Source organism: Schistocerca nitens, chromosome 3 (genome assembly GCF_023898315.1).
Source record: "Schistocerca nitens isolate TAMUIC-IGC-003100 chromosome 3, iqSchNite1.1, whole genome shotgun sequence".
Lineage (NCBI taxonomy): Eukaryota > Metazoa > Arthropoda > Insecta > Orthoptera > Acrididae > Schistocerca > Schistocerca nitens.
In genome coordinates, this window is record NC_064616.1 from 910,525,565 (window position 1) to 910,813,922 (window position 288,358).

Below are 288,358 nucleotides of genomic sequence, written 5' to 3' on the forward strand. Positions count from 1 at the left end.
AGAGGTATGCGAGAAGCCAAGACCATGTGAACAAACACAACGAAATACTGTTGTACCTCTCAGTCACTGCTACCGAAAAAGATGCAGAGACGTGACGAATATTCCTGGATGGTGGAAAGAACATGAAACGACAGCGCCTCCTCTGGCACGTGTAGCTAACAAGGGAACCTCCCCATCGCACCCCCCTCAGAATTAGTTATAAGTTGGTACAGTGGATAGGCCTTGAAAAACTAAACACAGATCAATCGAGAAAACAGGAAGAAGTTGTGTGGAACTATGAAAAAATAAGCAAAATATACAAATGAGTAGTCCATGTGTAACATAGGCAACATCCACCTGGGTGTGTACCGATGAGCGCTGTGGTCCCGTGGTTAGCGTGTGCAACTGCGGAACAAGAGGTCCTTGGTTCAAGTATTCCCTCGGGAGAAAACTTTAATTTTTCGTTTTCAGACAATTATCAACTTCGCTCTCCAAAATTCCAGGACATGTTCAGATTTGCTTGGACATATGCAGGATTTGACGGTCTACACACGGAAAAATTTGGAAACGTTAAAAACATATGTTTTGACAGAGCACAGGGAAAACTGTGCGACTGTGAAACTGTTGCATTCATTTGTTGCAGTGAATGTGACAAACTCTTATGTTTTCACACTTTTTTGGGAGTGATTATCACATCCACAAGGAAACCTAAATTGGGCAAGGTAGAAGAATCTTTTTACCCATTCACCAAGTGTACAAGTTAGGTGTCTCGACAACATATTCCTGTCATGTGACGCACATGCCGTCACCAGTGTCGTATAGAATATATCAGACGTGTTTTCCTGTGGAGGAATCGGTTGACCTATGACCTTGCGATCAAATGTTTTCGGTTCCCATTGGAGAGGCACGTCCTTTCGTCTACTAATCGCACGGTTTTGCGGTGCGGTCGCGAAACACAGACACTAAACTTATTACAGTGAACAAAGACGTCAATGGACGAACGGACAGATCATAACTTTGCGAAAATAAAGAATGTAAAATTTTCGGTCGAGGGACGACTTGAACCAAGGACCTCTTGTTCCGCAGTTACTCACGCCAACCACGGGACCACGGCGTTCCTGAGTTCACTTTCTCCTTGTTGTGGCATATCTTTCACATAGACTACTCAGTTTGTATATTTTGCTTAGTTTTTTCATAGTTCCACACAACTTCTTCATGTTTTCTCGATTGATCTGTGTTCAGTTTTTCAAGGCCTATCCACTGTGCCAACTTATAACTAAATCTGAGGGGGGTGCGATGGGGAAGTTCCCTTGTAAGAACATACGTCGTCTGGGCTCCAATGCTGTGGATGACATTTTATTGGTTCACGGTCAGAAATTAAACTAACGATACAGAATTATTCAGAAATTAAAGTAGTATTATGATATAATTTTTACATAAATTTGATGATCTTCCCGAGCAATCTCCTAGAAACGCCTAGATGTGGACCATGGTCTCTCATAAACTTCTTAAAGTTCCGATAACAAAAGACAAAGAATTGTCGCACTACTCTTATGTATCGGTAAATGACGCCAAGTTGGTTTTTAACAAATGGAGCTATAAACAGTCATTTTAAAGCCATATCTATAACTGTGGAAGATATAATTCTATGTATAACGTTAGCGGAATGATAACACGTACACACACACACACACACACACACACACACACACACACACACACATAAATGTGTGTGTGTGTGTGTGTGTGTTTGTACAATGCTCACCGCTAAATTGAAATGATCGTGTGGCATTGTTGGTGGCAGGCCCCGTCGGGGAAATTGGGCCGCCAGGTTGCACGACTTATACGTGTTGTGTCAGGTAACGCCACATTGGGCGACTTGCGCGTCGGTGATAACGATGAAAGAATGATGAAAGCAGCACAACAGCCCGCCAACGAGCAGAGAAAACCTCCAACCCGGCCGGGAATCGAACCCGGACTCCGCTGAATGGTAGGTAAATACGGTATTACACAGCTAAGCAGGCGGATAGATAGTAGTAAGTATTGTACATACACACAATCACACACACACACACACACACACACACATACACATACCTGCCCAGTGACGTTAAACAAATAGCAGGCCGACCCGATCCACATCATACTCCCCAAGCCACCTAACGGTGTGCGGCAGAGGATACTTCTGGAAGCATCATCTGCTCTCCACCTCCCCCTCCTCCCTCCCCCCGTCAGTCTCCATCCCCTGTTCCACTAGCGAATGTCGCTTGGGAAAGAAGAGTGTCGGTAAGCCTCTGCATTAGCTCTAATTTACCGAATTTTCTCATCACGGTGATTTCGCTAGATGTATGTGGGAGGAAGTAATATGTCGTGCGACTCTTCCCGGAAAGTGCTCTAATGAAATATCAATAGTAAATCTCTATGTGATGCACAACGTCTCTCTTGTAACGTCTGCCACCGACGTTTGTTGATCGCCTGTGTAAAGCTCTCGCGACAGCTAAACGATCCTGCGACAAAACTTGCCGCTTCTTCGGGTATTCTCTATCGCTTGTACAAGTGCTACCTGGTAACAATCCCATGGTGATGAACAGTACTCAATAATCGGTCGAACAAGCGCCTTATAAGACACTTCCTTCGTGGATGAGTTACATTTGCTTAAGATTTTTGCTATGAATCTCAATCTGGCATCTGCTTTCCCTAGTATTGGTCTTGTATGGTCATTCTATTTAAGGTCGCTCTGGATAGTTACTCCTACATATTTTACGACAGAAACTGTTTCCAGCAGTTTGTCATCAACAGTGTAGTTGTAGGGTAGTGGATTTTTCCCCTATGTATGCGCAATAAGTTTCATTTATTCACGTTCAGGGTCAACTGTCAAAGTCTGCACCATTTCATCAATTCTTTGCAGGTTATTTTGCAAATCGATACTCTTTCTGGCATTGCTACTTTCCTACAGAAAACCGCAGCGACTGATAACAGTCTTACAGAGTTTCCGACGCTTTCTGCTAAATTATTTATTTAAAATGCGAACAATAACGGTTCTGTCACACTTCCTTGAGGTACTCCGGCATTTATCTTTCCATGTGCAGATTTTACTCCGTTAAGGTCGACGTGTTGGGTTCTACCTGAACCGAAGTCTTGAATTCAGTCTCAAATCTAGTCCGATACTCAATAAGCAAATTTTTTTTTCACTAATCGGCTGTGCGGGACGGTGTCAAATACCTTCCCGTAGTCAAGGAACACGGCATCTAACTGAGCGCCGTTGTCTACAGAGCTATAGATCTCATGGAGGAACAGAGGGAGCTGAGTTTCGCAAGATCTCTGGTTGGGGAATCCATGTTGATCTTTATAGAGGAGATTTTCGTTCTCCAAAAACATACTACTTCTTGAGCATTGAACATGTTCCACATTTCTTCAACAGATTGACAGGTCCGATGTAGATCTATAATTATGTGCGTGTGTCATACGTCCCTTCTTGAAAACAGGAACGACCTGTGCTTTTTTCCAGTCACTGTTTACCCATCGTTGCTCCAGTAATCTACGATAAAATGCTCCTATAAGGAGAAAAAGTTCTTTCGCGTAATATTTGTAGAATCGTATAGTTGTCTCATCTCGCCTTGACGCCTTTCCACTACCAAGCAACTTTAGTTGCTTTCCTGGTTCGCGATCGGTGATCTCAATATCTGACATTTCGAAGTTTGTTCGATGGTTGAAAGGATGGCCTGCGTTACGACACTCCGCGGTGAATCAATTTCGGAAGACGGAATTCAGTATATCGGACTTTTCTCTGTTCTCTTTCTTTTCACAGCCGACATGGTCACTGAATGAATGAAAGAGGCTTTCGGACCGCTTAATTATTTTAAATAAGACCAAAACCCCTTAGTGGTTTTACTCAGATAGGATGACGAAGTTTTACTTTCAAAGTCATTGAACGCTTCTCTCAGTGCTCTCTTTTCGCTCATTTTCTCTGCATTTAACTTATATTTGTCAGATAGGTTTTGGCTTCTCTTGAGTCTGTGATGAGGCTTGTTCACGTAACAGTTATCAAAGAGAGCTATTAACCCACGGTGGGTCTCTCTCACTCCTCAAGACATTGCTCGGAACATACTTACGTAAGGCATATTGAACGATGCTGCTGAATTTTTTTCCATTGGTGCTCCGCATCTTCTTCCTTATCGGTGATTGTCTGATGATGTCTACTCAGATATACTGCAATTTGTATCCTGTTTTTGCTAAGCTGAAATATTCTCCTACGTCTCTTAACACTCCTTGTAAAACCCGTAGTCCCAGTTGATACCACAGTCTTATGATCACTGATGCTTTCCTATACATTAACCATTTCGATAAGTTCAGGTCTGTCTTTTGCTAGGAGGCGAGGAGTTAATTCACTAACTACTCGAAGTAATTTTCGGACAAGATATTCAAAGGAATGTCACATTAATCCCGGTCTCTGGAACCAGTTTTGATAGCATGACACTCCCAATCTATACCTCGCAAGTTGATATCCCCCTCCTCACCCCCCCCCCTTTTCATGGACGCTCCTGCAGTTAACTTCAAATGGTTCAAATGGCTCTCAGCACATGGGACTTAATATCTGAGGTCATCAGCCCCCTAGGACTTAGAACTATTTAAACCTAATTAACCTAAGGACATCACACGCATCCATTCCCGAGGCAGGATTCGCACCTGAAACCGGAGCAGTCGCACGGTTCCGGACTGAAGCGCCTAGAACCGCTCTGCCACAGCGGCCGGCAAAGTGCAGTTAACTAATATCATATTGTCATATTAACCGTTCGTACATCCGACTAGAGAGGATGAGCCTCTTCTGAGAACATTGTGTAAGTTGCAGCTTCAATTCTGAGATGCATTTCGTCTCTGAGCCAAAGAGCGCTTCTGCAACCAAAAAAATCCTATGTGCACACCACAGGTATTCTGCTGCTCTAGTAGCAGCTTGCTGTGTGTAGTGCACGCCGGAAATATTAAGGGGAATCCTACAATTCTCCACCAGATAGCATAGGTCGAGAAGTTCGTAACCGACACCGTCGCAGAGTCGTCTGAGCCCTTGGTTTAGACCGTTCACTGTGCCCCAAACCAGAGGACCGCGGCCGTCCCTGGAAACAATGCCACAAATAGTCAGATTAGCCTGAATCCTGCATATGATGCTAGTTGCCTTCATCAAATCAGCCATCTGCCGAAAGGAACCCAGGACGTCCTCAAAACCCAAGTGGCAGGCATCATTCGTGCCGCCATGTGCCACAATTTGCAGCCAGTTGCACCCAATGTGCTCGATAGATAGCCGCCGGCAGAACCATCTCCACATCGAGGACGAACTCGTTCCCCCTCCTCCCCCCCCCCCCGCCCACCGGCTAATATACCGAGCAAAAACTGGCATTCTTTCGTACCCTGCATGCCACTTCCCTGGGTGGCCCCATTACCCTCCTAGCTCATAATGACTAGCATAGCCGCCCTCTGCATTTGTCCAGACTGGGCAGGAAAATCGACTGCTGGACCAACGGGAGATGCATTCTGTGCTGGCACAGAAATATTATCTACACTAGGTAGCACAGTGTGCTGGTTGCTAAGGCTTAAGGAGCCAACCGTGCTGCCCGTTCCCTCTTTCACCTTCCGCCCAATGACACGTGAACCCACCACCACTGTCCTTCACTCACACTCGAGTGAGGGTGTACTTGTTTGATGTGTATCGGAAGGCGCAGCCACCAACAGGTCACAACAGGATTTCAACAGCACCAATGGTGTCGCAGGTCTCGTCACCGGTTTCTTGATGTCGCCACAGCTTCGAGCAGCAGCCAGAAGCCTGTCGACTGTAGCCAACGCAGTTTGCAGCTATTTATGGAGAGCAGCCAATTCTTCTTGAGCTCGCTGAAAGCAAGAACAGTCCCTAGCCATATCGCACTGTGTAAAGAAATTGAATATGATCTCAATATATATACAAGCAAAGAAGTCACTAGTAACTGAGAAAGTACAAACATACCCCCACGAAAGAGAAATTTACCCGACTATGGCACTACTGAGGTTGGAATGTACGCAAATTTTAACGAGAAGAATAAACAAACACTAAAAGCTGCTCTGCAGAGTTATCACTATAGCTTGACACCACATGATACCGACGCTCTTTAGAAAGAAAGAAATTTCTCTACTGAAAATTGATTTTAATTTTTACTAGAACCACTGCTTACACAAAAGCTGCCGCAGGAATTGAATATCCATACCCAAATGTACTGACCTAAACTACACACTTTGTACTAACACGAGATTTAAACGTAGTCACGTGACGTGGCGCTTCTGGCTGCGGAAAAATTACACGAGGAAGCCGTTTCACACGGAAAAGCACAGAGATTTAAGCTAAAACAAAAACTTGAAGAAAGCTGATAAACGCTAGTCTACATAAATCTTCGTCTTGCTAAGCGGTATGTTATCAGTGTGAATTCTATTAATAAAATCCCCACCGCAGCTCCTGAGATCGTCCCTCTCATACAGACAGAAAAAAGCAGTGCGTACTTTAATTCAGAGTAGTTGGCCAGTTTACTCTAAATATTTATAAATTATACAAGCAAAACTTCCTCGCGAATCAGTCTGTCTGTTAGTGAAAACAGTATCAAAATACACACTGTAGTTCCTGAGATTAGCCTTCACATACAGACACAAAAAGAAGTGATGGACTTTAGTTTATGATGAATATAGACAATCGTTACTCCCACTCCTTATGCGTGTAGCGGCAATACCATGAAGTACGCAGTGATACTAGCGCACTCGTGTACTCTCTCTCCTACCTACGTTGATAGAGTCCACTTGTACCCGACAAGACTCAAGCGACATGTTTACAGTTATAAACGAGCAGTCCGGAGACAGGTGAGGCAAGGCGCCGAGCATACGGAGACAGAGATGTCGCTATAGGACCAGCTGGCGAGTTTAAAGCGAGTTTACGGAGGTCATTCCTGAGCTTTATTAGATCCCTCGAGTTACCGAAAATGCCGTAGCGTCGCAACAGATGCCAAACAATGAATCTGATCACATCCTTATCGAGCTAGTGAAATTGTATTTCAATCAGCGTCCAATTAACGCTTCAGTCTGGGATGATATAGGGACATCGTCTCTTTTAATTAAGAATTGATGTAATATCACCCTCCGTTTATAAGTAATAGGATAACAGGGCGAGTTCTGGGTTTTACAGGACACGTATCTCAGTTTAACGGGATTTAAAGGGACAGATACTGTGACTTAAAGAAACTCGCTTCCGGAGATAAGTAGTAGGTTGTGCCAATTCTAGGCAAGATGACTACCGTGTCTCAAGGTCGCTGATAAGGATTTCCAGTGACAGCTAACCAACTTGGCCAAGTTATATTCAATGCCACCCCCCACTCCTCCCCACAAGGAATCACTGGGAACTCATCGAGGTCAACCAAAGGTACCCCAAAGCAGCTTAATTATATTCAGAGTCATCCAGGGCAACCCCCATTCATCTTAGGCAACTGTGCAAGGCCATGACATAACCCAGTACTCGTCACATGATATAAAAATTGGTGGGAAACCTCTGGATCAGTAGATCAGTGGAAACATATTAAAACAGCAAGAAAGCGAGTGGATCAATAAGATTCGAGCTCCCCTCCTTCCCCTAATCATCTTTTATAACTAGCTCTATTTGATAGGGCCCTTCATCCCCATGAAACCTCTTCATTAGATGTTTGTGCATCATGGCGAGAGTTTTAAGTTTGTTATAAACAATTATTTTATAGTGACAGGGTAAGCAAATAATAACAATAATATAACAAATTACTAATAGTTTACTACTACCAATTAGTTTTCTGTGATAAACTTTTTCCAATATTTTGTTGCTGGTTATCAACAATATACATAATTTTCTTTAATGGCTTAAGTTAAAAAGCTATTTTTTTCTTTTGTGCAATCACTTATAATTTTTTGTTGAAGTATTCACACAGTAATTGTTTTTAGATGTATGTATTGGTTTTATTTCTTATTTTTATCAAGACATATATATATATATATATATATATATATATATATATATATATATATATATATATTAATCATTCTATGTACAGTATTAATGTTTAAATCAATACTACATGGGCAAAGGGGACTACCTGCAGTAGGTGAAGGAAAACGACACTCTCTCTCTCTCTCTCTCTCTCTCTCTTTCTCTCTTTCTCTCTCTCTCTCTTTCACACACACACACACGCACACAGACGCGTATCAACTATTTAAAAATAGATAAATATATGTACAGTTACATGCTCCCTCACTTTACGGATAGTGTGAGTATGGGAGGGTGTTAACCCCATCCCCACAGATGAACCTTTGTCACCTTAATGTGACTGCACTAATTTCAACTGCAGTGCAGTATGTATTTCATGGGCTCTCAATACAAAGAATGCCTGGTGCACCATATGAGGAACAGCACGTACGCACTCGAGCAGGCATCTGCTTCAATCATCTATAGAGACAGACTTTGAGGCTGCACTGAGCACACCCTTCGCCCGCTTCTGGGTGGCACATGAACCTATGCATATATGTGCATTTTCGGTCTGAATTCTAAAAACTCCGCAATCTAAAGATTAATTGCTTCATCTTTCATCTGGTTGATATCCATCTTGTTTTGCAGTGTAACTCCAAATGGATTATGAACCACGTATTTAGGCATGTCAAATTCTTCGTGATGGCAACTGAATACCTCATATGGATTGCAGTCTTTCATCCAGTAAATGATATTGTCAGTATCCATATAAAGTAACTGGAGATAATGAAGTTTGGCTTCACAAACTCGTAATGCAATCGGTATGTGTGGAGCTTGGAGGGATCCATAACACACATACTGATGTAGATAGATTTCTTGAAATGCAATGAAACCTTAGCCATCTCCACAGTGACTAGTCCTTCATTGAAGATGGTGACCCATTTGAAATTTGGTCTGGCGACGTAACCTCTTACTCCATAATGCCCACCTCACTAGTACAATAAATAAATTTAGCGATATTCTCTAACATTTTCCATGTTTTTTTTCGAAAACTGAATTGTTCATTAACTAGTAAAACCTTTTTTCAACGTCAGATATCGCGAGAGTCTTCTTTTCGGTGCTTATGTCAGTGCACTCTTTCAACCAGCAATGCTGCTCCAATGGAATGCCGCAGGTGATACGGACAAGTTCCATCCAGAACCTGAGAAATTCCTGGAGGGTGTTTGTAATGCTGAATATATCGCTGCCTAATCCCGAGAATCGCCAACAGCTTTGCGATGGAACTACTTCAAGAGACTACGTGCTCTAGACACAGAGACAAGTCATTGTGCGTGTCATGCAAATGGGTGGGATATGTCAGTCCTATCCCCAGAACTCATCCCTGAGCAGCATTAGCCACAGCATCATGGATCTTTTCCTTCTTTCTGGGCCGGCCGGAGTGGCCGAGTGGTTCTAGGTGCTACAGTCTGGAAGCGCGCGACCGCTACGGTCGCAGGTTCGAATCCTGCCTCGGGCATGAGTGTGTGTGATGTCGTTAGGTTAGTTAGGTTTAAGTAGTTCTAAGTTCTAGGCGACTGTTCTAGGCGACTGATGACCTCAGCAGTTAAGTCCCATTGTGCTCAGAGCCATTTGAACCATTTGAACCTTCTTTCTGGTTAGTTCCTGTTTGGACATCCATCAGAACCCACCATATGGTAAATTTTGTTGCATTGTTTGTCTGTGAAGGTTGCTTACATCCAAGTAGGGGATGTAACTTAAATTATCAGATGGTCTATTCTCCTCATCATCATTTGTGGATTATTTGCCTTGGCGTGCCTGTGGACACACTGGCAAGGCCCCCGTGAATCCCACTTTCAAAGAAAAGGGACATATCGTTATCGGTCAACAGCTCGATGCTGACATGTGTTCTTCTTAACATTGCGTCCCACGAAAGCCCTGGAGCAGTGAAATAGATGGCAGGATCCAGACACCCTATGCCCAGGCATCCACTCTTGAATATTTAGAAAAGGTCCGTGTTAACGTATAATATACCGTATTCTCCTTAATCAGACCCATGGCATGTCGGACCCCAGTCAAACATTCATCGTATGCTCATACTCCGCATCCGTTAGATCAGAGCCTGTTAGTTTACTGCAGAATGCGGCTGTGTCAGGGAATGTGGTTTCATGGAGTCTCTCCATCGAATATGGACAGATCTCTTCCGCATAACAAGCTGAAACTTTGCATCATCGGCATTTGTGTCTCGGATGAAATGCATGTCCTCCTGAAGCACTGTCTTAGAGTGTTTCTGAAGAAACACGTGCATGAAGCGAAGTGAATCCAGGAAGCAGAGTAATATTCATAGAGTGATTCTCTTGGATGATGAAATGTAGTTTTAATCGGTATTTACTGATTACACTGAACTTATCACCATTCAGACAGACGTAACCCAAATGCTGAACGAGCAAGTGGAAATAATAGACACTCAAATTGTGTAAGAATATGCATACGTGCCATGGCAGTTGGTACTTCACATTGCATGCATTGTGAGCTGCGGTGCAAAACTTCCCTGTTGGATGATTGGATGAGAATGGTCTCTACATGGAGTTTACAGTTCTCTATCCAACGTCAATCCACAGATATGACACTCACCTGCCTGCTCGTACAGTGGATTATTGGCTGCGAATCGGTTAAGGTTCAAATGGCTCTGAGCACTATGGGACTAAACATCTATGGTCATCAGTCCCCTAGAACTTAGAACTACTTAAACCTAACCAACCTAAGGACATCACACAACACCCAGTCATCACGAGGCAGAGAAAATCCCTCACCCCGCCGGGAATCGAACCCGGGAACCGAATCGGTTAAGGGAATAGTGTTGCAATACATCTCCTCACATCCCCACACAGGCTTTTCTAGCTTAGCAAGTAACCATCTATACGAGTATGACACTCTTCACAAAAGTTCAGAAGCCTTATTCAATTGAATCCATCTGTGATATCAGGCCAGTTCTCCCCCAAATTTGGACGATGCTCTTATCCTCCCTAGCATCCCTGCCATCATTGGTGGGGTTTGCGAGGTCACAGTATAGAGCCATGTTACACTTAACGGCAGGAATACTGCAGGTCGTTGAGAATTTCAGTGAGGACCCTTTCCGAAAAGCTCTAACGACATCGAGGAAAGTCTCAGGATTCAGTAGCTTCCATTCAAGTTGCCAACATGGGCTTGTGAGACCCTCTCCCGAAAAGCTTTGTAAGGTAGCAGATTTTGCACCTTACATGATGCTAAATCAGTACTAATACACCGAATACACAGAGATAGCCGTTTAACAAAACAAGATAACTGGACCACCGGTAGGAGAGAATGGACAGAGGAAAGGGAGTTGGCCGGCCGCGGTGGTCTCGCAGTTCTAGGCGCGCAGTCCGGAACCGTGCGACTGCTACGGTCGCAGGTTCGAATCCTGCCTCGGGCATGGATGTGTGTGATGTCCTTAGGTTAGTTAGGTTTAAGTAGTTCTAAGTTCTAGGGGACTGATGACCACAGCAGTTGAGTCCCATAGTGCTCAGAGCCATTTTGAAAGGGAGTTGTGAGTGTCATGTCAAACTAACGAGATGCCCGCAGAGGCTGGAACACGGCCGGAACCCCAAAGGAAGTTGTTTATGTCACGTCAAACTAACGAAATGGCCGCTGTGGCTGGAACACAGCCTTTGTCGGCTGGCACTTCAGACCACCAAAGACGTCGGGAGAGGCTGGGCCATCACAATAAGAAGTGAGAAGGAGCTATATGCGAAAGAGAGAAAGACGACTTCTCGCCACAGTGGAAAATTTGCGGAAGACTGTGACGGGATTAGCACAGAGCGCGTAGAGATACATATTAAAAGTTGGGCGGCAACTGTAACCGCCGGAGAATTATGTGTTGTTGTTGGGTACAGACGCGCACGGATACATGGAAGCCTCTGGCGTGATTGGCTACCTACGCGCACGGATCCATGCGGTGAAGTTTGCAAAAATCTGAATGGGGACTCTGGGGTGGGGACTGGCCCGGAGCAGTCGCGGTGTCTGGCTGCCCTCCTTGGAGAGCGCGGAGAGAAGTAGGTTGGAGAAATTACCGGCATTGAGTCCAGTGGTTACTCTCCAAGTCTGAATAGTGTAGAGCATACGACTCAACACACGTAGCATTGTCTGTTCCTCTGAGAAGAGAAACATATTTATAGAAACGTGTGGTGTTCATATGCAATCCGAAGTGTACCTTTGCTGCCGTGCACTTGAGTCGACCAACTACTCTTGGCATATGTGCAAGTAGCTTCTGTATTGACTCGTGACGGACTCCGCAATTGAACACTTACGTACAGGAGTTTACGGACGCAAATCACGTCCACGTTTGAGATTAAAGTCGAGCTCGCTCGCGGGAAAGACGGCATCACGACGTTGGCTGGGCCGATCGTCGTAATCATCACGGAGAATTACGGTGATATTAGCAATCATCAGCCAAAGTAGGGCACTGTAATTCTAAATGATTTCGTATTCCATTAGCTCTTTGACTGGCGCTCTCTGTGTCTGTTCAGGCAGAACTTCACTAGAGTCACTCGCGGGTTCAGTGTTGACTTACGGAGTTAGGAAAAGAGGCTACATTGTGGCAATGATAGGCTAGTTAGGTTAGCGAGTGTATTGGATTGTCATGTTGGGCTAGAAATATTGCTCATCCTGTTTTCTGAATAAATCTTAATTTGGTATCATATGCTAATAACCGCATTATTGATTTCGTAGTTAGCAATCACCATATTTTTGTTTAATAATTAGAGTGTAATGATAATTTCGATGCAAACAATACTGGGGGCATAACCGGGCGTTTAAACAGAGCCAACTTAAGTCAGATAGCAACTCGAGGTCGACTAAGACTACCAGTAGATATTTCTCAATATATCGATAATTTTACAATAGAAAACACCCCTACGTTGCAGTTGGCGACCCTGGTCCAGGATTGAGCAAAAATAGGAATCTTCCGATATTTTGTGTGAGGACAAACCGATCTGAGTGTGTAATTAAATATTTAATGGTGTGGAACAGAACTAGTTGCTTTAAATACTCCAGCGGCACCTGTATTAATGAATGATATCTCTTTTCTTTCAGGATTTGTATTGTAAAAGTAAGTTCCGCCCTCACTGGTATTGTGCATAACGGCGTTGTAATAACTCTTGATTTTCTTGTGGTTTGTGTTGCTGTTGTTGTGTTTAATTTATTTCATGTAGTATATTAGGATCAAAGTAGATTGTATATGTTATGGGTAGGATAATTGATTTTTGGAGTAGATGAATACGCGAAGCAAGGTTAGAGAAAAGAGCACGGAGTAGGTTCCGTATACCCATTTACTGTTACCATGACGGAACAAAGGGGAGAGTGAGAAGGAATGGGAGATGAAATTGACAGTGAACTGCTTAAGATAGGAGAGAATAGCGAATACAGTGAGGTCGTGGGGTGTCCATCGGTGACCGACGAATCAACACAGCAGCATCTTGAGCCGGAAACATTAGTGCAGGAGTTTGGGACCGTGAGTCCACCGTTGCAGAGACGTTGTATTAGTAGACCAGAAATGTACCGAGCGCAATGTACCAGTCCTAAGGACATGTACAGAAGGATGGTATCATTGAATGATAGATGGGAACAAAGAGAAGGGCCTTTCTCACCTGTTAATTTAGAGGGAACGAGAAACAACAAGTCCCTAGAGCAAAATAGTGGGATGGCGTGCATTTTAAGTTACCTAAACAGACTGGTGAACAAAGCAGATAAAAGTAAGTGAATTAGCCAAAACACGAAGTGAATTGGACAAAACACGTCTCGAATTGCAAACTAAGATGGAAGGTATCGAAAATCTAACGAAAAGTTACCATACGGAAATGAAAACGGGAGTTGCGAAAGCGCAAAATCGGGCGCAAGAAGCTAAAATAGTAGCGCGTAATGCAAAACAAATTGCACAAGAGACTATGTCGGAGACTCTCACGGCTGCCAAAGTAGGCAAAAGAGTACTGACCAAATTGAACACACGTATTCGGAAATTAGAAGACGAGAAGAGTCATACTTCGGAATGGTCTGCCGAAAGTCAGGAAGCGAAATACAAATAAATAGAGAAAAGTTTAGAGGAGAGGCTGCACCTTCTGTTAGAAAGAAAAGACGCGCCCACCGGATCACGGGCAGAAGCACAGAAACTAAGTGAGGACAGGCGCGACACTAATGCTGACGTTGAATCGCCGAACAGAGAGAGCGGTCATCCGTCAACACGGGTAAATACAGAGATAGGCGAAGAAACAGGGTTAAGACAAACACCAATACCGGTGTGGACGGATGCACGTACGCAAGAGCCCGTACATATGCACACAGACGGTAGGCAGTGCGAAGGTAGTACACGACCGATGTCGGTACCGAGTTTTAGTGAAACGACATCACAAGGCACCGTACCTTGTACGGGCAGCCGGCAAACAGTCGAAATGAATAGAGAGCCAGTGATGATACCGAGCGAGGTGGCGCAGTGGTTAGACACTGGACTCGCATCGGGAGGACGACGGTTCAATCCTGCGCCCGGCCATCCTGATTTAGGTTTCCCGTGATTTCCTTAAATCATTCCAGGTAAATGCCGGGATGGTTCCTCTGAAAGGGCACGGCCGACTTCCTTCCCCATCCTTCCCTAATCCGATGAGGCCGATGACCACGCTGTCTGGTCTCCTTCCCCAAACCAACGCACCAACCTAGAGCCAGTGATGCAGCCAGTTTCCAACTGCATACCACTGCGACGTTGTGACTCCGAGGTTACACGTGCGAGCTCGCCACGCCCGATTAGCCGCGAAAGGAAAGAAGTAGAAAATATATTCAATCACGAAGAGTATCTCACTATCCGTAAATTCCAACACTTCAAGGAGGAAGGCAATGTGCTCCATCCTCGAAGCTTCTTGGAACAATTCACGGAAGCAATACCACCGTATTGGCCGGAGCAAAAGAAGAGGGACTTCGTATGCGCACACTTAGAAGGGATGGTCGCAGAAACCATGAGAAAGACAGCACAATCGTGCAAAACATATGAGGAGTTTCGAAGTGCTTTCTTGAATCGGTTCTGGTCTAGAGTAACACAGGACAGAATCAAGCAAGAGCTGATGATGCTAAGAGACATGGAAGGGTCAGGTTTTAAGAGCGCGATAGAATTCTTTCACCAAATGGTAGAGAAAAATCATTATTTAGACATGCCTTGCAGTGAGAGTGAGATAATCCGCTTATGTTTTATGAAGCTGCAGCCAGCGTACCAACAGGTTCTTGTAGGTAAATGTGGAGATGACACCGAGGTTTTTCGAGCGATATTACGAGAGGTAGAATTTGTAATAACGCAAGAACAGACAAAGATGAGGCTAAAACAGGAGGAGAATAGCGACGAGCAGTCGCAAAGTGATCATCTACAGAATACTCCAATAAATAACAGGCACCGTGGGCCAGATAATTGGCGCGATAACTACAATAGACAGCAGTTTAACGGCAGATGTTTAACAGACAAAATGGCAAACACGGGAATTGGAACGGTAACCGGAGAGACCATATCCAGCACCGAAACAATACGTATAATAGTCAAAACGAACAAAACGGAAATTGGAACGGTAACTGTGAACACAGGAACCACTTCCAAAATAATTACCCACCGTACCGAACACAAGAGAGCGTACAGGTTGTTGAGATCCGCCCGCCAAATCCAGGACGAGCGCGACAGTAAAATAGCACACACACATGACAAAGACCGATATCAGATGTGACCCTCCCGAATACCAAGTTTGTAGTAGCCACATTGGAATGCTTGATTACGATGATGTAGGAGACCTACTCATGGAAGAAGCGGGAAACAGACAAAAGCATGATTTATACCCATTAGCAGAGATAATAGTCGGGAACGTGAAAGTCAATGCGATCCTGGATAGTGGCAGTCAGCTGTCTGCTATCTCACAGCAGCTGTTTAAATCATGTGACGCATGTACAAATGCACCAACGTTGAAAATTCAGAAAACAAGAATTGGTGTGTTGGGGGGGGGGGGGGGCAATATCGGACAGAAGCAGGGAAATAACGCGGCAAATAAGATTAGAGTTTATGTGCCAGGGTAATCCTCTCGTGGCAAATCTATTTGTCGGCCGGAGTGTCCGTGCGGTTCTAGGCGCTACAGTCTGGAGCCGAGCGACCGCTACGATCGCAGGTTCGAACCCTGCCTCGGGCATGGATGTGTGTGATGTCCTTAGGTTAGTTAGGTTTAATTAGTTCTAAGTTCTAGGCGACTGATGACCTCTGAAGTTAAGTCGCATAGTGCTCAGAGCCATTTGAACCAAATCTATTTGTCGTGTCCAACTTAACCACTGGCGTCCTCCTTGGAATGGACTTTCTGACAAAGCAAAAGGCAGTTATGGACATGGGTCGCGGAACCGTTCTATTAGGAAAAGGTGGGGATATTCGTATCCGGCTCGACGAGGAAGTCGCCAAAGGGCAAATCCCGTGCAACTGCTTGAGATTAGAAAATGAGAATCAATCAAATGACGAACATTCACTCTACAACCGAGGGTTGAGCAGCAATGACCAGGTTGATATCTCAATGTATGAAGTACATGAGGCCATTAATACAAAACTGAATAACTTAACGGAAGTACGGGAGAACGATAGGGCAGAATTAGAGAAAATACTCGGGAGAAACGCCGAAGTATTTCTAACGAAACCTGGGTCCCTGAAAGGATTTCATTACTGCTTTCAGGTGAAAGAACACCAACCATTTCGAGTACCGCCCTACGCTATTCCTCTGGCCCGTCGAAAAAAGGTACAGCTAGAACTGCAGAAGATGATAGACGACGGAATAATTGAATACACGACATCAACGTATAATAACCCGGTGCGGGTCGTGGATAAGCGAGATGGGAGTATCCGCCTTATCCTCGACTCACGCCAGATTAATACCATTATTGTAGAGGAGACTGACCGCCCAGAGAAATTGGACGAGCTACTGCAGCGTTTCCATGGCGTGTCAGTATTTACGTCCATCGACCTTCGGAGCAGTTTCTGGCAAATCGAGCTGGCACCGGAATGTCGTAAGTACACAGCCTTCATTGCGTTCGGTCGTTGTTACCAATTCAGACGCCTACCATTCGGCCTAAATGTATCCTCGGCAGCGTTCATTCGCGGTCTGGGAACGATTTTGGACCATAATCTTCGGGAGCAGATAACCTGCTATGTGGACGATATTCTGATAGGGGAATTAAATTGGAGTAGGCACAACGACGTACTTGGTGCACTGCTAGACAAGATGAAAGCACATGGGATGACAGTTAATGTCACGAAGTCAGGTATAGGGGGCCATCAGGTACTTTCCTTGGGACATATAATTTCAGGTGATGGAATATCACTAGACCCAGAAAAGTTAGCAGCGATAGCCGAATTCGGGATACCCCAGACAAGAAAAGAGCTCCGTGGATTTTTGGGTGTGTTTAATTTTTATAAAAAGTCCATATATGTAGAACAATTAGCCACCCTAAAACTGTGTGCCATGACCGGCAAGAAAACGCCATTTATGTGGGACGAGATTGCGGACCGAGAGTTTAAGAGTTTAAAGGCAGTTTTGGTTGCGACCCCGACCTTGTCACACCCGAACTTGTCAGAAGATTTCTGCAAGGCTACAGACAGCTCACAAACAGGTCTCGGTGTTGTCGGCTTCCAAGAATACATGGAGAGTGGGAGGATGACACACAGAACCATCGTCTTCGGAAGCAGAGTGCTCTTGAAGTGCGAACGAAATTATTCCGTGACTGAGCTAGAAGCTCTGGTCGTGTTCTGGGCATTCCAGAAATATAGTTACTTCCTATTTGGAAGAAGAACGCGAGTGTACACGGATCACAAGGCACTGGAATTTTTAATGACGGCGAAGTTAACGACAGGGAGACTGGGCCGGTGGATTTCCATACTCCAGGAGTATGACTTTACTCCGATCTACGTCCCAGGTCCCATTAACATCATTGCGGACGCACTGTCTCGTTCTTTCATGGGAGGTACAACTCGAAAGGGTAGATGTGCTGAGAACGAACCCTTCTCGATTTATTACATAAAAAAGGTGGCAGTCGAGAATTTTACTATGGCGTCAATGAGTAACATACTGGCAGAACAGGATAAATATCCACACGTCCTCAAGGTTATTGAAAGATATAGAGATAGGACACAACCGCAGATCAGGCATCGTTACCCGCTGAGGAAAGGAGTGCTTTTCTACAGGCTTAGCGTGCATACCACAGTCTGGGTAGTGTGTGTGCCAGAGGACATTATTAACAAAGTAATCTGGTACACGCACCTCAGTAGCGCTCACTTTGGTCCAAGAAAGTGCTACCTAAAGTTAAAGAACCTGTGCTATTTCCGAAACATGGAGAGGAGAATTCGTAAAGTACTGGGCGTTGTGCAAACATTGTCAGAGGCCAAAAACACTCATAGTACGCACGCAGGCGCCAATGTATTCGATTATTCCCTTCAAATTGCGGGAAACAGCGTCGACAGATCTCATGGGACCCCTGCCTAGAACAACACGAGGGTACACCTACATAATGGTGGTTATAGAGTTAACGTCCAAGTTTGTAACACTGTCACCTCTAAAAAGAGCAACAGGTACGGCCATCAGCAACGCATTGCGTCGTGACTTCCTGCAGCAAGCGGGCCGCGTTGAACGGATGCTGTCGGATAAGCACCCACCAGAGTTAATACGGGACAAGGTAGACTTCCCACCAAGACCCAGACTTAGACACAAGGAAATTGTACGACAGGCGCTCCAGAACATAAAGGTAGCAGGGCAAAGACCCAGGGAAAGAGCTGATACAAAGGCAACAGTCAGGGAATTTTGAGTAGGACAGAAAGTCCTAGTGAAATCCCACCGTCTGTCTAACCGACAGAAACGACTTTGTCACTAATTCTTTGCGTCACACTACGGACCCGTACGTGTACGGAGGATCGCCCATGCGAATTCGGTTGAATTGGAAAGCCTGAAGTCTGGCAAATCTCTTGGTGTGCATCATGTGACCAACGTAAAGATATATGTAGAATAGATTAATAATATGTGTACTAGTAAATAAGTCAGCAAGTTCCTCTGTTTGAAATGAATGTAAAGTAATTTTTGTCTCAGCAGGAGTGTATTTTCTCTTTGAAAATGTTATTTACTCTTTTTGTAGTAAAACGTAAGAGATGGACTCATTTTTTTCTTTCAGCAAGAAGAGATGAAGTTATGTTTTCTTTCAGCAGGAATGTAACGTTAAAGTAATTATTTTCTCTTTCTGTAGTCAGATAAATGTAGCAGTAAATAAAGTGTAATTTCTCTTTCAGTAAATCTAAAAATGTAAATACTGAAGTTATTGTTTCTTTCAGCAGTAAGTTATTCTCTCTTTGAAAATGTCATTTTCGTTTTGTAGTAATGTAAATATGAAATGAAGTATTTTGCGTAGAAAGTCTATAGGTTTTCAAAGATACGTTTGTTTTGGGCACGAGTTGCCACTATCTTGTAAAATAGGGCACAGCTTGCCATTATTAATTAGATGATTCTAAGGGCATAACTTTTTTTATATACAGTGTGGGCACGTGTTGCCATTGTAAAAATGTTGCCTATTATTCTATGTCCATCTACTTTTGTTTATGCAGACTATTTTATGTATGTCCATCTACTTTTGTTTACCTTTGTTTACACGCTACACTTCCAAAAAATGTTTTACGTGTCACCACTTCCATATGATGATATGAAAAAAACAATGGTATCTGTCATTCTATGTCCATCTACTTTTGTCTATGCAAACTATTTTATGTATACAAATATCTCTGTAATTTTTTGTCTTTTATGCCATTTAGTGCATGTTAACCACTTTACTTTTATGCTGCTATGTTAGAATTAAATGTTGGCCAGTTGAAGACCATATCCTAAATAACAATACTTGTAGCGCGAATGTGCTATGATAGGAATTTTGCTGGTGATACTGCTGAAACTCACATAACATTTTCAATAATCCATTAAATTTAAATGCACATGAAGTAATAAAATCACATGTAAAGTTGTTACCTGTTTGTGATGTGCATGTATGTCGATTAAATACCGCTAAAAATACGCAGATCACCATAGAATCATTGTTTGTGAGTTAGCAGAAGTGATACTGCCAGTATGACTTTAAAGTTTCATGTCTTGGACATTAAGAGTAAATGTGCAGGTCACAAGAATTTGATAAGTCATACCACTGCCGCTTCTCTCGTGTTCTCATTAGTTCCATATCATGTTAATCAGGGAAATCAACAGTAACGAAACTGTAAGATTAGAGAACGGTCCTGCTTCAACGCTGCATTTCATATTCTTTTATAGAATGGACGGCCAAAGTTAATTAGTAAGTGAATGAGTGTGTTAGGTATGTAGAAGGTACGTCTGAGGCCTCAAATAAGTAGGGGGGAGGGGGAGCTACATTGAGGTACAGACAGACAGCTACACTGTTAACATTTATCTGTTCTGTATTGTATTAATTTTGCTATTTTATTGATCACTGGGTCATCTGTTTAGTTACGTATTCATGTTGAGTCACAGAACAAATAGTTCTATCAAGAGGTGACCAGTAGTCAAGTAATTGATGACCACAGTTTTATTTGAAATGTAAAATCTTGAGCGGTAGTCCCCATACAAATCTGAATGAATGTGGCACATTAGCACAATCCAAGGCAGGATAGAGTAATTTCGAACTGGTTCAGTCAACACTACCAGTATTTGATAGACACAAGTCGAAATTTGTTCGCTAAGCGGTATGTTATGTAAGGTAGCAGATTTTGCACCTTACATGATGCTAAATCAGTACTAATACAGCGAATACACAGAGACAGCCATTTAACAAAACGAGATAAATGGCCCTCCGGTAGGAGATAATTGACACAGAAAAGGGAGTTGTGTGTGTCATGTCAAACTAACGAGATGGCCACTGAGGCTGAAACACGGCCGGACCCCTTTGTCGGCTGGCACTTCAGACCACCAAAGACGTTGGGAGACGCTGGTCCATCACAACAAGAAGTGAGAAGGAGCTATATGCGAAAGAGAGAAAGACGATTTCGCGCCACAGTGGAAAATTTGCGGAAGACTGTGACGAGATTGGCGCAGAGCGCGTACAGATACATATTAAAAGTTGGGTGGCAACAGTAACCGCCGTAGAATTCTGTGTCGTGGTTGGGTACAGACGCGCACGGATACATGGAAGTCTCTGGCGTGATTGGCTACCTACGCGCACGGATCCATGCGGTGAAGAAGGGCCAAGAATGCAAAAATCTGAATGGGGACTCTGGGGTGGGGATTACTGAACCGGAGCCGTCACAGTGTGTGGCTGCCCTGCTGGGAGAGCGTGGAGAGAAGTAGGTTGGAGAAATTACCGGCATTGAGTCCAGTGGTTACTCTCCAAGTCTGAATAGTGTAGAGCATACGACTCCACACACGTAGCATTATCTGTTCCTCTGAGAAGAGAAACAGATTTGTACAAACTTGTGGTGTTCATACGCAATCTGAAGTGTACCTTTGCGGCCGCGCACTTGAGTCGACCAACTACTCTTGGCATACGTGCAAGTAGCTTCAGTATTGACTCGTGACGGACTCCGCAATTGAACACTTACGTACGGGAGTTTACGGACGCAAATACGTTCACGTTTGAGACTAAAGCCCAGCTCGCTCATGGGAAAGACGGCATCACGACGTTGGCTGGGCGGACCGTCGCAATCATCACGGAGAATTACGGTGATATTAGCAATCATCAGCCAAAGTAGGGCACTGTAATTCTAAATGAGTTCGTATTCCATTAGCTCTTTGACTGGCTCTCTCTGAGTCTGTGTCCGTTCAAGCAATACTTCACTAGAGTCACTTGCGGGTTCAGTGTTGACTTAAGGAGTTAGGAAAAGAGGCTACATTGTGCCAATGATAGGCTAGTTAGGTTAGAGAGTGTATTGGATTGTCATGTTAGGCTAGAAATATTGCTCATCCTGTTTTCTGAATAAATCTTAATTTGGTATCATATGCTGATAACCGCATTATTGATTTCGTAGTTAGCAATCACCATATTTTTGTTTAATAATTAGAGTGTAATGATAATTTCGAAGCAAACAATACTGGGGGCTTAACCGGGCGTTTAAACAGAGCCAACTTAAGTCAGATAGCAACTCGAGGTCGACTAAGACTACCAGTAGAAGTTTCTCAATATATCGATAATTTTCCAATAAAAAAAAAACCGTAAGTTGCACGTGGCGACCCTGACCCAGGAGTGAGCAAAATTAGAAATCTTCTGATATTCTGTGTAAGGACAAACCGATCTTAATGCGTAATTAAATATGTAAATGTGTGGAACAGAACTAGTTGCTTTAAGTACTCCAGCTGCGCCTGTATTAATGAATGATATCTCTTTTCTTTCAGGATTTGTGTTGTAAAAGTAAGTTCCGCCCTCACTGGTATTGTGCATAACTGCGTTGTAATAACTCTTTGCCGGCCGGTGTGGCCGAGCGGTTCTAGGCACTGCAGTCTGGAGCCGCGCGACTGCTACGGTCACAGGTTCGAATCCTGCCTCGGGCATGGATGTGTGTGATGTCCTTAGGTTAGTTAGGTCTAAGTAGTTCTAAGGTCTAGGGGACTGATGACCTCAGATGTTATGTCCCATAGTGCTCAGAGCCATTGGAACCATTTAATAGCTCGTTGATTTTCTTGTGGTTTGTGTTGTTGTTGTTGTTGTGTTTATTTTATTTCATGTTGTGTATTAGGATTAAAGTAGATTGTATATGTTTGGGCAGTGTAATTGATTTGTGGCGTAGATGAATACGCAAAGCAAGGTTAGAGAGAAGAGCACGGGAGTAGGAACCGTATACCCAGTTACTGTTACCATGACGGAACAAAGGGGAGAGCGAGAAGGAATGGGAGATGAAACTGACAGTGAACTGCTGTTAGTGATCCGCAACAGAGCAGGCAGAGTTACTGCTGCTGCTACGCCAAGAGTGATGTCGAAACGATGTCTGATGCCTTTTAGGTCCACGAAGATTGCGAGACGGTCCAGGACGTGGCTGCATCGGCAAAGGAGCTGATTTCATCAGCTCGTATCGCGACAAAAATGATGGACTCAACTACGGTGGTATTTGGGGGTGTAACAAATACAGCCATGACGAATCGAGCTGTAGCAGGTGCAGGCCTACATTGGCGTACATCCTCCATCTTAACTGCAAACAAAAAAAAAAAAAAAAAATCATAACTCTCATGCATAATTTAAAAAAAAAAAATGTGGAGGCATCTACAGTAGCGCAAATCAGTTCTAAATTAGTAGAGTCCGAATAAGTTCACAGGCCCTCGTCACATAGTTGTTTGCAGTGTTGACTTGTAATATCATAACCTGCACATCCACTGGAAAATTATCATTGAGTGCACAAGAAACAAAGGTCCATGATCGTTTCGAGATGGCCCAGGGCACAGCTATGTTGGTAAACAAGTTCGTGTCATCACCAGGGTGATGACGATGGACAGAGCTGTGGTGGTGTTTGCAGGCACAGAAAATACAGTATTGGTAAACTGGGCTGGGTCGACGAACGCATCAACATTATGTCAGTCCCAACCCTTAGCTTGCACGTCTCCGCAACAGAAGAAGAAGAAATTATCAGAATCTATCTATAACGAGCGCATACACAAACGTGGAAAAAATATCGTCTGAAATACATACCTGTTAGATCATTGGAGTCAAATTGGGGTCGCATATTAGCCTCTGATGAACCACGATTTCCATTACAGCGTTTGATCTCTGCCGATTCTATCGACACTGTTGATGTAGCTAGCAAGTCTCAGATATGAATGACTTCTCACACCAAAATGACTCTTATTTATAGCCAAAGCCACATTCATTTGTTTATTTCAACCAATAGGAAACGAGTATTCTTGTCCCTAGTCTCGTGGTTTTAGGCTGGATGGTGCCTCATAATCTTACCCCTCTTCTGCCAGAGTTCATACATAAAGGATTATATTGCAGCGCAGGTGCAGGTGCTGGTCCATTTTGTGGAAGGAGCGGACACTGTTCAAAGAGAAGGGTTTATCAACGCTTTGAGGCTTTCTGCATGCTGCGACCAGTATCTGTGGAGTAACATCCGTGCATCAAACGCCACTGCTGGCTCTGTTCAAAGAATACGCTATTTTTGCGGTTCCATGCTAGCATGGAATTCATCGCTGTAAGCATGAAACGTCGCTCAGAGTGGAGAAGGTAGTGAATAAATTTTTTCTCCCAGCGAGGACTAATGACAGCCTTGCAGGGCGTACAGTACTATTGCGCAGCCGCTATAGTGTCGAGCCGCCTACAGCCCTGCGGGAGATATCTGGAGATGGAAGCGCGTTGCTGTGTGACGTTATAGCCTTTGATGTGCTTTGTAAGGAAAATGATAAAAACCATAACGTGTTTACCAATAACATTCAACAAGGAGTGTTTATAGATAATTATGTAGTGTTTCATATGAGCACGATTTTCTGTAATCGATTTCCACCTTCAATAATTGAAATTATATACAGACAGGTAATATTTAGCATTTGACCCACACATGTCAAACACAGTTTAGTCGATTATCCGTGTCGGTAGCAGAAACCTATGAATAAAAGCCCCAGATGGCTGAAGTTCCGGTCATGCCCTTTAAGTCTGCATGTAATTACACCATTTTCCTGTGGCATTGTGATTTTGATAATTCTCTTCCTTGGTACAACCCAGCTTTCTAGGAAAGTATCCAAGAGATCTCCAGACACTTTGTGATCTAGTGCTTATGACATAAAAAATTTCTACTACTTCTTATCTATAAGTGCAGATATCCTGTATGACCACGTCGATTGCGGGTTTTTGCCGTATTTTTTGATATTTTTTCCCATTTTTTCCACATTTTTTCCGTTTTTCCCGTATTTTCCCACATTCTATATATAAATGAACAACTGTGTATATCTTCTAATTGCTTACATTACCAGGTGTGAGTTGATACATTTTACCATCCGACTGTGATACAGAGTCCTATCTGCAAACTATAAGACTTAGAAATGCCGGCCGCGGTGGTCTAGCGGTTCTGGCGCTGCAGTCCGGAACCGCGGGACTGCTACGGTCGCAGGTTCGAATCCTGCCTCGGGCATGGGTGTGTGTGATGTCCTTAGGTTGGTTAGGTTTAAGTAGTTCTAAGTTCTAGGGGACTTATGACCTAAGATGTTGAGTCCCATAGTGCTCAGAGCCATTTGAACCATTTTTGAACTTAGAAATATCACCACTCGTAACATCACACGTAACACCAATTGTCAAAGTCAATGCCAAAAAAAAAAAAAAAAAAAAAAGACACGTACATGGATTGGTGTGGGGGCTGAGTGTTGACGTTGATGCTGCAAATTTATAATGCGAGTAGAGCTACTACAGACGCCTGCAATATATCAATTTTTAATTATGCATGGTACTCTCAATTATTTTCTATCTTTGCAGATGAGATTGAGGTCATATATGGAAGAGGGCATTCAACTGCAGTTACTACTTCATCACCTGACCCGACTATGATACGTAAGTCGTTATAGCTCATTTCGTCAACGACGTATGCACCACGCCCACCAACAAAATTGTAGTTGGATCCGTCATCACCAATGTGGCACAGGTTGATGCCACCACTTCGTTTACCAAAGCAGCTGCGCCCCGGACCGTTTTCCAATCGTCATGAACCTACACAGCATCAGACATCACTTCGACATTACTCTGGGGCTAGCAGCAGCAATACACCTGCCCACTCCGTTATGGAAGTCCTATAGCCACTTTAGAAAACTCTGTTTCTGCTGGCGCTTTTGGAGGAGTTATTTCAAAAGCCCATATTGGCAATTCGACTGCAGGCTATCGAAATCTTGCAGCTTTTCTCGATGTCGGTGAAGGTGATTTGGGAAGGTCGCTGGCCTAAATTTATCTGCAGTGTACTGTCATTAGGTGTAACACAGCTCTATACTGTGAGCTCATGAACACCTTGAAAGAGGGCACGCATGCTGGGGAGTAGAAGAGCATAGTCCAAATTTGGGGGAGAACTGATGTGATATTATCGGGCGATTCACTCGCAGATTGGTTTGGAACTTTCGTCAAGCGTGTCATATTTAGCCATTATTCTAACATGCAGCAAGGAGGGTCGCTTATGGCTCTCAGCCATGTACTCCATCATGGTATACACTCGCACGTCTACGATCCTACTTTATGTAATGTTCACCGTCATCCTTCCTCAGGAAGATGTAGCTGCTAAATAACATGCATCAATGACCAGAGTAGGTGAGAGGGAAGGATATTGCTTTGCATGGTCGCTTCTGCGAAACAATAACAGTTACCAAACAAATGCAGATCTGAAATAAACTTGAAATAAATCTAATGTCTGGGGGGCATTATACACTCCTGGAAATTGAAATAAGAACACCGTGAATTCATTGTCCCAGGAAGGGGAAACTTTTTTGACACATTCCTGGGGTCAGATACATCACATGATCACACTGACAGAATCACAGGCACATAGACACAGGCAACAGAGCATGCACAATTTCGGCACTAGTACAGTGTATATCCACCTTTCGCAGCAATGCAGGCTACTATTCTCCCATGGAGACGATCGTAGAGATGCTGGATGTAGTCCTGTGGAACGGCTTGCCATGCCATTTCCACCTGGCGCCTCAGTTGGACCAGCGTTCGTGCTGGACGTGCAGACCGCGTGAGACGACGCTTCATCCAGTCCCAAACATGCTCAATGGGGGACAGATCCGGAGATCTTGCTGGCCAGGGTAGTTGACTTACACCTTCTAGAGCACGTTGGGTGGCACGGGATACATGCGGACGTGCATTGTCCTGTTGGAACAGCAAGTTCCCTTGCCGGTCTAGGAATGGTAGAACGATGGGTTCGATGACGGTTTGGATGTACCGTGCACTATTCAGTGTCCCCTCGACGATCACCAGTGGTGTACGGCCAGTGTAGAAGATCGCTCCCCACACCATGATGCCGGGTGTTGGCCCTGTGTGCCTCGGTCGTATGCAGTCCTGGTTGTGGAGCTCACCTGCACGGCGCCAAACACGCATACGACCATCATTGGCACCAAGGCAGAAGCGACTCTCATCGCTGAAGACGACACGTCTCCATTCGTCCCTCCATTCACGCCTGTCGCAACACCACTGGAGGCGGGCTGCACGATGTTGGGGCGTGAGCAGAAGACGGCCTAACGGTGTGCGGGACCGTAGCCCAGCTTCATGGAGACGGTTGCGAATGGTCCTCGCCGATACCCCAGGAGCAACAGTGTCCCTAATTTGCTGGGAAGTGGCGGTGCGGTCCCCTACGGCACTGCGTAGGATCCTGCGGTCTTGGCGTGCATCCGTGCGTCGCTGCGGTCCGGTCCCAGGTCGACGGGCACGTGCACCTTCCGCCGACCACTGGCGACAACTTCGATGTACTGTGGAGACCTCACGCCCCACGTGTTGAGCAATTCGGCGGTACGTCCACCCGGCCTCCCGCATGCCCACTATACGCCCTCGCTCAAAGTCCGTCAACTGCACATACGGTTCACGTCCACGCTGTCGCGGCATGCTACCAGTGTTAAAGACTGCGATGGAGCTCCGTATGCCACGGCAAACTGGCGGACACTGACGGCGGCGGTGCACAAATGCTGCGCAGCTAGCGCCATTCGACGGCCAACACCGCGGGTCCTGGTGTGTCCGCTGTGCCGTGCGTGTGATCATTGCTTGTACAGCCCTCTCGCAGTGTCCGGAGCAAGTATGGTGGGTCTGACACACCGGTGTCAATGTGTTCTTTTTTCCATTTCCAGGAGTGTAATTTCAAAGGCATCTTATTGCACATAAAAATTCAGAAGCTACCAAAATTCTAGGGACAGAAGCCTCATTATTCAGTTCACATATGTTCAGGTGACAAAAGTCCTGGAATACCTCTTAGTATCGTGTCGGATCTCCTTTTACCCGGTATAACGCAGCAATTCGATGTGGCAAGGACTGAAGTTGTTGGAAGTCCCCTGCAGAAATAATGAGCTACAGCGCCTCTATAGCCACCCATAATCGCGAAAGTGTTGCCGGCGTAGAAATCTGTTGATGAACTGATCTCTCGGTTATGTGCCATAAATGTTCGCTGGTATACAAGTCGGGCAATCTGGGTTGCCAAATCATTTGGTCGAATTGCGGCGAATATCCTTCAAACCATCAGCGAACACTTTTGGCCCAGTGACATGAAATACTTGTTTAGGAACATGAAGTCCATGAATAGCTTCAAATGGTCTCCATGTAGCCGAACATAATTATTCTCAGTCACTGATCGGTTAAGATGGACCAGAGGATCCAGTACATTCCATGAGGACACAGCACACACCATTATGGAGCCACCACCAGCTTGCACAGTGACTTGTTGAAAACGTGGGTCTATGGCTTCGTGGGGTCTGCTCAATACTCGAACGCCACCATTAGCTCTTACCAACCGAAATCGGAACTCTTGTGTCCAGATCACGGTTTTCCAGTCGTTAGGGTCCATCTGACATTTTCACGACTCCAGGAGAGACGCTGCAGGCGATGTCGTACTGTTAGATAAGGCTTTCGTGTCGGTCGTCTGCTGCCATGGCCCATTAACGCCAAATGTCGCTGAGCTACGGATACGTTCGATGTGCGCCCCGAATTGCTTCTCTGCTAGCATTGACAACTCTACGCAAACGTCACTGCTATCGATCGTTAAGTGAAAGTTGCCAGCCACTGCGTTGTCCGTAGTCAGAGGTAATTCCTGAAATGTGGTACTGTCGGCACACTTTTGGACTGTGAATCTCGGAATATTGAATTCCCCAACGATTTCAGAAATGGAATGTCCCATGCGCATAGCTCCAACTACCATTGAGCGTTCAGAGTTTGTTAATTCACGTCGTGCAGTCATAACCACGTCGCAAGCCTTTTCGCATTAATCACCTGGTTGCAAATGACAAGTCTTCCAATGCACTGCCCTCTTACACGTTGTGTATGCGATGCTACCGGCATCTGTATATGTTCGTATCGCTATTCCACGACTTTTGTCACCTCAGTGTATACACCATGGATGTTGATGATAGCGAGGCAGAAGATGGAGAAGGTGACCATGAGCACACTGTACAGAACAAAGAAGTCAGAAATAAAGTAATCGGACCCCTCTACATTCCAAAATTAGCCGGCCAGTACCCTAAACACGTAGATTTGTTGCTAGTCTCCAAGGATGATAGGCAACACTACATGCATATCTTCAGAAACTTGCTGAGGCAATTTTTCAGGGCAGGCATTACACCAGAGAAACATATGTTGATGATGCCAGATTTCAGAACGGGCCCTTCCATATGAATACCTGGATTCGATGGAGAGATTCATGAGACTCCAGATCAATGGTTCATATCTTGTGCAGTTCGTGGGGCTTAGGTCGAAAATGTATGCATACTACATAAATGCAGCTGCCATATATTGGCAGGCTAAGCGTGTGCATAGTGCAGCCTCAAGGGCTATCTTGATAGATGACTACAAGAGATGACAGCTCAAGAGCACTGGTAATGCTCCACATATGATGAGCCAAGTAGCCTTTGTATTGAAACGCCACGAGGCATATACTGCACTGCAGCTGAAAGTAGGGTTGTCGCATCATGACGACAAATGCTTCATCTGTGGGAATCAGATCAGCACACTCGTGTGCTCACACTATTCGTTGAGTGATTGAGTGTGTGCTGTGTGTATATTTATTTGTATATAGCTGATGTGTATGTTTGTGAGTATATGCAAAATATTTGAATGAACCGCTTGTCATGTTTGTGTGTGTATGCATGCCTGATTTCAGACTGTGTGTGAGTTAATATATTGTACACACTGTGTGCATGTAAATATTTTATGTGTTTCTACGTATGTGTATGTTCTCTCCCTCCCTCTCTCACTCTCTCTCCTCTCTCTCTCTCTCTCTCTCTCTCTCTCTCTCTCTCTCTCTCTGTGTGTGTGTGTGTGTGTGTGTGTGTGTGTGTGTGTGTGAGTGTGTATTTTCAAAAATGTTCAAATGTGTGTGAAATCTTATGGGACTTAACTGCTAAGGTAACCAGTCCCTAAGCTTACACACTACTTAACCTAAATTAACCTAAGGACAAACACACACACCCATGCCCGAGCGAGGACTTGAACCTCCGCCAGGATGTGGTTTTTCTTCACCTGCTGCTGCTAGTCCCTATTTCCCATATACTGTATGTACAAAAAATGATCGGAATGCACTGAATAGAATATAAATTCTGTATACAGGATGATAAACATGTAAATACGACATACAGAATCATAAAAATGTATCTACTGTATGTATAGAATCATTAAGGAAACTAAGTATTTAATTTATTCTAACTTTAACGTAATAAACATGCTAGACATAAGTCTCGAGAAAAAAATTAAAACCAATATATAAACTGGCTGTGTAAATACACCAACAAAAAATATTGTAAATTACTGCATATAAGACAAATAGTTTTGCGAATAAAGCCATAAAAGAAAACAATTGTTAATAAATAAGAACAAAAATACTATAAAAATTTATTGCCAAAGAAAATAAATTGTAAGTAATAAAGTATTAGATAATTTGTTATATTATTGCCATTATAGAATTATTGATCATAACAAGCCTGAAACTCTCCTCATGACGCACAGACCCCTGCAATTGTGCTTGTTGTAAAGGATGAGAAGTGGGGGATGGGAGATAACATATTTTGGTCCATGGATTTTCCCAATATTCTAATGTTTTCCCATTGGTACAAGGGTTTTCCACTAATTTTTATATTATATGACTGGTATCAGGGAACGTCATGGCCTCATACAGTTGCCTAAGGTGTGTGGGAATTCCCCTGGATGATATCGAATACAAATCGTACAGTTGGCGCTAGGTGTTGAGGATTCCCTTGGCTGACCTTGATCAATTCCCGGTGATTCCTTAGTTTGAGGCGAGTGAGGAGTGACCATGAATATAACAAGCCCAAGTCTGTAACTTGAGACCAGAAGTCTTTATCAGCGACCTTGAGACAATATCGTTATCTCGCCTAGAATCGGCACTGATAACCTCCTGCTTATCAACGGAAGCTGGTTCCCTTAAACCACAGCATCCGTCCATTTAAATCCAGTTACGTGTCCCTCTGAGTCTGGAACAAGCCCTGCTATCCTACTACTGTCGTTTCCGCGTTTACTTTCTTGAGTCGATAGCTGGCGGGACACATTTTTGATTCAGATGTAGAGTTGCTCCTCTCCGCAATGCACCGACTGATAACACCAGTGCGAAGGTGATAGGCCTCCTTCCTGCGAGCTCTGTGTCGTTGATCACTTCCCTCGACTTACCGCAGAGAAATGCAATGTCGTCACAACACACACATAACAGTGAGCCTTTCCTGAAAGATCAAGTCGTTATCGAGCTAGCGAAACTATTATTCAGCCAGTGTCCAATGAACTCAACACTTAGCTCTAAAACGATGAAATTTTTTTTAACCATTTTCAAGTATAATTTATTGGCCTTTGGCATTAACCATTTAGCCAGAGAAGTGAGTGACTACGGATCTGGTATACAATATCACACATTAAGCACAGACTTTGGAAACTACATTAATTCCAGGTAAACGTCATGGTACACTCTGTATATTCATACACTCAGCACAGTCCATATATCACAACTTCTTACGCTGGAACCTTTGCGTAGAACTTGTAACAGGATATCCACGTATGCTGAAACTCAGCAGCACTGACGTAGTCCGTTGTTGTGGTCAGCTGCCGAAATAGGTCCGTCACTTTAAACATATACTCGACAGAAAAAACACTGTGCGTTTATAACTTCGTCTGAACTAAGAATCAAAGCCTGAAATTGATAGATGTTTGAATTGTTATATACAGCCAATGTGAAGATCTTAGAGCTATAATCGCTTTAGTATCTGTAGTGATAATATTTCGTTTCTGTTTTGTTAATCTCTCACGTTTGTATCTACTAGAATCCTACATCTACAACTACGTAGTCATACATACTGAGCAACCCTCCGTATGGTGCATGACGAAGGGTACCCTGTATCACTACTAGTGACTTCTTTTCCTGTTTCACTTACAAATAGCGCAAGGAAAACAACTGGCTGCATGCCTCCATAGGAGCCCTAATTTGTCCTTTCTTGTCGTCGTAGTCCTTATTCTAAATGTACGTTAGCGACAGTATAATCGTTCTGCAGTCAACTTCAAATGCGAGTTCTCTAAATTTTCTCATCACTGCTCCTAGGAAAGAACGTCACCTTTCCTCTGGTGATTTCCATTTGAGCTCCTGAAGCATTCCCAAACTCATGTGTTGTTTGAACTACCGATAACAAATGTAGCAGCCAACCTCTGAAGTGCTTCTATGTATTCCTTTAATTCGACCTGATACGGACCCCAAACACTGGAACGTTACTCAACAGTTAGTCGCACTTGTATCCTACATGCGGTCTCCTTTATAAATGAATCACACTTTCCTAAAATTCTCCATTAACCGAAGTCAAATATTCGCCTTCCCTCCTACAATCCTTACATGCTCATTCCATTTCCTACTGCTTCGCAACGTCACGCCTAAGTGTTTAATCGACTTGAGTGTGTCAAGTGGCACACTGCTAATGCTGTACCGGAGCAATATGGGTTTGTTTTTCTTACTCATCTACATTAACTTACATCTTCCTGCATTTAGAGGTAGCTGACATTCATCACACTAGCTAGAAATTTATCTAAGTCATCTTGTATGCTCCTACAGTCATTCGACTACGACACCTTACCGTCCACCACAGCATCCTCAGCAAACAGCCGCAAACTACTGCTACTCTGTCGGCCAGACAATTATGTATGTTGAAAGTAACAGCGGTCCTATCACACTTCTCTGGGGCACTCCTGACGATACTCTTGTCTGTGATGAACACTCGCCGTCGAGAACAAGAAATTGCGTTCTGTTACTCAAGTAATCTTCGAGCCACTCACATATCTGGGAACATATTCCGTACACCTGTGCCTTCGTTAATAAATTGCAGTGTGACACCTTGATGGAAATCTAGGAAAACTTGGTCCACAGTTCGCTGGATTCGATGTGAGAAAAGGGAAAGCTGAGTTTCGCATGAGCGATGACTTTTAAAACAGTGCATATTTGTTGAGAGAAACTTTTCATTTACAAGGAAATTTATTATGTTCGAATTGGGAATATGTTCAAGGATTCTGCAGCAAACCGGCGTTAATGATATTGGTCCGTAATTTTGCAGGTCCATTCCTTTGCCCTTCTTATATGGAGGACTCACATACGCTTTTCTCCAGTCCCTTGGGACTTTGTGGTTGGGAAGAGATTCATGATAAAAGCAAGCTAAGTAAGGGGCCAATGCTATAAAGTACTTTTTGTAAAACCAAACTGGGATTCCATTAGGACCTGGTGACTCATTTGTGCTTTCAACACTTTCAGCTGTTTCTCTACAAATTTCAAATGGTTCAAATGGCTCTGAGCACTATGGGACTTGACATATGTGGTCACCAGTCCCCTAGACTTAGAACTACTAAACTTAATTACCTAAGGACATCACATACATCCATGCCCGAGGCAGAATTCGAACCTGCGACCGTAGCGGCAGCGCGGTTCCGGACTGAAGCGCCTAGAACCGCTCGGCCACAACGGCCGGCTGTTTCTCTACACCAGGGATGCTTATTACTATGTCCTCCATACGAGAGTCTGAGCAACGGTCGAACGACGACATACTTGTTCGCTTCTCCTGCGTGAACAATTTCTTAAATGCGAAATTACAATTTTGGCTTCACTTTTTCCGTCATCTACTGTCACACCAGACTAGTCAACGAGTAACTGGATGAAAGCACTAGACCACTTAGCGAATTTATGTAGGACGAGAATTTTCTCGGGTTCTCGGCAATATCTTTTGCCAAGGCATGACGGTGGTGGTTGTTGTAAGCTTCATGGATCGATCTTTTTACAGACGCATGAATTTCTATTAACTTCTGCACTTTCTCTTTTGAACGGAGAGTGCCATAGCCTTTGCTTCCTCAGCATTTTCCGAATTTTGCTGTTAAATGGCCGGCCATTGTGACCGAGCGGTTGTAGGCGCTTCAGTCCGGAGCCGCGCTGCTGCTACGGTCGCAGGTTCGAATCCTGCCGCGGGCATGGATGTGTGTGATGTCCTTAGGTTAGTTAGGTTTAAGTAGTTCTAAGTTCTAGGGGACTGATGACCTAAGATATTAAGTCCCACAGTGCTCAGAGCCATTTGAACCATTTTTGCTGTTAAATCACCGTGGGTCTTTTCCGCCTTTAATCCATTTACTCAGCACATACTTCTCCAGACTATGATGTACAATCTGTTTAAATTTTGCCTGTAATTCCTCTACGTCCATCTGGAACTAAATTACGTCAACCCCACTGTCTAACTGGGACGTTAACAACTGTCTGTCTACTCTCTCCAGCAAAAATACTCTCCTAGCCTTCTTGACTGACGTATTAACTTCAGTAACCAAAGTCGCTGTGATAACATCATAGCACTAATGTCTGTCTCTAATCTAACGCCATTGATTAGGTCAGGCCTGTTTGTAGCCACAATGTCTAAAATATCTCCACTGCGTGTGGACTGTCGAGCTAGCTGCTCCAGACGGTTTCCGAAAAACATATTCATAAGTACTTCGTAAGACTGACTGACTGTACCCCTGCAATGAATCCATATACGTTCCAGTCTAGAGCTGCGCAGCGTAGCCACGGGGTATGGCGCACCTCAGTGCGTCTCCGTACGTCGGAGGTTCGAGTCCTCCCTCGGGCATGGGTGTGTGTGTTGTCCAAACTGCAACTGGAAAGCATCGATGTAAAGAAAAGAAAACTAGAGTATACAGAGAAGACAACTGCTATAAAGGACGAATACAAGCTGCAGATGGAAAAGGAAGAGGCTATTGCGGATGTGCAGGCCAGATTTACATACGGCTTTAAACACAGTATATGGAGAAATCTGGCTACGACTGGGGAATACAAAGTAATAGCATTTACTGTTAAGAGCAGTGGTAAGCGGCCATATGTTGAAGTACTGACCGGAAACGACGGACTGGAACATGTTTACTATGTTAAAGGAGACACGAAAAATCTGGTTGTCAAACTCCTTTCCTCCTTGGATCTACTTAACAAAGAGGGGTACATCATATCGAAATGTGGTAGGCTTGATATCATACACTTAGCAACAGAAGAACCGTTTGCAGAGCTTAAAACAAACGGAATAACAACCTTTAATGGCAGTTCGTTTGCAAAAGTTGTAAACTTTAAGTTCTACACCGAAGTTCTGCATGAATGTGCAGCGGAAAAACTGGCAGCCTGCACCCAGAAGGATGTGGAGTGTTATAACAACAGTGTCATGCAGGAAATAAGAGGAAAAATTAAAATCCCCAAATGTCTCATCTAGAAGAACAGCCAGACGGAACAGAACTAATTGTTAAAGCCATGAAAGATGTAGTTTACTGGAAAAAAATGGATATATACTGGAGTTCGAAAACATGCCATCTCAGTATTTGTCAGATTACTGGCTGGAGAAAGAAATAGATGATTCAGATGTGGATTTAAGTTATAAGTTAAAAATTAAATTGGACGCTACTATAACTACACCTAACAACAATAAGTAAAGAGTTGTTTTCTGTATGTAAATGTAGATGCAAAAGTTAATAAAGATTTGGTACTAGGATATTTGCTTGCCTCACTCACTAATCTACCAAAAATCCTGAGACATTTCTCATATACAATGATCCATGGTCATGTATTTCAGATGTGGAAAGTGGGTAGTCCGATGACCTTGACAAGTAGTTGAAACTAGATACTTGAAAGTACAGTGACCCCCTTTTCGTACCTGTATGAGGGGAGGTAAGAGGGCTTCGATTTTCGGCAGTTTGTGGACGCCTATCGATGAGAACGCACGTTCATCTACCGCCGCCCCCTCTGCAGTCTTTTGGTATGACGATTTTCCCCAGTACATGTGTTGCATTGTGACCCATTCATTAGGAGTGCTGGTTTTCTTACTACAATTCTGAAGTGTAATTGGAACTGTGATGCATTTTTTCCATCAGTTTTGGTAGCGTGTATTGGCTTGAGTTACTTGAGCTGCAGGGTGGTTTTTGAGCAGGTGCCTGTAGCGAACTCTGACGTCAAATATCGATAGATATTCTCCTCAGCTGTGTGCTTACAGGTAATACATTTTTTAAACTCCTCTCTGTCCAACACCAGCATCATGTCAGTTGAACATATTTCCCACCAAAAGGAATAAAGAGAGTAACTTACATCCCTGTCTTTTTTCCTGCCAGCTTGTAGATGAAGGGAAGGTAGAGTTTGAGTGTGTCACTAGTTTCGAGTGGTATTGCGAAATTTTTTCCCAGCATAATAGCGCCAGTTACATGGTATCGTCAGTTTTTGAGCTGTTGTGCGATTTTTGGCAGTCCTTGTGTAGCGCTATGCGTATAGTTGTGTAATTAAGCCTGACCGGCCGGAGTGGCCGAGCGGTTCTAGGCGCTACAGTCTCGAACCGCGTGACTGCTACGGTCGCAGGTTCGAATCCTGCCTCGGGCATGGATGTGTGTGATGTCCTTAGGTTAGTTAGGTTTAAGTAGTTCTAAGTTCTAGGGGACTGATGACCTCAGAAGTTAAGTCCCATAGTGCTCAGAGCCATTTGAACCATTTGAATTAGGCCTGCTCTTTTTGATTAATTACGTAAGTACGACCTATCTTCACTTCATTTTCCTGACCAAAATAAATAAAGTACATTAACCTAACCCTCTGCTCCGGCATCTGAACAGTGTCCGTGTGATGGGGGTGTACATAGGCTTTCCATCCCGTAGAACCAGGGTTCGAGTCCCAGATAGGGCATCGCTATTTTTAATTTCCTGTCGACTCCTGGATGGGGGTTGGGGTGGGATGTCAGCACAGTCCTGGGATAAAGAAATTCCTACCAAAATTCGAAATTCCCGCCAAAATTCGAAAATCCCGCCAAAGGTCGAAATCTCGCCAATATGGTAGGTGTGGGAAGGGGGAGGGGAGGGGGAGGGTGGAGAGGGGGAAGGGGCTGTGGCCTTCGTGCATTCTGAGGAAAAACATGACATCATCTGGGGGTGGGGCTGGTTGTGTTCAGGGGTGGGTGTGGGCTTGGTCTGGGGTATTAATTGATCAATTTAATTAATTTGCATATAAATTTGATATCAAAATTGCAGCAATACCGCCATCTCCCTTCTACTAGCACTCCTCCTTATATGTCGTCTAATCTGTCTTTCTGATACATGTTCCATTTCTTGCTAAATATCTCAGAGCTTTCTACTTAGGGTTTCAACCTGCTCTCACTTCCAAGAGGAGAGAACTTTTCTGGAGGGCAGCGAGTTCGAGAAGTCTGTTACTAATACTTCGACAATTTACTGATAAAATTTTGACAGTCGACGTGTCTTTACTGTGAACGCTGTCTGATTTCGCTATCTGTGTATCGACTGACGAGTCCAAACAAACCATCTGCACCCCATAAGTACTCTACTATCCGAGTAGTTGTTTCCTTTGTGTAGCGCAACCCTGAAGGGAATCCTACAATTCCCCGCCCAATAAAGGAAGTTCAGAAATCTGCAGCCAAGACCGCCAGAGGGTCGACAAAGTCCTTGGCTGAGACGCTCCACTCGGATCCAAACCGAAGGACCCCACCGAGTTTGGGAACAACGCTGCAAATTTCGAGCTCTGTTTCCATCCTACACGTGGGGTCAACGGCCTTCACAATCTCCGCCTGCCGTCTGTGTGGACAGAGAATGGCTTCAGAGCCCAAGTGACAGGCGTCGTTTGTGCCGACATGAGCCGTAACATACAGACTTCTGCACCACGCACGCTCGATAATCGTTGGCAATGCCTTCTCCACATCTCGAATGATCCCCCCCATCAGACATACCGAGTGCACATTGGCTTTCTTTCCGGCCTCGGTCGCTGTCTGCCTAAGAGGCTCCATAACGTTGGAGCTCCCGATAACTAGCAAACCCCTCCCTACGTGTGCCTGCTCGTACAGAGCTGTAGGAGTGGTCGCTGTCCACTAGCAGGGTCAATGGGCGAGACCAGACGGCCAGTATCCACATTGGCCCTCCGCCTCGAGCGACCGAGCGACGAGAACGCGCTACCACTAGCCACTCGTCCTCCTGCGAGGGTGGATCAACCGTGTCAAGCACACTCTGAGGTGCCTCAGTAGCGGAGGGCGTGGGCGAGGAAAGAACACCAGAGGGGTCATTATGCAACGCACCAAATCCTAGGCCACCGCTACACCTCGAGGCAGCAGCCTGAAGACGACTGCCTGAAGGTGAAAGCACATTCAGCTGTTCGCGAACTGCAACCAGCTCCTCCAGAGTCCGCATATAGCATTCACAAATCTTAACCATCTCAGTATTAATAACTTGATAATTGAGTATTAAAACACGGACAGGGACCTAGATACGCAACTTGCTAACCTCCTGACGTGTCACCAATGGAGACGCCTTATGAGCTGTATAACTGGCTGTTCAACAGAAATGAAAACTGAGCTACAAATTACCTGACAACACTTTACAGTTACAAAACCCCGAGACTGCACAATTTACATAGAAAAAATACGCAAGGAACTTAAGAAATATCATCATCAGTTATCTGCTATATTACCAGGTCCTTTTCCTCTCCATTTTCTGCGATCCATTGCTTCCTTCTTAAGGCTGCTGTATGTTGTACCGTCCATCATGTTATCCAGTATCTGGAATCTCTTCCTTCCTCGCTTCCTTTTCCTTTCCACATAACCTTCTAAAACTGTTTTGATCAGTCCGTCATTCTTTCTTAATATATGCCCAATCCAATTTCTTATTGTACTATTAAGAAATATACCATTCCATAAATGTAGAAGGAGCTAAATACGTAACTTGCCGCTTTCGAGGTGTTTACCAGACGGCAGTAGGGGCCTGACTGACGATTACTGGGCTCCAACGAACCGTCTCTGGCTCTTAAAAACAAACAAATTAGTAACAAGCACGCTACTGAATGCCTGAACTTACATTTAGTTACAAAACGCGAGAATAAACCTCTTAAACAGAAAAAAAACCACGCACGAAATTTAAGAAATATACTACCACGATACACAGAAATAGCTAAATATGTAACTTTTCGCTTTCCAGGTGTGTGCTGTGCTGCAATAGGAGCCTGACATGTTTTTCTGTACGGATTACTTAGCTGAATTATGCAGCGAGAAACGAATGCGACGATATTGCACTACAAGGAAAAGCGAAAGACGTAGTGATAACGGTAGAAGGTCTTCGGAAAATTACTGTATGTAATGGCCCTTAATTTTACTATGCGGATGATACTGCCATCACAGGTATTAAAGGAAGACTGCTTTTTAATAGAACGTCATGTATTTTAACGTTATTCTAAAAGCTCTTGAAGAGACGAGTTCAGGCTTTGAAATGTTTCGCAGCAGTTTCTGAGAAATGTGCTAAAAGTGAGAGGCAAGGCAGCCGGCTGCTGCAGTGCAAACACCAAGGCGGGGCGCTCGTGCTAGGTTGGATCGTTGTATTAAACATGAGGAGATATAAACAGTTTTCTTCATTCCAGGCTGAAACGCTAAATGTTAAAGCAAATTTCCATTTTAAAATATTGTAGTTGACTCTGTGCCTCTACCGTATAAAGTAGGGCCGAGTGGAAATACGGGTTATCTCAGTTTCCCCGCCCTATCTTCTTGCTGAGCATTTTTCGGCTCCCCTGACGCTCCATTTCAGCACACTTCTCAGAAACCTCTGCGAAAAGTTCCTGCCTCAATACTAATGCGAGTTATATCACTGTACATGTCTTTTAAGTAGCATTCGAATGTCTTTAAAAAGTTTACCATTCGAATTAAATAAAACCGTGGTTTCTCCAAACCAGAGATAATACAAAAATAAATAGCATTAACCTTACAATGAAACTGGATGCCCGTCTGCGTACTATTATTTGCCAAAATCTTAATTTCGATATCACGAGCGTTTAGGAAAAAAACGTACAGCGATAACCTAGAAAACAGAAATATGTTATACTCACGTAAGAAACACAGAAATACTTTATACTCACTTAAGAAACCGGCAGCGTTTCTCTCTTTGCAAGGAGACTGTTTATACATTGTGTGGAACTGCTCTGAGGCGAACTAAGTTCAAATTCTGCCTACATGAAGCTAAAGAGTGATCGTGGGTCAGAAGGTCTGCTACTGTTCATCAATTCATTTCACTGCCAGAAGAACACAAGCTGACGGCTAAATCGACGCATTAACTCGACAAATATCTCTAATGGTGTGTAAACTTGCTGAGCGTCGCCAAGTTTAAAGTCAATATTTGCCAAAGCCCAATTAAGCTCGGACGGAGAGGCCGTTTGTGAAGCAAAAGCACCTAGAACAAAGCTGTTCCTTCGCACTGCCGGAACACACATTGATCACGCGTGACCTCCAAGTGTTTATTGAGAAAACATAAAAACGAAAGGGATTAAGATTTTTGCACTTTTGAGTAGTTATGTAAGTTAGATCCAACACTTTTAGTAATTCGTCCCGTAGGAGGCTCTTTTACCCGTTTGGAGAAGCCAGGGTGGTAGCCACCATCGTTACAATCGTTTCTCGATTGTTTTATTACGACAAAAATATTAACCACACATGGCCTAGAAAACTGGAAACCACTTCACGCAATATCGTGCATTTGTATAACTATCATCTTATCTGTAATATACAGCCGTAGAACATCCCTACAGAGATTGTGACAAATTCATCTATAGCCAGCACATACCTTGTTCTTCCCCACCGCCTGACCAAAAATGTGGGTATTTTCTCCAATCTCCTGCCTTACGAAAAGAGTTTCATAACATGTTGTAATAGAACATTAGTTCATCTCCTGCATTATATATTACAGCAATACGTAATATATGGTTCAAATGGTTCAAATGGCACTGAGCACTATGGGACTTAACTGCTGAGGTCATCAGTCCCCTAGAACTTAGAACTACTGAAACCTAACTAACCTAAGGACATCACACTCATCCATGCCCGAGGCCGGATTCGAACCTGCGACCGCAGCGGTTGCGCGGTTCCAGACTGAAGCTCCTAGAACCGCTCGGCCACACCGGCCGGTAATACGTAATATATCCAATGAAGAAATAATTGGAAACAGTGACGTAAAACCTTTCATGCTAGAAAAGGTGTAATGTTATAATTTTTTCGAGCTTCGATTTGTGTCAAGTGGTTGAAAATCCCCGATCTCTCATATTAGTGCTCGTTGGTCTTGTTAAGCGGTGACTGTCGTGTAGTCGCTGCTGCCGTCATTATACAGTTGTGCTTCCGATCCTGAAGACACTGGTGCCGAATCCAGTACCATATAACGTAATGTTTTGGTTTCGCGTCCACGGCTCCCGCAAGCTTCCGATGGTCAGGTCGCAAACTACTTAGCTGCTAGCTTGAAATCCCATCGTCGCAGGGGTAGGGTGCGAGCGGCGGGCGAACAACGAAAACAGTACGTTGTATGGCGCTGGACTCGACCCCAGCGAAGTCGCATGAAGTAATGACAGCAGCAGCAGCCTCACCACTTGGCTATGGCCGACGAACATTCGTCAGAATACCCGTAGTCTATTGGACTATATTACCTTTAAGACCACGTATTCGTACAATGATGTTATGTGTCTTACACGTCAATAGTTTGATAGAGCATGGCATATAACATGCTCGGGCGTAAACAGGGTACCGCCGTAACTATAGGAATAATTTGGCGCGCGACCACACGCCTTGTCACGGTCCGCGCGGCTCTCTCCGTCGGAGGTTCGAGTCCTCCCTCGGGCATGGGTATGCGCGTTGTCCTTAGCGTAAGTTAGTTTAATTTAAATTAAGTAGTGTGGAAGTCTAGAGACCGATGATCTCAGCAGTTTGATCCCATAAGACCTTACAACAAAGTTCCAGAAATAGAAATAATTTGACGTAAAGATGGTTCACTCTACACTAAAACTGATAATCACCACGAAATCTCATTTTGACCATAACATTGAATAAATACTGTGTTGAAAACCACCATTGAACCTTAAACTTGGGAGAACACAGGAACAGCATACCACAAGAAACTCTTTTTTACATGAAATGTTCAAAAAGTCATCTTGGATACAACTGGTTAAGTAGTAGTCTTTAGTGTCAGAGATTCCGTGATAGGTGGACCCGCCAGGGTAGCCGAGAGCACTAATGCGCTGCTTCCTGGACTCGGGTAGGCGCGCCGGCCCCGGATCAAATGCACCCGGCGCATTAACGACGATGGCTGGTATGCCGGCCAGCCTGCATGTGGTTTTAGGCGGTTTTCCACATCCCGCTAGGTGAATACCGGGCTGGTCCCCAAGTTCCGCCTCAGTTACACGACTCACAGACATCTGAAAACGTTCGCACTATTTCATGACTAACACTAGATGCAGACAGCTGGGGTACACTACTTCCGTCCTGGGGGGTTCGGGGTGGCGGCAGGAAGGACATTCGGCCACGCTCTGCCATTAACGCAGCCAAATCCGTCCAACCCCGCGTTGGAGCAGGACAAAGGCCCGAGAAAGAAAGAAAGATTCCATGATAGGTGGGAAGGAAATCTCTGGCCTACGCGTTTTCTGAAATTAAATCAATTGATTTTTATTTGGCCTTCGATAATGCTCTTTGGAACCACACGTAATGCTCCACAGACACATAGGGGCACCTCGGATTTGATGTGACTGTGGGTTTGTTTATGCCCATATCAGTGTCAGAAGAGGACATTTTGAGATATTCACAAAATAAAGAGTTTAGTGGTGGTATGCTGGTACATCCTATTCCTGCTTGGTTCTCTAGATCGTTGTTCTACGAAGAGCTGTAGGAAGTGAGCCACAACACAATAATAAAGAGTTTCCAGATCCTACTGCGTATCACATTGTCTTCTCCTCTGTCTTCTAATAAGAACATTAGTGATAGTACACTGTTAAATTAAATGCTGTAATTCATCAGAAATTAATTCACAAATGCCAAATGTCTAAGATTAGTATATGAGAAAATTAGTATTTGACAAACAAGATGTATTATGCAACCGCTGCCGTAACGTGGAGCTGAATGCAGTGTGTAAGCGTTGATTGTCACTTTTATAACTATATACATGAATAGTTACTCTTTCAGCTGAACCTCCACTACTGCACTGTAATGCAAAAAGGTACAAGTTGTTAAAACTCCTCCCGGGTTCGATTCCCGGCGGGGTCAGGGATTTTCTCTGCCTCGTGATGACTGGGTGTTGTGTGATGTCCTTAGGTTAGTTAGGTTTAACTAGTTCTAAGTTCTAGGGGACTGATGACCATAGATGTTAAGTCCCATCGTGCTCAGAGCCATTTGAACCATTTGTTAAAATTCCAGACTTGATCGTGCTAGTGCATTAGACAAGTTAGGATGGTTGCAATCGTACATGTTACGTGACTACTTCAGTGGTGGCCTTGACAGGTTATTTTCGTGTCGATACTCATTTCCGAACACAATAATACGCAGTCTCTTACGTTGAAGAATACCATAGCTTGCTGTAGAACAGATCATAAGATATGCGGATGGAATTTTGACAAATTGCCTGTTGGCTTCTGTCTCGGATTCTTCGGCCGACGTTTGTTTGATGATTCTTCTGACGCTTCGCCAGCACGAGTGGCTGTCATTGTCAAAGCTTTACCCTCCATTGATGGTGATGGACTGCAGTCAAGCTCGCGGCCGCATATTATATGTATCTTGCTCACCAACGTCCAAGGTCATTTCTGTGGTCATTTTCGGTGCGGTTCTCCTCAAAACTGCCAACATCCTTGCCGTTGTGGTAACAGCGGTTCCCGTCAGATCACCGAAGTTAAGGGCTGTCGGGCTGGGTTAGCACTTGGATGGGTGACCATCCGGTCTGCCGAGCGCTGTTGGCAAGCGGGGTGCACTCAGCCCTTGTGAGGCAAACTGAGGACCTACTTGATTGAGAAGTAGCGGCTCCGGTTTCGTAAACTGACCTACGGCCGGGAGAGTGGTATGTTGACAACAAGCCCTTCCATATCCGCATCCAGTGACGCCTGGGGGATGAGGATGACATGGTGGCCGGTCGATACCGTTGGGCCATCCACGGCCTCTTCGGACGGAGTTTACTTTTTCTTCTCATACTACCTGAAACGGTAGTTCGCTGCAGCGCAGGAATCCGGGATCCGTTCATCTTGAGGTTTTCTTCGTTCTTGTTGAAGCTGTTCTTATGTTTGCGTATTTGTATAGATTCTCTGAACAAGCTCTTCCCTACAGCCAGAACTTCCGTGTCGGCGACTTTTACTATGTGGTCGACCTCACACAGCGCGTGATCTGCCACAGCCGATTTCTCCACCTGCCCTGGAATTTTGCTACTTACTGAAGTAACCTGCATGCAAATCCGATGTTCAGTTCGAATATTACGTGAGTTTTTAATTAAGTGGACATTATAATTCGTGGAGGCGAGTGACAGGGGTATCCAACCATTCTCACACTAGGTGATGAGGTGCAGCTGCAGGAAACGTGTGATCACTCCGTGTGGGTGGATACCGGATCCCAGAGGGAGGGAAAGACTCATCTCGAATGTCCTAGGAGTCTGGGTAGGAATACTTCCGTCGAATCTAAAACTTAAGACACAGTTTGAGAGGAAAGACAAGCATTGTCAACATCGGTTGTCCCTAGAGGGCGGTAGAAAAGAAATAGTCCTTACAATGAAATACGTTATGTGTGAAACAAATCAATCCTAAAATTATCACAAGAGGAACCTGAGTAAGTATAATCGTGGATTATTGTAGTGATTCATAAAAGTAGCTCAATTATGATTATTATGGAAAGTGATGTGTCTGAAGCCATAGGTTGCAGGTTCGAATCCTGCCTCGGGCATGGATATGTGTGATGTCCTTGAACCATTTGACGCAATAGGGTGAGAAAAAGCTACAAATTGGAGTAGTGGCCCCGTGCTCTAAAAGCAGATCGTAATTGGGGATTGGCTGCGGTCAGATCATGTTGCCGGTGGCAGCTCAACGTCAGGGGTACAATGAGCTTTAATCTTAGTTCATACGATGCTTGTGAAGTATTGAAACACGGCAATCTAAACAGTTTCATTAATCTCTCATATCGTCACATTTTTCAAACTTTTAACGCTGATTTTCTTGTTGCACATTGATCTACACAACCAACCAGTAGCATCTGTAGGAGGAATGGGCTGAGTTTTTGGTTTATTTACATATATACCTTCCTTCCATGCCCCATGTTTCCTATAAGTAGTCATGAGTGAGTGAATACGTATGTGTCCGGAAACTCAGTGTTTACGCCGACAGCCAGAATAGCAACATGACATAGATCTCTTGGCAGCCTAACCTGGAGGTAAGTCTTAGAAAAATACGCAAGCTGTGAGTAGTACCAAGGAAATATGTACAATTTCTTATGCTGTAGTTGGTGAGGCCTAGCAGGACCTCTTCTTCCCACCATCAGTTTGAAAGGAGAGCCGTTTTTCGGCGAGCACCATTATTCTCATCCTGACTGCGCCTGGGTAAATGACCAGAGAAGCTCTGAGGATCTGTCTAGTTCGATAGAAGACGTAGATATTTCAAAGTGTTAGCTTGGCTGCATAAATGTTGAACACGTTTTATACCAGGTGCGTTTGTCTTATGGAAACGATTCGACGACCCTCTTGATTATTTTATTAGATTTTGTGAGAGTGTAATTTGATGACCACTGCTTTGATCAAACTTCAGCCATCGTCTTGTAGTCATATAATATGATATATTAAGAACTGTGGGGTTAACGTTTGTTAAATTAGTCTATCATTAACTCGTGTATCGAATGGAGAATTTCAATGATAGAATCTTTGTGCATAGTACGAGTAGAATGGTCTTTGTCTATTGGAACTACATGTGTTCACGAACTGACGCCAACTAAGCTACATCTGCACCAAACGAGTAACTATATGTGTCGATAATTATTGTACAGCAATCATTTATCTCGTTTTTTTATATAATCTTGGCAATCACCTGCCTTTGACGTGATGATACACACTTCCCACTGTCTTTGTGTGTGAATTCCTAAGGGACCAAACTACTGAGGTCATCGAAAATGGCTCTGAGCACTATGGGACTCAACTGCTGTGGTCATAAGTCCCCTAGAACTTAGAACTACTTAAACCTAACTAACCTAAGGACAGCACACAACACCCAGCCATCACGAGGCAGAGAAAATCCCTGACCCCGCCGGGAATCGAACCCGGGAACCCGGGCGTGAGGTCATCGGTCCCTAGACTTACACACTACTTAATGTAACTGGAACTAACTTACACTAAGTACAACACCCATGCCCGAGGGAGGATTCGAACCGCCGGGGGGAGGGATCGCGCAATCCGTGACATGGCACCTCAAACCGCGCGGCCACTCGGCTTGTCTCGCTAACAGTAAAGAGTCCAATAAACCATGGTCACCTATTTTCACTGTATGAGTGCGAGAGTGGATTATGTGAATGTACTCACGAGCAGATAAAACTGATGTCTCTCGTCCGAGGCTGAATCCAATCCGAATGAAGCATGTACCGAAATAATTCCACTACTACAATATGTTAAGGCACTCTGTAGTCAATAATTAATTATGATAATGTGCTTCTGTTTGTGACGCGAATTTTGTTTTAATCAACGAATTTGAAAGAGTTGCCGGTGGTGACCGTATCTCTTTATATGAATAAAATTGTCGCCATAGTTGATAAAAGGAATTCTGCTGGTTAAATAAGTGATTTTGCTACCACCCATACACTCACCTATTCCACTCATCAGTATTTATACCTGACAAAGCAATGCATTCCGATAAACCTAGTGTGACTTCCGATACGTTACCTCTCGTGGTTGAGTTATCTGTTGTGCCAAATCATATGATAGTTTTATTTATTAGGTAATATCCGTTTTGCCGTTAGTCACTCACAAGGGAACCTCCCCATCGCACCCCCCTCAGATTTAGTTATAATTTGGCACAGTGGATAGGCCTTGAAAAGCTGAAAACAGATCAATCAAGAAAACAGGAAGAAGTTGTTTGGAACTATGAAAAAATAAGCAAAATATACAAACTGAGTAGTCCATGGGCAACATAAGCAATATCAAGGATGATGTATGCACGGGAGTGCTGTGGCCCCGTGGTTAGCGTGAGCAGCTGCAGAACAAGAGGTCCTTGGTTCAAGTCTTCCCTTCAGTACAAAATTTTAACTTTTTATTTTCAGACAATTATCAGAGTTCAGGCAATCACCCATAATCAACTTCGCTCTCCAAAATTCCAGGACATGTTCAGATTTGCTTGGACATATGTAGGATTTGTCGGTCTACACACGGAAAAATTTGAAAACGTGAAAAACATATGTTTTGACAGAGCACAGAGAAAACTGTGCGACTGTGAAACTGTTGCATTCATTTGTTGCAGTTTATGTGACACACTCTTATGTTTTCATCACTTTTTTGTGAGTGATTATCACATCCACAACAAAACCTAAATCCGGCAAGGTAGAAGAATCTTTTTACCCATTCGCCAATTGTGCAAGTTGGGTGGGTCGACAACATATTCCTGTCATGTGACGCACATGCCGTCACCAGTGTCGTTTAGAAAATATCAGACGTGTTTTCCTGGATCAAATGTTTTCGGTTCCCATTGGAGTGGCACGTCCTTTCGTCTAATCGCACGGTTTTGCGGTGCGGTCGCAAAACACAGACACTAAACTTATTACAGTGAACAGAGACGTCGATGAACGAACGGACAGATCATAACTTTGCAAAAATGAAGTAACTAAATTTTTCGCTCGAGGGTAGACTTGAATCCAGGTCCTCTCGCTCCACAGCTGCTCACGCTAACCACGGGACCACGGCGCTCTTAAGCCCGAATTATCCATAATGTTGCCTATGTAGCCCGTGGACTACTCAGTTTGTATATTTTGCTTATTTTTTCATAGTTCCACACAACTTCTTCCTGTTTTCTCGACTGATCTGTGTTCAGTTTTTCAAGGCCTATCCACTGTGCCAAATTATAACTAAATCTGAGGGGGGTGCGATGGGGAGGTTCCCTTGTCAGCAGAACACTAACAGTTAACAACACATCTAAATACCTCTATCAGCTATGTACATTCGCGTAAGGAATATAAATTCATTGGCGCTAAAATGTTATCCTTTGAACTGTGACAAAAACTGCAGATTTAGGTTTGGTTACATCAAATGACCAAAGCTTATGTCATACTGTTGAGTCATGTTTCACACGGATACTGGTAAGTAGGGCTACACTTATTATCTTACTGCGTAAGTGCTCAGTGTTGTGGTAGATAATCATTGCTGATGTTATTCCGGTTGCGACTGAGTGTGGGAATTTAATTGTAGTGGATAATCTTGTGGGGAGCGGTGCTAAGCAGCATCAGAACTATACTGGTGTTTCACGTATGAAGTTCCGAGTGGCAGTTAATTTTATGTGATATCCCACTATGGTCGCCCAGTTCGTCGAAGTTACATTGGGTTCAAATGGTTAAAATAACTCTAAGTACTATGGGACTTAACATCTGAGATCATCAGTCTCCTGGACTTAGAACTACTTAAACCTAACTAAGGACATCACACACATCCATGCCCGAGGCAGGATTCGAACCTGCGAGCGTAGCAGCAGCGCGGTTCCGGACTGAAGCGCCTAGAACCGCTCGACCATAGCAGCCGGCGTTACACTGGAGAGACGATAGGTTTGAATGAGATACTTCTGTGAAAGCTTCTTGAACTCTGATTTCATAAGCATTTATCTTAGGTTTGAAACTGATTCTGATGTACATAAACTTAACTGAACGAAACAGGGCCTCAACAACATAGAATGATTTTACCAGATGCTTGGATACTTAGTTTTCGGCCAACCAACCTCTTCCCACGTACATCATTTCATTTAAAGGCTGCGCGTGTACTATCAGCTGGGGCGCAATGTCGGAACTAGTGCAGGGCAGGTGGGTGGTGGAAGCTGCAGTGTCGCTGGACCGGGCTGAGTGGCGGAAAGCAACAGGTGAGTTCTCGGTAGCGCTGTATTTGGAGCACCTGTAACTCAACCAGCCAGCACTGCGGCGAGTTCTTTTTCACAGAGATGTGTCACGTTTCGTGCTTTTCATCTAACTGGTAGAAATCGATGCATGAACATTAACTGACTGGTGAATAAGTTACATACGGTATCCTGTGTTTACTTTACTACTACTTCACCTAAATTTCTATCAGTTGGGAAGACAAATTGAATGTTGGCCACTCCCTTGCGACTAAAACTAATGTTAAAAACTTTGGTCGAAATTTTAGAGGGTCAGTAAAGTGTAACCTAACAGAACTTTTGTCCGATAACATGTCTAAAAGGTGGTGGCACATGGCTCCATTTATGGAAACTATTCGACGACCCTCTTCTGATTATTTTATTAGATTTTGTGAGAGTGTAATTTGATGACCACTGCTTTTTTCAAACTTCAGCCATCGTCTTGTAGTCATATAATCTGATATATTAAGAACTGTGAGGTTAACGTTTGTTAAATTAGTCTATCATTAACTCGTGTATCGAATGGAGAATTTTGTGTGAAGTTTAATGCTATTTCAATGATAGAATCTTTGTGCCTAGTAGAATGGTCTTTGTCTATTGGAACTCCATGTGTTCACGAACTGACGCCAACTAAGCTACATCTGCACCAAACGAGTAACTATATGTGTCGAGAATTATTGTACAGCAATCATTTCTATCAGTTGGGAAGACAGAAACTGAATGTTGGCCTCTCCCTTGCGACTAATAAAACTAATGTTAAAAACTTTGGTCAAAATTTTAGAGGGTCAGTAATGTGTAACCTAACAGAATTTTTGTCCGATAACATGTCTAAAGGGTGGTGGCACATGGCTCCATTTATCAATCGTTGGCCAAATTGGCTGTAGGATAGATATAATTCAATTTTCTACCAGATGACAAGAGCTGCGAAATATGCCAACATTTGCAGATAAATTAACCAAATAGATAATTTTAGTAACTGAGACGACAGGTATTTATTATTTAAGCTGAATAAAGTTTATTTTATTTAATAAAACTGATTTCATAGGTAAATGGTGGCCTAACAATAATAGAGACAAAATAAAACAGTTCTGACAAGAATACTGCGTCTGCAAGGTTCATATGCGAATTTGTGCAGTAAGGCCAGCGGTACATCTGATCCAAATAAAGCGACCTGTCATAAAAAGTGAACAGCACAGGTGACCTCTCAGTTTCAAAGTCCAGTAGCGCTTAACTTAAGGAAAGACTGGAATTCTAGGCCGTTATTTAATTCTGTAATCACTGAAAAATGGAAATGAAAATATCGAATGATACCTATTTATTTTCTGTTTAGCGATACTATGTCATCAGAAATTAATTTAAACAGGCTTTAGAGTTCACTGCGAAACATAGCGTATCAGCTCGCTTTCTAACACCCATCGAAAGATACAGATCTCACAGTGTACAACTATCACCCGTGAATGGTGACTTAAGGGTTCAACATGTGACCGACAGCAAAAAAGCTTTCACATGCACCGCGGCCGATATTCTGCAGGAAATCCATGTCCAGTAGCGCATTTTTCGAACTCATAACGCCACACTGCAACCACAAATCATGCACCAAAGACCTCGCGCCACAGACGTGTCTCTTATACAGCACTACTAGCGCCACACATGGTTTCCGTGCTAGATACCATTTATTCAATCATATTTTGTTACAGAGACAGCGGTCTAATACGCGCTGTACCATGCAGCCACAGTTACAGTATGCAAGGTTTCCTCCTAGAGTGTGGTAGTGTTCCCCATACGCTGTGCCCTAACGCACTCTCCTGCCAAAGTAATAGGTAGTGTTGTGTCCGATTCAGTTCTCTTGCTGTCTCACCTTGTAGTGGATGTGATATAGCGTTGTACATGATGGTTCCGTATTCGAATCGGGAGCTTGCCAACGTGGTATTTACTTACGGAAAGGCAAATGACAACGGGCGGCGGGCAGCAAGGTTGTATCAGGAGACCTATCCCCGTCGACACCCACCACAGCATGCAATGTTTGCAACTGTGATTCGCCGTTTGTCTGAGACAGGAAGCAGGAAGTCAAGAAGGACGTACCCGAAATGTTCGGATATCAGACTTGGAGGAAAATGTAATCAGCACTGTGGAAGGCGACCGCTGTGTCGGTACCAGGCAATTGGCCCGCCAGTACAGGATAAGACAGACCGTGTGGACCGTTCTACATGACAATTATTACTACCCTTATTACTAATGGCGTGTGCAAGGCTTACTAGCAACAGACTTTCCAAATAAGGAGCAGTTTGTCATTGGTTTCTTCACCAGGCAATCACGATTCAGGGATTTGTGTCATCCACCCTACTGTCTGAGACAGGGTCGTTTCAGGAAGCAGGAAATCAAGAAGGACGTACCCCAAATTTTCGGATACCTGACTTGGAGTAAAATGTCTAGTGACAACATTATTCTATGTCTAACAGAAATCATTAGTGAAATTTGGACAACAAACAGTTTACCATCAGAATGGACATCGGCATTAATACATTCACCACATAAAAAAGGGAAAGGAAACTGATACCAACAATGATAGAGGGATCTCCCTCTTATCAGTACTCGACACACATTTAGGGCAGTATCAAGCAAGATTAAGAAGGGAAGGTCTTGTACAGAGAAAATACTAAATCTGAAGAACATACTAGAAATGAAGATAATAAGAAAAATGAAATACGTGAGAACTTTTGTAAAGTTTCAAAAAGCATATGACTCAATTTATAGATATGGACTGATCAATATTTTAAAATAATCTGGACGCAACAATAAGACGACAGAAACAATGAAAGGAACTTTAACAAACACAACTTCAAAAGTAAATTATTTGGGGGAACTGTCAAAATCGAAGATGGTTTACCACCCCTACTGTTTAACTGGACATTAGAGAAGATAGTGAGAGAATGAGGACGACCCATCAACACTGAGGGCGTTCAGATAGGAAGAAGCCCAAATAAATTCACCATAGATCGTCTAGCTTTTGCAGATGATATGGCATTAATTACTGACTCACTTGGTAGTGCCAAAGAACAAATAACAGAATTACAGAAACAAGCAGACAAAATAGGACTATAATTATCATTTGAAAAAAAGAACACTTTTGTGACATACACCAGTGATGAGCCACCAAATTTTAAAATACATTACAACATAATATCTAAAACAAACTGTTTTAAATACCTATGAGAATGAGTAACAAGCAACAAAAAAGAAAAAATAACCATAGAAGATAGAGTACATAAAATGGAGAGGCCATTCCAAATGACAAAACCACATATAACAAAAAACTTTGTGCTGAAACACAAAAGTTAGACACTATCAAACAGTGGTAAGGCCAAGAAAAGGAACGAGACTCTCAAAGGATGAAGGAAGTCTGTAAGCAACGAAAGTTAAATACAAAGAAACAAAACAATTTATCGTAGCATCCGAAATAGTTATTCGAATAAATAAGTAAATAATGTATCCATCCTTCTAGTGGTCATTTGGTACCTACAAACTATATTATACCTCTACTGGTTTCCCTGTTATAAAAAAATACATACTGAAATATTTTTGCGACATTGGTTTGCACAAGAAAACATGTAGATGAAAATCTATAGGATTTCCAGCCGGATGGCTGTGTTAAAATACCCCGACGTTTCGAAGATTGTCATAGTAACGATCTTCTGACGAAGTTTAAAGATATTGCGGAGGCCTTACTATTTATGCTAGGGTATGGTCCCTCCATCTGGCTAAGGGCGATTGGGTACTGTCTGGCCGTTGGGCAGGGTGGGGGTTGAGGCTGGAGTGGAGGGGGTGGGTTAGTAGGTGCGCTTTTCGCATTTCTGTCTTGCGATTTGGACGATGCTGGGCGCGCTCTCGTCGTATTGCCACCAACGCGAGATTCCATGCAGACCTCAACTCGTATACTTCGTCCGACTAGATTCTCGTGAATCTGTATATCAGTAGATTCCTTTATAACACAACCGCAATAGACGGGTGCTCGGCAAAGCAGCTTGATGTTCTGAAAGTCAAAGATGCAACTCTCCTTGACGCTACGCTCTGCTATCGCTGATTTCTCTGTATGTCCCAGTCACACATGACCGATGTACTCCTCGCAGCGTTTCGAAAATACAGTGCTGCGTTTGCCCAATGTATTGTAGGATACATTCGCAGACGATGGTGTATATTCCAAGTACGTTCGCCGGCCGAAGTGGCCGTGCGGTTAAAGGCGCTGCAGTCTGGAACCGCAAGACCGCTACGGTCGCAGGTTCGAATCCTGCCTCGGGCATGGATGTTTGTGATGTCCTTAGGTTAGTTAGGTTTAACTAGTTCTAAGTTCTAGGGGACTAATGACCTCAGCAGTTGAGTCCCATAGTGCTCAGAGCCAATTGCACCAAGTACGTTCAGTTTTCGTCAGGACTTCCGAAGAGCCAAATCACTCTTTAGTCTTCGGCGGCGATCGGAAGACGACCTTTATGTTGGATTTTTCGAATAGCCTCGCAATTTTGACTGAGAGCGGTCCCAGGTAAGAAAGAAAAGCGAGTCTCTTGTCTTCTTCCTCTCCAGGTTTCCAGCATCTTGTCTCTTCCTGAACGCCCTACTGATCTGTGTTTCATTGTACCAATTTCTGCCGAATACTTCCTTCAGGTATTGTGGTTCGTCTGGGAGGCTTCCTTTATCACAGATGACACGTGCCTTGTGCACCAGGGTGGTCAGCAGTGATTGCCGTTGAGCTGGGTGGTGGCAGCTCGTTGCGTGCAGGTACTGTTCTGTGTGGCTCTTCCTCGTAAATATTGAATGACTTAGTGTACCATCTGCCTTCTTCCTTATTAGTAAGTCCAAGAAGGAAGATAACCATTCTCCTCTATTTCCGCAGTGATACTGTAAGCGGGCTGCTTCTGTGTTGGCAGCGCTGTGTAGCGCTTTGCATTGGATCTCTGACTGCGCTTTCTTTGTGAGAGACTCTGTGGCTGGTCGGACTCGTTGTTGGAAGTTAATCGCGAGTAGTGTTGGGCAGTTGGGAGTTAGTCGTCAGCAGTGATGGAAGTACTATTGGGCAGTTGGAAGTGAACAACGAGCAGTGATGGATGTTAGATGTGAGAAGTTAGCATTGATGGAGGGTAGAAGTCTGAAGTGTTAGCGTAGGCTAACGATCTATACATGTCCACTTGGAGATTGAATATTATTCGTGATTATATACCTTTGTACTAGATGTCAATGACGATTTATATTCGTGTTTGAACTGGATGTCACATTACTAAGATAAAAAATACATTATTTGGTTTGCAACAAAATCTTTCCTTTGCTAACCACATGCCTCTTAGTAGTTAATGGCTTCAGTAGTTTAAAACCTTTATTTAGCTGGCAGTATTGACGCTCGATATATTACAGTAGTTCGATTAATGAAGATTTTTGTGAGGTAAGTGTTTAATGAAATGTATAGGTTATTGTTAAGATTTCTTTTCAGTAATTATTGGAAGCCAGGTTGTAATTTTTTTGAGCAGTCAGATTGCGTTGAGCTAGAATATTGTGGGTCAGTGTCGACATGATAAGAAAAAGTAAAGAGAAAGCAGGCTCAGTACGTTCAGTTTTAATCAGCTGTTTCAGAATCAAATAACGTAGAAGTTTCATCTTCTCATACATTCTGCAATTTCCAGAATGAGATTTTCACTCTGCAGCGGAGGGTGCGCTGATATGAAACTTCCTGGCAGATTAAAAGTGTGTGCCTGACCGAGACTCGAACTCGGGACCTTTGCCTTTCGCGGGCAAGTGCAATTTAATTACAAACACACTCATTTAAATATAGAAGTTTCAATATAAATGTATTGATGGGTGCCATTAAGGTGGTCCAGAAACCAAACCAGCGCTCAAAATGTTGAGACAACAGCACCACGGAGTCTTGCAGAGTTTCTTTCGTGATAGCGATGTAACGTCGAAAGTCATTAGCATGTCATCCTGTTGCTGTCGTACGTCCTTAGGGAAGGAGCAGAGGAGATCGCGCGGGAAACCTACAAGGTCATCGACAGGTCCCGACTTCGAAAGCGAAGATGACTGCGGAGGAACAGGACGTTGTCCAATCACTGGGAGATGATGCTGACACTATGGTTCTCCCAGCTGACAAAGGGAATATAACGGTGCTGATGCGTACCGTCGACTACCATCATAAAATTGGGTTGCTACTACATGAAGCTCAAGAAAGCTCCAACATCGAGGACTACCAGGAAAACGGTGGCTCTGCTGAAGAGCTCGTATCTACCAGCGGCAATGAAGAATCGCCTGTATCCCAGGACGCCAGGGACACTACTTCAATATGAATTATCCAAAACCCACAAGGATGGGGTACCTCCCCATCGACACCATTAATTCACACAATTACAGACTGGAAAAATATCTGGCGACAGTTTTAGCCCCTTGCGGGACACTGTAGTCACCATGTTAAGATCTCAGCAGATTTCGCGTATGATCTTAAAGATATGCGACTTCAAAGAAACGACCTGCTTGTGAGTTTCGACATAACATCGCTACTCACGAAGAACCTCTGACTCCTTGGTATTGCTGTCTCAACATTTCGAGACGCAAGTAGTCAAATTCTTTCTGACGACCTCCAATTTCAAGTGCAAAGGAGGGCTTTACGAACAAATGGACGGATTGCCATGGGATCTCCATTGGCTCCAGAGATCGTACATCTCCACTTGGAACATTTTGAGGAGCTGGCCCTACAAACCGCTTGTCAGCAACCAAAGCACCTATTCCGCTGTGTCGACGATACTTTTGTGGTTTGTGAGGATGGTAGACATGTGATGAATGAGATTCAAGACCATCGTAATGGTATCCATCGAAAGACTGCTTTCATTATCGAAGTAGAGGAGAATGGTTATCTCCGTTTCGTGGACATACTAGACGGAAGAGGGCAGATGGCGCAATAGGTATTTAGGAAGAAGAAACACACCGACCACTACATACTAGTAACGGACTGACACCATTCAGAGCAATGGTAGACAGTGCCCACTATCCCGGTAAAATGGGTGCTTGTCATCTGCGGGAAAGAAAGCCTTACAGATGAACTACAACACCTGAAGAAAGTATTCGGCAGAAATGGGTACAGTAGGCCATTCAGGAAGAGACAAAAATGGTTCAAATGGCTCTGAGCACTATGGGACTCAACTGCTGAGGTTATTAGTCCCCTAGAACTTAGAACTAGTTAAACCTACCTAACCTAAGGACATCACAAACATCCATGCCCGAGGCAGGATTCGAACCTGCGACCGTAGCGGTCTTGCGGTTCCAGACTGCAGCGCCTTTAACCGCACGGCCACTTCGGCCGGCCAGGAAGAGACAAAATGCGGGAATCCAGGGGAGTAAGACGAAGATAAGAGACTCGCTTGCCTTTCTTATGTGGGACCGCCCTCAGCCAAAATTACGTACCTACTCAAAAAATCCATTACATAAACCATCTTCCGATCACAGCCGAAGATGAGAGAGAATGCATTCGTGTAGACGCCACTAAAACTGAAAGTACCGGGAATATATAGTATCGCCTGCGAATATGGCCAAAAATAACTTCTGGCAAACGCAACACTGTGTTTCAAAATGCTGTGAGGAGTAAATCAGACATGTGCGACTGGGACATACAGAGTAATCAACGATAGCAGAGCATAGCATCAAGTAAGACTTTCACAAACCAACGTGCTGTGTCGAGCAACTGGCTATTTGGGAAGCGTTATAAAGGAATCCATTGAAATACGAATTCAAGTGAATGACACCAACTAAGTGCGGCACTGAATCCCAAGTTACTTTCAATACCACGCGCGGTCCCAGCAACGTCCGTCCAGTTTGCGAGACGCCAAGGCAGAGATGTGAAATGAGCAACCGCTACACCCACCACCCAGCCGCCCGTAGCCAGGAGGAGGGAGTGACATAGCTAGGATAAATATTACAGCATCCCCAATATCTCGATATGAGATGCGGAACGAGTAGCCGACATAGCAGACGCATTTGCGCAGTGTCAACTTCATATTGCTGCCTTACGGCTCTCCTCCGGAACGTGCCACCGAATTGACGCAATTGTTATGCTTCTGTGTTGCTCTGGAGCAAGACTGTCATGTTTGCACCTAACATATTCGTAGCTTGCGTATGTAGCGCTGCCACTGGCGACTGCGGAGGCTGCGGATGAGCACTGTGGAGCTGGAGTGGTCTTTCTGGAATTGCTTTTTCCGTGTCCTTTCTTGCTGCCGCGGTGTACCCTCCCTGCTCCTTCCGCGCTGTAGGGTATTTGAAAGCCGGGGCCCGTTGTACTACATCGATACCCGCGTTTTCTGAGGCTTAGTTCTGACTCTCAGGTGGATACTTGTCATTTAGTTAAAAAGGTGAGAACCAAGCATCCACACATGCCCCATTTTGGCTCCATTAAGCATCCGACTGTATGCATGGCTTCGACGAAATCTTCGAAAGAATCCTCAGTCACAGGCAGTAGCAGTGCTTGTTGGAATGCACACAACCAGAGAAGGGCGACAGCGTTATCATCATCATCACCACCAGAGACAATAGTTGACACCGACAGGGCGAGGTAAGCGCCGTTGCGAGCGGAAGAGGGCAGTCCTTGTGATGGCGGAAGGCTAATAATCGACGAGAGCAGTGAAGACCCAGATCCGTCTGAAGGGGCACAGGAAGTGGTAGCCAATGTGTCGACCGCTATCTCGTTTTCAGCTCTGGAAAGCGATGAAGCGGAAGGTGTAGTGGATGGATGAAAAGTGGGGGGGGGGGGGGGGGTGAAGATGGAGGTGGTCAGGAAAAAGGAGGAGCGGGTACTGAATAACTCGGAGAACTTCAACTCTGGTCAGGAACATGCAGATGGGTTTCAAGGGAAACTCACTGCTGTGTAACGCTCTACAACAATCAAGTTGTGGGCAGTATCAGTGGTAGACTAACACACCTACCATACAATCAAGGAGGAATCGAATAAGCGAGAGTTTCAGTTCCTCTCGTACGCGGTGGAAATTAAACAAGCCTTACGTGTGGGAGTAAAAGACCTTTCGATCGATGCCGATGTCAGTGAAATAAAGGACGAACCGCTCACATTGTGGTTTACAATGACCAGTGTACATCAGTTCACGAACCCTGCTCCGTAAGACGGCCGTTAGGAAGCCGAACTTTCTGGCGGTAATCGTCAACAACGACGATGCTGATAGAGCGTTTAACACGACGTTTATTCTCAGTTTCCGGGTCAGGATTCGGAAGTACAATGACTTAAGATCCTGGGCAGTGACACCGATGTCAAACGTACAGTCATTCCTATCAAAACTGTAGTTTGAAGCCACGATATGTCAAATGTGTCAGTCGACATCTGACTAAATTGTGTAAGCAGGGGAAGTAAGTCGACTCCTCTCGAGCCAACTGCAAGGGCAAACAGGCAGTCAAAGTCAACTACAGACGTTACGAGGCATATCAGAAACAGGTGCGCAATCAGAGGCAGCAGAAAACAGCCCCCACAGCTACTGCTGCATCTGGTCGGCAAACTCGCTGACAACCAGAATATAAAATGGAACAAGAGAAATTTCCAGCACACCGGCCTACAGAAAATGCGTGGACGTCCCCCTCCACTCTACTGCCGCAGTACCCTCTCCAGCAAGTCCACGGCTTTCACCAGGTGGCTGTTACTAGCAGCAGCACGTTCACTGTCGCCCCACAGCCCACACTGTCAACATACCATGAGATGCAGGGGACAGGGGGCGAGCTCGCTAGCTTTATGAGCGAAGAAAGATATGAGGACAACGTTTGCTGGGTCTAACCCGGGCAACATTGTCAAGAAAATCAGGGAGACCATGACAGCGGTCAGAACAGAGTCGGATAAATTTACCAAGGTGGTGATGATTGCAGAAGCCGTAATATCACTCCTCGATGGCTCTTAGAAGTAGAAAACTCTGTATCTTAAACTGGAATGCCAGTGGCATTCCTGACAAAAAATTACAGTTGCATTCATTTCTAGATCGGCATGCTATAGATGTTGCCTGCATCACGGAGACACATCTATCATCGACCATTCGATTCAAGGTGCTCAATTATTGTGTCTGCAGGGTGTATAGGCTCGGTCGTCACCGCCGTGGTCCTTATCAGTAGGAGAATTTGCCATCGATCAATCGATACTGCAAACTTGGTCACGGTCGAGGTGTCGGTACTGAATTAAAAATAGGTAACCATATACTCACCTTAGTTTCAATATACAACTCCCCCCATAGCTACATCACAGAAGAAGACTCTCAGGCACCGACAGCCAATTTCATGTGTTGTCATCATTTTATTATCATCGACGCCCAAGGCGGCGTCGAATAAAAAGAGTAGCACCAGGCTGCCAAATATCTCATTAACGCTGTATACCCATTTTATATCGATTTTATTGGTAGTATTGATAGGGAAAGGCTGCCGAATACCTCATTAACGCTGTATACCCATTTTACACCGATATTATTGGTAGTATTGACAGGGAACGAAACATAAACGAACGTCTGAGAGAGAAACTGGGATCCAACGGCTTCTCTTTGTTTATTTGGCACATAAGTTGAACCGCACATCACTCAGTGTCAGTCCAGTGTGTGTTTTGTATCATTATAAAATATAAATTACACTTGGTAAATAATAAAAATTAATTGATAGCGTAGCTTCTGCGCTTTTATGTAATCAAAGCAATTACTTTTGATGCAGGTATAGTTTACATGTCTGTAAAGGGCGATTTACTGCTTCGAAGCCGGCCGCTGGTGGCCGAGCGGTTCTGGCGCTACAGTCTGGAACCGCGCGACCGCTACGGTCGCAGGTTCGAATCCTGCCTCGGGCATGGATGTGTGTGTTGTTCTTAGGTTAGTTAGGTTTAAGTAGTTCTAAGTTCTGGGGGACTTATGACCTCAGCAGTTGAGTCCCATAGTGCTCAGAACCATTTGAACCATTTGAACTGCTTCGAAAATCGGGTGTGTATCAGATTCCTTGCGGAAATTGTGAGAAGGTCAAACAACACGCACCGTTCATGAGAGATGTGTAGAGCATGGAAGATACACACGCTTACCACAGCCAGACATGTCAGCTGTGGCCGAGCATTGGGAATCTGTCTTTAAGGAAGCTATAGAGATTAGATTAGCTAGTAATTTAATAAATAGAGATAATGGTTTTAATTTGGACAAAGCATGGAATCCAGTTCTTGGGGTAATTAAACTGCAGACAAGTCGTCATGGTATCACCGCCCGCGGACATACATCGATAAGTGAATCGAATGTTTGTACGCCCTCGCCACAGGCGGCGCATGTGTAGGCGTAATTCCTTGCCGCCGACCAGCATCTGTGATCCACATTCGTAGTACAACCACGGTGGAGCATATAAAGCCGCACTTAGCATCTTGTCCTCAGTCTTTTGACTCACTTTGAGGGTGGCCGGTCGATACACGGCCGAAATATCAGTGGAGGAAATTTTATTTGCGCGGCTGCATGCCCGAAATTTAATGGACTATTCATTACGCCGCGAGAAGTTGAAAATGTATGTGGTTTATGTAAGCTCACCGAAGTACTGAAACGGCGATTTCTCAAATGCTTGTGTTTTGTGTTTTTATTTAAATTTTATCCTTCTTTAGGAAATAGCGTTTTCCATTGCTATATGACAAATCTATATTTTTTTATTTTTTTTTTACAACGTCCCTCTGTTTCACGTTACTAATCAACAATTTCCGAGTAAAACTTGAATTAAACATTGAAAGTTTCAATTTTGCTACATATACTGTTTATTTTTAAGTAACAGACTGGAGGATAGCTGTTTGAAACAAAAATGGAACGAAATAGAGGTGGACTCGGCATTCGAGCGTTTTGCAACCGTCATCCAGAACTGCGTTGTAGCGACAAGCACCAGGCTGACCATTGAACGTTGTGGAAGAGACCTGTCCCCCGACATCTGGGGCCTCACTGTCACGTAAGGGGCGCGTGAGGAGGGAGTGGCAGCGTTATCGCGATCACGTCGATCGTCGTTTGCTTAGGCGGCTCGAAGACCAGGTGAAGAAAACACTACAAGAACAAAAATGGTTCAAATGGCTCTGAGCACTATGGGACTTAACATCTTAGGTCATCAGTCCTCTAGAACTTAGAGCTACTTAAAACTAACTAACCTAAGGACATCACACACATCCATGCCCGAGGCAGGATTCGAACCTGCGACCGTAGCAGTCCCGCGGTTCCGGACTGCAGCGCCTAGAACCGCGCGTTCACCGCGGCCGGCACTAAACGAACACAGGGGCCTCTTCTGGAAAGAAAGACTCAGGGATGTAGAAGAAACCACGAATAGCGTATGGAAGAGCATGAAAGTGGAGAAGGCTACACCAATGGTAGACAGGCCATTGTGAAGACAAAACGGATGAATTTATGAAGAAGAGGAGAAACCCGAAGTACTGGTGACATCATTAGAGTCACAATTCTGAAATCAGCTCACCGAATATGACAAGAGTGAAAGGCGGGAGAGAAAAATAGTCGGATGAGTGGTTCAACGGGGAGAGATTAGACCAGAAACAGAGTTCACACCGGTTTCTGATCAGCTTGTGTGTGCCTAGATTAGACGTATAGGGAGTAAAAAATTCCCGTTCGTGACAAGGTCCGAGTCTTCCACCTAAAATACTTACCTCCTTGCGCAGTCACCTACGTTAACACAGTCTACAACCAATACCTCTTCCTAATCCACTTCCAAACTGCCTGAAAAATTGCTCGGGTTACAGTCCTACTTAAACCTCTTACCCTAAAGATAGAGACCCATTTCATTTCGGCGCTTTCTCGGGAAAGTTATGAGGTGTTTTATCCACAGAGCCCTCACCCAGTTTCTCAATGGTGGAGCACATATGCATTGCGAGGGATAAGGAAACACAGTACAGAAGCACTCTTCCCCGATCTAGAGAAAGCGTTCAACAAATTTAAAAACTGCCTCAGTTAGATATTCCAGGACACACGATCACCATGACTAATTCGTTGCTGACAGCGTCGTAGTACTCTGCTAGGTGCAGGAGACATGTTACTACTGTCAGGAATGCGTGGCCGATGTCCCGCAGTGGTCGGTTCTGGATCCTGTACTTCACACGTTCTGTACCAGTAATGTGCCAGAACTGACGGACGGTGAAATTGTCTTCTACACAGACGACGCAGTGATATACACATCAAAAAATGTTTTGCATCACCTCAATTCCGAGAGTTCTGGAACCTGTACAGAAAACTGGAATAGAGATCAACATAAGCATCATTTCTGCCCTCTTCAATTGCTCATGGTTCAAATGGCTCTGAGCACTATGGGACTCAACTTCTGAGGTCATCAGTTCCCTAGGACTTAGAACTACTTAAACCTAACTAAGGACACCACACACATCCACGCCCGAGGCAAGATTCGAACTTGTGACCGTAGCAGTCGCACGGTTCCGGAATGAAGCCCCTAGAAACGCTCGGCCACCGCGGCCGGCTATTGGTCATGAAAACCACACAATGCATTTTGTACCACCATACAGCGAGACTTTCAGAGATGGTGGTCCAGACTGATGTACACACAGATACGTCTAATACCCAGTAGCACGTCCCCTTGCATTGATGCATGCCTGTATTCGTCGTGGCATACTATCCACAAGTTCATCAAGGCGCTGTTGCTCCAGATTGTCCCACTGCTCAACGGCGATTCGGAGTAGATCCCTCAGAGTGGTTGGTGGAACACGTCGTCCACAGACAGCCCTTTTCAGTCTATCCCAGGAATGTTCAATAGGGTTCATGTGTGAAGAAGATGATGGCCACCCTAGTCGAGCAATGTCGATATCCCGAAGGAAGTTCAAAAAAATGGCTCTGAGCACTATGGGACTCAACTGCTGAGGTCATTAGTCCCCTAGAACTTAGAACTACACTCCTGGAAATTGAAATAAGAACACCGTGAATTCATTGTCCCAGGAAGGGGAAACTTTATTGACACATTCCTGGGGTCAGATACATCACATGATCACACTGACAGAACCACAGGCACATAGACACAGGCAACAGAGCATGCACAATGTCGGCACTAGTACAGTGTATATCCACCTTTCGCAGCAATGCAGGCTGCTATTCTCCCATGGAGACGATCGTAGAGATGCTGGATGTAGTCCTGTGGAACGGCTTGCCATGCCATTTCCACCTGGCGCCTCAGTTGGACCAGCGTTCGTGCTGGACGTGCAGACCGCGTGAGACGACGCTTCATCCAGTCCCAAACATGCTCAATGGGGGACAGATCCGGAGATCTTGCTGGCCAGGGTAGTTGACTTACACCTTCTAGAGCACGTTGGGTGGCACGGGATACATGCGGACGTGCATTGTCCTGTTGGAACAGCAAGTTCCCTTGCCGGTCTAGGAATGGTAGAACGATGGGTTCGATGACGGTTTGGATGTACCGTGCACTATTCAGTGTCCCCTCGACGATCACCAGTGGTGTACGGCCAGTGTAGGAGATCGCTCCCCACACCATGATGCCGGGTGTTGGCCCTGTGTGCCTCGGTCGTATGCAGTCCTGATTGTGGCGCTCACCTGCACGGCGCCAAACACGCATACGACCATCATTGGCACCAAGGCAGAAGCGACTCTCATCGCTGAAGACGACACGTCTCCATTCGTCCCTCCATTAACGCCTGTCGCGACACCACTGGAGGCGGGCTGCACGATGTTGGGGCGTGAGCGGAAGACGGCCTAACGGTGTGCGGGACCGTAGCCCAGCTTCATGGAGACGGTTGCGAATGGTCCTCGCCGATACCCCAGGAGCAACAGTGTCCCTAATTTGCTGGGAAGTGGCGGTGCGGTCCCCTACGGCACTGCGTAGGATCCTACGGTCTTGGCGTGCATCCGTGCGTCGCTACGGTCCGGTCCCAGGTCGACGGGCACGTGCACCTTCCGCCGACCACTGGCGACAACATCGATGTACTGTGGAGACCTCACGCCCCACGTGTTGAGCAATTCGGCGGTACGTCCACCCGGCCTCCCGCATGCCCACTATACGCCCTCGCTCAAAGTCCGTCAACTGCACATACGGTTCACGTCCACGCTGTCGCGGCATGCTACCAGTGTTAAAGACTGCGATGGAGCTCCGTATGCCACGGCAAACTGGCTGATACTGACGGCGGCGGTGCACAAATGCTGCGCAGCTAGCGCCATTCGACGGCCAACACCGCGGTTCCTGGTGTGTCCGCTGTGCCGTGCGTGTGATCATTGCTTGTACAGCCCTCTCGCAGTGTCCGGAGCAAGTATGGTGGGTCTGACACACCGGTGTCAATGTGTTCTTTTTTCCATTTCCAGGAGTGTAGTTAAACCTAACTAACCTAAGGACATCACAAACAGCCATGCCCGAGGCAGGATTCGAACCTGCGACCGTAGCGGTCTTGCGGTTCCAGACTGCAGCGCCTTTAACCGCACGGCCACTTCGGCCGGCCCTGAAGGAAGTCATTCATAAGATGTGCACTATGGGGGCGCGAACTGTCGTCCATTAAGACGAATGCCTCGACAATATGCTGCCGATATGGCTGCACTATCGGTCGGAGGATGGCATTCACGTATCGTACAGCCGTTACGGCGCCTTCCATGACCACCAGCACCGTACGTCGACCCCACTTAATGCCACCCCAAAACAGCAGGGAACCTCCACTCGCTGGACAGTGAGTCTAAGGCGTTCAGCCTGCCCGGGTTGCCTCAAAACACGTCTCGTTCCCGGGTTCGATTCCCGGCGGGGTCAGGGATTTTCTCTGCCTCGTGATGGCTGGGTATTGTGTGATGTCCTTAGGTTAGTTAGGTTTAAGTAGTTCTAAGTTCTAGGGGACTGATGACCATAGATGTTAAGTCCCATAGTGCTCAGAGCCATTTGAACCAGCCAAACACGTCTCCGACGATTGTCTGGTTGAAGGCATACGCGACACTCATTGGTGAAGAGAACGTGATGCCAACCCTGAGTGGTCCATTCGGCATGTTATTGGGCCCATCTGTACCGCTGTGCATGGTGTCGTGGTTGCAAAACTGGACCTCGCCATGTACGTCGGGAGTGAAGTTGCGCATCATGCAGCCTATTGCACACAGTTTGTGTCGTAACACGACGTGTTGTGGCTGCACGAAAAGCATTATTCAACATGGTGGCGTTGCCGTCAGGGTTCCTCCCAGCCATAATCCGTAGGTAGCGGTCATCTGCTTCAGTAGTAGTCCTTGGGCGGCGTGAGCGAGGCACGTCATTAACAGTTCCGGACAACATCGCTTTGGTTCTCTCCGAGACGCCTGGACACTTCCCTTGTTGAGAGCCCTCCTGGCAGAAAATAACAGTGCGGACGCATTCGAACCGCGGTATTGACCGTCTAGGCATGGTTGAACTGCAGAGAACACGATCAGTGTACCTCCTTCCTGGTGGAATGACTGGAATTGATCGGCTGTAGGACCACCTCCGTCTAATAGGTGCTGCTCGTGCATGGTAGTTTACACCTTTGGGGGGTTTAGTGAAACCTCTGTAGAGTCAGAGGGACTGTGTCTGTAATACAGTATCCACAGTCAACGTCTATCTTCAGGAGTTCTGGGAACCGGGGTGATGCAAAACTTTTCTTGATGTGTATATAAAAGTAACAGTAACCTAAATTCATTGCTCGGATGCTGCACTAACACTTCGACTCTATCAGAGAGCATCGCAGTCGTGCTGACGTAGGAGATATCTCCCCCCTGACGGACAGGTCCCTGTTGCTGCCAGACGGAATAGAGCGAGATGACTGGGCTTACAGCTCGATAGGCACCTGATGTTCTCTAAACGGATCAACAGGGCGAGAAGCAATCATTGCCCTGCCTTTTACAAACTGTATCCGCTCCTAAAGGAAGAGGGATTATCGATAGACACCAAACTAAGATTTTGAAATTGTACACGAGTATCACCCTGCCAACGGGCTTGTACGGATCGTAGATAAGGACCATGGCAGTGAATATGCAAATTAACAAACTGCAGTCTTTCCAGAGCAATGTCCTTCGCATCATCGCTGACGCCAACCGATACACTCCCACCACACATATTAGGGACCTGTTAGACGAACCATCCATCTTCATATACGTGAGGAATAAGTGTGAAAACCTCTATAAGAATGCTTTCTCTTCGCCCCACCATCTCATTCATCAGATGGGTACACATTACCCCCAGGCTTCATATAAGAGACCTACACTACTGGCCATTAAAAATTGCTACACCAAGAAGAAATGCAGATGATAAACGGGTATTCATTGGACAAATATATTACACTAGAACTGACATGTGATTACATTTTTGGGTGCATAGATCCTGAGAAATCAGTACCCAGAACAACCACCTCTCGCCGTAATAACGGCCTTACACGCCTGGGCATTGAGTCAAAAAGAGCTTGGATTACGTGTACAGGTACAGCTGCCCATGCAGCTTGAAAACGATACCACAGTTCATCAAGAGTAGTGACTGGCGTATTGTGACGAGCCAGTTGCTCGGCCACCATTGATTAGACGTTTTAAATTGGTGAGAGATGTAGAGAATGTGCTGGCCAGGGTAGCAGTCTAACATTTTCTGTATCCAGAAAGGCCCGTACAGGACCTGCAACATGCGGTCGTGCATTATCCTGCTGAAATGTAGGGTTTCGCAGGGATCGAATGAAGGGTAAAGCCAAGGGTCGTAACACATCTGAAATGTACCGTCCGCTGTTCAAAGTGCCGTCAATGCGAACAAGAGGTGACCGAGACGTGTAACCAATAGCACCCCATACCATCACGCCGGGTGATACGCCAGTATGGCGATGACGAATACACGCTTCCAATGTGCGTTAACCGCGATGTCGCCAAACACGACTGCGAGCATCATTATGCTATAAACAGAACCTGGATTCATCAGAAAAAATGGCGTTTTGCCATTGGTGCACCCAGGTTCGTCATTGAGTACACCATCGCAGGCGTTCCTGTCTGTGATGGAACATGCTGCTGCAAACGTCGTTGAACTGTTCGTGCAAATGGTTGTTGTCTTGCAAACGTCTCCACCTGTTGACTCAGGGATCGAGACGTGGCTGCACGATCCGTTACAGCCATGCGGAAAAGTTGCCTGTCATCTCGACTGCTTGTGATATGAGGCCGTTGGGACCCAGCACGGCGTTCCGTATTACCCTCCTGAACCCACCGATTCCATATTCTGCTAACAGTCATTGGATCTCGACCAACGCGAGCAGCAATGTCGCGATACGATAAACCACAATCGCGATAGGCGACAATCCGACCTTTATCAAAGTCGGAAACGTGATGCTACGCATTTCTCCTACTTACACGAGGCATCACAACAACGTTTCACCCGGCAACGCCGGGCATCTGCTGTTTGTGTATGAGAAATCGGTTGGAGACTTTCCTCATGTCAGCACGTTGTAGGTGTCGCCACCGGCGCCAACCTTGTGTGAATGCTCTGAAAAGCTAATCATTTGCATATCACAGCATCTTCTTCCTGTAGGTTAAATTTCGCGTCTGTAGCACGTCATCTTCGTGGTGTAGCAATTTTAATGGCCAGTAGTGTATATCCACACTGAACAGACAATTTAGGCTGTAACAAATTACAGACAAAGAATCACACATGCATACAATCATTCAGATATATAATCACCGCCATTTTTCTTTAATCATTTAGGCCATAATGGAAGTCAGATGGGCACAGCCCTGCGATGGTTCCAAGGGACGAAACACAGACAGCGAAACGCATCTCGACACTTCGCCGGAAATAATTCGCCCCTGATTAGGAACTTGTAATATGTCACAAAATCGATTTACTATCCGACGTAAACGAAAACGCGAGAATTGTGGCTATTAGATATTAAATAAACACGCAGAAACACATAAAACTAAACTATTAAAGCACACAGATGATATTATAAAATTCACTCTTTATTAAGAACTCGTAAAAGTCACAAAATCCGCTACTTCCCTGTTGACAGGGGTATGACAGTCTTCGAAACGTCGCTGCATTTTAACAGTGCATCCGACTGAAAACCTGAGAGCTTTCCATCAACAGTATACGGCGGAAGAGTCAACATTCACACAGAAGAAAATATCCAGTTGTTTCGAATCAGCTTCTGACAGTCGTTCACCTAATGCATTCAGAATTTACAACATGTGCACCTTAGAGCATCGCAAAAGCTGTTATTAATGGTGGCTTCAAATAAATTTAATATAACTATAAAAAACACAGAATATTGTAAAATAACTATGACAGAAAGTAGATAATGGAAGTGCCTACGCGATGCTGACTTCGTAATACGTATTACTGTGAAGAGTTGCGTATTATGGCTTAATTTGTTTAGCTGTAAGACTATTTGTTACTTGTGACGCTAAAACTATTTAGTACTTCAAATCATGGCGCTCACAGATTATAATATAAACAAGTACGAGGCGGATTCGGAGTGTAATGTCAGATTAGGCACGAAATGGAAACCACTGCGAAAATCCGACGGAAATTTGCACAGATGTGTTGGGCAATGTCTTTAGTGTGCTTGGCGATCGCTTCACATCGCTCTTATCAGTTCAGAGCGCAAAGTGCTCACGTAGAAATCCCTAAAACAAAAATGTCTCCCTCCAGGTATGTAGATCTGGTGAGAAATTTCGCCTGAAGGTATGCTGCCCAGATAACATAAATGTCATGTGTTTCTTTCTTCACAAAAATTTTCAGCCGCATTCTGCAGGGACAACGGAAACGCTCTTTCAGCTTTTTCGATTGGAAGTGTTTGATCACTCACAATACAGCGCTTAATTGGCTCCCTCCATTGTTCATCTCTGCTCACATGAGCCGCTGACTACAAAGACAACATTCTGGCACAAGCAACGAAAGGCAGACCAGCGTAGAGAACTGGCGGAAAGCACAGGCGGCTGCTTTCTGTGACGAGAATTCTAGAAAGTTCGTACAATACCACGACAAATGTCTAAGTCGGAGCGGTGACTATTTAAATAGGTAGCTAGAAGGTGTAGCTAACTGTTGAGAATAAAAAAAATTTATTTTCACTGGGGTTTTCATTTCGTGTCCGATACGACTTACTTTCCGAACAGCCCTCGTATATTTCATTTACCACCTCGTTTGAGTACGCACCACCTATCTTTGTCATACAATTATTTTTTAAGGAATTGGTGTAAACGACAATTATTAGTATTGGTGTATCCGAAGTAGTTTTTGGCGTATAAAAATTATTAACGGCGATGGACTCGTATCATCAGCACCCTCAGTGTGCTAAATTTTGAGTTAATGTAGCGTTACTCGACCGTGCGATATTAATGAGAACTCGGCAGGTGCCGTAATCTGATTTCCCAGAAACTTCGTACAGTAGTAGAGGTGTCAAAACAAAAAAAAGCGAACACGTGTTCCGGATTAATCGTAGACACACGACCGTGTCTGAGAAAACGACGCTCGAAGTTTTCGGAGCAACTTAGATTCCTCGTAGCGCACAACAAGTTCACCGGAATTAATGACGAGGTGTCTAGTGTCGCCTCTTCAGAGTTATGCGCCACGTGTTCGAAATCGTACTACTGCTTTTATTTTATTATACTTTATTTTCTATTTTAATTTTTCATTTATCTTCCCATGTCCGTATAAGATTACTACACGAATGTTCCATATCGAGTTATGGCTTTATAGTGATTGCGAAATTACAGCTAGATTTCACAGTAAGGGTCTTACATTTATTGTATAATATACGTGTAAATGAACATTATGAACATTGCGTGAAAGGAAGTTTGCCATCATCACATTTCTTCGTATGTATTTCACTCGGAAAAGAAACCTGGTTAACACTGCTGAGGTCTGCACTCATTGACAATAATTTCGGGGTAATCGACGCATAGCGAATCATTTTCGCTTGAACTGGCCCTTGCAAATTATTGTGAATGAATGCAGGGATTATTACTGCGTCGCGTCTAGTTGTGATATTCCTTTATTGTTCAATGAGCGCAGAGCACTTCTGCAGTGTTTGGATGAAATGATTTATTTTCCAGTAAAAGAATGCATCAGAGGGTTGACAGCGGCGTACACTTCGCAGGAACTACTTTCTCCCTCCACGAATTTCTCGCCGTTTAACTAAGGATCGTTCTGGCCACCGCATGATTCAATAATAAAAAAGAATGGCTTCATTTTAACATACGGTTGCAGAACTTTATCCAAGAACTGATTATACGTTTCTTCTGTCAACTTCCCTTAATTTTTGGCGGTTGCGCACACGTTCGGATGTTGTTCAGTTAGTTTTCCCCACCTCTTGTCTACTAACTTCTTGAAGACGATAGAGGCTGTTGGAAGCAGTTTCTCGGACAGTATTATACGGTACTGGGTGATATATGAGTGGGTCAAGTGATGCAATTGGTAAAGAGCAAGTTCCTTGAGTTTTTCACCTTGGTGTTTACTGGTAATCTGATATTCGCCTCCGGTTTGATCTGTATTGATCACAAAATCAGGGCTGAAGTGCTGTATTATAGCAGATGTCTGACGTTGAAAATTCTCTGCGGTTTGCAATAATTCTTCGAAAGCACGTTGTTTCTTTGTGTTGATGTGTCTCTGCCGCGTCCTCTGCTTTGCCTTGAAGGTATCACACCACGTTTTCGAAACTTTACAGTCAAAATTTTCGGACTGCAATGAAGCCGCTGTCGTAATTATCCATACCCATAACATTCTTGTTGTAACCGGATTTCTGTCCTTTCTTGCTACTTCAAAACGATCGTAGATCCACGAATCGATCATTTTATATATATATATATATATATATATATATATATATATATATATATATATTTTTTTTTTTTTTTTTTTTTTTTTGCTCCTATCCACCCTTATTCACTTGGTTGTTCCATTGGCATAGCTGTTCCTTATTTTTCGGTTTGCGTACGCTATTTAAAGGGAGCGTTTTCAGAGTCCATTTTACATTGTGTTCGGCAAGCCTTACTGCCTATACTTGGTGAAAGATTGTCCTTTCACCTCATGAACTTCCTGCCCAAAATTTTACCATTGCAGGGAAGTCTCATGAATACATTTATAAAATGTGCTTCAGTAGTTACGTTTTTGAAACTCTGCGTGTTAATCTAATTTACTAGACACAGTTCCTGAGGTTTTATCAGGGTCTATAGTAGAGTTGCGCAGCACGTGTCGATAGTCCGTTTATCTGCATAGTTTAGTCTTCCACGGACTTTAGGATGGACCGGGACTGCGATTGTTTTGTGCAGATGGGAGCCATGTTGATGACACTTCGCTCTCAGCTTCAGGCTGTGATGCCTTCTGTTACACAGTTTGAGGCTGCAGTGGATGGGGACCACTGCTGTGGGCCGGCCGTGGGGATCCAACGGACGTCCAGCACGGCCGAGTCCTCCGATCGGTCCTCACCGGTGCCCAGCCCAGTTACTGCTCGCACTGAGGTTGACACATCACCTGTGGTCGGGTGGGAGGTCGCCCCGGGGCGTAGCACGCGGCGAAAGACATCCCAGGCGGCCGCACGTAAGGCCTCCCCGGTTTGTCTGAGAAAGAGGTTCCCAGGCGCTGTCTGTGGCTGACGCTGTCGCTGAGCTAGATGCTTTCGCCTGTCCTATTTCAGAGGAAACCTCTCAGCCTGCAAGATGCGGACAATCATAGAGGGCGGGGTTATGATAGTTGGGAGTTCCAATGTTAAGCGCGTTATGGGGCCCCTTAGGGACATGGCTGCCAAGAAGGGAAAGAAAACACATGTGCACTCCGTGTGCATACGGGTGGAGTCGTTCCAGATGTGGAACGGATCCTCCCAGATGCCATGAAGAGCACAGGGTGCAGCCAACTGCATTCAGGTGGTTACTCACGTCGGTACCAATGATGTGTGTCACTTTGGTTCAAAAGATATTGTCTCTGGTTACGAGCGGCTAACAGAAGTGGTAAATGTTGCCAGTCTTGCTTGCAAGATGAAAGCTGAGCTGACCATCTGCAGCAGGACTGATTGCGGACCTCTGGTACACAGCCGAGCGGAGAGTCTGAATCAGAAGCTGCGACGGTTCTGCGACCGTGTAGGCTGCGGAATCCTCGACTTGTGCCAAAGAGTGGTTGGGTTTCGGGTTCCGCTGAATATATCAGGTGTCCACTACACACAGGTGGTGGCTGCACGGGTAGCAGGGGCTGTGTGGCGTGGGCTGGCCGGCTTTTTAAGTTACAGGGTCTCGGGAAAGCACAAGAATGTCTTCAGCCAATAATGGTGCAGGCCGAACACAGGAAAAACGTGGATACAGGAACCATCGGTAAACCAGTCGTAAATTGTCGTAGCTGTGTTGGGAAACTACCAGAGCTCCAAACGCAAATAGAAAGCACTGATGACCAAATCGTTACAGTCACTAAAAGCTGGCTAAAGCCGGAGATAAGCTCAGCCGAAATTGTTGCGAAGAACCTAACGGTGTTCCGAAGGGATAGGCTAAACACGCTTGGCGGTGGCGTGTTTGTTGCTGTTAAGAGTAGTTTATCTTGTCGCAAAATTGAAGTGGATAGTTCCTGTGATTTAGTACGGGCAGGGGTCGTTGTTGGCAAACCGGAATAAAATAATAATAGGACCCTTTTACCGACCTCTCAGTTCAGATGATAGAGTTGCTGAAAGGTTCAAAGAAAACTTGAGTTTGATTTCATACACGTACACGACTCATACGATTATAGTTCATGGTGACTTTAATTTACCCTCGATATGTTAGCGAAAATACATGTTTAATTCCGGAGGTACGCATAAAACATCATCCGAAATTTTGCTTAACGCATTCTCTGAAAATTATTTGGAGTAGTTAGTTCATGAGCCCACGCGAATACTAAACGGTTGTGAAAACACACTTGACCTCTTAGCAACAAATAATCTTGAGTTAATAACGAGCATCAAAACGGATACAGGAATTAGTGAACACAGGGTTGTCGTAGCGACAATTAATATTGTAACCCCCAAATCCTCAAAAAATAAACGAAAAATATACCTATTCAAAAAAGCAGATAAAAATTCACTTGGCGTCTTCCTGAATGATAATCTCCACTCCTTTCAAGTTAATGATATAAGTGTAGACCAGATGTGGCTTGAATTCATAGAAATAGTATCGGCAGCAATTGAGAGATTTACACCAAATAAATTAACAAACGATGGAACTGATCCTTCTTGGTACACAAAACGTGTCAGAACACTGTTGCAAAAACAACGAAAGAAACATGCCAGATTTAAACAGACGCAAAATTCCCAAGATTGGCGATCTTTTGCAAAAGCTCGAAATTTAGCGCGGACTTCAATGCGAGATGCTTATAACATTTTCCACAACGAAACTTTGTCTCGAACCTGGCAGAAAATCCAAAGAGATTCTGGTCATATGTGAAGTATGTTAGCGGCAAGAAACAATATCGATGCCTTCTCTGCGCGATGGCAATGGAGATACTATCGAAGACAGTGCTGCCAAAGCAGAGTTACTAAAGACAGCCTTCCGAAATGCCTTCACAAAAGAAGACGAAGTAAATATTGAAGAATTCAAATAAAGAACAGCAGCCAACACGAGTAATGTGGAAGTAAATATCCTCGGAGTAGTGAAGCAACTTAAATCACTTAACAAAAGCAAGTCTTCTCGTCCAGACTGTATAACAATTAGGTTCCTTTTAGAGTATGCTGATGCATTAGCTCCATACTTGACAACCATATACAAACGTTCGCTCGGCGAAAGATCCGTACCCAAAGACTGGAAAGTTGTACACGTCACACCAATACTCAAGAAAGGTGGTAGGAGTAATCCACTTAACTAAAGGTCCATGTCATTTACGTCGATATGCAGCAGGATTCTGGAACATATATTGTGTTCGAACATCATGAATTACCTAGAAGGAAACGGTCTATTGACACTCAGTCAACATGGGTTTAGAAAACATCGTTCTTGTGAAACACAACTAGTTCTTTATCCGCATGAAGTGTTGAGTGCCACTGACAAGGGATTTCAGATCGACTCCGTATTTTTGGATTTCCAAAAGGCTTTTGACACTGTACCACACAAGCGGCTTGTAGTGAAATTGCTTGCTTATGGTATATCGTATCAGTTATGTGACTCGATTTGTGACTTCCTGTCACAGAGGTCACAGTTCGTAGTAATTGACGGAAAGCCATCGAGTAAAAAAGAAGTGATTTCTGGCGTTCCCTAAGGTAGTGTTATAGGCCCTTTCCTGTTTCTTATCTATATAAACGATTTGGGAGACAATCTGAGCAACCGTCTTGGGTTGTTTGCAGTTGACGCTGTCGTTTATTGGCTAATAAAGCCATCAGAGGATCAAAACAAATTGCAAACCGATTTAGAAAAGATATCTGAATGATGCGAAAATTGTCAGTTGACCATAAATAACGAAAAGTATGAGATCATCCACATGAGTGCTAAAAGGAATCCGTTAAATTTCGGTTACACGATAAATCAGTCAAATATAAAGGCCGTAACTTCAACTAAATACCTAAGAATTACAGTTAGGAACAACTTAAATTGGAAGGAACACATAGAAAATGTTGCGGGGAAGGCTAACAGCACACTTAGAAATTGTAATAGATCTACTAAGGAAAGTGCCTACATTACGCTTGTCCGTCCTCTTTTAGAATACTGCTGCACGGTGTGGGATCCTTACCAGGTAGGTCTTTCTGAGTACATCGAAAAAGTTGAAAGAAGGGCAACACATTTTGCATTATCGCGAAATATGGGAGAGAGTGTCACTGAAATGGTACAGGATTTTGGCTGTACATAATTTTAAAAAAGGCGGGTTTCGTTGCGACGGAATCTTCTCACGAAATTTCAATCTCCAATTTTCTCCTCCGATTGCGAAAATATTTTGTTGACACCGACCTACATAGGGAGAAACGATCACCGCGATAAAATAAGGGAAATCAGAGCTCGTACGGAAAGATCCAGGTGTTCGTTCTTTCCGAAATCTATAAGAGATTGGAATAATAGAGAATTGTGAAGGTGGTTTGATGAACCCTCTGCCAGGCACTTAAATGTGATTTGCAGAGCATCCAAGTAGATGTAGATGTAAATTTGCCTGAAATTCTAGTGGAACTGGTCGATTTCTGGCTCGCATTCACTTTCTTCTGGTGAACTGGAAGGCTTCTCTTCGACGATTGCATGTGCAGTATGTCCTTCACCTATTTCCTCTGCAGTTTTCTCAGCAGTCAAGAGTTGTGTTTTATCAACAAACACCCCGCAGTCGATGATTTACCTCGGTATTTCTTTACCCAATATTTTCGATCGGTTGGATTTTCTTGTCTGTTTTTCATTGATTATACCCACTTTCTCTAACTGTTCAATGCAATAGTACACCGTACGAGTTATTTCTTCTCTTGTTTCGGGGCTCATAGAGTTACATTCACTTAGAATATCCACAGATACGTCCGTAAAACACTTTTCCCAAGGATCTGTTTCCGAGGCCTCTGCTACGTGCTTTGCTTCGTTATTTTTTCGTTTTGATTTTGCTGAAGCGTCCCCTACTGTCTGTTTGCATCGAGACCTAACTCGGAAATGATGTGTTTCCCGTACTGATTCCCTGAATGGGACATAACCAACTGGGTAGATCAGAATTGGTTGAATACGAGACATCTTTGCAGGCCCCAGGAATATACTAGTATACTTCCTAGACGACGGAAACCCACTCCTTAGGAACAAGTCCGCAACACCACCAGTATTCTTGAGAAAACACACTACAGAAATTTCGTCGAAAACAATTTCGAGCAATTTTATCATTCATGGACATGGGCAGATAAACGAAAAAAGGAAACGTAAAAACAATAATTGGTTTCGAACACGGGGCGCAAAAGCGTGGAACCACAACGATAGCCACTATGCCACGGCTTCGGTTACACCTGTTATGCCCCAAAGGACGTACAAAGAGCTTCAAAATGCTGACCGTCGTTTTATCAGAAACTGTCGAGTATCTACCGATAATCTGAAACACGTGTTATTTTATTTTCGCTCTTCTTCCGCAGAGCGAACTTTCTGGGACATCAGGTTATGGCGCTCGCCGTGTTCTCCTCGTAAACATCGAAATTTTTGCGTAGGCATATATTATTTCATTGAGTATTCTCGCTATGAGACCCCTTTCGTTTCAGGCGTGCTGATCTGACGTATAATAAACATCTTACCTGCCACCAAGCAATGTCTCAGACGTCACAGTACGCTATTTTTAATTGTAGAGTGTAGAGGAGAATATTTTGTGTGAATACTCGTGGCGACATGATGCAGCAAATATACTTCTTCCACGATTTAAGGAAGTACTTACAACATAAAAAGGAAATATTACACTATACATAACATAAACAATTTAAGTAATAAAAGGCCAATGAATTACGAAAGAAGAATTTAATGAATATTAAAATTGGAGTTTTCTGAAAGAGTATTGTATTAATGACAGCTCAGGGCCACAAGACCCCGAACACTTCAGAAATTTATGGATTTCACATTATTTTATTCTTAAGCAATTATAAATCAACACATTTAGTATTTGTCCAGCCATAGTGACCATATATCAGTCGGCACTTTATCGTTCACCGATGTATGCGCTAGGACGCCTGCAGAAGACGTCAGCTAGCGACCAGCATCCTAGTATCTCACTTTAAAGCGTATGTGTCTCCAGCTACTACCCAGGAAGAATACTTGTGCGGAGTCAACTATAAAAATACGACGGCATTTTACTAGCTGAAGTGCCAAAGAATACACATCTCTACAGGTAATAATCAGATCAATTCCCCAGTGGAAACGTAACATGAGTAGGACGCAAATGACAATCAAAAAAAATGGTTCAAATGGCTCTGAGCACTATGGGACTTAAATTCTGAGGTCATCAGTCGCCTAGAACTTAGAACTGCTTAAACCTAACTAACCTAAGGACATTACACGAGGCAGGATTCGAACCTGCGACCGTAGCGGCCGCTCGGTTTAAGACTGTAGCACCTAGAACCGCTCGGCCACCCCGGCCGGCAAATGACAACCAAAAGAAAAATGAGTGTAGACTTACCACACTCTTAAATAACTCACTATTAAACTATATACACACGCTAAACATCTTCTGGAAATTATTCTGATTAAATTTTCCAACTACAAGAATTTAACGCACTTTTATACAAGCATGCCAGTGAAATTGAATTTAGAAAACTATAGAAATGACTTAACAGAAATGGGCTGCAAATATTACTGTAACTCCAGGTTACAAACCGCCAAAACTCTTATATTTAGGGCCTATATAGCGTATAGCTATGCAAAGTATTAGACTGATTAGTATAGTATTATAACAACAATAGGCTCTGAAGCCATATACACATATCTCGCTGAAAAGAATTTGATTAGTTCAATTAGTGCTACCCCCTTATTCTAGTTGAAAATGTCTTTTTAATATCATTTGCACACCATACCATAAAGATAACGTAGGAACTGAGTAAATCGCAAGAAAACAACATGAACTATCCCAAAACCAAACTAACAAAATAATTCCACAAAATACAATAGAAAATGCTACTGACAGTTACCACTCCCATGCACCAAACAGGTCTATTCCTCAAAATAATTCAGTCTACAGGATTAGAGTGCCCACGACTCTGCAGCTATGTACGCTTCAATAAACAAAGAAATAAATAATCTTTACATACAAACTACAACGAAAACAGATTAATACAGGAGGGTAAAACTAAACAGGAGGAAATTCTACACACAAAGAAAGTTCCTTACTAAATGCCTATGCAAGCATTCATTCTTACAAAGTACAGATAACATTACCATTCGAAATCCATCACTCTATTGCGGTTTTCTGAGAAAACATCCTCATAACTGTTAAGTAACCCACACAGTTCTTCTTCTTGAGTCCCCATTAAATTATGTACTGAGCCGAGATTGATCATGATATGTTCCCTCACATTCTCTTCCTCAGACTTGTCCTCACCCTTCTCCACGTGTGCGGTATACTTTCTAACTCAAAGGATGTCCTTAAATTTTGTGCAGCCTGTATCCAATTTCCTTCTCGAACTCGAGGTACCTCTCCCCGCATTTCAGGAAAATTTTGTATTTATCTGTACGTATAATTACTTCTTGAGCTAGGTAACTCACTAGAAATCAGGTCATGCTAAATTGTACTGCATCGCTGGTAAATACCGACAATGTTTCCAGTTTAAGAGGCTTACTTAACATACTTGTCGCCATTCTTTATTTTACACTTGCAAATAGAAGAATGACTTGGTTGATATTCCCTAATTTGTCCAAAAAAGACTGCGACATTGCTGACAAGTTGCTCCCCCTATCCAAAACCGCTTATGCTCTTACTCCAATGGCCTAAATGTCAACGACAACCTGGATGCTTACAGTAGTTTTTCTCTCCAGACATCGCTTCTCCAGTACATCATTTTCTATACCGTGATCTTGTTTATATGCATGCATTTCACATGTCTCATCAAGATCTCTACGCACTACCTCATCACTCTCCTAAACAACTCATTGAACACCACTGGAAGACGTGCATTTCATTCACCATTCAGTGCTCCCATTTCATATTTCTAATCCCAGCATTCTGGTATTCGGTAAAATAATAATTCAGGTAATATTAATAATTTCTATGAGTTGCCTGATTTATTTGACGATTTTTACAGCTTGTCTCACAATGATCTGTGAGAGGAGCTTGGCGCCAGGAATTTTCTTTATTTATGGGCGAGGGCAGCATTCTTCCTAGCAGCCATGATGGCGTTTGAAAGTTCAGTAGTGGCCAACGTTTCTCCTGTTCTCAGTTCTCCAACCTGCCTTACCAACCTTGTAACTGATATTTCTTCTCAATTGTAACGTCGCGAGGTCGCCTCCCTGTGAAATTCCGGCCCTATGATTGGCCAGTTCAGGTGCGCGCCCGTTTTACGCGGGCGGGAGGCCAACCGCCCTCCGCGGATGGATAGTGGACAAAGGGGCAGTAGTGCAGATCTAGTGTGACTGTGCCGGAGACCGGAGGTGCCGCTTCCAGGGGATGAAGTTCGGTAAGCATGAGCGCCGACGTGCACTGTAGATTCGCGCCCTGCGGCCCAGAGGGAACCTTATAGGTCATTGTGAATAGTTTCGTGTGTTGTGGGTTTTATTCCTTCAGTACGGGAGGCTACCTAGCGATTCACGCACAGTAACATCTGTCTTAGTCTTTGGCTGTTTCATGGTGGTGGTCGTTGCACGCCTGCAACCCCTTCCTTTACTAAATGGGATTCTATTTGATAATACGGCGATCGTTACTAAAATTCCTTTCCTCCTGCTATCATGGCGTGTTAAGAACGTACGTTAGAGCAGGCTGCTGAACTCGAATCTTTCAACCTCCACCCCCATTTGGTTGTACTATTGTTCGATTCTCAACTGTTTAATAGTTGAGTCCGTAAATCTTACATTCTCTCTCTTTCCTTACGTGAACTCACCCCTAGTGTAACAGAATAATGCGGAACTATAACGGTTGCTATAAGGTCGTGCAGGTCTCGCTTCACTAACGATAGTATAAAGATTCCATATCGCGCGCCCGGCACGACCATTGCACGCATGGCACCGATAACAGTAGTAATCATGTTCAACTATTCCCCATTGATAAACTGGGAAGTGTTCACGGCTCAGTGTGAATACGTGAGCACTGAATCCACTTGATATGGTGGAAGTAGTGGCCTCTGTTTTGCCTTGCTGGTTTAGACAAAAAATATCAAAAATCACAGCCCCTACAACAAGGAATAATAACCTGTAAAAAACGAGCCACCGCTTTTACCACTTGCACATAACTATCACCCCTGTTCTTCTCATACTTTCTAGCGGTTCTATACTTATTGTCTTCCCACCGATCAGGAACTAATGCCCTGTTCTTTAATACACAAGACCCCCAGTATGAAACACTGAGGTCTTGTACATCTTTCAACTTCCGTGATGTATTCACATGCCTGACCTGAATCCTATAGAGCACTTTTGGGATCTTTTGGAACGCCGACATCGTGCCAGGCTTCACCGACAAACTTCAATACCTCTCCTCAGTGCAGCACTCCATGAACAATGGGTTGCTGTTCCCCGAGATACCTTCCAGCACCTGATTGAACGTATGCCTGTGAGAGTGGAAGCTCACATCAACGCTAAGGGTGGGCCAACACCATACTGAATTCCAGAATTACCTATGGAGAGCGCCACGAACTTGTAAGTCATTTTCAGCCAGATGTCCGGATACTTTTTATCACATAGTGTAGCACTCCCATCACACATCCCTGGGTTACTCCTGACGATTCCCTTGTGTGTGATGAATACTTGCCGTCGGGGATAACGTACTGGGTTTATTACTTAAGAAGTTTTGGAGCCATTTACATATGTGAAAACCTATTCCATGTGCTCGTGTCTTCTTTAACAATCTGCAGTTGGCACAGAGTCAAACGCTTTTCAGAAATCTAGGCATATGGAACTTTCCTGTTCTCCATTCATGGTTCACAAAATATGTGAGAAAAGGGAAGACTGAGCTTCTCACGAATGATGGTTTCTAAACCCATACTGATTTGCGGACAGAAGCATTTTTGTCTCAAGTATATTTATTATATTTGAAGTGAGGCTGGTTGTTTCAAATGGCTCTGAGCACTATGGGACTTAACATTTGAGGTCATCAGTCCACTAGAACTTAGAACTACTTAAACCTAACTAACCTAAGGACATCACACACATCCATGCCTGATGCATGATTCGAACCTGCGACCGTAGCGGTCGCGCCGTTCCAGATTAAAGCACCTAGAACTGCACGGCCACACCGGCTGGCTGAACTGAGATTATATTCAAGAATTATGCAGCAAACCTTGTAATTTCGCAGATCCGTTCTTATTCGCTTCCGATAGACAGGACTCACTTGCGGTTTTCTTTTCTTTCTTTTTTTTCAGTCGTTTGGCTATTCGCCCTGGGTGAGGGATTCACGGAATTCATGACAAATGCAAGTTAAGTAAGAGGCCATTGCTGTATAGTACTCTTCGTGAAACAGAATTGTGATTTCATCCGTACATGGCGACTTGCGTGTTTTCAAATGTTTCACTTGCGCCTCTGCGCCAGGGCTGCCAGTAGGACAATTTTGTATATTTTGGCACGATAAAACAATGTTAAAATAAATTCTGTATTTTATACTTAAAATAACCGATTTAAAAAAATGTAAAACTGCTTCAGAAAAATTTAGTATATTTCATTCATCTGCTTTGATAATGTTAACTAAATACCCAATTTTTACAGTGACATAACTAATTATAATAACTAACTGATGCCTAACTACATTATTTAATTTAGTACATGACTGTAGCATACTAACATGTTTTAGTTAGAAAAATGAAGTTATTTTTAAAAAATCACATTGTGAATGTAAGTAAATAATTAAAATTTATTAGTTGATAAAAATACATTATTTTAAAAATCACATTGTGAAGGTAAGTAAATATTAGTTAACAAAAGTAAATTATTTTAAAAATTTGACATTGTGAATGTAAGAAATTTAAAAAAGGTGAATATATAAAATTATTTGATATCTGCTTTAGAAGCCATATGATTATTATGATTTTTTGTTTGTAAATGTTTTTTCAGATTATTCCTTTTATAGTCCTACCACATTCACAAGTAACTTTAATTTTCTGACGTTCTTTGCAGCATTCTTTACATACATACCTATGTCCACCTGTTCGATATTTATCTTTATGAAATTCCTCAATAGTTTTTTCAATCATACATTCGCTACAATGTCTTAACTGTGGCTTAGTTTTGTCGATTTAAAGAAAATAAAATTAATGAGAAAAACAAAAATCATGTTGTAAAGGTAAGTAAATAAATAAAATGTATTAGTTAACAAAAGTGAATGATATTAAAATTTTCAGTTTTTATTTTTTCTATCTTTCTGAAAATGTTTCAGAAATGTTTATAAGTGTTAAGTTCACATTTTTATTAATTTTGTAATTTTTTCATTCATTTATATAAAAGTAAATGTTAATAATTTAAAATTTTCAGTACATAAATTATGTTGTTCATCATATGTAAGATACTTTCTTCCATATATAATTATATAAGCTAGTCTATCATTTGGCAATTTTATCATTAAATCTAGCACTAAGTTTCAAATTTGTTTCTTGTGTATTAACAACATTTTTTTCTCTGTCACACTGATTACATAAATTGGATAATAAGTTAAAAAATAAAATGGATTAATAGTAATATATGATTTTAGTAAAGTAATTCTTTTAAAATATAGAAATGCATCATATGCTTTTAAAAAATTATTTGGTGGATTAATATTCCAGATTTCTTGAGGAAAAACTTAATTTCTACAATTTTTAAGTATATATTCTGTAGTTTAACATGAACAAATAATGATGAATGAACTAATTGATTATTTTTACGATTTGCTGGAAATACAATAAAAACAAAAAATGGCATATCCAATTCTATGGTGTTATAGCAATTTGTAATATCTAGTTCAAAACTATTTTACTAGATAATCCAGTAATTTCTTCTGTTTGAAGTTAATAAAAAGATACAGGAATTTTTCGATTTTTTAAGATATTTTTACATTGTTCAAGTTCACAATTTGGTTCATATTTGACAACTGGTACACGAATTTCCATAGATAGTAATACTATTTTTCCTTCTTTAGGAAGAGTATCTTTTATTACAACACTAGCATCATTTTTTTCAAAACAATGTAAAATAGCATCCCTAGAAGATGAAATACATGTAAAAACTACAATTAAGTTTTCTTCAATCATTATTTTCTTTAAAAACTTTAAAAAATCCACCAAGTAATGGTAATGTTTAAAATACTTGATTTCTTCTACTACTTATTTTTCCTGTATTAAGAATATGTCCTTCTAATCTTATTTTGCCAGTAACAGAAGAAAATGTAGTAAAACTGTTGATGAAATAAAAGGATGTTCAATTATAGATGAGATATTATTTCCTTTTTATTGTTATAGAGTCAAAAAATTTAGTTAAATAATTATAAATTAATTTTTTGTTTGATTTTCCATCTTAAGTTGGATAATCTGTACAATTTCCAATAATACTACATTTAATGTATAATTGTGCATGATATGGATGTACCCAACCATCACCAATATTTATTTCAATTTCTGTATCTTTGTTAGGAAAATTTAAATTTTTTATAATTTTTTTCATTAACATCAAAAGAACAAAATTGATAACTTTAAATTTTATTAATTAATGATTTCAGAATAATTTATTTATTAAGGAAAAATTATTAAGATATTTTAAGGTAACTGTTTAGTACCACCATTTAAGTCAATTAAAATATCATTTTTATGACTTACAATAACTTCTAAATCTTGAATTGTATTAAAAATAGAAATATTTACAGCATAATTTGGTTCATAAATTATTTGTCAAAGAAATTTTGCATTATGTTTAAATGAAGCAATACTATTAGTTTCTTTATGAAAAAAAATCATTATGTTATACATACATTCAATGAACATGAAAAAATTTGCATTTATTAATTTAATACGAATTATTTTACGAATATCTTAAGCTATAGCTTTTGCATTTGCTTGAAAAACTTGGTTATTAAAACCAAGTAAATTTCCAGTACTATCAGCTATAGCCATATACAATTTTGCATCACTTTCAATAACAATTCTGTTTAAGCTTTCATTGGCTTTAATGTGAATATTAGGTTTTCTCAAACGTTTAAAGTGTTTTAAATTTTTAAAACTATATTGACCCACAGGGATTTCTATTGTTTCTTGATCACAATAAAGTTTATTATTTTTTGTTGTAATATGTGGTGTCAAAGAAGTTGAATACAAACCAACTAATGAAACATTAGTATACTTATCACGTATTGGAACAGTTAATCTTTTTCTAAGAATATAAGATTTATCACTAAGTTGAAATAATCCACTCCTTCACTACTGACAAATAATTGAAAATTGAAAAAAGTATTAATAAAAGAAAATATATAAATACATGAAACAATTATTAATAAATGAACAACACAGTTTCGGAACCTAAAGTAGGAATTTCAGAAATTAATTTAAAAAACAAACATCGTAATCTTTTACCAAATTCAATAAGATGGGCAATGATTTGACCAAATGGGTTGTGGAAGCATAATGTTAATGATTGATGATTATGTTTTAGCTCCAGGATGGTTAGATTGGGATAAAATTAAACATTTTTATGTTTATGCAAAAAGTTTAGAACAACCAAACTATGAAGAATTTATAAAACAATGTAAAACAATTGAAGATAAAATTAATGAAACCATTGTGAGTTAGTGTCATCGTAACTGCCATCCGCTTCATGTCTGCTGTGTAGCGAGCTACCTTAATTTAAGTATTAACTGTATTTCTCTTACTTGTCACTTCTTCTTCCGTGTGTTTTTGCTTTTAGGAAGCTTTAATTGTCGAGTGCTTGTAATAGTGTTCCATAGATTCCCTGTTAGTTTTGAATACAGTCAGAGAGTCCCCTTAGTCAGCCATAGTGCCAGTAGTGCTAGTGTTTGTTTTCAATACAGTCCAGAGACAGGTAGTGCTATTGTCATTGTTTTCTACAAGAAGTGGCTAGCAATCACAGTTTAGTCAGTTTAGTCAGCCGCCTTTAGTGAATTAGCAGTCTAGTTAAAAGTTGATTAACTCTCTACAGTAAATTGATTTCTTACAATGGATAGGATGTGTAACTGCTGTGTACGGACGCAGGAGGAGCTGGCCACTGTTCACAAACAGCTGAACGTGTTGATGGCCACGGTCAGCCGTCCTCAGGCTGCTGCCTCGGAGTGTAGCGGCAGTGGGGAGTCTGGTGCGTCACATGGTACACCCCAGGTGTTACATGCCTCACCCACTGTCCCTGCTGTCGAGACATCTTCGCAGGTACCGGGTGTGGTTGGGCCACCCTCTCCCCAAGGGGACTGGCGGGTTCAGCGCCGTTCATGGCGCACGAGGCAGAGGGTCAATGTGGAGGCAGGCCGTGTGGCATCGCCCGCTCTGCCTGTGAGTGGACATGTGGCCGCTCCTTCAGCAAGGTCCGAGCAGGCACACGGGGGGAGGGGTTTATTAGTTATTGGGAGCTCCAACGTTAGGCGGGTGATGGAGCCCTTTAGGGAAATAGTGGAAAGGTCGGGGAAGAAGGCCAGTGTTCACTCTGTCTGCTTGTCAGGGGTTCTCATCCGAGATGTGGAGGAGGCCCTGCCGGCGGCGATAGAGAGCACTGGGTGCACCCGACTGCAAATTGTTGCTCATGTCGGCACCAATGACTCCTGCTGTCTGGGTTCAGAGGTCATCCTCAGTTCGTACAGGCGGTTGGCGGAATTGGTGAAGGCGGAAAGCCTCGCTCGTGGGGTGGAATCAGAACTAACTATTTGTCGTATTGTTCCCAGAACCGATCGCGGTCCTCTGGTTTGGAGCCGAGTGGAAGGCTTAAACCAGAGGCTCAGACGATTCTGCGGAGATCTGGGGTGCAAATTTCTCGACCTCCGCTATCGGGTGGGGAAATGTAGGGTCCCCCTGAATAGGGCAGGCGTGCACTACACGCAGGAAGCGGCTACATGGGTAGCGGAGTACATGTGGAGTGCACATGTGGGTTTTTTAGGTTAGAGAATTACCTCCCTAGGGTCGACAAGACGCCTCCTGAGACGCAGCAAGGCAGGAGTACGCAAAATGCAACAGGGAATAACAATATTAATGTGCTAATAGTAAACTGAAGGAGCGTCTATAGAAAGGTACCAGAACTGCTCTCATTAATAAACGGTCACAATACCCACATAGTACTAGGGACAGAAAGTTGGCTGAAACCAGCCGTAAACAATAATGAAATCCTAAACTCAGATTGGAATGTATACCGCAGAGATAGGCTGGATGGTGTAGAGGGAGGCGTGTTTATAGCGATAAGAAGTGCAATGTATCAAAGGAAATTGACGGAGATCCGAAATGTGAAATAATTTGGGTGAAGGCCACGGTTAAAGCAGGCCCAGACATTGTAATTGGATGTCTCTATAGGCCCCCTGGCTCAGCAGCGGTTGTGGCTGAGCACCTGAAGGATAATTTGGAAAATATTTTAAGTAGATTTCCCCACCATGTTATAGTTCTGGGTGGAGATTTTAACTTGCTGGATATAGACTGGGAGACACAAACGGTCATAACGGATGGCAGGGACAAAGAATCCAGTGAAATTTTTTTAAGTGCTTTATCTGAAAACTACCTTGAGCAGTTAAACAGGGAACCGACTCGTGGCGATGACATATTAGACCTTCTGGTGACAAACAGACCCGAACTATTTGAAACAGTTAACGCAGAACAGGGAATCAGCGATCATCAAGTGTTTACTCCATCGATGATTTCAGCCGTAAATAGAAATATTAAAAAGGGTAGGAAGATTTTTCTGTTTAGCAAAAGTGACAAAAGGCAGATTACAGAGTACCTGACGGCTCAACACATAAGTTTTGTCTCAAGTACAGATAGTGTTGAGGATCAGTGGACAAAGTTCAAAACCATCGTACAATATGCGTTAGATGAGTATGTGTCAAGCAAGATCGTCAGAGATGGAAAAGAGCAACCGTGGTACAACAACTGAGTTAGGAAACTGCTGCGGAAGCAAAGGGAACTTCACAGCAAACATGAACATATCCAAAGCCTTGCAGACAATCAAAAATTACGCGAAGCGAAATGTAGTGTGAGGAGGGCTATGCGAGAGGCGTTCAATGAATTCGAAAGTAAAGTTCTATGTACTGACTTGGCAGAAAATCCTAAGAAATTTTGGTCTTATGTCAAAGCGGTAGGTGGTTCAAAACAAAATGTCCAGACACTCTGTGACCAAAATGGTACTGAAACAGCGTATGACAGACTAAAGGCCGAAATACTAAATGTCTTTTTCCGAAGCTGTTTCACAGAGGAAGACTGCACTGTAGTTCCTTCTCTAGATTGTCGCACACATGACAAAATGGTAGATATCGAAATAGACGACAGAGGGATAGAGAAACAATTAAAATCACTCAAAAGAGGAAAGGCCGCTGGACCTGATGGGATACCAGTTCGATTTTACACAGAGTACTCGAAGGAACTTGCCCCCCTTCTTGCAGCGGTGTACCGTAGGTCTCTAGAAGAGCGTAGCATTCCGAAGGATTGGAAAAGGGCACAGGTCATCCCCGTTTTCAAGAAGGGACGTCGAACAGATGTGCAGACCTAACGTCGATCAGTTGTAGATTTTTGGAACACGTATTATTTTCGAGTATAATGACTTTTCTAGAGACTAGAAATCTACTCTGTAGGAATAAGCATGGGTTACGAAAAAGACGGTCGTGTGATACCCAGCTCGCGCTATTCGTCCACGAGACTCAGACAGCCATAGACACGGGTTCACAGGTAGATACCGTGTTTCTTGACTTCCGCAAGGCGTTCGATACAATTCCCCACAGTCGTTTAATGAACAAAGTAAGAGCATATGGACTATCAGACCAAGTGTGTGATTGGATTGAAGAGTTCCTAGATAACAGAACGCAGCATGTCATTATCAATGGAGAGAAGTCTTCCGAAGTAAGAGTGACTTCAGGTGTGCCGCAGGGGGGTTGCTATTCACAATATACAAAAATTACCGTGTGGATGACATCGGAAGTTCATTGACGCTTTTTGCAGATTATGCTGTGGTGTATCGAGAGGTTGTAACAATGGAAAATTGTACTGAAATGCAGGAGGATCTGCAGCGAATAGATGCATGGTTAAGGGAATGGCAACTGAATCTCAATGTAGACAAGTGTAATGTGCTGCGAATACATAGAAAGATAGTTCCCTTATCATTTAACTACAAAATAGCAGGTCAGCAACTGGAAGCAGTTAATTCCATAAATTAGCTGGGAGTACGCATTAGGAGTGATTTAAAATGGAATGATCATATTAAGTTGATCGTCGGTAAAGCAGATGCCAGACTGAGATTCATTGGAGGAATCCTAAGGAAATTCAATCCGAAAACAAAGGAAGTAGGTTACAGTACGCTTGTTCGCCCACTGCCTGAATACTGCTCAACAGTGTGGGATCCATACCAGATACGATTGATAGAAGAGATAGAGAAGATCCAACAGAGAGCAGCGCGCTTCGTTACAGGATCATTTAATAATCGCGAAAGCGTTACGGAGATGATAGATAAACTCCAGTGGAAGACTCTGCAGGAGAGACGCTCAGTAGCTCGGTACGGGCTTTTGTTAAAGTTGCGAGAACATTTCCTTCACCGAAGAGTCAAGCAGTATATTGCTCCCTCCTACGTATATCTCGCGAAGAAACCATGAGGACAAAATCAGAGAAATTACAGCCCACACAGAAGTATACCGACAATCCTTCTTTCCACGAACAATACGAGACTGGAATAGAAGGGAGAACCGATAGAGGTACTCAGGGTACCCTCCGCCACCCTCCATGAGGTGGCTTGTGGAGTATGGATGCAGATGTAGATGTAGATGTTATTGCAAATAATGAAGAAATTATTCAAATACACTCCTGGAAATGGAAAAAAGAACACATTGACACCGGTGTGTCAGGCCCACCATACTTGCTCCGGACACTGCGAGAGGGCTGTACAAGCAATGATCACACGCACGGCACAGCGGACACACCAGGAACCGCGGTGTTGGCCGTCGAATGGCGCTAGCTGCGTAGCATTTGTGCACCGCCGCCGTCAGTGTCAGCCAGTTTGCCGTGGCATACGGAGCTCCATCGCAGTCTTTAACACTGGTAGCATGCCGCGACAGCGTGGGCGTGAACCGTATGTGCAGTTGACGGACTTTGAGCGAGGGCGTATAGTGGGCATGCGGGAGGCCGGGTGGACGTACCGCCGAATTGCTCAACACGTGGGGCGTGAGGTCTCCACAGTACATCGATGTTGTCGCCAGTGGTCGGCGGAAGGTGCACGTGCCCGTCGACCTGGGACCGGACCGAAGCGACGCACGGATGCACGCCAAGACCGTAGGATCCTACGCAGTGCCGTAGGGGACCGCACCGCCACTTCCCAGCAAATTAGGGACACTGTTGCTCCTGGGGTATCGGCGAGGACCATTCGCAACCGTCTCCATGAAGCTGGGCTACGGTCCCGCACACCGTTAGGCCGTCTTCCGCTCACGCCCCAACATCGTGCAGCCCGCCTCCAGTGGTGTCGCGACAGGCGTGAATGGAGGGACGAATGGAGACGTGTCGTCTTCAGCGATGAGAGTCGCTTCTGCCTTGGTGCCAATGATGGTCGTATGCGTGTTTGGCGCCGTGCAGGTGAGCGCCACAATCAGGACTGCATACGACCGAGGCACACAGGGCCAACACCCGGCATCATGGTGTGGGGAGCGATCTCCTACACTGGCCATACACCACTGGTGATCGTCGAGGGGACACTGAATAGTGCACGGTACATCCAAACCGTCATCGAACCCATCGTTCTACCATTCCTAGACCGGCAAGGGAACTTGCTGTTCCAACAGGACAATGCACGTCCGCATGTATCCCGTGCCACCCAACGTGCTCTAGAAGGCGTAAGTCAACTACCCTGGCCAGCAAGATCTCCGGATCTGTCCCCCATTGAGCATGTTTGGGACTGGATGAAGCGTCGTCTCACGCGGTCTGCACGTCCAGCACGAACGCTGGTCCAACTGAGGCGCCAGGTGGAAATGGCATGGCAAGCCGTTCCACAGGACTACATCCAGCATCTCTACGATCGTCTCCATGGGAGAATAGCAGCCTGCATTGCTGCGAAAGGTGGATATACACTGTACTAGTGCCGACATTGTGCATGCTCTGTTGCCTGTGTCTATGTGCCTGTGGTTCTGTCAGTGTGATCATGTGATGTATCTGACCCCAGGAATGTGTCAATAAAGTTTCCCCTTCCTGGGACAATGAATGCACGGTGTTCTTATTTCAATTTCCAGGAGTGTAGATGAATGGGGATATAATACTGTAGTTGTATTTGACGATTTCATTCTAGAAAGTCAAGATATCGAAAGAAAATATTTTATTGGAGATATAGATTGCCTTGATTTAGCACAATCATATTCCAAAATACCAAAACACTTAGTTACAGATAATGAAAATGTTTTAAATATCGTCAGACAAATCATATTTTTCATGGATTTGTAGGTGGTGATTTAAAGCTTAGAAATTTTAAAGAATTGTGTAGTAAATGTTGGAATGATGAATTTGGCTTTTTAACAATAGATATGTCTAGAAAACTAAATGAAGGTAAGTGTAGAAATAAAATACAACATTTTTAAAAACATAAACATTAATTGAAAAATTGAACATTAACTTTAACATGAGCTTTAACATTAACATTAAATTCAACATTAAACATTAACATAAAACATTAATGTAAACATTAACATAAACAGAAATATAACTATACATATAAATATTAACTAAAAATAAACATAATTGTTTTTTCTTCATGAATGAATTTATTCAAAGTATGATAAAAAGTTGTTAAACAACTTAAACAAAATAGAAAGAAACCTGAAGAACTAAAAGATAAATTTAATCTTTGGAAAAAGCAACTGAGAAGAGAATATGAAAAATATAAAAATGGAGATAAACATGCTATTGATGCTATTGAAAAAGTTAGGCAAGGTACTGAAGGTTTATTTGAAAATGTTTTAAAAGCAATTGAAGAAAATACGGAAGTTGAGACACGAATAACTTCATATCATCATAATATAAACGATTTTGAAGATTTATCAGCAATTAAGTAATTAACATATTGGTATGATGATATTAGTGGAAAATATAATTATACATTAAGTTAAACAGAAATAATGATATTTTTAATAAATATGAAGGTGAAAATAAAAGTAAAAATACAATCGAAAATAAAAGTTAAATTATAAAGGAAACTAAAAAAGTAAATGTTACTGAAAGGATGTTAAAATAAAATAATCATAGTGAAGATAAAGTATATGAGTTAACACCTTTTGGTATGTTAAAATTTGGTTGTAATTTACTTGTAGAATTTAATGGTAATATATTAAAAATTGGTGAAAAAACATATGAAGGTACAGATGAAATATACAGAAATGCAGAGAATCTGTAAAACAGATTACTATAAATGATTTAAATGAAAAGTTTGATTCTGCAGATTTAACAGATTGTGAAGATATATTAATAAATTCAGGAGCATTATATTCTGATAATATTCCAAATTAAATAAGATTTAGTAAAGGTAAGAAAAAATTTATATAAAATTTTTTTTTCTCAAATTTAAGCAGACAAACTATTAATTTTTCACATTTTATGTCCCCTGAAATACAAAAAAAGGTGAAGGTTTAGCAAAAAAATACAGATAAATCAATTGAATATGATGTTATTCAATTAATTGATAGATTTGCAGTAACACATGGTGAAGAATTAGTTGGAAATTTAAACTATCATAATGAAAACATAATTATTGCACTAATGTTAACAAGTAAATTAAGTGATTTTATAAATGATAATCCGCAAGGAATTCCAAATTTGATTAGATTTTTAAATTGTCCTCCACATACATTTTGGAAAAGTGATAAATTGGGAAAAGTATAAATAAATACTTTAATTAACGAATTACCTCTTGAAATGCATCTTCAAGGTTATAATTATTGTGGTCCAAGTACAAAATTAGAGGAAGGATTAGCTATATGTGATAAAGTTATAAATCCATTAGATGAAGCCTGCAAAAACATAATATTGTTTATAGAGATAATAAAGATTTGGCAAAAAGACATATAGCTGATAAAGAACTTCAATTAGCCGCAAAGGAAAGAATGAATGCAAATGATGAATCACTTGGTGAAAAAGTTGCAGGAACATGAGTAAGAGGAATGATGTATGGAAAAAGAAAATTAGTTATGGAAATTAATGCTAATATTGATGAAAATTGTTGTTGATTATAAAACTCTTTTTAACTATAAAAAATAATAATAATTATTTTAAAGTTCAAACTATATAAAAAACCTTTATAAATTTTAATCTATATTAAAAACTTTTGTATATTTTCAACTATATAAGAAAGTCATTTAAATTCTCAACTATATTAATTTTCAAGTATATAAATTGTAAAATATATAAAAAATGTTTATAAATATTTTAAATTTAAATGAATAAGTTTACAATTGATTATACTTTGCTACCTACTGGTAACACTAACCAAAATCAATTACATTAAAATTATGTAACGAAAAATTAAAAGGAATTGAACCACTGTTAACAAATGTTCTAAACAGAAAAAAGAAAAGACAGTTGGTGGAAATTTACTTCCTACATTAGATATTCCTGGTGTTAATAAATTATTGAATATTAAACAAAAAAGAAAGAAGATAAAGGAATAACACAACATGAAGGTTGATTTTTACCATTATTATTAGCTACATTGCCATATTTAGCAGCAGTTGGTTCATTAGCTGGAGGATCTGCAACAATTGCAAATGCGGTATTAAACAAAAAAGGCATAACTTCGAGAAAGGAAAAAAGGAAAAAACGTACCTAACATTTAAAATTTGAAAACTTGATTGATAAATTGGTAAATAAACCATTAAAAATTGAATGTGGTATAGTAATTTTAGATATATCTGATAATCCTGGTACTCATTGGGCTTGTTATTATAAAAATAATAATAAAAGATTTGTTTTTGATACATTTGGTGTTAATATACCAAAACAATTAGTTATTATTTAGGAAAAAATGAACTAAACTACAATACAGAAAGGATACAGAATTTTGATTAGTAATGTGTGGTCATTTACCTTTATTTGTTTTAAAATTGCTATGTGAGAGTAAATATTTTATTGTTATTTCACATTTAATAAATGGACAGTTTTGTAAATAAGATACGTTTAACTAAACAAACCGAACGAGTACTTAATATATCTACATTCAACTAAGAAAAAAATGGAAAAATTGAAAATAGTATTAAAAACTACAATCATCAATAGATAAGACGACAACTAATCGAATTAAACAAATTCAAAAAGAATTTAACACTAGTTTTTAAGTAACTAAAGGCTTGGTTTTAACAATAGTAGACTAGTTAATGTAAATAATCCTAGGATGAGAAAGATTTAGTTAACAAACATTATTTTGTTAACGAACTATCAAATTTTGTTACAAAACCAAAATACACCAGCATTTTAACACAATTTAGTATCTATGATAATAAAGACGTTTATGAGCAATTTCTTTAAGATTTACAGTAAAGAAATGGTATTATGGATGGTACTGTGGCACATTGTAATAAAGAAATAAACAATAACAAAAGAAATCTTATTAATGCATTAAATAAAATAGTTTCAGTAAGAGGTTATGTTAAATCATTTGAATCATAAATTAATAAAAGCTTATATAAGAAAGTAGGCAATTTTAGCTTTATTAAAAAACTATACTTAATAACCAATCAGATCTCTTAAATTTTATAACTTTTAGTATTTTTGTAAGTTGCATTCCTAAAGGTAAATATTGTTCAAGATAATGTAGTACAGCATTATGTTTTTTATGGAAAGTAGTTATCATTCTACTTTCATTTGTACCTGGAACAAGATCTGATTCAGGGGCTAATGGTAAATCTTTATGTAAATCATGCAATTTTTTTATATTCTACATTAATTTCAAATATGTAACAATTTTCACAATTGTTTAAAATTGCATTTTAATGTACAATTCAAGTTATTTGGTTCATCCCATTGAAATCCACCATATGGTAAATATTGGTTCATAGCATAACCATATAAATTATTTGCATCTAGATATATTATATAATTTGATAGTTCTTATTATTAAAATATTTATTATTTGCTTTTACATATATTTTACAACATTGTGAAATTCCTCCTCTTATTCCATTGTCAACCATTAAAAGCATTTCATAAACATATAATAATTTTTTATCAGTAATATTTAACATTGTATCCCAAGATAAACCTGGAGCTGTAAAATATCTAGAAGGATCTTGGTTATATGTTTGTATACATGTTTTTGTAAAATTTTCAATTACATCACTTATTAATAGTACATCAGGTTCAGATACAAATCGTGATATTCACCAAGATTTTTTATACTGAATTTTTTCCAAACTAATGTTACATTTTTATAATCTTCATCAGTTATGTTACAATCATTTAACTTGGTGTAAGCTTTATCTTTTGTTGCTCATTATGTTTCTTCAAAATTTTCCCAAGAATCCATATAATCATATGGATAAAAACCTTTTCTAATTAATAAATTATATAATTCTTTAGAAAAATACTTTTTAAAATTTCTTAATTGATTTTTCTGTTAAATTTGTTGAAGGTTTATCATGTGAAGAAGACATTAATTTAAAAGTATCAACAAATCTCATTTTTTAAATTTTTTGTATTATTACTAAAATTAATGTATTTTTTTTTCAAGTTTGGTATTAATACTATTTCTTTATCATCATAACCAAGTTCTTTTAAAAAAAGATAAGAATCTTAAACAGATAAATTATGTAAATAAAAAGGTACAAATTCAGTTTTAAATTTCAATTATTTCGTAACGGAACAAAACATTTTCCAGCTAGATAATCATGATGACTTACTTTTTTATTACTATTTGTATTATTACATTTTCATAATGTATGAACTTGAGAATGAATATGTATTTTATTTTCATCAGTTGTAAGTGGTTTCATTTCTTCATTTTCAGAATAAATTTTTCCAATTTCTTCAACTTCTTGTTTTTATACGATCTATGAACATTTTATGCCAATTTGGTCCTGTATAAACAACAGGATCTTCCATTTATATATTTAATATGATAAAAAACCACTTGGTTCATGTTTTTGATATTATATGTATGTGGGTTTTCAGGCTATGGTTCACAGTTATCCACATTTAAAAGTAAACTTTCAAAATCAGCATAAGTAACAAATTGAAATTTTTGTTTATACTGATAATTTTTAAAATATACACATTCACCTCTATTTGGCACTTTAACTTTTAATGGTTTTTTAGTTAGTTAGTTAGTTAGTTTAGTTTAGTTTGTCAGTTACTATTAAAATGTAGTAAACATAAATTACAAAATAATTTCACTTCAGTATGTTTAGTCATTTGACTTGATACAATTTTAGACGAATGTTTTATGCAACAATAGTGTGAATTATTATCTTTCTTGAAATAAAGTAAATTCACATGTTTCTCTTTTTTAAATTTTGTAATTTCTAATGAATACACTAGATTTTTTTCATCATCATCAATTGAACAACTAATACAGGAAATTCAATAGTTTCATGTTTTTTATCAAGATCAATACCAACATTTTTATATTTTGTTAATCTTTAAATATCTTTTTCTATGGCAAACTTATCTGTTTTTATATACCATTTTTTCATTATTGTTTTTTACATTAATAGAAGCTTTTTTGCTTTTTTATTACCTCAGGTAAATCAATATAAGGTGATCGTTTTAGTGGAATATATTTATTAATTGCTAGTTGTAAACCAATAACTCTGTTTAATGACCATGCTGATCCTTGTGCATGAAAATTAGATTTTTTCTAAAATACCACTGTTACCTTGCTTAAACTTTTTACTAAAATATTTTTCTGTAAAAATTGTATAGTTTCATGTTTGTTGTCCAAATTCTTGAACTTTTCCATTTATTTAATTTGTTTGTGGTTTATATTCACAATTTAAATTAAAATTTATCTTTACTTTGTATTGTACTTTCAAATAGTCTTTATACAATTTTAATTATTTTTGTTTTTACTACAGTTAAAAAATATTAGGATCAAGTACATCTATATTATTTTCAAAATTTATAGTTCATAATATATTTTCAAATTTTGTTTGAACTAAGTAATCTTTAATCGTTTTTCTATCTCTTGGTTTCAGTTTTACAAATATGTTTGTAGAAAAAGGAATTTTCCTCTTAATGGTTTATCTTATTTAGTTAGAAAAACTTCATAAATATCATAATATGGTAACTTTTTCCTAAAATTTTCACTTAATTCTGATTTATTATAATTTTTAACAATATTTGTTTGATTTACACTTACTTCTTCACGTATATAAATTTCAACAATATTTGTATAATTTTGTGTGACTATAGATATATAATTTCTATAATTCTCACTTACTTCAGATTTATCATGATTTTCACTTACTCAGGATTTATTGTTATTTTTAACAATATTTGTATTGTTTTCACTTAATTCAGATGTATTATTTTTAACAATATTTGTATTGTTTTCACTTACTGCACGTGATTTATTTCTTACAATTTTTCTATTACTTCTAATAACAGATTTAATTAAGTCAGCTTTATGTTAATTTAAATATGAATTGTTCTAGTTGAGCAGCAATATATCTTTCTATTCTGCTCTTTTATTCATTAATTCATTAGATTTCTAATAACTATTTTTTAATAAAATGATAATCATTAAATAGATTGATAAGGGATTGTTATTTAATAGGTAATTAATCAAAAGAGAATTACTTTATTATTTAGTATGACAATTAGTTTTTAAGCATTGGTTAATCATAGTTAAAAATAAGGGGAATTAGTGTTTAAAGAAATTAGTTGACTATTTAATTTAACAATCATTAGTTTACTATTTAGTTTCACTATCAGTTAGGTTTTAAAGAATTAGTTTAATGATATTTTTAATTAATCAAAGAGAATTATTATTATTTAATAGATAATTAATCATAAAGTTCAAGATGCTTTTACTTCTTTACCTTTCTTATTCTTACTATATTCTAAAGTACATTTCTTACATTTGTTATTATGTTTATCTTTATGTGAAGGATTTATACAAAAACTATTTAAACCTTTAATCTCTTGACAAATTTTACATTTCTTTGTAGCTGTAGTTGTTTCTTCAGTTACAACTTCTTCATTATTCATTGTAGATGTAGATTTTTCTGACTATGAGCCCGTTACCATGCAGTCCTCTCAGCTTGCATGGTCACTGCCACTCCCACCATTTAAAAAATTTTTATTATAAAAGATTTTAAATTTTGACTACCACTTTCACCAGGTGATGGTATATTGGACGTGAACGGTGGGGACTGGCTACACGGCAATGTTCACTGTTACCATGTTATAAATAACGTATATTGCCTTACGATGCACCTATAAGTGGTGCAAAACTGGTTGCAGATTTAATAAAACTCATTGATACAACCAATGCCGACTGTCCTTTGGAAAAATTGGTATTTAGTTAACGTTCTTGATATCGGTTGATTTAATTAAATACACTGAATTTTTCTGGTGCAGTTTTAAATTTTTAAAAATTGGTTGTTTTGTATATAAAATACAGAATTTATTTTAACATTGCATGATTACACCAGAACATACAAAATTATCCTACTGCTGCCTATTACTATGTCTTCCATATAGGATTCCGTAAGAGTGTCAAAGTATGCTATATCTGTATGATTTTTCTTGCAGGAATGATTTGTTACACGTGAAATATAAACTTCAGCATTTCTTTTGCTATCTTCTACTACCATCTCTCTTCCCAGAACACGATCAATGGCGACAGTGGCCTGCTTACTGTGTTCCACATTTATCTGCAAAACTTGCAGCAGCCAACTTAAAACCATGATTGTTTTCGATTTCTAAATTATCCTGACGGTAACTTGCTAGAACCATAAATACAACTTCAGATCCTATAATCAAACTGCCCTCATAGATTCGTCACTGACTTCCACCACAAGGCTCTGTCTATCAGATAAAATCTTCCAACTGATTACCCTCCAGTCCACCGTGGAGACCTTCTGGTTCTGTATGTGTATTTTCTCGAGGTGAGTCTTTGGAGGAATATCTTTAAGAAGTTTCGGTACAGAAACTGATGTCATTGCGGACCTGAAAAGTTTAGCTACTATCCTGACCAGCAGCTTTGCCTCCTTCAACATAGATATTTTGGATCCCGTCAACCAAGACTACAATAGTATTGATCTGCTTCTCTGTTTCCTGCTTCGACTTTCTCAGAATCCAATTATGCTGAGAAGTGTGAGTATTAGACTCTTTCCTTGTACTCTGTATTCGAGGTAGAAGGGGTCTGTTGACTCCTTTCTCTCTGAGACAGTCTTTTATTGAATGTCTTAGGTTTAGGACTTTTCTAATTACCTCCATTTTTCGTTAGGAAGTCATTTGCGTTTTTGTTCTCTTCGTTCTCTCAGAAGTTCCCTCCTCTGAGCCCTGGATAAGAACTTTATCTTGAGGTGGTGCAACTCCTCTGCGACGATTCCCAGAGCCCCGAGTGGTCTATCACGCAATACAGTTGTGGAATCAACTTTCACGGGTTCCAGCGCTGTTGCTTGTGTTTCTGAAGTCTCATCAAGTACCTTGTTTCCTTTTTTTCCCTATTTTGGTCTCAGAGGAACTGGGCATATATCAGGTCCTGACCACGGGGCCCAGTTCCAGCACAAGGCTAGTTTCTCAGGGAGGCAGTGAAGTATCGCTATGGCTCTGTTCATGGCACATCTTTGCATGTGGCACACACCCTTTGCATGGATTTCATCACACCTTATGTTGAGTACATGGGGAACTGGGGAGGGAATGTGGGAGAGAATGTGGGAGGGATGGGATGTCGTCGGACATGCTTTGCATGGTACATCCGCTGGGACTGCTTCGACATGGGAGACCCGGCAGTTAGCTGCTCTGCACCCAGTATAGCTCTCATCATCACATGAGCACGCAAGCCACTACACTCGGAGGGCCAGTGCAAGCACAAGGCAGTGTCTCCTGGAGAGAACTTCATCCATACATGCATCATTTCCTTCAAAAGTGAGTCCTGCCCCATAGAGTGACTCTTCACCATTAGTGACACTCGTGGTATCAGTCACATTGAGTTTTGGCAATACTCTCTTTGAATGTAAAGGTTGGCTACAGCATGCACACACAAGCTCTGGAATCTAAGATATTGTTGTCGCCCCTCGCAGTGCGCGGATTAACTAGTGGCAGTTTTGAAGCCAGTGTAGGAGCCTGCCTGCTGTAGTGTGCATGTGTGTTGGGTGAGGGGTCGTCGCCGAGCTACCATACTGCTGTGTACACCAGCAGCGACACTGGATTTGGTATTTAGTTGATATTTTTTATAATTTGCAGCGCGCTTATTAATTTAAAGAAAAGGGTTTGTGTATGTGGATAGCAGCAGACGGTAATTTTGATAATTATAGGAGTTGTTAGATTAAGTACTGATTTTTGTCATTGATTTCTTTTGTAATTGTCAGGGAATTGTTTCACTATGTATTCAACTGAGAAGTATTTCAGTCGGTCTCAAGAGTTTGATTAATTTGTAATATTGCTTTAATGCCACTGGAGGCAGATTTACAAACGAAGCGATTGTTCAAAGAGCTTCTAGCGTTTTATTAATTGAATGAGAAAGAATTGCTTTCAGAATATAGTTTTTTGTTTAGGTTATCATTTATCGAGTTTAGATTTGACCAAACCCTTTCTCTTGAATTACATGTAGTTGTAGTAAGCAGCAGCAGCCGCAGCAACAGCAGGAGCCGCCTTACAGAAGATGCATTGCACTCAGCATGAATAATAGGTTTTTTATGTTTTTATTAAATAATGGAATGCAGCAGATCAAGCAGTGGCAGCAGAAAGACCAAGTAAGTTATTTGTTGCGCACAGGACCAATAAAAAAAATAAAGTTTTGGCGATCTCTGTAACAGTAAAGTTGACAAGAGTACAAGCACGAGATTTTCAGTAGAAAATACGAGATAAGAAGAAAGAGCTCGCAACGTTCAACATAGAATTAAGTGTGATTTTGGTTGCCACTTACGTCTCACACCTACAGCTGCACCTACATTGCATCCGGAAGTCGTCCAATCCTATCCCGTCTGGTGAAGGGCAATAAACGCTCCCCAGCGTCGTCTGACGTGAATGCCTACACTGGGTCCGAGCCGATCCGGCAATAGCAACGGCGCTGTCGCACGTGGGATGGGAACTGATTACACTGAGCGTCAACCCGGTGTAATGTCAACATTCATTAGTTTCCGCGCTGTACTCAGTAACACACTATAGGTCATCGGTTGCAGTTGTTGAGCAGCTATCATGAGTGATTCGGATGATGATTTTTTATGTTGGCTGCTGCTAGACAAGAACATTCGCCTTAAAAGACGTAGGGAAACAACTTGGGTGCATCGTTTTAATTAAGAGAGATCTGCAGGAGTGTTTTTCACAACTTGCCACTCACTGCGAAATTTTTCAGGTAAGTTCAAAGACTACCACCGCATGCCTATACAAACGTTTGACTATATACTTGAAGACATAAGATACGATATAACAGGCCATTCCAGCTTCAGGGAATGTACCACTCCAGAAGAAAAACTTACTATCACAAGCAGGTAAGGCAACGTTAAAATCAGCGGATAGCGTTTTTGTTATTGTGAGGGGCATAACTGGTCAAATAATATTAGAATATTATAAATAAATTCTGGCATCAGTTACAAAAAAATATATTTATTTATGTAGACATTTGTTTGTTTACGTTCCTTCACGGTAATATTAGATATTATTAGCAAATAAGCAACTGTAACGGGTATCTATGCATGATCTGAAAATCACAATGAAACAATTGTTTGGTTCAAGACTTACAAATATCAGCGTTGAATGTGACAGGAAAATTGTAGAAAATAAACATCTAGTTTATACATAAAATCATATTAACAATACATTAGGGGTAGCCCATTCAAATGAATTGCCATCAGGTTTTTGGGTAGGAGGACGCATTTGAAGTACACTCACAAAGGAAGACGAATCTTGGGCATGATTGGATGTACCTGGTGACGGGTAAGGTGGCGGTAGTAACGATGGTAAAGGACATCAAGTGTGTGCCTATATAAAACTAGAGGATCTCTCATCATTTTTGAAACAGTGAGCTTCTAAGGCTTCTGTGACGTCCCCCACGATTTTTATACGTAGTCTCATTTTCTCCAGTTGATCCAGTTGTTTGACTGATGGCAGTAAACTCATGAGAAGGAGTAGTCGTCATCATCCTGATACTTCTGTTTTCGAGAAACATGTTGCTCAAATACGTCGAACTTTCTTTTCTCAGTGTCCAGTACCAGTGATTCATAGTCACATTTTTTTACATGACGTTTTGATCTGTTTCTGTCTGCTCTCACAGAAGGCGACATACAAGCAGACATTTCTCGTTCTTCCGAAGAGAGACAGATTTCACCGTCATTTGTACTTTTCTCATTTGCTGTGGTGGGGCTTCAATCACGTAGACAAGGCTCATTTTCTTTCTCTGTGGCAGGCAAGTTTTCTGAGCTGGGCCCAGGTATTATAATGTCTTTCAAAAACAGCATGCTTTTTAAATAGGGCCATTTATCAGATACAGTAGCTTCCCGACCGCTCTTGGAGTCATTTGTATTTTATATTTTTTCCTAAAAGGGTCTCGCAAGTTCTGCCACGTTATCCGAGCCTGTTCACCTGAAAAAGAAAACGTAAATCTCACAAAATCAGCACAAAAGGTGTACTCCGTTCTCGGAACAAATGTTCTGTCATTCTTTATGTAAGTTTAAGATTCCTAAAACATCTCTAACAAAGGCTACGCACATCATTTGAGTAATATTCCATTATCATTTCACTCTTTCAGGTACTTAGAAACAGGTATGTCTTTTCGGTCCTTGGGTCTAACATTTCGACTGAGTGATTATGCAGTAGGTAACTCTGTCCCGGCAGTTGTGTATGCGATATGGAGGAATTTCTGTGAGCGATATCTACCACTTTCGCATCCGAAAAATTTTGAAGAAATAGGGAGAGGATTCCACGAGCGATGGGATTTTGTTCATGCAGTTGGATGCATTGTTGACAAACATATCAGAATTAAATGTTCAAAAAAAAGTGCAACTACCTTTTTTAACTACAAAAAGTTATTTTCAATAGTTTTACAAGCTGTGGCGGACTACCGTTGTCGATTTATTTTTATAGATGTGGGATTTTATGGAAAACAGAGTGATGGAGGAACGTTTCCAGCTTCTACATTGTCTGCATTCTTGGAGAACTGTCATGCTATGCTACCGCAACCTTCGCCTGTCGAAGGAATTACTACCGATATGCCGTTTGTCTTGAAGATGATGCATATCCTTTGAAAACTTACCTCATGAAATCTTATTCCAAACGACATCTCTCAAACGAAGAAAAAGTTTTCAATTACAGGCTATCGATGGCTAGAAGATGGGTAGACTGTGCCTTCGGTATCATGACTGCCAAGTGGCGTTTACTGGGGAAATGTATTGAGACAGAACATGGCAAAGCGGAGAGGATAGTGCAATGTATTTGCTTACTGCACAACACGATTATTGACCGACAATGTGGTGACTTCTTTAACTCCGCAAGTTTAGAAGAAGACGCAAGTGCGTCACCACGTCCAGAAAGTGGTTCATCAAGAACGTTCAACAGACCGTCAAAACAGGCTCAAGTTATCACAGAGAAATTCAAGTCATACTTCAATGGAATAGGCGTCGTTCCGTGGCAAAACAAACGCATCGAGTAGTATTTTAGCAGTTAAAAACTTATTTCTTTTTGACAGTTTGATAAAAAAATTAGTTTTTAAAAGTAATATGATTGAAATTAGTACTGATATGTAGTAACATTTAGTGATTTGAAAGCAAGCAGTAAAACTATTGCAACATAATTTCGATATTTACCTTTGACTGATAGTTTCTCCTCAATAGATTGCCACAGTTCTCGCTTAATATTACGGTTATGGTAGCCTTTAATCCGCTAGTTCCACAAGCGAGGCTCATTCCTCACGAGATGAATTAGAAATTCCTTGTCGATCATCCCGTTCGTGGTGCACTGCCTGACTGCATTGCCGGACTGGAAACAAACATGTTTGGTTGGCCAACCCGGCAGTCCGATGCCAGATGACGTCGTACGGGGCTTCTCCCTCCAATGTAGGCACGTGCATTAGCCACCTGGTGTTTGTTTTCTACTCCTGCGTTAGACGATGCTGGATCGGATCGGAACGCACGACTTCCGGATGCAATGTAGGTGCAGCCTACCCCATTTGACAACTAGGCGTATCTCATCTCAAGCTGACGCTCCTGCGGCTACACCAGCAACAGCTAAAATTCCTTGTATTTCGTCTCGTGCATCATCGCCGTTACTACTGCAGATCAACTCAGAGAAGTCAGCTCACCCGCTTTATGAATAGACCCGTTTCGTCTTACTCATCGACGTAAATTGGTAGGGAGTCCCAGTCTAAAAATTTCGACGATTCGCCTCACTAAATACCTAAATCATTGAAGTTACTTATTTCCTTATTTAGCACTATATTCTGCACTTTCTCCTCAGATACTTCAGCCCTATTGCAATGTTCGACCCATCCTATTCACATGTTGTCACGTAGGATTTCGTCCATGGCATTTGGTTCTATATTAATCTTAGTCCATCTTTCCTTCTGTCTGGACGCGACGTCTTCTAGTTTTCGGAATTTCTGTTGCTGCCATCTTTTGTTAATAGAACCCACAAATCTGTTTCTGGGCTCGCTATAATTCCTATTTTTTGAATAAAACCTGTTCTGTTTGTTCTGTTTGCTTTATTCTGATTATTATAAACGTGAGCGTTCTCCGACCTATTGTTTCCATTATCGTTGTGGCTGTTATTGTGATCATGTTGGAAATTATTCACTGGGCCGGTTCTGAGAATTAAGTGACTTGTTCTGGTGACAATTAACTACGTTTCAATGGGGAAATATCGGTTAACGCCCCCAACGTCCTGTTGATGTGTTGTAATCGTTTCCACTCTTTTACACAATGACTGAGGCCTACTTCTACAGACTAATCCATTCATAAACTCGTTTTAAAGCCTCATTTGCTTGGCTTTCCCCCAGAATGTGTTAATAAATCACTTCTCCAAACAATTAATATCGGTAAATGACTCACGCATTTGTTACCCCAATGAAGTGCGATCCCTTCCAAATGACTATTAGCGAATTTATGTTTTACGCCATCACTCGTATCGAACATGATACAACCCTTAGACGTAACAACGAAATCCGCCTGGTGGTACTGTTCATGCCAAGAAAAACATTTTAAACTACCGAGCGCATACATAGACGCACCTAATACACTTACTCTTTGTCCAGAAGCAGTTTCACTGATTGATGATTGGGAATATTTACGGATTTAGTTTAAAAAACTATTTTCAAACTCGCTTCCAGTATATCTTTAACCATTTCCTACATTAAAGCCAGCTTGCCTTTCAGGAGAGAGCTGACTGAATCCAATATAAGTTGCCGTATCCGATTTCACGGCCGGCCGGGGTGACCGAGCAGTTCTAGGCGCTTCAGTCTGGAACCGCGCGACCGCTGCGGTCGTAGGTTCGAATCCTGCCTTGGGCATTGATGTGAGTAATGTCCTTAGTTAGTTAGGTTTAAGTAGTTCTAAGTTCTATGGGACTGATGACCTCATAAGTTAAGTCCCATAGTGCTCAGAGGCATTTGTACCGATTTCACGCCACTTTTCCGGTGTCTCTGTTGAATAAACTGGCGATTCCAAACCACTCTTTAGGCAGTATGGAGCGTGGTACGTGGGTCACATGTGTGGTCGCTGGAGGGTCCTGGGATGTCGACAGCAGTTGCTTCACTCTGTTGTAAGCCAGACGCCGGACGGAGAAGACGATCTGGTTATCCAGACCCCAGCCAGACCAGGGCGGAAGGTCCAGTGCCGTTGCTCGCCTCTGTCTGTTCATCCAGACCGGCCACCACCCGCGTGGACGTGAACCGCTATCACTTATGATCACTAATCCTTTTATTTTATTCCCGCCACTCTAGACAGACAGTCAACCTTCAACTTCGCCCCTAAGACACGCCTGGTTCCTTTAAAAGGGCACAACCGATTTCCTTCCACATCGCTGACGCAATCTGAGGTTGTGCTATGTCTCTAATGACCTCGATGTCGACGGGACGTTGAACCCAATCTTCCTTCTTTTCCTTCTTCCTTCCAAGACGAGCCCTTCTGTATACGGCAAGTTCAGAATATACTCTGATTTACTCTAATTAACTCTTTCATTCCGCCTCCTCCCTTCTGACGCTCACACATCCCACTTCACATTCTATATAAACTGGGTCAGATGCGGAACGCAACCCACCTTTCTATTCTGTACAAATTGACCTGAGAAGCGGTCCTAACTGACCTTTCGGTGCGATGGAAGGTCATTAAAACTTCCGATTCACATCCTGAGACAGTCCGTAGTATACAAGAGATTCTTGGTATCTGCCTGCAATGTATCGCTCGCAGGGATGTGACGAGCGTGCAACACCGAAGCTTAAAGGAGGAAAGCACGGACTGTTGGAGACAGTTATGGACGGGCAAGTGGATGTGGTGGTTTACCACCGAATGGAGTGCAGTACTTGGCCGAAGCTGAGTTTATGGCAGTCACGGAGTGGTGTGGTGTAGAAGCATACTTTAAAAGTTGTAGTACTCAGCTGTGAAAACTGAGCAGCCTTGCGACGTGTTATTAAGCCCTTGTATGCAGGCTTGCGTGGAGATAGGCGCCGGGCGTGAAAGAAGTTCTTCGTTGTAGCGGGTCGAGTTGGCCGATACAACCGTACTGGAAGGCGGTATTGGTGGCTCGCTGAAATTAGAATACCATCAATACTAAGCGCCTTTAGTCGGTGTCACGCTGGGAAGGCGTTGTTCGCTAATGAAAAGTTATTGTATGTGGCTGAACGGAATTCAGCTTTGCTTCGCCGTGATACGAGTGAGCATCTGCAAGTACGTAAAACTTCGTTCATTGCCCGTACTTTTGATATTTAGTGTGTTTTTCCCTTTTCTGTAACCGTGAGCTTTATTAGCCTTACGTTACTTTAGTATGTCAATGTGCTGGTTGCTTTCCCAAGAAGGTGTTTCATATCCATATGTGTGTCAAGTTCCTTTCAAAGCTTTTGTGTGATTTCCATTTTAATGAATTATCTGAGGTGGTCGCAATTTGTCGAAAATACACTCTTGTTTAATAGCATTAAATTTGCAATCATCGGCTCATTAGCTTATCACAGCGGCTGTTCACTAATTGTTTGCTGTTGGACAGTTATTGGTACAATGTGTATTGCCTTTTCAAGTAAAGTAAATTTGCGGCACCATTAATGGACGCCGTGCATATTTTATGGAAGTAGGGTTTTAAAGTTTTCTTGTTTATGAAAATATTTTATTAATTTTAGTTATTGCCGTTGTGTTAAATTTCCGAGCTCAGGGCGGCTTGTGACCTTGTGAGATCGTTATGTTTGTTGTTATGTATATGTTCGTTTCTCGTTTTAGTAGTTTCCTGTATCAACCTGTAGTCACAGTGTTCACGATACGGCATGCGGCCGCTGTTTGCATAATGCGGAGCCTCTGGGTGTGTTGTGGCCGTTTGGAACAGCCTTTATAATTAACAGATTTTTAGTCTCAGTTACTTATTTGATGCAAAATAATGTAATAATGTTTTGTGTATTTAAAACTGTTGCCTTTGGTTTATGTCCCTACGAATGTAATTTTGTCCTTTTTCCTGTGTTCATAATTCTTCTCGGATTGTATTTAATTTGTTTGAAATGAAGTTTCACATTTTCATGTTCTTTTTAGTTTATGAAAGAGAAGGACAGTTCAATCCAACGCCAGCGCCGTCTTTGCTGCCAGGCTAGAGCTACACCTGCGCTTACCGGAAACGCCAGGCTCGAGACCGCCCCTGCCACGCCGCCCACTGCCCGTCTGCCAGTCAGCGCAGCCACCCACGCGCGCGAGGCATGCCAACTTGCGCAGCACCGGCCGCATTTGACAGCTGCAACGCCGAGCGCCGTCCCGTCGTTTAATCATCCGCACGCACGGGGCATGCAAAAACACACACTGCGTATTTGTTCCTAGCGGGGCGTCGCCTGCCGCATGAGCCAATGCCACCTAGGAACAAGGCCTCACATTGTGAGTCTAATGAGCCTGTGACGTCACGGGTAGGGGTCTGAGAAGCTAGGTACCGACAATCCGACACACGTGATTCGTAGCGTTTCCATATTGTACTTTGTGCTGTTCGTGAGTGGTTATTTGATCTATACTCAGTTACGATGCCCCGAAGGTGTTGTATGCCGAACTTCAGGGGCAATTACGATAATGGACCTAAAGTCAGTGTATTTTATTTTCCATCCGACGAGAATTTAAGACGAAAATGGTTATCGGCTGTTCACAGACAAGACTGGACACCTAGTAAGCACTCTGTTGTAAGTATCAGTGTATTTGTTTGGTTAGTGTGTCGTAGTTACTTGAAATGTAGTCCAGCTGAACAAAATACAGTAAACAGAAGAATGTATTTATAATCTCATACCTGATTGATTTTCATTATATGTTTTAAACAGAACTGTATGCTTGTTTTTAGATATGTGAACTGCATTTCAACAAGGACGATATTTTAAGCAGTACCAGCATGTATGACCCGAAAACTGGTACACTCTTGTCAGCACTCTTGGATCGTCGACGCTTGAGAAAAGGTGAGTTACGAAACACGCTCTTAGTAAAGTACAGCGGCATAACAACTATCTTTATTTCACTTGTATGCTGTGAGATCAAAAAAAAAAATGGTTCAAATGGCTCTGAGCACTATGGGACTCAACTGCTGTGGTCATAAGTCCCCTAGAACTTAGAACTACTTAAACCTAACTAACCTAAGGACAGCACACAACACCCAGCCATCACGAGGCAGAGAAAATCCCTGACCCCGCCGGGAATCGAACCCGGGAACCCGGGCGTGGGAAGCGAGAACGCTACCGCACGACCACGAGATGCGCGCTATGCTGTGAGATCGGTTTCATACTTCGTTATTAATTTTTCAGATGCTATCCCATCGAAGTTGCCTGGATGCCCATCTTACTTGTCGAGTCATCAAACTGCAGTACGAGAGGACCCAGAAATTCGCAGGGGGCGTTTAGAAAATCGTGCTCTTCAAATTGCTATCCAAGAAAGTGTGGACACACATGCGAAAATGATGGATGCGATATCGTTCGATAGTTTAGAACAAATGAAAACAAAGTTGAGTGAATGTGAAAAGCACAGTGACTGGGTAGTGATAAACAAATCTGACAGTGTGTGCCTAGTGTTACTAAAGCATAATCCTTACCCAAGAATTTTTTGCCACGTAGTTATAAGCAGTGGTTTATTACTCAGTGTCTTCAGTAATGATATTGAAGTGAAATGTATTGGAAACATGAAATTTCCCATGAAAGTAAACAACATACAGGTGGTAAGTGATGTTCTTAAGAACATTTATCTTCTGTATAATAGTTCTGAGGCTCCTGTAGATAACATTTTGTCTTTAATTGACCAGTTATTGCAAAATTTATTAGAAAAGTTGCCAGGAAACGAAACTAAAATTACATTTTTGAAGGAACAGATTCCATTTTTGAAGTGCAGAAGTTCAACTCAATTTAGGTATGATACTAACTCTATGATAATGTGGTCATTAGTACATTCTATAAGCCCACATGCTTACAAATTTTTGACGAACACTGACAGTTTTTCTGTGCCTAGTCCTAACACCCTTTCAAGGCTTTGTAGTAAACTCTCAACAAATCGTGTCATTGAGCAACAGGGTCATCAGTTTATGAGCTACATCACAAATAAAGCAGGTACTTTATCCTCAGATGATAAAACTGTGCTCCTGTTGATGGATGAAATTCATCTGAAGTCTCAGCTTGATTACAAAGCTGGAAATGTTGTAGGATGTGCCTTTAACACTGAAAATTTTTTGTGTGCAACCAGCGCCTATGTTTTTATGGTTCAGAGCATGGAATCACCTTACAAGGATGTGGTATCTATTCCGCCAGTTCATACTATTCAGGTTGATGTTCCGTTCTCTTACATTAAAGCAGTCATTCTTAAATTAGACGCAGTTGGATTTGAGGTGGCTGGTATAGTAGCAGACAATAATGCAATTAATAAGAAAGCAGTGTCTAAGTTTTCTGCTCCTCCAGATGTGAAAATAAATTATGATCACCCTGTACAGTCTTCTTGTATTATTTTGTGGACACTGTCCATATTTTGAAGTGTATCTGCCATAACTGGTTTAACCAAAAGGAGCAGATCTTGTGTTTTCCTGACTTCAGTGACAGTTTGAAGGGACGTTTGTCTTCTGTTGGAGCACTAAAAGAATTGCACTTGATAGAAAAAGATGAACTACTGCAATATGGCAGTTCCTTAACTTTGAAGTCTCTATTTCCTAACTCAATTGAGCGCCAAAATGTCAAGTTAGTGTTGCGTATTTTCAATGATACGACAGTTGTTGCTTTGGACACATTTGGTTCAAAGAAAGCAATTAGCAACTGGGAAAGTACTGCAACATTGATAAAAATAATAAATCGTTGGTGGGATATTGTAAATGTAAAAACATTACTCATGGGACAGAGGTTAAGAAATATTTTCCAAGAACCTGTGACTAGTAAATCCCATCACATACAAGAATTCTTACAGTGCTTCATCTCATGGTTATGTTCTTGGGAAGAGTGTAGTGATGAAAGAAAACTCACTCGAGAGACATATAGCGCTTTGAAACACACAACTGCTGCTTTGATCGACTTCAATGACTACTGGCTTTCTGAGAAAAACAGATCATATTTGCTGTTAGGAAAAGTACAGACAGACAGTTTAGAAGAAAGGTTCGGCAAACACCGCCAGCTATGTCGGGGAAATTATCATGTTTCTCTAAGACAAGTTTTTGAAACTGAACAAAAACTAAGGGCACAGTCTATGTTTTCCCTTGTGCTTCGGTCGAAAGTAGTTGGGTATGTTGTTATTAAGACCACTGATATTTTTTCTACTCATATTGAAATTCAGGGATTAAAAGAAACATCAATACCAGAATTTTTAAATGTAGCAATAGATGAAAATGATGTTGATGGAATAGATGAGAATACTTGGCCACTGTTGCATTACATAGCAGGTTACTGCTCACACCAAGCTATTAAAAAAAACCATTGTGAATATTGTAAGGTGATGAAATTAAGCAGGGTGGTGGTGATTTGATTATGGTAAAAGACAGAGGAGGGTTGACATATCCTGCAGATGATGTAGTAGTGTGTATGACATATGTCTATTTAACTCTACAGAAAATTTTGAATTTTATTTTTAGAACAGGCAAATCAGAGAAATGTACTTGTGAAGGTAGCATCCCACAACATTCCCAGCAATCTTTTTTATGGGTGTCACTGTAAAAATATACACTCAATTGATTCAGTCATGAATTGCATACTGTTTTGCTGAGCAAATATTTTGCTAAACAATTACACCAAGAGGAGAAATGATGAAACTACTGTTAAAAAAGTAACTGTGTACAAAAGATTGAAAAAATGTTAAGTTATACTGTGGTTGTATATTTTCGCTGTTTGAGGCTTGGGAAGATGATGTGAAATAAATGTTTATTTCTATTTTCTGTATTTATTTCATGCACAGTATCCCATACATCTTGTCGGTAAATGTTATATATTAGACCCCTTCTGCTCTGTTCGATATGGTGCAGCCGTAAACATGAGGCTTTGCTACAGATTAATTTGTTACCACAAATTCTCTGTGAAACCCCAAACTCATAAAATCAGGGGAATAGTCTTTTCTGTTCATCAGTAAATATATAATTAATGCTGCTCCTGCTCTGTGGTTGACAAGTTTTTGTATATATTTTTGTCCAGTCAGTAAATTAATTATTCTCACAAGGAGAACAATTCATTGCTAGTATTAGCATGTTAGTCTACCATCATCATAAGTAAAAATTAATCTGCAGAACAGGTCCAGTCTGTCAATACAACCAATATTTCGGGGAGGGGGGGGGGGGAGGACAATACATAACTTTAGCCATTCTTCATTTGAGAGAAATTCTATGCAATTTTATTTGATAATGTTTTTGGAGTTTGGAATAGCAGTGCTTTTTTTCCTCTGGGACAACATTAGTGAACAATAAAAGAATTTTATTGTCATTTAGCTATTGCAGCAATAGACAGTCAAATTACAAATGTTTAAAAAGTATACAGCATGTATACAAAAATTACTATACGCAAATTAAAAAACAACGTTACAACAGATTTTCCATGAAGTAAAATATTCAAGCTAAAACTATTTGTGTAGTACATCTTAAATAGAAATCATTAAGGAAATTATGGTACACTCACCAAGCAGTTATCACTGTGATATTTAGACTCATACATTAAAGTGAGTAGGGAGGATTTACCGATGACCAACTGTACTTCTTGTGCTTGAATAAATCAAATAAAGCTTCTAGCCCTTCTATAGGCAGTTTGTTAAACAGCTTCATACTCACTACATTACTGTTCTATGATGTAGATAATCTGCAGTAAGGTATGTGAAGATGCCTTCTATTTCTAGTTCTGGCATTACTGAAGATTGGGATACCACTCATCTGCTTTCACAAATGGCCCTATAGATGACATTTTAAATTTTTACAACGCTGTAATACCCATTGCCAATGATCAGTGTATCAAATGACAAGTATTTTAATTAAAAGATGGGGATCAGTATGTGGATGGGTGAATATAAATGGATCAGTTTGTACAATAAAAAGTAATAACAGGTTCTTAAAATATGTCATTACCTGAAGTTGATGGGTGGTGTCCCATTCTTCAGTTAAACCCCAGTTCCATGAGAGTGTAAATCCTGCTTAAGCTGGTATTCTGTTCTTTGTATACAGTAGAACAGTGTAAATGTGCAAGTTTATAACAGTTAATATTTTCAAGCTGATAAACAATGGCTTACAGTGGGCAAGTTTGTAATAATTCTAATGTGTGGTTCCCATGTCAATTTATAATACCTAATAACTTAACACTACCTAGTCTTCTACTGGCAAATCTCTTAAATTAAGTAGTATGTAGAAGGTTCAGCGAAGTTTGCACAAGTTTCTGTATGGTAATGTTTTCTTAAGTATAAAACTGTAGATGACTGCCAAATGAGGTATCTGTCATACGAAACTAGAATTTGACATAGATACAAGTATGAGTACCTGCTTCGATTCATTGTCAGTCTTTCCAATTACGGTACCTCATTTCCAATTAAATTATTTAAGGCGACTTACACGGTGAAAATTGTGCTTTTCGAGTTATGGAATTAGAAATTCGCATTTTCAAAACGCGAGTGACGGAAATTACGAAAAAGTATTTTCACCTTTGGAGCTATAGTTTACGAAATTTGAACAATTTAATTCTCCAGTGAGAAGGATTAGCGTTTGTTTACAGATTTATGCATAAAACACTATGAGTAGTCTGCCAGGAAAGTGTTTAATGTTTTCATATACGTGGCGCAGAGCCTAACAAGCCGCTCGGTTTTTCAGACCCCTAGTCATGACGTCACGAGTCGCGCTGTGAGGCCTTGTTCCTAGGCGGCGTTGCATGAGCACGCTATAGTTCGCCGGCCCCTCTGACGCTCACGCCGCACAAAGGGAGCGCCCACCAGCTGCATGTTGACCACCTAGGTCGCCCACCGGACCCGCCTGTCCATTGAGTGCCGCGTTCCTGCCCACACGTTTCCGTCGAAATCCATTGGATGCCTCCCGACATGAAAATACAAAAACATAACGGCAACGATGGCAGCAAAACAAGTGACACTAGGTGCGCATAACCTCGCGTCCTTAGCTGCTTGCATGTAAATTGACAGACAAAATACTCGCTACACGCGCTGCTGTTGTACGCAGAATGTACGAAAATATACCCTCTTCAAGCGCCGACATAACACACAAGTATAAATTAATCACCAGCTCTCTTTTGCTAACCATTACAGCCACAGGAATAGTCACAACTGCTTGCTATTGTCTGTTAATGAACACTTGTTTTCTGAAGGCTATACCACACTAATATCCCTGGAGATTTCCGCGGTTTCTCATTTAATATGATTTGCAGCATCTTTACCGTGTTATTGGTACGCATTCGCGAGAGTACGCTGCCTAACATATTTCAAAATGCCGCGTATGAAAATGTAATTTTCCCGGCACTCAACTCTTGGCTGGGAGTGCGAGGGGTTCGGTATGACCGACTTAACAGAGATGGACAAGGGGTGTGAGGGAGTTCTAGTTACGGGCATGTTGCATGTTAACGCGATCGTGAATATGTTCGCACGCCAATATTTCTGGGAAAATTTTTAAATATGCTGTAAAAAAAATTTTCAAATGTGTGTGAAATCTTATGGGACTTAACTGCTAAGGTCATCAGTCCCTAAGCTTACACGCTACTTAACCTAAATTATCATAAAGACAAACACATACACCCATGCCCGAGCCGGCCGGGGTGACCGAGCGGTTCTAGGCACTACAGTCTGGAAGCGCACGACCACTACGGTCGCAGGTTCGAATCCTGCCTCGGGCATGGATGTGTGTGATGTCCTTAGGTTAGTTAGATTTAATTAGTACTAAGTTCTAGCGGACTGATGACCTTAGAAGTTAAGTCCCACAGTGCTCAGAGCCATTTGAACCATTTTGAACCATGCCGAGGGAGGACTCGAACCTCCGCCGGGACCAGCCGCACAGTCCATGACTGCAGCGCCACAGACCGCTCGGCTAATCCCGCGCGGCAATACGCTGTCGAAAGTAGAATAGGGCACTTTAAGATCAGAATCTTTTAATTATCAGGAAAATGTTTCCCATTCTTTATGCTCCGACTGAAACATTTTTCCGCTGGTTACACGTAATTCTGGTTCCACACTTCGCTGCAAATATTCTTGTCACTCATATTGTCACAGAAGAAGCTGAGTAACACCGTGATGTAGTTGTTGGGATACTAAACTGTTTCATGGAGGGTCGTGAGCTCAAAACTCACCTGGACTGTACAATTTTAATTTCTGTATTCGGTTCTGTATTCGGTTCGAAATATCCACAAATGTCAAGAATCATTGTACTGGAATGTTCTATATATACACTCCTGGAAATGGAAAAAAGAACACATTGACACCGGTGTGTCAGACCCACCATACTTGCTCCGGACACTGCGAGAGGGCTGTACAAGCAATGATCACACGCACGGCACAGCGGACACACCAGGAACCGCGGAGTTGGCCGTCGAATGGCGCTACCTGCGCAGCATTTCTGCACCGCCGCCGTCAGTGTCAGCCTGTTTGCCGTGGCATACGGAGCTCCGTCGCAGTCTTTAACACTGGTAGCATGCCGCGACAGCGTGGACGTGAACCGTATGTGCAGTTGACGGACTTTGAGCGAGGGCGTATAGTGGGCATGCGGGAGGCCGGGTGGACGTACCGCCGAATTGCTCAACACGTGGGGCGTGAGGTCTCCACAGTACATCGATGTTGTCGCCAGTGTTCGGCGGAAGGTGCACGTGCCCGTCGACCTGGGACCGGACCGCAGCGACGCACGGATGCACGCCAAGACCGTAGGATCCTACGCAGTGCCGTAGGGGACCGCACCGCCACTTCCCAGCAAATTAGGGACACTGTTGCTCCTGGGGTATCGGCGAGGACCATTCGCAACCGTGTCCATGAAGGTGGGCTACGGTCCCGCACACCGTTAGGCCGTCTTCCGCTCACGCCCCAACATCGTGCAGCCCGCCTCCAGTGGTGTCGCGACAGGCGTGAATGGAGGGACGAATGGAGACGTGTCGTCTTCAGCGATGAGAGTCGCTTCTGCCTTGGTGCCAATGATGGTCGTATGCGTGTTTGGCGCCGTGCAGGTGAGCGCCACAATCAGGACTGCATACGACCGAGGCACACAGGGCCAACACCCGGCATCATGGTGTGGGGAGCGATCTCCTACACTGGCCGTACACCACTGGTGATCGTCGAGGGGACACTGAATAGTGCACGGTACATCCAAACCGTCATCGAACCCATCGTTCTACCATTCCTAGACCGGCAAGGGAACTTGCTGTTCCAACAGGACAATGCACGTCCGCATGTATCCCGTGCCACTCAACGTGCTCTAGAAGGTGTAAGTCAACTACCCTGGCCAGCAAGATCTCCGGATCTGTCCCCCATTGAGCATGTTTGGGACTGGATGAAGCGTCGTCTCACGCGGTCTGCACGTCCAGCACGAACGCTGGTCCAACTGAGGCGCCAGGTGGAAATGGCATGGCAAGCCGTTCCACAGGACTACATCCAGCATCTCTACGATCGTCTCCATGGGAGAATAGCAGCCTGCATTGCTGCGAAAGGTGGATATACACTGTACTAGTGCCGACATTGTGCATGCTCTGTTGCCTGTGTCTATGTGCCTGTGGTTCTGTCAGTGTGATCATGTGATGTATCTGACCCCAGGAATGTGTCAATAAAGTTTCCCCTTCCTGGGACAATGAATTCACGGTGTTCTTATTTCAATTTCCAGGAGTATATATATATATATATATATATATATATATATATATATATATATATATATATATATATATATATACTGTATGTGTTCTGGCCGGAGGCAGTTCACTCCGCGCTCTTGTGTGTGCAAGTGCTGAATAAACCTTCGTTAAGTGAAGTTAGTGTTCGTCATACATCTGATTACACCTTCTTCTACGTGACATCATTCTGGTGGAGGCGCTGGGTATTGGAACTTGTGATACCGCACATTATCGGAGACACAGTGGCTCCCATTAGGCCACAACAGAGCCGCCGTTTACGTGACGAGAAACCCGAGTTCGTGTCATATTCAACAGATCGCAATCTATCGGATACAGAAAAAGACGTTACGATGAAAGCAACTGTGTACCACCACATGAAACATCCTTCCGTGTTCTCTGGTGACGAAGGCCAAGGCCCAAACAAATGGCTGAGGGTATATGAGCGTATACCCAAATTTAACAAATGGGATGACACCGTGTGTTTGGCTAACTTATTTTTCTACTTGGATGGCACTGCCAAGCAATGGTATGAGAACAGTGAGGAGACGTTCACGAGCTGGGAAGTATTTCAGGCGGAACTGCGCAAGTATTTTTGCGACACACAACAACAGAAGTGCAAGGCTGAAGATAAATAAAAGTGCATGGCACAGCATCCAGGAGAAACTACAGCATCCTACGTTCAAGACGTCTTGGAGCTGTGTAAAATAGTGGATCCTAGAATGAAGGAGGAAGATAAGGTTGCACATCTCATGAAGGGTGTTGCTGAGAACATGTACCAAGCCCTACTACTGAAGGAGGTCTCGACAGCAGGCGAATTCATAACATGGTGCCAGTATGTCGAGACAATGTATCAAAAAAGAGTTACACGCAAGAAGTTTTACAGCTTCCAAACGTCGCATCGATGTCTGTGATGGAGGAAGCAACTTCGTCAGATAGTGAGAGAGGAAGTTCAGAAGGCACTTGGATTGCACGGGGAGCAAAAAACCGAGACACTTCAAGAGGTCATAAGGGGGGAAGTGGAACAGACATTGAACCCAGTATATCGTCCTTCATTTCCCTTTAAAACGGTGAGAAAGTCGAGACCTAGGCAGTGTTACGTTCCTACAACGCCGAAAGAGGTACCTGTTTGGGCAACAAGAAAGACTGACGTCTGGTGGACCCAGGATAAACAACCAGTATGTTTCCACTTCGGACGACCGGGACATGTGGTGCGCTACTGTCGAGAGATGCGGCGGATATTTGATGACGCCCGCGTCAGAAGACAGCAGACCAATCCTAGCCGACGCCAACTTCGAGACGACGAAGATGAACAAGAAGATGTGGGTGCAGGACGACGTAGGTAACCATCGCCGCAAGCTAGCCGCTGGAGAGGACGCTCACCAAGCTCCGGCCAATCACCTAGCGGCCGCAACCTGGAAAACTAAAGGATGCGACCTACCTTGGAGCTGAGGCCACCGAACAGAAAAATCGTCCGTCGTAGATCACTACAAAAATGATAGGAAACTACCTCAATATCCTCATGGATGGCCGACCAGCCCAAGCTCTTGTCGACTCTGGATCATCATATTCAGTCATTTCGGAGAAGTACCGCCGCCAGTTGCAGAAAACCGTATTCGTCAACAACAAACCATCTCTGCTGAAGGTGGCTAATAGGAAATATGTAAAACCTACAGGAAGATATAACATTCGTGTGGGTATAAGTGGCCATACATAGCCCTTAGAATTCATCGGCTTACGAGAGTGTAGTCATGACGTCATTCTCAGATGGGACGTTTTGAAAGTTTCTCAGGCAATTATAGATTGTAGTCGCTCGAAGATTATGCTGGACGAGATGAGATATACTGTGTACAGGAAGATGCGCATCCGAGTGTGTGGAGGATATGTGTGCTAGATGAAGTGATTATTCCCGCAGTCAGCGCTAGAAAGGTAACGTGTCATTCCATGTATCAACTCATGGACCTTGTAATGGAATGTAAGAGAAGCATACCGCTAAATAATAACTTGGTCATCCCAGCCTCTGTCGTCTCGTTTAAGAATGGATTCGGTGATGGTGGATAGTTAATTGTCACCGAGAACCGCAGATCCTTCCAAGATGCATGTGCGTAGCAAACGCTGAGCCGTTAATTGAAGAACAGCCGAGCATCATAGAAACCTCCCATGCCGAGTCTGTGGGCGAAATTAGCGCTACCACTACGAGAAATGATCTTCTAGCTCTACTATTAGCAGATCTCACAAAGGAACAACAGAAGAAGCTACTTGCCATTCTTCAAAATTTCTCTGAATGCTGCAATCCACAGGTGAAGAGCAAATTAGACAAATCGACGGTGAAGCACCAGATTAGCAATGTAGACCATCAACCAATAAGCCAGACAGCATACCGTGTCTCAGCAATGGAACGTCGAATAATTCGCGACGAGGTAGAGAAAATGATGAAGAACGACATCATTCAGCCTTCACAGAGCCTATGGTCGTCACTAGTGGTCCTCGCAGGAAGAAGGATGGCAGTTGGCGCTTTTGTGTTGATTACAGGAAGCTTAATAAGATAACTGAAAAGGACGTTTACCCTCTTCCACGAATTGACGATACACTAGATGGTCTGAAGGGGGCTAAGTTTTTCTCAACCATGGACATGTACTCGGGATACTGGCAAATCGAAGTAGATGAGACTGCTCGTGAGAAAACTGCATTCATCGCCCCTGATGGCCTGTATGAGTTTAAGGTAATGTCGTTTGGTTTGTGTAATGCACCAGCAACTTTTGAACGGATGATGGATAATCGTCTAAGGCACCTGAAGTGGTCGATGTGTCTATGGTTATTTAGATGACATTATAGGGTTCTCAGAGACATCTGATGAACATACAGAAAGACTGAGGGTCGTTCTGAAGTGTCTCCGACAAGGCGGACTGAAACTTAATCCAAGAAAGTATCTCTTTGGAACAAAAGAAATAAAAATACTTGGACACCTTGTGTCAAACGAAGGTGTGTGGCCAGACACAGAAAAGGTGAGATCTGTAACAGAATTCCCTATTCCTAAAAGTGTTAGAGATGTGAGCAGCTTCCTCGGATTATGTTCTTATCATCGTCGTTTTATCAAAGACATTTGTATCAAAGCCAGGCCACGCCAACTGTTGTTAAAAGCCGATGCCAAATTTATCTGGGGTGGTGCTCAACACAATTCTTTCGATGTGTTGGGAAAAACTTGACGACTGACCCTGTACTTGGTCTGCATGATGAGAGAGCACCTACAGAACTACACATAGGTGCCAGTGGGTATGGGATCGGTGCTGTTCTGGTGCAAATTTCGGATGGAAAAGAGAAGGTTATAACCTATGCTTCTAGGACACTTACAAAAGCTGAGAGCAATTACTCAACTACAGAAAGAGTATGTCTTGCTGTGATCTGGGCCATGTGCCAATTTCGACAGTATCTCTTTAGAGGGCCATTCACAGTTGTTACAGACCATTATTCACTTTGTTGGCTGACAGGTCTTAAGGATCCAACGAGACGACTAGTCAGGTGGGCACCACGTCTTCAAGAGTATGACATTACTGTAGTGTACAAAAGTGTAAAGAAACACCAAGATGCCGACTGTCTCTCAAGAAACCCTGTGCAATACCATCAAGACTTTGATGAAGATAGTGTCTGTCTCGCTGCACTCCAGGATCTCTCTGCTGAGCAGAAGAAGGACGCCAAATTATCTCAAATTATGCTTGCCTTAAATCATTCAGAGGATGTGAAAGGACAATTTAAGGTAGTTAATGGACTACTTTGCAAGAAAAACTTTGATCCGTTTGGAAAGAGGTGGCTACCAGTGATTCCTAAACACATGCGCTCAGATGTTCTACAGAAATTCCATAACACACCTGAGACCGGACATTTAGGATTTATTAAGACATGCGATAGAATCCGCAAGAGATTTTTCTGGCCAGGTTTATTTAGGAGTGTCCGTCACTATGTGTCGCACTGTAGTGAGTGTCAGAGGAGAAAGGCGGTTCCTTAGAAACCACCTGGCCGCCTCATACCAATTCCACCAACCGAAACGCCTTTCCAGCGTGTTGGGAATGACCTCCTCGGACGATTTCCAACGTCTGCTAGTGGCAATAGATGGATTATTATTTGCACTGATTATCTGACACGTTATGCCATTACTAAAGGCGTGAAAACAGCCGAAGCATCCGAGGTAGCCAAATTAATCGTGGAAGACATTGTATTAAAACACGGTGCCCCAAGGTCGTTAATTACGGATCAAGGGAAAGTTTTTCAATCGAATCTTGTGACAGAGATAAACCGTCGGTGCAACATTACTCATCACATGACGACTACCTACCATCCGCAAACTAACGGGCTTACTGAACGCCTTAATAAGACCTTGGCTGACATGCTATCAAATGGTTGAAATGGCTCTGAGCACTATGGGACTTAACATCTGAGGTCATCAGTCCCCTAGAACTTAGAACTACTCAAACCTAACTAACCTAAGGACATCACACACATCCGTGCCCGAGGCAGGATTCGAACCTGCTACACTAGCGGTCGCGAGGTTCCAGACTGAAGCGCCTAGAACCGCTCGGCCACACTGGCCGGCGACATGCTATCAATGTTCGTCAATGTTGAGCAGAGCAACTGGGATGAGGTGCTACCTTTCGTGACGTTTGCCTACCGACAAACAAGACACCACAGGATTTACGCTATTTTTTCCTGGTGCATGGGCGTGAGATGACTACGACGATGGACAGTGTATTTCCGTTACATCCTAATAACGTGGACGACGACTACATCGGCCAAGTGTTAACCAGAGCTGAGGAAGCTCGGCAGTTAGCTCGACTCCACACGCTGCAGGCTCGAGAAAACGAAGGTGTGACGCGAACCACCGCCCTCTTGTCTACCAGCCTGGTGACCTCGTCTGGATCTTCACTCCTGTTCGGAAGGCTGGTCTCTCTGAAAAGGCCGGCCGGGATGGCCGAGCGGTTCTAGGCGCTACAGTCTGGAACTGCGCGACCGCTACGGTTGCTGGTTCGGATCCTGCCTCGGGCATGGATGTGTGTGATGTCCTTAGGTTAGTTAGGTTTAAGTAGTTCTAAGTTCTATGGGATTGATGACCTTAGAAGCCATTTGAATCATTTTCTTTCTCTGAGAAGCTCCGCAGGCGCTACTTTAGACCTTGTAAGGTTGTAAGACAGTTGTCTGATGTTACTTATGAAGTTGAAGATATCGACCACGACGCAAGACGACGAAAGATCAAAGATATGGTCCACGTCCTTCGAATGAAGCCCTCAAAGGATTCTCCTACTCAGGATAAATTGGAAGCTCCAGCGACAGGCAACAAGCGGAAAGGTGACGAAGAGCCTAGCGGCAAAAGAAGTTCTATCCTTTCTTTCAGGAGTGCTAGTCTTGCAAGGTTCGCAGGAGAGCTTCTGTAAAGTTTGGAAGGTAGGAGACGAGGTATTGGCTGCAGTAAAGCTGTAAGGATGGGGCATGAGTCGTGCTTGGGTAGCTGAGATGGCCAGTCGTGTTCAGGCACTCGGTGGTGACGGGCAGTAGCGCGGGCCAGTGTTTACGTCTCGAGCAGGGCTGAGGTGGAGAGCTGAGCAGCGTGTGCGAGCGCTGTTAACGTTTGTTTCTGTATAACTGTTGTAATTACGATGTCGACAATTAACAGAGCGAACAGCGTTCAGTGTGTTTTCGATCGCGCTGCAAAAATGTTCAAATGTGTGTGAAATCTTATGGGACTTAACTGCTAAGGTCATCAGTCCCTAAGCTTACACACTACTTAACTTAAATTATCCTAAGAACAAACACACACACCCATGCCCGAGGGAGGACTCAAACCGCCGCCGGGATCAGCCGCACAGTCCATGACTGGAGCGCCAGGACCGCTCGGCTAATCCAGCGCGGCGATCGCGCTGCATTGCGACCGACGGCGTTTGAAATTCACGCATGGATATTTGAAGATTTCAAATTGCCTGAGGATATAGTCGACACGTTCCAGTTGGACATTGTGCAGTACTCGTCATTTGTCAAATTTATTTCGAGTGACACTTATGACAAATTCGTTGAGGAGCATGCTGGCGTGAGACCATTTCGTCATAATGATGGCAGTATTAGTAATGTCCAAATAGTGCCTTCGGGATACGGAGTGAAAACCGTCAGGGTATTTAATGTACCACCTGAGTGCCCTAATGATCTGATTGCACGTTCTCTGTCACTGCACGGCGCTGTCAGTTACCAATGGAAAATGGTCGAGTGCATATCGTGGTCGACACGTTCGCTACATGGCCTCATGGTGAAACGGAGCTACACAAGTTCCACGAATATCTGAACAGTATGCACGGGAAGATACAGTTCACGCTGGAAGTAGAAAAGAATGGTACTATCCAGTTTCTAGACGTCGAAGTGTACAGGATAACGGAGGGCACACTGGGGCACAGAGTATATCGTAAGCATACACATACTGACAGGTATCTGCACGCCCAATCCTACCACCACCCAGCGCAGAAGAACTCTCTCGTCCGCTCTTTGGCAATCCGTGCTCAGCGCGTTAGTGATGCTCAAAACATCACACCTGAGCTTAAAAGGTTACGCACAACGTTTTTAGCCAATGGCTACAGCCATAAGTCGATAAATACAGCCTTGTCGACCAACACAAGCAAGAAAGATAAGCAGGAAATAGACAAACTGCAGCCAACAGTACGCTTGCCGTATGTGAAAAACGTCACTGACCGAATAGGCCAACACCTTCGCCGCGTTGGAGTGCAGCCTGTCTTCTATAGTGGTCGTAGGATCGAGGACGTGCTAGGCTCCACCAAGGACAAGGTGGATGCATTGCACACTGCAAGCGTTTACAAGGTGGAATGCGAATGTGGAGAGGCATACATCGGCGAGATTGGTAGGCCAATAGCAACGCGCATTCGGGAGCACGAGCGTTACATTCGTCTAGGGCAACACAACAAATCCGCACTGGAAGAACATTATCATGACTGCGGAAAAGAAATAAAATTCAGCGAAGCCTGTGTGTTGGCCAACCAGCCAATTATGGCGAAACGCAAAATCAGAGAGGCCATCGAAATACTCAAACACCCTAACAACATGAACAGGGAGGATGGACTCAGGCTTGCCCCATCTTGGCTGTCAGCAATCAGAGCCCAACAGACCGCACTGTCAACACGAGGCACGAGCACCACCGGCGGGTAACTGCCGCCGCGCGGCCGACGTCCAGCAGTTGGTAAACAGCAGCAAACTTCTCATTCGACGTTGGCCACCAATCATGGCACATAACACAAGAGCCAATGGACAACAGAGGTCACGTTCTCCCTCCACGGCAATAACCTATTAAAATAAAGTTCCCTCTCCTTCTTCCTTAAGTGACCAATGAAACTAACTACCTTTTCAAAATTGTGACGTAATGGCATGCGCAGCGAACACTAACAACAAAATATAATGGACACTGCATAGCTAGAACGCACCATTAGACCCAGAAGAAGGCCGCTGCAATCGTGGCCGAAACGTTGGCTTTTCTATAGCAGCAGTAGTTTTTACATTATGACGCGGTACCAAACCCAGAAAACTTTTATGTCGACTACACTTCATTTGTTGTTGCTTGTGATCTGAATTTGAGCCCACTGTTAACCAAACAAAGTTTGCATGTCTGATCGAGACCTGACTTGGCATAAAGAGATATAAAATATCGAAGTGTTCACCGGATCAGTTTACAAGGCCGAATGTCTGAACCAGGAAATGAATTGTGACACGTTTGGCACTGCAATTGGCACCGCATGAAACTTGTATTACTCCTAAGAATAACCACAGAAGGTATGTAATGAAGTGCAGTGCACAACTGTGAAACGCTGTGAAGGAAAGTTTTGGTGATGGATGGCGAGAGGAACCCAGTACCTATACGGATTGTTAACTAATCACAATCAAATGTTATGTATTAAATACACTCCTGGAAATTGAAATAAGAACACCGTGAATTCATTGTCCCAGGAAGGGGAAACTTTATTGACACATTCCTGGGGTCAGATACATCACATGATCACACTGACAGAACCACAGGCACATAGACACAGGCAACAGAGCATGCACAATGTCGGCACTAGTACAGTGTATATCCACCTTTCGCAGCAATGCAGGCTGCTATTCTCCCATGGAGACGATCGTAGAGATGCTGGATGTAGTCCTGTGGAACGGCTTGCCATGCCATTTCCACCTGGCGCCTCAGTTGGACCAGCGTTCGTGCTGGACGTGCAGACCGCGTGAGACGACGCTTCATCCAGTCCCAAACATGCTCAATGGGGGACAGATCCGGAGATCTTGCTGGCCAGGGTAGTTGACTTACACCTTCTAGAGCACGTTGGGTGGCACGGGATACATGCGGACGTGCATTGTCCTGTTGGAACAGCAAGTTCCCTTGCCGGTCTAGGAATGGTAGAACGATGGGTTCGATGACGGTTTGGATGTACCGTGCACTATTCAGTGTCCCCTCGACGATCACCAGTGGTGTACGGCCAGTGTAGGAGATCGCTCCCCACACCATGATGCCGGGTGTTGGCCCTGTGTGCCTCGGTCGTATGCAGTCCTGATTGTGGCGCTCACCTGCACGGCGCCAAACACGCATACGACCATCATTGGCACCAAGGCAGAAGCGACTCTCATCGCTGAAGACGACACGTCTCCATTCGTCCCTCCATTCACGCCTGTCGCGACACCACTGGAGGCGGGCTGCACGATGTTGGGGCGTGAGCGGAAGACGGCCTAACAGTGTGCGGGACCGTAGCCCAGCTTCATGGACACGGTTGCGAATGGTCCTCGCCGATACCCCAGGAGCAACAGTGTCCCTAATTTGCTGGGAAGTGGCGGTGCGGTCCCCTACGGCACTGCGTAGGATCCTACGGTCTTGGCGTGCATCCGTGCGTCGCTGCGGTCCGGTCCCAGGTCGACGGGCACGTGCACCTTCCGCCGACCACTGGCGACAACATCGATGTACTGTGGAGACCTCACGCCCCACGTGTTGAGCAATTCGGCGGTACGTCCACCCGGCCTCCCGCATGCCCACTATACGCCCTCGCTCAAAGTCCGTCAACTGCACATACGGTTCACGTCCACGCTGTCGCGGCATGCTACCAGTGTTAAAGACTGTGATGGAGCTCCGTATGCCACGGCAAACTGGCTGACACTGACGGCGGCGGTGCAGAAATGCTGCGCAGGTAGCGCCATTCGACGGCCAACACCGCGGTTCCTGGTGTGTCCGCTGTGCCGTGCGTGTGATCATTGCTTGTACAGCCCTCTCGCAGTGTCCGGAGCAAGTATGGTGGGTCTGACACACCGGTGTCAATGTGTTCTTTTTTCCATTTCCAGGAGTGTATGTACTACATTAGCATGATACTGCAATGTGAAATTACGATGCAAATGATTTTTGCCTGGCAGGAATTCGAATCCAGAACCATTCGATATCCTTTCCCAACTGTCCTACGGCTACGAATAGACACGAAATAATTTTTATTTCTTCGCCAGTAGCGAGATGTGCACATCTTCTGCTAAAGGTATCACAACGAATAGTTCTGTGCTGTCTGAGACTCTTAACCCCGTGTAATCAACGTTGTTCATCCAACACGAAGAATTGTGCATTGTCAAACCCCCGTTCGCTAGTAGTTAAGATCATGCCATTTGTAAAGACCTGGACGAGTTTGACATCCTGAGGAAACGACGAAATGATGAGACAGTATCGTGTCGAAGGCTTCAAATACAGAGAAAAAATGGAATCAGAGCCCGAATCCGAGTCCAGTGCCAATATTTTCAAAATCTCAACGTCACTCATAATAAGAAATGAAGGACCTATGACCTTACATGACGAATGGTTCGTGAATTATAGTAACATTACCAGTGTAAGAAAGATTACTGGAGACAGTTTCTGCAAGCAGCGACTTCCACCTCTAGCAGCCAAAACTATTTCGACTCTATTCCGTTCAGTAGTGAATTGACACGTTTGATGTCCATTTGGAACGACGGCACACACCTGCGTTCTTTTCTTGGCTTCACTGGAGGTGGCGAGGGTTTGTTTATGGCTTTTAAAAGCTTGTACCACCAGCAGTAATCGATCCCACACCTTAGATATTACAAGCTAGCCTCACTCCTACCAACCACCGAATTTCGTATGTGTTAGCATCGTGTTTTTGTCATAATGGGGTGCGCAGCACAGAGTACGAGAAGTGCTGACTTCCGCTTGAGCTGTTCGTCTAGTAGTCAACGTCAAGCAGTGCAATTACAAAGCCGTGATATCAAACCCACTCTTTCCCTTTCTTTTTTAAGCCATATTCATTCCGTCTGCAAAGAGCATGAGTCTGACAGAAGGTCAGGGACTGTTTCGTTAAAATTCTAACCAGCCGGCAATAGAAAAACCTTGTGAAATCATGTTTGTGAAAGGGCTCGTGGGTGGTCATATGGGTAAGACTAATTGAGCGCCATGTGCCAGCGGCCGCTTCATAGAGACCACCATTCGCCCAACTGATCGCGACGCATGGGGCATAGAGTCTAATGATCTCCAGTGGACTTTCCTGTACTCAAATTAGCATGTAATACCAAATGTAACGTTCCGGTTGATATAATACTATGATTCACCATGCTCCATGGTGATTTGGTATGGCATGTTGCTATAAGAGTATTTAGCTATTCTCTTATTTTGTTCGACTTTGTAGTATAGCTCGTGCCATGACAACTTCAATATTTCTCGTTTTTGACTGTATGAAGAGCGTCGTTTATGCATTAGAAAACAGAGTCTAAAACACAGTCTAAAGCGTTTGTTACATTGTATTCTGTTTGTGTTTAATAAAAGGGTGAAAACAGTGGAGGCAGTTCAAAACCTATGTGCGCTATATGGGATGAGCGCTATCTAGAAAGTCCAGTTTTATCGTTTCAAGTACTACCGTTCTGTTATAAATTGATCACCATATCCAGGAAGACAAACAGGCGCTGGGGAAGGACGTTTCTGCGATTCACTACTAGTGTCAATGACAGCCTATCCGATATGACGACCAATTAACCTTCGTGCGATAATTGCCTTCAGTAGTAATACTGAGGCTAAAGGAAAGGAAGGAGGGTTACGGTACAACGTCTCGTCATAAACGAAAGTAGGCTCAAAGCAGAACTTTGAACTGGAAAGGATGGGGGAGGAAGTCGTCTGTGCCCTTTAGAAGGATTTATCCTGGCATTTTCCGAAATACACTGGTGTCAAAAGACAAAAGTAACAAACTGCTATTTCCCCGTCCTGTGTCTAATTAACGATATAATCATAAAAACTGTCAACAAGATGTCCTTACGCTCGTGTTCTGCGCGGAAGATAGTGTTCCAGTCAACTGACAACCATGCCAGCTATGACATCGGGCACTTATAAAACGAGGTAGTGTTTGCCGGGTAGCCCACATCCACGATGCTGTGTACACAGTCACAGATGATGCAGTACTGCACAGAGAAGATGCCGACCGGACTCTCTGCGGTGGAGGGCCGTAGAAAGAAAGGAAGTAGGACAGTCGCAAACTGAGTTGACCCGATGGCTCAATGTTAATAGTTCTGTTGGTTTTCGGAAGTGGCGACCGCATGTGACTCCAGAAGAGAGGACCGTTATTTGGCTGTAAAGCCGCGACAGTACAGCCTTAGTACTGGCAACTGGTTTGTGAGCTCGCAGCATCCACTGGACGTGTTGTATCGAGGCAAACGGTGTGCAGAAGGCTTCGGCAGAGCTGCCTTTATTGTCGGAGACCTGCTGTACGTCTACCTCTAACGCGTCTAGAGTGGAGTCATCAACATGTCACCTGGACGGTCGAACAGTGGGCAATGTTATTTTCACACCTGAGTCGCAATTTAATCTGGAGAGTGACCCTCGATGGATTCGCAATTGGAGGGTACGTGGAACACGATGGGAAGCAAACACTGGGGAAGGAGACCGATATCGAGGAGATCCCCTAATGTTGTGGGCAGGGATTATGTTTAGGATTATGTTTTCCACTCGAACCCCTCTTTATGAAATTGTATGGGTGAATCGGCAAGGTTTAGCTGCTGTCAGGTATCGTGACAAGATCTTGAGACTTCGTCTGCGGTTGTTGCGAGGTACTGTGGGCCCAGTCTTCGTATTGATGGACGATAACGCTCGACCTCATAGAGTATGGTTGATGTTTTCTTGGAAACAGAAGATATTCCACGCGTGGCGTGGCCTGCTCGCTCTCCCGATTTGAATCCCATAGAGCATGTCTGGGATGCTTTACTGAGACGACTTGCATCACGTTAGCATCCACCAACCACTCCCCAAGATTGCGAGCAGCTCTGCAGGAAGAATTGGCGTTATTGCCTCAACATCAAACTGAGGATATCATTCACAGCATGCCCCGTCGATGTCAGGCCTGTATTGCTGCCAGAGGTGGTCACATCCCACAGTGAGCACATTAGCCAGTTGTCGGAATGTGTGTGCAAATCCGTTATGTTGCAAAAAACTAAGAACATTTTTGTCTACCGTTATGCCTCTGAGCACTATGGGACTCAACTTCTAAGGTCATCAGTCCCCTAGAACTTACAACTACTTAAACCTAACTAACCTAAGGACATCACACACATCCATGCCCGAGGCAGGATTCGAACCTGCGACAGTAGCGATCGCGCGGCTTCACACTATAGCGCCTAGAACCACGCGGCCACCCCGGCCGGCTACCGTTATGCATGTTGCAGTTGTTTATGTTCTGTATTCTTTACATTGTTTCTACTTTACCTTACAAAATGTCCGTTTGTGCCTTGATTTTGGACACCAGTGTAGATTTAAGAACGCCACGGTAAGTATAAATCAGTGCAGCCTGATGGAGATTTTAAGTACTGAATGGTAACTTCATAAGGAGAAAATAGTGGGTATGCCATAACAAACATTGTCTCAAACAATGGCCTGTATACATTCACAAAATGTATTGTTATTTATATACATCGTATGGCACAAAAAGGTGTTTTGTGTTACGAACTGCTTCACAGGGATGTGTTCTTTGCCGTTGACACTTGTTGCTAACAAATGAGGAGCCTTGCAGTCGCAGAGCAACAAATGCGACCTGGAAGACAGCACCAAGGTGTTTGGTTGGCAAACACATATACCGCACGTCTCCCAATCTGGCAGACGCATGTGGTTTCCTTTCTCGGCCCTTTCGATCAACCACCAAGAAAATTAGTTTTTGTTTCGTTTGTTCGTTTTTGTTTGTTTTGTTTTGGTGATTGCACTTTAAACGTAGCTTATCTCAGAAACAGCAAGTGGCTGCATGCATCGGATCGAAAAACTACATGCGCATCATCATACGGTTTTCGATAACAAGGTTTAATATATTGTTGACAATTTCTGTGATATTTTTGTCTGTTTTGTTTAATAACCTAATGGGAAACGTTATTAATATGCACTACGATAATACAACTGGTGTCTCATCATAATATCATACAACTAATGGCTATCTTAATTAAACGTGAAGCCTTTTGTCATACTCAAGTAGCTTTACCGGACTACAACGTAAATACAACAATGTGACTGTGAGAGTAGTTGCTGAAAGATACACGGCTAACAGAAAATTCAGTGATACGATTTCATTTACACATTTGTGTGTTTTCTGTGGCAGTTCTGTAGTGATATTGTGTTTCTTACCTGTCTAGCTACTGATTACTGAACGTAGCTAGATGTTTTATGATGACAAACTTTCTAAAGACGTCGTTGTGATTTCGATATAGCTGTTTGTAGCTCTGTCACAGAGGAACTAAAATGCTACTCTCGCGACGTTTCGGAACTGAGAGCTACTGCCTCTTACTCCTTACAGTGTGTCGACATTTTCATGGAGCAAGCGACCAACTGCAGCGTTCATCGCTTCCTCATTGTCCTTCTGATGGCTGATACAGATAATTTCCAATGTAGATAACAACAGTAGTTGGAGTTGTTGCATGAAAGTAATTTCCCTGTCTGTAAACATATATTTGATAAGTCAATGACACACCAAAGTGGAATTCATTCAGAATCTTTGATTGTTATACCACGAATATATCAAGTGAATCTTGCAAGATAAATCTCTGTCTTTTCAGTAAGTAACAAAACTATCAAAGCGTCACCAGACATATTTCACTATGTTGTCATGAACCTATCATAGTCGAATCAGGACAATTATGTTTCTACAGGCAAAGTCTTTCTTGAGTTGGACTAACAATTCAGGAGTGCATTTTGTGCATCAACGACGCAGTGGTTAATTACTTTTCCTACGACGTCATGACGAGTGCTCCAGTATTTATGATTAGGGAGAAGAATGGAAAGTTGCACAGACCATTTTAATACATACGAAAGAAAATTAACGTAATCCACTGAGTTACAGATCCATTTCATTGACATCGACATGTAGCAGGACGTGTGAACAAATACTTTGTTCCAGTGTTATGAAATACCCCCAAATCTATTATCTATTGACATGAAACCAGCTTGAATTTGGGAAGCATCACTATTGTGAGATATAGCTGGCACTTTAGTCGCATTACGTATTATATATAGGGGCTCTCAAATTGATTCCGTAATATAGAGTTCCAAAAAAACTTTTGATATCAGTCCTCACAAGCGGCTTCCAACCACATTGCTTTTCTATGGACTATCGTCTCAGTTGTGCAACTGCATTCACGATTTCTGTTTGAAAGGTCACACTTCACACCAACTGATGGGATGTCACGTAGTGAAACGGAAGTGACGACTGTGTTCCGAAAGTAAAGATATGTAGACCTTCCGCTGTTTCTAATACATATAAGCTACTTAGCAGACAGAACATTTCCCTTGCATTTGTAGCAAGTAAAGCAATTGTCTAGTTAACTCCTCAGAAGAGCAAAGCAGATTGTAAAATTAAGTTAAAAGTATATTTTCACGGTGCAAAAAGTGACAATTGACCCTAAACAATAAAGTGTGCATGGTTCCCCACATGATTACTAAGAACTTATTGTCAAGCTTCGAGAAAACGGTAAGTAAAAAAAATTAGGGTTATAGATCTAACGAAAGTCCTAGGGTTTACAAATATAAACAACGTAACTGGAAAGCACCACATGTTGTGGATAAAGTGTAACAAATGATGGGTTATTGGCACAACCATTAGGTGGCCCAAGATGTCTACTAAGGAGACTGCCAGCACTACGGTTGTTTTGCATCTACATAAACACTCCGCAAGCCATCGTAAGGTGCGTGGCGGAGGGTACCATGGACCACTACTTGTTATTTCCCCTCCTTGTTCCACTCGCAAATAGAGTGAGGAAAAAACGCCTCCGTGTAAGCACTAAATTCTCGCAAAATATCTTCGTGGTCCTTACTCGCGATATATGTTGGCGGCAGTGGAATCGTTCGGCAGTCAGCTTCAAATGCTGCTCCCCTAAATTTTCCCAATAGTGTTTCCCGAAAAGAACGTCGCTTTCCCTCCAGGGATTCCCATTTGAGTTCCCGAAGCGTCTCTGTAACACTTACGTGTTATTCGAACCTACCGGTAACAAATCTAGCAGTACGACTCTGAACTGCTTCGACGTCTTCCTTCAATCCGACCTGGTACGGATCCCAAACACTCGAGCAGTGCTCAAGAACAGGTCCTGCCAGCGTCCTATATACGGTCTCATTTACTGGTGAACCATTCTTTCCTAAAATTCTCCCAATAAACCGAAAGTCAACCATTTGCCTTCCCTACCACAGTTTTCACATGTTCATTCCATCTCATATCGCTTTGCAACGTTACGCCCAGATATTTAAACGGCTTGATTGTGTCAAGCTGGACACTACTAATACTATATCAGAACATTGAAGATTTGTTCTTTCTACTCATCCATACTAACTTAAATTTTTGCACATTTATGGCTAACTGCCATTCATCACACCAACTGGAAATTTTGTCTAAGTCGTCTTGTATCATCCTACAATCACTCAACTTCGACACCTGGCGGCGTGGTGGGGTCGGTTCGTCCCTCGTGCGGCTCGTATTATAATGTCCACCTACCTCAGTACAGCTTCCGCTCGATGCTACTTCACTCTGCAATCGTAGGTACTTACTAGGCAGCTAAAAAGCAGCGTTGAAGAAAAATGCCACCTAATACCTACCCTGCTAAGGCGACGTAACTATAGTAGAGAAAAACAATTCCTGCAAGTTCATATTTATCAAGATTTCTGGCGGTAATATGGTGTATATTTGACTGAAATAAGCGTCCAAGCCGGCCGCTGTGGCCAAGCGGTTCTAGGGGCTTAAATCCAGAACCGCGCTGCTGCTACGGTCGCTGGTTCGAATACTGCCTCGGGCATGGATGTGTGTGATGTCCTTAGGTTAGTTAGGTTTAAGTAGTTCTAAGTCTAGAGGAGTGATGACCTCAGATGTTAAGTCCCATAGTGCTTCAGCCATTTGAACCATTTTTTAAGCGTCCTAAAGTTCCAAGACTAGTATGTTTATTGCTTAGAAAACAGAGGGAAATGGCTACCGAGTCCTTATTTAGAGATATACGATGCTATCAGTCACAATTCACAGTCAAAACTACAGGTTTCACACGCAAAAACAGCCAGATTCTGTATCAGTCCGACCTGACTGAATACGTGATCTCACAGTCACTGATCCGCAATTATAAGTGAGTTTCACATTCGGTCTTATCAGTGGGCTTTTATGAAAGAAATGCTCGCCAAATATTCCATAATGAAATGCAGAATATGCCACACAGAATTTTCAATCGAGGCCGAAATCTCACACGCTCATAACTCTTCAACCAATAGACTCAAACAAATCAAACTTTACTGAAATTCCCAGAATGAGATTTTCACTCTGCAGCGGAGTGTGCGCTGATATGAAACTTCCTGGCAGATTAAAACTGTGTGTCCGACCGAGACTCGAACTCGGGACCTTTGCCTTTTGCGGGCAAGTGCTCTACCAACTGAGCTACCGAAGCACGACTCACAGCTTTACTTCTGCCAGTACCTCGTCTCCTACCTTCCAAACTTTACAGAAGCTATCCGTTCGCAGGAGAGCTTCTGTAAAGTTTGGAAGGTAGGAGACGAGGTACTGGCAGAAGTAAAGCCGTGAGTACCGGGCGTGAGTCGTGCTTCGGTAGCTCAGTTGGTAGAGCACTTGCCCGCGAAAGGCAAAGGTCCCAAGTTCGAGTCTCGGTCGGGCACACAGTTTTAATCTGCCAGGAAGTTTTACTCAAATTGTTCGTAACCTGAAATCTCCTGCGTTACGACTAGTCCTAAGCGCAACGAACTCAACAATTCATTTTTCACATAATTTTCACCGTGACATCGAACATGACCTTTCACATTCGATGGCTAGCGAGCGACTCTCCCGATGCTACGTCACTCTCTGTCTATCTACTTTCAGTACGCAGGAACCTCTTAATTCTGATTGGCTGATCAGTCTGACTGACCAATCTGAATGATCCTTCTAGATGATTCTCGCTGCAGAACTTGCCTAAGCCCATCACTATTCAGAAAGTTATTTACGTCATTCGAAAACGCAAATATTAATATAATGTTTAATAGAAAATATCGAAATGAGAAACAATCTTGAAGTAAGCGCGCACACGTCAACATACGTCATCAGCAACTTGGGTACAATACATCTTTCCCATGGTCCCATTTCGACAAGTTTTGCAGAAAATAATATTTAGTTTTAACGTATGTCCCACATGCATACTCTCATTCATTCCCATTTATTCACACAACAACATAATAACCAAATATTAATTTTTCATTAATTTTATACTACGAAATACAAAGTAATTATTTATTTTTTTTATTTATTTATTTATTGATTTATTTAACCTGGCAAGATTAGGGCCATCAGGCCCTCTCTTACATCTAACCAGGCATTCTACTTATTTTACATTCATATGTTTTAGTAGGCATGTTAAACTACATCTAGTACAAAAAGTGAAATAAACAATTTGAAAGGTACACCTGGAAAAATACATACATATAGAGTTTATATTCTTAGATCACAAGTACTGTTATAATTAGACATTATTGAACAGACAGATTTGAGATAGGAGTGCTGGCAGCAGGGAGTATGAGGGAGACTCATGGTGAAGGGAGGAGAAGAATAGAGAGACATGATGAAACATAATTAAGGAAATATAAAGGAAAAGAATATTGCGTGGCTAATAGAGATAGATGAAGAGGAAGGCATCTCAGGAGCAACATAGGAGACGCTAGCTTTGCTATTTGACAGATGAAGGGATTGTCCTTGTACATAAATTTTGTGGAGAACTTTATAAGGATGATAGTAGGAAATGCTTCAACTTCTTCTTAAAAGCAGCAGGAGATTGAATTTTGCGCAAGGTAAGGGGCAGTTTGTTCCAGAGGCGGACAGCGGCAACTGAGAAGGAGTTTGCAAAAGTTTTTGTTTTGTGAGTGGGCACAGTTAGGATACCAAATAAGAGTGACCTCGTGTTTCGATTATGATGACATGACAGGTTTTTAATCTCTGAAGCAAGGTACTGGGGTGTTTGCGCCTCGAGGAGTCGGTGGAGTAGACATAGAGTGTGGTAGTCGCGCAATTTGTCCGGCCGCAGCCACCCTAGCTGGGAGTATGAAGCACTAACATGATCGTATCGGCGAATGTTGCAGGTGTAACGCACACAGGCATTCATGGTTAGCTCTAGCCGTCTTTTGTTTTCACTGCTCATGCCTTGTTGAATCACAACACAATAGTGGAGGTTCGGTAGAACGAGTGCTTGCACGAGCTGGCGTTTCAAGTCCTGTGGAAATATGTTCCGAAACTTTTTGAGAGCATAGAGACAAGCAGACGTCTTTCGGCACACTGCGACTGTATTCTCCGCCCAGTTGAGATGCTCATCCAAAGTTACACCCAAGTTCTTCACTGTTTTCTGATATGGTATTGGAGTACCGTCGAGCAGAATAGGAGGTAGCCGTTCGCGGAAATCTGAACTTATTAATTTCTGATGGGCTATTAAGATTACTTGCGTCTTTTTTGCATTTAGTTTAAGCCCCAGGTTTTTCGCCCATGTCACTACTGAAGACAGATCATCATTCATCTGAGCGATTGCAGTGTTTACATCTTCAGGTCTGACGCTTAGGTAGAGCTGGAGGTCGTCGGCATAGAAATGATATTTACAGGAGGACAGAACCGATGAAATATCGTTGACATATAAAGAAAACAAAAGTGGTCCTAAGACTGATCCTTGTGGCACTCCCGAGGAAACATGTTTCCAGGAAGATTTTTCATTTACGCAGACAACACATTGCTGTCTGTCTTTTAAGTAGCTTTCAAACCATCTCATTGCACTTTCAGAGAAATTAAGCTGTTGCATTTTTCTGAGCATTATGTCAAAGTTAACAGTGTCAAAAGCTTTGCTGAAGTCCAGTAGCGTCAATATTGTTGCCTTTCGATTGTCGATGGCATATTTCAGGTCATCAGTTACTTTAATTAGAGCAGTGTTTGTGCTGTGATGTTTACGGAAACCGGATTTAAATTTGTCATATAGGCTGAATTCATGCAAGTATTCAGTGATTTGGTCATGAACAATATATTCAAGTGCTTTGGAAACAGCAGGCAGTATGCTAATTGGTCGGTAATCACTAGGCAGTTGCGGGTTTTCGATCTTAGGGATAGGTCGAATTAGGCTTCTTTTCCATGCAGTGGGATATATTCCGTTCACGAGGGAAAAATTAAATATGTCAGTTAAGACAGGCACTAAGATATCGGCAACATTCTTAATCATGGTTATACCGATACTGTCGTTGCCTATTGCATCAGAAGAGATTCTCATTATTGCTTTTCTTGCCGTATTTGTTGTTACATGTTTTAGATGGAAGGTATCGTTGTTAGTTATCCTGTTTAGGGATTCCTGTGGACGGTAATTATCAGCTGTGCTGGTATTCAGAGGTGCAGAGAAGAATTCATTTAATTCGTTAGCTGACACATGAAAAGTGGTTTCCGATTTTGCCTTTCCGACCCCCAAGCTACGGAGATTCTTCCATAGAGTCGTGGGCGTCAGATCGCTGCATACAAGGGAGCGAGCGTGCCTGATTTTAGCATTGCGAATGCATTGTTTCACTCTGTTCTGTAGCTTTCTATATTCTTCGAAACGCTCGGGTTTCGGATCTGCCTTGAAACGCCTGTGGGCAGCATCCCTATTAGACATCATTTGACGTAATTCAGCTGTCAGCCATGGAGCAGGAGATTTTCTTACACGGATTGTGCGCACAGGTGCATGTTTGTCATAGAGGGCAGTGAGTTTATCACCAAGTTCATTAATTTTGCCGTCGATTGTGGGTTTTCTGATTATTTGATGCCATGAGATTTCTGAGCAATCGGCTGTTAGAGCGTCAAGGTCAATACGTTTCATGTTCCTACAAGTTATGTAACGCGATTTGATCCTTGGGGGCTGCACAGAGTAGGCCAGGAATATTACATCATGTGCTTAGAGGCCAGGGGCCGATGTTTGACCAACATCTCTTACTTTGTCAGTCTGTTTCGTTGCGATTACGTCTATAAGAGTATGACTGTGCGCCGTATGGTGTGTAGGTTGTAATGGAAGAATGTTCATGCTATTGCAACTAAGCAGTCTTCTTAGGTTTATTGCGGAGGGAGTGTCTCTTAGCAGGTCTATGTTCAAGTCACCCATTACGATGACATGTTCGTATTGACACTGAAGTGAATGTAATTCCGACTGGAAGGAACTCATTGAGCTTATTTTTGGCGGCTTGTACACGACGCCAGTCAAGAATTTCCGACTTTGTATATTTATTTCAATGAACATGAATTCAGCCTCTTTTTCTTCAGCAGGATTTGACGTACATAAGACTTTCGCTTTGAGATCTGTTCGTATATAAGCGCCGACGCCGCCACCTCGCTTTTTTGATCTGTCTGCCCTAAGAAATGTGTACCCTGGGAGATGAATAGATGCAGAGGATATGTGTGGTTTCAACCACGTTTCGGATAAGAGGATTACGTGGTAGTTTAGTTGGTTGAAGAGGAGGCTAAGTTCTTCGTAATGTGCAGGTAAAGACTGGATGTTGCAGTGAGCTGCTAAAAGCTCTGACGCGTTCCGCTGGGCAGCCTGAACTAGGGTGGCAGACTGGTTTGTCCCTTTGTTAGGCACTACCTGCCGCGAGGGGCACTGGCCGCTGCTTCCGCCAAGTGACATAACACAGGGGTGTCCGAGATTTTGCGCGCCCTGTGTGTGACACCGCGAGTGCCGAAAGAAAGGCGACTGCTAGAGATTTCCTGAGGTTGCGGGAGTATAGAAAATGGATTAGTGGTATTCGGTGCAAGGAGAATATGACCAAAATAGTGACGGCTGTGTGTCACTGTGTATCCTCTGTCGTACGAGGAGAAATGTAATTAGTGTATTTGAAACAGCTTAGGGTGGAAATAAGGGAAAAGGGAGTGATTTAAGAGGCCGATGTTGCCAGCAGAGAGAAGTAAGCTTAATAATTAATAGATTATCGTAGGAAGCTAGAATTAAATTGAAATTTACTAAAGTGATGCTGGTAGTGATTATCGTAGGAAGCTACAATTAGATTGAAATTTGCTAAAGTGATACTGATAGTGATTTTTGTTATGAACAATTTAAACCGAAGGGATGGGTAATTAATGAACTAAAGGAGAAACTAATAATTGCAATAGAACTAATTCAGAACGGAAGAGAATAAACTGAGAAAATGAAAAAAGTATTAGCAGTAACTAAAATTAAGTAATGGTTAGAGCTACAGACACAAAAAAATAGTGAAAAGTTAATACAGTTACAAAAAACAATTAGTTGAAGGTACAAATATGGGTATAATTAAAAAATTAATAAAATTACAAGACTATATCTGAGTATAGGGCTGTTACAATTTGCAAATGGTGTTAAGTTTGCACTTTTGGCTCGAGTAGCTTCACTTAATACTATTCAGTTCTGTCATGTTTGTGACTGTCTTCTTTCCAGCTGCTGTCTTAATGATTACTCTGCCATCCTGAGTCCACACATTCTGAAGACCGAAATGGGATATGGCACTGTTTAAAATCTTTAGCCGTTCGTGTGTCAGATCTTCCCTTATTGTAAGCCCTGTCCTTGCTAACTTCTTCTTCTGGGTAAAGATCTCTGCCCTTTTTCGGTACGAGATAAATTTAATTATTATTGGACGAGGTTTGGTGGCACCTGGTAGTTTTCGTCCCACCCGATGGCTCCTGTCAATGTCTGCCTTGGTCACTTCTACGCCTAATTTTTCACGCGCAACCTGTATAAGCAGGTTGTCCGTGTCTTCTTCTTTATTTTCTACTACTCCAAACAGTCGTAGACTATTTCGCCTTTGGTACTGTTCTAGTTTGTCAGTTGCGGCAGATAGTTTCACTTCCAACTCTCGTGCCTTTTTCTCGTATTCAGACACAGACTTTTTTAGTGCTGTAATTTCGGCAGTATTGGCCTCAACAGTTTCACGCATTTTGGCCAATACTGCTGCCGTTACAGTATCTGATATAGTGCCTGCTATCAGATCGAGATTGTTTTTATCGCGAAGAGCAGCGTTTACCTCAGAGCGGACCAGCTCCGCTATACCGGGAGCCGCGGCCGCACCTTCCGCCAAGAGCGGGCCCGCCGCACCTGCTGCTTCCCCGCTGCTGGACGCGCTGCTGTTGACTCTTCTGTTTACCATTTTCTCGAAGATATTGGCGGAGCACAGAAAAAAAATAGCACTACTGCACAGAACACTGTTGTTTACACGATTTCCACTTGTACTAGACAACGCCACCTGCGAGAACGCCTTCAAATTCGACTAAATTTCGCGAGCCGAACTTAACACGTGTTACACTGCAGCCGCCATGACAAGAAAAAAATGAAAAGAAAAAATCCCATTAAATTATTTTATATCCTGAAAATTCTGGTAATGATTACAACTGTTATTATTCCTAACAAAGTTTTCTAAACTGAGTGTCAGTTTTATTACTTTAAAGAAATTTTTTCAAACTCCATAACTATAACAGACAAAAAAGCTGAAATTTTGATGAGATCTTCTACTGAATAACAAAAAGTAGAATACCAAGTTTGAAACCAGTTGGACTATATTTACTATAGTTTATTTAGATTCGTAGGGGGTATGAATATACGTATGTGCCTGGATGACACGGTAGCCCGTTCTCACGCTGCCAGTAGTGATGTGCTATGAGTCATCGCTAAGACACAATTCTGCAGCCTCCTTTCAGCCACCGGCTCCATGTCTGCATATATTACTGCAATAAATGTTATCCCGTAATAACTGCTACGTTACAACTTTACCGTACACCTCGGTATCATCAGCAATCAAACGCAGACTGCTGCCCAGCCTGTCCGACAAATCATTTATATAAATAGATAACAGCAGCGATCCTATCACACATCCCAGGGGCACTCCTGAGGATACACTTGTCTCAGATGAACACTCGCCGCCGGGAACAAAATACTGGGTTCTATTAATTAAAAATTAAAAAAAAAAAAGAAAAAATCTCTTCTCGAATGTTGCTGAGCACTGTCTGATCATTACCTGACGAAATTAACGGAGGACCTCGAAAGCGTTGCAAGACGCCAGCTGATTTTGTAGTATAGCGAACTGGGGAGGGGGGGGGGCGGCCGTTGTGGACGAGCGGTTCTAGGCCCTCAAGTCCGGAATCGCGCTGCTGTTACGGTCGCAGGTTCGAATCCTGCGTCTGGCATTGATGTGTGTGATGTCCTTAGGTTAGCTAGGTTTAAGTAGTTCTAAGTCTGCGGGACTGATGACCTGAGATGTTAAGTCCCATAGTGCTCAGAGCCATTAGAACCATTTTTGAACTAGATGATAGAGTGTGGCAGATGGTTTTTATTTCTTCCTTATGGTTGGAGGGGGGAGGGAGGAGAGGGCAGGGGGAGGGGTTGGGGATACAACATTAAAAAGAGCGCATTTTCACTGCGTCACGTTATTCTAACTACATGTCAACCACCATCTTTCTCCTCCGAATGCAAACACTTTTTTTTTTGCTACCGCCGTACAAAGGACGTTACAACTGTAATAACATAAGAGAAATTAGAACTTACACATAATGATTTTGATGTTAATTTTTCTCGAGCTTCGTATGTGAATGGAACGTTCGAGAAATTGAAGCTATTGTCTGAACCCTTTACGAAACACATGACTGCCTCAGGAAAACGTAATTTCAAAAAAATGGTTCAAATGGCTCTGAGCACTATGCGACTTAACTTCTGAGCTCATCAGTCGCCTAGAACTTAGAACTAATCAAACCTAACTAACCTAAGGACATCACACACATCCATGCCCGAGGCAGGATTCGAACCTGCGACCGTAGCGGTCGCTCGGCTCCAGACTGTAGCGCCTAGAACCGCTCGGCCACTACGACCGGCTAAAACGTAATTTCCGTCGTGCAGAACTTATTCTTTCAGAGACACTGAGTACACTTTATAAGTGCTGAAAATGTGAATGATATACTAAGTACACACGGTTATTTGCCAAGGTTGCCACCAAAACTGTTTACTTTTGAAATCCGCTTCGTTATCTTGGTAGAATATATATTGTCTTAAGGTGAGAAACTGAAGCTATACAATAATGAATAATTTCCAGTGTCATGCGATTGCTAGCCAGTTGAAATATTCTGTGGTAGCTGCGTTTATCACTCTTTAACATATTGTTCCTTAAATATTTGAATGAAATGTCAAATGCAGACGAATCTGCTCATATTATAGCAAAATAGTTCTAGGTACGTTAGTTTACACTACAGACTTGCTTAGGGTAGATGAAATGCTTAATTCTTCAAAGGGTGAGCGTGGCTTTGCGGCTTGGGCCTGTAATGACCGCGGGTCGCATACTACGGACCAGCCAGGCTGGACGACTTGAGGAACTGGCCGGCCAGCTACAGCCCCGTGCCGAAGCGAGACCGAAGCGAACGAGCCGTCGGTATTTCTGTTTATCGCAAAACGATCGTACTTGACACGATACAACTTGACTTTCTCGATAGCATTTACTCCACACAGAGCACAGGTGTTTCGGACTGACTCCACTGCTTTCACACTTTTATTAAACACAAACACTATGTTACAAATGTTGGACTTTACCCCGTTATAGACTCCGTTTCCTAATGCATAAACGAAGTTCCTTATAACGTCAAAAATGAGAGATATTCAAGTTTCATAGCACGAGTTAAACTACAAACTTAAACAAAATAATACCATAGTGAAACACACTTATAGCAACATGCCATACCAAATTGCCACGGAGCATGCTGAAACATAGTATTATATTGTACGAAATGTTACATTACGTCATACTTGCTAATTCGAGTACAAAGAAGTCCAATGTAGGTCATGGGCTCTATGTCCCATGCAACGCGATCACTTGGGAGGATGCTGGCCTCTACGAAGCGGCCAATGGCAGATGGCATTGAAATTAACCTTACCATGACAGATGCCCACGAGCACTTTCACAAACACGTTTTCGGAAGACTTTTCTATTACTGGCTGGTTAGAAAATGAACGAAACTGTCTCTGGCCTTCTGTCAGACTGATGCTCTTTGCTGACACAATGAAAATGGCTTAAAAAAGGGAAAAGAATGGGTTTCATATCACTGCTTTGCAGTTGCACTGTGTGACGTTGACTACTAGACCAACAGCTCAAGTGGAAATCAACACTTCTCGTACTGTTTGCTGCGCACCCCATTATGACAAAAACATGATTCTAACACATGTGAAATTCGGTGGTTCGTTGGACTGAGACTAGCATGTAAGAGCTAGCGTGTGGGATCGATCCCCGCTGGTGGTACAAATTTTTAACACCCATAAACATACACTCTTCACATTCACGCCAAGTAAAGAACGCAGGACTGTGGCCTGGTTCCTAATCAACATCAGACATGTACATTCGCAACTGATTGAGACAGAGCCGAAATAGTTTTGGTTGTCAGAGGCGGAAGTCGCTGCTTGCAGAAACTCTGTCTCTAGTAAGCTCTCTTACACTAGTAACGTTCTTTTAGTTCACGAATAGTTCAAGAACCATTCGTCATGTAAGGCCAGAGGACTTTCATTTCTTATTGTACATGACGTTGAGATTTTGAAAATTCTGGCACTGGACTGCGATTCGGGCTCTGATTCCAATTTTTCTCTGTATTTGAACCCTTCGAGGTGGTACTGTCCCATCATTTCGTTATTTCCTCACGATGCCAAACTCCTCCAGGTCTTTACAAACGGCACGTTCTTAACTACTAGCAAAAGGGAATTTCACAATTCACAATTCTTCGTGTTGGATGAAAAACGATGATTGCACGGCGTTGTGAGTCCCAGATAGCGCGGAACTATTCGTTCTGATACCTTTAGCAGAGTATGTGCACATCTCGCTACTGATGAAGAACCAAAAATATTTCATGTCTATTCGTAGCCATAGGACAATAGGGAAAGGATATCGAATGGTGCCTAGGCCGAATTCCTGCCAGACAAAGAAAATTTCTATCGTCGTTACAGATTGCAGTACCACGCTAATGTAGTATATACTTAATACCTAACATTTGATTGTGCTTAGTTAACAATCCATATAGGTACTGGATTCTTCTCGCCGTCGATCACCAAAACTTTCCTTCACAGCTCTTGACAGTTGTCCATTGCACTTTATTACATACCTTTTGTGGTTATTTCTCAGGGGCAACATAAGCTTCATGAGGTTCTCGGTGCAGAGCTAAGCGTATCGTTATTTATTTCCAGGTTCCGACATTCGGCCTTGTAAACTGATGATGGTGAACGCTTAGATACTTTACGTCTCTTTATGCCTAGTCGAGTCTCGATCAGACATGCAAGCTTTGTTTGATTACAGTTGGCTCAAATTCAGATTACGAACAAAAACTAGTCATGTCATTTAATGAGTGTGATAAGAGCCGGCCGGGGTGGCCGAGTGGTTCTATGCGCTAAGGTCGCAGGTTCGAATCCTGCCTCGGGCATGGATGTGTGTGATGTCCTTAGGTTAGTTAGGTTTAAGTAGTTCTAAGTTCTACGGGACTGATGACCTCAGAAGTTAAATCCCATAGTGCTCAGAGCCATTTGAACCATTTGTGATAAGACGTCTAAAGGTTGACTTATTGTAATGAAGTTTAATTTACATGCGGTAAGGACTGTCTCACCTGTAATAAAGTTTTTTCTAATATTTGTTGTATTGCGGTATTAGTTTACATCTGGACTGACTGCCATAATTAACATTTTTCTCTATTGGTCTTTCTTGGTAACCATTGTGTACAGTCAAAGAACCGTACCCTACACTATGTTGGTTGCATTCAGCAGTGACCCACATTTTTTGCTGTCAATTGTACATGCACAGTCAAAGAAACGACAACAGTTTCAGAGAAAAAGGATTATTTATTTAAGCGAAACAGCTTCACAAATTGATGACAACCAAAGGGGTCCTGCTATGAAAATAAATGGCATCCACCACTGCTGGTTGTCAGGTTGGCGGGTGACAGTCAGGTTGATATCCCGTCATTGTCCGAGACGTCTCTAGGCATGTTTTCGCAGGATATTGGGGCTACGTTCGTCGACGGACTCATCACTGAAGACAATTGTCCTCAAGTCAATGAGATTCAAGGCCATAGACATGTCAGAAGACGCCCTGGAGAAAGGTGGAATACCAACCCGACTGTCGCCCACCTTACGGCCGTAAAACCAAGAGTGACGGTATGGAGTGCCCCTTCTTTTCATAGCAGGACCCCTTTGATGTCATCCGCTACAGCATAGCGATTTTGACGATCTGTCCCTCCTGTTAGACTCAATTTATCATGATATCTCTCTGGAGGACATCCAACAACTCTATCAGAAAATGCCAAGCCGAATAACTGCTTGCATAAGGGCCACAGATGGACCAAAGCGTCAATGACTTGCTCAATTTGTAAAGCACTTTCTCTTGAATAAATCATTCAATTTTTCTGAAAATGTAATCATTTGTTTGACTGTACGTGTACATCGCATCTATCGATTTCCGTCCCACCCCGATAAATCGTTCGTGGTACGTCTTTTGTTTCTTGCTTTTTTTCGTTATTATTAAGCCCACATTGCTACCCAAGTGATTTTACATTACTGCGTTATACAGTTCCACTTCATAATTTAGTTTGCTCTTCCTTTCCAATGAACCATTATACGTGGAACTTGAAATTTATTCTTCGTAAGAAATGTGGCACTGTGCTGCAGATGGGTTAAGTTTACCTCCTGTTCAGAAGCTTTAATTTCCGATCTTTTCTTTCAAAACGTCACTAATGAGGGTTCAAAGCAATGGCACATAACTCTTATGTCGGCTGTACCGTTTACCTTCTGCAGTTCTTTATTATATTTTCATATCCTTAGGGGTGAAATTAATGTGCGATCTATTTCTTCTTTCTCATTTCACTTAGAAGACTTTGACGTGGAATCGAATATAAGTCACTTCACTCTACGAGTATTGCACATCGAGGTCTTTTCATACTGAAGTTTTGTTGCAATAGCCGCTTTTTGGAACCACGTACTTAAATTCGACATGGTGAAGCTCTAAGACACCGTCGAGTTCATACACTCTACGGCCTGAGAGGTGGCATGAGCCCCCTCTCATATTTCTATCTTACGATTTTCCTCTTCAATCGCATGCGGTGAAAAGTTACTATTCCTTCACACGCGGACTTCCCACGCAGCGTCTCTCGTCACCCAGGTGGTCCGGTGACAGGCGGGCTCTGCGGATCTCGAGAGGGTTAAGCCGACGGGTGTGAGGCAGTCGAGAGAATGCTTTCCAGACGCCGACATTGTCAAAAGACACGCCCGGAGGGGCCTGAAGTAGCGGCTGGGCTAGAGGTTCCGTTACTTCGCAGAAACTTAGCGAAAACACTTTCTGGCGGGCTACCAGCGAGGTGTGGGAATGACTTGTGTACCCATGCAGTTGTGGCGGGAAAATTCCCGCGCTTTCTGCAAAATAGTAACTGTGATTGGCTTGCTCAGGGCATAGCTCCGTGACGTAGCAAAATCAGCGCAGAAATTGGCGCCAAGAATCTCCATTGGTGGAATGGTAGTGCTCCAGCAATGGAGTGGAATTTTCCGCCGGTTTTCGAGTTACTGATTGGAACGTTTAACCACGGCCACTGTCGTGGGGGCGAGAATGTTCTGTGTTCGGCCTGTACGGGTGCTTAGAGTAGTCGGCTCTCGCCTTTCGGTCGAGGACGTCGAAGCAACCAGCCATCGCCTCCGGTACGCCAGATCGTGTTCTGGCAGTTAAGAAGACAGTTTGGTAATGTATGTCCGCAGCACCGGCAGATAGGGATTTTCCTAGGTGATAATCAGAGCTCAGCAGAGCGCGCCTGTTCGTCTTTTTCTAACTTTGTTCTGTCTTGAGTAGCAGCAATTAATGTTGGGTTAGCTGTGTGTCTCTCTTAAGATTTGAGTGGCAAGGAATTGGCTCCACATACCACTTCGTCTTAAACCTCACAATCTAGTTTAGGGACAACTTCACCTTTACAGTGTTTGTATGAGTATCCAATTTGAGCCAATTTGATGTATTGTAAATGTTTCATGTGTTTTTGTTTATTATTTTGTGTTTAGTCTTAATAAATCATATTGTTATTTTGGACAGAACTTTCATTCTGTGGATCGGTAGAGCAACCCTATCATTCCTCACTATGTTAATGAAACCTTCGTTTATTTAACTTATTTATCAAATTATATTATTGCGGGTGCCAAACTCTCTTCTGCTCCACTGGCAGGGTTGATTAGAGTCAGTTCGCGTATTTTTTTTAATCCTTGTGCAACAGCAAAAGTCGGAGTTAGAATAGGGGGGGGGGGGCTTAGAGCATCATTTACATATGTAGATTCTAGAAGAATTTAGTGTTAAATACACTGCTAGCCCTGGCACCTCGCATAAAATGGCGACCCTTAGCCTCGGATCTTTCCTGTGAATCGCTGATAAGCAAGTATTATTAGTAGTAGGGACACTCAGAATTTTTTTTTTGCTTAATTTTTTTTATTGATTAATACCCAAGTTTTTTTCTGGTAGTTCTGCGTTCAGTTTTAAGAAGCGGTGCATGATTACAGCTTTTGTTTTCAGTGTATATATTCTTTTGTTCATTGTTTTTGTGTTCCTTTGATGGTGTGTCCGTATCACATCCCACTTTGTCGGGTTTGTGTGCGGTTTCTGTACCACAACAAATCGTGCGTATAATTACAGCATTGGAGAGGCGTTGTTGAAATTTTATGTTTATGTGTAAAAAATATATGGAGTAGGTTAATTTTATTGTGCATTTTAGATAAATTTGTTTTTCATGAATGATAACGAGAAGTAAGGCACGACTATTATCGAGCGAAGCTAAAACAAAAGAGGATAGCATAATGGATAAGGGGCAGTTTAGTGACGGGAATAGGTTCAGAGATGAGATGGGCACATTTTTAGCAGGACAGGACGCCAGGGTCATTGATGAGGAAGGTGATTTGGACGCGATCTCAGAGCAGCGTTGCGGCCGTGATTATGATAGTGAGGTAGAGGATGAAACAGCGACAGGCACACAGGTCGAGACGGCAGCAGAAGTTTATTATCAAACGAACGAGTGCAGACAGAGGCCAGCTCGGTCACATCAGAGCTCTAGCGCCCAGGTGTCCAGAGTTACATCACCCATGTGTGACGAGGATCAAAATGATGACATTAACCCAATACTGAGCTTCTTACGATCAGTGAAAGAAGAAGCTGACGAACAGCGTAAGAAGGAGAAGGAAGAAGATGAGAAACAACACAAGAAGGAGAAGGAAGAAGCTGAGAAACAGCGTAAGAAGTAGAAGGAAGAAACTGAAGAACAGCGTAAGAAGGACACTCAGGCAATAATTTAGCATAGAGGAGAAATTCGAGGGGAATTACTAACAATAAAGAAAGAATGTGGAGAAGCAAAACAATTTTCAATGGTAGCACAAAAAGTAGCAGGCCTAGGCAAAACGGCAGCAACAGGGGCAATGAAAATCACAAAAGTAACTTCTCAACTTGCAGGTCGCTTGCGACGTGCGACACAAGCTCACTCAAAATCCCTAGCGTTCTTAAAAACCCAAGGTAATATTGCGGTTACGAACATCACGAAACGAATGAAAGAAGTAGAGAGTCGGATAGCAAAACTAGAGCGAAACGGGCACACGAGAACTGCGCGTTCGGATACCAATGATGGAGTACACAGAATTGTGTCTCCGAGGAAAAGCCCGCCGTGCTCTAGCCCAGTGACAGAGTGCGGAACTAACAATGCACACGCAGAAACACCTAGTAATAGCTCCAATAATTGTAGCCCACTTAGGAGAGTGAATTCTGAGTGCCACTGCCACTGTGATACAGAGGTAGCACATCACAGTTATCAGCAAGATAGATCAGGACACTCAGCAGACGTGCAAGTATCGGAAACGAGTGACAACACCAGTGCGAGGATCAGACAGGATTTTGATCACAATCACTTCCTGTCGATACTAAAATTCCAGAAGTTCAAAGAAAATGGAGGGTCGATGCATCCGAAGAGCTGGGTGATGCAGTTTACAAATTCATTACCGGCATCATGGCCAACCCAGGCAAAATTAGAATTCATGTGTGGACACATCGAAGGCCAAGCCGCGGAAAAGATGCGGGGTGTGGCAGTGACGTGTCGAGCTTATCAGGAATTTGTTGGTGCATTCCTGCGGACCTACTGGTCAAAGGAAACGCAAGACAGGATTAAAGAGGAAATAATATTTTGTCCTGAACTGGAAGTGTCCGGGCAAAGGAGCGCAACCAAATTTTTTGATGATTTACTCAAGAAGAATCAATTTTTAGATAGTCCATATAGCAAGGGAGAAATCATCAAATTTTGTTTTTCCAAATTGCCTGTTAGGTATCAACAGACACTTGTCGGCAAGTGTGGATCTGACATAGAAGTATTCAAGAGTCTATTGCGCGAACTCGAAGTAGTCTTCGATAAACAAGACGCAAAGGACAGGAAGAAGGCGCAAAATAACAAATACCACGGGCCAGCAAGGGCAGACGACAACAGATCGCATAATCGCGCTCGTCAGTTAGGAAACCAGGGCTACGGAAATCAAGGTTACGCAATTCAAGATTATGGAAACCAGAGACACGGAAACCAGAACGTCAGGGAACAGGGTCAATCTAGACAAGGAATCTGGGACAGGAGGAGTAACGAACGGCAAAGCGACCGTAACATGAGAGAGCGAAATCAAGGACCACAGGAGAACCAGGAGATTGAAATTAGACCTGCAAATCCTAATGCACGTCAGAGGAGGGGGAGTCTGACAAGGGATTGGCGCTAGTCCATAGGACTCCACCAAATCTCTCACACAAAGAAGTTCGTGGAATAATAGTAGTTTAAGTGGTGTACATAGTAGAATAGGCAAATATATGAACCTTTCTTCGGGGAACAATAATCGTTGCATTAATAGATTAAGATTGTTAAAGCATTAACACGCTGCGTTTTCTCGCATAAGAATTTACTGCTGTTAACTTTTTTTGTCTATGTTCGGGATCTCCTCTGTCGTTGCGATAAGAGGCACTACCTTTCCATGAGCAATGTTTTCGTCCTTTCCTATCTGGTGTCCATGTTAAGGGATAAAGATGAGTGACGAGATGTCGCACAAACTGGCGCATACAAGAACGTGCTCTTAGAAGCGTTCTGAGAAGTCGTGATACGCTCCATAGCGGCCACAACCAGTTTGTGAGACGTTCATACCAATGCTTGCAGGCACGCGTCAGTGCACTGCAAGATTTTGGTATATTGCGTGATTTCGAGGATGAATATGGGCAGTATAGTTTTTTGCAGAGCTGCGCCAGCATCGTTGTCTTGCAAGTCGGGGTGAACCTGTGAGCGTTTGACTCCAATGGTGCCCTAGACGAGAGAAATACGGGCATAAAGCCTACCATGCCAATGTGCTGGTTGGGGATTTAGCGTGCTGCTCGTGACTGTCACAGATGAATAACCAGGGACTTACACTTGGATATTCGTGACCTACTGTGTAGCTGGCGTGTGTTGGGAGACTGAATCCTCAACCGGAACCAGTCCTGGCTTGGTCATATTATATTGCCTCTGGAAAGGTGTGCTTTGATCGCGAAAACCGCTTCACATAGAGAAGGAAGTTGCAACTATAAATTTATTGTCGTGTATAGCCATGGCTAACCCAGTCTCTGGAGTTTCAGTGAGGCGTAAGGAAAACTCGGAGGTCATGTCGTACGGCGCGCACATCACTGTCGTCAATAGCGGCGAGCAGCGAGACATCTCAACGTAACAGGAATTATGTAAGAGTATTGTATAAGGTAAACAAAACAAAAAAAACTGTAGGATTTAACAATAACTAGATTAATATTGTGGGGGTTTTCTACCACAAGTGTTTGGCGTGCGCCTGTTGGTATGTTATTTTTCAGGTCATCAAATCACAGACCCAAGATGGAGGGACGACCGGCGAGAGAACGTAGAATAGTTGCTTGTCCTTTATAAGTTCAGTAAAACTTCGACCTGCATAATAACATAATTTATTCAAAAGACACAGAATGTAGATCGTTGACAAATGGTAGTTAATTCTTGAGCATGTCTACCGTCGATCTATATAATTAATAGTAATATTAGTGCAGGCCCGCACATTTAGCTGTTCATCCAGTGTAGCGTCACACACCATGTACAGTAGTGAGACCGGTCTCTACACAAATATCAAGATAAATTATTTCCACGTCTAGATTACATACACCACGATTTTATTATAATGATAGCCATAGATTAATAACTATGAAAGTAAAATAAGAGTGTCTGAAATGACAGACCATCAATGTGTCATTATGTAAATTTATTATAACATAGAAGGTCAAGGGGGAAAAGTTAGGCATAAGATTTTTGTAAGAATTGTGCAGATGACGGGGATCGTGGCAATGCAGAGGCCAGCCGGAGCAAAAACAAGAGGTAATCGGCTACCTGCAAGAAGAGAGCGTCAGCGCGCCACCTGACGTGAAGGGCGCGAGAGCATCCGGTCCTACAAGCTGACAGTCACCGGGCCGTATACCTGAGGGATTAGGCGGCAGACAGCCCTCGCCAGGCCACAAGCGGCTGGCCGTTGACACTGACACGCAACCCACACGCGACAGCCTGCCATCTCTCCGGATGCGGCAGCCGTTTGGAGGGATTACCTGCGGCAGACCACGTTGTCGTGAGTACACGAAGAAGATAACATATCGTGTCAGAACCTGCGCCTCATGTGCCTCAGGACAGAAAGGGACGCTATATACTCACCTGTTTGGGTTTTTACAACTCACTAGCATTGGCTGATCTGTGTACACAAAGCAGTATCATGCCACACTAACAAATGAATGGTCTCATTTCTAACTTCTCCTCTCTATTAGAGACCAGTTTTAGCAATCGTCGCTCCTAGTTCGATCCTGTATGGATGACCTCACACACTTGTGGAGTCACTCCACGTGCCATCATCCCTCGTCGAACTGCAATATTGGGAAACGTAAAGTACTGTCCAGCGAGAGAAGAGACCTAGACTAGTGATGTATCCCAACAAGTAGACCTCAGAGACGATTAATCGACGTGAGGAGAGCCTATCACTGTGTCTTCCTACCGTACTGCCGTGATCATATGCGTGGGTCTTGGTGCAGTCTCAACAGAGTACTGCAGATGCTCCAGCACACCCTATTGCCGTTGCAACAACGTAGCAACAACACTCGACGTTTAGCCCTATGTGATGTCAGTACTGTGGAATTTGTGAAGAGCTTCGAATATTTCTAACAATGTGATTTAGTGCCTCATTCTCAGCACAGTCGTGAACTTTGTGCAATATGCACGCACAACTTGATGCCCCATGAACCTTGTTTTTTTTTCCTTAAATTTCTTTCTCTTATGTTGTTTTTGTAATGTATGTTATACCTTGTATGCGTTTGTGTTTTACACTGTAATTCTTATTACAAATTACTGTATTGTTCTCCACACCATGTTTTCTTCGTATTTTGTATTTATTGTTGTGTGTATGCAAACAGTGTGCCTGAAGTCCCCATAAACTGGAGCAGATACCACCACTGTCATTGTGAATGGACCATGAGTTCAGGGAACATTTTGTAAAAGTTATTCTTGCTGCAGGGAGAGAGAATGAATCGAAGGTTGTAACTAGATTCTGAAAGCTCACAAAGAGATTGTTAACTTAAATAGTATCATGTGTGAGAGAGTTCAGGTTAGTTTCATGATTCTAATTGTTGTAAAATCTTGGGCATTTAATTGCGGAGCACTCCAAGTCTGATTGTAAAGAATAAACTGCTCCATATTTGGCTCACATGCCCGGGCCATATTTAGAGCGTGAATGTCTGTGTGAATCGGTGTTTGGAAGGGGTTCCCTCGGTATGGATGTGTGATGTGAGTGTTAGTGTTCCATATTAAGAAGGTTAAGTTGGCTACATCATAAATAATCCTTCCTCTATGAGCTGCATTTTTCGGTTGCAGTGGTTTTTTTTTTATAGAGTGCGGCATGTGGAGTCAGTTTGTAAGGTTGTTCTTGGGAGATTGACTCACTACCTTGCTCCTAAGTAAGCCAACCGTTCACCAATTACAATCTAAAATGGCGTAGGGGCTATGAGAGGTGGCATGAGCTCCCTCTCATATTTCTATCTTACGATTTTCCTCTTTAATCGCATGCGGTGAAAAGTTGCTATTCCTTCACACGCGGACTTCCCACGCAGCGTCTCTCGTCACCCAGGTGGTCCGGTGACAGGCGGGCTCTGCGGATCTCGAGAGGGTTAAGCTGACGGGTGTGAGGCAGTCGAGAGAATGCTTTCCAGACGCCGACATTGTCAAAAGACACGCCCGGAGGGGCCTGAAGTAGCGGCTGGGCTAGAGGTTCCGTTACTTCGCAGAAACCTAGCGAAAACACTTTCTGGCGGGCTACCAGCGAGGCGTGGGAATGACTTGTGTACCCAGGCAGTTGTGGCGGGAAAATTCCCGCGCTTTCTGCAAAATAGTAACTGTGATTGGCTTGCTCAGGGCATAGCTCCGTGACGTAGCAAAATCAGCGCAGAAATTGGCGCCAAGAATCTCCATTGGTGGAATGGTAGTGCTCCGGCAATGGAGTGGAATTTTCCGCCGGTTTTCGAGTTACTGATTGGAACGTTTAACCACGGCCACTGTCGTGGGGGCGGGAATGTTCTGTGTTCGGCCTGTACGGGTGCTCAGAGTAGTCGGCTCTCGCCTTTCGGTCGAGGACGTCGAAGCAACCAGCCATCGCCTCCGGTACGCCAGATCGTGTTCTGGCAGTTAAGAAGACAGTTTGGTAATGTATGTCCGCAGCACCGGCAGATAGGGATTTTCCTAGGTGATAATCAGAGCTCAGCAGAGCACGCCTGTTCGTCTTTTTCTAACTTTGTTCTGTCTTGAATAGCAGCAATTAATGTTGGGTTAGCTGTGTGTCTCTCTTAAGATTTGAGTGGCAAGGAATTGGCTCCACATACCACTTCGTCTTAAACCTCACAATCTAGTTTAGGGACAACTTCACCTTTACAGTGTTTGTATGAGTATCCAATTTGAGCCAATTTGATGTATTGTAAATGTTTCATGTGTTTTTGTTTATTATTTTGTGTTTAGTCTTAATAAATCATATTGTTGTTTTGGACAGAACTTTCATTCTGTGGATCGGTAGAGCAACCCCATCATTCCTCACTATGTTAATGAAACCTTCGTTTATTTAACTTATTTATCAAATTATATTATTGCAGGTGACAAACTCTCTTCTACTCCACTGGCAGGGTTCATTAGAGTCAGTTCGCGTATTTTTTTTTTAATCCTTGTGCAACAGCAAAAGTCGGAGTTAGAATAGGGGGGGCTTAGAGCATCATTTACATATGTAGATTCTAGAAGAATTTAGTGTTAAATACACTGCTAGCCCCGGCACCTCGCAGGCCTCTCCCTGTTATTAACGTTTCAAATCGATATAAAGTTCGTACTGTCGATCTGATGTAAGAACCTGAAAATTTCAAATCCGATATACAATATATCACTTTATTTCTTTCATATGCTGTTTCGAATTGACGTTTCTCTGCCACCTTGTCCTAGTTTTCGAGTACATCTGTACAATCGAACACCAGTATTTGCTCTTCTGTCATATAAATATTAAGATTCTTTAATTCACATACAAAACTGGTGTTATTCTGTGCTGATTATTATCGGTGTTTGACCTTCAGTTAAACAGATTTGTCTTACTCTGCATTATGCGTAACTGGTGGCCTGCAGCCGGTACACGCGACCAACTAAGCTTTAAAACGTATTATGCCCTCTTCAAGGCCATTTCGGCCAGGGCACATGTCTGTGCTAGCGCTGGTTGTGGCGTCTCTCCTACAACCCCTACACTCCACCGGTCACTCAAGGTCTACCTCCCCACACACCCCTTGCGCCACCGTCTCCGGCAGCACTGCTGTACCACCCCTCCGCCACTGCATTACTTCTTCTTCTCCCCTTTTACCGCCGCGCCTAATAGCACTTACCCCCTCCCCCGCTCTTTCCCCTCCCGCATGACACCAGTGCTTTACTGCACAGGATGTACCCCACCTCCCTCTCATCCTCTGCCAGCTTACTAGAAGCGACAATTATTCTTTCACTCATCACCGTTCTAGCATGTTACATATACACGTGGGTGCTTCTTGTCAGTCTGATGTTCGTTTACCTGCCGCATGTGCGCTAGTGCCATGCCAAACTGTATTCTGCACATGTTGCCCTTAAGCCCAATGCAACGCATTCTTTCTTTTCCCTCATATGGTGTTAAAATTTTTAGAAATGGTTGCTGTATTTAATTTGCATTTCTGTATTATCCTGGTGATGGGTTAATAGAACATTGTGTGATGATAGGATAAAGGTTTTACTCTTGTACAACCAATAGCTAAAATCTCACAGCACACCTTTGAGCTACTTCCAGTCATGATAACCAATTGCTTACAACCAGTTGCTTACATAGGAACTTCAACGGAAAAAGGAATATAAGTTTTGTTCTGGTGGGGTAAACCTCTTTTACATTATTAACTTCAGCTTTATTTATGGTTATGCAGAGTAATGTCTAATGTATTTACTGCTCTTGTGTTAACTGTGGAAATTCCTGGAGATGTAACTGCTTTGTTTTAAACTCTTTTACTGAATTAAGGGTGGCTAGATTTAGTGCAAGTGCTTCCAAAACTCATGCTGAGGTTTCTTGTATTTCCTCTACTTGTATAGCACAATCCTGGTAATGAAGAATTTTTAGACCTGACTAGTATTTCAAAACCCCTTATGTGATAACTACCTCTGCCATTTTATTTTAGCGATTTACTACTTCATTTTGTATCACTTCATGCACTGAATTGCTAGTTGAGGTTATTCTTTAAAATGGGCAACAAACTTTTGCCAGACCTGTTATCTCTCCCCTTTCTTGATAATCTAGCTGGTTGATAGTAAGCATAACAAATATTGATACCCTGAGATTTTCTCTAATATTGGACTATATTGGTATTCTTGTAATATTGTACTCAAGTGGAGTGCCATGCAAGTTACAATAACTTTTTGTGCTTTTTCCACTATTATTTGTGCAACTCCTTAATTGTTAATTTCAATATGTAACTACCCCATCAATGCTTTTTATAACTAGAATCTTGTCTGTGTACTTCTGTGTTTTGTAAGTGCGTTTTCGTAGGATACGAGGAAGGCAACGGCAAACCACCTCCATTAGGACCTTGCCTAGTAAGGCGGTGCGGGTCTCCCGCATCGTTCCCCTACGCTCTGTAAAGAAGCATGGCACTTCATTTCCATTCACCGATTATTGTATTTGTTTTGAGGCTGTATGTTCAGCACCATTTGAGGGCCTTTAGGCTTTATTTTGTTTCCATTTAGTTAAACATGTACAGCTAACTTCCTACAGTGGGTGTATTATTTTGTGTCATCCTCAATTTTATTGATGGTTTTTTAAATAAGCTCGGAGTATTGACTACAAAGTACCTTATTTGTGTTACGCAAGCGCTGTAAGGGAATTGATTAACTATCTATTTCACTTTACATTTTTAAAGATGGTTTGTTTATTTAATGTTGATGCTGTGTGAACTGGAATGTTAACAATGTACACAACTAATCTATAAGGGGCGTTCAATAAGTAATGCAATAGATTTTATTTGTAGGCCAAATGCGAAATTTGTTGTGGGACATCGTGCAATATTCCCGCTTCAGCCCCTGTAGTTTCATGAAATTACAGTTGGTGGCGGCGCTATACGTAGCTTTCAAAATCTTGTCTGAAACGGAGGTCTATTCCAAGCAGAGAGATGTCTGTTTTGGCAAAAAACCACAGTATCACAGATATTCATAGGTTCTTGCAGAAGGTCTGTGGGAACCTGACAGTGAAAAAAGCAGAGTGAGTCGTTGTGCGAGGCGTGTATCATCACTAGTTCGCCCAGACCTGTCCAATCTCCTGCACGCCAGCTGGCCGCACACAGCTACGACTCCTGCAGTGTTGGAACCTGTGAACACTCTCATTCGAGGTAACCGACAGATCACAGTCAGTTACCTCAGTGCTCAACTGGACATCTCTGTTGATAGTGCTGTCACACTCGTCCAACAGCTGGGGTACTCGAGGGCCCACTGGGTTCCTCGCCACGTAACGGAAGACCATAAAGACCAACGTAGGACTATCTGTGAGCGATTGCTTCGCATTACGAAAGTGATCGTGACAATTTTTGTCGAACATCGATACAAGCGATGAAACATGGGTTCATCACTTCAAACCGGAAACAAAACGACAGTAGTGGGACAAAGTTCGTTTCAGGGTATTATATTAGTGCAGGTGGCCCACATCAGGGGCAGGTATTCATTCAGGGGCAAACCTATTGTTCTCCTTTGACTGACAAGTCATTATCCTATTGTTCCCCTTTGATTGAGAGGTCATTAACCTATTGTTCTGCTAAAGGGATCCTTCCTTTTGACTGACAGGTCCTTAACCTATTGTTCTCTAGCCCCCTCCACCTCCCTCTCAATCCCTAAGGTAACCGCCCCCCTCGCTGCTATAGCTACACTTTTAGGTCTCAGTTATCCAAATAGCCCCCTCTAACTCTTACCAAATTCATTCACTACTTAATAAAATTGATCAATTAATTAACCCCTCTCCTTGTGGTAAATACTCCCCTTACGGAAACTGTCAGGAAAAAGAATCAGTTGATCAGTAATTTGGAGAGAATTCGATTGCACTCTATGGAATATTGTTTAAACAATTCAGACAATCCATGGAGTATTGTTTAATTATTTATGGCAATTTATGGAATATAGTTCATTTATTTAGTTAAAGAATTTGTCAAGAAATCGATTGCAGTTTATGGAATATTGTTTAAGCAATATAGACAATGTGTGGAATATTGTTTATTTAAACAATTTAGTGGATTCAAGGCAGTGTATGGAATATAGTTTATTTATTCATTTAAAGAATTCTTCAGGGAATCGATGCTCCCCTCCCCCCCCCACCCCATCCACCAGCTGCCCCTTCCTTCCTCTACCTCGAAATTGGCGGCTCAGCGGTGGAGAGGAAGGATCTCACGAAGGGAAATTCAAGAGTATAGTGTTTATTCACAAAAAAATCAGTTTCCAACGGTTGGATTTCTGTTGCTCATCATTCTCTGCTGTTTGGAAAGATGCTGGTCTTGTAAGAAGTAATTAAATCGATCGCCCTTCGTTTTATTCCGATCATGCAATGAATACCGTCATGCAACACACATCACACGTATTTACACATTTAAAAATCTGCCGTCCCCTATCCACTGGACCACACAGAACCGCACACACTCCCGGCAGTCAGGATGAACCAGTGGTCACCGCAAAGTGACGACGCGGCGGTCTGCTGCCGAACTAAACGCAGATCTCAGTTCGGGTGCCACAAGCAGTCTAGTGAGATGTCTGCATAAAGGATCACGCTCGCAGGTGCAGCTAAAAGGTTGTCAGTATTATACTCACGTCACACGTATATGTAAATAACACCCAAGCCCTCCTCTGGGTGAGCTGTAAAAATATTTTGCAATGCTTCCCATAATAACACAGACTGCATTCTTCCTAGCGATCCTAATGGGACAGCCCATCCATTACTTATCATTCCCTTCTCTAAATTCATAAAATATTGCAGAAATAGTTTAGGTTCGCTTTGTAGGAGCTTTCGTGAGGTCTCTGATTGTTTGGATGGAAATTCTTGTCCTAACATGACCTGTTTACGAAAATAGCCCAGAATAACACCAAATGCATTCTTCCTGATGGTCCAAACGGCACAGCCCCTCCGTCACTGAATTTACCCATCAAACTGCTGCTGCTGCAAGTGTGGGAGCACAGTCCGCATCGTTTTCTGCAGATGAGACTTTCACCAGCAAAATTATCTTGTACAGGTCGCCTTATTGCACCGACAGTTAAACACCGCAAAACTGGTTTACAGATCGTCAAATACATCCCACGTACTCACCGTGTCACAGTGCAGCGCCGACGGAGGGCCGTAGTCGCGGCCCTTGACCACAGCCACAGAAGCATGTGTCAGCCGGAGAGAGGCAAGCTGGCGTGGTAGAGTTCTAACGCTGTCAATACTCCCACCGCAAACATTCGTCATATTGAATATTCTCAAATTTCCGCAGAATATACAAGTGACACACGCGGTCCTGAAGGCAACTCAACGCAAACTGGAAATTAGTTCACCAGCCCAGGGGGAGCCGGGAGACAAGTCGTCATAAACCTGAAGTTTCCTCGGGAGACTCACAAGAATGTTGGGACCGAGGCGCATAGTTATCAGTGTAACCACAGTTAAATAGAATTGCTGCTGCAGCCTGACATCGAGCAATATACTGCAAATGTCTCCTCCTGACGGCTATCGTTCTGTAACAAATCTCAATATCTACAGCGCACATAAATGTCCACTTAAAAAAAAAAGTCTTTCATTCCCCTTAAGGCTTTCTAGGTGCTGAATCTCTACCGCCCTCACAATAGAACACACAGTCATTTTCTCTGAACATGCCGGAACATATGCAACAGTAATTTTGCACTGCAACATATACACATTTCAGACAAACAGTGCAGTTGTCTCCAGTCAGCGCTTGAAGAGGGTGCTGCATCCTGCCAAGACTCTTTCAAACAAGTGTTATATAGCACAGGCGTCTGTCACTATATGGTAATCTACAACGCTCCCGAGGACGAAAGGGTTCAAATACATCACCGACAGGTGTTGGTGTACTGTAATCTACGTCAAAGTCGATGGTACAACAAGGTAAACGCGAAGATACGCTTCGGGCTGCCGATGAGGGGATGTTTTGTTACAGCCGTATTGCCCGTCCTGTTTGTGCACTAAAGCAGGTCCAGTTGAGCCACTGCTTTGCTATATTGTGCTGCTGTTTACGAAATGAATCTATGATCCATTACCTTCGAATATACTCCTCAATGCGTTGAAATCACAATTCACCACGTCAAATTTATCCTTTCCTTATGACTAGACACAATTTTTTTCCCTACAAGAATGGTAGTTTGACTACGTCTCACAAACGTCTGGTGATACGTCAGAATATAAGCCACAGAATCTTTACATTCAAGCAACAGCATAACATTTGTGACTATCAGTTACAGATGTGTAAAAAAATTATGATACTTCCACACTCGCACCAACTAGGTGTCGTTTTCACCCTGCAAAAAAGCCTCCCACCATCACATACTTGTCGTTGGATAAAGGATGTAATCACAATTTAAATAACCCCTAGCGACTTCCACGAAACTTGTCGTGTTTTCGATACTTTTAAATCCAGCGTACACGCACCGGCGTCTTTTATTTATTCCGCCAAAAAGGTCGGGGTTTGGGTCAGTACGTTCCATGCATAGCGACCACCACCCAAATCACACAAATTTCCCCTGACTAAGAAATCATTGTGAGTGCAATATATGCTAGAGTACGTCCATTCAGATTTAATTTTTACGTGAAGGTGGGTGGAGAAACCCAAAACTGTTGTAGTCTAAGCACATTTTCGAGGTCCTGTTGCTAAGCACCATACTTGTTCAACACTTTGGAGCAGGAAGAAGATCACCTCGAGACGGATCTGTTGTTGGAACTGACAAAATTGAGTTTGCTACGAAAAATCAAAAGAGCATGTTAGAGGGCCATACAAAAATTTTGTTTGTTACATGTGCAAGACGCAGCGGCGTAATGATATCGAACTCTTTAGGTCCTATAACATGTGTGTGCGGGAGCTGAATTATCAAAAAGGAATACCATGTTACGCCGGCCGGCGTGGACGAGCGATTCTAGGCGCTACAGTCTGGAACCGAGCGACCGCTACGGTCGCAGGTTCGAATCCTGCCTCGGACATGGTTGTGTGTGATGTCCTTAGGTTAGTTAGGTTTAAGTAGTTCTACGTTCTAGGGGACTGACGACCTCAGCAGTTAAGTCCCATAGTGCTCAGAGCCATTTCAACCAATACCATGTTCCGTTGAAATCTATAGACCTGAACGCAAAGAATGCTTTATTCCATGGGTACCATAGACATCTGTTGCCCCTTCCAGCTCCCCAGCTGTATTTAACAGAATAGTCACTATAAATCCATCTTCATTCAGTTATTCAACTTCAATTGTGTGCAGGAAGTCTGTGAACAAGGTATTGCCGTAGTTCTGAGGAGTGGTAATGAGTGTTTTGTGCAAAATATGGTCATGCTTTAGTTACGCTATTAAAGGGGGATAGTGACTGCATAACTCTGCTTATTCAAGAACAGAGCTGCAGCCACACTTAAGAAAAAAATATTCTAGAGCTCTTACTTCCTCAATGTGTTCCGACAGTTAATCTTGAGGCCTAAGGATTTGCAGGAAATAGAGAATGTTACTTCTTACAGTTTGTTTGAGCGGGTGAAATGAAGATATGTGTGTAATGTGCTCTCTGATATTTATATGAAACTGGTAAAGAGTCGTCACCACGTGAATACTTTTGAGTACCGCATGTCCCCCACACAACTTGTACCATTACTAGGTGATATATATTTTATTTGCCTCTTGACGTATTTGCAGTGTAAGAGCTCCGCTTTAAGGACTATGACAAGAATGTGCGATGCCACACTGATGGACCAATATCAGCGTCCCTTATGTCATTTTATTTTAAGCTTTACACCTCTATTTCTCTGAGTCGTATAGCGGTTAATTTGTTAATATTGTGTTTGACTACTTCAAGTGAACTCAAAGTGCGTAAGAGGAAGTGTTAATTCCAAGAAAAACGAGGGATACTTGACTATGAAGCAGAATGCGGATGGTAGAATAGCAGATACTAAGCATCTTTTAGTTGACGAAAACACAATCCTGAAGCACTTAAGTAATGTACTGTTACTTTCTTTCAAATTCATTAAAACAGGAGCAATTAGTAACAGCCGCGAAATTAGCCATGCGCTGTCATACCGTTAAACATCATCATGTCTTTGAAATCAGTGAACTGTGCTTTCACGCTAAGCTCCATAGCGTTTAATGATCCCTAAGTCTCAACAAGTGTGACGTTGGGCATAAAAAAATTAACAGCAATTGTAAAATAATTGTTAACACCTGACACTGTCTAACAAATACGTAGGTACAGCTGTTCGCAACTAAAAGCATCACTTCCAATAATATTTCACTTTTTTAAACTTAAGAGAAGCAGCTCGCTTGGTCCTGATTCCTTCTTCCCAATTTGCGTCCGTTTGTAGCCAATTTTCGTGAAATGTTCCGGTTTGTGAGACAGAAATTGTGGCAACCCTAGATACATAGAAAGCTGAACTTAAAGTTATCGCGAAATGGGGCAAGCATTACCTATACTTAATCTTACGTTTGGTTTTATCGAATAGCAAAAATCCCACAACCAGTTGGACACAGCAGTGCTCGCTGACTTGTCCAGCGTGATCAGAAAGGCACCGCTCAGACCAGCGCGCTCAGACGAGCATCCACCTGCTGGTAGGATAGAATGCTGTGTTCCTATTGGCTGCCTGAGGGAAGCGGTGGGTGGAGGGGCAGAGGTTATATAAATACCACTCCACCCCTCAGTCACCCTCATTCTGTAATCAACCACCATAGTGTGAAGTCGATCGTCTTGGCTTCGCTCGTGGGCGTAATTTTGCTCCTTTGTTGCGTGTGTGTGAGCAATTTTGGTGAAAAAAAAAAAATGAAACGTTCAGCAGCAGCATCAAGCGCCGTCGCTAGTGCCAGTGGCGGCAAACGGCAGAGACTACCTGGTAAGAACAGATTCAAATCGCTAACTATTAATTTTCTCTTCCACTAAGAATTTCATAGCAATGAATACTTTTTTCTTCTTATTGTTTCAGCGCATATCCTCCAACACCAAAGCGTTGATGAAATGAATCTTGTGATGTAAACAGCAGAGACAGTGGCAACAGCTGCTGCATCAGCATTAAGAGCATTGGCAGCACTGTAATTATATATTCCATCTTTACACTACTGGAGTGACCAGCGAGTCTGGTGATGATTTCGAGAGATCAAAATCGATGACTACAACATTTTTTCACTAAGAATTTCGTATTGAATACATGTCTTATAGTTTCAGAATACATCCAGTAGGTAATTGGAGAGAGCGAGAGGCAACAGCTGCAGCAACAGCAGCAGCAGTGGCAGCAACAACAGTGATGCAGCTACACCAGCATCAGCAACAACAGCAATGCAACCTAACGCTAGTGGGGACTGTTTAAATGATTGATTGTGTTGGCACAATTTTAGTGTTCAAGGAACATTTATTTTTTCTAAAGAAAACAGGTATAAATTATGCTAAACAAGTTATTGATTGAATACTGTAAACAGCTAATAGATTTTTTAAGAGTTCACTGGACAAGGATCCTGGGTTGGCAAAGACGGTTTAATTCTGGCCCTAAAAATATGGATGATGCAATCTGAATTGACCTCATGCAGAGCAGACTTTGATTTATTAAATTTACTGAAGTTTCTCTATAGAGGGTGGTCCATTGATAGTGACCGGGCCAAATATCTCACGAAATAAGCATCAAACGAAAAAACTACAAAGAACGAAACTCGTCTAGCTTGAAGGGGGAAACCAGATGGCGCTATGATTGGCCCGATAGATGGCGCTGTCATAGGTCAAACGGATATCAACTGTGTTTTTTAGAATAGGAACCCCCATTTTTATTACATATTCGTGTAGTACGTAAAGAAATATGAATGTTTTAGTTGTGATAGATGGCGCTGTAAAAGTCACAAACGTATAAGTACGTGATATCACGTAACAAAAATGGTTCAAATGGCTCTGAGCACTATGGGACTCAGCTTCTGAGGTCATCAGTCCCCTAGAAGATAGAACTACTTAAACCTAACTAACCTAAGGACATCACACACATCCATTGTCATGTAATATTTCGCCAGTGCGGACGGTATTTGCTTCGTGATACATTACCCGTGTTAAAATGGACGGTTTACCAATTGCGGAAAAGGTCGGTATCGTGTTGATGTATGGCTATTGTGATCAAAACGCCCAACGGGCGTGTGCTATGTATGCTGCTCGGTATCCTGGACGACATCATCCAAGTGTCCGGACCGTTCACCTGATAGTTACGTTATTTAAGGAAACGGGAAGTGTTCAGCCACATGTGAAAGTCAACCACGACCTGCAACAAATGATGATGCCCAAGTAGTTGTTTTAGCTGCTGTCGCGGCTAATCCGCACATCAGTAGCAGACAAATTGCGCGAGAATCGGGAATCTCAAAATCGTCGGTGTTGAGAATGCTACATCAACATCGATTGCACCCGTACCATATTTCTATACACCAGGAATTGAATGGCGACGACTTTGAACGTCGTGTCCAGTTCTGCCACTGGTCACAAGAGAAATTACGGGACGATGTCAGATTTTTTGCACGCGTTCTATTTAGCGACGAAGCGTCATTCACCAACAGCGGTAACGTAAACCGGCATAATATGCAATATTGGGCAACGGAAAATCCACAATGGCTGCGACAAGTGGAACGTCAGCGACCTTGGGGGGTTAATGTATGGTGCGGCATTATGGGAGTAAGGATAATTGGCCCCCATTTTATGGATGGCAATCTAAATGGTGCAATGTATGCTGATTTCCTACGTACCGTTCTACCGGTGTTACTACAAGATGTTTCACTGCATGACAGAATGGCGATGTACTTCCAACATGATGGATGTCCGGCACATAGCTCGCGTTCAGTTGAAGCGGTATTGAATAGCATATTTAATGACAGGTGGATTGGTCGGCGAAGCACCATACCATGGCCCGCACGTTCACCGGATCTGACGTCCCCGGATTGCGACTATCGTGATCCACCGACAACGCCTGATAACATGCGTCAGCGCATTGCCAATGCATGTGGGAACATTACGGAAGGCGAACTACTCGCTGTTGAGAAGAATGTCGTTACACATATTGCCAAATGCATTAAGGTTGACGGACATCATTTTGAGCATTTATTGTACACTCCTGGAAATGGAAAAAAGAACACATTGACACCGGTGTGTCAGACCCACCATACTTGCTCCGGACACTGCGAGAGGGCTGTACAAGCAATGATCACACGCACGGCACAGCGGACACACCAGGACCCGCGGTGTTGGCCGTCGAATGGCGCTAGCTGCGCAGCATTTGTGCACCGCCGCCGTCAGTGTCAGCCAGTTTGCCGTGGCATACGGAGCTCCATCGCAGTCTTTAACACTGGTAGCATGCCGCGACAGCGTGGACGTGAACCGTATGTGCAGTTGACGGACTTTGAGCGAGGGCGTATAGTGGGCATGCGGGAGGCCGGGTGGACGTACCGCCGAATTGCTCAACACGTGGGGCGTGAGGTCTCCACAGTACATCGATGTTGTCGCCAGTGGTCGGCGAAAGGTGCACGTGCCCGTCGACCTGGGACCGGACCGCAGCGACGCACGGATGCACGCCAAGACCGTAGGATCCTACGCAGTGCCGTAGGGGACCGCACCGCCACTTCCCAGTAAATTAGGGACACTGTTGCTCCTGGGGTATCGGCGAGGACCATTCGCAACCGTCTCCATGAAGCTGGGCTACGGTCCCGAACACCGTTAGGCCGTCTTCCGCTCACGCCCCAACATCGTGCAGCCCGCCTCCAGTGGTGTCGCGACAGGCGTGAATGGAGGGACGAATGGAGACGTGTCGTCTTCAGCGATGAGAGTCGCTTCCGCCTTGGTGCCAATGATGGTCGTATGCGTGTTTGGCGCCGTGCAGGTGAGCGCCACAATCAGGACTGCATACGACCGAGGCACACAGGGCCAACACCCGGCATCATGGTGTGGGGAGCGATCTCCTACACTGGCCGTACACCACTGGTGATCGTCGAGGGGACACTGAATAGTGCACGGTACATCCAAACCGTCATCGAACCCATCGTTCTACCATTCCTAGACCGGCAAGGGAACTTGCTGTTCCAACAGGACAATGCACGTCCGCATGTATCCCGTGCCACCCAACGTGCTCTAGAAGGTGTAAGTCAACTACCCTGGCCAGCAAGATCTCCGGATCTGTCCCCCATTGAGCATGTTTGGGACTGGATGAAGTGTCGTCTCACGCGGTCTGCACGTCCAGCACGAACGCTGGTCCAACTGAGGCGCCAGGTGGAAATGGCATGGCAAGCCGTTCCACAGGACTACATCCAGCATCTCTACGATCGTCTCCATGGGAGAATAGCAGCCTGCATTGCTGCGAAAGGTGGATATACACTGTACTAGTGCCGACATTGTGCATGCTCTGTTGCCTGTGTCTATGTGCCTGTGGTTCTGTCAGTGTGATCATGTGATGTATCTGACCCCAGGAATGTGTCAATAAAGTTTCCCCTTCCTGGGACAATGAATTCACGGTGTTCTTATTTCAATTTCCAGGAGTGTATTAATGTGGTATTTACAGGTAATCACGCTGTAACAGCATGCGTTCTCAGAAATGATAAGTTCACAAAGGTACACGTATCACAATGGAAGAACCGAAATAAAATGTTGAAACGTATCTACGTTCTGTATTTCAATTTAAAAAAACCTACCTGTTACCAACTGTTCGTCTGTCAGCCATATGTTTGCGACTATTACAGCACCATCTATCACAACGCGAAGGTCCAACTAAAACATTCATATTTCTTTACATACTACACGAATATGTATTAAAAATGGGGGTTCCTATTTAAAAAAACGCAGTTGATATCTGTTTGACCCATGGCAGCGCCATCTAGCGGGCCAACCATAGCGCCATCTGGTTTCCCGCTCCAAGCTAGACAAGTTCCGTTCTTTGTAGTTTGTTCGTTTGACGCTTATTTCGTGAGATATTTGGCCCGGTCACGATCAATGGACGATCTTGTATAGGCGCAGCTGAGAGCTAGTGGCGATTGAGATCTGTACGCCCTGACAATGACAGAGTGGTAGTACGTTATCCTATTTGCTTCGTGCGGCGATGTGAATTGCAGCTTGCGAGATGTGTGCGGCAGAAGTGAGATGTTGAGGCCGCACCAGTTAATTGATCGTGGACACGAGAGAAGTACCAACCACACATGCCAGAGCCTCCACTAGAATAGCCTCCCAGACCAAAGTCACCCCCCCGAGTGTCTCGCACAATTCCAGGTGAAAAATTCCGTTTTCCCACAAAGTACACCAACGACACCTCATTCATTTCGTCATGAGCCAATCACAGGGGTGTAGAGGCGCTAAATCTCCCCTCCAGCACGACAGCATAAACTCATGTCAAACCAGGGCGAGCGTTAAGAAACCTGTGTCTCTGCATTAAAAAATAAGAGAAATCGCCTATTACTGGCTTCTTTAAGTTTTATGAGAGGTTGAAGATGATTTTCTCTGAAGTTGTCTGGCTTCCCACTGCAACAAGCAAATAGATAAAATCTGAAAGATCTTATCTCAATCGTCCGTGCATTGGTGCACAGAAGCCGGATTTTTTCTTATACAACCGAGGCGGCCGGGAATTGGTTCACAAGCCTATTTGCACTATCGGCGAACACGAAAACTTGTGAATTTTTATTACGCGTCTCTGTGCAAACAATACCTGGTTTACGAATCCACTGTGCAGATGCATTCCCTCAGACCGTCGCCCCCAGCCCAGACTTCGCTGGTGCCACAGCAGGGATTGCGCCGAAGTTCTGCTGGAGACTTGTCTCGGTGAGATGCTGCCCTGTCCGCCTTGTATGGCTCTGAACGGACTGGAAAGATTTACTAAGGGACGGGCTCACCGCCAGTTACTTTCAGCTCCCAACATCCCGTGTCTATGAGTTAGGAATCATAAAAAAACTCATGCTCTTAGCGCCCTACCAGGCTCCATCAACGCCTTCTCAGGCCAGTAATTTTCTAGAGTCTTACTCAATGTGCGTCAGCTTGTAATGAAGTCTTTAATAATTTTCCATATGGGAAAATACGTGAAAGAGTAACGTGTCCCTCTCACTGTCCTCTACCTACGGTTGATTTCTGCATGGAAAGTGTCTTACTTCAACATTATTTAGTGCGACACGAACCAGAGGAAATAATTTAAAATAGGTGGAGAGTCTCATTCTGATAACCGATATATATGTAAAAAAGGTAACTTTGCGAATCAGGATTGCCCATAGCTATAACACATCCGAGCTTGACCTCATTCATTCCAGGGGTCATTCATTCACATGAAGCTGCAAGCCAGTAAGAGTACATGAAAACATTGCTGGGAGTAGTATGAATTACATTAGACCGAGGGGTCATTGCTACATCACACATTTCTGTTAAACATTTGATAGGTGGTTAAAAGGCCTTGCAGAAAAGAAATATACCCATTCATACCATATCCTGAGGCCAGAGATGTCTAATGTCCATAATCATTTACAAAGGCCTGAAGTATGAACTGCTCCCTGCTCATTGATGTACCCCTGCTCTGTCACTCATTTGGTCTCAATCACCAAACACATACATTCTCAAATTCTCGATGAACTAGGAAATCATATGTGTAATCTGTTTGTCTTATTACATAACTTGTGTAAATGTGTGCATCATTTTCTACTACATGAAAACAAATACAGGCACATAATCAGATAATTAATAAATGTGCAGAACAAACATAGCTCTCACAATGAAGACAGTTCAATTGATACCTACAAAAACACAAAAAGATGTTACATAATGATGTTACAGAAAGGTATCCTATCGCTCCCTCCACAAGGGTCCTTGGGGAGACAAATTTTACAATTGAAAATGTCACACAAATTGAGAACATGGCACTTACGTACACATACAAACCGTGATTGGTAGGACTGAAAAGCAGCAATTTGCGCCAGAGTGGAATGCCCTCTCCCTCAGCGCATGACATTGCAGAAGTAGCAGCAGATGTCTCTTGTGTTCCCTCACGTCTTGCAGCATCTGGTGTCTGGGCAGCAACTGGCATGTTGGGCAACTTACGGGCTGCAGCAGGACCCTTGGCCTCATCCTGGTCAGGCCACAGTCAGCCATCAGGAACTGGCGTGGCAACGTTGCATTTGACGTGCAGTCCGCCCCCTGGCGTAGAAACCCATACAGCATTAGTGGGATGTGGGACAACCCTGCTCTTCCTTTTGACCTCTGCATCGTAAGACGAATGCCAGCGCAGGGCATCGGATTAGCTGACTGTTGTCGACAGGAAACATCACTCTCGGCACCCCGTGAGTCGGTTAGGCTCGGTGCGTGCATCCTGTGATGCCATGGTGTCTATTCTGTATCTTTCCCCGACAGCGCTCACATGGTGTTGGCAAAATTTCACCACAAGAAAAGCTAATGACACAACAGGCGATGGTTCAAATGGCTCTGAGCATTATGGGACTTAACATCTGAGGTCATCAGTTCCCTAGAACTTAGAACTACGTAAACCTAACTAACCTAAGGACATCATACATATCCATGCCCAAGGTAGGATTCGAACCTGCGACCGTAGCGGTCGCTCGGTTCCGGACTGAAGCGCCTAGAACCGCTCGACCACAACGGCCGACGGACTGCTAACACCATACGAAACTCATCCGAAAATCGAGACGCACATGCACTATGGCACGATTTACCGTCTTCACACCACGTACAACATAAAGTGACGTACATCCGTCCCTCGGGCAGTGTACAAGAAACCACGGAAAGTAAACAGATACACTTTCAGTGGCCATGGTGATACTTGTGAAGGCTCTTCTACGAGAATGCTATGACAGAGTACGATGCTCAATTGCGGTCAACTTCCGCAGACCTCCTCGTTCTCCTGGGAGCGGGAGTCGGACAACAGTTGTGAGATCCAAAGAAATGATAGCACTACTCAGTTCTTTCGAGTACTCAATATTGCAACGTCAATGGTTTGGTATGCCACAAAAAGTGCCAATTGTTAATGAGATATAATTTGCAACAGAATTTAAATTCAATCTGCCACCTGCCAGTAAATGTTAGCGTGAAGATGTCATAAATACACAACTCATTTCACCACTTCACCACGTTCAACAAGGACTCATGCTGTAAATTAATGGATATGACAAACAAAATAACATCGAAATAGAAAAAATTAAAAGTTATGCTAAGCAACACAATATCAACAATAAATTATGTTAAACAGTACATCCATGGAGACTATTTACATACTGCACCTTCTCTTCCCGTTGCAGTTCTGTTGTATCTTAGTACTCTAACAGGTTAATATCGCTCGTTCCAATAGTTACTGCGGCGTTGTTTTGAGCTGAGTCTGCAGCGACTGTGTATCAATTTCCGTTTGAATTTTCTCTGCCTGACCCTTGCGATGGTTCAGGTGGCCTCAGTTCCACATATTCGCTCCGCTGGTCATTCCATCGACCTTGACCGTTGCATGTACTGCTATTGCTTTGCTGTTGGTCCCTAGAATCCCGTTGGTAATGGTTAGAGTTCTGTTGCTCTCTCCTGTTTCCGTTTCGTCGGTAGTTGTTGTGGTTGTTATGACTATAATTTCCTCGCCTTCTTCTGTTTTCCCATGACGGCTGGTTATTCCCATTGAAGTTTGAATGTTTGTTTCGATTCGATCGATGTTTTCACCCATTTCGTTCATCGCCATTTCTCTCTGGTTTATCCAGGCAGTTACGGTCATTATTTCCACTTCTCTCCCGCGAGTTGTGAATTTCATTCATGTGCTCGAGTTCGCACGGGGCACTCTTGAAAGCTTCAATTGAATCGCTGCATCTACCGATCAGCAGTTACTGGTAACGTAAAAGTAATTTAATGTATCAGTACCTTATAATTTCCTTGGGACTATACGGTTGATCCAAGAATCGGTTCTTCTTATCCAGGGATTCGAAGAATTTGACAGGACTGCGGAATCCTGACACATCTAAGTCCTTTCTTAACATGATCTTCTGTTTAATCCTTTCCTGTGTGTCTTGCGGCCAGTATGTGCTAAGGAATGCGTCCTTAACTTCTTTGCAGGAGCGACAACTCTCCGCAACTCCGCGTGTATGTTCTGCAATCCACCCTTCTAAAGAACCACAGACAAACTGGAGCTTTTACTTCAGTGGCCAAGATTCTAGTAGCACGTGATCGCACTGTGTCATTTAGGTGTTTGGGTGTAATGCGGTGTTTGCCTCCTTGTACACTTGTAAATTCTGGATGCTCAAGGAAAGTTTGTGGTCGAAAGGTTCGACGTATCCACCATACGAATTTTCCCTCTCGTCTGCAGCGTGTGATTCCATGTATCCGTGCCCCAATGATCCCCATGCATTGTTATGGTATCCCCTCGTGTTGTCAGATTCAAGTAATAACGTTTCTGACCTCCGTAGACGCGTTCCATTGTTTTCCGTCTCGGTCTCTGACATTCTGCGTGTTACCGACGGAGCATTTTCTATTACGCGTTTCGCCGCGGCAGAAGCAATTTCCTGCTCCATTCGCCCATGTGCAGGGGGTGTGTCCTCATAAAGCGGTTCGGAGACTCGCAAAATATTTTCTTCACTTCTGTGATGCTCTCGATGGCACTCTACCGGACGTGATTGTGTTTGAAAGTGCGCGTCCCGCTCATGTGCCTGCGCTACGTCCTTTGCCAACTCGTTTTGTTGCGCGGCGACTCCGGTCTGCTGATCTTTAACTTCAGAGATTTCGGCCTGTTTGATTTCTGTCTGTTTCAGTCGCTTCGCCGCCTCGCTCATTTTTTCCTGCGTTTCTTTAACTAATTTTTGTCTTGCTTTTGGAGAGTTGCAAGTGCCGTTTTTGTCATACACACCTCAGTTACTCCGCTGCGCGACTCGCTGCGGCTCACATCGTTACCGTCGCTCACGCACGCCAACGCCACTAGCCCAACGCCATGGCTGGACGGAAAGGGAAGCAGATTGCAGCCGCACTGGAAATCCTCATCCGTGCGATGGGGAACGACAGCGGCCGCCAACGGCAGCCAAAGCGCAAGCGCACTCAGCAGAAGAGCAAGATTCAGCAGTGCTACAAGTGCCAGCAGCTGGGCCATACTGCGCGTGATTGCAAGAACGCCGTCGCGTGCTTGAAGTGCGCGGCGGCTCACGACACGCGCAGTTGCACGAAGCCGCGTGGGGTGGCCGGCAGCTGCGCGAACTGCGGCGTGCCACACGTCGCCAACTCGCGTAGCTGCAGCTACCTCAGGGAGTCACTTCGTCAGCCCGCCGTACCACGACGGCCGCCCTGCCCCCCCCCCCCCCCGCTCCAGCGAGGGGTGCGAGCCGCGCCGTTACGAAGCAGAAGCCGCTACTGACGACGCCATGGCCGGCCTCCAAGCCGCCTTTTGCGGCAGAACGGGCCGCGCTCAAAGAAGAAGTTGTCGCAGTTCATCGTCAGCTCCAGCAGCTGCGCGAGGAGCTGCGGGTCCTGAACAAGATGATGGTTTCCGCCCCCTCGCCCGCCTCTCCTGCGGTGCGCCCGGTGGGGGTGGACGCCGTCACACAGACGGACCTACCGTCGCAGAAGGACGTGGCCACTCAAACGGACGTCGCCCCGGAACCTGTAGCAATACAGGAGACCGGGAAGACGCCCACGGACGTGGCACCGTCCTCTCCTTCCCCAACTCCAGGCGGGAAGGCAACACAGAAGGGGAAGCAAGAAGAGGATGGCAATCTTCGCACGGACATCATACCCTACCCGGACAGCACGAACATGCCAAACGTGCTGAAGAAGATTGCCACCATGGTACGGGATGGGCGCTTCAACGCCCAAAAGAACCCGTACCTCTTCGCCCAGGCGGAAGGGGTACGGAAGCCGTCGCTCCTGCACAGGCCGTTTGAGATACGTGGCGGGCATCGGGCAATTCTGCTCGAGTTCGTCACAAAGAAAGATCTCAACACCATCAACGCGAACCCGGTCTTCACGCCGCGCGACTGGGAATACATCCCAGACGACGCAGTCGTGCGGCTGAGGAACGAGGTTCGCGACGGCACGAGGAAGCTGTCTGCAGACCTGCAGACAGCGCTGCAGAACGTCTCTCGCGAGACGAAGAAGACCTAAAACATCGAAGTCCTCTAGTATGCCTGCATGCTAGTAGCCAGGACAGGATAGACACCGGACAACGAGAGGACACACCACACAGTGAGGCCACATCACCATCGCATCGCCAGGAACAGTAGGAACGACTGTAATACGTCTAAACTCCTACACCTCGGGCCAAGGCCAGGCCCGTTTGTAAAGCGTTCAAAAAATGGTTCAAATGGCTCTGAGCACTATGGGACTCAACTGCTGTGGTTATCAGTCCCCTAGAACTTAGAACTACTTAAACTTAACTAACCTAAGGACATCACACACATCCATGCCCGAGGCAGGATTCGAATCTGCGACCGTAGCAGTCGCACGGTTCCGGACTGCGCGCCTAGAACCGCGAGACCACCGCGGCCGGCTTGTAAAGCATCAGCGTCAGCGTCAGCACCTCACAAGGGAACCTCCCCATCGCACCCCCCTCAGATGTAGTTATAAGTTGGCACAGCTGATAGGCCTTGAAAAACTGAACACAGATCTATCGAGAAAACAGGAAGAAGTTGTGTGGAACTATGAAAAAAATAAGCAAAATATACGAACTGAGTAGTTCATGCACAACATAAGCAATTTTAAGGAGCAAGTGATCTTACGAGGGCCGTGGTCCCGTGGTTAGCGTGAGCAGCTGCGAAATGAGAGGTCTTTGGTTCAAGTCTCCCTCGCGTGAAAATTTTAATTTTTTATTTTCAGACAGTTATTATCTGTCCGTCCGATGCGAGGTAACTGCGCCGTAGTATGGGGACGCTACACCTAAACAAACATCGAAACACACGACGTCAGTCGACTACAACGCACGGAAAAGAGAGTATTCCTCCTAACGAGGCTCCCTGGCTGGCAGTTGACTGTTCGCTACTTTGGACGAGAGTGCATTAAATACGTGAGATGTATTCCGTGGGCAATATGAATCCAGCAAATATAGCGGACGGACGGAGAGACAATAATTGTCAGAAAATAAAAAAATTAAAATTTTCATCCGAGGGAAGACTTGAACCATGGACTTCTTACTCCGTAGTTCCTCACGCTAACTACGGGACCACGGCGCTCCTGAGCTTGTGTTATCATTGATGTTGCATATATGCGCATGGACTACTCAGTTTGTATATTTTGCTTATTTTTTTCATAGTTCCACATAACTTCTTCCTGTTTTCTCGATTGATCTGTGTTCAGTTTTTCAAGGCCTATCCACTTTGCCAACTTATAACTAAATCTGAGGGGGGTGCGATGGGGAGGTTCCCTTGTCAGTTCTTGCCATTTTAACTTGTTCTTTTGCCAGTGATGCGTCCTTTTCGTGCTACTTGCGCTACCAGTCGCTCTGCTTTGGCATCGCACTTCGCCTGGTCCGCGACCTCAAGCGTTTCTCGTGTCGTTTTCGTGACATTATCTAGCTCTTTTTGGAATCCTGCGATCTCCTTCTTGACTCCATCTATACCGTCTGTGACCGTTCTTACAACTAATTTGTGTCTTTCCTCCTCTTCCTTTCGTCTCTTTCTCTCTGCCTCTTGCATGAATTGCATAAGTGCCTCAAACTGAGATCCACCCCTAACACCTCCAGGACTAGATGAACGATATTCTATCATTCTGTGACGTTTCGTTCGTGATTCTGGTCTGCCAGTTGTAAGCTAGCTACTTGAATTTTGCTATGATGAAAGCGGTACTGATGGACAATGAAACCGGGTTGAAAGCTGTGAGCTGTCTGGGGAAGTTAATCTTGCATTACTAAGCAACTGTTTCATCAGGTATCTAGTCTAAGTTTACCAAATTCCCAAACAGACTAACATTAATAATAATCTTTTAATAGTCATACAACAACCGGTAATATACACTCCTGGAAATGGAAAAAAGAACACATTGACACCGGTGTGTCAGACCCACCATACTTGCTCCGGACACTGCGAGAGGGCTGTACAAGCAATGATCACACGCACGGCACAGCGGACACACCAGGAACCGCGGTGTTGGCCGTCGAATGGCGCTAGCTGCGCAGCATTTGTGCACCGCCGCCGTCAGTGTCAGCCAGTTTGCCGTGGCATACGGAGCTCCATCGCAGTCTTTAACACTGGTAGCATGCCGCGACAGAGTGGACGTGAACCGTATGTGCAGTTGACGGACTTTGAGCGAGGGCGTATAGTGGGCATGCGGGAGGCCGGGTGGACGTACCGCCGAATTGCTCAACACGTGGGGCGTGAGGTCTCCACAGTACATCGATGTTGTCGCCAGTGGTCGGCGGAAGGTGCACGTGCCCGTCGGCCTGGGACCGGACCGCAGCGACGCACGGATGCACGCCAAGACCGTAGGATCCTACGCAGTGCCGTAGGGGACCGCACCGCCACTTCCCAGCAAATTAGGGACACTGTTGCTCCTGGGGTATCGGCGAGGACCATTCGCAACCGTCTCCATGAAGCTGGGCTACGGTCCCGCACACCGTTAGGCCGTCTTCCGCTCACGCCCCAACATCGTGCAGCCCGCCTCCAGTGGTGTCGCGACAGGCGTGAATGGAGGGACGAATGGAGACGTGTCGTCTTCAGCGATGAGAGTCGCTTCTGCCTTGGTGCCAATGATGGTCGTATGCGTGTTTGGCGCCGTGCAGGTGAGCGCCACAATCAGGACTGCATACGACCGAGGCACACAGGGCCAACACCCGGCATCATGGTGTGGGGAGCGATCTCCTACACTGGCCGTACACCACTGGTGATCGTCGAGGGGACACTGAATAGTGCACGGTACATCCAAACCGTCATCGAACCCATCGTTCTACCATTCCTAGACCGGCAAGGGAACTTGCTGTTCCAACAGGACAATGCACGTCCGCATGTATCCCGTGCCACCCAACGTGCTCTAGAAGGTGTAAGTCAACTACCCTGGCCAGCAAGATCTCCGGATCTGTCCCCCATTGAGCATGTTTGGGACTGGATGAAGCGTCGTCTCACGCGGTCTGCACGTCCAGCACGAACACTGGTCCAACTGAGGCGCCAGGTGGAAATGGCATGGCAAGCCGTTCCACAGGACTACATCCAGCATCTCTACGATCGTCTCCATGGGAGAATAGCAGCCTGCATTGTTGCGAAAGGTGGATATACACTGTACTAGTGCCGACATTGTGCATGCTCTGTTGCCTGTGTCTATGTGCCTGTGGTTCTGTCAGTGTGATCATGTGATGTATCTGACCCCAGGAATGTGTCAATAAAGTTTCCCCTTCCTGGGACAATGAATTCACGGTGTTCTTATTTCAATTTCCAGGAGTGTATGTATAAAAAGGAGAATTTAAATAAAAAGAAAGAAATCAGTTTATATTTGGAAATTTATTTTAAGATTGATCATGAAATTTCAGCATATTAAATTCTATTTGTAACTAAGCTGGTGCCTTATTTAGGATTGTGAAAATCTTACGGAACACATCAAATATAGAGCCAAGATTGGGAGTCTGCATACAACACTGCATTCATAAAACAACACACAAAGAACGTTGAAACGCATGCAAGAGAAAGTTAACCACTACAAACAGATTCAAATTTTTACCCAAAGAAATTACGTTCGTAGCACAATCCTGTCCGTCATGTAATTACCACACACTGGTATACTAAATTCATATTAACTCTTTGTGAAATCTTCGCGAAAAGAATAGCTGAGGGCTACTTAGATGATTACACCACATGCTTCACGTGGTCAACTTGGTTTACACAAAGAGTGTAACTCCACAATAATTCTGATAATTAAAATAAATTAGATCGAAAAACAAATTACAAAAGAAAAACCTCGAACTGGTTATTAACGTCTTACTGTTAACCTGACGGGTCAAACAGTTATATAAGCACGTGGTACTGGTCTCACAAAGTACACCCCACGTGGGTTGAAAATAAAGAGAAGTTGCTATATTGAAAATATTGTTAAGACGAGACGTTATAATCACACAAGCATTAGCATTTAAGATTGATCTTAGTTAGAGTTACTGATCAACATGTGGTTCCACTTTACTCATAAAGTAGTGACAAAGCAACAACCGGAAAATAATCTGAGCTTCACACGAGAATTATACTGCGCTGCAATTTAAGATAACATTAGATATTTTAGAGCTAAACCTGAAATAAAGGTGATCAACTTTTCAGTTAGGCTGAACTTAACAAATCCATTGTCCTACGGACTTAGCAGACACGCGCTTAGCCGGAGATCTTACCATTTCAGACGCTCGCCACCGCCAGACTGCAATTGCCTACTACCGAGCGTGCTTCCTGAGGGTGGCTCACAAAGACAAAGGAAGGGACCAGAGGGGCAGCTTCCTATACCAACATGACAACGGACGGACAGGACCATACTAAGGATAGAAACCTCTCTGCTTTAAGAAAGCGTAGCTACCTGTTCCGACGTTGGTCCTACTGTTCTGTTATCGCTTCCCACGCCCGGGTTCCCGGGTTCGATTCCCGGCGGGGTCAGGGATTTTCTCTGCCTCGTGATGGCTGGGTGTTGTGTGCTGTCCTTAGGTTAGTTAGGTTTAAGTAGTTCTAAGTTCTAGGGGACTTATGACCACAGCAGTTGAGTCCCATAGTGCTCAGAGCCATTTGAACCATTTTCCTACTGTTCTCTAGCAGACAGCCTTGTCTGCTACCCTCAAGCATGCAACTACAAACACATTTGATCATTCATCCTCTCACACAGAAGGGAAGGGGGATGACAGTATCTTATCATATACAGTATATAACAGAAAGCGAATGTAGGTTCCGTATGAGACTGTGTGACATGAATTACATATAAACTGTGTTTTAAAGTGTAGTAGTGTGACAGATCGTTCTTGTTAACGTGTAAAAGTAACACGTTCCACTACTCAGTCTCCTCCCAGATAGTCAGAAACGCCACAGTAAATTTAGAACAGGAATTTATTCCATAAATGACAACAGATTTAAGAAATCAAACATGAAAGGAATCCAACAGAGACCTTTCACAGTCTCACTAGTGGTGCGTCTCGTACTAGCAGCGCCTACATTTCGTTCTGCTGCGGTCTCATATTCACTTCCGTCACCTGACTGAGACATGTCTTCAACCTCCCCAGGTTTATGTTCAGCATTTCTGCCCAGTCTGCAACTGCATCCCCTTAGAATCCTGTGTAATATCTGCCTTGTCACCGCTAACAGTCTGACGTGCATCCATGGTTAACCAAACACAATTACTTCCGCTAATCTGTAGCAAACGTGCCTTGCTTCTTGTAAGCACACAGATTTTACTCTAAATTTCGATTCTGTGAGCTACTGATTTCTAGTTCCTGACAACGAATTCAAATAACAGCATGCTTGTCTATGCTCACAAACGAAAATACACACATACAATACTTAAATATTAGTGCTATGTCTAGACCCCAGCAACGCGAATCTACTCTACCCAGTGCACCACAATAAACATGTGGTACAGAAACTTAAACACTATCTACGATCTGACGGTCACAGAAGGAGCCATCTATCCGAGATCCTGGCAGGATCGCCACAGTGGAAGTTAACGCTAGTGGGGACTATTTAAATGATTGATTGTGCTGGCATAGTTTTAGTGTTCAAACAACATTTATTTTTTCTAAAGAAAACAGACATAAATTATGCTAAACAAGTTATTCATTGAATACCGTAAACAACTTACAGGTGGTTTAAGACTACACTGAACAACTATGCTGGTTTGGAAAAGACAGTTTAACTCTGGCCCTAAACATGTGGATAACGCAATCTGAATTGATCTGACGCTGAGCAGACTTTGATAGATCAAATCTTGTAAGTTTCTCTATCTAGGTGCAGCTGAGAGCAAGTGGCGATTGAGAACTGTACGCCCTGACAATGTCGGAGCGGCAGTACGTTACCCCGTTTGCTTCGTGCTGCGATGTAAATTGCAGCTGGCGTGAGGTGTGCCGCAGAGACGAGACGTTGAGGAGACACCTTTGAATCGTTCACAGCCGCGAAACAAATGCAAAAATCTAACGGTCTAGCCATCAGCCAGAGCCCTAAAATCACGAAAGATCTCCGTGTGTGACACACCCGTTCGCTGATCGTACCAAGGACAAATTTGGCTCACTTAAACGACACAGCACACAAAGATACCAAAAGTCAAAACTGGTAAAGCAAAAACGAGTAAGTGTACCCTCGGCAAACGAGCAGTCCTAGACATTTGAAGTCACACTGTCGGTACAGTAAGAAATTCACCACAGGCTCCATATCTAAACTACTCACAAGTGAAGTCAGTCTGAGGACAGGTCCCAAGTACCAATGACACATGCCAGAGCCTTGACTAGAAGAGCTTCCCAGACGAAAGCCCCGCACCCGAGTGCCTTGCACCATTACAGAAAAAAATCCCATTTTCCCGCAAAGTGCATGAACGACTTCACCTTCACCCCATCTTGAGCCAATCACAGGGCCCTAGAGGATATGAGGTGAAATAAAGATTCTGTCTCCAAACGTTTCTCAGACGCCAGATCTTTTCCTTATGCAACTGAGGCGGCCAGGAAGTGGTTCAAAAATGGCTCTGAGCACTACGCGACTTAACTTCTGAGGTCATCAGTCGCCTAGAACTTAGAGCTAATTAAACCTAACTAACCTAAGGACATCACACACATCCATGCCCGAGGCAGGATTCGAACCTGCGACCGTAGCGGTCGCACGGCTCCAAACTGTAGCGCCTAGAACCGCAGGGCCACTCCGGAGGGCGGAAGTGGTTCACTGGTCTATTTGCACTATCGGCTAACATGAAAACCTGTGAAATTTTATCACGCGTGGCTCTGCACACGATGCCTGGTTTATGAATCCACTGTGTAAACGCGTTCCTTCAGGCCGTCGCCCCCAGCCCAGGCTTCGGCTGGCGCCACGGCAGGAATTGCGGCATTGTTCCACTGGAAACCTCTCTCAACGAGATGCTGCCCTGTCTGCCCTGTGTGGCTGTGGATCTGTACAGCAAGATTTACTAAGGGATGGGATTGCTGTCAATTGCTTTCAACTCCCAACATGCCGTTTCTACGAGCTAAGAATCATAAAAATACCTCATGTTTTCAGTGCCCTACCTGGCTCCATCAACGTCTGCTCATGCTGTTAACTTTCTAGAGTCTTCCTCAAGGTGCATCTGGTTGTAATGAAATCTTTAATAATTTTACGTATGCGAAAAATAGGTGAGAGAGTAACTTGTCCTCTCTCAGCAGCATCAGCTGCATCAGCAGCAACAGCAACAACAGGGGCTGCAGCTGCACAGAAAGAAACAGCAACAGCAGGGGCTGCAGCTTCAGCAGCAGCAACAACAACGACAGTGGCAGCATCAGCAGCAGCAGTGGCATCAACTGCAGCAGCAGCAGCAGCAATATCATCGAAAGCAGTATTTACATCTTTCACCAAATACGTAATGTGTTGCGACTAACGAGTATGGGGTTGTTGTAGATGATTTACAGGGACTAAAATCGATATATATATTACTTTTTTACTAAGAATTTCATATTTTTGCATTATATGTCTTGTATACGTGGATTATTTCTAAAAAATTTCACCGTTTACGTAATATCTTGTCACTGGTATTATAGTATATGATTTCGAAGATCAGAATCAATAAACGTTACTTATTTTTTCATTTCACTAAGAATATCATAGTGTTTGAGTGTATATATCCACAGTACTGTGTGTATGTAATTAAATTTCATCATATACGTAATATGGTATATATTTTTTGTTGTTGTAGGTGATTTCCTAACATATGAAGAAGAGGGACATGAAGGGGTATGTACCGGATTTGTGGAGGAGCCATCACAGATCTCATGTGAGTGTACATTCTTAAAAAACATATTTTTTTCTGTTTCCTGTGGTTTCTGTGTCTCTATGTTTTATTATTATTAGACCATTATGTTGCAGGCGATATAGGGGAAATGAATCGAAGGATCTTCCCAAATTCAGGCGAGGGCGAAATATCACAGTGGGAGATAGATTGAGAATTTGGCATCGTGAGGAGATGAAGGAGATGTCAAGGAGCCAGAGTGAAACAGGTAATATAGATTACTCACTCTGCTTACGAATAATCAGCATTCTTTTCTTTCCCTGAAGCAGTAGCGATCCCCGTGAACGAGATTCGCTCCTCAAAGGCGTCTGCAATCACCGCGTATTCTAACTGCAGTATGGCATCACTGACCAGGTGACCTTCACTGAAAGGACTGGAAAGAGAACTGCTACTAGCCACTCTAATACCGTAATTACAACTAGTCGATGGAGCTGTAGAAGTGGTCAGGAGTATGTTCTGTATCTCACGTGATGGGTGAGGACGTGACGTCGAAGGAAGAGCAGGAGGAGACACTGCGGCAGCGGGCCCGCTGAGAGAAGCCTGGTTGCTGCAGCCTAAAGCCATCGGCACACGGACCGTGCATCCGAACGTTGAGCGTTGAGCGTGCCCAGTTTCTAACGTCATAACGTGGAAGAGCACGTTCGGGAGTCTTTCCGAACGTGCAGAGCAATATCTAGCATGCCAGATATTCTGAGCGTGCGTCTGAGCGTTGACCAATCAGATGGCACAACGCCACATACGTCACACGCACGCCTTCTCCCCTCAGTACAGAGTTGTGAGGCGCCATATTGACATTCATTTCAAGCCTATGTGTATACATGCCGTTTCTGAGCACCAGCAAATTGAGAATCATTGAAAAACCCGTTGTTAGTTGTGTGATTCGTTCCAATTAAATAATGAGAAACATCATATTCATGGCTAAAGAATTATTGTAACGAGCGTATTTGAGAGTAGACTATTTGAAGGCAGCGACACACTGAAGATCCAGCCAAAACGCATTGTTCTTCGTACAATTTGTTATAATTAAATTTCAGTTAGTAACATAATTATCTACTAATAACGTTTTTAGCAAGGGGTAATGTAATATGATTAAAGAAAAGCATTGCGTTGCATATTTAGCGTACGCTGGCACAGTAGCTCAGCGTGTTCGGTCAGAGGGTTAGCTGTCCTCTGTAATAAAGAAACTGAGTTAATCGATCAACAACGTACTTAAACGGATGTATTACGACGTCCGCCCCGAGCAGATGCAACGAACGAACGAGAGAGAGAGAGAGAGAGAGAGAGAGAGAAAAAGCATAATGAGTTGCGTCTCTGTCCAATAATGAGGTTTTTGTTGGGGCGGTGGTTCGCGTCTTAACAGTTCCAAATTTTTTCTTAACATTTTATTAGGTTCTGATACTTTATTATTAGTTTAATATAAGTATATGCTACAATATTTTTTATGAGGGGTGACTTTGTTGGATTGGCTTAATCCACTAGACAGCTTGCGCTACTTGTATAAAGATAGTTTGCTCCTTTTTCTTTTACGCTTCGTAATTCACATGTTGCAAAGATTCTGCTTCCGGGTAATCAAGTGAGACTGACCTTGGGGTATTACTAAAATGTAGGAATGATGAAATAATAAACATTATTTATTGTTCTTATGCGGAGAAGTATTCCAAGTTTTGACCGCACTGTTTGTAATGGAACTTTTATAAGCCTGCGTCCTTGTGGATTGGACATGGTACTTTCCCTTTCGTGGACGATGGAGGAAATGTGCGTTTTACTAGAGCTAACGTGGGAATTTTACGCTGGCCCGTTGAGTAAACAGTGTGATTTACGAACTAGAAACTTCCCTCAACTGCCGCTGGAGTGCGTTGCGATCGTGTATACCACGTTGGGGCCCACGTACCGTATGCACAAGTCGCACCGTTCCTGAGCGTTCAGCTGCACGTTGAACTTAGCACGCTCAACGTTAACGTTCGACAGCACGGGCCGTGTGCCGACGGCAAGCGAGAGCGGCCTATGGATGCCTGAGTGATGCTGAGGGGGCAGGGGTGGAGGCAGGGGCGGGGGCGGCGGCAGCGGCGGTGGCGGCTTCCCGCACGGCGACTAGCGGCGCTCTTGCCGGCGAAGAACGCCGCGTGGGACCTCGTTTAGATGATATAGTCTTCGTAACGTTTATCGATTTTTATCCTCGAAATCACGTACGACAATACCAGCGACAAAATATTACGTAAACCGTGAAACTTTTTAGAAAGAAACAATGTATACAAAACATATAATGCAACAATATGAAATGCTTCGTGAAAACATAATATGTACCGATTTTAGTTCCTCTAAATCATCTACAGCAACCCCATAATCGTTGGTAGCAGCACATTACGTACTTGATGAAAGATGTATATACTGCTTACGATGATATTGCTAATGCTGCTGCTGCTGCTGCTGATGCCACTGCTGTTGTTGTTGCTGCTGCTGGTGTAGCTGTAACCACTGCTGCAGCTGTAGTCTGTCGCCCTCTCCAATTACGCGCTGGATGTATGCTCAAATAATTAGGCATGTATTCAATACGAAATGCTTAGTGAAAAAATGTTATATTCATTGATTTTGATCTCTCGAAATCATCTCCAGACTCGCTGGTCATTTAAGTAGTGTAAAGATGGAATATATACTTACAATGCTGCCAATGCTGCTACTGCTGATGCACCAGCTGTTGCCACTGTCTCTGCTGTTTTCATCACGGGATTCATTTCATGCACGCTTCGGTATTGGTGGATATGCGCTGAAACAATCAGGAGAAAAAATGTATTCATTTCTATGAAATTCTTAGTGGAAGTCACCCTCCGTAGCGTATTGGTAGCGTTCCTGTCTACAATGCAAGGGGCCCGAGTTCGATACCTGGCTGGGACTGGGTGTTGTGTGTCTTTCATCATCACTGACTCTCAAGCCGCTGAAGTGGCGTTAACTAAAAAGGGCTTGCAATACGGCGGCCAAAACACCCGCATGGGGCCTCCCGACCAACAATGCCATACGATCATTTCATTTTTTTTTTCCTTAGTGGCAGAGAAAAGTAATACTTATCGATTTGAATCTATACTTAACACGTAGTTCCCCATCGTGCTATAACGGTCTCAGCCGTTTGCCGCCACGGTGCTTGATGCTGCTGCTGAACGTCTCATTTTTTTTTTCCACCTAAATTGGTCACACGCCCGCAACAAAGAGGCAAACTTACGCGCACGAGTGAGGGCAAGACGATCGACTTCACACTACGGTGGTTGACGACAGAATGAAGGTGACTGAGGGGTGGAGTGGTATTTATATATCCTCTGCCCCCCTCCACCCACCGCTTCCCTCAGGTAGCCAATAGGAACACAGCATTCTATCCAACCAGCAGGTGAATGCGGGCTGGTCAGGTCGGGGCCGGACTGACCACGCTGGACAAGTCTGTGCCAGTCTGCGAGCACTGCTGTGTCCAACTGGTTGTGGGATTTTTGCTATTCGACAAAACCGAACGTAAAATTAAATGTAGGTAATGCTCGCCCCATTTCGCTATAACTTTAAGTTCAGCTTTCTATGTATCTAGGGTTGCCACAATTTCTGCCTGACAAACCGGATAATTTCCAGAAAATTGATTACAAACGGACGCAGTTTGGGAACGAGCAGTCAGGACGAAGCGGGCTGTTTCTCTCTAGCTTAAAAAAGTGAAAGTTTACAGAAATTCATGCTTTTAGTTGCGAATAACTGTATCTACGTATTTATTTGACAGTGGCAGGTGCCAACAATTATTTTACAATTCCTGTTGATTTTGTTATGCCCAACGTCACGCCTGTTGCGGTTTTGGGAACATTAAACGCTGGCAGCAGCCTGTTCAGTAGTTCCAGGGGCAACAGTCTGGATGATTGACTGATCTGGGCCGGCCGTGGTGGCCGAGCGGTTCTAGGGGCTACAGTCTGGAACCGCGCGACCGCTACGTCGCAGGTTCGAATCCTGCCTCGGGTATGGCTGTGTGATGTCCTTAGGTTAGTTAGGTTTAAGTAGTTCTAAGTTCTAGGGGACTGATGACCCTAGAAGTTATGTCCCATAGTGCTCAGAGCCATTTGAACCATTTTGACTGATCTGGCCTTGTAACACTAACCAAAACGGCCTTGCTGTACTGGTACTGCGAACGGCTGAAAGCAAGGGGAAGCTACAGCCGTAATTTTTCCCGATGGCATGCAGTTTTACTGTATGATTAAATGATGATGGCGTCCTCTTGGGTAAAATATTCCGGAGGTGAAATAGTCCCTCCTTCGGGCGGGGACTACTCAAGAGGACGTCGTTATCAGGAGAAAGAAAACTGGCGTTCTGCGGATCGGAGCGTGAATGACAGATCCCTTAATCGGGCAGGTAGGTTAGAAGATTTAAAATGGGAAATGGATAGGTTGAAGTTAGATATAGTGGGAATTAGTGACGTTCGGTGGCAGGAGGAACAAGATTTTTGGTCAGGTTAATACAGGGTTATAAATACAAAATCAAATAGCGGTAATGCAGACGTAGGTCTGATAATGAATAAAAAAAAATGGGAGTACTGGTAAGCTACTACAAACAGCATAGTGAACGTATTATTGTGGCCAAGATAGACACGAAGCCCACGACCACTACAGTAGTACACCTTTATATGCCAACTAGCTCTGCAGATGACGAAGAAATTTATGAAATATATGATGAGATAAAAGAAATTATTCAGGTAGTGAAGAGAGACGAAAATTTAATAGTCATGGGTGACTGGAATTCGATAGTAGGAAAAGGGAGAGAAGGAAACATAGAAGGTGAATATGGATGGGGGGTAAGAAATGAAAGAGGAAGCCGCCTGGCAGAATTTTGCACAGAGCATAACTTAATCATAGCTAACACTTGGTTCAAGAATCATAAAAGAAGGTTGTATACATGGAAGAAGCCTGGAGATACTAGAAGGTATCAGATAGATTTTATAATGGTAAGACAGAGATTTAGGTTCAAATGGTTCAAATGGCTCTGAGCACTATGGGACTCAACTGCTGTGGTCATAAGTCCCCTAGAACTTAGAACTACTTAAACCTAACTAACCTAAGGACAGCACACAACACCCAGCCATCACGAGGCAGAGAAAATCCCTGACCCCGCCGGGAATCGAACCCGGGAACCAGAGATTTAGGAAACAGGTATTAAATTGTAAGACATTTCCAGGGGCAGATGTGAACTCTGACCACAATCTATTGGTTATGAACTGTAGATTAAAACTGAAGAAACTCCAAAAAGGTGGGACGTTAAGGAGATGGGACCTGGATGAACTGTCTAAACCAGAGATTCTACAGAGTTTCAGGGAGAGTATAAGGGAACAATTGACAGGAATGGGAGAAAGAAATACAGTAGAAGAAGAATGGGTAGTTTCGAGGGATGAAGTAGTGAAGGCAGTAGAGGATCACGTAAGTAAAAAGACGAGGGCTAGTAGATATCCATGGGTAACAAAATAAATATTGAATTTAATTGACGAAAGGAGAAAATATAAAAATGCAGTAAATGAAGCAGGCAAAAAGGAATACAAACGTCTCAAAATTGAGATCGACAGGAACTGCAAAATAGCAAATCAGGGATGACTAGAAGACAAATGTAAGGATGTAGAGGCTTATCTCACCAGGGGTAAGATAGATACTGCCTACAGGAAAATTAAAGAGATATTTGGAGAAAAGAGAACCACTTGTATGAATATCAAGAGCTCAGATGGAAACCTAGTTCTAAGCAAAGAAGGGAAAGCAGAGAGGTGGAAGGAGTATATAGAGGGTCTATACACGGGCGATGTACTTGAGGACAATTTATGGAAATGGAAGACGATGTAGATGAAGATGAAATGGGAGATATGATATTGCGTGAAGAGTTTGACAGAGCATGGAAAGACCTAAGTCGAAACAAGGCCCCGGGAGTATACAACATTCCCTTAGAACTACTTACAGCCTTGGGAGAGCCAGTCCTGACAAAACTCTACCATGTGGTGAGCAAGATGTATGAGACAGGCGAAATTGCTCAGATTTCTAGATGAATATAATAATTCCAATCCCAAAGAAAGCAGGTGCTGACAGATGTGAAAATTACCGAACTATCAGTTTAATAAGTCCCGGATGCAAAATACTAACGCGAATTCTTTACATACGAATGGAAAATCTGGTAGAAGACGACCTCAGGGAAGATCAGTTCGGATTCCGTAGAAATGTTAGAACACGTGAGGCAATACTGACCTTACGACTTATTTTAGAAAAAAGATTAAGGAAAGGCAAACTACGTTTCTAGCATTCGTAGGCTTAGAGAAAGCTTTTGACAATGTTGACTGGAATACTCTCATTCAATTCTAAAGGTGGCAGGGTTAAAATACAGGGAGCGAAAGGCTATTTACAATTTGTACAGAAACCAGATGGCAGTTATAAGAGTATAGGGGCATGAAAGGGAACCTGTGGTTGCGAAAGGGGTAAGACAAGGTTGTAGCCTCTCCCCGATGTTATTCAATCTGCATATTGAGCAAGCAGTGAAGGAAACAAAAGAAAAATTCGGAGTAGGTATTAAAATCCATGGAGAAGAAATAAAAACTTTGAGGTTCGCCGATGACATTGTAATTCTGTCAGACAGCAGAGGACTTGGAAGAGCAGTTGAACGGAATGGACAGTGTCTTGAAAGGAGGATATCAGATGAGTCAGATGAGCATCAAGAAAAGCAAAACGTGGATAATGGAATGTAGTCGAATTAAATCGGGTGATGCTGAGGGAATTAGATTAGGAAATGAGACACTTAAAGTAGTAAAGGAGTTTTGCTATTTGGAGAGCAAAATAATTGATGATGGTCGAAGTATAGAGGATATAAAATGTAGACTGGCAATGGCAAGGAAGGCGTTTCTGAAGAAGAGAAATTTGTTAACATCGAGTATAGATTTAAGTGTCAGGAAGTCGTTTCTGAAAGTATTTGTATGGAGTTTAGCCATGTATGGAAGTGAAACATGGACGATAAATAGTTTGGACAAGAAGAGAATAGAAGCTTTCGAAATGTGGTGCTACAGAAGAATGCTGAAGATTAGATGGGTAGATCACATTCGCTGCATCAAACCAGTCTCAGGACTGAAGACGACAACAACAACAACAACAAACACAATGGAACTTAGCATGAAAGTACAGTTCACTGATTTCAAAGACATGATGATGTTTAACGGTATGAAAGCACATTGCTAATTTCGGTGGTTTACTAATTGCTCCTGTTTGAATGAATTTGAAACAAAGTAACAGACCATTTCTTTAAGTGCTTCCAGATTGTGATTTCGGCATCTAAAAGGTCCTAATCTGCTGTTCTACCATCCGCACTCTGCTTCATAGTCACGCCTTTCTCGTTTTTCTTGGAATTAACTTTTCCTTTTACGCACTTTGAGTTCACTTGAAGCAGTCAAACACAATATCAACAAATTAACCGTGGTACGACTCAGAGAAATAGAGCTGTAAAACTTAAAATAAAATGACATAAGGGACGCTGATGGTTGTCCATCAGTGTGGCATCCCGAATTCGAGTCATAACGCTTAAATAGGAGCTCATACATCGCAAATACGTCAGGAGGGAAATAAAATATATTTCACATAGTAATGGTATAAGTTGTGTAGGGGACATGTGGTAATCAAAAGTGTTCACGTGGCGACGACTCTTTATCAGTTTCATATAAGTATCCGAGAGCACATTACACACATATCTTCATTTCACCCCCTCATACACCCTGTAAGCAGTAGCATTCTCTATTTCCTGCGAATCAGTAGGCCTCAGGGTCGTAACATATTGAGGAAGTAAGTGCTCTAAAATATTTTTTCTAATACATGGCTGCAGCTCTGTTCTTGAATAAGCAGAGTTATGAAGTCACTATTCCCCTTTAATAGCTTAACAAAAGCATGACCATACTTTGTACAATACACTCATTACCACTCCTCAGAACTACGGCAATACTTAATTCACAGCCGGCAGCGGTTGGGGGGGGGGGGGGGGTCTATTCTAGGCGCTTCAATCCGGAACCACGCGACTACTACAGTCACAGGTTCGATACCTGCCTCGGGCATGGATGTATGTGATGTCCTTAGGTTAGTTAGGTTTAAGTAGTTCTAAGTTCTAGGGGACTGATGACCCCAGATGTTAAGTCCCATAGTGCTCAGAGCCATTTGAACGATTTGAACCTTATTCACAGACATCCTGCATAAAATTTAAGTTCAATAACTGAATGACGATGGATTCATAGGGATTATTCAGTTACATACAGCTGGGGCGCTGAGAGGGACAACAGATGTCAATTGTACGCTTGGAATAAAGCATTCTTTTCATTCATGCCTATAGATTTCAATATAACATGGTATTGCTTTTTGAAAATTCAGCTCCCGCACACACATGTTATAGGATCTAAACAGGTCTATATCATTAAGTCGCCGTTTCTCGCACATGTAACAAACAAAATCTTTGTATGGCGCTCTAACATGCTCTTTTGATTTTTCGTAACAAACTCAATTTTGTCGGCTGCAACAACAAATCCTTCTCGCGGTGGTCCTCTTCCTGCTCCAATGTGTTAAACAAGTATGGTGCTTAGCAACAGGACCTCAAAAATGTGCTTCACTAAAACAGTTTTGGGTTTCTCCGCCCACCTTCTCGGCCCGTGAAAATTAACTCCGTATTTGTGTGATTTGGGTGGTGGTCGCTATGCATGGAACGTACGGACCCAAGCCCCGAGTTGGCGGTCTGAATAAATAAAAGACGCTGCTGTGTGTTGGTTGGATTTACAAGCATCGAAAATATGACAAGGTTTCGTGGAAGTGGTGAAATCGATAAACCAAAAGTCGCTAGGGCCTTTTTTGAATTGTAATTATGTGCTTCATCTATCGACAAGTATGTGATGATGGGAGGCTTTTTTGCGGTGTGAAAACGACAGCCAGTTGGTGCGAGTGTGGAAGTATCATAATTTTTTTACACATCTGCAAATGATAGTCAGAAATGCTATGCTGCTGCTTGAATGTAAAGGTACTGTGGATTATGTTCTGACGTATCACCAGACGTTTGTGAGACCTAATGGAACTACTATTCACGTAAAAAAATTATGTCTTGTTATAAGAGAAGGATAAATTTGGCGTTTTGAATTGTGATTTCAACTCATTGAGCAGTATATTCGAACGTAAGGGATGATAGGTTCGTTGTGTAAACAGCAGCACAATGTAGCGAAGCAATGGCTCAACTGGACCTGCTATAGTGTACAAACAGTTCGGGCAGTAATGTTGTAACAAAACGTTCCCCCCAACGGTAGCCCGAAGCCTATCCTCGCGTTTTCCTTATTGTACCATCGGCTCCGACGTATATTAAAGTATACCAACCCCTATCGGTGACGTATTTGAAACCTTTCGTCTTCTGGAGCGTTGTTGATTATCATATAGTGGCAGACGCCTGTTCTTTATAACACTTGTTTGAAAGAGTCTTGGCCGGATGCAGCACCCTCTGGAAGCGCTGACTGGAGAACTTTAAGGTCAAATAATCTCCTGTAAGTGAAGAGAACAGTGACACGAAGTTGGCGTGAGTGTGGGCATACCATAATTTTTTCGCGTGCTGTACACATATAAACGATAACTGCACTGTTTGTCTGAAATGTGTATGTTGCAGTGCAAAGTTACTGTATCTTATGTCCCGGTACGTACAGAGAAAATGAGTGTGTGTCCTATCGTGAGGGATGTACAGATTCAGCACATCGATAGCCGTAAGTGGAATGTAAGATTTCCTTTACTTAGAAAATTATGTGAACTATAGATATTAAGATTCGTTCCAGAACCACGGCCATCAGGAGGAGCCTTTTCCAGTACATTGGTCCATGCCAGACTGCAGCAGTAATTCTATTTAATTGTAGTTAGACTGGTAATTATGTGCATGGTTCCCAACAGTCTCTTCTTTTCTGTAGTGTTCGTTGGCTAATTTGTGTTCTTTAGTGCCTTGGGGGGGGGGGGGAGTCTCCTTCCCCTTGGGGTTTTATCTGCTCCGCGCCTTTGTCTCGCCTGTTTTTGGAATGGGGGACTGATGACCTTAGCTGTTTAGTCCCCCTTAAACATCCCAACAACCACCACCCAACAATCTTGTGAGTCTGGAGATGGCCATAGAAATCACAGCAGCAAGTAAGCAATTCAGAGAGTTCGAGAAAGCTTCCGTTTTATGATGATTCAGCTCGCGGCTCCCCCTGTGCTGGTGAATGGTGAACTAATATCCAGTTTCCGTTGAGTGGACTTCGGGACCGCGTGTGTCGCAAGTATATTCTGCGGAAATTTGAGAAGATTCAATATGGCAAGTGTTTGTGCTGGGAGTAGTCATAGCGTTCAAACTCCTGCCACTCTGGTCATTCTGGGGGGGGGGGGGGGGGGTCGTCCACGACTGCCTGGGCTCTCTCTGTCTGATACAAACCTCTGTGGCTGTGGCACATGGGCCGCGTCTACGGCGGCAGTTTCCTCCGTAGGCGCTCCACTGTGGCACAGAGAGTACGTGCCATGTATTTGTCGCTCTGTAAACCAGTTTTACGGGGTTTAACTGTCAGTGCAGTATGGTGACCTGTACAAGATAGTTTTGCTGGTGAAAGTCTCATCTGCAGAAAACAAATGGCCAACAGTGCTCCCACACTGGAAGTAGCAGCAGTTTGATGGGTAAATTCAGTGACGGATGGGCTGTCCCATTAGGGCCATCAGGAAGAATGCATTCAGTATTATTCTGGGCTGTTTTCGTAAGCAGGTCCTGTTAGGACAAAAATTTCCATGCAGACAAGCTGCGACATAACGAAAGCTCCTACAGAAGTGACCATTAACTATTTCTGCGACACTTTACGTATTCCAAGGAGGGACTGATAAGTAATGGAGAGGCTGTCCTGTTAGGATTGTGAGGAAGAATGCATCCTGTGTTATTCTGGGAATCACTGAAAAACATTTATGTAGCACATCCAGAGGAGGACTTGGCTGTTATTTACATGTAAGTATGACATGAGTATAATACGGACAACCTTTCAGCTGCACCTGCAAGGGTGATCCGTTGTGCAAACCTCTCACTGGACCACAGATAAAAAGGCTATGCGTCATCGCGACAGCAACGCTGCCTAGTTAGACACGTGTTTCGACAGGAATTTCTAAGGTGTCAAGCATGAAAGGGATGACGCCCCCTCTTGCTTGCGGAACCCAAACGGAGATCTGCGCATGGTTCGGCAGCTGACGGCTGTGTCGTCACTTTACGAGGACCGCCGGTTCATCCTGACTCCTGGGAGCATGTGCAATGGTGTTCTGTGCGGTCCAGTGGCGAGGGGACGGCAGGCGGTGCGTGCTTCGCGATCGAAAGGTTTTTAAATGTGTAAATATGTGTGATGTGTGTTCCATGATGGTATTCCTTGCATGATCGTAATAAAAAGAAGGGCGATCGATTTAATTACTTCTTACAAGACCTGCATCTTTCCAAACAACAGAGAATGATGAGTAAGAGGAAAAAAATGGTTCAAATGGCTCTGAGCACTATGAGACTTAACATCTTAGGTCATCAGTCCCCTAGAACTTAGAACTACTTTAACCTAACTAACCTAAGGACATCACACACATCCATGCCTGAAGCAGGATTCAAACCTGCGGCCGTAGCAGCCGCGTGGTTCCAGACTGCAGCGCCTAGAGCTGCAGGGCCACAGTGGCCGACGAGTAAGAGGAATCCAATCCCCAGAAACTGATTTTTTTAATTAACAATACACCCTTCAATTTCCCTTTGTGAGATCCTTCCTCTGAAAAATTCTTTAAATAAATAAATAAACTATATTCCATACACTGCCCTGAATCCCCTAAATTGTTAAAATAAACAATATTCCACACAGTGTCTAAATTGTTTAAAGAATATTCCATACACTGCAATCGATTTCCTGGCAAATTCTTTAACTAAATAAATAAGCTATATTCCATACACTGCCATAAATATATAAACAATATTCCATGCCTTGTCTGAAATGTTTAAACAATATTCCATACAGGGCAATCGATTTCTCTCCCAATGACCAATCAACTGAGTCCTTTTCCTGTCAGCTTCTGGGAGGGGGGGGGGATACTTATCAAAAGGTGAGGGGTTAATTAATTGACCAATTTAATTAAGTAGTCAATAAAATTGACAAGAGTGAGAGAGGACTATTCAAATTACCCAGACATGAAAGTGTAGCTATAGCAGTGAGGGGGGGAGGTTTGTGTGTGAAATCTTAATTATCCTAAGGACAAATTATCCTAAGGACAAACACACATACCCATGCCCGAGGGAGGACTCGAACCTCCGCCGGGAACAACCACACAGTCCATGACCGCAGCGCCTTAGACCACTTGGCTAATCCAGCGCGGTGGTGGGGAGGTTTCCAGAGAGGTTGGGATGGATGGGGAGGGGGCAGAGGAGCAATAGAGGTTAAGGACTTGTCTATGAAAAGAAAGGATCCTTTTAGCTGAACAGTGGGTTAACCACCTGTCAATCAAAGGGGAACAATAGATTAATGGTCTATTCATCAAAGGAGAACAATAGGTTTGCCCCTCAGTCCCTACCTGCCCCTGATTTAGGCAACCTGCACTAACAAAATGTGGTGAAATGTGCTTTGTCCCACTACTAACGACAATCCATGGAGTGGCGCCACACCACCTCTCCTCTGAAGAAAAAGTTCAAAGCCGCATGTAAAGTCATGGCAACAGTCTTCTGGGACAATGAAGGGATTATTCAGTTTGATGGCCTCACTGTCAGTATAACAATCAGCTTTGCAATGTATTGTGTTACACGCAGGCAACTGAAGAAAAGATTTCTGCGTGTTCGTCGCCACAGAAATGCAAACGATCTCTTCCTTCTCCATTACAACGGATGGCTAACACAAGCCTGCACACCCAAGAGCGGTTCACAGAACTTCATTTAACTGTTCTTCCTCATACACCATACAGCCTGGATCTCTGACTTCCATCTGTCTGGCCTAAGAAGGATACACTCCTCCAGAAACATTAAATGGATGATGGGGAGGCTATAGGTGCAGCAATACGTTTGCTCGGAGGTCGAGCAGTAAAGTGGTACCATGCGGGAATACCAGCCTTCCCAGTGAGGTGGCGTGAGGCCGTCACATTGAACAAAGATTATGTTGAAAAATAGGACTTGGTAACCAAAAGCGTGGGAAATAATATCGTCTACTGGTATCCTGAATTAAAACCTAGCCGGCCGCTGTGACAGAACGGTTCTAGGCGCTTCAGTCCGGAACGGCGCTGCTGCTACGGTCGCAGGTTCGAACCCTGCCACGGGCACGGATGCGTGTGCTGTCCTTAGGTTAGCTAGGTTTAAGTAGTTCTAAGTCTAGGGGACTGATGACCTCAGATGTTAAGCCCCATAGTGCTCAGAGCCATTTTTGAATGAAACCTACCTGCTTTCGGGAAAGAAGAACGTGTTGCATAACTTATTGAAAACCCACCGTACAGAGCTATTACATCTTTCCTAGGAATTTCCATTTCATTTTGAGTATAGTACTAAATGACTAATAATTTAAAATCAACCCAGTTTCAGCAAATTATAACTTAGTATTTGCTTATGCTGAATGCGTTTACGTTTACATTTGGATCCTGTTCTGCATCCCTCTGGTTACCCAGCCCTTTTGATTATGTCTACCTAAATCGATTAATTTAAAGCATCGATTGCCATGTCTGCCGCTCATATTGCCATGAGGATGATTTTTCTGGAGCACAGTTACTTATGCTGTTCAGGCGGTCAGATAGTCATGGCCCGTTCCATCTATTTCGGTGAGTGTGGCCTCTGATCTAACCTAGCTTACTTTTGGCCCCCACTGTTCGTTCTTTCCATCTTCTGTGCTACAGAAGTTGTCCTTTAGTTTTTCTTCAGTTGAGGGAGGTTAGTTTAGGCTGAGCCCTCACGAAAGTAACAATTTTCCTCTCTCATCTATCCATCCAAGATTTTTGAGGTATCACAGCTCCCTTTTTGCAGTGTCCAATTAATATTCCTCTCTAGTGGCTTTGTTGTTGGAAGCGAACTACTATAAACAGTAAGAAGTTAGCCTTATCATTTTGAATTTTATTTATCTTGGAATTTATTTTGTACCACATTATTAATTTTAAAACCAGGTTACCCTTTTTAGTCGGCCTCCGAAGCCGAGTGGATAGCGTAGATAGCTGCCATGCGGAGGACCGGGTTTGATTCGCGGTATTGCCAAAGATTTTTCCTTGTTGAGAGGACTTTTACGGGGTACATTCATCCTCGTGATACCAATTGGGGATCTACTTTGGTGAGAGGTAACGGCTCCACGGTCTGGAAAGTTGGAGAACCGGCCAGGAGCGAGAGGTGTTGACCACACGCCCTCCATCTCGCAGCAATATGACGCAGCAGGGCAGAGGAGAAGACACGGTGGCCGATACACTTTCCTTAGGCCTTCACATCCTGGTGAGGAGCTTGTTCATTACACCTTCCCAAGACGAGGTCTACTTATTTTCCATTAGTTATAATTTTATTACTGTTGTGCTTAAACAATACAGCCTCTGCCTCTTACCTTATAACCTAATTTTGGTAATCATATAAACTGTAATTTCATGGTCGTTTAAAGAAATCATCCAAATTCTTTTACCTCTTAATGATGAAATGATGATTTCTTACCATACATGCTTTTTACTACACTATGTGATCAAACGTATCCGGACACCTGGCTGAAAAAGACTTATAAGTTCGTGGCGCCCTCCATCGGTAATGCTGGGATTCAGTGTGGTGTTGGCCCACCCTTAACCTCGATGACACCTTCCATTCTCGCAGTCATACGATCAATCAGGAGCTGTAAGTCTTCTTGGGGAATGGCAGCCCATTCTTCACGGAATGCTGCACTGAGGAGAGGTATCGATGTCTGTCGGTGACGCCTGGCAGGAAGACGGCGCTCCAATACATCCCAAAGTGTTCTACAGGTTTCAGGTCAGGACTCTGTGCATGCCAGTCCATTATAGTTATGTTATTGTCATGTAACCACTACCCACCAGGATAGCCGAGAGCGCTACCGCGCTGCTTCCTGGACTAGGGTAGGCGCGCCTGGCGGATTAACAACGACGACGGCCAGTGTACCAGCCAGCCTGGATGTGGTTTTTAGGCGGTTTTCCACATCCTACTAGGTGAATACCGGGCTGATCCCCAAGTCACACCTCAGTTACACGCCTCGCGGACATTTGTAAAACATTCACACTATTTCACGATTTACACTAGACGCAGACAGCTGGGGTACACTAATTCCGTCGCAGGGGGTATGGGGTGACGGCAGGAAGGGCATCTGGCCACCCCTAAAAATTAACCATGCCAGTTTCGTACTTAACCCTGCCGACCCTGCGAACAATGCGGGATAAAGGCGGTAGCAAAAGAAAGAAAAGAAATATTGTCGTGTAAATACTCCGCCACAGGCCCTGCATTATGAACAAGTGCTCGATCATGTTGAAAGATTCAGTCACCATCCCCGAATTGCTCTTCAACAATGGGAAGCAATAAGGTGCTTAAAACATCAATGTAGGCCTGTGCTGTGATAGTGCCACTCAAAACAACAAGGGATATAAGCCCCCACCATGAGAAACACGACCACAACATAACACCTCCGCCTCCGAATTTTACTGTTGGCCCTACACATGCTGGCAGATGACGTTCATCGGGCATTCGCCAGACCCTTAACCCTGCCATCCGATAGCCACATAGTGTTCCGTGATTCGTCACTCCACACAACGTTTTTCCACGGTTCAATCGTCCAATGTTTACGCTCCTTACACCAAGCGAGGCGTCGTTTGGCATTTACTGGCGTTATGTGTGACTTATGAGCAGCATCTCAACCATGAAATCCGTATTTTCTCACCTCCCGCCTAACTGTCGTAGTAATTGCTGTGGATCTTGATGCAGTTTGGAATCCTTATGTGATGGTCTGGAGAGATGTCTGCCTATTACACATTACGACCCTCTTCAACTGTCGGCGGTCTCTGTTAGTCAGCAGACGAGGTCGGCCTATACATTTTATTGCTGTACGTGTATCTTCACGTTTCCACTTCACTATCACGTCGGTAACAGTGGACCTAGGGATGTTTAGGAGTGTGGAAATCTCACGTACAGACGTATGACACAAGTGACACCCAGTCACCTGACCACGTCCGAAGTCCGTAAGTTCCGCGGAGCGCCCCATTCTGCTCTCTCACGATGTCTAATGACTACTGAGGTCACTTATATGGAGTACCTGGCAGTAGGTGGCAGCATAATGCACCTATTCTGAAAAACGTATGTTTTTGGGGGTGTGCGTATACTTTTGATCACACTGTGCATATTTAAGTATGTGAAAGTAGTCCTTCATAAGGCAGATGCTGTTGCGCCTTGGTCGTTTTCCTTTTTGACATAACCGAATAGAGATTGGGATTTTATTTTGAACATATGACATAGGTCTGATTGCACACTGACCATATGTCATATTATTTGAGAACGCTATAAATAGACATGCATTTGCCTTTTACTGAAGTTCATTAAAATGACCGTGACTGCTATTACTGGCATTAATTTCTTTGGATTGGTTCACAAATTTTGCTTAAAAGTTCTGTTGTTGGATACCATGTAACTTAAGAATGAATACTTCGAACATCACTTGATTGGGATAAATTGTTTCCACATTTCAAATGCAACTTCATGTAAGTCCCTTCCCATTTTCACAAACAAAACTTTGTAAAAGTGCCCTCCATTAGTTTTATGCCATCTACCACGCCAACCCACTTTTTGAGGGTGTGACTTTCATCCGTTTCCAAGGCTCTGTAAGCTACCATTTCTAACGGAAGGGAAAATTGTGTGAAAGTGGCGTCTGGTAATATTTAGGCATTTTTTTTAATATTCCAAGGCCACAGCCAAGTTTTTACAAACACTGTCCCAGTATATCTTCAATTTGTTCCTATGAGGAAGCGTGCCTCCCTTTCCGGACTGAGGAGGTTGAGTCCAGTTTAAGTTGCTGAATCCGACATCACTCCAATTTTCCGTCCTCTCTGCTGAACAAACTGGCGATTCCACAATTCTGTTTAGCCAATAGGATGCGTGGGAGGCGGGTCACTGGCGTGGTCGCTGCAGCGTCCTGGGGCGCAGATGTCTGTCGCTTCGTTCTGGTGGAAGCCAAACATGAACAGAGAAAATTCTCTTGTAATCCAGATCTCAACCAGAGCGGACAGACTGATACCGTCTACCTTTGTCTCTGCTCATCAGAATCGACCAGCAGCCGGATGAAAGTGAACCGCTACCATTTCTGTTTCCTGTCCTTTTTATATTAATCGCGCTGCCCTAGACTAGCAGTCAACCTTCAGCTCCACCCACAAGACGAACCCTTCCGTGTACCGTATTTTCAGCATATACCGTAAGTTTCCTCTGATTAACTCTTTCATTTTGTCGCCTCCCTTTCGATACTCACCCACCCTGCTCAGCATCCTGCAGGCAAGGCAAAATGGCTCTGAGCACTATGGGACTTAACATCTGTGGTCATCAGTCCCCTAGAACTTAGAACTACTTAAACCTAACTAACCTACGGACATCACACACATCCATGCCCGAGGCAGGATTCGAACCTGCGACCGTAGCAGTCCCGCGGTTCCGGACTGAGCGCCTGAACCGCTAGACCACCCCGGCCGGCTGCAGGCAAGGATTTCAGTAAACTGTTGCCTGCGAGATGCGGCTTCTTCCCGAATACCCGTTCTAATGGAGATGTGTTGCTCTTTCTTTCGTCTTGACACTCCGAAACAACCACGATCAAAGTGCCGAATTTAGCATCTGTGTCTTTGACAAATTTGGTCTGCTCTAACTCGCACTTCTCACATCTACCACTGTGGCCTCAGTTACTGATTTTTTACCCACATATTTTTCCACATTGTTAACTTTGTCACGAGTTTGTCCAACAGATTCATGAATGCTCTTAGTTTCTGCTTTAATAGTCATAAACTTTTCGTCTGTTATTCCGCTAGATAGCTGTTTCCAGTTTACCTCTATCAGTTTTTATATCAGTTTTCATAACTCAGACTTCATATCTCCGACATCTGATTTTGAACTCAGACTCCCACTTAATTTTTTAATTGCTTTAAAACTTTTCGGAATATGAACATCATTCGATTCTCTTGAGTAATTTATCTATCTGATTTTGGGGCCTCAAGGCCGTCAATGCCGTCTGAACCGCATAGACTCGGTAAGTGTTTGAATTCAACATTTTCCTCATCCACAGGCAGACCTGATAATGCACATGCTTCAACAGTACTGGAGATGGTCCTAAGCTCTTTCCGTTGCGCCATGCTGATTGCCTCTGCTCCATTGAAAACTAATGTCGTTGCTGCTGTTGTTTCCACGTGAACCGCGTGTGAAGAATGAAGATGGAGCCCTCGAAATGACGTCTTCTTTCCTTATCTTCCGCCTAATTTTCGCTGATTGTTCACAATCGCTGCTGGCTGCTACACAGTTAATAAGCTCGGAGACCCCATGCCAATTTGCCGTTTACTAAGTTTCATTTTACAATTTCGAATAATTCAGTGAGATAATATAATCCTGGAAACGGGCTCCATACAAAATCTGCCTTCTTTCTTTTGACTAATAAAATTAATGTTAGAAATTCCAGTCGAAGTATTAGTGGGTCGTTTTAACATGAAACGTGGTACAATTTTGGCTTGATATAACATACCTAAGGGATACATTAAATGTATTCACAACTGCGAATTTCAAAGTCCGGAAGCACTTAACTTCGGAAAAATCGGAACTTATAGACCGTTAGTTAATTCTTTGGTCATAGAAACTAGGTAATAAAAACGCCCTTTGATGTCCTTTTATTTTCTGTTTAGCGATACTAGGTCGCCAGAAATTAATTTGAACAGGCTTTACAACTCACTGGCCCGCATCTTGTGGTCGTGCGGTAGCGTTCTCGCTTCCCACGCCCGGGTTCCCGGGTTCGATTCCCGGCGGGGTTAAGGATTTTCTCTGCCTCGTGATGGCTGGGTGTTGTGTGCTGTCCTTAGGTTAGTTAGGTTTAAGTAGTTCTAAGTTCTAGGGGACTGATGACCATAGATGTTAAGTCCCATAGTGCTCAGAGCCATTTTACAACTCACTGCAGTACATTGCACCACACACACTCCGAAACGTAACTTTCTAGTTCGCTTTCTAACACCCTTCGAAAGATAAAGTTCTCGCTGTGTACGAACAAATATCACCGGAGAATGATGAACTAAGTTAGGAATTCATCACATGCGGCACAGCCGATACACCGTACAAAATCTATGACCAGCACAGCCTCTTCCGAAAACATCATCCAGATCACAACCACGACGCACACACCAAAGACCATGCACCAGTGACGTGTCTCCCTCATATAGCGTTGCTGACGTCACACCTCTCTGTTCGTAAAAACGAAATTTACTTTATGTCCACCATTAAAATACTGTAAATAAAACAACAGAACTGAACAAATGCAGGGTGAATCAGAACTCCACTAACAAACGTTTAGCAGTTGTCAGGAATACCTTTTGAGTATTTTGGTATTTGGGACCCAATGTCTCCGCTGGCTCGTTACAGAGTAAAAATGTTATTTGTGATTTATTCGGTTTGTTACCGTAAACACCCTTATTTATGTGAAAGTAGTTTCACAACAGTGAAGAAACTCTTAAGGTACAGTAACCAAAACGTACAACACAACAAAAAATAATGCAACAGGTCTCAGACGGAACACGTAAATTTTTTTCACAGTGTTCTCTATCTGTTCTGTCTGATTACATTATAGCACATGACAAATGTAGAACTGATCCCTTACAGGTACTGTTCAAAATGTCGGTCACCAACATCACACAGAGTGTGCCAACTGTCTAAAGAACTCAAGAATCCCAGGAGTATGACGTACTACTTCCTTGGCTGCGACAGTCCTAGCAACCAGGTCCATGTGAGTATCAACAGGAATATTGTAAACTAGGATCTTCACATGTCCCCAGAAGAACATGTCAATTGATACCTGGCGTCTGAGATGGCCATCAGATAGGATGTTGTTGTGCTACATAAATGAAAGTTGGTAGGCGACACTCTACATTTGTAAGACGATGTGTATTCAAGTTACGCGCCACTCGCATAAGAGTGGCGCTAGTACAACCACTATGAGCATGCAAATCAGATTTGCGTTAAAGACACGTTGTAACGGTCGTGAGCGTTAGTTATCTTTGAGGTTGGAGGAGTGAGTTCGACTGCCTTTGAGGCGACAAAGACGTTATTATCAATACCTCACCGAATTTGAGGCCATGTAATAAGGCTAAGAGAAGTTGGATGTTCCTTCTCCGATATCGAAGAAAGACTTGGCATGAATGTGGCCATCGTGCATGACTGCTAGCAGTGGTGGTAACGATAATGTACGGTCGCCGGCAGATCAGGCTCCGGACGGTCACGTGACACTACCGAGAGGAAGACCACCATGTTCAGCGTATGGCTCTGGCGCATCGTACTCCACTGTAGCATAAATATGAGCAGCAACTGTCACACACTGACACAACGAACTGTTACAGATCGGTTACTTCAAGGACAAGTCTGAGCTAGACGCCTTGTGGCGTGCATTTCACTGACCCCAAACCTGTGCCATTTTTGACTCCAGCGATATCAAACGAGAGATCGTTGGAGGGCAGGGTGGATGTCCATTACGTTCTCTGTGCTTGTATGCTCGTTCTGCCTTGATTCCAATGATGGCCGTATGTTGGTCAGGAGCTCGCAAGTTGAGGACCTGCAACCAATCTATCTGCGCGCTAGACACACCAGGCCTACATCTGATGCTACAGTCTGGGGCGCAACTTGGTAAGACAGCAGGAGCACTCTCGATGTTATCCCACGCACTCTGACTGCAAATTCGTACGTAATTCTGGTGATACGACCTATTATACTACCATTCGTGAGCAGCATTCCAGGAGGCATTTTCCATCAGGATACCAATCGCGCACATTCCGCTGGTGTATCCCACCATACTCTATAGAGTGTCGACGTGTTGCCTTGGCCTGCTAGATCAGCAGACCTGTCTCCAATCGAACTCATGTGAGTCATCACTGGACAACAACTCCAGCGTCATCCACAAACAACATAAAACGTCCCTGTATTGACCGAACAAGTGCAACAGGCATGGAACTCCGTCCCACAATTTGACATCCGGCACCTCTAAAGCACAATGCATGCACGTTTGCATGCTGGAATTCGACATTCTGATGGTTACACCGATTATTAAAGTACCAGCATTTCACATTAGCAATGGCTTATCTCGCGCTTCCAATAACATCATATGATCTTGGAATTTTCATCAAAGAAATGTATTACCTAGAGAAATATGTTCCCATGATTTCATTACTCTACATTAATTATTTTTTGGTGCTGCGACGTTTTCCGTCAGTGTATATTAAACTGGTTATAAGAGAACGACTAAGCAGGCACAGAGCGCTAGTGATATATAGAGATCAGTGTTAAGGATATACATGTTGTAAAATGGATGAAACTGTCAAGAGCGCAAGTGTAAAAGAAAATTACTTTTCGAGCATTGTTTCCAAGCAAACGAACTCAGCAACCACAAGTGCTAGTGTTATATATAAAGCTTTTAAATGCATTAAATTAGGGACTTGTCAAGGTGAAAGTGGTAACATGGAAGGTGGGATACACATTACCACACATAATGAATCAAAAATTTGAAATACCCAAATATGGCATATAATGTTAACTTTCATTCCCATAATTATTGTCGAAATGATGGAAAGGCTTCCAAAGTTTTCAGGGAAGGTGGAAGTATAAAAATGCTGATGTCTCACAAGTAAGTTAAAAGAAGACAGGATATGGGCAGGAGTAGTGGGACAACCTTCGCATCAAAACACGCTGCATTGTTGCCAAATGTATTCAAGATGGCGGCGGTGACGTCATTCAAGATGGCGGCTTTTGGCGGGAAAATAGGCCAATTGCACTACGTCCACTAACCTAACCTTCAGAAAAAATGGCGGGAATTTTGAATTTGGGCGGGAAAATAGCCCAATTGTGCTATGTCCACTACCCTAAGCCTCCACAAGAAAAAATGGTGGGAAGTTTGAATTCCAACAGGATACTGCATGCAAAGACCGTACTCGTCTTTATTATTATTATTATTGATTATCATTCATTAACATTTATTATCATCCATTGTTATTTATTATCATTTATTATTATTGACCTGCCTCCACTAGAAAATTCCCTCCAAATTCAAATTCCAACACGATAATGGCTCCAAAACCTTACTTTTTTATTATTATTCATTATTATTTATTAACGTTCATTATCATTCATTGTCATTTATTATCGTTCATTATCATTTATTATCATTCATTATCATTTATTATTATAGGCCTACATCCACTAGAAATTAAGCCAAATTCAAATTCCAACACGATAATGTCTCGAAAACTGTACTTCTATGTATTATTATCATTTATTATTTATTCAAGATGTCTGATTTTCCCGGTGAGAAAGCCATTTTCCTTACATCCATAAAAAAATCTATCACACTTCAAATCCCAACACCATAATTGATCACACGTACGAACTTTCTCCCTCAGTTATCTTTTTTCACTGGTAGCCTATCATAATCGCGTCAAATAATAAACTGCTCTTATAGTTACGTAAGTCACGTCCTTTGATTTTGCAGCGGGGAATGGACTGAAGACTTTATTTCAAGCAGTACGGTCATCACTTGTTCTCCAACACAGTCAGCACACACATCTTTGATATTGCAGAGCAGTCACCACGATGTCCGCGCTCCAGCTGAATTACTTCAAATCGTCGCCACCCCCTCGCAAGAGCGCGGAGACACTGCCTACGCCTGTCACGTGAGGCGGCCAGCCAGTGGCTTGGGGGGCGAGCCCAGCGATCGTTCCCACGTCGTAAACATGTTTTCGCTGGACATGCTGGAACTTGACGAGTTTGATTTCACAGCGGCCCCTTGTCCGCTCACCACGTGTATTCGCCGCCTCCGCATGTTTCCCGCCAAAATTGGCTGCCTCGGAGCTGAATCACACAACGGTCGACCGTTCGCTGCCACACTTTTGGCGCCACGTTCAAACCTGTAGATGCCGACCACTCACCGTCCACCACGTGTCCCTGTGTGAGCGAGAACGCAGTGCTACACTTTTGGCGGCAAAGATTGCTCAACAGTGGAATCCGCCATGACTATATAACAGCAGATTTGGACCGCACTAGAAGCCCGCTGATTGACTCACTCTCGCACGCGCGTAATAACTGTACAATCGCTGCGCCGCCACCCTGTATACGTCAAACACCCTCCATACACACAACGGACATAGTCTTCTGTAAATACCTGGAAAATGACTCTTTATTTCAGACATCACGGTCATGCAGGTGTGTTCCAACTGACTTCTCCATGCTCACACAGCGAAAGCCCAGAGCGCAGCTGACGTACCCGCGGCCGGCTGAGCCCGCTCCATCGGCAGCTCCCTGGCTGGCTGACGTCAAGCGACCTGCGGTGCCCGCAGACCCCCACAGCCAGCATGACAGGTAGGTGGTGAGCGGCACCTCATGGCCATGTCACAAACGGTCAGCCGCGCTCGTCTCAGAGTCCAACTACGTAAACATCTTTCTGCGACTGCGAGCACTTATCGCCGGACACGATGGAATCTGTCGAACGCGTGCTGGACAAAGGATACGTTTGGCGCCAGAGTCAGACCGACAGTGGAATCCACCACGACCGTTTAATAGCGCGTTTGCTCGTCGCGAGAACGCTCGCTAATTCACTCTCACCACAGCGCTATATTAAATAATTGAATTTGCAATTTCATATATGTATGTAAACGTGTTCAACTCCCTAATTGCAACTACTTTTCGAGGACCAGACCGCCACCTCCTCCTCCTAGGAACCAGCGCCAAGTTTGAAATCTGCCAATAAACAAAGCTCACTTGCGCTTCCGCCACCAACCTAAGAAAATTGTTTCAAACTAAGCCACCAGCACTCAACCTCTTCCTACACGTTTCTGGTAAACGGACTCACCCTGCACTATATTCATGGATGGAGGAACGAATTCACTTTATTTAGGAATGGAGTATATGTATCACACCGACATGTCCCACATCGTACAGACCTGCAAAACACTCCTACATAACTCATTTATAATGTTCTAGACACACGCTTGCTAGTTGTAAACAGTTAAAAATAACTCATAGCACAGCCTACAGACATGCGAACCGCTCGTATATAAGGCAAAACATTTACCTCCAAACAGCCAAACAACTGCTAATTTTCGGAAATAATTTCAGTCCATAGGCTGCAAAATGCTTTTCACAGGACATTACACAGCCCTTTAACTAAACATAACTACCCATTCCTGCTCTCGCCTTGTCGCGTGACCAGCCATCTAAAAACCTTCTCCATATTATTCTTACTTTACAACAATTAAAAAAAGAAATAAGATATATTTTACGTCTCCCACCACACCTAACCTCACATCCATCCCACCATCAACATACGCAAACGTCCTCAACCCTATCTTGACACTCATATATCACCCCACAAATCATTCCCATCAATCAATTTACCATTCTCATCCCCTCTTTTCGAATTACAAATGTAGCCTCTATATAAACACCAATCAACTCATCTTTCTCGCACTTTCAACAGTAAAATAATTGTTACACACACCCAGAAATACCAAACGCAATTAAAGAGTCAAACTTTTATACAGAGCATCAAGCACATACGACAATATTCAAAGCCTGGTCCATATTTACCACCTCCACCTTCAATTAAATATTATTACCATTGCCGCAACTTTCTGTCCGCGCTCGATTTGTACCTATTATTCCGCTCTTAACTGTTGTCACTAGCGGTCGAATATCACTTGCTATAGATTGCATAAATTTCCACATAAAAAAAAAGATCTCGCCCCGCCGTTTAGAGACTCCTATATCCGAACACATAGTATCATTCAACTATCACTTGCTCTTATCTAATAGCACATCCATCAGGTCTGGGGGCAAGGTCATCCCTTTCTTTCTTTATTTATTTGTTTCAGCAGCAGACAGCTATTTATTTACACTCATAGCTAAACTGCGCCATCAACTTAACATCACCATTCGCGAAAAATATCTTCAAATATGTTAACTCAATTACACAGCGGTCCCACTGAGGACATGACCTTCAATATTACAGTTCTTAATCCAATAACCACCAAAACAAGTACTAAATGCTCAAACTAATCCCATTGCGCCTTACAAAGCGAGTGTCCGAACGACGCTGGCGGCATGTCAAAGCCACATAGCTGTCCATCTAAACAGCCGTCCACTCAGCCCAAGGACCAGAATGCGGAAGTGGGCTCTCCCTATACCTGCTCTCCAGCTATTGCCTATCGATATACAGTGCACAAATGGAGTCCTGAATAGCGCAGATCTCTATCTCCCCCTTGCATCTCCAATAGGACATGTAAACAGTGTCTCCCCCAGCCAGCAAACCCGACGTCATTCACCCTTCGCTCACAATTTCCACTCGCATATATAAAACCATATTCACTCCTGCCAAAACTCACTTAATAATAAAAAAGCATTCTCCCTTTCTAATCATAGATGAGTATGCATTTATCTTCACCCATCTGATCTATGCAATTTAAGTCTGAGAAAGTCATATCTATTACATTCTGCAACCTCTATAAAGAGAATGATCTCAGTTACTACAACAGGACCTTGTTTTCACCATTCGCCGGAAATGCGCGCAATGTTGTACTCCTCAAACTAGGTACAAGTACAACAGATCCTCAACACCCTATCATCTTTATCCTCTACCATAAAACAGTGAAAATCTCACGAAGGCACCTATGCAATCCACCTCCAGCGAGGACTAACGGAATTCACAATACTCCCCCCCCCCCCCCCCCCCGAATAACTCAGAGTGCAACCATCCAAGAGTTCCTAACAGCCCACCAAATCCAACACCTCAAACTACAGATGCCTATGTGAACAAGATCATATTAAATGTACACACACGCTGCAGAGACCCCTTTAAAGTTTGATCACCCATACTCTAAGCGAATGAGAAGCTGCCTCTGGCCCTTGTTCAAACAGCGTTTTCTAAGACACTTTTGCACACTGCCAAGCATTTCGTCTTTCTGCCGCGACTTCGAAGTAATTGTCTGATTCTAAACAGACATTAACACGGACTGATGCACGGCCTCTCTCAGGAAACTATACCTTGCACCTTATAAATTATATTCTTACAGTCAATAGCATAACATTGAATGATTTTAAATAAAGGACAGCCACAACACAAGGAAAATAGAAGAGCCTGCTGGCGCTGTAGCGACTTCCCTCGAAAGTAATTGACCACCTCTACATTTAAACTCATATGTCGCAGTGACCGAATAGTTTATAACTCTGCATTCCATTTCTAGTGATTGGTCATTTTTGCACACAAGTACGGGATCACCGTTTTCGGTGCTAGCAACCATGGAAGTTGCGGTCCATCATCCAAAATTTCTCCCCCGACTCAAGTAAGCATTGTCAGTTAATCATTATGTCGTACCCAATGCGCAGATGCGATAGATAAGACACCACCGATCTACTGTAATATTATCCATCACAGTTGATATCGCGAAAAATTTTACAGTAAGTCCAACACTGGCCAATCATGTGACAGCTTGTTTTCTTAATTTCAGTATCATAGCTAAAACATACATCCTCTACATTGCAATTATCATTGCAACCATTCATAGATGACTGCTCAGCACGTCCATTCACACTTAATTCTCGAAAACATAAAGACGATCAAATTATATCAGACAACGCTATACATATTTCTAATACCTCGTGCATGGTACTCGATCAATCTCTCTGCGTATGGCGGTCACAGAGCTACCTAGTCCTCTTATGTTAAAAGACCATCCTCACCTCGGCATTGACCTACCTACCCCGCAACATCGCTACCCAATTATTTCTCAACCGAGCAGACGAATACAGCTAAACTCCACCTCTCTTGACTGAATAGAGCTTTCCTAGTCCTAACCCATCCAAGTGCAACACATTTCTCGAAATGTAACCAAGTCTTGGAGCTTAGCACACCATATCGATCTATAGTAACAGATCTCAAAGTGCCTTAATTTAATAGCATACAGTTAAGATGAACAAGAACGGAGCGATATTTATATACAACGTAGTTCGATGGATTTTTAAGCAAATCATCCAATCTATCATGTGCAAAGTATGGTTCTAGAGTCCATGATCGGTGCATCGAAGGTTCCGGTAGGAGAGAGAGAGAGAGAGAGAGAGAGAGAGAGAGAGAGAGATAACATAAACACACACTCGTAAGACTAGAACGTCCAGCACTTAAAAACGGGCAATAATCTTAGATCGCTTACTTTTCCGTCCTGTCAGACGTACATCCTTCTACCGGTCACCCCACGCCGAGCTATCTCTATCCCAATCGTAAAACTTTTCCTTTCTATGATACGAGCCCAATATAGCCCTGCGGACACGTCTAGTGCCCAATGATCACACCAGATCACGAGTCAGAAATAATACTATTACTCCATCAGCTCTATATAAAAAATGATAGTTATTAGCAGCCGGTACATCCTACAAGCAAACAGATACGTATAACAGCAGCGTCCAACATGCGAAAATTACAAGTCATCCCGTCACCGACTCTGTAAACACCCGTCTGCCGGGTAAGTCTGTACACAATGATTACAGCCCCTCACAAGAACCCACAGCTAATTTAGTTATGACGCTGAAGTCTCGATTTTACACCAAGCATGCGATAGGGTGGGGATCGCGTAAATCAAAGTGCGTTTAGAGAATTGCGTCAGCTTTCATCACACATGAGATGGAAGTCCTGTGATGACCGGCGGGTTCACCGTTAACGATCGCAAGTAGACAGCGCTTTAAACCACATACCGAACAGGTACCCGCATACGACTAGAACGCTGGCTATATCACGTGACTAAAGCATCCAAATAGAATACTCGAAAAAAAATCTATCTTCAGCAACTTGTCCTTCTCTAGAATAAATGAGTCTACGTTTGAATCGTACCTAGTTGGAGCTCTGTCTCAATCGATCATCCCATACACCCTCTGCTATCATTTAACACAGATGTGAGTAAGTTTAGACGTGAAGGATTCTCTGTCCTCCTGAAAGCGTCAAACACAGAATTCAACTCGCGTGTATCACTGCTACCTCAGTAGATATACACTATAATACGAACTCAACGAGAAAAAATTGACTCCCTTCTTTATTCGGCTCGCTTCGACGTCATCGTTTTCTTGCATTCCTCTTGTTGCCGCATACTTGACTCCATGTACAAATTTCCCCCTATGAACCAGAAGATAAGCAAGTACGTTCTCATTTTCACCGCATTTCAGTGTATATTAGGTTAGTTTATATCTATGCGCTAATCAGTTTTCGCATTTCTTTCGATTTTATGTCAGATACTTCCATGCGACCGCGACATAAGTTATCGTTCTGTGTTCTAGAATTGTCTCTAAATGTAACTAAGGCTTATCCAGTCACCTCCACATTCGGAGAGCGCTCGCTCTGTTTTCTTTATCTCTATGTACATGCACGCCTCGCGGAAGGCTCCCAGGACCGGCGGTAGAGTAGAGTTAACGTTCGAATGTGGATCCGCCGCGAGTTAAATGTTTCGCGAATGGTGATGTTAAGTTGATGGCACAGTTTAGCTACGACTGTAAAAGAAATAACTGTCTGCTGCTGAAAGAAATAAAGAAAGAAAGAAAGGGATGACCTTGCCCCCAGACCTGATGGATGAGTTATTAGATAATAGCAACTGATAGTTGAATGATGCTATGTGTTCGGTCATAGGAATCTCGAAACGGCGGGCCGAGATTTTTTTTATGTGGAAATTTATGCAATCTATAGCAAGTGATATTCGACCGCTAGTGACAACAGTTAAGAGCGGAAAAATGGGTACAAATCGAGCGCGGACAGAATGTTGCGGCAATGGTAATAATATTTAATTGAAGGTGGAGGTGGTAAATATGGACCAGGCTTTGAATATTGTCGTATGTGCTTGATGCTTTGCATAAAAGTTTGCCTCTTTATTTGCGTTTGGTATTTCTGGGTGTGCGTAAAATTAATTTTACTGTTCAAAGTGCGAGAAAGATGAGTTGATTGGTGTTTAGAGAGAGGCTGCGTTTGTAATTCGAAAATAGGGGATGAGAATGGTAAATTGATTGATGGGAATGGTTTGTGGGGAGATATATGAGTGTCAAGATAGGGTTGAGGACGTTTGCGTATGTTGATGGTGGGATGGGTGTGAGGTTAGGTGCAGTAGGGTGTGTAAATTAGATCTTTTTTTTTTTTAATGTTGTAAAGTGAGAATAATATTGAGAAGGTTTTTAGATGGCTGGTCACGCGACGAGGCGAGAGCAGGATTGGGTAGTCATGTTTAGTTAAAGGACCATGTAATGTCGTGTGAGGAGCAATGTGCAGTGTGCTACAGTGTCATAGGAGGTAAAGACATGTGCTGCTATGATGTGTCTAGCGTATGGAGGCTGCGCTTTGGAATTATGCTACGTTGATATAAAGTTGACTTTCACCCGCGTTCGGTGGTCGCGGCTCGGGAACGCGGTCCTGGACGGACGTATGTGTGTACTTTGACCGATGACGAGCGCGTTGACCGCGGAGGCCGAGCAGGGTCTGTGCGAGGTCTGAAATGTGACAGATGGGGTGACTTCAAGATCCTGTGGGCAAGGTGCAGAGTGCGGGTACCTTCACACGTCTGCTGAGTTATTTTCCGAGCGGATCTGCAGTCTCTGCTATGCGTTATTAGGATAGTTTACTAGTACAGAGCGTATCTACACATCTGTGAGATGTATTATTTAGTAGCAGTTTGCTATGGTGTGTACTGAAATTATGATTGAGTGCGTGTCTGTGGGCTGTGCAACAGGGCCCAGGGCACATCTGGGATTGGTGTTTTGTGATAGCGTGATAGATGCACTGTATGGTTAAATAACTTGTTCGAAAAAAATAAATAGAGAGTTCTCAAAGATTACACACGCCTGCAGCGCAGATAAGAGTGATTGGTTTTCCGTCACCATCTCAGTTGCATGCGAGTAGTACATGTTTTCCCGGCCGCGTTAATCGAGTGTGTCAACGAGCTATGAGCTATTCTGAGAATAGACGTGAAGCCAGGTCCAGACCTGAGACGTCGGCGGTATACATCAGAAGAACAATGCAGCTTTCACATGCGTCGGCTGCCACGAGCTCTCGGAAGCTGAACTTTGGCTGGAGAATCTGGAATCCCCTTCCCCGCCGACCGCACGCGGACGCGGCCTGCCTTGGAGCATAATCTAAGGCGCATAGGCGATATCAATTTCTCCGGTGATAGGTGCAAATGCGACTGTGTTGAGGTCATGTTTGGGGGAGGCCGAGCAGAGACTTTTGATCGGTTTGGCAGCTGGTGGTGTTTGCGCGCGTCTGTTGCACTATTTTGCGAGCATGTCTGAGCACTGTGCGGTGCTTTATTTGGAGAGTTTAAGAGTACAGAGCTCGTCTGCTGATGTTGTGTACTGCATTATTTAAGAGCTGTTTGCTATTGTGTGGTGAAATTAGGAGTTGTTTATGTGTTTGTGGCCTGTGTCAGATGACCACGGTGGGATAAGTGCGGGTGTTTTGTGACAAATATACTCCACGATTGACTAAAAGGGATCCAAATAAATAGAGTGTAGCCCTTCCTTACTTCCCCGAGCACCACAGCGCAGTCTGAGCTGTTTTTGCACAATAACGGCAATCTGGTCAGAATGTGAGTGAGTAGACAAATAACTGGACAAATTTATCTGTAGAGGAGTTACAGGTCTGGAATGGAATTAATATCTTGATGAGTGTGGTTGTGTTGTCAAGTGTAGTGGACTACTGGAGTTCAGAAACTGCCTTATGTGAGCGTTACATATCGATACCTATGAGAAGTAAAAGTTTCAAAAAGATAAGTCGCAAAAAAAGGACACTCTCTCCTCCTTCCATCAGCCTATGGACTGAAATTATTTCCGAAAGTTAGCTGCTGTTTGGTTATTTGGAGGTAAATGTTTTGCCTTATTTACGAGTGGTTCGCATGTCTGTAGGCTGTGCTGTGAGTTATTGTAGTGTTGGCAGAAGAGCCAACAGCGTGTTGCTAGAGGAGGCCGAAATGCACGCGTTTAATTACACGCAGACTAGCGTGAGGTCTGGAACAGGACAATGTCTTGAGAATTGCAAATAAAGTACGTAGATGATGTAATACTTAACTTTAATCCATAATTGGTGTACATCGCTCTTGACTGTACGTGCTTCATAAGATACATATCAATTGAATACGGCGCCTTGCTAGATCGTAGCAAATGACGTAGCTGAAGGCTATGCTAACTATCGTCTCGGCAACTGAGAGCGTAATTTGTCAGTGAACCACTGCTATGAACGTCGGCTGTACAACTGGGCGAGTGCTAGTAAGTCTCTCTAGACCTGCCGTGTGGTGGCGCTCGGTCTGCAATCACTGACAGTGGCGACACGCGGGTCCGACGTATACTAATGGACCGCGGCCAATTTAAAGGCTACCACCTAGCAAGTGTGGTGTCTAGCGGTGACACCACAGTTATCTTTAACTGTTTACAACTAGCAAGCGTGTGTCTAGAACATTATAAATGAGTTATGTAGGAGTGTTTTGCAGGTCTGTATGATGTGGGACATGTCGGTGTGATACATATACTCCATTCCTAAATAAAGTAAATTCGTTCCTCCATCCATGGACATAGTGCAGGGTGAGTCCGTTTACCAGAAACGTGTAGGAAGAGGTTGAGTGCTGGTGGCCTAGTTTGAAACAATTTTCTTAGGTTGGTGGCGGAAGCGCAAGTGAGCTTTGTTTATTGGCAGATTTCAAACTTGGCGCTGGTTCCTAGGAGGAGGAGGTGGCGGTCTGGTCCTCGAAAAGTAGTTGCAATTAGGGAGTTGAACACGTTTGCATACGTATATGAAATTGTAAATTCAATTATTTAATTTAGCGCTGTGGTGAGAGTGAATTGGCGAGCGTTCTCGCGACGAGCAAACGCGCTATTAAACGGTCGTGGTGGATTCCACTGTCGGTCTGACTCTTGCGCCAAAGGTATCCTTTGTCCAGCACGTGTTCGACAGGTTCCATCGTGTCCGGCGTTAAGTGCTCGCGGTCGCAGAAAGATGTTTACGTAGTTGGACTCTGAGACGAGCGCGGCTGACCGTTTGTGGCAGGGCCCTGAGGCGCCGCTCGCCACCTAGCTGGCGCGCTGGCTGTGGGGGTCTGCGGGCACCGCTGGTCGCTTGACGTCACCCAACCAGGGAGCTGCCGATGGAGCGGGCTCAGCCGGCCGCGCGTACGTCAGCTGCGCTCTGGAGTTTCGCTGTGTGAGCATGGAGAAGTTAGTTGGAACACACCTGCATGACTGTAATGTCTGAAATAAAGAGTCATTTTCCAGGTATTTACAGAAGGCTATGTCCGTTGCGTGTATGGAGGGTGTGTGACGTAAACGGGGTGGCGGTGCAGCGATTGTACAGTTATTACGCGAGAGTGAGTCAATCAGTGGGCGTCTAGTGCGGTCCAAATGTGCTGTTATATAGTCATGGCGGATTCCACTGTCGAGCAAACTTTGCCGCCAAAAGTGTAGCTCTGCGTTCTTGCTCTCACAGGGACACATGGTGGACGGTGAGTGGTCGGCATCTACAGGTTTGAACGTGGCGCCAAAAGTGTGGCAGCGAACGGTCGACCGTTGTGTGTTTCAGCTCCGAGGCAGCCAATTTTGGCGAGAAATGTGCGGAGGCGACGAATACACGTGGTAAGCGGACAAGGGGCCACTGTGACATCAAACTCGACAAGTTCCAACGTATCCAGCGAAAACATGCTTACGACGTGGGAGCGATCGCTGAGCTCGCCCCCCGTGCTAGTGGCCTGCCGCCTCACGTGACAGGCGGAGGCAGTGTCTCCGGCACTTGTGAGAGGGTGGCGAGTATTTGAACTAATTCAGTTGGAGCGCGGACGTCATGGTGACTGCACTGCGATATCAAAGATGTGTGTGCTGACTGTGTTGGAGAACAAGTGATGACCGTACTGCTTGAAATAAAGTCTTCAGTCCGTTCCCTCCTGCAAAATCAAAGGACGTGACTTACGTTACTATAAGAGCAGTTTATTATTTGATGCGATTATGATAGGCTACCAGTGAAAAAAGATAAGTGAGGGAGAAAGTTCGTACGTGTGATCATGTATGATGTTGGGAATTGAACTTGTGATAGATTTTTCTTATGGATGTAAGGAAAATGACTTTCTCACCAGGAAACTCATACATCTTGAATAAATAATAAATGATAATAATACATAGAAGTACAGTTTTCGAGACATTATCGTGTTGGAATTTGAATTTGGCTTAGTTTTCTAGTGGATGTAGGCCTATAATAATAAATGATAATGAATGATAATAAATGACAATGAATGATAATGAATGTTAATAAATGATAATGAATAATAATAAACAAAAGTAAGGTTTTGGAGCCATTATCGTGTTGGAATTTGATTTTGGAGGGTATTTTCTAGAGGAGGCAAGTCAATAATAATAAATAATAATAAGTGATAATAAATAATAATAAACGATAATATATAATAATGAATGATAATAAATGTTAATGAATGATAATCAATAATAATAAGAAAGACGAGTACAGTCTTTGCATGCATTATCCTTTTGGAATTCAAACTTCCCGCCATTTTTTTCTTCTGGAGGCTTAGGTTAGTGGACATAGCACAATTGGGCTATTTTCCCATCCAAATTCAAAATTCCCGCCATTTTTTCTGAAGGTTAGCTTAGTGGATGTAGCACAAGTGGCCTATTTTCGCGCCAAAAGCTGCCATCTTGGATGACGTCATGCGATGTTGCCAAGTGCATATGCCGCCATCTAGGATGACGTCATCGCCGCCATCTTGAATAAATTTGGTAACTATGCAGCGTGTCCTGGCGCGAAGGTTGTCCCACTACTGGCAGGCTACATCGAAATGTTTCACAACTGCAGGAAAATGGTGGAGGTAGGACACTCTTACAATGTTAGTCTCGTTGTTTGTAAACTTAGTCTTCAGTTGCGTAAGAGGAAAGTCAGATGCTGTGTTGTATGTGAGACTGGCTAAGGAAGAGGGAGGCGGTATGGGCGACCAGCTGTAGTGGGCGGTACCAGCCCCCCCCCCCCGCTTCCTCTCCCACTCCCCCCCACACACACACTCTCTACACTCTTCGTATCTGAGAGTATTACCCCCCAATCAGAAGAGCGATTATCTGAATGCCTATAGTCCCTCCTTACCATCCCTAATCCACAGACCATCGACATCGACCGTATGAAAGGTTGTGTGAATGTTATCAAGTGCGAAAGAATTTTAAGAAGTGAATTGGAGAAAATAAGTTGGTATTGCTAAAATTGATTGTGTAACTGATTCCTGTCGTCGATGTATTATTTTTAAATTTCTCTAGTAAATGCTCTTCGTTCATGTCGCTCCGATTTGCCGGCGAATAGGAATAGGATAAATGTTGTCTGATATGACCAGAAAGCTCTAGGATAGTTTAAAAATTATATTAAACTGGAAATCAATAAGGGATTAAAATTTATTTGGGAATAAGTACTTGTGATCAGTTTAGAAGTATTTAGTTTGGGTACATGCATTATCCTGTTTTATGTTTTTGAAAACTATCTTAGTTTTCCGACCAGTGGAGGTAGAGTGAGGCGTGGCACTGAGAGGTTATTTCACTATCTACACTCGTTTCCGGAACCAATAATACGTAATCTCTTAAATTAAGAAGAAGCATAACTTACTGTACAACGATAATTAAATACGTGGCTAGAATTTTGCAATTTATTAAGGCAACCGGCGTCGAAATTCGAAGTGTGGTTGGAGTGTTATGTGATTTTTGATTCAGCAGAGCATCATAATTATGAGTGGTCAGCAACAGCCATGTAATCGAAAGTGTCGACGAGCGGTCGCGGCAAATGCGCAATCACTCAAAGTGGGCGGAAACTGGGTCCTAGACACGGGAGAAAGAGGCGTTTTTTAAAATCTAGAATACTGAGGTAGGAATACTTCCGTCGAAACTAAATAATAGGTCACAGTTTGAGGGGAAAGATACCCCTTGGCAACAACAGAATGTACTCGTCAATGTCCCTGAAGTATAGGAGAACAGAAACAGTCCTTCCAGAAAAATTCGTTTTATGAGAAAAAGATCAGTCCTAAATTTATTAAAAGATGGGCTCTGAGTGCACATAAGTCTGGGCTACTGTGCTGACTCACAAAAGTAGCTCAATTAAGACTATTAAGTATAGTAACACGTTTGAGATCGTAAGATAAGAAAAATTTGCGAATGGGGCTAGTATCCCCTTGTTCTAGGCAGATAGCAAGGGCTGTTGGTTGAGATCAGACAACGTAGCTGAAAGCAGTTCAACCTCAGGGGTGAAAGAACCATGTACAGTTGCATAGCAAAGGACTTGGTTAGCCCTCAAAACTTAAATTTGTAACTGTGACAACAACGATAGATTTTGACATGGTCAGGTAAGTTGAATAAAGCTTGTGTTGTGCTATTGCATCATATCTCACACTGGCATCGACACTCCGTGCTGTACTTACTATCTTACTGTGTATAAGCTGTTTGTCATGACAGATGATAATCGTCGCCTGACTTCTGGCTGGGACTGAGTGTGGAAATTTAGTAGCTGTGGACAATCCTGTGGAACGTGGTGCTAAGGAGTATCACAACTATCCTGGAATTTCACGTACAGAGTCCCATGTGGCAACTTTTGTACACTGAAAAGCCAAAGATACTGCTACACCACCTATTATCGAGTAGGGTCCCGTTGAGCACGCAGAAGTGCCGCAACACGACGTGACATTCACTCGACGAATATCTGAAGTAGTGCTGGAGGGAACTTACACCATGAATGCTGCAGGGTTGTCCATAAATCCGTAAGAGCACGAAGGGGTGGAGATCTCTTCTGAACAGTACGTTGCAAGGCATCCAAAATATGCTCAATAATGTTCATGTCTGTGGAGTATGGCGGCCGGCGGAAGTGTTTAAACTCAGAAAAGTGTTCCTGGAGCCACTGTGTAGTAATTCTGGAAGTGTGGGATGTCAATTGTCCTGCCGGAATTTCCCAAGTTTGTCGGAATGCAAAATGGACGCGAATGGATACAGGTGGTCAGACAGGATGCTTACGTACGTGTGACATGTCACAGTGGTATCTAATCGTATCAAGGGTCCCATATCACTCCAACTGCACACGTCCCACACCATTACAGAGCTTAACCAGCTTGAACAGCCCCCTGCTGACATGAAGGTCCATGGATTCATGAGGTTGTCTCCATACTCGTACACGTCCATCAGTTCGATACAATTTGAAACGAGACTCGTCCAACCACGCAACATGTTTTCAGTCGTCAACAGTCCAATGTCAGTGTTAATAGGCCAAGGAGTGGCGTAAAACTTTGAGTCGTGCACTCATCAAGGGTACATTTTCAGAAATTTGCGGATGAGTTGGACTTGTGTTAATTTAAACAATTCTCTTCAGACATCGTTGATGCTGTTCTTGCATGATCTTATTACGGCAGCAGCGATGTCGCAGATTTTATCTTTTGCTGGATTCCTGATATTCACGGTTCCCTCATGAAATGGTCCTATGGGAAACTCCCCATTTCATCGCTACCTCAGAGATGCTGTGTCCCATCACTCGTGGGCCGACTTTAACACCACGGTCACAATCACTTAAATCTTGATAAACTGAAATTGTAGCAGCACTAACCGATGTAACAACTGCGCCAGACACTTGTTGCCGACCGCAGCGCCGTATTCTGACTGTTTACATATCTCTGTATTTGAACACGTATGCCTCTACCAGTTTCTTTGTGTATAAAACTTGAAGATACATTTCATGATTATCTACAAAAGAATATAAAGCCATTCAATCTCAAAAAATTACTGAACAACAAGCAACAGAAACAGAAACAAAAGCTCAAGAACTACAAGAAAAGATAAAGAATGTCTACAACAACAAAATATACTATCTGTTACAATAGAGATGAAGAAAGAACCAATTATTTACATTGCCACATCCAAGCAATATTCCAAGGAAAATTATTTTAATGTTGGTGATGTGCTGTCTAAAAAACATCTCTAAGGAACAGTATCTGGTTATAATAGTGGAAGATCTAAAGAAGATAAAATATTTTATGACAGAAAATATTAATGTACCGATTATAAGTGAATATAACATACACTTAATATTTATTTTGGTGTACACAGAGTAATTAACGTAAAGAAATGTACAATAATCCCTTCAACAATCTGTCTTATTTTTCTGAGAAATTATGTGACCAATCCATTGTTAATGTCAATAAAATAAGTAAGAAGTAAAATATTTATGATAAATTTTTGGACTAGGCCTGCTATAGAATTAGTCCAAACATATTTTATGTAATATATTTTTATTTTGTATTATTGGAGACGACCACAGTCCTTGTTAATAACAAGCTTACATACAATCATTTGCATATGTATATGGTAACTGAAGTAAATAAAAATCCTTGGTTTTATACAAATCAGATCTTTTAGAGTATGCTTGTTCTTGAGATGCTGTAAAACTATTTGTTAATGGAAAGTATTACAAAAATATGAAAATTTCAGTAGTGGTAACACTTTGCTACTTAAATATATACAAAAATCAACATATTTTATCAATGAATCTGGTCTATATTCTTTAGTTATGAGATCCTAGATGCCTTTTGCAGAAAATTTACAAGGCTGAGCTTATGCAGAAGTCTTATCAGCAGTAAGAGAACATGGAGAATATAAGATTAAAAACAATATAATGGAAGAACATTCGATCAGAATTTAAGATCTACTTTCATTTTTTTCCTTCTTCTTCTTAAAGATTATTCGATGCTAACTGAGAGTATAGCTATTATGTAATTAGAATAAAAATAAGAAATTTGCAAAAACTCCTGAACAACACTAGTTGAACAAACCTAAATTTGGAAAAAATTTTAATATTTAATTATGGTTTTAGTTCAATGAACCTGTACCAGAGAAACAGAAAAAGATAGAATATTATTTGTTCACACAATTATTCTCATCTTATGCATAACTACACACAAGATGAATTGATTAATGGTATAATGTATCTTCAATGAAAAAGTGCATTATTGAATTTTATAAAGCATTCATAAACTATTTTATGTACATCTAATAAAGAAAACTCACTAAATTCATCTGATTCGATCAACGTAAATTTAAAATTCTCAAATAACTCGAATCTTATATCAGTTTTACTAACTTTTATTTTAATACCAGACCATATCTTCTTTAATAAAACAATAATCATTAATAATATTGTGATTAGTGCAAAACTGTTTTAAATTTTCAATAATAAATTCCATTTATAGATAAATTTTTTATTAAAAATTTTTTTACCTACATAATTATGTGTGAGTTAGGAAAACCCAACCATTTAACATATGCCTTATCTTCTTTCTTCCTCATGATCTTCTGTAAAAGGTAGACATCACTATATTTTGTCTTCTGCAGTTCTTGCTCTTAAAATTTTTTTCCCTTCTTCCTCATCCAACGCCTTAAACTTATAGGTGACTGGATCAGAATGAATAATACTTCTAGTTCCAAAAATTTCTGCTGACCAATTCAATGTATATCCTTTTTCAAAAATTCCTTTATATTCACTGATTCTCACATTATCACACTCTTATATTTGGGTTTATCATTAGATACAATGACAGCTGGTTTATAATTTTTATCATTAACTTCTAATGGCTCCATTTTCATTATTGAATGTTTGGTATTATTTTATTCATCAACTAGATTATTAACTAAACCCCATTTATGATTTCCTTGTAAATCACTTTTTCCATGTTTTTTTCATTTAACTATACTGTTAAATTTATCAACAGCTGACACTTTCAACTCTGAAAAAGCTGAATAATGATACATATTAAATTTTTGCATAAGTTCTTGACATTGTTTATTATAGAATTCGTCAACATTATCTGTCATATTTCTTTGATATCTTAGCTCTAAAATTTTTCAAAAGCATCAGCCACAATTTTACCTGGCTTACCTTTAACAGGAATAACTCAACCAAATTTTCAAAAAACATCATTTACGGTTAATAAATATTTATGTCCTTTATTATTTTTGAGATATATTTCAAGTTCCCAAAATCCATTTCTACTAGATCAGCCTGCCACACAACATTTACACCGAATGAAATAATATTTCTTCTTTTCAAATTTTTTCTCACCTGTTTATGTAGTTCATTAGTACGCTCTTCACAATTCTTATGGGTAATAGAACTGCCCAACTCTACTGCCTACAATTTTTTTAAACAAATTTACTCCTTTAAGTTTTATATGTGTGCAAAGACCTTCAATTCTTAGTCTTCCGTTTTTAGTTGTTACGCTGTGAGAATTATGTGTTTCAGTAAATTTTATGCACTTCTCTACCATATATGGTTATCCATTTGTATAATTAAAGTATTTAAAAGTTTAAATTTTATTTGTTTAATTCTAAAGACTTCAGTATTTCTAGAGCTTTACAAACTCTCACACCTAATGTCTGATTAATTAATGAATCAAATGACTTAAATTGACTTTCTAGTAAATCTATATTATCTAATGCATTACTCATTTCTTTATTATGATGTTCCATGATGCCACCATAGATCCTACTTCATTGCTTAAAATCTGTTTCAATATTGGTGTATTCAGGGCAAGAAGTTTAGCTAACTCATTTTCTAAATATTGTTCGTTACCTGCATCACAATCACTTATAGGCTCTTTCATATCTATCACTCTTCCATCATTAAAATCAATACAACTTTTAGTAGCTTTATAAATGATAGACAATTATTTTTGAAAGTGATAGGTTAATTTTTTATTTTTGATCAATTTTGTTCTAATTCATTTTTCATATTTTCAAGGTTTATTTATACATTATTCAAACGACCTTTAGATCATTCCTTAGTACCAAAGGTCTCCATTTACTAGACCCAAAACATCATTAAACTTATAATTATCTTACAATAGCTTTTGCACAAATAGATGCAAATGACTCCATAATACTTAATTAAAACTTTGAATTCAATGTCCATTATTATACACCTCATGTGAACCAAGCCACAGCCTAGAGCCAGATTTAACCAATTGTTTGGGCATACTTTCTCCAAAGGAATGAAACATTAGTTTATTATCTTTATTCTTATCGTACAAATTCAGTGAGTGTTAACATGGTCAGACATATCTACAATTACTATTCGAAATTCCAATTTTTGGTTTCTTAAGTAATTCATCAATCATTAATACACCTCAAAAGTGTTTAATGCTAAATATTTTAGCAAGTTTTTCTCTATCAAAGTAACTAAATGCATTAGGGAACATCTCAATTATTATTTGGAAATTATCAATTCCAGTTCCTTCTTTCTCCTTCACTTCATTATGTCTTTTTTGTTCTTATAATTCCTTATCACCTTTTGTCTTGTCTATTACTGCTTTTGCAATACTTGCGTCTCCATGTGTTGACGAGACAACAGCACCAATAACCCCCAAGTATGATGTAATTACACTGAATGCTGCTAATAATAAGGAAGTAATCCCTCTTTCATCGTCTTTCTTTTTGTTAGGTATTCGATAATTTTTTGACAACATGTATGCACAATGTTGTTAGTGAATTTCCTCTTGTCTTCTTATCTCTCTATCTCTTTTGTGCATCAATTTAAATTATCAATATTATTTCATTGTTATTTATTGAGTTTAATTTTAACTGATTTTGGTTTAGATTTGCCTCTAGGTAGCAAAGTATAATCAGTGCTGAAGTAATTCATTTATATATATATATATATATATATATATATATATATATATATATATATATATATATATATATATAAATTTGATGAGAATTAATATTATTACAGTCCCTAAACATTTTCTTTGAGGCCCTAGCCCGTTTTTCTCTTTCCTTATATTAGTCCTCAAATAGCAATTGCTGATAATTTTTCGTCACATGATGCATACATTGTCTCTTTTGCAGCTAACTGAAGATCTTAGTCACCTAATGTCTAGATTCTAATTATTTATTATCTCTGTGTGCAATATCATGTTTGTTACCAGCTTCATCTAATGGATTTACTCCTTGATCCCCCCTAGGTAATGTTTCATCTAGTTTAGTATAAGGTCTGCAATATGCATAGCCTATTACATGCATCTCTGACAATGGGAAATAATTTAAAGCCCAATTGACTAACACTTTCCCCTGTTTCTCACTTCCCAAAGTGTGTGAAGAATATTATTGAGCAATCTAATCAACTATAGAATTCCTTTTGGACTACTGCAAATGAAGTAACTAAATTTATTCGTTAATATTTGCATTTTACCAACATTTCCATTATGATAATTTTTATGTCCGGCTAACTCTTCTCCATGGATTACTGCTAATCTGTCGATTAACTGATGGCATCATTCATTCAAACTAGTTCAACTGTTTGTTCTGTATATTTCTTTATTAAATCTTCACTCACTTTTTAATCGAAACTTGATTGTAAATCTGCTTTTAATATTGGAAAGTAAACTTCAAAAAATTTTTTATCAAATATTTAATTTATTACCTCTACTTGATTTCATTTTAGTTGGATTATTACCAGAAGAGCATTCTCCTGAATGATATAATAAATCTGCATAATTTTATAAATCAACAACAGCAAATTTTTTACTCATATCATCCATAGTAATCTGTTTTTAAATTAAAGGTGTTATCAGCACATTTCTACTTTCATACGCCTGTCATGAACTGTTGACTTACTTCCATCAAATTTTACTGGTAAATTACAAACAAATTCAAGTGTGCCAGCAGGTTTTAATCCAAAAAATTTATCTTCACTACAGTTGATGTATTCTAGTATTCTTTTACTTATAAATATATTTAACATTATCTTCTATTTCTTTAGCTGTTCTATCAATACAGGATGTATTTTTGATTCGTTTAGTGGATAGTTATGCGGTGGACTTTCACACTCTTTAGCTGTTGGCATGTCGCCAAATTCATCAAAATTACAGTAGTGTTAATAAGGAACCATCTGTTTATCAACCTTTTTGTTTTCTTCAATAGCTCGCAAAACTTAATCTCTTATTCCTTCGATTGTGTCAGTAACAGATTGATCCTCTTTCTTATATTTCTTGTACTCTATTTTAGGATATGTCTTCCATTTTCTAAATTTATCATTTAAGTGCTGCTTTATCTTTCTGTTCTATATAAATTTTTGAGCGACCTCTGGGTTGTATTTTGCAAACATTTGTCGAAGATGAAAAACATTAGTTAGTTCAGAAATTTATTGTCTTATGCCTGTAATTTCCTTCTTTATGCTTCCTAGCCATGTCTATTGTAAAAAAAAAACGAATTGTTCCTCATTCCAAAATTTACTACATTTACCTTTAAAAATTCGTCAAATTCTAAATTGCTACTAACTAAGTCACGACACATGTAACTTAAATTTTTATAATCCTGCCTAAAAATATTTTTAAAAACTTGTTGTTTTGGTAATTTTGAACATATATTAGCTACATAAAAACAGTCTATTCCTTTATGTCTGCCTCTAGTAAAATATTCTCTAAATTCATCCTGATTTTCAAAATTGAAATCGTCAAATACAACAACTGAAGTATCTTTACATTCATCTAGTGGTATAATTTCATAATTATTTTTAATAAAAGTTGCTATTTTTATTATTTTTATATTTTATTGTTTTGCACCTTTTTGTAAATTCTTAGTATTTTTGTTGAACTAAACTTTCTTAATAAACATACAAGTTATTGATTTTATTCCAGTTCAAGCACTCTGGAGTTGAAGTATAATTATCGATCATTAATATCTTTTCTCGCCATCCACTTGGTCCTGTTATTGCACATCGAATAGAATTTGGTTAAAGGTTGCCAAGTTCAGTTTTTTGATATCTTCGCTGGAATTCTTATGTTTGGTTCCCAATCGGTTTTCATTAGATTAGATAAATTTTTATTAATATTAAATGAGTCATTTTTTCAACTGAGTGGGTTGTCATCCAATCTCAAAGAAAGACTGACTGCATCTGTACTAGGAAGTTTTAATAATGTTACACTACTTGGTTTCATACAACATTCCTAACTCCAATCGCTACACAATATATATATATATTGTAATGGAGAAGTGATACACATTCCTGTATATAGTTTCAAAAGTTTAGAAAGCACATTCATAGAAGAAATCCTAATATTCACATTAAATCAGATGAAATTTTAAATATACTTGTTATTGAGGGCGATGTTAAATTATATATGGATGTAAAAGATAGTACTGGAGGTGTGCTTGGATTTTATGATGAAATTATTGAAGCTAATGAAAAAAGCTGTTGCTAATGATGTGCCTAAATTTATTCCATTTGGTTTAATTAATATGGTTTTAATGTTTCTGGTGTAATGTTTGTAGATCATACTGATCATTTTCATCGAGAAACTAATATTACTGTGTCATTCAAGCCTAATGCTGAAATTGGTGTACCGCTGATTCATGAACCATATTATGTTGTATATATTCAATTTTTATTCTATTTATTTCTTAGAAATATCTGTAACTTATTAAAGTGGTAATTTGATTCACTTCAATGGTGCAAGTGTAACGGTTATTTTAGAAATGGCTTAATAAAATTTTATTTTTAATAAATAATGAACAAAATAGAGAGGTATCAGCTTACTCGTTCTCTGTGAATGAGAAGACTAGAGATAACCTAAATCTTCCCAACAAGACCACAGAGTTTAATATAAATATTGAAGATGGTTGGATTAATCCTGACAAAGTTCATAAAAAATTGATTGACAACTTTGTGGCAAAGCAGTTTGAGGTTATCATCAAGAAAGTAGGGAACAATATATTGTGCATAATAGAACATACTTTTATTTCTTCATCTGTCCTTATGCTATAGATTTAATCTGTAGCCAATCAGTTAAATATGGAGGCTCATAGCCACAATAATGGGAAGATGAAAAGTAAGAAAAATGAAGTACTTTATTCTTTAGCAACATCGGGACGATAATTAAGCTGGTGTTGAAGATGTGACTGCTCTTCCTAAGGAAAGTAAAATTGTTGTAGAATCGATGGAAATTCGAGTTCCTGTGGTTAAGTATGGAGCAGAACATTCACTCTAGTTAGAGCAAGAAAGAGTAAAAAATTTGAAGATCCGCTTATCTTTTTATAACCAGAAAGTATAGAGATTGGAAGTTTGAGCGAGATATCACAAATTACTGTAATTCTGCAGAGTCTGATATGTCTTATTTCGTGTCATTTTTTCCAAAAACAGGAAGAATAATCACGTGATTCACTCTTACTCGTTTGATAACATCAAATTACAAAGAAAAATGGCTCTGAGCACTATGTGACTTCACATCTATGGTCATCAGTCCCCTAGAACTTAGAACTACTTAAACCTAACTAACCTCAGGACATCACACAACACCCAGTCATCACGAGGCAGAGAAAATCCCTGACCCCAATCAAATTACAGAATAGCTATATAAACAACAGAAGAAATGAAGTTTTCCTGAAGAAATGTGGATTCTAAATGCAGTAAACAGTTATCTAAAAGCATATGATGCTTACCCACATTCTAAAAGTGTCACACAATTGAATAGTGATGTTAATATAAGTCCATTCAATTGTATTAAAAATTATCCTACTTATGTCATAACTATGTCTAAGAGAATGAATATATTAACAACTCAGAAAACGACACTGAAGGTGTGTGCCACTTTCAATGATAAAGTTCCAAATGATACACTCGCCTTTATAGTCCTGTATGGTAAGAAAATTTAACATAAGATTTTCAGTATCGAATTTTGAGTAAAAAACTTTAATCTTAAAAAATTTTAATCCATATAAGTGGAGGCTCTAATAAAGAAGTTTGACAACGAAAAAGTTCTAATTTGTTTAAAAAGGTTAGTGAGTTAGAATAAACAATTTACGAGGGATATTCAGAAAGTAAGTTCCGATCGGTTGCACATATGTGTTCGACAGTTTCTCTAGTATCCCTGTCGGTTGCATGACTTTGCTATTTTCAGTTCTGATCGCATGGTGAGCAAATAGAGATACGTAGAAAATAGTGTCTCCCATCAAGAATGACGTCCTGGTGAGAGATTTCGCCTGATGTTACGCAGCCCACATTACAGAACTATCATATGGTTCCTACTTCGTGACAACCCTCGGTCGCAGTCTGCAGGGGCAATGAAAATGCTCCTGCAGCGTTTTCGATGGGAAATGTTTGATCACCCGCCCTACAGCCGGTAATAGGCTCCCTCTGTGTTTCATCAGTGCTCACATTAACTACTGGATATGAAAACAATATTTCCGCACAGACAACGAGCTATACATGAGCGTAGAGAATTGGGAAGCACAGGCGGCTGCCTTCTACGACGAGGGTATTGGAAAGTTGGTATAACGGTGCGACAGATGTTTTAGCTGTAGCGGCGAATATAAAGAGAAGTAGCTGGAAGGTGGAGCGAACTGTCGCAAATAAGACATTTTTGCTTTTCAATGTAGTTTCCATTTCGCGACTCAGATCGATCCTTACTTTCTGGACAAGCCTTGTATATTACATTACAGGCTGTGAATATTTAAAAAGTAGATACAGTGAAAAATTTATGTAGAGACTGAGAGTAAATTTAAAATTATTTTGCCAAACAGACATAAATTAGTTAGTGGTTTGGATTTTCAATATTTTTAAGACAGAAATATTAAACTGATATATAAGAGAATGGAAAAACTTACAAATATTGATAATGAATTTCATGATCTAGAATTTTTGGTTTAACTCAAATTGGTTGTCGCTGGCTAGTTCATTATTCTTTCGAGTTATTAATTTTTGAGCTATCCATTTACAATATTTTTCAGTAACCAATCTTTTTTGTTGATTTATACCAATGAAAGTAATACGTGAGTGTTTGCCGATTTTTTATGTAGGCGATATTGTTCGGTCATTAATTTGTGTGTAAGAGCACCAAATGTACCCCACTTAGTAGCAGTGTGAACCACGATTTGATGTCTAATAGCTGCTGTGTCATCATCTGCCTTGCAGTGGCAAGCCGATGTGGTATGGAGGTGCATGCGGTCAGCACACCGCTCTCCTGGCCGTTTTATGGTTTTCCAGACCATGGTGCGGCCACTAATCTCTCAAGTAGCTCCTCATTTAGCATCATGAGGCTAAGTGCCTCCTGAACCAGTCCTCCAAAAGAGAAAAAAATCCTTGGCAGTACCGAGAATCGAAGCCAGGTCCTCAGTATGGATGCAGTCTGTGCTGGCCGCTCAGCTATAGAGGTGGACTAAACATTAACTGGTCGGTGAATAATTTACATACCGTAAGCTATGAGTGCTGCACTTCTACTTAACCTAAATTTCGATCAGGTGAGAAGCCAGAGATCTTCAACTGGAAGCCTAATGCAAAAAACTGGAAGTAACATGCTTTTCCTGTTTTCAGCACACCTTTTACGGGCAGTCTGTTACATTTGATTGATCGATTTATATTTTTAATCGACCAAACTACGTTTAATTAAAAGCCATGATTTTAGGCTATGCCTGACTCCACTTTTGTTAATATGATAGTTGCCTGTAAAAGTGTCAAAACCAATGCAGGAGCTGATGTATACAGAGATCCGGAAAATTTCCGTTTAATTTCACACTAGTCTCCAAAATTTATTTGTTTATGATTAATTCATGCGCTCCAGGCTCACATTAGATAACGCAAACTACAATGCTTCGGTTTTGCCCAATGAAGACCTACTTACAAAGGAAATTTATTCTATATGCTTGGCCCACATGAATTCATTTATGGTGTACCAAACCAATAAATTTAACAGAATTAGCAAGCCGCTATTGTTTTTAGTATGATTATCATTTCAAGAGATACTGGGGAAAAATAGTATCTAAAATTTAACAACATAATTTATGAAGGTATGTGTATTCAGATGTAAGAGTTAGTTGCATTCGCATTTAATTAACGACCACAAAGAAATTTGACGGCAGTATTTAAAAAACACAGAAATGACAAGCACTTGTTATAACTGCCTCTGAATATGCTTTTCCTGGGTATCGCAGCCTTTGTATCTAAAGAAAACGCGAGGCGGTAGTTCTTTTTAAATGTCAGCCATGAGCTTTACCTAAAGTTTTGACAGTCAAACATACTCTGTTGTTTACAGTTACCTGGAAGAAAATCATTTGAGTGACAAGTATTTGGGTGGACGATGATAATATTAAAATAAATTAGCTGTCATGTGACATGAATATTAAGGATAATTTCCTACATCGTACACTTCGAACGAGAAGAGCGTACTGAAGAATAGCCTAATTTAAGTGCAACGAGAGTAATCGACCTCTGTCTGAGGTCCTTTCAAAATTGATTGTGGAGATTTTCATCCTCCAGAAACGAGCCAACGTGACACCGCAGGAGCCACTAATGTAAGAACGTCACGTACTATCATACGTCAATAGACGTATAAGATAATATCACGTTACGAAATTCTTCATTTGGTCTGATGTTCTCAGAGAATAGGTGAAATGCAGTTAGGTACATCAAGGTCACTCTAAATGAGAAATGGAATCAGAGCAAAAAGATTTAATTGCAGGGTAATAGAATACTGTGTTCCACAGAGTTGGAATTGAGCGTGTACTACTAACAAGAGGCATAAATGTGCTAAAGGCATTCGACAGCAGTAGGCTCACTGCTGCGGTTTGACAGTGGTTCCTGGCTTGGATCAGTCTCACTCTAATGCACCATGTAATGGGATGCCGTCCTCTAGCATTAGCTTTTCTTTTATAGATATAGCCGATACCATATATACTGTCTTTCCTTGTATAGGTAAACATTCTCGGCTGTTTCACTGAAAGAATTTCTTTGATTTTGTATACAATGTATTATATTTCAGGCTAAAATGTATAAAAAGAAATAAAATAGTTACAATCTGTATGTGCAGTTAAAATTCTTCTTCTTTTGGAAATGTTTGAAACTACAAAATATCTGTCATACTTAAAATCCCTATTATTATTGGACAATCTGACGATGATTATTAAATTTATTTCTGGTCTCATTTACAATATAGTGATGTATTTTTGCGAGAATTCTTCTTTTGCCAAGAAAATTTGTAAACTCCTTTGCTTTGTAAACTCTTTGGAATTTTGTGAGTACTGGGCAACGTAAGTATTAGTGGGCACGGCCATAATGGAAACGGACGTGTTTTTTAATTTTGTCTATAACAATTTAATTGATGGTTGTATGAAAATGGAGATTGTGAAGTCCGTGAAGAGTAGGATAAAATAAAATAAAATCATAGCAGCAGATAATGTGCATCAGTTATTTAGTCATCAGGAACACAAACTGTTAAGTCAGAATTTCAGCCGCAAGAATGTACCCCTAGACACAAGAAGTGGAGCCAACAACAAGAGAAAATAAAGTTCAGTAAAAAGTTTTTCCTTTTTATGTCTTACACCTCTCGAAGCTTTTAAAACTAATGAAGACACTAAGAAAAATTTAATAGTGATGTATAGTAGGGTAAGATTACAAATAGGAACCCAGAAAACGTATCTAACCATTTGGGTATAACGCCAGACGAAACACGGAAACAAATATGTCATTACACACCATTTATGATTTTCGACCACGCAACAGCTCAAGAATTCATGCCCGCGAAACCCAAGTCGTCCAATGGCTAGTGTTGGGTTGTAATACTCGAGACGGAATATTCGAGTCCAGTTGTTGGTGAATCCACGTATTTGCGTTTTTCTGCTAACATTAGCCATTGCAGTTGCTGTATACTGCCTACTGGTTGAATAAGGGGTGGCTGAGGAACCTGCGTTCTCGGATCGCTAGATAATAATCCAAGCAAATTATGTTAATGAATTTTATTTACAGGAAATAAATGACAATACTTAACTTTCAGAATTTACAATGATGGGTCGCAAGCAAAGGGCGACAGACCACATAAGCAATGTGTTCAGTATACACAATTCGTAATACAAGTAATAAAGTCGTAATTGATGGTGAATGAAATAAAAATTTAGTTTCTATGAGGAATCATATAACTTTCTTGGCAAATGCCTTTCCGTGATTAATGTCTGGAATACCCCTCTGTGATACAGACAAGGGGGAGATTGATTCAATAATTAAATCATTGAAGACAGAGGACTCTCATGGATATGATGGAGTGCCTAGCAGAATATTAAAATACTGTGCTGCACATGTTAGCCCTGTATTTAGCCATATTTGTAATTTTTCCTTTAGTTTCCTGAGCGATTGAAGTACTCAGTAGTAAAGCCGATTTATAAAAAGGGAGAAAAGGATAATGTAGACAATTTTAGACCTATTTCTATGCCATCAGTTTTTGCTAAAGTTATCGATTTGTTATCAAATGTGCAGCTCGGCTTTAGAAGATGTTTAACAACTGAAAATGATATATTATTTTTTTCTCTGTGAGGTACTGGATGGGTTAAAAAAATGTATCGAACTCTAGGCATATTTTTTGATTTAACTAAGGCGTTTGATTGTGTTGATCACCAAATATTGTACCAGAAGTTTGACCATTAAGGAATACGGGGAGTAGCTCACAATTGTTTCACCTCTTACTTTAGCAACAGACAGCAAAAGGTCATTATTCACAATGTTGAGAATGGCTGTGATGTGTGATGTCAGTGGGGTATGGTCAAGTGGGGGGCGCCAGAAGGATCAGTGTTGGGGCCACTTATATTCCTTATTTATATAAATGATATGTCCTGTAGTATTACAGGTAACTCTAAAATAATTCTGGTTGCTGATGACACTAGCTTGGTAGTAAAGGATACTGTGTGCAACATTGGCCCAGTGTCAAACAGTGCTGTTCATGACCCAAGTTCATGGTTTGTAGAAAATAAACTAACGCAAAATCACAGTAAGACTCAGTTTTGACAGTTTCTAACACACAATTCAACCAAACCTGACATTTTAATTTCACAGAATGGACATATGATTAGTGAAATTGAACAGTTCAAATTTCTTGGTGTTCAGACAGATAGTAAACTGTCGTGGAAAGCCTAAGTCAGGATATTGTTCAAAGACCTAATGTTGCCATTTTTACTATTCGAACGGTATCTGAAGTGAGTGATTGTTCAACACGAAAATTAGTCTACTTTATCTATTTTCATTCGCTTATGTCGTATGGTATTATGCTTTGGGGTAACTCTTCCCATTCTAAAATGATATTTTTGTCTCAGAAACGACCGTTTGGAGCGACAAGAGGTGCAAGTTCACGAATTTCTTTCTTGTCGACCCCTGTTCATGAGTGTGGGTATCTTGACATTGGCTTGGTTGGTTGGTTGTTTTGGGGAAGGAGACCAGACAGCGTGGTCATCGGTCTCATCAGATTAGGGAAGGATGGGGAAGGAAGTCGGCCGTGCCCTTTCACAGGAACCACCCCGGCATTTGCCTGGAGTGATTTAGGGAAATCACGGAAAACCTAAATCAGGATGGCCGGACGCGGGATTGAACCGTCGTCCTCCCGAATGCGAGTCCAGTGTCTAACCACTGCGCCACCTCGTCTTGACATTGGCCTCTCAGTATATATATATATATATATATATATATATATATATATATATATATATATATATATATATATATATATATATATATTCCTTAGTGTCATTTCTTGTTAACAATAGTAGCTTATTCCCAAGAATAAGCAGCTTTCACTCAGTTAATACTCGGCAGAAATCAAACCGGCATTTCTATCGGACTTCCTTAACTCTTGTGCAGAAAGGTGTGCAGTATACTGCGGCATCCACTTTCAATAAGCTACCGCTCGAATTCCAAAATGTCAGCAGAAATCCACGCACTTTCAAATCAAAACTGAAGAGTTTCCTCATGGGTCTCTCCTTCTATTCTGTTGAGGATTTCCTTGAAAAATTACGCTGATTATTGTTTTATTGTTGACTGCGTTTACTTAAACTTATGGACTGACTTTTTTGGGGTTCATAAACATTTTATTTTTATCTGTTATTACTTTTATGTTGTAATTTCATGTACTGACACGTTCCATGACCTTGGAGATTTGCTCCTCAATTTGGTACTACGGAACTTGACGTCTAAAGAAAGAAAAAAGAAAGTCGCTGCTATACAAGTGTCTATTCTTGATGCTACTGTGGAAGTCGTAGCACTCCTAGTCTTCAACTCCCTGCGTCCGATTGGGAGCGGCGCTTACGTTCTCTTCGCCTAGACGCCGCTGCTATCTTGTTGTCGTCCTAGAGAGGGGTCGGTGAACGTGCAATTGGCTGACATCTTCTTCACAACCCTCTCTGCTAGAACGTTCCCGATCGGTGTACCGGCGCTTGATTTTACATCGGAACATGACTTCTAAATTCTTGTACAGAAATTACAGCAGATGTAATACAAAACATGTGTGATGACTCCATAGTAAGACTGAAATGAGGGTACAGTCGTATCTTTTGTAGAACCATTAAACAAATTTCTTGCCTTTAAGCTTTCGCCCTGTTCTCTTAATAGAGTATTCTATGCTGTCTGGTCAACTTCAGCATTGCTTATCATTCTTCAGTCTTCCCTGTTCCACCAAAACAAACAAAATATCACCTTCGTCCATCTCTATTTTGGTGTACCCATGCTTCTCTTACACTCCACTACTGAATTCACAGTTCTCTTAAGTAGGTTCCATCAAACAGCAAGACCCACATAGCCATGTTATTTGAATGATACTGCTTCCAGCCACTTCATACTTGTGACTACAGTGTTGATCAGCTGTCATTCTGTAATACCGATTTTATAGCAAAAATATTCACAGTAAAATATTTCATACGGACAATTTTTGTCTCACTAGCATGCAAGACTGTCTCCGAAGCACGAGTGTGCGACATTTTTCTAGGAGAAGTGAAGGAAATGTGCAAAACATAAAAAAGAATAAGAAACAGAGCAGAGGACCACTGGGCTGATAGCTAATGCATATCTAACTACTTAACGTAGCTGAAACCTAGAGAAGAGTTTATTCTGGACTCGATGTTTGATTATACCACTGAAAAAAGCGCAGGAAGCAGTTACATCCACTAAATATCTAGGACTACACGTACAGATCGATTTAAAGTACAAAGACCATATGAAACCAACTGAAAAAATGGCTCTGAGTACTATCGGACTCAACTGCTGTGGTCATCAGTCCCCTAGAACTTAGAACTACTTAAACCTAACTAACCTAAGGACATCACACACATCCATGCCCGAGGCAGGATTCGAACCTGCGACCGTTACAGCAGCGCGGCTCCGGACTGGAGCGCCTAGAACCACACGACCACCGCGGTCGGCGAAACCAACTGAAGAAAAGGCATATGACAACCAGATTCACTGGAAGAATCCTGAATAAAAGTTGTTCATCCATGAAGGAAGTAGCTTACAATACCCTCGTTAGACCAACACTTGAGTGTTGCTCCAGAATATGGAACTATCAATAGCTAAAAGTGATAGAAGAAACAGGGAAGATGTAAAGAAGAGCAGCGTGTTTTGTCACGAGTTCGTTGAGAAGCCAGACCAAAGGCGTTGAGGATCACTGTCAGGTTTATTGTCAAAATTCCGAGACTGTACGTTCCTCGAAGTGTCTAATAGCATATTGCTTCCAAATACACATAATTCGCAAAATGAGATCTACAGAAAATTTAGCGATATTATAGCTGATACGAAGTGTCACCGCGCACCATTAACGACTAGAAAAGGAAAGGGGGGAAGGCATTGAAATACCCTGTCTGTTCGCCGAAGTCCACAGCATACTTCTTCAAAAGAAACGTATCTCTTCAACAACGGATACTGAAGTCCACATTGTCTGTTTTGTCGCGAAACTCTTGTTTCTGCAACGAAATACAATTTACAACGCCATTAGAAACGCCTTCACGAACTAGATTACGACTAAATTCGAAAGGGATGCTCGCAAAGAATCCATTTCCAAAATAAAAAGGCAGCAGACAGAAGGTTGTAAGTTAAAAATATGTTATGAATGAGGATTTTCAGAACTGTTAAAAATAGCTCTCACTAATGCAATATGTTTATTCATTTCAGCTTAATGCTACTGAAGAAAATGTAAATGAAGCTTTAATTCGCGCAAGTTACAAAGCAGCTCACATCATAGAACAGACTGGCAACCCATTCTCTTTAGTCCCTTTCATTAAACCATACCCGATAGCTGTAGCAGAATGCAAAGGAAATTAACAACTTTGAAGGAGTTTCCCTCTCGAAGCAAACGGTGGCCCGTCCATCCTCGACGTGGGAGCTGATCTGGAGTCAACTCAGGAACGACGCCCATCGTTTCATTGCTTTTTGCCCTGGCACTCGATTTCTGATTGTGTTTATTTTCTTATTTTTGTGCGTGGTGAAGACATGCAACTGGAAGTTACGCAGAAGCTGCCAGATACGATATCACTGGCTCACATGACAAGGCTGGATATTTTTGAAGCCTTATATGAGTTTGTGGACTGTGTGAACTTGCCGTGAGGAAACCTTCAATCTGTTGCCGCCGTGTACCACAAATGGTTGGGCGTTCTGGGCATTCTGTAATTGGACCGAAGAAGCGATCGGTATAAAATGCTAAAAATCAAATAAAAAACAGTCTCCCTCAAATATCAGATTTTTATTCGTTAGCCACCGGTTTCGGCCCCTTTCTTCAGACCATCTTTATGCTTTTCCCCGCTGAAATACATTAATAATACATATTCAGTAAAGAATGATGAAATATGGCTAAACAACATCTAAAATATAAGCTACAATAATTAAAAAGTACGATATTATACCCATTATGGCAGCCGCTGGTGACGGCAGACGGAGCAAGATCTGTTGAAGTAAGATACCACTGCTGAATAACGTATTTTTTCCTTTATTGGATTTCGATTCCCGCCCTGAGGGGCGAGGGGGAGGGGGGAGGGGGGGGGGGCTGGCAGCAGCGTAATATGCCGCTCTGCAGCCTACAGAAACAAAATTAGGAGATACCATAAAAATAAAAACAGGCGATAAAACGGTGACTGATTAAAACTGGAACAAGGTGAAAAATTGCGAAGAGGATATAAAAAGGAAGGGTCAGTGATACTGATTAAAACACATAATAAATAGACATCCACAATTGAAAAACATGGCGACAGTCTGGTGTATGTTCGCAACAGTTTAAAAAGTCACCTAGCGACAGTATGGTGTCTGTTCGCAACACTGGCAGATGACGCACAACATTGAACACGCACTTAAAACAGCACTATAGAGGAGACACGGCAGCAGATGGAGGGGGGGGGGGGGGAGGGGGTGCTGAATAACGTAGCTATAATCAAGAATATATACTGTAAGCTCCGCCCATCGCCTACAGCATTAAACCATTCACAAGCAATCACGAGTGAGATATACTACACTGATTGGAATTTTCGAATTTATAGGAAAAGTAGATACAGAAGTTAATAGAAAACTTACATAGATAAAACTTTTCGTGTCTATTCTATCATAATTAATTTAAGTAAAAGAACCAAAATGACAGGCATTCTGTAATCGTTGTTGTGTGCAGACTGCCTCCTGTGCTCATTTGTATCCACTCGCTACTGCAGATTCAGCTACACTGTGTGATCAAAGGTATTCGAACAGCTGGCTGACAATAACTTACATGCTCGTGGCGCCCTCCATCGGTAATGCTGGAATTCAATATGGTGTTGGCCCACCCTTAGCCGAGATGACTACTTCCACTCTCGCAGGCATACGTTCAACTTACTTTTTTCATATTTTTACAGGTTTTGGCTGGACAAACGCTCTTGTAGCAGACGATATATTGGTTACTATAATGTTGCACAGAGTCTTCTTCACAGTATGGTCCTGAAGCAATGACCTTTTTTGTCTTTTATCATCTTCATTGCAGAGAATAGCTGCTCACAACAATATGAACGCACGTGATCCGAGCTGCATTCCTGTGCAGCCTGGGGAATGCTTCTTTCTCTACATTTTGATATCATTGAGACAAACTAAAGTAACTGAAGCCCTGACCTTTAATAACGTTGAATTTTACAAGTCAGTTACTTCCAATAGAATTGTAGGTAGCGGAACATAAGTCAAAACTGAGAAAGGAGTACTGAACAACTGCTATTCCTTTCTCTATAAAGGTCAGTTCTTGTAACCGCTACTCGAAAATATTTGTTAGCTCATTAATTATAAGTTGATATTGTGCGTTAATTTGTTCTGCTCGCTACTTCCACACAGCCGGCTCATCCCTTACCAGCTGTTACATTTCTATGGCGTTCACTTTTTTTTTCCTGACAAATTTCAGCTACAGTGGAGACTCGTTTAACCGGAATAAATGTTGTCGTAGTTCATTCGGATAGTTGAAAATCAGGATAATTGGATGCATGCGAAGAGAAACGATTTCTGTGTTATTAACTCTAGAAAGATAACTTACGTCGCCTGCGTATGATTATCTTTCACGTGTGTTGTTAAGTGGTTCTCTTTCTAGGATTAGTACAAAATGTTTGGCGTTTATTCAAGACAACAAGAGCACTTTAAAATCATTAAATTCAACAAAAATCAGTGTTTATTAAAAACTCGGAGACCCGTTTTCGTACGTACGTACATATTTTCTCAAAATTGCTGAAATACTGCCACCCTTATCATGAAATGGCTAACAAAAGTCAGTCACTGTAGTTTAACTTTGTTCAGAATTTTTGGTAATTGTTATTTGACATAAACAACCTTTGTTTCTCTTCATTGATGCTACATCACAGTTCGGTTTAACTGTAGTAACCTAACGGTACAACCCTCTATTGGTTTTTCGAACCATTTGGAAGCTGTTTCCAGGGCTTCAAATGTTTTCGCATGAGATGGTCCTGTACAATTTTCTGCATCTACGTTTGCATCTGTTTCATCTTCTTGCATTTTCTGCTGTTCGTTTGCTTTCAGTATCTTTGCAACAATTTCGTCATCATCTGACATGAACTGAAAACCTTGATCATTACTATCACAAGTGACCCACACTTTCATATCATCGGCACTACATTCTTGGCATATTTGTTTGTTTGTCATTAGTTCATTTATATTCCCGAAAACAGAATCATCCCTATCGATTATAACACTCCTTTAAATTCATTTTTTCGTAAAATGATAAGGACTTCCATGTTATCTTCAGCAACAGATTACAATCTGCGTAAAAATTTATTTCTATAAAGTCGTTATGATATTTCATTGAGACTTCCACCCACTGGTTATAGCAAGGCCGTCACATTAGGAGGCTAAGATTTTACTGTAAACATTTCATTTCCTCTCTCTAACTGTTCAGCAGAAGAATGGGTTAGCACGTTATCCGATAAAAGTAATACATTTCCTTGTTTACCAATTCCGTTTTGAAATTATTTTACTTCACGGATTACAATGTTGTCATACCAGCCAATGAATTTTATATATTCGTCCTCGCGATTTTTTACTTTTTACAAACTTAGGGAACACTGATTTTTTTGAACATCTGGGGTTTCTGAATTTTCCGATGAGCAATAAGGACATTTTAAGGGAACTGGTAGAATTTGCGCAATCTAATATTGTTAGTCCCTCTTTACTAGTTTTATATCACTGAGGAGAACTCTCTCACCGATAAGCTAACGATTTGCTTTCCAATTTAATCCAGTTTCATTAGGGCTGTAAACAAAGTCAATCCATAGTTTTATCCAGTTCTATTTTAAAACTACCTTTAAACGAATTTGCTACATTCACATTAGTTGACACTTTTTCACCTTGTGTTTCCTACTCGCTAATTCCATGACGAGATTTAAAGTTGTAAAACCATCCGTTACATGCCACAAATGATTCAACGCTCCCTATTTTTTATTTAACTGTAATTCCTTTTCGCAGACCAAAGGACCAGATATCGGTTGCCCAGTTTGTCGTTTTTGTAAAAACCAACAATACAAAGCTGCTTCCTTCAGTTCGTTTTACGGTTTCTTCTTTACTTTTCGATATTTAATCTGGTGTTCACTATCAAGTTTGCAGGTGTACTTCAAAACTGAATCGGTATTCTTCTTAATATCTCTAATCGTGGAGGTAATACTTATGGACTAACCTACGACCACTCTCTCCTTCTTTTAATGAGTCAATAATGTTTAGTTAATCTTTAATTCCTCTGCCTTGCGCTTTGAAATTTTTAAGCACAGACAGACACGACAAAACGCAGCGGCGTAGCTATTGGCAACTGTCTAAATCAATAATGAAACGCCCGCTGTCTAACTGAAAACAAGCAGGGCAGCGATCGGGCGGGGCGCGGGCGCATAGCGCCGGCGCGACCTTTCCCTGCGCGAGCGGGCTAGGCTACAAAAATATTTGTCCGCGGTTGACTATCCAAATAATCGCGAATCTGTGTAACAGAGGTCCGGAGAGTCGAAACTCCACAGTAAACCCTGAGCTGACAAAATTCGTGGTATACCTCCTAATATCGTTTCGGAACTCTTTTTGCCCTGCGGAGGGCAGCAACTCGACACGGCATGGACTCAAAAAGTCGTTGGAAATTCCCTGCAGAAATACTGATCCATAGTGCCTCTATAGCCATGTCTAACTGCGAAAGTGTTGCCGGTGCAGCATTTTGTACACAAACTGACCATTCGATCACGTCCCATAAACGTTCGATAGGATCTTTTCTGGCGATCTTGGTGGTCAAATCATTTCCTCGAATTGTCCACATTGTTTTCAGACCAGTCGCGAGCGATTGTGGCCCGGTGACATGGTGCATTGCTGGAAATAGAAAATTTGTGGTAAGAACTATGGGACCAAACTGCTGAGGACATAGGTCCCTAGGCTTACACACTGCGTAATCTAACTTAAACTAACTTAAGCTAAGGACAACACACACACCCATGCCCGAGGGAGGACCCGAACCTCCGAGGGGGGGAGCCGCGCCGACCGTGACAAGACGCCTCATGTTCAAACAAATTTCGGGCTTGCAGCCGGTCGTCGTTCAATACTTCGCACGGTATTTCAACTGGGCACCTGCCAGTCATCTTCAGGTGAGCCGTCGCAGACTGGCGATAAAGTTCTCCGCTCCGCAATATATAGCGTACTGTAACTATTCTGCGCATGCGTCGAAAACTTGATAGTTGAACCAACACTGCCCGCCGGCAGCGCCCTCGCTGGTGGAATAGCGGAACTCAGTCGCCCTCTGCGTTGCTGTTTGCCACGGCCGTCGACGCACTCTGTCGTCTTCGATTTGAGCAAATCGTGGAGATGATGGGATTCCATGCACTGTCCAGCTGGTAGCCGCTGTCACGGTTTAACAGATTTTCCGCCAGTCGTATTTCTACAGATTCTTTAATAATTTAAAATTCACAAGACGCCTCATGTCGCACGGCTATCCCGCGCGGCTGGCGCATTGTCGTCCACGAACGATCGATCGTTGTTTGGGAACATGAAGTCCATGTCTATCTGAAAATTGTCTCCAAGTAGTCCAATATAGCCGTTTCCACTCAATGATCGGTTCAGTTGGACCAGAGGACCCAGTCCATTGCATGTAATCACAGCACACACCATTATAGAACCACCGCCAGCTTGCACAGTGCATTGAGGACAACTTGGGTACACGGTTTCGTGGGGTCTGCTCGATTCCTACCATCAGCTCTTACCAACTGAAATCGTGACTCACCTGACCAGGCCACGGTTTCCCAGTCGTCCAAGGTCCAACCGATATGGTCACTAGCCTAGGTGAGGTGCTGCAAGAAAAAAATGGTTCAAATGGCTCTGAGCACTATGGGACTTAACATCTGCGGTCATCAGTCCCCTAGAACTTAGAACTACTTAAACGTGACTAACCTACGGACATCACATACATCTATGCCCGAGGCAGGATTCGAACCTGCGACCGTAGCGGTCGCGCGGTTCCAAACTGAAGCGCCTAAAACCGCTCGGCCACTCCGGCCGGCGGTGCTGCAAGAGATGTCGTACTGTTGACAGATGCACTCGTGTCGATCGTATGCTGCACAGCCCATTAACGCCACATTCTTACGCACTGTCCTAACGGATACTTTCATCGTACGCCCCACATTGATTTCTGCGTTTATTTCGCGAAGTGTTGTTTTATCCTAGGACTGAAAACTCTGCACAAACATTGCCGCTTTCGATCGTTAAGTGACGGCCGTCAGCCGCTACGTTATTCGTGGTGAGAGGTAATGCCTGAAATTTGATTTTCTAGGAACGCTAGTGACGCTGTGGATATCGAAATATTGAATTCCATAACGATTTACGAAATTGAATGTCACATACATCTAGCTTCAACTACCATTCCGCGTTCAGAGTCTTAATTCCCTTCGTGTGGCTGCAGTCAAGTCGAAAATCCTTTCACATGAATCACGTGATGCAAATGACAGATCCGCCAATGAACTGCCCTTTTATGCCTTCTGTACGCGATACTACCGCCGCCTGAATATGTGCATATCGCTATCCCATGACTTTTGTCACCGCAGTGCCTTAAATTAGAAGCAGAGCTATTTGACAAGCAGCTGTGCCCAAGCAGGGATTTGGAGTGCAGCTGCAGTTCCGCGTGGATCGCTGCAGCCGTGGGCCGTGTCCGTGCTCCGCAAGTACACTATGTGTTCAAAAGTATCCGGACACGTGGCTAAAAATGACTTACAAGTTCGGGGCTACTTCCATCGGTAATGCTGGAATTCAGTATGCTGTTTGCCCACCCTTAGCCTTGATGAAAGCTTCCACTCTCGCTCGCATACGTTCAGTCAGGTGCTGGAAGGTTTCTTGGGGGATGGCAGCCCATTCTTCACGGAGGAGAGGTATCGATGTCGGTAGGTGAGGCCTGACACGAAGTCGGCGTTGCAAAACATTCCAAAGGAGTTCTGTAGGATTCAGGTCAGGACTCTGAGCAGGCCATTCCTTTACAAGGATGTTATTGTCGTGTAACCACACCGCCACACGCCTTGCATTATGAACAGGTGCCCTATCGTTTTGAAAGATGCAATCGCCATCCCCGAATTGCTCTTCGGGAAGCAAGAAGGTGTTTAAAATGCCAATGTAGGATTGTGCGGTGATAGTGCCACGCAATACAACAAGGGGTGCAAGCCCCATCCATGGAAAACACGACCACACCATAAAACCACCGCCTCCGAATTTCACTGTTGGCAATACACACGCTGGCAGCTGACGTTCACCGGGCAGTCGCTATACCTAAACCCTGCCATCAGATCGCCACATTGTATACCGTGATTCGTTAATCCACACAACATTTTTCCACTGTTCAATCGTCCAATGTTTACGCTCCTTACACCAAGCGAGGCGTCGTTTGGCATTTACCGGCGTGATGTGTGGCTTATGAGCAGCCGCTCGACCATGAAATCCAAGTTTCCTCAGCTCCTGCCTAACTGTCATAGTACTTGCAGTGGATCCTGATGCTGTTTGGAATTCCTGTGTGATGGTCTGGGTACATGTCTGCCTATTACACATTACGACCCTCTTCAACTGTCGACGGTCCATGTCAGTCAACAAACGAGGGAGACCTGTACGATGTTGTGCTCTACGTGTCACTTCACTTTTCTACTTCATTATCGCATTGGAAACAGTGGACCTAGGGATGTTTAGGAGTGTGGAAATCTCGCGTACAGACGAATGACACAAGTGACACTCAATCACCTGACCATGTTCGAAGTCCGTGAGTTCCGCGGAGTGTCCCATTCTGCTCTCTAATGGCTACTGAGGTCGCTGATATGAAGTACCTGGCAGTAGGTGGCAGCACAGTGCATCTAATATGAAAAACTTATGTTTTGGGGAGTGTCCGTATACTTTTGGTCACTTAGTGTATGTGAGCGCTCCCCAGCTAACGAACGAATGCACGAGTTGAAACAACCTGATTCAGACGAAAAGATGCTTGAGATAGCATGATGTGGAGCTATGGGCCTGTATTACACAGTACATGGGACGGTGCACTTACAAAATAAGTTTCACGGTATTGTGAGTCAGCCAGGCACAATTAGAGAAATCAGTAGCGAGAGCGCCATGGATTGGAACCTCGAGTGGCAGTGATGTTCGTTCATCAAGGAGGTAGTTAGAATCGCGTCAACAGGGATTAAAAATGAAGAAGCAGGATGCGGGAATGTTAACGCCCCAGCAACAGTGAGGTCGTTTTAGGTATGCCACATCTAAGCAGGCCAAGACATGTAAAAATCATACGATATAGGAAACTGTTGGCGCACACAGATGATCTCGACATCGTGTTGCCAAAACCGATATGAGCGCAAATCTTCCGAATTAATATTACGGTGAGGAAAAGCGCAAACTCTCAAGTCACTGATGTTTCCAACACGGAATACGGATAACTGGGACCATTGGGAGAAAACTGAACATTACTTTAGTGACAGAAGTCATACAGCACCCAGTTTTTGCCCCAAAACCAATATTACTACCAAACAACTCCTGGCGGAGCAGGATGTCAGACGCTCAGATCGTACTGAACGTTGTACGTCGATCGAGTATTAACCAAAACACCAATTTAATTCGTGATATGTGTTGTCGTCCAGTAGAACATGCATAAAGGGTAATTAAAAGTAACACCAGAACTACGCAGCACAGGAGAAGCGTATCTGTGAGTAATAGTTCTGCACAAATCGCATCGGCGAGTTGGTAGAGCGTGATAACGATGTGTCGAAGCTCCCGCGTTCAAACCAAACTGGTGACAACTTTTTTAACTGTTCACGCGTGAAAGTGTTGTACGAAATAACATTTTCCTGACATGTAAAACGACTTCTCGGAATCTGTAGCAATGTTCTTCTGGCAGTCTGCTTTCGCTTAGTTGATAGCAGCAAACTCATGTGTGACAGAACACCACACCTATTTATACAAATGTACTCCGTAGGTTTACTATTTGAAACTCAGCAAGCGAAAGCAGACTCGTAAAAGAAGGTTGCTACAAATTCCGAAAAGTCCTATTACATTTCAGGAAAATGTTCTCCCATATAGGTCGAGCGGTTCTAGGCGCGTCAGTCCGGAATTGCGCGACTGCTACGGTCGCAGGTTCGAATCCTGCCTCGGGCATGGATGTGTGTGATGTCCTTAGGTTAGGTAGGTTTAAGTAGTTGTAAGGTCTAGGGGACTGATGACCTCAGATGTTAAGTCCCATAGTGCTCAGAGCCATTTGAACCATTTTTCTCCCATATAAGAGTTCCGCGCATAAACAGTTTAAAAAATTTGTTGTCAGTGGGGTTCAAGGGCGGGACCTCAGATACCGTGAACCCACTTTCTACCAACTCAACAAGGCGAGATCTACAAAAGAAGTACTCACGGATACACTTTTCCTGTGCTCCGTAGTTCTCGTGTTACTTTTAATTACAGTTTACGCATGTTCTGCTGGACGACGGCATATAGCTCGAACTCTATAGACATACGACGTTTGGTATCGACCTGAGTGTCTGATATCTGGAGGTTTAGGTGTTAGCCATTGACGGAGCTACGTCCACTTGAATTTGTTAGTAATCTGTGGGATGTCCCTTGATTTCATAATCGAGTGTGACATACTGTCGGAAAGGTTGGCAGTCATTGATTGGATGACAAAAGCCATTAACAACTTATTTGCTGGAGCACTCATGTGGAACATTGCGGAAAATGGAATAAAAGGTGCAACATGACGAAGACCAAATCCATCAGAACGACGTTGAGGAAGTATTCATAGATGGCAATTGTTTCGAGACAGAGCAGACTAGCCCCATTTTTGTAGCAAATATTTCACTGTGAGCAAGCCGCGAAACGCATACTGCGTCAATAGGTTTGTTAACCGCCCCAAACAGAAGTCGTGCTTGTTGGTACTCCTCGATTTGATGTATTTTGAGTGTTATAACTCACGCTGAGGCGTTAATCTTTGATACGCTACTGAATAATGTATCACAAATTCAGAAACGTAAAAACCCGTAAAATACACACCCTTCTTTACACAACAGGTGACACGTTGACCTTGAAATAACCTTCAAGGTTGTCGTATGATCGTCATGTGATCATGAAGGTAGTGCATGACGTCATTAATGACCTTGAACTCATACATAATTAGCTGATTCAAAATTAGCAATATTAGAGACACTATCAATCAATGAAAATCAATGAATAAAGTAAATTTAAAAATCTAACAATCTCAATTGTGCTTGAAACCCTCTATCCCTACTGTTTCCAGCTACTCAGAGCGTATCATTAAAATGAGGTAGTGGCCTTGCGGTTCTAGGCGCTACGGTCTGGAGCCGAGCGACCGCTACGGTCGCAGGTTCGAATCCTGCCTCGGGCATGGATGTGTGTGATGTCCTTAGGTTAGTTAGGTTTAATTAGTTCTAAGTTCTAGGTGACTGATGACCTCAGAAGTTAAGTCGCATAGTGCTCAGAGAAATTTGAACCATTAAAATGAGGTGTAAAATGGCACCAGGCATGAAGTAAATAATTATATAACCGCCTCTTGAAAGTGAAAGGTATGCATTATTTCTGGCATAAAAATAGTGTCAAATTACATTGCTTACATATACATACGTACCTGTTTCGTAATATTAGAATGAATTCAGGGTCAAACATATGGCAATACATGACATACTCCAGAAGTAGTATATCTATGCTGGCTCCGCACACATAGTAAAATGTTTTAATTTGTTTTCATTTGTGACTTCTCAAGTGAAGCCATCTTATCTGTGATGTCGTGTTCATGACATTACAAGCCATACCAACCTTATCTATGAGACCATCATCAGCACATGATAAGACATACCTCCTTGTAATCACGCCATGATTCCTATCTACAGCCACTACCCTCAAGTTTCCAGACAATAACAACGTAGTATTTCAACAGGAATTAAAATGAGGCGTCCAGTTACGATGTACACTGGTGACCAAAGTTAAAAGCAAGAAACAGAAATTTTGCAAGGCGGTAGTAAAGTAGAAACTATGTAAAAAATACGGAACGTAATCAGCTGCAACATGCATAACGGTAGACAAAACTGTTCCATTTTTTTCACACTTGACGGATCTGCCCACACACATCCTGGAAACTCAAGCCGGCCGGGGTGACGAGCGGTTTTAGGCGCTACAGTCTGGAACCGCGCGACCGCTGCGGTCGCAGGTTCGAATCCTGCCTCGGGCATGGATGTGTGTGATGTCCTTAGGATAGTTAGGTTTAAGTAGTTCTAAGTTCTAGGGGACTGATGACCTCAGAAGTTGAGTCGCATAGTGCTCAGAGCCTTTTGAACCATCTTGAACCATCTTGAACCTTAAATTAACTCATGCTAAGAACAGCACACACACCCATACCCGAGGGAGGACTCAAACCTCCGGCGGAAGTTCTGACACCTGGTTAATGTTCTCAGTATGGGGTGTGACCACCTCTGGCACCAGCACAGGCCTGAAAGCGACGGGACATGTTGTGAATGATGTCATCACTTTCATGTTGAGGCAATAACGCCAATTTTCCCTGCAGAACTGCTCACAACTCTTGTAGAGTCGTTGGTGGATGCAGACATGATTCAACCCATCTTCAGAAAATTATTTTGAAAAATAACACCAGGAATCCAACTGAAATGTAAATGGTTGTATAAACATACTTGATCTCTTAGAAACAAATACTTGAACTCTTAGCACCAAGAAATCCTTAGAAAATGGGGGTCTTATGAAGGATAGGTGTAATAGTGACCACAAGGTTGTTGTAGCGGTAATGAATAGAGTAACATCCAAATCCATCAAAAATAAAAGTAACATACTTCCATTTAGAAAAATAGCTGATACGAATTCGCTTGCGCCTCCCTAAGGGACAGTCTCCAATCCCTACAATCTGACTATATAAGCGTAGTCCAGATGTGGTTTGAATGCAAAAAGTAGTATAACCAGCAAATTACACACACACACACACACACACACACACACACACACATATATATATATATATATATATATATATATATATATATATATATATACGAAACAAATTAATAAGAGGTGGTACTGATCCCCCATGGTACATAAAACTGGTCAGCACACTGTTGGAGAAGCAACGAAAAAAGCGTACCAAATTTAAAAGATTGTAAAACCCCCCAGATTGACGAATTTTTACGGAAGCTCTAAATATAGCGCGAACTTCAGTGGGAGAATGTTTTAACAGTTTCCACAATGAAACTCTGTCTTGAAATCTGGCAGAAAAGACAAATAGATAATGACATAATATAAAGCACACCAGCGACAAGAGGCAAACAATAATTTCGCTGCACGATAACAATTTACTGATGACACTGGCACTGAATCAGAATTCCTAAACACAGTTTTCCGAAATTCCTTCACCAACTAAGACGAAGTAAATGTTCTAGAATTCGAGTCAAGAACAAATGCCAACATGAGTAAGTTAGAAGCAGAAATCCTTGTTGTAGTGAACCAACTTATATTATTTCATAAAGGCAAGGTCTCTAGTCCACACTGCATACCAATTAGGTTCCTTCCAGAATATGCCAATAAAATGGCTCTATACTTAGCAGTAATGTACAACAGCTCGCTCGTGGAAAGACTCGCACTTAAGACTGAAAAATTGCACAAGTCCCTCGACTACCGAAGAAAGGAAATAGGAGTGCACTAATTCAGAAAACATCGTCCTTGTTCAAAAATGGTTCAAATGGCTCTGAGCACTATGGGACTTAACATCAATGGTCATCAGTCCCCTAGAACTTAGAACTACTTAAACCTAACTAACCTAAGGACATCACACAACACCCAGTCATCATGAGGTAGAGAAAATCACTAACCCCGCCGGGAATCGAACCCGGGAACCCGGGCGTGGGAAGCGAGAACGCTACCGCACGACCACGAGCTGCGGACCATCGTCCTTGTGAAAAGCAAATTGCTCTTTATTATTACGAAGTAATTAATGTTATCAACAGGGGATCTAAAACTGATTGCATATTTTTAAATTTGCAGAAGGCTTTTGACACTGTTCTTCACAAGTGACTTCTAATCATTTTGCGTGCCTTTGAAATATCGTCTAAGTTGCGCGACTGGATTCGTGATTTCCTGTCACAATGGTTACAGTTCGTAGTCACCGACGTAGAATCATCGAGTATAACAGAATTAGCATCTGGCGTTCCCCAAAGAAGTGGTGAAGGCCCTCTGCTGTTCCTGATCTACATAAACGATTTAGGAAACAATCTGAGCAGCCCTCTTAAATTGTTTTCAGATGATGCTGTTATTTACCGTCCTGTAAAGTCATCAGATTATCAACACCAACTGAAAAATAATTTACACAAGATATCTTTATGGAGTGAAAAGAAGCAATTGACTCAAAATAACGAAACGTCAGAAGTCATTCACATGAGAACTAAAAAGCATCCGCAAAATTTCGATTCAAATGGCTCTAAGCACTATGGGACTTAACATCTGAGGTCACCAGTCCCCTGGACTTATAACTACATCTAACTAACCTAAGGACATCACACATCCATGCCCGAGGCAGAATTCGAACCTGAGACGTAGCAGCACCGTGGTTCCGGACTAAAGCGCCTAGAACCGCTCGGCCACAATGACCGGCTCAAAATTTCGGTCGTACCACAAATCACACAAGTCTAAAGGCTGTAAACTCACCTAAATACTTAGGAATCACAAATAGATGTATCTTAAATTGGAACGATCGCGTGGATAATGTTGTGGAGATAGCAAACCAAAGACTGGAATATATTGGCAGAACGCTTACAAGGGAAACTCCTAATGGCACGCCACTCAGATTTAGTGGCAAGTTGGCCCATTGGATACCTCGTCAAAAACTGAACACAGATCATACAAGAAAACAGGAAGAAGGTGTCCTCATCTGTGGAAAAAGAAGAAAAATAGAAACAGTGAACGCTACAAACTTAATATACGCAATATCGACCAACGTTAATGGTTCAAATGGTTCAAATGGCTCTGAGCACTATGGGACTCAACATCTTAGGTCATAAGTCCCCTAGAACTTAGAACTACTTAAACCTAACTAACCTAAGGACATCACACACACCCATGCCCGAGGCAGGATTCGAACCTGCGACCGTAGCAGTCCCGCGGTTCCACCAACGTTAATGTGAATCGTGTGTTGCTCATCAGTCGGCCTTTGGCCGTGGTGAGGCGCGCACACGTTGTTTACTAGTCATCTGTTGTGCTGCTTTCGAGCGAGTGCGTGTTTATTTACTTCCCCCTTGCGGCTTGTCTCAAAGTTCGACTTCACGACCATCATGGCGTTTTCTTAGCGCCAAGCCACAATTAAATTATCTTTTCCACTGGATCACGAACGACCCAAGGCGTATGTAGCAGAACATTTTGCACAGGTTAAAATGCGTCTCCCGCCACAAGATGCTCTCGGAATTCATTTTCCGGTCGTGCGGTAGCGTTCTCGCTTCCCACGCCCGGGCTTCCGGGTTCGATTCCCGGAGGGGTCAGGTATTTTCTCTGCCTCGTGATGACTGGGTGTTGTGTGATGTCATTAGGTTAGTTAGGTTTAAGTAGTTCTAAGTTCTAGGGGACTGATGACCATAGATGTTAAGTCCCATAGTGCTCAGATCCATTTGAACCAATTCATTTTCCGATTCTCAGTATTATGGTGCACATAAAGTTGGCGAATGATGAGCTGTATGCCGACGTTGTGCGGCGCCACGCCAACGTTTTCAAGCTGCGATACTCTGACGGTTACATAGGGACAACCGTGGTAGATCACGCTTATTTTGGCCTCCGAACGTTGCAGGATTTCGAACTCCTGTTTGTAGTAACGTCGGCCGTAGTGGTGGCCGCCTGTAAACCTTACGGCAACGTCGCCAGTCACGTGGCTGAAATGTGGAAGACATACCGTGTCCTCAATGGTGTCTGTCGGATAAAAATTGAACTACGGTAGCTCATGCCTTCCTGTTTGGTTATTGCCTGCTGCAGGGCTGTCGTCATGTATGATGGCCAGACGCTCACTTGTTCAGGTTGTGGCCAGGAAGACCATGTCCGTCCTGAATGTCTCCGACGTAGATTGGTTCAAACGCCGATCGGAGACGTCGCTCTTCCTGCGGCGCCCACTTTGTTATCTCTGTCTTACGTTTCTGCGGCGGTGCTGCCCGCTGCGCCCCCTCTGAATCAGTTGGTACCGGCGTCGATTCCTCTCGACGACGTGATGGACGTTTCGCCTGTCTCTGCTACACTCCTGCCGGGCACAATACAAGTGAACGATGACTGTCAGCAGGCACAAGCTGTCTATCCCGACCCTATGGTCGTTGATCATGGAGCTGTATCTATCTCCGCTTTTCTGCCATCTGGCCACATGTCGGAAGATAGCCACCCGCCATCCGACACGCAACAGCATGTTAGGAAGGAACGGTTGCCAAGGAAAGGGAAGAGACAAGACCGCACCCCTTCTGATGAGTGCATCCATCGTAAGTCTGTACAGGATGACGACCCTGCTACTGATGGTGCGCTGTCCTCTGACGTCCTGACATCTCACGATGCGACGTCCTTCCCCGCCACCATCTCCAGTCAGCGTCCATCTCCGGACACCGACCATCCTCGCCTGCCTCTGATGCGGTTGCCTCCCTTTCTATGTTTGACGCTGCCTCTGATAGTGTTCCACTGAACCGGCCCAGTGGGACTGTCTCCTGGGCGGACGATGTTGATGCTGAGGAGGGACATTCTCAAGGTGTAGAGGGCGATGGACCCCCCACCCCCTTGGTGGGGTTGGCTCCCTCGCCGTCACAATCACATGCCCTTCCATGGGCATCTAAACAGAGAGTTTCCCTGTGCTTCCCCCATGTTTGAATCACCAGTCTTCCTGTCGGTGGCAGCTTTCCACTTTACAGACTTATCACATAGTCACGGTCAAGGTCAACACTATTCGGGTACGCCACAAACTGCATGTACTCTGACATGCTGCATGTTATGGACGTTGACATTGCTCTCCTGCAGAAGGTGCACATTGCCACTTTCTGTGCTCCGCGAGGTTTTATAGCACATGTCCCTCATGCTTCCCCTACTGGTAGTGGAGTGGCGATCCTCTTACGTGACGGTATCCTCGCTGATGCAGTTGCCTATCTCCCTGATGCTAGAGTTATGGCTCTCACGTTTAGTGGCGTCATGATTGTCAATGTCTATGCGCCATTTGGTTAGGATCCCTTCCGCGGACGTTCCACCTTCTTCTCAGAGACAGTCTCGCCTCACTTCCTGCATCGGGCACAATACATTGAGCAGGGGATGTATTTTCAACTGCACCCACCCACCCAAAGGCCAACTACCACGTGACTCTATACCAATGGCGCTAGCGACAATCCTCCAGCACCTCAGACTAGTGCATTCTTGGGAGCACGTTCACGGCGATCGTCCGGGGTGTACGCATTTCACTAGCCATTCTTCCAGCCGACTCGATCGTGCTTACATCTTCAGCGATATTGTCAGTGGGATGCAGTCTAGCCCGATGCGTTCTCTGACAGTGACGCATATATCTGCGCCATCAATGTCTGCCATCAAAGGGTGTGGCATGGCTGTGGACCATGGAAACTGAACACGATCCACCTTACTTCACCCGACTGCCGGCAGCTCATCTCGACCACGTGGGCAGCTTGTCGTCGACTCCGTGATGCCTATCAATGTGTGCTATCTTTGAGTGCTTTGTTCAAGGCCTGCCCTTCGAAAGGCCTTGATTGGTTACGGATGAGGGGTTGCAGCGTGGCGGCGACTGACTCAGGAATTCTATTTCACCATTCTCTGGGAATTTACTATGATGCTGTATTCGTCAGAGCACCAGACGATGGTGAATCGTGTCAAGGCACGGCTACATCCCTCTCAGGCCGCCGCCTTGAAGGAGCTCTGGTCAGGGCTCGCACACACGATGGATTGGTCCAAGAGCGTCCATCTACGTATCATGTCATGACAGAACGACGCCACCGTCGGAGGAATTTGATTATTGTTCTTACGATCGATGATGGGCAACGTTTTCATACCCAATGGGATATCAGGTCTGCCTTCCATGCACATTGTGTTATGATGTACTCTGAACAACATCACCACCCTGCCAACTTTAGGACGGCCTTCAGACTCTCCTTTGGCTCTGTTCCCGTGGATGCGACGATGGATCTACTTGCTAACGTCACGGAGGACGAGGTCTATGGCGCCATCCAAACGGGTTCTACGAACAGGCCGCCTGGCCCTGACGACCTTCCACTGGAGTTTTATCTGATATTTCGCCCTCTTCTGGCGTCAGTGTGGACGGAAAGTTGTCAGGACCTTATGACACCTTTCGTACCGATTCGAGACGGCCTCCTCGATGGTTTCCTCATTCCCGTCCACAAGCCTCGGGGTACCTCACGCATATGCGATTTCTGACCCTTGACGTGAATCAACAGCGACACGAAGATATTTACCCAGCTGTTGGCTGCGCGACTTAACGTACAACTCGGTACGTGGTTTCCTCCGATCAAACTTCTTTGGGGGGTGCCAATAATATCCGCACTGCCCTCTGCCGCTATCGGGGACATAATCGCTCTTGCTCACTCTCGTCGTGTGCCTGAACTTTTGACAGCTCTTGACTTCAGCCAAGCGTTCGATCGGGTCGATCACGACTACCTGGAAGGAGTGCTCCGCAATATGGGCTACCCTGATACTATGGTTGATGTCGTAAAGCTTCTCCTTCGTGGAGTTACGTCTCGAGTATTACATGTACCACATATTATGCCTCTTGCGTTCCGTTTTATCAGTTTTGGCTCCTGAATTCTTCCGTTGTAACATAGTTCACACCCGTTTCTTTGTTGTTTTCATTTCAGTGAGAGGTCTATGCGACATCTCGTTTCCTCTCACTATTCGTCACAGAATATGAGTCATGTGATAAGAATATATTACTGTCGCAAGTAAATGTGATGTGTAATGAAAGCAGGCGAGATGCCGCATAGATCTCTCACAGAATTGAAAACAACAACGAAACGGATGTGAACTATCTTACAATGGTGAAACTCAAGAATCAGACCTTCTGAAACGAAATGCAAGAGGCATAACATATGGTACCTGTGTAGAACAAATAGCAGGTACTTCCACCTGGATGTCCATTCGTTACACGTCGCTGTTTGCAAGCGGACATTACGCAGTGACACATATACAAATCACAATACAGTGAACAGACACGTGAATGACCGGAAGGACAGTTATTCATTTTGCGAAACAAAATGTTGGGTAGGAGGAAGGACTGACTCTGGATCTCCCCCTTGCACGTCCAACACTGTGACCACATAACAAACACATTATTCACATTGCTCGATATTGCATATATCGAGTTTCTAACGTTCACTGTTTCTATTTTTCTTCTTTTTTCCACAGTTCAGTACACCTTCCTGGTTCATGTTTGATCTGTGTTCGGTTTTTGACGGGCTATCCAATGGGCCACCTTACCACTAAACCTGAGGGGGTTGCGATGGGGAGTTTCCCTTGTTAGAAAACACGTCAGGTCTACTGAAGAGACTGCTTACACTACGCTTGCCACCCTTTTCTGGAGTACTGCTGTGTGGTGGGGGATCCGTATCAGATAGGATTGACGAAGGACACAGAAAAAGTCCAAATAAATGCAGCAATATACTATAGCGAATTAAAGGAGAGAGTGCCATGGATATGATAAACGGGTGGATGATGACCAAAGGATCTGTCGCCGTAGGGATCTGCCCAGGCAAGCAAACGACTGGTTGACGCAAGTCCACTTTAAATGAATGTCATTTACTCAGCGTGTGCGAAAGAACAGCTACACTGTTTGGAATGTTTGCCGGCAGAGCCAGCTATCAACAACTCCATGTAACGTTCGGTACCATCTAGGAACTACACGTAATCTTGAACTAGAACACTGGTGCCCAGGTGCCCGCTGCTTATTATACTGTTCTGGTGGTCTTCATCGGTCGGCGACCTGGAGGTTCTTCATTGATGGCGATGTTCAAAGCGGTACTCGCAGCGTCCTCGGGAATCTTTGAGCCACCGGCTCCGGCAGTATCGATAAGCTACGATACTATAATATATATATATATATATATATATATATATATATATATTAGCCGCAGTGTATATTCTACTGTCATTTTTGGGAAGACGGCAGTTGCGTAGATGATGGCGTGTTGTCTTACTGTTGGTTCAGCACGAGTCTTAGTGCATCTTTCTGCTTTTATAGTACATCTGCCCACTGAGTCAGCTGGTAAAATGTCATTACTAAGCATTAGTCAGCAAGTTATTTTCATATCTTGTTGTTGTTTACAACGCACATTTCCCAAAGAAGAGGACCTCTCTCTCTCTCTCTCTCTCTCTCTCTCTCTCTCTCTCTCACCCCCCCCCCCTCCCCTCTCTCACTCTCCCTCTCTCTCCCCCTTTCCCTCTAAATTTGCCTTACAATGTTGTAATGAAAGTATTTGTTAACGCGTGCGCATAACAATTCAATGCAGCAGCTCGTGTCTTACGAAGGATAGTGATGTGAGTCGTTGCTGCAGAATTGCGAAAGAGAAGGTTGTGGTATTATCAGCTGTAAACTGTCACCTCGGCCTTCTTGCCTGTCTTGTGCTTTCTGTGCACTGTAGACGTAAAACTGGCTCTGTTATCTGCCCAATATTTTCAATTCTTCTGTGGAAGTAAATACGATTCATCACTATCTCTTCCAATAATCCGATGTATGCTGTTCGACATGCAAAATCCAAAGCAATAATTACATGGACTATTTCCAAATCTGCGAAATCAGATTTTGGGGGTGTCCGCTAACAGATGGAATGTCACATCTCATTTTGCATTTGAGTCTTTCACTTTAGTATTTTCATCAGACATCATGAACTTTTGGCAACAATCAATGCTTTCAAAATGTCTTCTTCAATGCGTATTATGTCATTTCCAGTTAATTAATGCCCGGCGCTTTCGAAGCTAGCAACAGTACACCAACTCATACATATTCTTCCAGTGAAGAACATCGATACATTCTGGTGATTTCTCGAAGATTATCTTCCAATCACAAACATCAAGCGCTTTTTCATTCTCTCTGGTACCCATAGGTATGTTATCATCTCTCATTACTGATACACCAGTTTTGTTTACCGGAGGTTTAAGGATTTGAGCGTATTTATGGGACTACGTTTGAATTCAATGATTTATGTGAGAGATAGCTTTACCAGTAAGCTTGATATCTTTGAGAATTTTGCCATAAGTTTGAACATCTCATGGTGTGTAATGCATTTTAGGAGGTCGAACTTAAAACACAGATGATGTTACTCTTCACTTCCAGGAATCTTCCATAATAAATTATTTAAACGAACTCCCCCAAAAGTTGCTTGCAAATTACTAATCCTCCACATCGTTGCTGTTGGCTGAAATCTGATGCCATATACAGTATCATGTATTCTATATGTTTCTTCTGAAGTGGTCCAGGAGCGTAGTTCAGTTCTCTGCAAGGTTCGGTCGTGGCTCAGGCAAGCAACGAATTAAAATTCGCATAGTATTTTTTGAAAGAATACACCGCCGTTAGAATGTATGTTTCAGTATATTTCCCGTGTACAATGTACATTTCGGCTTTCACGCCATTATTGAATGCAATGATGTTAGACCATTGAAATATTTTGCTGCGTACTGTACATGTTGGCATTATTTCACCTCATTATCGAGTTTAAATTAGATTCAGTTTTCGTTCAATAGACCCAATAACTTAGATGATTCTGGTTGATGTGGAACATGTCAGAAACCCTGATCATTTGTCAGGACTGGAACAGCTAATATTTACAGAATTAACACGCTGTCAGAATGAAACATTGTTATGCACTATTAATAAAGCTATCGTACACAAAATACCTAATCTTGACTTTGTGAACAAGTGCTGTCAAAACTGAAACCTACCAGATATTTTTACTTAAGCTGGCTTAACAGTCTCTGTTAAGATATTCATCTATGGAATAGAAGGAGTTGCCTCTCAAAAAGTCTTTCAAACTCAGTTGAAACCGTGCTTTATCTGAAACCAAATTTTTTATGGTTGCTTTCAATTTATTGAAAATGTGTGTTGCTGAATATTGGACCCCTTTTTGGGCCAAGGTAAGTGATTTTACGTCTTTATGTAGATTCTTCTTATTTCTACTATTGATACTATGTATTGAGCTATTAGTTGGAGATAGAGATATATTACTTGCAACAAATTTCATTAAGTAATAAATATACTGAGGAGCAGTGGTTAGAATACAAAGTGTCTCGAACAGGTTTATACATGATGTTCTTGAATTTACACCACAAATGATTCTTATCACAGCTTTTGCACCCTAAAAACGTTTGCTCGGTTTGATGAGTTTCACCAGAATATGATCCCATATGACATGATAGAATCAAAGTAAGTAAAAGTATGCACGTTTTTTTATATTCATGTCTCCTGCATCTAACATTATTCTCACTGCAAATACAGACTTGCCTAGGTGCTTAAGCAATTCTGTGGTATGCCCTCCCCAACTGAATTTGTTATTGAGTTTTAATCCCAGTAATTTAACACTGCCAACCTCTTCGATCTGCATGTCTTCATATGTTATACACATGCTGGAAAGAAATCTCTTACAGGTTCTGAACTGCATATGGTGGGTCTTCTCGAAGTTTAATGACAGTGAATTATCTTTAAACCACTTATTAATGTCAGTGAAAATTTGATTAGCAGACATTTACAAATCTGTACTTGACTTGTTACTTATTGCAATATTTGTATCATCTGCAAACAAAACAAACTTAGGATCTGGCAATGTAACAGATGAGAGGTCATTAATGTACACAAGGAAAAGCAGTGGACCCAAGATGGAACCTTGAGGAACACCACATGTAATTAATTCCATCAGATGAAGACTGACTGCTTACTGCACAGGTATCTTGCAGCGACACCCTTTGTTTCCTGTTAGATACATTAGACTCAAACCATTTCGCAGCATTGCCAGTGACACCATAATATTCTAATTAACTTAAGAGAATGCCCTGGTTTACACAATCAAAGGCTTTTGACAGGTCACAGAAAATGACAGTATCCTATAATTTAGTATATATTGAATTAAGTACATTCTCACTGTAAGGGTAAATAGCTTTCTCTATATCAGAACACTTAAGATATCCAAACTGTGACTTCGACAATGTATTATTTGCAGTCAGATGCTTAAGGAGACACTTGAACACAACCTTTCCTAATATTTTTGAGAAAGCCGGCAAAAGTGAAATTGGTCGATAGTTTTATGGTATCTCTTTATCCCCCTTCTTGTAAAGAGGCTTAACTTCAGCATATTTTAGCCAGTCTGGAAATGTTCCACTCATAAAAGATTGATTACACAAATAACTTAAGATGCAACTCAACTCTCATCAGCACTCTTTGATTAACTTTGTTGATATGTTATCATACCCATGGAATACATAGACTTTATGGATTTTATGATGGATGCTACTTCTTTGGGAGATGTGAGTATCATTTCCCTTTTAATGAAGTTATTTTTAAAGACTGGTCTCATACACTCCACTGCACTTTTCACCGAAGCTGATAACCACAAGCTGTCAGTAACAGAAGTGAAGTACTTGTTTAAGAAGTTTGCAGCAGTACATGTACTTGTTACCAAAGTCTCATTTATATTTAGAGCTATCTGTTCCTCTTCCTTTTTGGCCCCATCTGTCTCTGTCTTCACCATATTTCATACAGTTTTTATATTGTTGCCTGATGTAATTACATTTTTCTCATACTAAAGCTGCTTCGATTTCTGGATTACTTGCTTCAATATTTTGCTGTTTTCTTTCTAATGCATTACAATTCTAACATCAGAGCTGTTCCTAGATAGAAGATACAGCCTCCCTTTTGTCCCACACAATATCTTTATACCTTGTGTAATCCACAGCTTGTTTTTCGACTCCTGTGTGATTTGAGTTACCTTTAGGAGAAAACAATTTTCAAAAGTGGAGGTTACTTTATTAATGAACGCTTTGCATTTTCAATTTGCTTCAGAAGTATTGTAAACATCTCTACAGTACATGTTTTTGAGCAATTTCCTCAATTTCTCAATTTTTTACTTATTTATTACACTCCCGTGTTCAGACTTAATAGATTTTGTATTCTGACAAAATTCAGCACGTATTACAAGATGCTGCAAGTCATGATCAGGTCGCCCATTTACTATTGGTTTTGTGATATGACTTTTTTTCCCTAGATTTGTCTGCAAAGATATTATCAATAGAAGTCTCAGAGCATTTACATAACCTAGTAGCAAAGTTCACAGTAGGAACTAAATTGAACGATAGTGTCACTGACTGCTATAATTGTTCACTGACATAGCTTTTCAATAACTCCACATTAAAATCACCAGCAACTACTAACTCCTTGTTTTTTATCATGAGATGGGACTGCAGGGTTTCCAGATTTTTTATGAAGAGGTTAAAATTTCCTGAAGGTGATCTGTATATACCTACGGTTATAAAGGACTTATTATGAAATACTACTTCTGTTGCACAAGCTTCTAAGTGCTGCTGTGGGCAAAATTTAATGATCGTCTACCACGATCACCGAACACACACTTTCGTCCGCTTTGTGACTTAATGGATGGTGTTTTTCTGCTTTCCCTTAATGCAGTATAGATCTTTGCTAAGGCGCCTCTCGAAACACCGACGCTTCGGCTACTTCCACACGATGACCAACAATTTTCCCACGTACGAATTCACTTAGTTTCGACATAACACATTCGGGATTGCTCAAAACACTGCTCTGAACACGACTGACACTTGCGACGTATTGAGAACACTGCGCAGGTCCCGTCCGTGGTCAAATACAACAACGCAACCTCCAGGCCTGACTAGCATCTGCATTTACACTATGTGATCAAAAGTATTTGGACACCTGGCTGAAAATGACTTCCAAGTTCGTGGCACCCTCCGTCCGTAATACTGGAATTCAGTATGGTGTTGCTCCCACCCGTAGCCTTGATGAAGCTTCCACTCTCGCAGGCATACATTCAGTCAGGTGCTGGGGGAATGACGGCCCATTCTTCACGGAGTGCTGCACTGAGGAGAGGTATCGATGTCGAGCGGTGAGGCCTGGCAAGAAGTCAGCGTTCCAAAACATCCCAAAAGTGGTCTATAGGATTCAGGTCAGGACTCTGTGTGGGCCAGTCCATTACAGGGACGTTACTGTCGTGTAACCACCCCGCCACAGGCCGTGCGTTATGAACAGGTTCTCGATCGTGTTGAAAGATGCAATCGCCATCCCTAAATTGCTCTTCAACAGTGGGAAGCAAGAAGGTGCATAAAAAATCAATGTAGGCCTGTGCTGTTATACTGCCAGCAAAACAACAAAGAGTGCAATCCGCCTCCATGAATACCGCGATCACACCATAGCACCACCGCCTCCGAATTTTACTGTTGGCACTACACACGCTGGCAGTTGACGTTCACCGGATATTCGCCATACCCAGACACTGCCATCGCATCGCCGCATTCGGTATCGTGATTCGTCACTCTACATAACGTTTTTTCACTGTTCAATCGAGGCGTCGTTTGGCATTTACCGGCGTGATGTGTAGCTTATGAGCAGCCTCTCGACCATGATGTGTGTGGGAATTCCTAAGGGACCAAACTGCTTAGGTCATCGGTCCCTAGATTTACACACTACTTAAACTAACTTAAAACTAAGGACAACACATACACACCCATGCCCGAGGGAAGACTCGAACCTCCGACGGGAAGGCCGCACGATTAGTGACATGGCGCCTCCAAACGCGCGGCCACTCAACGCGGCCTCTCGACCATGAAATCCAAGTTTCTTCATCTCCCGCCAAACTGTCACAGTACTTGCAATGGATTCTGATGCAGTTTAGAATTCCTGTGTTACGGTCTGGATAGATGTCTGCCTATTACACATTACGACCCTCTTCAACTGTCGGCGGTCTCTGTTAGTCAGCAGACGAGGTCGGCCTATACACTTTATTGCTGTACGTGTACCTTCACGTTTCCACTGCACTATCACGTCGGTAACAGTGAACCTAGGGATGTTTAGGAGTGTGGAAATCTCACGTACAGACGTATGACACAAGTGACACCCAATCACCTGACCACGTCCGAAGTCCGTAAGTTCCGAGGAGCGCCCCATTCTGCTCTCTCACGATGTCTAACGACAACTGAGGTCACTGATGTGGAGTCCCTGACAGCACAAAGCACATAATATGATAAACGTATATTTTTGGGGGTGCCCGTATACTTTTGATCACGTTCAATCACACATTTCTCGCGGTGTTTCCTGATTTTTCTCCCGTACTTCTATTTGAGTATCTACCGTTTCTTCCACAACATCTGCAACACAACCAGCTACATCAGCGTCTTGCTGTGAATTCCCCGCAATATCTACAGTAAGTAACACCACGGTCTTTAGTTTCTCTCTGCACGACGCAAATATCTACTCTGTACTTCTGGCCCCGGCTCCATTATCATGCAGAGGGTAGATGCTACTCTGCTTAAATCATGTCTATTGCTATTCACACACTTACGCGCTTTGCTAGAGCCCACACTCAATTCGTCTAGCTCTATAGCTACTTCAGACTCTAAAATTCTACACGATGTAGGAGCTGTCACTTTACGTTACTCCTCTTAACGTCGACAATGTTAGTTCTTCGGGCAATGAACCTACTTTGCACAACGTCATTACCTTATTCTTTAATCATCTTAATTTTTCCACTCATGAGATCGTCGCATCATGCGTCAGATTATGGTTTAACTCGTTACAGGATTGGCTGGTCTGACTACATTAACTGCAGTTGGGAGTACTGCAGGAAAAGGTAAATTACACACAGGCCTGTCCCCTTCACCAGCTTTTAATCCACTCTAAATTCTCTCCTTCTCTGCCAACTCTGTTTCCATTCTTTTCATCCTCTCCAAAATTTTGCTATTTCAAGTACCGAGGCCCGCTTCAATCCACCAGTCGTCAGATCTTCTCTGTCTCACATCTGCATGTCCTAGAGTAGCTCTGTTGGAAAAATCTCTGCTCTGGTCCTCCATCTTCATCCGGTCAGCCACTAATCTGTAAGACAATTTTACGTTGTCCGCTCGTAGCTTATCTACTTCGCCTTTCACAATTTCTAGTACCGTCCCCCTGGTAGCCACGCTCCCGGTCGTACTGTCTACGACATGATTACCTATTATCAATTACAGAAACAGAAACCACAATACATTTAAACATACCACTGTCCAACCACTACTGAATTCCTCAAATGAGTACATACCGAGGCACATTCCTTTCTCAACACCACTGCCCAATCCAAACGGCAAAAACTAACACACGTCACCTACATTTCGTAGCCTCTGGTATTAAGTTAACGCCAGTCATTAAACACAGTAAAACAGCCAAACAAAATCAGACTATGAGAAGGAAACTTAAACCTAACACTATCATAATAATTTCTATCGTTACATCACTACTCTTGATGGGTGGCTGCTTAATATTATTACTTACACACTGAAACAAATTAATACTTACTGATGGGTCTCAGTTTTACCTACTGAGTCGCTATATGTGTTGAACATCTCATAATACCTATAGACCATGAGCCGCTCCCCTTGCATATGATAACACATACTGCAAAACTAACATTCCTATTATCACCCACACAGAACACTGTCTACGACTACCAGCAACATGCTGAACTTACAAGTATAGTTATACACTTGGTCAACAACCTATTGACTCTCCATAATGCTAGAGAGTAAAGAAAGCAAGAAAGATAGAAAAGCACTCTACTCACACGTTCGTCTGCTGACGAAACTGTAACATAGCAGTAGTCGAGTCATTTCCGTCTACGTATGGTGGTTGCAGGCATTGTTGATCCCACAGCTGACAAAAGATAGGTGGTCTGACGATGAAGATCACTTCAGTAAAGAGTTGCGTCATGGTCGTGCGTGGATGTCGAAGAAACGGGCTGTTGACAACTCAGGCGGATAACATCAAAAATTAAAATGTACGATCAGCTCTCATTTGTCTACACTGGTAACATCTCACAAGGGGAGGCCTCCAAATGTGAAATTCAGATTCGATTCATACTGCGCATAATAAAAGCTCATGGCCAGAGGTGTAATGTGGCAAAGCACCAAGATGCACTTCTCAGCCGTTGTCGAGAAAATCGACAGTTAAAAGAAACCGTTGCGGTGAAATACTCTCTACGATTAATAATTTTCTACAGCGTCGTGGTGCAGCGGTAAGCGCTCGGGTTCGTAATCCGAAGGTCGCCGGATCAAAACTCGCCCCATGCAACTTTTTTTTTAGTATTTGTTTTTTGTAATTCAAATGTGTATACACACACACACACACGCACACACACACACACACACACATATATATATATATATATATATATATATATATATATATATATATATATATATATATATATATATATATAATTCCCGGCAATCAGTTGCAACAATTATGCATATAATAAGTTGTTGAAAGTCGTTTCTCGTGGAAAAACTGGCGACTTCGAACGTCATTATGTTTTCCGCAAACAAAGTTGTATTTCACAAATGTTATTAATTGTCTTCATAATGTTAACCACGTATAGTTAACGGAAGACGTAGAAACGATATTCCGAAACGAATACGTATAGCGTAAGTCAAACGTTCGAATTAGAACAGAGACCCCACGAACACAAATTTGCTGTGGCAGGTATGAAATATAAACTCCGTTACTCGCTCGTTACGCTTGAAGGACAGAAGTTGAATGGGCCGAAACGAGCAGCCGCATAACAGCGTAGTTGCCTGCTAACTTCGAAGGAAGGTAGATGCGGTCCCTAGCGCAACTCATAACATCGTCGAAAATCAGTGCGGACGGGAGAGCTTTGGTACACCCTGTTAAAAAAAAGGAAAAATGGAGGCAGTACAATTGTGAGCGATCCGCCTTCACCAACATGCATAAGCAAAAAAATGACCGGTATATTTGAAACGGCAATAAAAACTAAACGAGGAGCGATAGAAATACACCGTTTGTTGCAATATGCTTGGGACAAAAGTACATTTTCAGGCAGACAAACTTTCGAAATTACAGTAGTTACAATTTTCAACAACAGATGGCGCTGCGGTCTGGGAAACTCTATAGTACGATATTTTCCACATATCCACCATACGTAGCAATAATATGGCGTAGTCTCTGAATGAAATTACCCGAAACCTTTGACAACGTGTCTGGCGGAATGGCTTCACATGCAGATGAGATGTACTGCTTCAGCTGTTCAATTGTTTCTGGATTCTGGCGGTACACCTGGTCTTTCAAGTGTCCCCACAGAAAGAAGTCACAGGGGTTCATGTCTGGCGAATAGGGAGGCCAATCCACGCCGCCTCCTGTATGTTTCGGATAGCCCAAAGCAATCACACGATCATCGAAATATTCATTCAGGAAATTAAAGACGTCGGCCGTGCGATGTGGCCGGGCACCATCTTGCATAAACCACGAGGTGTTCGCAGTGTCGTGTAAGGCAGTTTGTACCGCCACAAATTCACGAAGAATGTCCAGATAGCGTGATGCAGTAATCGTTTCGGATCTGAAAAATGGGCCAATGATTCCTTTGGAAGAAATGGCGGCCCAGACCAGTACTTTTTGAGGATGCAGGGACGATGGGACTGCAACATGGGGCTTTTTGGTTCCCCATATGCGCCAGTTCTGTTTATTGACGAAGCCGTCCAGTTAAAAACAAGCTTCGTCAGTAAACCAAATGCTGCCCACATGCATATCGCCGTCATCAATAGAGGGAGAGCAAGAGATGAATACACTAAGCAGATTCCGAAGGGTGTAGGTTGCAGTAGTTACTTGGAGATGGAGAAGCTTGAACAAGATAGAGTAGCATAGAGAGCTGCATCAAACCAGTCTCTGGACTGCAGACTACTACAACAACAAATCCTCAAGATAGGCCAGAGAGATTCAAACACTGGTAGGACCAGCAAAGTTACAGAGAGTAAAGTCATGAATACACTCGCTTCAGGGGTGCAAAAGAGAACACTGGCTGCAGGGACATCAACGAGTAGACTTGATCTACTTTGTGGTAGAGAACTGCAGAAAGGTATGTCTCTGACTTGCAGCAAAATACAAATTTCAAGCTGGACTTCCAGCCGACACAGCAGCCATCTTTAACACTAACACCATCTCTCTGTTGATATATTCGGGTGAGTCGTGGTACCCATACGTTTTTGCTTAAATGGGCCACACCTAATAATTTTCTTTATTAATAGTGTGAAATTAGCCGCCCTGGATTAGCTGAGCGGTCTAGGGCGCTGCAGTCATGGACTGTGCGGCTGTCCCGGGCGGAGGTTAGAGTCCTCCCTCGGGCATGGGTGTGTGTGTTTGTCCTAAGGATAATTTAGGTTAAGTAGTGTGTAAGCTTAGGGACTTATGACCTTAGCAGTTAAGTCCCATAAAATTTCACACGCATTTGAACATTTTTGTGTGAAATTATTTCTCTTAACTTTGCGTGGTTTTATGGGGAGCTTCCCTACACTGTAAGTCAGATCTGTAGTGTCTTAGGGGTATGCTAAACACCTCAACCAACACCTCACATAATACTGATCTAGTGGAATTACATTTTCCTTGAAGCGTCTGACTCTCAAGTGCATCTTTGATAATGACAGAAGCTGAAAAACTGAATTCAAATTTGTACCGCGGCTGGGACTTGAATCTGGGTGACCTCGTTACTAGACAGATGTACTAACTATTAAACCACCGTAGCAATAGAGAGAACACAGTTGCATGAACTATCCTTGTCCAGTGTCCTGTCTATCACAAATTTAATTTCACACCTTCAGCCCATTTTCCCCTGCTTAACTCGAGAGTATTGAAATAGAACCCCAGTTTTGTACATAATGGTGGAATCCTGCCTGTATCTCAGATGTGGGTGATCTGTTGATCTGATGCAATTAAAATTTCCTTGAGGCATTTAAGTCTCAACTTCATCTTTGATAATGACTCTCTAACCTTGGAACACTCTGTTTTACGTAGTCAATTATAGAACAACAAACAGAATCTTGTCAGTCATTAGCCAGGAATTTTACGATCACTGGTAGTTCTCTGATTTTTGTTGTCATTTTTATAACTCAGAAGAGTGTGTGATTCTTTGAATCATTTGCTTATTGACCATATTTTAACAGGAAAAGTACACTACAGGCCATTACAATTGCTACACCAAGAAGAAATGCAAATGATAAATGGGTATTCATTGGACAAATATATTATACTAGAACTGACATGTGATTACATTTTCACTAAACTTTCACAGGTACAACTGCTCATGCAGCTTCAACACGGTACCACAGTTCAACAAGAGTAGTGACTGGCGTATTGTGATGAGCGAGTTGCTCGGCACCATTGACCAGACGTTTCCAATTGGTGAGAGATCTGGAGAATGTGCTGGCCAGGGCAGCAGTCGAACATTTTCTGTATCCACAAAGGCCCGTACAGGACCTGCAACATGCGGTCGTGCATTATCCTGCTGAAATGTAGGGTTTCGCAGGGATTGAATGAAAGGTAGAAATGGTTCAAATGGCTCTGAGCACTATGGGACTCAACTGCTGAGGTCATAAGTCCCCTAGAACTTAGAACTACTTAAACCTAACTAACCTAAGGACAACACACACATCCATGCCCGAGGCAGGATTCGAACCTGCGACCGTAGCGGTCGCGCGGTTCCAGACTGTAGCGCCAGAACCGCTCGGCCATGAAAGGTAGAGCCACGGGTCGTAACAGATCTGAAATGTAACGTCCACTGTTCAAAGTGCCGTCAACGCGAACATGAGGGGACAGAGACGTGTAACCAATGGCACCCCATACCATTACGACGGGTGATACGCTAGTATGGCGATGACGAATACACGCTTCCAATGTGCATTCACCGCGATGTCGCCAAACACTGATGCGACCATCATGATGCTGTAAACAGAACCTGGATTCATCTGAAAAAATGACGTTTTGCCATTCGTGCACCCAGGTTCGTCCTTGAGTACTCCATCGCAGGCACTCCTGTCTGTAATGCAGCGTCAAGGGTAACCGCAGCCACGGTCTCCGAGCTGATGGTCCATGCTGCTGCAAACGTCGTCGAACTGTTCGTGCAGATGGTTGTTGTCTTATAAACGTCCCCATATGTTGACTCAGGGATCGAGACGTGGCTGCACGATCCGTTACAGCCATGCGGATAACATGCCTGTCATCTCGACTGCTAGTGATACGAGGCAGCTGGGATCCAGCAAGGCGTTCCGTATTACCCTCCTGAACCCACCGATTCCATATTCTGCTAACAGTCATTGGATCTCGAAATACGCGAGCAGCAATGTCACGATACGATAAATCGCAATCGCGATAGGCTACAATCCGACCGTTATCAAAGTCGGAAACGTGAAGGTACGCATTTCTCCCCCTTCTACGAAGCATCACAACAACGTTTCACCAGGCAACGCCGGTAAACTGCTGTTAGTGTATGAGAAATTGGTTGGAAATTTTCCTCATGTCAGCACGTTGTAGGTGTCGCCACCGTCGCCAACCTTGTGTGAATGCTCTGAAAAGTTAATCATTTGCATGTCACAGCATCTTCTTCCTGTCGGTTAAATTTCACGTCTGTAGCACATCATCTTCGTGGTGTAGCAATTTTAATGGCCAGTAGTGTATATATGGCCACCACAACCATAAAATAACTTCAAGAATTTAAATTAAAATGGTTCAAATGGCTCTGAGCACTATGGGACTTAACTTCTGAGGTCATCAGTCCCATAGAACTTAGAGCTACTTAAACCTAACTAGCCTAAGGACATCACACACATCCATGCCCGAGGCAGGATTCGAACCTGCGACCGTAGCGTCGCGTGGTTCCAGACTGTAGCGCCTAGAACCGCTCGGCCACCCCGGCCGGCAATTTAAATTAGTTTTAAGTTGCTTGTATTGTGCTAATTTGAACTTTTCTTGCAGCAGGGAGAAGGAGCTGAGTAGTGTCACTCATTGTTCTGAGTTTCAACGTTGCACGTCTCGAGGAAATATTTGAAAGTGTTTTTTTCTCGTATGTTTTATTTGTGTTTCGTGTGATGTCTTGGATAGGAATTTGGTAATTAGGGGAAAGAGTTTATTTGCATCAGTGTTAGTTTATGCCGAAGTTAACTCATGCCTGGGCATGTAGCTCAGGAAAGGTGAGTACAATTGAAATGGAAGAAGCGTGACCTTCCGTTTAGACCGTGAACTTAATACAGAAGTTGGACAATGCAGTTCGCAGAGCACTGAGTTTAAAGAAATTCTTGAGAGTAATTTGGAAGGATCAGTAGCGTCGGATAGCTAATTAAATAACATTTAGATTAACAGGGACCATCCGAAGCTGAGTCACTACGTGAGCAGAATGTTACAGGCAACGGAAACCTACGTAGCCGCTGGATTTGAGGACGTGACACTGCTGTTACACGATCGCGTGCCAACATCTCCTTCAACACCACTTTTCTGTCTCCAGTCACACTTAATTAAAATTTTGTTGGAAAACAAGTGTCAGTATAAGAAAAAAGACCAGTGTTAGAAAAAGACAGTAGAGGATCTGAAACAATCTATAGAGCAGCAGAAACAAGCAAGAGAACTTCAAAAGGTCAGCTGAGCGTTACATAAAGAAGGAAGAGTTTTTGGAAAAGGCGAAAGAGAAATTCTTGGCAGTCGCATTGATCAATAAACAGCAAGAGGAGAAGAATTATGTACAGTCCAAAGGAAAGGAAAAACTCTAGGAACATTAAGAAGATTCAGGACAGTAGAACAGCAGTTAGCAGAACACGAACAAGGATGTGACGAAAGGATGGTGGAACTGGATAAAAAGATCCTGGAAAAAATTAAGAAATCCGAAGACAGTACGAAACGGGCTACCGAGGAACAAATTAGTATATGAAACAGTAATTTAGGCCGGCTAAAACAAAGTAAATATATTGTCACTTTATAATGATGTAGGTTCAGGTAGGACCCTTACTATCAACTTGAAAAATCAGGAGGAAAGAAGAGTGTTGTTCCAATTTAAGGAAATTAAGGCACACATCAACTGTCATAATGGAGAAGCGCTGGTAGAATTGTTTAAGGAGAGAGAACATAACAGTAGATCAGGGAACAATACGAGGTTCAGAGAGACATTAATGAGCGAAGAATATAGATAGGAGGAAGAACTGAGATTACGTTAGTTAACAGACAGAATCTGCCATATATGCAGTGACCTGTACCTCCATCTGTGAATGTACTACTGTTTTACCTGACGAATCAACACTCGTCGGTAAAGTGGTGGGTGCTTAGCTTTACTGCTGGAGGGCCCGAGATGATACTGTGACATATAAAACATTAGTCACTATTTTACAACATGAACAAGGTGAAATACTTAACTTTATAACAATCCATGTACACAGGAACATCATGAATATTCAGTACTATCACTGAACATCAAGGTATCAGTTGACAAGTTTCTTCATACAGAGTACAATTGACTATAAAGTTTTATGCAGAGTGCTGTCAAATGCAACTGTCGCACTGCTGCCTCAATAGAGAGGTGCTGCTGTCGTCTTCAGTGATAACTGCGCCACTGCGCTCAGTCATAAGTAAGTGAGTTGAAGTGGTGGTATATGGAAACTCTTCTGGGCATGTCTACGCCACCGTCTCTCATTCGCCGTTGCTTGTGGCAACGACTACCTTTAACTGAGAATTTATAACATTTCCTAAACATTCAAGATAGTCTAGAAACAAAAGAACAAAAAAATGGTTCAAATGGCTCTGAGCACTATGGGACTCAACTGCTGAGGTCATTAGTCCCCTAGAACTTAGAACTAGTTAAACCTAACTAACCTAAGGACATCACAAACATCCATGCCCGAGGCAGGATTCGAACCTGCGACCGTAGCGGTCTTGCGGTTCCAGACAGCAGCGCCTTTAACCGCACGGCCACTTCGGCCGGCAAACAAAAGAACACTTTTCCTTGTTGCACTTTAAGCCAGCTGCAGAAAGAACTCGAAACAAGTAGTCTAAATGTGTCACATTTTCAGCAGGCATAACACCTGCGTCGACAATTTCACCATATATTGTGCAAGAAAGGACGTTTGCTGTTAATATTTCCTGAAACCACTGAAAAATAGCATGAGCTATGGCAGTGAAGTCTTTGAAACTGTAAAAATCCCTGGTGAATATTGATCACAAAATATTGCTTGGACTGCTACTATAACGGTAACTGAAAGTACGTCTCACGTAAGTGGGACACGAAATGAATCTACAACAGTTTGTGGGGTTAATGTTGCTTTAAAGTCAGCATACAGACGTAAATCTCTTGATTGCTTGTTGAGAATGACCAAAGGTGATGCCCATTGACTTCCAGAAACAGATTGGATAATCCCATTGTCTTTTTGTCTTTCCAGTTCCTGAGCAACTTGCTCAAAGAAGTTGAAATTAAAAATGTTTCTACTGTTCCTAGAACTGAGTACATGAAACGAAACACATTTCATAACTTCCCAAAAAGTTACCGGCAAACTGCACAAGCCCAATTACTGGTGTTTCGTGTCCATAATAAATGGACAAAACAGAAGTAGGCTTCTGTAGCTGTGAACTACCGATCCTTTCATATGTGTCTTTATTGATAAAGGAAAAAGCTGCACCTGTGTCTAACTGAAACTTAATAGTCTTTTAAGCCACCCTTAATTGGACAAAAAGTTTATTTTGCTGTCTGTGTCCTAAAGGAGATGATTTCTCTGAAATGGAAATGAGAGCTTTCGCTTGTTCCGGCTGTAATAGCAGTGACAGAGTACAAGTTTTGAATGCTTCGCTAACAGTTTGAATCCGCCCGGCGCCGGAGGTGACCCAGCCCCGGGCTGCCTTGTAAACACACTGTTTCAATATGATAATAACTACCACTCTGCAAACATATTGCATCACAACAAGGATAACCTTTTCTGTCATGATTTGAAAAGCACTGAGGACAAGTTTTCCTCATTGTATTCCGTGGCACACCTGATGTACCCCGAGACAGAAAGTTCTTACCTCAACGTTTACCGTTAGTCTGAGCGCTGTTTTCATTTGCTTTAACATTAGCCTGAGCTTGTGTACTAGTAACAACAGCAACGCTCAAAAACACTTTCAGTTGTGTACACGATATCAAACTGCATGGTTACAGAGGCATTTTCAAGTCTCAAACATGCATGACTTATGCGTTGGTTTAAACCTTGACTGTTACTCTGCGTTTGGTTTCCCGCGGTTATTGCGGTTATGTCGTGGTTCTTCCTCCTTCTACGTGTGGCAGCAGCGATGTGTATCGATATTCACACCATGTACTATCTTTGGTCTGGTGCTTATAGTTTCTAGCTTGCTGGTGTGCGACAGTCGGTCGGTTGGTGTGAATCAGCCAGGAAATCTCCGCGCGGCGCTGTGGGCCGGGCCCGCTGGCTGTCTCTACGCAGTGTCAGAGTGTGTAGGAGCTGTTGCGATTGCTACGTGGTTCGTGGCTCACCGACCCAGGACGTCCAAGTTGAGTGGTGATTTAATTACTGAAACCAGTCTGTTCACATTGTGCCATTGGTTTTCATGGTTGGCTGTTGGGGGTATTCCCGTGAGCAACAGCGAATGTTCGAGTTTGCGAAAGTTTGGCCACCATCCGGTGGTGGTTAACTGTATTTTGGTTATTTGAAGTCCAATTAAAACAGGCTTACGACAGGGAGACGCTCTTTCATGTGTCATCTTCAACCTTGCATTAGAGAAAGTGGTTCGGGAGAGTAATATACATCTATAAAATGGTCTTCGATTCGAACACAGTGAAGTAAAACTCCTGGCTTATGCAGATGATATTGTGTTGCTGAATGAAACTGAAGAAGAACTGAAAGACATGTCATATCTCTCAGGCACAGTGGCAGCAAAATCGGGCTTTTGATTAACCAAGAGAAAACCGAATATATGGAAATAGGTCGAGTCATAAACCCAAATCCTTACTTTTAAATTGACCAACATGCTAAATTCAGAAAAGTTCTCCAGTTTAAATACCTTGGATCACGTTTCAACAGTAAAAATATCATAACACTGGATATAAATGAAAGAATAGCCTCAGGGCCACGATGTCTGTACTCACTAATCAACCCTTTCAAAAGTAAAGGTTTGTCAGTCACCACAAAGATGAAGATATACAACACTATTATCTGCCCCATAGTACTGTACGGTTCAGAAAGCTGGACGCTTACAAAGAATGAAAGAGAAAAACTGAATGTTTTTGATAGAAAAGTAATGAGAAACATCTGGGGACCTGTGTTGGACAATTCGAAAGAACAATGAAATTTATCAGTTAATGAAGCAACCCACTTTCATCCAGAAATTAAAAAGTAGGAGACTGCAATGGGCTGGACATGTGGCCAGAATAGAAAACAACAGAATCACCAAGAAAGCATTTGAAGGAACTCTCCAGGCAACAAGACCATTGGGCCGACCTCGTACAAGGTAGAAAGATGACATAGAGAAGGACATTGCAGCATTAGGAATTTCCGCAGAGTGGCTGCGAGAGATAGAAGGCGGTGAAAGCAGGTCGTTGATGCAGCGCGTGGTCTACAGGGCCTGTGATCGCTGAGAAGAGAGAGAGAGAAGTCCAAGTGCACCAGCGAAATTTTCCGTTTTGTGGCCGTTAGCTTTCCGGTTACCTGCCCTGACCGCTGACGTAAAATTCAAGCAGTGTCTTTCCTCACCGTGTTGTACTGGTCCAACTCGTGTGTGTAGTTGTGACAGCTTATGCATACTTGGTTGTGGGCGGCTATGCCTTTTACGTTTTGTCTTTGGAATTCCTTGTGTACTGGTCGGGTGGAAAGCAAGTCGTCTTGTCGGTGAGCCCGTTGACTGTCTCTTGGTTGGGTTGCCGGTGGATCGGATATAGTTGGGCCGACTACCGGTCCCCCTAAGCGAACGTTAATATTTCAAGTGCAGACCAACCCCCGGAAACTTCTGAGCACCAGTGGCTGTACTACCTTTTCTTATTGGTATTTGATTGTGTATTTTAATGGCTCATAGCCGATGGTTTGAATTTGTATGCTCTTAGTTGGGGTTTAAATAATGGGCCTTCTGCCTTTTGAATTGTGTTCTTCAATCATGGGCTTTCAGCTGTCTTAAAATTAAAATTCCTTACTTATTAAGTCTTAGATTGTTTGGGCCTTAAGCCTCAATTAAGATATTTTTTTCTGAATAAAGCTTTGGGCCTTCTGCCTTTTGAAAATTTATTGTAGTTGTGTTTTTTAATCATGGACCTTCAGCCGTTTCAAAATTTAAATTCCTTACATGTTAAATCTTAGACTGTTTGGGCCTTCAGCCTCATTTTAAAAAAAATTATTTGAGGATAAAGCCTTGGGATTTCTGCCTTGTAAGAATTTATTGTAGTTGTGTTTTGAATCATGGACCTTTAGCCGTTTTAAAAGTAAAATTCCTCATTGTTAAGTCATAGATTGTTTGGGCCTTTAGCCTGCTTCTTTAAAATTATTTAAGGATAAAGCTTTTGGGCCTTCTGCCTTTGAAAATTTATTGTAGTTGCATTTTTAAATCATGGGCCTTCAGCCATTTTAAAATTAAAATTCGTTGTGCCCTTAAGCCATAAGATTGTGTGTGACATATTCAGTCGATAGTTAAGCTCGGAAATTTGCGCTGTAATGTTTGGGCAACTAAATAAAGTAACTGACAGCCGCTCATTTTTGGCCTCTTTCCACAATTCCAACTACCTGTTCTGTCCTGCGGCGTTTCAGTGATGTATATATGCAGATTCAAGAGACGAATGAAAATTTGTATCAAGGCCAGGAATCGAACACGGGTCCCCTACTCACAAGGCAGATGCGCTAACCACTACGCCACCTTAGTACAGCGACTTTGCATAACTGTAAACTACCCTAGAACACCTCCCTTCTCAATCCAAATTCCCATCCACACCTCAGCCACCTGATATTCCTCCCTAAACGCCAAGTTCACAATAGTTTCAGGTTCCACAATAGGCAGAATTATTTTCAGATTGAGGGTATGGCAATTTGGGAATAACAGCGCGAATCGTGTGCTTCTGATACGTTTCGCATGATTGTATCACCTAAAATGACATCACTTAACTGAATCCGCAAGAACACTTAATCTTGCAATGTCCTGTAAGCCCTCTCTGTTCGGCATTACACTGTTTTGAAGTTGGCACAGGCTGGTTCTTGAGGCGGAAGAATTTCAACCTTGCTACAGCGACATGCACCTGAGCATCATAATTTTCATTGAGCAGCCGAGGCGATTATTAGCGCACAGTTTTAAACGCAGGCGGTGGAAGTCAGCCCCAACCGTCTAAAGATGCGCCGCACCTATAATGCTATATGCAGCGAAACTGGCTTCCATCTGTGCCTGATAATCTGATTAAGCTCTGAAGAGGCGAAACTTGGGCGCAGCAACAGGTGGCGGTGCAGCTTGCTGCAAAAGCTACTGAGCCGTCTGTTGGACACTGAGCAGCAGTCGCTTAATCTTCTACGCCTGAAACTGAACAACTTCATTTAGAGACACTTCATGTGCCATTTCTGATATGATTATACACCTTATACGATACACACAAAATATCAAAACACATAAGGCAAACACAGGGCGGACAGCGCTTGGGAACAATGTGGGCACATCTTAGTCGGCTGTAATGATGCGTGTAAAGTGTATATAATGACCAGACTAGTCGTCATTTGTTGTACCGAATGAAATAAGGTGAAGTGGAGGGTTCTTAGCTTTACACCTGGAGGCGGCAGAGATTATAGTATGACGTATAAAATATTACATCACTTTATTATATCTTGAGAAAGATGAAATATAATACAATCCATGTCCGCAGGAATGCCATGAGTGTTTGTACTGTCACTGAACATTTATGTATTACTTGGTACCGAATAAGATACTAGTCTCTTTTTCAGAGAGTACAGTCAGCTATAAACTTTCATGCGGTCGCAGGTTCGAATCCTGCCTCGGGCATGGATGTGTGTGATGTCCTTAGGTTAGTTAGGTTCAAGTAGTTCCCAGTTCTAGGGGACTGATGACCTCAGATGTTAAGTCCCATAGTGCTCAGAGCCATTTGAACCAAACTTTCATGGAGGATTTTGTCTAATACAACTGTCACACTGCTGCTTCTGTAGAGAGGCGATTTTGTCGTCTTCAGCGATGACTGCTGACTGGGCTGCGCGGCACTGCGCTCAAACCTAGGTAGGTGAGCTCATGCAGTGGATTATGGAAACTTTTCTCAACATGTCTACGCTATTGTCTCTCATTCGTCTGTTACGTTTACTTGTGGTTCTGAGGTCACGAGGTACCAACCTTGACATGGCATCTCGCTCTTCGGACGACACCACAATAACTATACTGGTAGGCATAGGATATAAAGAAGTCAAAGAGGAAAACATTAGAACACATTTTGTTTCGGTACAGAATTACATACTGTTCCCGGACAAATCGAATGGTTTGCACCCAAAGATTTGGATGAAACAGTTCCAAGATGGACTCCGGAGTCACGGTCTACCACATACAAAATCAGTCTCATTTGGTGCATCTTTGGAAGAGGCAACCGCCATGATGCCAGTGATTGTGGGTAAAAGCAAGACTTACAAGGAATACAAACTGGCGTTTTTGCATAAGCTTTGGGAACAAGAGAAGCAAGAGTGCGTGAAACTAGACATTTTGATTATGTAACCTTGGGCAGGACCTCAATTTCGAAGTCCAACTCAATACCTCAAGGAAGTGATGAAAAGAAGCAAGTTCTTGCACTTGCATACACCGTTTGAGCAGAAAGAGTTAATATGCATCAGCCAAACAAAGTTACCGACCAGGATTCAGAAAGTCATTACACTGGTTGGTTAGTGAATGAATGATGCAAGCGCATTCTTACATTTATTTGGCGAACAGCGATATGATATTGAAGTTTATGGTAGAGAACCAGCACACTTTCCTCAAACCCATTACGGGTGGGCACAACACGGACCACACAATGTGAATTGACGAGTGAGGCATTCACTTCACAGTAATGGAAACAAGTGGCATAGGAACGATCCTCGTGGTTCATGGGCACCGCCATGTATGGCAGATGATAGACAAAATTACAGAGGACACGATGACCAGAGACGAGGGGCTGCGGAAATCATTGAGGTACAGGGTCCTGAACCGCAAAGAAATGACGAAGATAGAAATATGAGGCTAGAACGACTGACGTCCGATGCTCCGACCTCACCTTTACACGAAATTCAGCTTCCAGGAGCCTTACTTGCAATCTATGAAGAGTTAAAAAAGAAGATGTCGCTCGGTTCAACAACAGAACAGAAGGTAAAGCGTACGCTGTAATTGATATAAAGTTGCAAGATGTAACAGTACCATGCACTTTGGATTCAGGAAGCCGAGTCTCGATATTGATAATGATGTGTATGATACATGTAATACGGTAAAAAGATGGATGATGTTTAGGATGCAAGGGATGAGAGTACGCACCGGAATACACAGAAAGTGTGTGGAGGTAAAGGACGTGGCAGAGCCCATTTTGCTTGACAATTACACACAGTCAGAGCCAATTTCACGATCTTCTGGAACCTAACGGTGACGGTGAATTGGAACCTCGACTTTCTCAAAATCTAGAAGGTAGTGTTGTACGTGAAACAGAGATATATATTAGTGCAATCAGACAAAAAAAAATTGAGCTAACTTTCAAGGACCACCAGGTGACTCTGTCAACGAGAAACGTGAGATTGAAAGGTGTCTACTGGGGCAAACTTGTATGTGGCACCAGATAAGGGGCCGGCCGGAGTGGCCGAGCGGTTCTAGGCGCTGCAGTCTGGAACCGCGCGACCGCTACGGTCGCAGGTTCGAATCCTGCCTCGGGCATGGATGTTTGTGATGTCCTTAGGTTAGTTAGGTTTAAGTAGTTCTAAGTTCTAGGGCACTGATGACCTTAGAAGTTAAGTCCCATAGTGCACAGAGCCATTTGAACCATTTTTTTTTAACCAGATAAGGTAAGAATATTAATAAATCAAAATGAAACTAGTATACTATAAACGATAAATGTCTCTGATGGGCTCGATAATGCGGATCGCTGACTGTGCGCGACCGCAGAGCCAAAGATGCTGCATTGGAGTAAGAGAGCGCTGGGCGCTCAGTTCTAGGCAGCTGTCTGTGAGGGAAAGACGGTGGAGTAGGCAGTTTTTGTGGTGTGCTGTGTGAAGCCACCAAGTGTTAGATTAATTTAGGTGTGTCAATATTGTTGAATATGAAAGCAGAAGTCTTCATGTAAGCAAGGTTGTAAGGTGTCAGGTAAATCCAACACCTTTCATGAAAACCCTGACATGATAAGCAAATCCAGTAGTATGTCACAAAGCTCCGAATAAATCGTGACATTAAATTAACCAAAGTAATACGAGTAACGAGTGAGCAAATCGAATACCACAGACTAACACAAGAATGCCTAAATGCATGTCATACCTTCCCACCGTGAGACAGACGCAGTTCCGAGAGCAGAAACGAGAACAGAAGCCGAGAGCAGAACCGTGTTAAACTGGAAGGCCCTACGATAAGGGACGGACACCCACGCTGCCAGCTAACCGCTAGGACCACACACCACCCGCAAGTTTTAGTGTGAGACTTTTTCGCGTCTCTGTTACGTTAGGACCACCCCCCAGCCCATGTTACAAGCTAGAGCCCTCCGGAAGAACAGTATAGATCTTACGATAACACAAAAAGGGCTACACCTCCCGCAAGTTTTAACGTGAGACTTTTTCGCGTCTCTGTTACGTTAGGACCACCCCCCAGCCCATGTTAAAAGATAGAGCCCTCCAGAAGAACAGCATAGATATTACGATAACGCTAAAAGGACCACACCAACTGCAAGTTTTAGCGTGAGACTTTTTCGCGTCTCTGTTACGTTGCAAACTTTAAAAAACATTGCCCCACCACGAAAAGTGTAACGTTTCTCATTGGATAGACAGAATTTTTGTAGGTGGAGCTTAAGGTTAACATTGAGACCCTGATTGGTCAGATGAAAACACAGCCAGATAGTTTTTTTTTAAACCAACTTCGGTAAATTGTAGTAAGGAGAAGTTAGAGTTGCTTGCGAGACGGCGAGGTGAGCGGAGCTGTGCTGCACGCCGCCCCCTGACGAACACCGACAAGGTAATGAACGCATGCGATTCCGCATTTTTGAGCGCATAAGGCTTCACTCAGAACTGCAGAAGTCTCATCTGTTACATCCCCTTTTTGCGCAATACTAGTGTCGATCGTCAATTAAAGCTCATGGTGTTCACATTTGCCACTTGAAGTAAAAATCTGAAATGCGATGATTTTTCTGTTATATAGTTATTGAGAAGCCACATCAGCCACTGTAATTTACGACAAGTTAGATAAGTAATTAAAGATAATTGAGAGTCACTGTAGACCATTTTGATAATTTGCTTTTTTGTGAAACTTAATTTAAACCTAGATTATAGATGTGATATGGCATAGGTCATCCTTCGATCCATTGTAGAACTTGGAAACCCATTCAGGGAATATTCGTTGACATTTTTGTTGAACGCAGTTGGTTTTTACCATCCTGTATTAAAACATTTCCTTTTATCAATAGTGCAATTTAAAACGATGTTTTGTGAGTAGAATAAAATTTCCAATGGTAAACTTAACTGCTTTTTCGACGTTATTTTACCAGCTAACTAAAAATAGGAAAGCCTTGAACCCCTTCCACTAAATTTAGTTAGTATTAAGATTCTTTTACAGGGAGTGCAGTGGAGCTGACGCTGAAATCATTAAGTATTTGGTTATATCATCGCTAGTCTCACTGAACTCTTCTGAATTCTACATGTCATGTGTGGTCTGGCGTCTCCTTACCAGCAACAGGTCCCAGGTTCAAACTAGTCAGTTCCCTAAAAAACACGCTCAGAGCGTCGTTGCGCGAAAGTGGTAGGGAGACACGATATAGAACAAACAGACACCACGCAGAATGTTAGAAAGTAGCTGGCCGAAGTGGCCGAACGGTTCTAGGTGCTACAGTCTGGAACCGCGCTTTCGCTACGGTCGCAGGTTCGAATCCTGCCTCGGGAATGGATGTGTGTGATGTTCTTACGTTAGTTAGGTTTAAATAGTTCTAAGTTCTAGGGGACTGATGATGTCAGAAGTTAAGTCCCATAGTGCTCAGAGTCATTTGAACCATTTAAGCAAGGTAAAGATTTAAATAATTATGATTTCTGTTTTTCCCAGCGCGTTAGTATAGATGAGTTAACTGATAATTTATAATTGTTGAGTAACCCCAGAATGTACGTAAGCGGTTTTGATAAAAAGTCTAGTTAGATATTTCATTTTTGTAGTGCTTTTAAGATTTATTAACAGTGCTATGTGTAATTTGATGATCTGCATTTATATTGGATTAATGAAGTTAGATAACACTTGCTGTTTAAATCTCATTATTTGTGAATCAGTTGTGAGTAACGCAACTTCAATTGTCAGATGTTTTTGAAAAGCCAAACTTAACTTGCAATATAATTTTTCTAAAAAAACAAACTGTGTGTTAGTAATTCACGATAATCAGTACCGCCTCCCAGTCCAGGTCATATATTTTTTAAAGAAGTTGGATTTTTTAAATGTTCTCGTTTATCATCCAAATGAATTTCATGTGCATGTGAAGTGTTATGGTCAGCATTGCACACTGCTGAGCCTCTAGCTAGCATTCATATTTTTTTGTGAGAGACCAGAATATATCGCGTTCCACCGTTGCTGCCTTAGAGGTAAGACAATTTAATTTATTTGCTATGTGCACAGGGACCAGAGTAATGAGTTTTGAACAGGGCCAGATGATTCAGTGTCTAAGAGGCTGAATGTATTCAGCAGTGACTGTATTTCTTTATTGGTATTGGGAGTTGCATTGCCCAATCGATCCGTGTAAAGTTTTGCTAACAATAACACAGAGTAAGCACTCCACTTGCACTTAGAACAAGCAACACGACAATTCGAGTTCTGTATCCATTCTACAGACCAGACTTCATTCATCGTCATCTTAAAAGGTTTAATTGAATAAAAGAACGTTACAAGATGTTAGGCATTCACGGACTACTTATGGAAGCATATTGCCACGAGACTATAACGCATCATTAATGGAAGTAGACAAAGAAGAATTAAGAGTAGAGGGAGAAGAGATTGAACTACCTACGTCATCAGGAGTACTGAGGACAGGGGCCCCGACTGAAGTAGTCACGGAAGGACGTGTGTCAGAGTCTGAAGATTCTTGAGAGAATTATGACAAGTGGGAAGACCCACAAGGGAATGGTCGGTCTTGTCATGCCGAAACATGTGTAGATCCACAGGCAAAATTGTATCTCGTGATACGAACTGGAAGTCACGTAAAGAAAATCACGAAAACGCCTGTTTTTCTTGCTTGGTGCTTGCTGTGAAGGTTAGACACCGCTGGAAATCGCGAGTCGCGAGCCGTTGGTATGGTCAATACTGGGCGCATGTTTGGAAGTGCGGCCTTCTTATCGCAGCGTTCGCTAAAGAGGAATATCGCTGCAAGGTTTTGGTGAAAAAGGGATTCTAATATTCGGTTCCATGGGATGCACTTTTTTTATTTCTGCTACGTATTTCGAAACATATCGTCTTGACACAAAACTCAAAAAAACATGCTTACGTTTCGTAAATAGAGCGGTAGTGTGACCTCCATGTGACCAGATAAGAGTAAACACCGATTAAACTAAAAACAGGAGAACCGTAGGTAATCACTTATTCACATAAAAAGTGAACAGTGAACTGTTTTATAATCTACGAATAACACATAGCAGAACAAAAGTGGATAATAAATGTATCATTATAGATCCCACTGATGATGACTTAAAGTGAAAAAAGGCCTAACGTGTCTAGGAAAATAAAACGCAGTGCAGCAAGAGAAGGCGTTTTATGTACAAAACAAATAAAAAATTACCTCATCAGACAAATAAAAATCAGTGATTTACTGGATGAAAGAAAGTGGTAAAAAACGCCTACGTGTCCGTACAGTTAAAAGTAAATGTCGCTTTATCCGTTCTGAAAGTGAACTGCATAGATGGAAAAAGGAAGTCATTGGACGACGTAAAAGCCGACTGGGAATTGCGACGGATTTAATAGCTCGAGGTTTTCAGTTATTAACCGAAACTAGGCAAAAGTCACTTAGTGTCAGAGGTACAACTTATGATGATTGGGCGTTAGACACTGACAACGTGATAAGCACTATAGAATTTACAGATTCTCAGGGCTGGATTAGTCGCTTTAAAAAATCGCGCAAAAATGTTGAAAGAAAAATAACAAAATTTGTATCGAGGACCAGGTCGGAAAATGAAGTGATTTAAACCGAAATGATACAAGCTTTCATTACGAATGCATAGCATAAGCTCTCTAGTTTCAGCGAACCTTACGTTTATAATGCAGATCTGTCTGGTTTTCAAAAAGAAATGCGTGCTAAAAGAACACTTGTCATTCAGAGTGAAAAAACATACAGAGGTGACTGCGCAGTCCACGACTGCACTCACACATTATAATGTCCATAATTAGTTTGGATGGTTCATTGCTGCCTAAACTACACGTATGTCTTCAAGAATCAACCGGACGTTTTGGAACATGTGTCAAAAGGACATTGTTCTACGCAGAAAATCTTGTGGGAGACGCATCGAAGTTGGGAAAATCGGAAATGAAAACGTTACGGTTTTCATGCGTCATGTTTTTGTTCCGTTCTGCGGGAACAAATCTCCTTCTAGATTCGTGTTCATCTCATAAATGTTCGAAAATTGTTGTGTGCGGATCACTGCAGTTTCCAGTCTAGCACCGTGACAATATTCTCAAGTTGCAATCAGTAGTACATTATAATTTTCCTCTTCACGGTTTCAAAATTTTGTTCAATATGGCACTCCTCGAAATATATTGATGTTAGGATTAAGTGATTTTTAACACCAGCCCAGTTTTGTCTAATAACGTCTGTGGCTCGCAGGGCAATTTCTTGGCGCACAAAAAGCGTACTCGTATATTTGGAACATTGCATCAATATTTCGCATTTTTGCGGTAGTTACATGAAACAAAATTAATTTTGACGTGTTCTAAACCGCATATTTATTTATGTCTATTACATGGCAATTTGGAAAGAGTGTTGTAGGCAACATATCACTTGTACTCTCAACGAATGTTTAATTATCTTACGACAGATTTCACTGTGCGAATCAGCTCTCTCATTGCTGAGGCACGAGAGCGGCGAGTAGCTAATACCACCTAGTGCCTAGATGTTGTTGGCGTAACGCTGCGAGAAAGGTCAGGACTGTACAATAGGCAGTTACAAGATCGAAATCCCAGCGAAAAAGTCTTGGTTCATTAAGCTTTTTAACAGGCTTCCAGGTCATGACAGTAGCTAAAATATTGATAGTGACGTTTCTCAACGTGAACTCACAGTGGTAAGAAACACCAACACAGGTTCCGATATGACCATTCCCCTTTCAAAAGTTGAAGAAAGTGATTATAAATATTTGGGACGTAATACAGATAGTTCCACAAGAAAGTTTACGCCGTTAGGCTGTATGAAAAAGGACACTATTATACATACGTATACGTTTACATGAAAATACATGTTATAACTAATTGCATAATTACCTAAAACTTAATCCAATCGCCGACATTATCTATTATAGCTTGGCATCTTTCTTCCATGCTTCTCACGAGATTTTCTGCATATTCCCTCAGTAACAATCTCCATATCGCCCTGATTTTATGTGTCAGCTGTTTCAAAGCATATACTAGCGTTCCTTTAAGCGTCATCTTAATATACGACGAAACATTTGCGATGGGATTTGCATCCGGAGACATTGCAGGCCAATCCATCGTGGACACTCCATTGTTTTGTTTCCACCCAGTACAGAGACGGCTGTCATGTTTCGGATCTTCATCCTCTTGAAGCACCCAGTTTGCCTCCTTAGAACCAAATAGCTTCTTAACAGACTTAAGAAGGCATTTTTTGATAAATATTGCACATTTTTCAGGGTTGAAATTGGCTGTAAATAAGTGTAAATAGCCAAAACATTCACATCTCACACTGTTTACCTATACACTGAGCAAAAGCGCATTGATTACAGATTCGAGACCACTACCAGAGATGTCACTGCGGGCGTTGCATTTAAAATTGTGGCGTACACTTTCTTTTGGAACTGACTGTATGAAGCAGAGGCTGGGAAAGCTTTTGAGGTGTTTTCCCACTCGAAACAGTTACAGTTATCTGGGGAAGATAATGATTCCAGTGGAGATGAATTCGAATGTGCGAATGGTGAACTGAGAATAAAACCATTTGAGGGCTGTTGTGTTCTGGATATGAGAAGTCTAGTAGTTCTACTGGTGGAAACAGAAGGGAAAGCAGAATGGATATTACGCAGCGATGCAAGGACGATTCATAAGGCACGCAGTTCGGTATCAGAGATGAACGTTGTCAATAGATACTGGGAGTAGGGCAAAGTGAACTATCATTTAGTTGTGGTAGAAACATGGACATGTGGGTTTGCGCAGATTAAATGTTTGCATTGTAATGAATAATGAGATAATATGAAAACCATAGAGCGCAATGCGGCAAAATGAACTAGCTGAAAACAATGAAGTTACACTGAAGACAAGAAAAATAACGAGTTGGAGTAAGTTTATATGTTATAAATTATTTTACATCTGTTATGGACCATACTGAGTGTAGAGTGCAGACAATACTCAGTAGGGTTAGTGGGGAAGGGGGGCGGGGCGGTGCCAGTGACAAATTGTTCAAATGACTCTGAGCCTATGGGACTTACATCTGAGGTCATCAGTCCCCTAGAACTTAGAACTACTTAAACCCAACTAACCTAAGGATATCACACACACGACCCTGCGACCGTAGCAGTCGCGCGGTTCCGAACTGAAGCGTTTAGAGCCGCTCGGCCACGGCGGCCGGCGGAGGCAGTGACACGCTGACACACTGTTAGTGAGAGAAATACTTTATTAACCTTCAGTTACCCATCACATCGTTAGGAATAAGAGGCAGACACACCTCATTCCAGCGACTCAGACTGGCAACAGCTAGTGGGCAGCCTGCTTCCGCGTTGGTGAAGAGATACACGCGTTGGTGCCCTGGTTTGCTGGTATCCAACAAACGCTGGAATGTCACTGGTCTTCAAACCAAACAGCATTCTTCTATATTGTTAATGTCCCAAAGGTAAGTTTTTAATCTCTTCTCCGGAGCCACTTCCAACTGATGGTATCCACTCCTCAAGCCCACCGTCGAGAGATACCGGCACTGCACAAGATTATCAATTTTGAACATAGCTGCTAAGGTTCAATGACCGTGTGAGAATTATATTGGAACAAATATGCCCTCGGTCACAAATATTAAGTCAAAATTGACCTGATTTCGACGCTACTATGAGCGTCGTCTTCAGAATTAGACTAACTGTTCTAAAACATATTAGGTATATAGTACATTAATAAAATTAAAGTTTGTACTGACTGGAAAAGATGCAGTACTTACAAGTCACATATTAAAAAAGATCTGAGCCGGAAAGGCGACGTCATGAACGGTTGTGAGATGTCGAGCCGCTAAGGGCTGCTCGTACTGTGAACAAGGGTTTAATAGGTGACTTGTAAGTACTGCATCTTTTCCAGTCAGTACAAATTTTAATTTTATTAATGTACTATATACCTAATATGTTTTAGAACAGCTAGTCTAATTCTGAAGACGACGCTTATAGTAGCGTCGAAACCAGGTCAATTTTGACTTAATATTTGTGACCGAGCGCTTATTTGTTCCAATATAGATTATCAATTGTTTCCATGATGTTAGGAATGGGGTAAGCCTGTGTAATTGCCTTACTGTACAAACGGTGGTAGCCGCAGCAGAATCGTAATTTCCTCGAAGCATCCATTTACTTCTTCGGTACAATTCCAATTCCAGCTCCCCGAGGGCTACTACTTTTTTTTTATTATGACGTTGTCCAACTGTTTTTTGATAAACTCCTCTAAAATCGGCTGCAGATACCGTGGTATTCCGCACGGCCAATGGTGCTTAATTCCCCAAAGAAATCCTGTGTAACGTCATTGGCGTTTCAGGGAGGCAACGGCCCTCACAGAAAGAATAAATCTTGAAACTCTAACAACCGTTCTTCCTTCTATACCCTGTCTATTCCCCTCAAATGCTCCACTTTCTCACTCAATGCAATCTTATCGATTTGGCCGTTACTGACCTTTCAATGACGATCGGTTTGTTAATAGCCTGAGGAAGCTAAAATTATCACTGTATACTTGCAGAACAAAACTTTATTTGCGTCCGCCGAAGGAATGAGGTGGCGCAAAAAATTTGGAAGTACAGACCTGATAAAGACACAATCTTACATAGATAAATTTGTCTCCAAGAACAACGTCACTTTTACTAGGCGTAACTCCAAGAGAATAACAATTTACTAAAAATAACAACAGAACTAATACATCTCAAAAGAATATGTACGCTCCGTGGTGACTGTGAAACATTCAATGCCGATTGCAGCACCCCTGGCGGCTAGCACGGGAAGCCAAGTGACAGCCGCGACGTAAACAAAACAACGCTCGAGCAGAACACACGCGAAACTTCACTGTACTGACGGAAAGTGAACTTCGTCTCTACAGCAGCACCTTGGCGGAAGTGGAGCGCCGTCCAAGTAACGCCCAGGGAAGCGCAGCACACGCCGTCCCAATCTTGTTGTGCGAGGTGATGGTGGTACTGCGTCAGCAGGAGGCGGTTCTGCGACAGTGGTAGACAGTGTCGGTGCTTAAGCAGGAAGTTGTAGCCCTGGATGGTTGTAAGAAAGATCCTCGAGTGGAGCGTAAGCTGGTTTTAGTCTATCAGTTGACACTGTAGATGGTTTTCCATTTAGCAGTATTTCAGTGGAATGTTCTCGCTGCAACACCTTCTGCGAGCTAGTGTACGACGGTTGTAGCACAAGTTTGACGCCGTCTGTCCGGAGCATGACCTGAGTGCAGGACGGTAAGTCACGATGAACGTAGGTCGCAGGAATACCATTTCTCGCTCGAATCCTGGAGAGGGCGAAATCGAGCGACCTGTTCGCTGAACTTAACTTTAAAGTCGTTGTGATCCTGACCAAGCGTCTGTGACGGTGGTGCTCCGACGAATTCTCCAGGAAGGCACAGTGTCTGGCAGTACACTAGTTCTGCTGGTGAAACGTCTAAGTCGGGTATGTACGACGTTCAGAAATCCAGTAGAATTACAAGTAACGCAGTAGTCCAATCTGATCCATGGTATATCATTGCCACCTTGAGTGTGCAATGCCCACACTCGTCTAAACTATTACTGGCCAGATCGTAACCAATAGTCCAATGGTGCACTGTGCCGCAGAACTTGCCTAATTGAGAGAATAGTTCCGACTCGAACTGGTGGCAGCGATCTGTCGTCACATGTAGTGCACAGCCAAAGAAATCCAGCTTGAGGAAAACACAGAAGCTATTGTTTCTACTGTTATGTTATCAACTGGAGTTGCTCGGACCAGCCTGTCAGGCGATCAATGATTGTTAGAATGTATCTCTGTCCGTTGGAATGAGACAGCGGGCCTACGACGTCGATGTGGACATGTGCGACTCTCGAGTATGTCACTGGAAAGTTTCCAATTGGCGTACGGACGTGACGATGAATCTTGCTTTGTTGACATTCTTTGCAAGTATGTGCCCATTCTCGACAGTCTTTTTGCACTCCTGGCGACACAAATCGGTGGGAGAAGAGGCGAACTGTTGCCCTGACGCCAGGATGACTTAGACTGCGTAATTTGTCGAAAGCTGGTTTACTACACGCTGCCGGAAAAAATGGTCGAGAGATCACAGTAAAGCTTGACGTCGGAACCTGGTACGTCTACTAACTTTCGCTCGATTGTTGCCGCTGGATCTTTGAGACAGTTGAAAAGTTTTCGATCTGTTTTTTGTGCTTCGGCGAGTTTCTTGAAGTCTGTTACGCTCGAATTGTTCGTAGTAGCAGAACGACTGGACACGCAATTCGCTACCACGTTGTCGATCTAAATCTACATCTACATCCATACTCCGCAAGCCACCTGACGGTGTGTGGCGGAGGGTACCTTGAGTACCTCTATCGGTTCTCCCTTCTATTCCAGTCTCGTATTGTTCGTGGAAAGAAGGATTGTCGGTATGCCTCTGTGTGGGCTCTAATCTCTCTGACTTTATCCTCATGGTCTCTTCGCGAGATATACGTAGGATGGAGCAATATACCGCTTGACTCCTCGGTGAAGGTATGTTCTCGAAGCTTCAACAAATGCCCGTACCGAGCTACTGAGCGTCTCTCCTGCAGAGTCTTCCACTGGAGTTTATCTATCATCTCCGTAACGCTTTCGCGATTACTAAATGATCCTGTAACGAAGCGCGCTGCTCTCCGTTGGACCTTCTCTATCTCTTCTATCAACCCTATCTGGTACGGATTCCACACTGCTGAGCAGTATTCAAGCAGTGGGCGAAAAAGCGTACTGTAACCTACTTCCTTTGTTTTCGGATTGAATTTCCTTAGGATTCTTCCAATTAATCTCAGTCTGGCATCTGCTTTACCGACGATCAACTTTATATGATCAGTCCATTTTAAATCACTCCTAATGCCTACTCCCAGATAATTTATGGAATTAACTGCTTCCAGTTGCTGACCCGCTATATTGTAGCTAAATGATAAGGGATCTTTCTGTCTATGTATTCGCAGCACTTTACACTTGTCTACATTGAGATTCAATTGCCATTCCCTGCACCATGCGCCAATTCGCTGCTGATCCTCCTGCATTTCAGTACAATTTTTCATTGTTACAACCTCTCGATATACCACAGCATCATCCACAAAAAGCTTCAGTGAACTTCCGATGTCATCCACATGGTCATTTATGTATATTGTGAATAGCAACTGTCCTACGACACTCCCCTGCGGCACACCTGAAATCACTCTTACTTCGGAAGACTTCTCTCCATTGATAATGACATGCTGCGTTCTGTTATCTAGGAACTCTTCAATCCAATCACACAATTGGTCTGATAGTCCATATGCTCTTACTTTGTTCATTAAACGACTGTGGGGAACTGTATCGAACGCCTTGCGGAAGTCAAGAAACATGGCATCTACCTGGGAACCCGTGTCTATGGCCCTCTGAGTCTCGTGAACGAATAGCGCGAGCTGGGTTTCACACGATCGTCTTTTTCGAAACCCATGCTGATTCCTACAGAGTAGATTCCTAGTCTCCAGAAAAGTCATTATACTCGACCATAATACGTGTTCCAAAATTCTACAACTGATAGACGTTAGAGATACAGGTCTATAGTTCTGCACATATGTTCGACGTCCCTTCTTGAAAACAGGGATGAACTGTGCCATTTTCCAATCCTTTGGAATGCTACGCTCTTCTAGAGACCTACGGTACACCGCTGGAAGAAGGGGGGCAAGTTCCTTCGCGTACTCTGTGCAAAATCGAACTGGTATCCCATCAGGTCCAGCGGCCTTTCCTCTTTTGAGCGATTTTAATTGTATCTCTATCCCTCTGTCGTCTATTTCGATATCTACCATTTTGTCATCTGTGCGACAATCTAGAGAAGGAACTACAGTGTAGTCTTCCTCTGTGAAACAGCTTTGGAAAAAGACATTTAGTATTTCGGCCTTTAGTCTGTCATCCTCTGTTTCAGTACCATTTTGGTCACAGAGTGTCTGGACATTTTGTTTTGATCCACCTACCGCTTTGACATAAGACCAAAATTTCTTAGGATTTTCTGCCAAGTCAGTACAGAGAAATTTACTTTCGAATTCTTTGAACGCCTCTCGCATAGCCCTCCTCGCACTACATTTCACTTCGCGTAATTTTTGTTTGTCTGCAACGCTTTGGCTATGTTTATGTTTGCTGTGAAGCTCCCTTTGCTTCCGCAGCAGTCTTCTAACTCGGTTGTTGTACCACGGTGGCTCTTTTCCATCTCTTACGATCTTTCTTGGTACATACTCGTCTAACGCATATTGTACGACGGTTTTGAACTGTGTCCACTGATCCTCAACACTATCTGTACTTGAGACAAGACTTTTGTGTTGAGCCATCATGTACTCTGAAATCTGCTTTTTGTCACTTTTGCTAAACAGATAAATCTTCCTACCTTTTTTAATATTTCTATTTACGTCTGAAATTATCGATGCAGTAACCGCTTTATGATCGCTGATTCCTTGTTTTGAGTTAACTGTTTCAAATAGTTCGGGTCTGTTTGTCACCAGAAGGTCTAATATGTTATCGCCACGAGTCGGTTCTCTGTTTAACTGCTCAAGGTAGTTTTCAGATAAAGCACTTAAAAAAATTTCACTGGATTCTTTGTCCCTGCCACCCGTTGTGAACGTTTGAGTCTCCCAGTCTATATCCGGCAAATTAATATCTCCACCCTGAACTATAACATGATGGGGAAATCTACTCGAAATATTTTCCAAATTATCCTTCAGGTGCTCAGCCACAACAGCTGCTGAGCCAGGGAGCCTATAGAGACAGCCAATTAACATGCCTGAGCCTGCTTTAACCGTGACCTTCACCCAAATTATTTCACGTTTCGGATCTCCGTCAATTTCCTTCGATACTATTGCACTTCTTATCGCTATAAACACGCCTCCCCCTTCACTGTCCAGCCTGTCTCTGCGGTATACATTCCAATCTAAGTTCAGAATTTCATTACTGTTTACATCTGGTTTCAGCCAACTTTCTGTCCCTAGTACTATGTGGGCATTGTGACCGTTTATTAATGAGAGCAGTTCTGGGAACTTTCTATAGACGCTCCTGCAGTTTACTATTAGCACATTAATATTGTTAGGGTATGGACGTGTGTGATGTCCTTAGGTTGGTTACGTTTAAGTAGTTCTAAGTCCTAGGGGACTGATGACCTCAGATGTTGAGTCCCATAGTGCTCAGAGCCATAATATTGTTATTCCCTGTTGCATTTTGCCTACTCCTACCTTGCTACGACTCAGGAGGCGTCTTGTCGGGCCTAGGGAGGGAATTCTCTAACCTAAAAAACCCACATGTGCACTTCACACGTACTCCGCTACCCTTGTAGCCGCTTCTTGCGTGTAGTGCACGCCTGACCTATTCAGGTGGATCCTACATTTCTCCACCCGATAGCGGAGGTCGAGAAATTTGCACCCCAGATCTCCGCAGAATCGTCTGAGCCTCTGGTTTAAGCCTTCCACTCGGCTCCAAACCAGAAGACCGCGATCAGTTCTGGGAACGATACTACAAATAGTTAGCTCAGATTCCACCCCGCGAGCGAGGCTTTCCGCCTTCACCAACTCCGCCAACCGCCTGTATGAACTGAGGATGACCTCTGAACCCAGACGGCAGGAGTCATCGGTGTCGACATGAGCAACAATTTGCAGTCGGGTGCACCCAGTGCTCTCTATCGCCGCCGGCAGGGTCTCCTCCACGACTCGGATGAGACCCCCTGGCAAGCAGACAGAGTGAACATTGGCCTTCTTCCCCGACTTTTCCGCTATTTCCCTAAGAGGCTCCACCCGCCTAACGTTGGAGCTCCCAATCACTAATAAACCCCTCCCCCCGTGTGCCTGCTCGGACCTTGCTGATGGAGCGGCCACGTGTCCACTCACAGGCAGAGCGAGCGATGCCACACGGCCAGCCTCCACATTGGCCTTCCGCCTCGTGCGCCGCGAACTCCGCTGAACCTGCCACTCCCCTTGGCGAGAGGGTGGTCCAACCGCGCCTGGTACCTGCGAAGATGTCTTGACAGCAGGGACAGTGGGTGAAGCATGTAGCACCTGGGGTGTACCATGCGACGCACCAGATTCCCCACTGCCGCTACACTTCGAGGCAGCAGCCTGAAGACGGCTGACCGCGGCCATCAACACGTTCAGCTGTTCGCGAACAGTGGCCAGCTCCTCCTGCGTCCGTACACAGCAGTCACACATCCTATCCATCCTAAGAAATCAATTTACTGTAGAGAATTAATCAACTTTTAACTAGACTGCTAAATCACTAAAGGCGGCTGATAGTTGACTACACTGTGGTTATTAGACACTTCTTGTAGAAAACAATCAAAATAGCACAACCTGTCTCTGGACTGTATTCAAAACAAACACTAGCACTATGGCTGGTTAAAGGGACTCTCTCTGACTGTATTCAAAACAAACACGAAATCTATGGAACACTATTACTAGTACTCGACATTTAAAGCTTCCTAAAAGCAAAAACACACGGAAGAAGAAGTGACTAGTAAGAAAAATACAGTTAATACTTGAATTAACGTAGCTCGCTGCACAGCAGACGTGATGCAGACGACAGTTACGACGATTCCAGATACATGTCTGATGTCCGTACGGAACTATCAATAAACATTACATGGTTGTGGTGGTGCGGCGAACATTATGTTGTTATTCTGTCTGAATGCATACGTCAGCGGCTTAAGATCAGTGAAGACAGTGAATTCTCTCACTTCCAGTTGAGGTTGAAAATATTTTACTGCCTCGTATATCGCGAGGAGTTCAGCATCGCATGCACTCCATAACGTTGAGATGCTGACAGCTTGTCTGAGTAAAATGTCAAAGGTTGCCGCGCGCCTTAGTGGAATTGTAGCGCAGCTCCGATTGCTTTCTGGCTCGTGTTCACTACTAATGCAAGCGGAGCGTGTAATGGAAGGTGAGCGAGGAGCGCTGCGTCTGCTATGTTGCGTTTCGCCACTGCAAAGGCGGAATTCATATGGTCGGTCATTTGGCCCTTGAACTTCGGACCAGCCACTGCTGCAGTGAATGGTTCTTGTTCTTCAGCAGAGTCTGGCAGATGTTCACAGTAGAAATTGAGCAGAGCAATAAACCGACATAACTCACGATGTGTGCCCGAGCGTGCGATCTGCAATATACTTTCCACTTCTTCCGGTAGGGGAAGTGAGCCTTTAGAAGAGATTCTCCATCCTAAAAATCGATTTGCGACTGCCCAAACACACATTTGCCTGTATTAACACTACGGCATATTTGTTGAGCTGCTCTAAAACTTGGTAACAGATGTTGTTCGTGTTGTTCTGTGGTCGCTGAAAAAATTAAAACGTCACCTAGATACGCGAAACAGCATGACAGACCTTGCAGTGCTGAGTCAATAAAACGTTGCCAAGTTTGCGCGGCGTTCCTCAAGCGAATTTCATGTACTTGCTTTCAAATAAGCCAAAAGGGGAGACGACTGTCGTTTTCGAAATGTCATCCTCTGGAACTGGTATCAGCGTATATGCCTTAGCGCAATCCAATACAGTAAAAATCGTTGCGCCTTTTAGCGCATAATTGTAGTCGCGTAGTAGAGGCACTGGATATCGAACTGGTACTGTCCGGGCATTGAGAGCACTGTTATCATTACACAGGTGTCAGGCACCTCTTTTCTTAGGCAAGAGGTGTGGGGGAGGAGACCAAGGACTAGTAGATGATCGTATGATCCCTTCTTTCAGTATTACATCGAATTCTACTTTCACAATAACTAAATGGTCGGTCGCTAGACGGCGAGGGCGGTAAGAGAATGGTGGGCCATCTGTGGTATTGATACAAAGTAGGTTTTGACATACGAATTTGGGTGCTCCCAGGGGGCCAAGTCACGGCCAGAAACTGTTTGAGTAGGCTGCTTGTATGACTTGGGCAGAGAGCTCGGCTGCGTAGCGGTGAAACCTAGAAGTCAATAGACCGCTGACGCTATCAACCAACAGCGCGCTCCTACCGTTGGGTGGTAAGTTGTAGTGCGCCAACAGATCGGTGCCGATGATAGGCTCGGTA

The 288,358-nt window shown here is 42.8% G+C and overlaps 1 non-coding gene across 1 annotated transcript; it reads right to left on the minus strand.

The window, feature by feature from the left end:
- Positions 1–132,178: 132,178 nt before the first annotated feature.
- On the minus strand, positions 132,179–132,253 carry Trnal-caa (transfer RNA leucine (anticodon CAA)). Its single transcript has one exon. It is a non-coding gene; the product is annotated as a tRNA-Leu (tRNA).
- Between the last annotated feature and the right edge of the window lie 156,105 nt (positions 132,254–288,358).